Here is a 271,138-nt window from a genome sequence, read left to right as displayed (position 1 = left end):
GCCAGAGTAGGGCGTGGAAGCAGGTGTGGGGCCCTTCCCAGCGAGGCCCTCTGAACCACCGCACAGGTCCCCTTCCCGTGCCTCTGTGCCCCACTGGTCTTTCAGCGCTCCACTGAATTACCAGCCGTGCAGCAATCAGAAACACATGAATAAGTGGCCAAGTTTTTGCCATCAGGAAAATTCTCACAGAATAACTCGGATTTCTGGCTTCTCTTAAGAGATCAGAGCATCTGGGGGCGCCTGGGTGGCTCAGTTGGTTAAGCGGCCGACTTCGGCTCAGGTCACGATCTCGCGGTCCGTGAGTTCGAGCCCTGTGTCAGGCTCTGTGCTGACAGCTCAGAGCCTGGAGCCTATTTCAGATTCTGTGTCTCCCTCTCTCTGACCCTCCCCCGTTCATGCTCTGTCTCTCTCTGTCTCAAAAATAAATAAACGTTAAAAAAAAAAAAAAAGATCAAAGCATCTGGCAGAGCTAAGACAGCTACCCCCACTGAACCATAGTCTGCAGAAGCAAATCATGCCTTCCCCTATATGTTCTCAAGTTCACCACTACTGCCACCGCAAAGTACCCATGTGGACCCAGAGGCAAGAAGTTTATCACTCCTGGTTGAAAATATCTAGGGTGCCTGGGTGGCTCAGTCGGTTAAGCATCTGACTTTGGCTCAGGTCATGATCTCATGGTTCAGGAGTTCAAGCCTCGCTTTGGAGCCCTGCTTCAGGTAAGCCCCGCTTCTCTCTCTCTCTCTCTCTCTCTCTCTCTCTCTGTGCCTCTAGCTCACTAGAGCCCTCTCTCTCTCAAAAGAAAAAAAAAAAAGGAAGAAAGAAAATATCTATGCCTGCCCCCCCCCTTATTGGTCCCAGACTAGGAGCTCATTCTAGGAGCTCATTCTGTACCCCCTCTACCTGGCAAAATGATGGCTTCTTGCAGATGCCGGTAAGTAAATGGATGATGGCAGTGGGTGTGGACGGGGAGAGTGGTCATCCTCACAAGTTTGGAAAGCCAACCAGCTCCTACTATGAGAGCCTGGGGTGGGGACAAGAGCCCTCCGAGACTTGCTAGGAGGTATCCCATTTTCTCACCTCCAAGAACATTTTCAGTCCAGTCCAGTGCATGGCATATAATGGGCACTTGTGCACGCTGGAATATCAGCGCCTGACCCTCTGGGCTGGGCATGGCTGCTTCATCCAGAGTGTCCCCAAATGCCAGGACTGCCCAGCAGCCTTGACCCATCCAGGTATCCTTCTCCCTGCTGAGAGAGAAGGAGACCTGGCAAAGCTTCTTTTTTCTTTTCCTTCCATCTCTTTTCAGGAAGAACATGCCCTATATCAGTCCCCACATCATAACCATATACCAGTGATTTGTAGAATAGAGCATAACATCCAGATGGACAAAGCCCCATCTTATAGGTGAGGAGACTGAGGCTCAAAGAAGGAAGGTGGCTTGCTCAAAGCCACACAGCCTGCTGGTGCAGAACCTGAGATCAAGGTCGACAGCTGACCCCTTATGAGTTACCTACCAGGCGCCAAGCAGTGGGTCACGGGTCACGTTCGTGCTTAGCATACCACATTCATTCATTCTCCCGGTGAGTGCTCACTGAGTGCTGTGTGCCTGGCTGCATGCTGAGACACCCAGCTGGGAAGAGGTCACCCAGGGAACAGAAAGCCTGGGCTGCAGCCTCAGAAATCCCAAAGTCGTGTACATAAGCCTCCCAACAGGTCTGCAAGGCAGGACGAGCCCCTCGTTTCACAGATGAGAAACTGAGGCTCTAGAGAAAGAAGTCGAGTTTTCAGAGCCAGTAAGTTTAGGGTATCAGGATTTGAACCCTGACTTCCTGACCCTCTTCTCTCAATCCCACAAGTGACTCTGCTTTGAGAGGTGCTGAGCGATGCAAATGTCTCACTGCTCACCCGAGCCTGAAATCCTACCATCAGATGCACACTTCCAGAAGTGCTCTACTGACACACAAACACGGCGTGGGGGTGGGGTGGGGTGTGGATTCAGTTAGGGTTGCTTTTCAGGAACTGCTTGATCCCGTGGGAAGGATGGAGAGTGAGTTTTCAGGTTTTCCAAAACATTTTTTTAACGTTTATTTTATTTATTTAGAGACAGAGAGTGTGTGTGTGAGCACGGGAGGAGCAGAGATAGAGGGAGAGAAAATCCGAAGCAGGCTCCACGCCCCCAGCGCAGAGCCTGACAGGGGCTCAAACCCGCGATCCATGGGATTACCACCTGAGCTGAAATCAAGAATCAGACGCTTAACCAACTGAGCCAGCCAGGCGCCCCAAGTTTTCAGTTTTTGAGATCCTCATGGGGCCCCCTCTTGGGAGTGTTGCAATCCTCATTCTTAGGCCCTCCTCCTCCTGCTCCTCCTCACCCTCCTCCTGCTCCGTGCAGGGCTGGGCTCAGGCAACAGCAATTAGCCCAGCTCGGCTGCCCGTTACTGGAAGCTTTGTGTCAACTCTGGAGCCCATCCAGGAAACCATGCCCAGTGTCCTGCATGACTCAGCCTCACCTGCCCACCTCCACACCTGCACCAGCCTCGGTGACCCACGCTACGACACTGGGGGGAAAGTCCCGGCATCCTTCGGTCCATCCCTCCCTTACGCTAGGGGTTTGCAAGGCATACTGGGATTTAGTCTTTGTAACACAAGCGTGGTTCCCTGGCTGATTTCTAGCCAAGATGAAATGCTCCAGGCAAGGCCAATAGTGGGGTTCGGGAAACTGGAATCTATGGAGACAGAAGCATTTATACTCTTCTCTATCATTGTTTGATATGAGAGCAGCTTAAGAACATGGAAGATACTCCCTTTCATATGTCAAACTGGCAAAGAATAATAAGAACGTTCCTGATGTCTAGAGCTGGTGAGGATGTAAGGAAACTCAAGCTTGCCATAAACCGTTGGTCTAGGTGTGAATTAGGAGACACTTTCTTTTTTTTTTTTTTAAGCTTATTTATTTATTTTGAGAGAGAGAGAGAGAGTATGAGCGAGGGAGGGGCAGAGAGAGGGAGAGAGAGAATCCCAAGCTTAGTCTCACAAACTGTGAGATCATGACTTGCACTGAAATCAAGAGTCTGACGCCCAACCGACTGAGCCACCCAGGCGCCGCACTGTGTCCATTTCTTAATTTCTACCATTCCTCTTTGACTCTTACAACTTTCCTCTCTCTGATGAAATTCCCTATCTCTTCCTGCAAGTCGCCCACCTTCTCTACTAGAGCCTTTAATTTAACATTTGGGTTATCTGTGAATCTGGTTCTATTGGTTACATTGTTTCTCGAGAGTGGGATTTTTTTCTTTGATACTTTTGTAGGTTTCGTAATTTTTTCTTAAATGCTGGGCATCTGTGTAGAACAGGAGAGACTGAGATAGTCTCCCCATATCGCTGGGAGTGGGTATGCCTCCTCTGCTAGGCGACTGGCGTGTGTGTGTCTGTCTACATGGAGGCATTGAGTCAATCTGGTCAGGGGCTTAGTTTAGCTTGAGCTCTGCTGTTGCTCCGGTTGGTTATCTTCCATGTACCACTGGCTTCATGTTCCTCCAGCATTACCTTGTTCTGGGTGCTGGGTTTTCTCAATATTTCTGCCCAACCCTCAACTTTCAGCCTTCCCTATGCACCTGTGCCCAGGAGGGCTCTCTCTCCGTACTCTCCTACCATCCCCAATAGTAGACTGCTATTGTTTGTTACTGCAGATCTGTTAGCCTGGTGGCATGGAGACGGGAGGGGGCAGAGGGTTTTGTTGTCCTAGCCTAGTCTCCATGTTAGGCAGGCTGTGTGTGTCTGGGTCTCATAAGTGGGAATTTTTCAACCATCCTGTCTCTCCTTCCTGTGGCAGTCAAACTCTGCCTTGTGTCTGTGGCAGATCTTGTATGGGGAGGAATTTTCTGCCTCTCCTTCTGCGGTGGGAGACTGTAATACAGGGCTTCTTAACCTTGACACTGTCTACATTGTGAGCTAGATAACTCTTTGTTTTGGGGGACTGTCCTGGGCATTGTAGGAAGTTCAGCAGTGTCTCTGACCTCTTCCTACCAAATACCCATCCCTTCTCCCCAAGTTGTGACAACCCAAACTGTCTCTAGATAGCCAAATGTCCCCTTGGGGCAGGGGGCAAAATTCCCTCCCCCAGAATGGCTCCTTTAACAGGATTCTGGTCCCCGACAATTTCACGCCTTTTCACAAGATGAATAGTTGTTTCTTTTACCCTTCCCTTCCTGTGCCCTGGGGACAACAGAATTGCTGCCGCTTCCTCAATAGCCGAAGGTTCTTTTCCACTTCCTCTTCTTATTTCCCTTCCTCCCTCCCCCATCTCCTCTTCTCCTTTTTCTGCTTCTTCTTGGGGAAGGGTCTGGGTGGGGCTTCCTGCCTTCCCTTAGTGGCAGGCCTCCTTCCCACCACTGAGGGAGGCTCTCTCCAGTCTCTTGCCTGCCCCCACTCTCTTCCCTGAGCCCCTGGGGAGGTCTGTGAAGAGCCCACAGAGAGAGCTAACACTTGTGGATGTGCAGCTCCCAGGGATTCTATCATGTCCCTCACTCAGCCCTCAGCCTTCAACAATTTGTTAAAAATATCAGCAATGTTCTTCCCCACCAGCGTGGACTGGTGTGTGTTCCCACTCGCTGTGCCTCAAACTAGTTTGTTCTCACATCCCATCTCTCCTTGGATGGGCCCGTCCCTCCTTGGGTTCTATTTACTTGGTTGCCCTGTGCCCCTAGCTCTCTGTCTGGTACGTTCAAGAAAAGTTCTAATTTTGTAGTTGATCTGTTTGTCTTTAGGGTGGGAGCAATGCCCTTTTCAGCTTTCTAAATCCTGGATGGGAACACAACCTCCACTCATTCTTTATCCATATCGAGGTGGCCCTGTGTCATATGCTGTGCGTATTGGTTCTTTGAGGGGGGTTTTAGACTTCTTTGATAGTGTTAAGAAGAAAAATCCTTTTCCCGACCCCACCCCAAAATGCACACATGCATGTAGTTTTGCCTACCAGTGAATCCTCAAAAACGGACTCATGAGCATCTTTGTTGTTGTTGTTTTTTAAATGTTTACTTATTTATGTTTGAGAAAGAGAGAGTGCAAGTGGGAGAGGGGCAGAGAGAGAGGGAGAAAGAAAATCTCAAACAGGCTCTGCACTATCAGCATGGAGCCCGATGTGGGGTTCGAACTCACGAACCATGAGATCGGGACCTGAGCTGAAATTAAGGGTCGGACGCTTAACCAACTGAGCTACCCAGGCGCCCCCCATGAACATCTTTATTTCTAGTGACTCATCCTCCAGGTAAACTCCCATGTTGATACAAGGATAATCGCTGCAGAATTGGGGGGAAAGTAATAAAATACTGGAAACAAAAAAATAAGTCATTTTATTGAGCGGCTATCACATGTCAGATGTTCTCAGCGTTTTACATGTGCAAACTCTCTAAATCTTCACAACCACATTTTGGGGTGGGTCTATATCATCCCCACTTTATTGATGAGAAAACTAAGGTGCAGAGAACTAAGGCCAATTACTCAAGGTTTCTCGGCCATTTTGAAAGCAGTACTCAAACTCAACAATTGGATTCCAGAGCTTAAGCTCTTAAGCATATCGACATGTCTGGTAGGAGTGTACCGGTTAGATAGATCAAACTGAATTAAAAAGAATACAGACATTTATGTGGACCAATTTCCAAAACAGATTAAGTGGAAAAAGCAGATAAAAGCAGATAATAATGTGTATAATTTATCATGCGTTTGGGTGTGTGTGTGCTTGTGTGTGCACGCACGCGTGTGTGGAAGAAAGAGGATGAGGGAGAGAGCCTGCGTGGGAGGGATAGAGAGAGAGGGAGAGAGAGAATCCAATCCTCTGGGCTGGAACTCATGAACTATGATATCATTACCTGGACTGAAACCAAGAGTCAAACACTTAACCGACTGAGGCACCCAGGTGCCCTAAGGAGACTTTTTATATTACTTATTGCACTATTTGCATATTTAACTGTATATAAGTATCCCTGTTAAAATGATTTTAACACTGTTTTTGTTTGTTTATTTTGTTTTAGTAATCTCTACACCCAACATGGAGCTCGAACTCATGACCCCAAGATCAAGAGTCACATCCTCTTCTGACTTGAGCCAGCCAGGTGCTGCCCTTTGTTTAAAGCACAATATCTCATTAACCTCACAATAGTCATATGACTTAGGAATTATGATTTCCAATTCACAATTGAGTAAACCAAGATTTAATAAAGCTAAGTGACTAGTCTCTGATTGTACAAACATTAGGTAATGGAACCAAGATTTGAACCCAGTGTGTCAGACCCAAGTCCACAGCTTATCCTGTATGGGGTTATCTCCATGCGTCTATCTTCACTCACCTATTCCTTTTTAAATTTTTTTTAATGTTTATTTTTTTTGAAAGAGAGACAGAGACAGAATGCAAGTGGGTTAGGGGCAGAGAGAGAAGGAGACACAGAATCCGAAGCAGGTTCCAGGCTCTGAGCCATCAGCACAGAGCCCAACGCGGGGCTCAAGCTCACAAGCTGTGAGATCATGACCTGAGCCAAAGTCGGCCGCTCAACCAACTGAGCCACCCAGGCACCCCATTCACTCACCTATTCTTTTATTCCTAAAATACTTATTAAGCACCTACAATGCGATTATCTGGGGAGTTCCTGGCTTCAGCCTGATTAATATTCTCTCAAAGAGAAAAAAACATTGCTCCCTCCATCCCAAGTTAGCAAAGAGGAAACTTACCGTAATGCACAATATTGGCCAAGATATGGGGAGATTGGCAGTATCGTACATTGCTGTTGAAGTACAACATTGTCCAATCCTCCCAAAGAACAATTGGGCCAAAGCATTAAAAATATACAAGACTCATCCCAACTATTCAACTTCAAGGAATATATTTTATTATTTTTTTAATGTTTATTTTTGAGAGAGTACACACACAAGAGGGGCAAAGAGAGAGGCGGGCAGAGGAGAGGCGGTGGACAGAAGACGCATAGTGGGCTCTGTGCTGACAGTAGAAAGCACGATGCAGGGCTTGAACTCACGAACTGCAAGATCATGACTGGAGCCAAAATCGGATGCTAAACCAACTAAGCCACCCAGGCAACCCAAAGAATATATTTTAAACAAATAATCAGATAAGTATACAAAGATGTATCTGTAAAGAGGTTCATGGTATCGTGATAACAACCAAAATGCCCATAGACAGGGAATTTGTTAAATAAATGGTCATATGTGGGGGCACCTGGGTGGCTCAGTCGGTTAAGTGTCCGAATCCAGCTCAGGTCATGATCTCACAGTTCGTGAGTTCGAGCCCCGCATTGCGCTCTGTGCTGACAGCTCAGAGACTGAAGCCTGCTTTGGATTCTGTGTACCCCCCTCTCTCTACCCCTCCCCCACTTGTACTCTGTCTCTCTCTCTCTCTCTCAAAGATAAATAAATATTAAAATTTTTTTAAAAAATAAATTGTCATATACATACAATGAAGCACTATGCAGTCATGAAAGCCTGATATATGAATATTTAATAATATGGAATTTTGTTCGTCTTGTTCATGTTTTACTGCTAAGTAATTTGTTATAAAATAATATGGACAATGTATCTCAATTTTGTTTTTTAAATGTAGAGATAAGTCTAGGATATGCCTGCATAGAAAACAGCTTGGAAGTACGTACATCTGCTTGATAACAAAGGCTACCTTTGGATGGTTAGATTAGGCATGACTTTTCCTTTTGTTTTTACACCTTCCTGTACTGGTTGAATTTTCTTTTCCAATAAGCCTGCATTGCTCCAAAAACAAAATAGGAGACAAATGCCTTTTCCATTTTGAAAAATAAACATTAGTAATTAAAAAAAAAAAAGTAAAACAACACATCTCATATATGGGATAAGTGCACTGAAGTATGACTCATCTATTTACAATCTAAAATACTATGCCTCCATTAAAAATGATGATTCATTGAAGAATCTGCTGTGTGCCAGACATTGATGATATAAAGGAAGCAAGGACGAGGTCAGCACTCTCCTCCCGTCACGAAGTCATATGAGTAAGCAGGTGTTTACCACACATTGGGATTCCTAGTGTGATGAAAGTACTCACCAAGTGATATTGAAACCACAGAGCAGAGCACAGAATCTGGAACTAGGTGTGAGTGGGAAGAAGAGCGGGAATTTGCCAGGGCACAGACATGGGGCTCATCCAGGCTAAAAGAACATCGTGTGCAAAGGTAAAGGTGCACGAAATGGTCCCATTTATACAGAGACTGGTAAGAAATTAGGTAGGATTGGAGCAGGGTATTCCAGGCAGACTTGGCCAAAAAATGAGGCACAGAGGTTTGTAGATGATGAAATCCTTTGTTAGATCCTAAGGGTAATGGTAGTTACTGAGGGGGTTGAGGGATTTGTAAAGGGTGACGGAGTCATAATTGCTTTATGAAAACATCCCAGCAAGAGTGGTGTAAGGGGTAGATTGATGGGGTAGTATTGAAGACAAGGACACCAGGTGTATGGGATCAGGAGATCCATGGACGTCTACTGTGCAGGACCATGAGTGATGAATATAGGAGAGCAAAGTTGAGATAACACAAAGGATCTGACTTAAAGGATGGGTGGATGGGGCTGCCATTCTTCAGCACAAAGAGCCGATGGGCTGGGGAAGACACTGATCTGACCCCTGCACTTGTTAGTTTGAGCGACTTGAGATGTTCAACGGGCAGATGGGCAGGCGAAACATTTGAGCCAAGAATACAGGTTTTAGGGTCATCAAACATACACATGATAGTTAAAGCTAAGGGTTTGGGTATCACTCAGGGAAAATGTGTAGAAAATAGAGAAGAAAAAAGTCCAAGGATAGAGTTTCTGGATACTTAAAGGCCAGATGGAGATGGAGGAGGGGCACCTGGGTCATTCAGTTAAGTGTCTGACTTCGGCTCAGGTCATGATTTTACAGTTTGTGAGTTCAAGCCCCACATTGGGCTCACTGCTGTCAGCACAGAGCCCACTTAGGATCCTGTCTCCCTCTCTCTCTCTGCCCCTCCTGCGCACGAGTGCGCACTCTCTCTCTCTTTCAAAAATAAAAAAACATTAAAAAAAAAAAAAAAAAAAAGAAAAGACCAGATGGAGGAAGAAGGGTTGCTTGACTGAAGAGGTGCGATCAGCAAGGTAGGAAGAAAAAAAACCAGGAGAGGATGGTGTCACAGGAGCCCCAGGAGTAGAAACGCCAAGGTAGAAATGGTCAACAGTATCAAATGTCAAAGGAAGCTTAAGTAACATTTTATCAGAAAAGTGCTTCTGGTTTGGAAATATGGGTGAAGAGTGGTTTCATTGGAGCTGTTGCGATTACAGTAGTTAAGAAGGAAACAACGTGAGGAAATGAAATCGGGGAGTGTTTGTTCATTCAACGAAGGTTTATTGGGCATCTTCTAGGAGTTGGACACTGTTCTAGGTACTGGGAATATGTAGACTGTGAACAAAACAGAGAAGAAGGCTACTGTACTCAGAGTGCACAGTGTGTTTCTTCAAGCTCTTCAAGGATGTGGACTTCTCTAGTACACTTATGGTGATGAACACTGAGTAATGTCTAGAATTGTTCAATCACTACCTTATACACCTGAAACTCATATGACACTGTACGTTAATTATACTGGAATTTTTTTAAGCATAAAAACAAGAACATGGACTGCTCTTAGAGAAGTTGGATGTCACTATGCATGAGAATATAGATAGGTTTTAATTTTTAAGATAGGGACATTGGACATGTCTATAGATTAAAAAGAAAAACTCAGAGGATAATAATATGGAGCATTTCCGTATGTATGAGAGATTGGGGTTTCCCAACCAAATTCTGAGAAATAAAATTCACATTTTACAAGAGCAAGGCAGATGGAAGGGCAAAATATCCTATGTATTCCTGATAAGTCTGACATTGGAGAATATGCATTTTATCTGTAGGCAGAAATACTGAGCTCACAATTAGACAGACCCATGCATGCAATCTTGGAGGCAGCAGACACTCTCTCCTACACACCCCAACCGTGTTGAGGCCTTGCCCCGTAAAAATTAGACATATAAAAGCAAAACAAGGCTTGTACTCTCTCACTCCAGAGGGAAAGAGGGAGGAAGGGTCTGGGCTACATGTATTCTGTTCATGCTCCCCAATTTACCAAACACTCCATCCTGCCAGGAAAAGTGAGTGAGAGGCACAGAAAGGTCAGGAATGTTACCCTCCAAAAGAAACAGCAGGGATAGGGAATAGGTATTCCCCTTAAGTCCAGGTACTCTGCTCATGGATAATCTGATTTAAACCTCCACAACGCTATGAAGCTGGGATTACCATCATCCACATTTCACAAATGGGAAAATGAAGCCTAGGTAGGTTAAGTAACTGCCTGGTATCCAGAGCCAAGTAGGTGACAGGACCAGGCTCTGGACCCAAGTATTCTGAACTCCAGAAACCTGAGTCTTAGCTCCTAAGCATTAATGTCATGGCGCCTTGGTCTTTCAGGGGATAGAGAGGGTAAAGAATGGCTGATAGATCAGGACTGTATGAGAAGGAAAGAGTATGGAGTTAGAGGACTGATGGAGGTGTAGCTGTGGGGCAGGACTCAGGCACCCCCTCACTGACTGAGGCAGGAGGGGAGGGTACAGATAGAGGAATTGGAGGGCCTTCTCTTTTGATGGCTTGTTTCTCAGCTAAGTGAGAGGCTGGGTGCAATTGTTTGAAAACATGTGTTGTTCCGGTAACAATCAGATCTTAGTAACTCTACTGAAGAGAATGCAGTGGAAGAGACTCTGTGTCTTCTGAAGCTGGATCATAAAAGGCAATAGAGTTCCGGGCTGGTTCATTCGCTTGGACACTTGCTCCTAGGACCCAGCCACCATGCTGTGAGAAAGCCCAAGTCGCATGGGGCGGCCACAAGTAGGTGTTCTGTCCAAAAGCCCCATCTGAGGTCCCAGACAACAACTGACATCAAAGGCCAGACATATGAGTAAGGGAAGAGTTCAAGATGGCTCCAGCCACAGCCACCATGTAATTGCAACCGTATGAGAGACCCTAAGTGAGAACCACCTGGCTGAGTTCAGTCAACCCCAAGAACGATGAAAGGTACTAATAATAAAGTGGTTGTTGTTGTTTTAAGTCACTACGTTGGGGGGAGGGGTGGTTTTTTATCAGATAACCAGAACAGAATTGGAGGTATGGAGCTTTTGTAAAAACAACACCCTTAAACCACAAGCCATTGGCTCTAGGACCAGGTTGTGGGTAGAAGCTAAAAGAACACTGAGGAGACTTTTTTGAGAGAGAAAGAGAGAGAGAGGGCGGGGCAGTGAGAGAGAGAGAGGGAGAGAGAATTCCAAGCAGGCTCCATGCTGTCAGCGAAGAGCCCGACATGGGGCTCAACCCTATAAACCGCGATATCATGACCTGAGCCTAAATCAAGAGACAGTCACCTAACCGACTGATTCACCCAGGTGCCCCAAGAATAGTGAGGAGACTCTTAATGAGCATCTAAAAGGTGGTAAAGACACTGTTAGTAGTAGCCCAATGGTCCTCTCTGTTCTCTCTCCCCTCTTTACCCAGATGAAATTCCACGATCGGTCATTAACATCACTCTCCTTCAGAGACCCTTGACTTTCTGCCCTCCTTTTACTTATTTATTCTCCTTACTTGGCAAAAACACAATCTTGATTTAATTCAACTCTCAGCCACTCCAAGTCAGCCTTTATGCTGATTAACACCCTCACTGTTCTCAGTCTCTGTCTGTGGTTCTTCATCGGAGCCAATTTTACTTCCCCCACCCCACTCCCACCCTGGGGTCATTTGGCAATGTCTGGAGACATACTGATTGTCACAACTGGAGAGAGGTGTGCTGGCATCCAATGGGTAGAAGCCAAGTATGCTAAGTATCCAATAATATCCAAGACTGCTTCCCACAGCCAACTTAGCAAGCCTAAAATGTCAACAATGCTGACGTAGAAACTCTAGCCTCAATTCCTGATCATGCATCTCAAGTGGGCCTTGGGGTTACCGGACAATCATACTGCCTTTCCTGAGTTGGCTCATCCTCCTGTTCTCTTAGAGGTTCAGCTCACACCTTCAGTCACGTCAAACCTCCACCTCCTTTCCCACTCCTCAGTCTCATCTGAGGACCTTGTCTCCTGTGTCAGCGAGATAAGAAAAACAATCAGAAGAGAACCCCCTGCCCTCCCACCTCTCACCACATCCACCACGAACCACCATCCACGCCTACACCCTCTGCCTTCTCTCCTGTTACGTCAGATGAACTGTCTGGGCTCCTGGTTGAGGACAATCGCTCCACTCATGCATTCAATCCCCTCTCATCTCACCTACTCAAAGACATGCTCCAGCAAATCCCTCTACCCTCCTCAAAATTTCCTTGTTACTTGATTATCCCCACTGGCATATAAATGTGCTTCAATTTCTTCCATCTTAAAACAACAACAACAACGACACAACATTCTCTCTTGACCCACATTCTCATCCAGCTACTGCCTATTTCCTTGCTCCCTTTCATGGCAAAGAGCTATCTACATTTGTGGTCTCAACTCAGTCAGGCTTTGGGAACACCCACTGACAATGCTCTTACCAATGTTAGCAGTGACCTTCGTCATATTAAATCCAAGTCTCAATCTTGATTCCTGCGATCTAGTAGTGGACGTGATGTCCCTGATCATGTCCTCCTCGAGACACTGTCTTCACTTGGACACCACCTCAGGGACTACCCTTCTCAGACTCCTTTCCCAGTGCTTCCTTATCTCCCTGACCTCAGTGCTGGAGTGCCCAGAGCTCAGTGCTTGCTTTTTTCTATCTTCACTTCCTGTCAAATGATCTTACTTAGCTCCATAGCATCACATTGCCGTCCATGCACTGATGGCTCCCTTGGCCTCCAGACTCGCAGTTCCAACTGCCTCCTTGATGTCTCTAATTGCAACTCCAACAAGATATGCTCCAACCCAACTCCCAACCTCCCTCTACACCCTTCTCCCATAATAAATGGAAACTTGTTTCTTCTAGTTGTTCAAGCCAAATACCTTGCAGTCATCTTTGACTCCTCTCTTTCTCTCGTGCTTCATATCCTATCTGGACTCAATCCTGTTGTCTTTACATTCAAAACATACCGAGAATACCACCATGCCACCCATCTCCTCTACTACCAACCAGGTCTCTTATCTTAACACAAGTCTCCTGATTGTTCTTCTGCCCTTGGGATCACGTCAGTCCTTTGCTCGGAGGTGTCTAAAGCTTCCCTCCCGTTCAGAGGAGAAGCTGAGGTCTTCCCAGTGGTACGTCAGGCCTGACTCCCTCTGTTCCCTCCCCTCTCTGGCTGTACTTACTGCTTTCTGCTCTGCTCGAGACACCGACCTCACTACTCTGGAACATGCTACACCCTCAGAGCTTCTGAACTACCACTTCTTTCTGCCTAGAGTCCTTTCCGTAGCTAAATGCTTTCATCTCTCACATCCTGTCTTTGTTTAAATATTACCTCCTCTGGGAAGTCCCCCCATCTCCCAAATTAAAATTGCAACCCCTTCCCTACTTCATTCAGCCTTGCCAGCACTCCTCATCCGCTCTCCCTGCTTTATTTTTCTCCATTGTATTAATCATGATGAGACTCACCAATGTGTTTGTTTATTTATTTTTGTTAATTGTCCTTCCCCAGTGAACTTGCATGCCCCCCAGTGAACTTGTATGTTTGGGTGTGGCGTTTCGCCCACTTTGTCACAATGCCCATCACATGGAAGACATCCAATAGATAATTCATCGAATAAATGAATGGACCCACTTCATACTTCATAAAGAAATTAATGGCCATTAGTTATCACCTTTGACCTTTCCCCCTTACTGGTGACCTGTGGCAAGGCTGAGGACCTTTAGCTTTAACCAGTGAGCAGAAGGTTGGCATCTTTGCTGTTGATGGACTTTTGTTGTGCCCTCGGGAGGGATGGGGAAACTGTGTGAATCAGCTCATCACAGGCCTTCCTCTCGGAACTGACAGGGGTTGGGGTTTGCCAGGGATCAGCAAAGTATGAAAAGGCAGAGGGAGAGGGAGGGGAGGGCGTGGAAGCCAGGCTAAGGGAGCAGACAGAGGGGAGGACCACTGTGGGTACCAGGCAAGATGGCAGCGGGATTCAGAGCCCTAGAGCCAGCCTGGCTGTGTCGGAGTCCTCAGTCAGTCCTGTTGCTGTGCGGTCCTGGTGTCTGTGCTGCTGGCTCCATGTCTCAACTTTCTGGCCTTAAAAATATGGCTAAGACTCATACCCACCTCCTGGGGTTGTTCTGAAGATTAAATAGGATCATCGGTGTAAATCACCCGGCACATGCTAGGGACTTACAAGCAGAGACAGGAGGCTGAGGAACTTAGGGTCTGTCCTCACTGGGGAATAAGGATATGGAGTTATCCAGTGGGGCATGGGGTGTGGTATGGGAGAGCCGGGACTAAGCATCTGCAGACTCTGAATGCAGGCCTTTCTCCGCATTTCCTGTGTTGTCTCCAACTGTAAAGTCTCTTGCCCTGCCACACAGCCTGCCCCCACCACCGAGGCCCCTCAAAGTAGGTGGGAGGGCTCTTCTAGATTCTCTTTCCCTTAGTCCACGGTTCCTCTTGCTGCACCCAGACCTGGGGCTGGGTTTACGGGAGGGGGTTTCACGAGACAGCTGGGGTGGGGGGAAGGGGTGACTTGAGTCTGGAATGTGCCCTTAGTTCAAGAAAGCGCCCCTTGTTCCCCACCCACTCGAATCCTGGCCAGGGCAGCAGCCTCAGTAAGGGTCAGGGTGACATCAGCCCTGTTATGCAGGCTGGGCTGGTCTGCGGGCAGGTACTCAGCTCTCCTGAGTGAGCTCGGATTACCTCATCCGGAGCAGAACAAATTGTTAACCAGAGTCAGTTGGAAACAGAAGGCCAGAGGCCAGGACACGCACAGCCTGAAAGACCTGGCCTGGGCGGCACGTCCATAGGACAGGGGACAGAGGAGACCCCTCGGCCAGAGCTGGGTATGTGACAGCCCTGCTTTATTATCTGCATGACTGCTTCTGAGTATTATAAACATTTGACCACGGTACCTATAAATATACATATGATACGGAAGGTTTCCTGATGGCAAACCACACTTTACGTTTTGCCTAAGCTGAGATAGCTTTTTATACATCTAGCATTGTTCAAATAGTACATATCTGCATCTACTCCGTGTAGGATATATCATTTAAAAAATACTTTTTACCACCTAAGATCTCAACACCGTTTTCGGCTTGTCATTCTTTAGATTTTCCATGACACCAAAAATACTCCCACCCCACAAGTAGACCCAGGCATTGAAATAAAATATTGAAATAGGATTAGCAACCTGGAGCAGAAAGTTCTTGACTGGGGGGAAAAAATGCAATTTCTTTCATGAAGAAATACCGTTCCCGCAAGAGGAAGGTTGCATAGAAAGGAATTTGGCATTTGGCAGGATCTCCAACCCCTCTCCTCCCCCCCCCCCCCCATCGTGATGACTCCATTCGCATTTGAATTGTGTCCTTTTTCGAAAGAAGATTTCTGAGGATTCTTGTAAATTTTAAAAAGAAACTATCCTGTGGTTGTTAGGTGGCCTCTGTTTTCAGAGGTGAATGTACTGACTGTAGGAATCGGTACATGGTCCTCTGGCAATGTAGACGCAAATTATATTTTAGAAAGCTAATTTTTTTCCTCAAGAAATATCACAAGATTCTGGATGCTTACAAAGCCAGATATATAAAGCTAACAAGTTATATGTTTACACAAACATACACACTTTACATATATACACACATATGTGTTGCATACATACTTTTATATCTTTATAGATAATATATGTCAATATAGTACATATCTTTTAAAGAACACTGGAGAAAGATGGAAATTCAATAAAAGATATCAGAGCTGATGATCATGTATCCCGCAGGTGTTTAATGAGCTACCATTATCTATCTATCTATCTATATATATTGAGTCCTGTGCTAGACAGAGGGTACAATGAAGGAAGAGAACAGAGGTTATCCCTTCTCTCAAGGGTTTATAGCCTGTGGAATAAGGAATAATATCCTATAAACCACACAGCTGGGTGAGGCCTGGCTGCTAGTTAGAGCTAATGTGAGTCAGAAACTGATTGATCAGCTTGCACAGAGGTACCCAAACCACAGACGAAGCAGTCGTACCTCCCGTAGACGTGAGTGCACATACCTACTCAGCACAAAACACCTTATAGCATACACGTTATAATTTATTCAGAAAATTCCAGGCGGTGAATGTATTTTTCCGAAAGAAATCACACTCCCTGAGATTTCTGGTTCATCGGGCCATGGTGCTAGGAGTTTGCCCACTCTGACCTTGGGTCTGGACTCTGCCGGGACCCCAATCCTCAGGGAAGAATTAGCCTCCCTCTCGATTCTGAAAATGCTTTCATTTGTTTTAATCTCAGAAGTCTAGTCCCTGGGAATTTCCCAGCCTGTCTTCTTTCTGCTCGGGTTCTGCCCTAAGTATTCTCTCCTCTGCTAACTCAGATCCCTGAGATATGTGTCATCCAGTCGTTGGTTTCCACTTGGTTTCTTGGACATACGTGGGTTAGCAGCAGTTCGAGGTCTCTTGGATGCCGTTGCTTGGGTCCTGCCCAGTTAGATAGGTGGGAAAAAATGGTACCGGAAAGCCTAGAGTGGAGCCAGATGTAACCTGTAGACTGGGCCATCTAGCAGCTGCCCGGCAGCCATTCAGAGTGGACAGCCAATCCCAAGGCCATGGGATTAAAAAGTCCCCCAGAATATCCAAGTGATACCTGGCTGATTCTTTGGATGAGGAGTTTACACTTGACTCCTTTTCTGCCTCCTTCACTGCCTCCTCTTCCTCATGTCCCCGACATGTTTCCTGCACATCTGGGCATAGCAGATGTAGTTCTGGCTTCTTCTCAGAAGACAAGAGGAGTGAGAAGTCCTCTGCCCTCCCAGCCTGACAATTTCCCAACTGACTCACCCCTATGCCATTGCCACATCTGCAGACCAACTAAACTCTGTATGATTTATTCTGATATTTCCCTCTACTTTAAATAAGCTCCCCTTGATAATATAATTGAAAGAAGCCAGACAGAAAAGGAAAAGTACTGAATGACTCCATGATATGAGGTACCTAGAATAGTCAAATGCATAGAGACAGAAGGTAGAATGATAGTAACCAGGGGCTGAGGGGAGGGAGGATGGGAGTCACTGTTTAACGGGGACAGAGTTTCAGTTGGGTTGATGAAGAAGTTTGATGGTTACAAAATTATGTGAATGTACTTAATACCACTGAACTCTACACTTGAAACTGGTAGAATGGTCAATTTTGTTTGTATATCTTACCAAAATTAAGAAAAAAAAAACCCAGTTGATAAACATAACGTTTTTATGTGATACCTGGAAGAGTTTAATTAAAAGGGGATTGAAGGGCACTTAGATGTCTCAGTCTCTTAGGCATCCCACGTCAGCTCAAGTCATGATCTTGCAGTTTGTGAGTTCGAGCCCTGTGTAGGGCTCTGTGCTGACAGCTCAGAGCCTGGAGCCTGCTTCGGATTCTGTGCCTCCCTCTCTCTCTGCCCCTCCCCAACTCATGCTCTGTGTCTCAAAAATAACATTTTTTAGAAAGGGGGGTGGATTGAGACCTTGAAAACAGGCTCCCACTTTTATCTAAATGAATCTAATTCAGAAGGAAATGTTACACTTCTGTGTCTCATCAAAGGCCTGACGGGCTAGTTACCATTTTCCTAGCATACCGTAAAATGAGTTCACATCTATTGAATTTTTAGAAATGCTTGTCCTTGTACCACCCAGGGTGACCTTGTGAATGACAGTGAATCAGCAGCAGTATGCTTGCCCACACCTTGGGATATCTTGCATTTCGGAAGGCAGTCTGGGGTACACATGCAGACCCTTGGATCCCCTTCTGACATTGCCATGGATGAGCTATGTATGTAGTCTTGAGCAAGTGGCTGAACTTCTCTGAGCCTTAATTTCCTTAGCTGTCAAATGGGGAGGCTAAGAGTTCGTACCTCGTGCGATCAGTGAGAAGATTCGCTGATGTAATACAGGTAAAGCAGGCAGTGCGGGACGGGGCATCTCTCCTAAGCTTCTACCACTGTTATAACTGAACAGAGGAAGGAACGATATTTGGTCACCGTTTACAGGAAACCTTCACTAACACTCTCCACCACGGTCCTGACTGGGTTAGGTACTCCTCTGTGCTCCCTAAACTCTTTTTTTAGATCTTTTTTTTTTTTTTTAACGTTTATTTATTTTTGAGACAGAGAGAGACAGAGAATGAACAGGGGAGGGGCAGAGAGAGAGGGAGACGCAGAATCTGAAACAGGCTCCAGGCTCCGAGCGGTCAGCACGGAGCCCGAAGCGGGGCTCGGACTCACGGACCGCGAGATCGTGACCTGAGCCGAAGTCGGCCGCTTAACCGAATGAGCCACCCAGGCGCCCCTGTGCTCCCTAAATTCTTTGGGAATGTCTCCATCATAACATCGGTATCCAGCAGCAGTTAGGGGTAAGTTATCGGTATGGTTGCTCAGGGGGATGTCTACACTGGGGTGACACTAGGGTGACCAGTGGCCTTGGGGAAATGTACAGTGGGTGTCTCTGTCACTACTGCAGGGTGGCAGGTGTGTACGTACAGTGAGCAACACAGATCCAACAGGTGAGGGATCTTTAGCATCGGGGGCTGTAGGAGGAGTTCACTTCCGGTCACTCATTGGGGTCAGCACAGCAGGCCCCCACCCCCAGCCAAGGGCAGCAGAGAGAGAGGACCTGGCAAACCGCAACCCGAGGGCCTTTCCAACAAGCCCCAGACTGTTGGCTCAGAGATAGCAGTTTCCCATTTTCCCAGTGCAGGGTGAGCCCTCAGTATCCCTTCAACATCTGGAAGGAAGCTCAGAGATCTTTCCAGTACAGCATGTCCTAGCTCACCTCCAGCTGGGCAGACCTGCCTAGGGAAGAACAAGAACAACAAATCCTAGCATCGGAGTTGGGTTTTACCATTCACGAAACAGCTTCATGTTCATCACCTACCTGGGTCTTCACGCGACAGTTCTCAGGTAGTCAAAGCAACTGTCATTATCCCCACTTTATCATGAAAGAATAAAAACCCAACAGCTAAGTGAAAGAAGCCAGATGCAGGACAAGTACTCGATGATTCCATGCACATCAGTTACCCGGAGTAGTCAAATCAGGAGAGAGAGGAAGTAGAAAGGTCGTTCCTGGGGCCTGGGGGCGGGAGAGTGGGGTGTTAGTGTTTAAGGGACACAGAGTTTCAGTTCAGGAAGATGGGAGGGTTCTGCAGATGGATGGTGGCAATGGCTGCATGACAGTGCAAATGTACTTAATGCCCTTGAACTGTGTGTTTTAAATGGTTAAAATGGGGGCGGGGGTGTGTGCCTGGGTGGCTCAGTCAGTTAAGTGTCCCACTCTTGATCTCGGCTCAGGTCATCGCCTCATGGTTCATGAGTTCGAGCCCCACGTCAGGCCCCGGGCTGACAGCATGGAGACTGCTTGGGATCCTCTGTCTCCCTTTCTCTGCCCCTTTCAAAAATAAATAAATACACATTAAAAAAATAAAATGGTAAATTGTGTGCTACGTATATTGTACAATTTGAAAAAATTTTAAATGGCTAACATTTAATAATAATATACATGTTATTATTATAATAACATATTGCCACGCAAGCTCACCCTTTGAGGCCTTGTGTACCCTCTTTGCTATGTCCCCGTGCTGTCCCCACAGGATTCACCAGGATGGTTCCCTCACTGTCTTCAAGTCTTTACTCAACCTCTTCGGGAGGCTGCCCTGGCACCCTGTCCCCACACCTCTCTGCTACGTCGCTCTCCACAGCGCTTACGATTTTCGAATGTACAATACATTGATGTGTTCCTCTTTGATGTCTATCGTCCCACGAGAGTGGAGACAGGTAGGGTCTGTGTTCTGTCCGCTGATGTATCCTGGCACCTAGAAGAGAGCCTGACCATGGCACGTAGTCAATCAATGTCTGTTGAATGCATGGAATTTTTCTGAATTTCCTACGACCCCAGTGCTCACAAGCATCTGAGAAGGATTCACCTTGGGAGGTAGGTAGCACTATTAACCTCTCTCTGTCTGGGCTCCTGGCTGATTATTGCTGAGGCCCTTCAGGAGGTCCTCAGCCTTCTGTCTTCCTCCTCCTCTCAACTCCTTGGAGTGGGGAACTGAAATCTAAAGGGCCTTCTTGCCTCGGGGCAGGCCCTTGGCAGACCAGTGACTCAGCGCCTGTCTAGCCGTGTCCTGGCCATAGGCTGTGCGGTAGGGCCTTGGCCTCGGCCTCGGCTGAGACCACGGGAGGACCGGTGGGCCAAGGGCAGCCTCAGGAGAGGGGAAGGGGGAGTGGGGGAGGGTGAGTGAGGACAGCTCCTGGCACTGCGTGCTGCCCCTTGGTGGACAGGGCCCCAGGTCTCTGGTGCCAGGCCCCCCTGAGGTGTGCTGTGAGCAGCCTCTGGGCTGAGAGAGACTCAAACAAAAGACCCGGGTTGCCTTTGTCCTCTACCCGCCCCTTGTCCTCTGTTTACATCCTTCCTTCCCGTAAATGAGTTAGGCACTGGGCCTCACTGGCTCTGAGCCAGACACACCTGTAGGACAGGTTGGGCAGAGCTCTGGGGGTGGAGAGCAGACAGCAGTGCTGGCAGGTGACTCAGGCCCTTGGGGAGCAAGCTCTGCTCCTTTCCGTGGTGTCAGGCTCTTGCCGCCTTGGGCCAGAGATTCTTCACCAACTCCAAGACGATGAGATGCCTCCAGGAGGGCTCCCTTTGCCCAGGGAGTACCAGGAAGTTACGGCCAAGTCCCCAGAGGCCGGAGGACCAACAACTCAGTGGGCATTTCCTAGAGGGAAACTGAGGTCGAGGGAGGGAGAGAGTAGAGTTGGCAATAAGATCCCTGCTTGGGCCACTCCACAACTTGGTGAGAGACCCCCACCCCCACCCCGCCCCGCCTCTGTGCCCTGGGCGAGGTGGCTGCACTGGGGCTGGTCTCAGTCCTGCCTTGGAACCAGGGGAGGCTCTGCTCCTCTCTGGGCTTTGTCAGGTCAGTTGAGCCAGTGAGGGTGAACCTGGAGTTCACACCTGTGGAAGGAGCGAGGGGAGAAGGCAGGCTTGGGGAAGGGGGTGTAGGGGGAGGACCAAAGGTGTCAGGTGAGGCCCATCTGGTGGAGACTTAAGAGGTGGAACCTCTGTCCCAAAGGAAGACAGACAACGGATGGCCAGCCCCCCGGTTTACATCCTCCAGGTCTAGGTAAGGCCAGGGCCTTGGGTGGGGGTGACTCAGTGGGGAGAAGTTTCCTCCTCACAGGGAATGATTAGCTGACCAAGTTCATGTAAGATGTGTTTTCCCCATGGTCTCTTCTGTCTCTGGGTGGTGATGACCGAACACTCAGTCACCAAATACGTACCGACTGCCTACTACACGCCCAGCCCTTTGAGGGCGATTGGATCACGGCCGTGTTCATTGGTGGCTCTACCAATCCTTGGTACCCCATCTGGTGGGGGCCGTCCCAGTCAGCTCCCCCCCCTCTCTCCCCAAACCCCCCATTCTTCTTTTCCGGCTTCTGTATCCCCACCTCCTCATTTCCTCTCACCAAATGGTCTTGCCGTCTCCCTTACCAGAATAGTCAGGAAATCAAACAGGACACCCTTTGGTTTCCTGTCCCATTGAATCTGCACCCACACCACCTTCTCTCCCAGCACAGTAGGGGTGACGCTTCTGCCCTCTGTGCTGGGTGTCCCATCCTTACTCAACTTCTCAGGATGGGGGGAGGTGGTTAGCACACAGAGGCTCAGCCTGAAGACCCTCAGGGGACCTACTTCAGGGGTGCTGCTGTGCAAGCAGGAGGCCCAGTGTGCCCCAGCTGAGAACCGGCTCAACCTGCCTGCTGCCTTAGGATGCCTGTGCAGAGGCCTTGCAGCCCCCATGCGTGACCCTCAATGTCCTCGACACAATTTCTTGGATTTCATTTTCACCTGCCCTTTGTCAAAGACCTATACATAGGGTGTGACGGTGGGACTCCCTAACAGGTCTTTGGAAATGAACTTCTCTCTTTTCCTCCACTGCAGCACCAAGAGGAGGTTCTGGGGAGCCTGGGGCCAGAGGTTCAACCCCGAGTGAAGGCGTTCCCACCACTCAGGGAGTGTCTTTTCTTTTTTTAAAAAAATTTTTATTTATTTTTGAGAGAGAGTGAGTGGGAGAGGGGCAAGAGAGAAGGAGAGAGAGGATCCGAGGCAGGATCTGCATTGTCAGTGGAGATCCCAATGCGGGGCTCGAACTCATGAACTGTGAAATCATGACCTTAGCAAAACGGACCCTTAACCCCTTAACCTAGTGAGCTACCCAGGTGCCCCTCACCTTAGCCCTTTTAAGCTCTCAGTTATGAGCACAGTCTTGGAGACACTCCAGTGGCTCACACTTAAAGGCCTGGGGAGGGGCGCCTGGGTGGCTCAGTCGGTTGGGCGTCAGACTTCAGCTCAGGTCACGATCTCACGGTCCGTGAGTTCGAGTCCCGCGTCGGGCTCTGGGCTGATGGCTCAGAGCCTGGAGCCTGTTTCCGATTCTGTGTCTCCCTCTCTCTCTGCTCCTCCCCTGTTCATGCTCTGTCTCTCTCTGTCTCAAAAATAAACAAACTTTAAAAAAAAAAAAAAAAAGGCCTGGGGAAAGGGGGCACCTGGGTGGCTCAGTTGGTTACATGTCCGACTTCATCTCAGGGCATGATCTCCTGGTTCACGAGTTCAAGCCCCGGGTCAAGCTCTGTGCTGACAGTTCAGAGCCTGGAACCTGCTTCGCATTCTGGATTCTGTGTCTCCCTCTCTTTCTGCCCCTCCCCTACTCACCCCTCTCTCTCCCTCTCAAAAATAAATAAACATTAAAAAAAAAAAAAGCCCTGGGGAAAGATCTTTGACCTCTCTCAACCTTTGTTCATTCAATGCAAAATGGGGTGGATAATGCCTTCTTATCTATTGACATTCAATAGATGTTTAGGAAAACAAAAAGGAGCTGAGGCACAGGAGATGCTTTATAAATTCTAAAATTACCCAAGTGCAGAAGGCAGATGATTTATTATTTTTCCCAACCTCGGAGACTCTTGGGACAGCTGCTCCAGGGTCAGATTTACTATTTAATTTAATTACTCAGTTTATTTATTAAGTCATTCTTTTTTCTTTTTTTTTTTTAATGTTTATTTATATACTTTTGAGAGAGCACACAGTCAAGGGAGAGGGAGACACAGAATCTGAAGCAGGCTCCAGGCTCTGAGCTGTCAGCACAGAGCCCGATGTGGGACTCGAACCCACAAACTGTGAGATCGTGACCCAAGCCGAAGTCGGACGCTTAATTGACTGAGCCACCCAGGTGCCCCTAATTCTTTATTTTTTCATTCATTTAATAAACATTTACCTAATTGCGCATGCTTCCTGCTAGAATCCTGGAGCTCTGGAAAAGCAACTAAGGCAGCAGGACGCGGGTCCTACCTCTAAGAGTTCCCTTGCTCAGTGGGTTCTCTATCCTGGGAGGAACTTGGAGACCAGGTGGAAGCTTGACACAGGCGTGAGTGGTCCCTAAGACTTCCTAGAAGAGATAGAAGGTGTTACATAGGTCATGCAAGGTCCATACAGTGGACTATTATGCAGTTAAAGATTGGTGTAGAGCTCGGCATGTTAACATGAAGAGCTTTCCAGGATGCAGGATTGAGTGAAAAAAAGCAGGTAAGAGCAGATCATCTGTTCTGTCGTGCCATTTATGTAAGATTTCCAGTGATTCTTTAGTATATTAGAATTATTGCCTCGCGAGTCCCTATGAACCAGACCATCCCCCACCCCCCGCCCCGCCAACACAGTCCTATCTTTCTTTTTTTTTTTTAGATTTTATTTTTTAAGTCATCTCTACACGCAACATGGGGCTCGAAGTCATGACCTTGAGATCAAGTCATGACCTTGAGATCATGACCAGTCCTGTCCTGGTATAACCCCTTAGCAGAGCATGTTGCTGGTGGAGACTCACTCTAACTTAGCCCAGATTCCTGAGATGTGTGTTATGGTCTCCAGATAGTTCCATTTCAAAAAAAGGTTGAGAATAACTATCTGGACGTGCACTCCCCAGTGGGTTATCAGTTGCTATTGCTAAGATTTCTAGATGACTTTTACTTTTCAGCACTGTTTGAATGATATAATAATCGTGTACTATTTTTCCAAAAAAATTGTTTTATTGAGATTGACTTTATATACCATAAAATTCACCATTTAAAGTATATAATGCAGTGATTTTCAGTATATTCAGACTTGTGTGACCATCAGTACCATATCATTATATATATTATATATATAATATATATTATACATATTATATAATATATATTATACATATTATATAGTATGTATAATATATATCAATACATATATTTTAAAGTTTATATTTATTTGTTTTGAGAGAGATAGAGAGCAAGCAGGGGAGGGGCAGACAGAGAGGAAGACTGACTCCTATGCAGAATCCACAATGTCAGTGCAGAGGCCCATGTGGGGCTCGAACCCACAGATCATGAGATCACGACCTGAGCTGAAATCAAGAGTCAGACCCTCAACCGACTGAGCCTCCCAGGTGCCCCAGCACGATCTCATTTCAGAATATTTTCATCACACCAAAAAGGAATCTAGTACTCTGATAACCACGAATCTACTTTCAATTTCTATGGATTTGCCTACTCTAGACATTTCCTGTAAATGGAATCATACAGGGACACCTAGGTGGCTCTGTCGGTGAAGCGTCCAACTCTTGATTTCAGCTCAGGTCATGATCTCAGGGTCATGAGATCGACCCTCGTGCTGGGCTCTGTGCTTACAGTGTGGAGTCTGCTTGGGATTCTCTCTCTCCCTCTCCCTCTGCCCCTCCCCTTCTCTCTCACTCTCAAAAAAAAAAAATAAACATTCAAAAATTATTTTAAAAATTAAAAAGTAAATGGAATGCTATAATATGAAGTCTTCGTGACTGTATTCTTTCATTGGGCATAACATTTTCAAAATTCATCCATAATGTTGCATGCACAGTTGACCTTCAACAACACGGTTTGAACTGCATGGGTGCACCTATACATGGACTTTTTACAGTCTGGTACTGTAAGTGTATTTCCTTTTCTTACAATCTTCTTAACAATTTTTTTTCCCTCTAGTTTACTTTATTGCAAAAATGCAGTATAAATACATGTAACATATAAAATATGTGTTAAGTTTTGGGGAGTCAAAAGTTATATGCGGGTCGGTGACTGTATGGGGGGGGGCCGGTCCCCAACCCTCATAATGTTCAAAGGTCAATTGACTGCCCCTCATTCCTTTTTATTACTGAATAATATCTCAACTATGTATTATTATTACAAATATTTTACAAAAGACCTGGTAGGCCTTGAGTTTGTCATGGAAATGAGAAGACATCCAAATTACTAGCATAGCTCGTTTCTTAAAAATATTTTTTTATTATAAATGTTATGTATTTATTTATTTTGAGAGAGAGAGAGAGAGAGAACATGAATGAGGTGGGACAGAGAGAGAGGGGTGAAAGAAAGAATCCCAAGCAGGTTCCATACTGTCAGCACAAAGCCGGATGTGGGGCTCGAACTCACAAACATCAATGTCATGACCTGGGCTGAAATCAAGAGTCAGACGCTTGGGGCGCCTGGGTGGCTCAGTCGGTTAAGCGGCCTACTTCAGCTCAGGTCATGACCTCACGGTCCGTGAGTTCGAGCCCCGCGTCGGGCTCTGGGCTGACAGCTCAGAGCCTGGAGTCTGTTTCGGATTCTGTGTCTCCCTCTCTCTCTGACCCTCCCCCATTCATGCTCTGTCTCTCTCTGTCTCAAAAATAAATAAACATTTAAAAGAAAAAAAGTCAGATGCTTCACCAACTGAATCACCCAGCTTCCCCTCAAAAATGTTTCCCTTGAGCATCTCTCTTTTGAAACACTGTAGATACACATGTGAAATGACAACAAGGATCTGTGCCCTCAAGTACCTTGTATTCAAGTCAGCAAGGGACAGGTAACAACCAAGGAAAGAAAGACACCAAATAATTTCAGGTGAGGGTAAGTGCTCTGAAGACAAGATGATAGGGTGTTGGGTGAAGTCCTCTCTGAATAGGTAAGGTGAAGCTAAGACCTATCTGAAGGTAAGTGAACCATGGGAAGAGGACACAAGAGGTGGGCCCTGAGACTGAGGCAAGCTGGGTTTTTTTGAGAAGCAGCAAAGCTGTGTGCTAAACCCAGTGAATGCATTGTGCTACTAGATGAGACGGAAGGGGTAGACTTGGAGAACTGGAATGCACCGGGTCTTCTAAGCCAGGGTAAAGAGTGGATTCTCCATTCTACGGGAGACAGAATGCCCCAGCTTTAAATTGGGGAGTAACCCAATCTGATTTGTGTTTGTAAAAGCCCACTCTGGGAACCATGTGGAGAACACAGGAGTAAGCATGGAGGTGGGACACCAGTCAGGAAGCCATTGCAATGGTCCTAGGCAGAGGTGGTGGTCCAGTGGCCTGGAGTAGGGATGATGAGAAAGGGGAAGTTTCAGATTATATTCTGGAGATAGAATGGAAAGCGTTTATTGATGGATTAGTGTAGGCACAAGAAATAGAGGAACCAACAGTGATGTCAAGGTATTTGCTTAGGGGATGGTAATGCAGCAGTGGGTCCAGCCAGATGACCAGTCACCATTAATGCTGCTGTTATCTGGAACTCTTTTCCCAAGCCTCATGGGGTCAAGATAGGGAAAGGCCAAGACTGGCACAGAAGTTAGACCTAGGTGTGCAGGGCAAGTATGGACAAGCCCTAAGTGGCTTGATGAGGCACTAAACAGTGAAGCCTGGGAAAAGGAAAGTGAGACTGCCCCAAGATTCTGGTATCTATGACAACTAAGGTCACCGCACGCCCTAACTGTTCTCCCAGAGACCTCAGACAAGGCCCTGCTATGTTCCTCAAGCATCCAAGCTACGTGGGGGATGGGGTGAGGCCCTCCCACCCAGTCCTTGGCCTCCTTTGTAACCATAGGCACACTGATGTAACCTGAGCTGGTCTCACTTGCGTGGGGGCGGGTGTGGTTGTGTGGGCCTGGGGCCAGAAAAGGAAGCTGAAAAGCTGAACATCAGATCTGTTGGCCGGCTGAGCTGGGTGCCAGCACTCTGCAAATAGACTTGAGTCACGAACTCAACCAAGCACCAAGCTGCATTGTCGTCTCAGCGCTAAGGGCAAATGTAACTGCAGAGGGTGGGGCTGGTCACACTGCACTGACCAAAGTGTCCTTGCTCTGGTCTGGTCAGGGTTATCCTCGGAGAAGGACTCCTCATGAAGGCAGATCAACAAGATTGGGGGTGGGGGGGGGGTGGCCTGGGGGGTCCTGTGATCCTTACTGGAAATATATCTTGGGGGAATGATGGTAGGTGGGGAAGCTAGCAAAACTGCCTTTTCTGGTTTCAGGAATGGAAGAGAAGAGTGAAGCCCACATGTCTGGTCTGCCACAGGCTTGGATAGCAGACCCCAATGTATCTGGCCACAACTAGGGGGCAATTTTATATTAATTCAACAACTAGAGCACTTATTTTTGTGTAAGACAAAGCTGAATCAAGCGTGGGTTGTGTCCTTGTGGAGCTTAGAATCTAGTGAAACTAAGCCATAGACATAAATTCCTTAACATCATATACCTACCTACCTACCTCTCAATTTCTCTCTCTACTCCCTCTCCACTCTTCCCTGATCCATCTATATATTTATCCATCCATCCATCCATTCATCCATCCACTTATCAGAGCCCTTACCACATTGTTTCATCATTGTCGGTTGATGTGCCTCTTCTTCACCAAAAGTAATCAAAGATTGTGTCTTGGGACCATTGGGTACTCAGCGCTTAGTACAAAACCTGGCACTTAGAAGGTGCTTGGTAAGTTTGTTGATTAAATAAATAAATGCATGATTGGCTATAATATGACACAGTCAGAGATAAGTGCCATAAGAGAGATGTTGTGTCTTTATTGCTCGCTATCAAATCTCAGAGCCTGGAGCATAGTGGTTGCTCAATAAACATTAATTTTAAGAAGTGAGCAAGTGAAAAACAACAAGAAAAAAAGTGAACAAGTGAATGAATGAATGAGTGGAGATATGGAGAGTTCAGAGAAGGGAACAATTAGGTTTTCTGGAAAAAGGGGCACATGATCAGAGAAGAAAGATCTGGTATCTGAGAAGGCTTTCTGATGTTGGATCATCCGGAGGGCCCTATGAAGGTCTTTGAGGTGGCAAGAATACCTTGAAAAGTAAAATCACATTTTTAAAAATCTGGACCTGGTCTTTGGGACCCATTGCAAAACTGATCCTTCTCACTGGTGGCTTGTGGAATCGTTCTTGCCTTGGCGTCACTAGGAAAAAAATTTCAAATGTTTGAGGTGAGGAAGCATGAAAGTGGGGTACTCTGTGCTGTAACTGGACCAGAGGACAAATCAAGGACCAATGAGCATAGGTCATTTGAAGATCATTTGAAGGCAGATGTTGTCTTAGTAGAAGAATTCCAACCAGAAGATGGGCAGTTTCCTTCTGAAAAGGGGACACAGAGGTGTGCGAGCAAAGGCTGGATGTCAAGAGGGCAAAGTTTTGGGAACTTACTACTCTCATGAACAGCTACCAATGTGGACCAGGTCTGCTGTGGCTAAACCCACAGTCCTATTATCCTCAGTCCGTCTGGTCATCTCTGCCTTCCTGTACACTCATCCTCTCCGTGTGAGGGGCTTTCTCTCCCTTGACCTAACCTCCCATTCCCTCCCTACCCCCTTCCAAACCCTCCTTACTTGCTGGCCTCAGTGAAACTTGGGTCCACTCTGTGGGTGCTTCTCCTCCCTGCAGTCTGGTCACACCGAGTGTTCAGTGGCCTGTGCCCTCAGGAGCCAGTGGGGAGGTAAACATAGCTTCCCTCTCAGCTCAGTAACTGGCATTTCCATTGTTGCTCTGGCCTCAAATCCGGGAGTTATCCTGGGCTTTTCTGTATCCTTCCTACTTCATATTTACTTCATCAGAATATTCTATCAAACTTCAAAAATATTTTCCGTTTATTCAATTCTCCCTATCTTCACTCCTCATACCCTCGCTTCACTAGCCTCTCAACTGGTCTCCCTGTTTCCAGCCTTGACCTGCTACAAGCATTCTCCACAGATCAGCTGAAATGTTTTTAAAAGCTCTTTTGAAGGAAAAACATTTCCAACTTAGATTTCTACACCTAGCTAAACTATTGGCCAAGTGTGAGAGTGGAAGGTACATTTTCAGCTGATGATAATCTCGAAAAACTTACCTTCCACATATTCTTTCTCAGAAAGCTGCTGGAAGATGCACACCACCAAAGTGAGGGTCCGAAACCATTTTGATTCCTGGTCACCTGAATATGTTCTCTGTCTCTCTTTTTCCCTCTAACACCATTTATATAAGCTTTATGTAACATTGTCTTGGGTTTGCTGCCCTGTGAACTTGGAAATTAAAGGATATTTCAGTTCAGTTTGGGAAAATTTTCTTGGACTATGTCAGTGATGATATTCTTACTCCTATTTTCTCTCTTCTGTCTTTCAAGAACTCCTATTTTTCAGACGTTTAACTCTCCAGGATGCATTCTCTAATTTTCTCATCTTCTTTTATTTAATATCTCATTGCTTGGTAGTCTATCTTCTGGAAAACTTCCTCAGTTTTATTTTCCCACTATTTTCTTTTTTTTAATGTTTATTTATTTATTTATTTTTGAGAGAGAGAGAGAGAGAGAGCACGTAGGGGAAAGGCAGAAAGAGAGGGAGACACAGAATCTGAAGCAGGCTCCAGGCTCTGAGCTGTCTGCACAGAGCCCGACATGGGGCTCGAACTTGTAAACTGTGAGATCATGACCTGGGCCAAAGTCGGACGTTTGACTGAGCTACCCAGGTGCCCCATTATCTTCCAACTATTTTCTAACTACTATTTTTGTAGCATTCTCTTCTTGTGCATTTGCATTCTATTGCTACATAGCACATTATTCCAAATCTTAGAGATTGAAAATAGTTTTTATAAAAATTTGTTAAGTTTATTTTTATTTTGAGAGAGAGAGAGAGACAGTGCGGGAGCAAGCACGAGTAGGGGTGAGGCAGAGGGAGGGAGAGAGAGAGAATCCCAAGCAGGTTCTGCACTGTCAGCACAGAGCCCAACGTGGGGCTTGAACCCACAAATGATGAGATCATGACCTGAGCCAAAATCAAGAGTTGGATGCTTAACCAATAGAGCCACCAGGGTGCCCCCAAAACTGAGAATTTTAAATCAACAATAAACCTCTATTGTCTCACAATTCATTAGGGTCAGAAATTCTGGAAGGGCTTGGTGGGTTGGTTCTGGGTCAGAGTCTCGCATAAGGCTTCAGTCAAGATGTTGACTGGAAGCTTGAGGGGCCTAGAGAGTCCATTTCCCCGCGTTCTATTCTTTTTTTTTTTTTTTTTTTTTTAATTTTTTTTTTTTTCAACGTTTATTTATTTTTGGGACAGAGAGAGACAGAGCATGAACGGGGGAGGGGCAGAGAGAGAGGGAGACACAGAATCGGAAACAGGCTCCAGGCTCTGAGCCATCAGCCCAGAGCCGGACGCGGGGCTCGAACTCACAGACCGCGAGATCGTGACCTGGCTGAAGTCGGACGCTTAACCGACTGCGCCCCCCAGGCGCCCCACCCCCGCGTTCTATTCTCGTACAGTGAGTTGTCTCTGCCCTTTCCCACTGCTGTCTTAGGATTCTGTCAGCTGGACACAGGAAGGACCCAACTGAAAGACCTCCCTGTGGCCAAGGCTGGAACTATCTGAACAACAAAGTAAATAAAGTAGCATTGGGCTGGGGACACCTGGCTGGGTCAGTCAGTTAAGCATCCAGGTCTTGGTTTCTGCTCAGGTCATAATCTCACGGTTTGTGGGTTCAAGACCTATGTCAGGCTCTGCACAGGCAGCATGGAGCCTGCTTGGTATCCTCTCTCTCCCTCTTCCTCTGCCCCTCCCCTGCTCATGCTCTTTTCTCTCTCAAAATAAATAAATGAACATTAAAAAAAATTTTTTAAAGTAGTATTGGGCTATAACAAAGTACATTAAGTAATATCCATGCGTCCATACTGATATAAATAAATGCTTGTCCTCCTAGATGGCTCTTGACATCCAGCCCTGCCTTTCCAACTGCCGTTTTGATCTTGAGAGAAACAGATAAAAATCTCATTTGAGGGCCATTTCCCAAAATATCTGACCCGGAGTCTTCAAAACTGTGAAGGTCATCAAAAACAAGGAAAGCCTGAGAAATTGTGACAGCCAAGGGGAGTCTGAGGAGACATGACAATGAGATTTAAGGGGGTCTCCTGGACGGGATCTTGGGACAGAAAAAAGACACACCACATTCACATAACTTTTATTACAGTATATTGTTATGCCTGTTCTTTTTCAGCATTAATTTGTTTTAAGTTTATTTATTTTGCATGAGAGAGAGAGAGAGAGCGCGTGCCTGACTCAGGGCTCAATCCCATGACCGCGAGATCATAACCTGAGTTGATATCAAGAGTCCGATGCTTGTTGAGATGAGCACTGGGTGTTGTATGTAAGCCAATCTGACAATAAATTATATTCATAAAAAAAAAAGTTCAACGCTTAACCGACTGAACCACCCAGGTGCCTCTTAGTATTAGTGATAGTTGCCTTAGGATTCCTAATCTACAAATAAAACTTTATCACAGGTATGTATCTCTAGGAAAAAACGTAATATATGTCAGGTTGAGTGCTATCAGTGGTTTCAGGCATCCACTGGGTGTCTTGGAACACATCCTCTGTGGATACGGTAGGGGATTACTGCACGGTCGGAATTTAGTTAACAATACTGTATCAGTATTGGTTCATTAATTGTGACAAACGTACCATACTAAAGTAAGATGTTAATAATAAAGGACACTGGAATACGGAGTATTTTTGGTATCTTCTTGGTATTTTGTCAATTTTTCTAGAGATTTAAAATTATTCTAAAATAAAAAGTTAATTCCTTGGGGCGCCTGGGTGGCTCAGTCGATTAAGTGTTGGACTCTTGATTTTGGCCCAGGTCATGATCTCACTGTTCGTGAGTTCAAGCCCCGCGTTGGACTCTGTGTTGACAGTGAAGAGCCTGCTTGGGATTCTCTCTCTCTCCCTCTCTCTCTCTGCCCCTCCCCTGCTCGCTGTTTCTGTCTCTCTCTCAAAATAAATAAATAAACTGGGGCGCCTGGGTGGCTCAGTTGGTTGGGCGTCTGACTTCGGCTCAGGTCATGATCTCTTAGGCCTTGAGTTTGAGCCATGTGTTGGGCTCTATGCTGACAGCTCAGAGCCTGGAGCTTGCTTCGATTCTGTGTCTCCCTCTCTCTCTGCCCCTCCCCCACTTGTGCTCTGTCTCTCTCTCAAAATTAAATAAATGTAAAAAAAATTTTTTTAATAAACAAATAAACAAACTTAAAAAAATTAAAAAATAAAATAAAAGGTTTATTCCATAAAGAGAAATATAAACCAGCCATGTCACTTTCCTGTTTAATCCTCAGGTACTTTCTATCACACTTGAAATAAAATCTAAATGCCTTATCCTGACCCATCGAGGGTAACAAAATCTGGCTATTACCAACATTTCCAGTCTTATTTCCCACCACTCTCCCTCATCCAGTCTGCTCCAGTCTGGGCAGTGGGAGGAGCTCCTTGAGCAGGTTGTGCTGGGTCCCAGCAGAAGGCTTTTGCGTTATTTCCTCTGACTTCTGGTCCTTCTGGGGGTCCCTGACGTCCTAATCTAAAGCAGCCACCAGTCTCCTGGAAGTCGCTCAGTCACTGCCAAGCCCTGATTACTATCTGATGTTTCTCTTGTTTAGTTGTTTTTCTGTGGTCCACTTCCATTTGTAGGAATGTGAATCTCATGAAAGTAGGGCCTTGTCTGTCTTGTGTACTGCTTCAATCCCCAGAACTTAGAAATTTTGGCATATAAAAGGTACTCAATCTTTGTTCAATAAAGGTAGGATTGGGGCGCCTGCCTGGTTCGGTCGGTGGAGCGTGCAACTCTTGATCTTGGGGCTGTGAGTTCAAGCCCCATGTTGGGTGTTGAGATTATTTAAACATAAAATCTTAAAATAATAATAATAATAAAGGCAAGATCTTCAGAAGATATTTCGGGGTCAAATAGTCTGTCATCAGATTCTGCAACTCTGTTTTGGTTAGGCAAATATGAAGGCTAAACACCATTCATTTAGATTGATCAATCACTTCCCTAGTATTTCCTGCCCTGTCTTATCAGTTATCTTGTGATGTTTGTTGCCCTAATCAATGATTTTCAAAGTATGCTTTACAAAGTTGTAATAGTTTCAGGAGACTTCACTATTAGGGGTTTCCTCTGGGGAAGACACTGGACAGAGCAGTGGCTCAAGCCTTAGTTCCTTGTCACCCTTCTACCAATCCTCAGCTCTGTCTTTGTGTATTAGACTTTCCTGTAAACTCTCATCTGGAAAAAGAGTTCTAAGACTCAAGCAAGTGTGAAAAACCCTAAACAAGATCCTTTTAATTCTGAACTCAAAGTATTGAGGCTGTCAATAAGCTCATGACACGATGCTAATAACATCATTACGACATCAGGGAAATGCAAATCAAAACTACAATGAGACACGCCCTAGGGTGGCTATAATAATAATAATAATAAAGGCAAACAATAGCAAATATTGCAACAATGCAGAGAAATTGGAACTCTCATACATTGCTGGTGGGGTTGTAATGTGGTGCAGTCACTTTGGAAAAACAGTCTAGCATTTCCTCAAAATATTAAACATAAAGTTATCTCCCGACCCAGAAATTCACTCCCAGACGAGAGAACTGAAAACGTATGTCCACAGGAAACTTATACACGAATGTTCACAGCAACTTCATTGATAATAGGCAAAAATTCTTCAACTGATCAGCGAACACCCAAAATATGGTGGATCCATACAGTGGAATATTATTCAGCCATAAAAATGAATGGAGTACTGATACATCGTATGTGGAGGAACCTTGAAAAGATTGTGCTAAATGAAATAAGCCGGTCACAAAAAAACACATATTGTATCATTCCATTTATAGGAAAGGTCTGGAATAGGCAGAGCTATAGAGACACAAAGTGGAGTAGTGGTTGCCTAGGGCTGGGGGTTGGGGGAGAAGGTGAAGAAACTGCTAACTTGTGTGGGTTTCTTTGGGGGGTGATGAAAATGGTCTAAAATCGATTGTGGTGATGGTTGCATAAGTCTGTGAATCTACCACAAACCACTGAATTGTACACTTTAAATAGGTGAATTGAACAGTATGTGAGTTCTATCTCAGTAAAGCTGGTTAGCAATAGAACAGTCAAGGCCATGCTGCATGGTGTGTAACTTTGGGGCCTCGATTCCTCATTCCTTCACACATGAAAGCAGGCCCGTAACAATCAGTAGAAGAATGTTACCCCTGGTTGAACAGAATGTTAAGTCACAGGGCTTCATGAAAGAGAAAGAGAGAGGCTTTGTCCCCACCCTGCTGTATCTGGGGCACCAGAACCGTGCTTGGCAGAGAATGTTTGTTGAATGAGTGCATGTTGAACCACTCCTTGGTAGATACAGAGAGAGGCTGCCCAGATCCCCTCTAGGGAAAAACTTGCAGTGTGGCGCGTGGAGTGAAGTCACTAGGAGCTCCCAGTTCCAGGACCGCCTGGGTCCAGACCTGGTGAACTGAACACAGTGGTATAAACACCTGCCATGTTGGCCCGGTGCAATGACTCTGACAGCCAATAATCCCTCCAGAATTGCCCGCTGGTTGGCCCTGGTGTTCGCAGCAGTGAGACTTCTCTGTCCTGGCCTGCTTCCCCTCCCTTTCCTTCAGAAGTGTGGGTCCCTGATACATTTCTTACGCTCCAGCCCTGCCTCAGCATCTGCTTCCAGAGAACGTAGTTGGGAACGGTCCAAGAAAGCAGGTGGGGAGATGGGTATGGGAGCTAGATGGCAGCAAGGACCCCATTGCTTATGATAAGCAGATCATGCGGCACCTGTGGAGCAAGGTGCATCACTGAAACTTTCACTGGTGGAAAATGGATGGGGTGCCAACGGGAGAGAATGCGCTAGAAGCTGCGACAAGTGTGGAATCTGACAGGCGTCAGGGAAATGGGATCTAGGAGGAGAAGGATATTGACAAGGCCACCGCTAAGGTATTGATGCTGCCCAGAAAAATAAGGAACAGCTGGGGGGAATAACAGGCAACTGAAAGTCAAGTGTGAAAGCCCAAGGGCCCCTTTACTTGGATACAAGGAAGCACTGCAGTGGGAAGGCCCAGAAAACCGAAGACCAGGCCCAGGATTTAATAGTCAGAACATCTGGATTTCAAAGCCTAAATACTCAGTAAAGACAGGTCTGTATACCAAAGACAGGACCCTGGTTAGAAACGCCTGGGGCCCTGACACATGGGAAGCAGACATCTGTGGATGGAGACATATGAATGAAGATCTCCAAAGATTTCGATGCCCCAGTTCCTTCTGAGTCGGCAGATGTGGTCCATCCCTCCAGACTACGAGCTAGCACTATCCCTCCCACCCCCACCCCCACCTGAACTCAGTGACAAGGGCTCTGCCCAGCCAGACAGCGTGCACCCCATCAGGACTCACCTCCACCTCTTATTCTGGCTACTTGGCCTTTGAGTCTTAACGTGATCCACTTGGGGAGGTGCTGGGCCTAGTGACAGAGCAAAGGGACCATATTTCAAATGAGCCACAAGAACCAGTCAGCAAATCCCACAGAGCCAGGGGAGTTTGCCAGGAACTGGATTCTGAGGATGCTGGACTGAGGGGCTGGAATCTAAAACGGGATCAGAAGAATTTACTGACTTCTGGAGCCACCCGGAGATACCTGGCAAGGACCTCAGGAGATGGTACGAATTGGCTACGACAATGGCTTCTGGAAGTGTGCGGAAAGTGATGGTACTAAAGTTATTGTGCAGATGGTGAAGGAACGGATTAAAAGTCACAGGGAAGAGTGTGTACTGAAATGGACACACGGTGCTCCATCAGAAGACCCACCCCATTCGTGTACCATGGAAGGCCCCACAGACACAACCTTTGACCAACACCACAGGAACGCGCTTCTCAGAGGGGCGAGTGTGACTGTAAATGGATAGGTGCAGCAACCCCAGTCCGCGAAGGGCGTGATCACCAGGGGCTCAGTGACCCTGGGAGTCACCGTACCAGGTAAGCCAGTCTCGGAGGCCCCCGGCCGGCTGGAGGTAAGCCGATCGAGAATGGATGTTGGAAGGGGGAGAAGATGAGCATCTATGGCCAACCCGAGAGCAGATGCAGCAGCGGAGAGTGCTGTCTGTCCCTCTCGCCTGCCTCCCGGGCTCCCCATCAGGAAGCAAGGTCCACCAGGATCCCAGAGGAGCTGCGGCCCAGACACACACGGAGGAGGGACAGCAGGAAACTCAGGCCACGCTGGGTGCAGAGACACCACTCAAATCCCCTTCTGGGCAGGACTTCCTGCCCAGCTGTGGGGGGTGCAGCCTCCAGCCGCGAGCTCCTTCAGGCTCAGCCTGGGCACCCACACCCCGTAAATGAGCACTGTGGGGAGGGTGCAAAGGCAGGACCATCTCGGCCCTGTGTGGGACGACCCTGAGAGGTGACCCTCACTCCTGAGCTCCCTGCCAGGTTGACCGAGGCCTTATTCGACCCTCACTGCAATTCAGCCTCTCCCTCTGCCTGTTCATGGGAAGCATCTTTCACCCCAAACTCTGGCTCAGCGGCTGCTTTTAGAGAACCCAACTGATGATGCACTGACATGGGTATTGTCAGAAAACAGTTTCTACCTCTACCGCTTAGCTGCCCAGTGGCTACCAGGAGCTCTGCCGAGAGGAAATATTTAGGACAGATCAGCTCATCTATTCCTCTGGTCTAGAGAGTCTGCCCTGAAGTACCCTGGACCCTGACAAAGGTTATCTCGGCCCCTTCCAGGGTGCCATGGTTGAAGAAAAGTGACCCCAGACATGCCCAGGAGCCCCTGGATTTGCCAGTCTGGGGCTCCACAGAGAAGGCTGGGCTAGACACGAGGTTGGGAGACCTCAGCCGGTAGCTGAGGGTGTGTGACTGGTCAGGACTACCCAGGGAATGGGCTCAGATGATGAGGAGAGGGCTCAGGGGGAGAAAATTGCCATGTCTTCCAAGAGAAGGGACACCCCCAGCAAGGGACACCCCCAAGGGGCAAGCCCGCTCCAGATGGGGCTAAGGCCCATTGACTCTTGGGGATCAGTGTGGGATGGCTTAAAAGGGAGGATAATGGCTCTCCCCAAGGCTGAGACGGTACAATACAGCACACGGACTCCACATTCACTTTCTGCCTCCGCCATGGCCCTGTGGGTGACTGGGGACACGCTACCTAGCTGCTCTATGTTTTGATTTATTCACCTGTAAAATGGCTGCTATCCACCTGCCGAACAGGTAAACTATCTACTGTGGGCATCAAACGAGGGAAAGCATTTAGAACCTTACACGACACATAGGAAGAGCCGGAGAATGCCTGCGACGGTAGTTATCCCGGGCTCAAGGCGCTTGTGTACAGAACCTGGGACGACTTCACTTCCCAATGTGTTCCGGACGGTGCAGGTTCACACCTGTTGTTCCAGGGTGATCGTTAACACCGGCCCCCTTTCACTCTCCAGAATATCCTGGCTTGGATAATAAATGATATGACCACCGTCACATTATCCAATTTAATCACTGGTGTTCCAAGAGATAGATATTGCCATCCCAATTTACAAATAAAGAATTATGAGGCCCGAGGAATGTGATAATTTGCCAGTTGGTCAGTCGGAAAACCTGATGACAGTTCTGTCCTTTGCCTCCCAAGGCCCCCCTCCCGAATTGGAGAGCAACTCCAGAAAATTCACGGCAGGTCTGTTGGGGGAGCAGGAGAAGGCAGACCTTGGAGGGGTGGGAGCAGAGTACCCATCTAGCCTGGGCCAGATGAGCCTCCCAGAACCTGGTTGCTGGGCAAGCTGGTGGCCGGCCCTTGACGGTTGGCCTTGCCACACCAAAGCACACGGGCACTCCCCGGCAGCCCGGAGGTCCCTCCCATGTCACCACCCTGACCGGCCTAAGTTTTTTTAAATTTTTATTTTCTTGCTTTTCTCATCCTTCAGTTTTATAAATTAAAAAAAAAAAGAAATGTTATCTTCAGTTTGAATCTCTGTGACACCTAGGGCATCTTATCTTCCTAATGGTGCTAAATGGCTGGTTTTAGGCTTTCGGGGAGTGAGAACACTGTGGGTGAGGCCAGAATAACAAAGTTACCATTGATTTGACATTTGCCAAGCCATGAATTGCCTGATTGTATTCTTCCATTCCCCCTAATGGAGTATGTACTATTCTTGCCGTCAATTTCCCAAGGGGAAACTGAAACCGAAGGGATGCCCCAGGTCACCTCTCAATAGTGCAGCCAGGATTTGGAGCTGGATTTTCCTGAGGTCCCTTGGTGAGCCAGGGGCCGCAGCAGAGTCTGGTGGGGAACTCAGAAGAGAGCATCCATGCACTGGTTACTCAGGGCCATGGAGAAGGGCTCCGAGAACGTGTGAGCCATTCACTCCACAAGCACCCACTGAGTACTTACTGGGTGCCGGGCAATGCGGACACCAAAATGAAAAAACAAAAACAAAAACAAAAACAAAACCAAACCAGTCCTGACCCTCGAGGAGTGCACGGTTTGGGTGGAGATGTCAAATAAACAGGTTATTGCAGGACAACCTGAGTGCTATATTGGAGGTGTGTGCCTCACACTGGGGGAGGTGAAAGAGGGAGTGATTCACTCTGCTGTGCGTAAAACAAACAGACTGGCTGAGAGTTGGCCGTGTGCTAGGCACTGCGCTGGGTGTTAGAACAAGACCCAAGAGGGAGAGGGGCCCCCTCAGCAGAAGGGACAGCTGCACCGTGGTGTGGAGGCACGGGGCACTGTGGTCACGGTGGGGAGCTGTCAGGGTGAGGAGAAGGGGGCACGGAGCCACATCACAGAAAACTGTGCAGGTGCATGTAAGGGGTCTGCAATTTACCCCATAGCTGGAGGTTTGTCCAGCCTTTGGGGATATAAAGACCCTTTAAAAAAAATTTTTTTTAATGTTTACTTATTTTTGAGAGAGAGAGAGAGAGAGCACAAGCAGGGGTGGGGCAGAGAGAGGGAGACACAGAATTCAAAGCAGGCTCCAGGCTCTGAGCGGTCAGCACAGAGCCCATGCAGAACTCGAACTCATGAACTGTGGGATCATGACCTGAGCCGAAGTCGGATGCTCAACCAGTTGAGCCACCCAGGGGCCCTTATGAAGACCTTTTTATTTTATTTTTTAATGTTTATGTATTTATTTTGAGACATAGAGCATGAGCAGGGGAGGGGCAGAGGGGGGGTGGGGAGAGAGAAAATCTGTGCTGTCAGCCCAGAGCCCGACGCAGGGTTCAAACCCATGAACCGTGAGATCATGATCTGAGCCAAAATCAAGAGCTGCACGCTTAACCGACTGAGCCACCCAGGCGCCCCAGGATATGAAGACCTTTTTTAAAAAAACAGTTTGAAAACTTCTGAGGACCTCTGCCTCCTAGGAGTTTGGCTTTCAGTATCTTTAGATTGAGAAATACTCGTGCACGTGTGCACTTTCTCAAGGTGTCCTTTTCTCTCCTGCACTCAAATGTCTGTCTTGCAAGACTGTGTCACTCCCCTCTGAGTTCCCTCCCCCAATCTCTGCAGCCAGAGGATCTTTCAAACTTGCATCTGGTGCTGATCTAGCCCTTACCGAAAGCCCTTGACAGCTTTCCTTTGTCCCTAAGGTCAAGTCCAAGCTCCTCAACCCAGCTCAGCAGGCCGCGGGCGACCTGAAGTGTGTCCGTCTCCCCAGCCTCCTCTCGAGCCTTGGGTCTTTCCCTCTGTTCAGATCATCCCGGCCTTTATTTGCTGATAAGCTGCTCTGTAGAGGTGCTGACAAGGTGTTCCTAATTCTATTTCTGTATAGGCGCCCCTGCTTCAAGGTGTAAGGGAGCAAGGAGGTGAGGGGTCTGGCCGACTTCTACAGATGTTGCAGGGCATTCCCATGTCCTAAACTGATACATATCCCTACAGCTAATGCAAGGAGGGCAGCGGTAGAAGGCAGGAGGCACGTGTCCTTCAGGGCATGCAGCGCTGTGCCCTCCCTCGTGTCCCCTCTCCTGCCCCTGCTCCAAGGTGTAGGGAGAGTCAGGGCCCTGGTTCTCCTATCTCAATGGGGCCTGGGCCAAGGCACCACCTGGTGTGAAATGAGGTGAGGCAGATGTCAGCCTTGGCCTTCTGGACTTTGTTTGAGCCTCGTGGGGAGTCCGTGTTCTGCTGGGGATGATGAGGAGGCGGAATCCCAAGGGCCTGGTCTAAGCTGCAGCCAGACCCAGTCTCCCCCTCGCTCATCTGACTTCAAAGTCCTGAAGGTGATTCCGGCAGGTGCGAGGTGATTTCTCAGGGCAGGGTACGTAGACCAGACCTGGCCTATTTCTTCTCCTTGACAAACTTCTCTTCCTTCCAAAGGATGTTGTGGGTTGGGATGGTCTTAGAGGAAGCCCAACATTCGGGGCCTCTTTTGAGATTCCTGTTGCAAGATTTGAACCCCTGGCCCAGGTTGTAAGAGGGGGCCTAGTAACTGTCCCTTAACAGCTTAGTCAGGACCAACTGGACCCCTGGCTAAAATTTTTGGTTCTGATCCTACCTCAAGTGGCTTCATGGAGATTCAGCCTGCCCGTCTCTCCCCAGATGGTGATAAAGGCCTGGGGGCCGGGAGGATGGGGCCTTGATGAGTGAAGAGAGGGTAGGCACCCGGCAGCCTTCCCCATGCCAGGCTAGAGACCTGGCACTGGGCTCTTAGCAGCCTGGAAAGCTGTTATTCTAGAACTTGATAACTGCCGGGGCTGGGCCGAAGATAAGGGGCAGCTGTTTGAAGTCCAGAGAGATAAGAACTTCAGAGAAAGTTGATAAGAAGAGTGAGATGCACAGGGTTAGGCTCCCCTGTCTCTCCTGCTTGCCTTTTGCCAGTTTCGATGCCAGCACCCCGCCCCCACGTCACATCCCCCAGCACAGCAAGGAGCCTCCATGGCACTGGTCTCCTGACAGGTGGTCTGAGCATCTCTCCTGGTGTCTGTCTGGGCCTGCAGGTCTCTGCTCTCGTCCTACAGATGGCAGCCAGCCCTGCCTTCCCAACCTCATTTCTTTGCTGCCCGTGGGGCCTTCTTCCCGAATGCATTCACTCATTTATCATATATTTTATGCGTGCCTTGTCAGGCACGGCTCTGGGCAGCAAAGATACAGCAGGGAATCCACCGGACACGGTCTCTGCTCTCATGGGGTTTATGCTCTGGGTGGTTGGGGACAGACCACGAACAGCGATTGCAGCTAGTGGTGAGTGCCATCGAGAAAGCGGCGAGGACGACGCGGAGGGCACCTGGGCATGGCGACCGGGGGCTTGAGACAGAGTGGTCAGGATGGCCCTTCTAAGGAGACTTGGAAGATGCAAATTGGCCAAGGGAAAACCTTTCTGGAGAGAGCGAGTGCAGAGGCCCTGGCGTCAGAGGGAGTTTGATCAGTCTGGGGGACAAGTAGAAGCCGGACCGGGGCAAGAGCGGTAGCAATGGCGAGGGGAAGGTGACCAGTGGAGTCACATATAAGAAGTTTAGAGATAGTTATATGCACCGTGGGAAGCCATGGGAAGTTGAATCAGAGGGAATCTGATATATTGTTTGGAAATTTCATTTTTGCTGCTGTATGGAGACTGGATGGAAGGGACAGGAGCGAGAAGCAGGGAGCACAGCCTGGAAGGATGAATCCTGGCCCTGCCACTTGCTGTCTGTTGGACCTTGGGCCAGTCACTTAACCTCTCTGTGCCTCTGTTTGCACACGTAGAAAACCAGGCTTTGTTTGGCCTGTTTTTATTGAGTGTTAACTGTGCCCAGGTGCTACTCCAGCGGTGCCTGCAGTGGTGAACATGGCAGGGACCAGGCTTCTGTGGGGCTTGCATCCTAATGGGGAAGTCAGATGTGGAGGCAGAAAGTGAGCAGGGAGTGGCAAGTGCCTTGTGGGGAATTGAAATAGGACACTAGGGGCACCCGGATGGCTCAGTCCGGGTTAAGTGGTTAAGCATTAGACTTCAGCTCAGGTTATGATCTCAGGGTTCGTGAGTTCCAGCCCCGCATCGGGGTCTGTGCTGATGGCTCAGAGCCTGAAGCCTGCTTCGGATTCTGTGTCTCCCTCTCTCTCTCTCTCTCTGCTCCTCCCTGCTCGTGCTCTCTGTCTCTCAAAAATAAGTAAACATTTAAAAAATAATACTAAAATAAAATAAAATAGGACACCTGAGGGGTGCCTGGGTGGCTCAGTCGGTTAAGCATCTGGCTCTTGATTTCAGCTCAGGTCCTGATCTCATAGTTTGTGGGATCAAGCCCCATGTCAGGTTCTGTGCGGACAGTGTGGAGCCTGCTTCAGATTCTCTATCTCCCTCTCTCTCTGCCCCTCCCCCTTTCCCACCCTCCCTCTCTCTCTCTCTGAAAATAAGTGAATAAACATTATAAAAAAAAACAACAAGACAGGCCACCTGTTAGAAGGTGACTGGGTGTGGTCAGAAAGAACACTGGAGGCGGTAATAGCCAGCTGAGACCCACCTGCCATGGGAAGGGCCTTCAAGCATCCAGGGGCCTGAGGGAGGGAAGGGGCTTGAAGGAAGGTGACAGAAGCTATCTTGCGGGCTGTCAGGGTTGCATCTAACAAGTTAGCGTTCATAAAGGTTGCTTTCTGGCAGGAGAGTTGGGAAGAATTGGGGTTTGAGAGCTGATGTGGGGACTGAGGGAAAAAAGAATCCCGAAGACCCCCAGGGCTTTGACTTTATGGTAAATAGGGGTGTTTGTTGACATTTACTTGCAGGGTCCCTTGCCTTAACCACATGCTGCCCTCCCCTAGGCCCTATCTCATTCCGACCAAGTCTGAAATGTTCTGGCTAGATCCTTACCAAGGTCCACCTGCTGCCCCTCCCTGCACACCCTGCCTCACCCTGCGGCGTGTGGCCCGGTTCTCCTCAGAGCCCGGGAGCAAGCTGTCCCTCACAGCCGCACCGCGGCCACCCGCACAGCCTGAACCTGCAGACCCATGGAATCTTAGAGGTCTAGTGCCATTCCCTCCTGTTTTCCGTGTGGGGGAACTGGGGCTGCGTGATTTATCTAGCACTCCTTTCCCTACGCGCTTTCGCCACTAGTCATTCAGATATTTATTGAGCTCCCACTGTGTGCTATTTTAGGTCCTGGAGACACAGCAGGGAACTGAGCAAAACAGACAAAAATCCTATCCTCAGAGGGCCAACATTCTGCTTGGGGAGACTGACAATAAAAACAGAGTTAGCAATCAATAAACAATTATGTCATGTGCTGGTATGTTCCTTGAAGAAAAATAAAGCAGGGCAAAGGGACGGAAATGAAGCCCCGGGTAAGGGTGTGGGCCCCCTGCAGAAAGTCTTCTTGGTTAAGGGAGTGTTAGGTCAGAGACCTGACTACGTCAGCCTTGGGGCCAGCAAGGGGAAGAAAATCTGGGCAGAGAGAATTAGGGGTGCCAGAGGCTGAAGAGTGAGGCTGCTGTGAAGAATATCGAGGAGACCCATGCAGCTGGGCAGGAAAGAGGCGGAGGGCGGGAGACGATGACGTCCAAAGCGGAGGCAGATCTGGTAGGGCTTTCGTAGGGCTCTGGCTTTCGCTTTAAGATGAGAAGCCAAAGGAGCGTTTGGGCCATCTTGTTGCCGCGTGGGGAATAGAGTGTGGGGGCCTCTCTTGAACAGGACGCCACATATCTTTGGGGGACACTGTCTACAGAGTCCAGGCTACATACCGGGGTCCAGTCAAGGGCTCAGTTCGTGAGTGGTCTGCTGGCAGGCCGGCTGGTCTGCTGTCCTTGACCCCTACGTGGGTCCCTCAGGTACCTCAGCTGGGAATCGCCCAGAATGCCCGACCAGTGCCCCCATCAGGTGGCAGAGGTATCGATCGGCTGCCCCCAGCCAGCTTGGCTTGAGGATGGCCGACCTCCCTACAGGTACAAGTTTACACGCCCACCGCCCACCGTGGTAGGCACGGTTTTGATGCAATCTCGTGCATTACAATGGACCATGGTTTACTCGTATCCCCACCTGTCAGCTTTTATCTGTTCCATCTCTGCCTGACTGTAAGCTTCCTCAGGGGAGGGACCGGGTCTCCCTGACCTTAATTCCAAGGTCATATTGCAATTGTAAAAGGTCATCAACCCCTATGGGTGGCTGCTGGCAGGGAGACAGTCATAGGAAAGAGCAGGGATTCACATCCAAGGCCTGGGAGTTAGGAGACCTGACTTGTAGCCTCCGTTTTACCACTAATCTTGCTGAGTGATTTCCCCTCTCTGACCCTCAGTTTCCCCATCTGTAAAATGATGTGGACTGGGCTAGGTCAGTGATTCTACCATTATTTTGAAATAGCAACAAAATCTATGGTTCTCCCTAGAACACAGAATAAATACATAAAAAGGCATGTGATCGGGAGGGGTGAGCTAACAAGATTCTAGATTTGTCCCTAAGGCTTTCTCCAATTCTATATTTTTTTTTTTTTTTTTTTTTTTTTTTTGAGAAAGAGAGGGAGAGAGCGGGGGACAGGGGCAGAGGGAGAGAGAAAGAGAATCTTAAGCAGGTTCCAGGCTCAGCGAGGAGCCCCTCGCTGGACTCAATCTCACAATGGGGAGATCATAACCTGAGCTGAAATCCGGAGTCTGGATGCCTAGCTGTCTGAGTCACCCAGGCACCCCCTAATAATGTGATTTTTTTGTGCTCAGATTGTAACACTGGCTCAGGGGGGCTCCAACCTCGAGGGAGGGACTGGTTTTAATCTCCAGGGGATACAGGATTTGTTTTTACTGGTTTTTTTAAAAAGGTATGTGGGATCCATTCATGGAGGCAAAGGAATTTGTGGTCTGGAACCTGTGTCCTCAGCCTCCTGCCCTGGACACATGGGGTGGTGGAGAAAGGACTCCCCCCCCCCCCAGATGCTGGCTCCCAGTTTTTCCCACGTGGGAGATGCAGGGAAGGTGAGGAGGGCCACAGGGTGTGGTGGGACAGAGAGGGGAACTGGGAGGAGGCAGGGGTTGGAGGTGGTGACCACAGGCAGAGGGCTGCAGAGCTGGAATAGGAAAAGGGACCAGGGCCCATGTGTCTCCGGAGAGAGATTCACCCTGTGCCAAAGCAAATGGGAGAAGAGGCCCCTGAGAGTTTGAGGCATTGCCCTCCCTTGACTGAGGATCTGGGAGATGGGGGTGGCCCTGGGCCAAACCAGCCCCACCCCTTCTCACCAGGTAGTGCCTCTCTGCACGTTCACACCCAAGGCTACGCTGGCAAGGCTGTAAATTGAGCTCTGGGTGCCCAGGTGGAGAGGGGAGGGGACCCACCCTGTCGTCCTGGGTCTCCCGCAGCTCTCTTCCATCCGGGGTTCACACAGGCCCAGCCCGGGGAAGAAAGTGTGTTCCCAGTGGGCTCCCGACAGGTACGGATTAGGGCTGATGACAGGTTGTCAGCGGCTCTGAGGACAAGTCCATAATCCCCAGCACCCCGCACCACAGTGCCCTTTGATCCAACCTCTGAAAGCTTGATTATGAGACACAGCCCATGTTTCCATAAAGGGGAGAACAATTGTTTCCAACCCAGACAAAGGACTCTTTGTACAGCCCTGGGACCCGAGCCCCGGGGGCCGCTGGGGGAGAGGAAGGACGGCCCCGCCCCAAGGTGGGGGGAGTTGGGGCAGGGCAGTGCTGGGTAAGGCAGCTGCTGGCTCCCGCTGAGCCTGCCCCTGATGGGCAAAGGGCATTAGTGACATCTCGCCGCCTGCCTGAGGGGCACGCCCAGGCCCAGATGGGGTGGAAGGGGGCTCCTATCGGAACTGTTTCAGCCTTGGGCTCCAAACGCGTGCAATCTTTACCCCTGCGAGGGCTGGCATTGGGGTGTTCGGCTGCTCCCCTCTGTTTTGAGGGAAGGGCTCCTTCTTGTTGCCAGTTTCCCACACCTGAGCAAACGGGTGTCAGAATAGGGAGTGAGGGATTTGAAATACAGAGTATCTGGGGAACTTGGAGAACATCTGGAAGAGGAAGGAAGAAAGGGGCATTGGGGGGAGGCAGTAATTCTCGATGCAGTAGAATCCGGGCAGTCTGGAGCTGCCTCCTACCCTTCCTCACCTGCTCTTGCGGTTTCCCTGGGGCCCGAGGATAGAATATCTTCAGATTTTGCAAAACAAATCAGGCCATCGGAGAGGGTGAGAGTTTTGCTCTCTTTCCAGCGCAAGGCAGAGAAGTCTGGATTGGTGGGGCTTCTGTCCAACCCCAGTTGCACCCCTCACCCATTTGTTAGTTAAATCCACCCCCTGCCTTCCCTTTCCATCTCTTCCATCTGCATCTGACAAGACCTGGGGGTGGGCCTGGCTGTAGACTGGCGTCCTGGTCAGGGGCAGCTATAGGGCAGGGAGCTGGATTTGGCCCCCAGGAATTCGGGAGACAAACTCTTCAGCGGGACCGCGGGCCAGGTTTGGGGTCTTCTTAGGGCTGCACCTGCAGAGACCAGAATGGCTCACCCCAGGGAGAAGATAACCAGAAAGCGCTGAATGTCTACTCCGCAAACATTACCAGAACAACCTACTGATAACACGAAGCCGAGCTTCCCGTTCGCCTTGGTGAGGGAGAAGGCCACCTCCGCAGACGTTTGGTAGCCTCTTGAGCAGGGACAGGAAAGTTTGAATGTATTGAGAATTGGGAGTTTGGCACCATATAACAGTCAGGGATTGGTAGAAACAGCAGGGCGAGCGTTTTCGAAGCAATCGATTTAAAGAGTTTGAGGGAGCAAACTGCGGGAAGTCTTTCCCTGTAGATCCTATAGTGAACAATCAGGCTTTTTACCTGGAATCATAATGTTAGGCTAATGGAGACAATGGGATAGTACAATCCTATTAACGTGACGGTAAATTGTGCAGGTAGATAGTCTCCGTCTTTGGTGTAAGTTGAGAGGCTAAATTCTCTAGGGGCTTTTCGGAGGTTTGAGGTGGAGCGACTGGCAGTGCTATGGTCCTAAAGAGCAGTGACCAGACTGCATGATGGAGACAGAGAAGCCTTAAACTTGCAGAACTGGGGGAAGGTGGGGGGGGGGGGGGGGGAGGGGAGAGGAACTCCAGCTGACCCCAAAGAGGCCAAGACCCAAGTATGTGGGCTGCAGGTGCCAAACCAGTCCCTGCCCATTGAAGCGGACTGTGTTGACTTTGGCAGCCCCACCCTGAGCTTCCTTCTACCCCAGGAGGGCCTGAAACTGACACTGGGCCCTGCTGGGACTGGAGATGTTCCCAACCCAGTCCTGCTCGGGCCGGCTGCGGCAGGCTGCGGCCCTGGCAGAGGAAGCCAGCAGGCATAATTGGGGGGAGGGAATCTGTCCCCAGAGGTGCTGGTGTCTGGGCCCCATTGGTTGAGGCCAGGGCTGGGGGACATCAGAACTGAATGAGTGGCCTCTTGTTGGTCTCAGACTGAAGATCTGGACAGACAAGGCAGGGGAAGGAAAGAGATGAGTTCTGGGGCCATCAGCTGGCATCCTATGGGCCTCTCATTATGGTGTACCTACAATGAGCTGAAATCTATAGGGGCACTCCTCATTTGTCCCTACAAACCATTTATGGATGAAGAGACAGGCATGGAAAACTTCGGTGACTTGGACAGTCAAGATGGAATTCGAGGTCAAGTTTCTGTGGCTTCAAAGGCCAACTCTCTGCCGTGCCACCTGGCAGCGTCCCCTCCGGGCTCTCCCGGATCTCGTTCCCACAGATGCTGAGAGGGCAGCTCGGATCACTCGTGTCTTTGCTGAAGGGACGAGGCAGCAGCCAGACACAGAAATGGGAAGAAGAGAGAGAGAAGTGAGGAGCAGGGCAGTCAGTCCAGCGGGGTGGGCAGAAAGAGATGGGAAAGAGAGGATAGGAGGGGAAGATGGTGAACGTGTGTGTGTGTGTGTGTGCGTGCGCCTGCACGTGTGCAAAACTAACTACATCCCAAATTTTGAAAATGACCCTCACGTCTACTGTCCCTTTTCACAAGGAGATCGGAGCAGGAGGAATGGGGCCTTAAGAGAGCCGGTGGAGGACAGAGGACGAAGACACGTGCATAGTTGGGGACAGGGCGGTGTAGAGGGAAAGGCAACTGGGAAGATAAGGTAGCGGGGCAGAAGGAGCGGGTGCTGGAAGTAGGCTGTTCTCCTCTGGGCCAGCTCCCACAGTGCCCTCCGGCCTCCTGCTTGTCACCACGGTGACGGGGATGGCTGACCAAGAACTTTGTGTCCTGCCTCTGCTGCCCATGGGCAGTCCGCAAGATTCTGCCTTGTTGCAAGCTGAGAGCTTGGGTGGGAGCGGGCACTAACTAACCCCACTGCTAGTGGGTCTGAGATACTGATAGGAGGAGCCGGGTGGGTGCACTGGGTTCTGAACAGTGGGGTGTGAAGGATGGTCTACGCCACAGAGACTCTCTGGTGATGGGGGACTCCCATTTTCAGTACGGAGAAAGCCTGGGTCCTACGAGAAGCCAATGCTACCTTTCTTGAGGAGGCCAGTTGAGGGTGAGGAGGGGAAGGGAAAGGAAGAGGGGAAGACATGAGTTGGGCCCCCAGTTTTCTCACACCCTTGGACCTCAATCTCCTATCATCTCTCATCCATGCCTCAGCCTTCCCAAAGGGACTTAATTATAACGACAAGAAACATAATAGCAGCTACTGTTTACTGAAAACATACCTCGGCCAGACACTTGGTTAAGTGCCTTATTTTAACTTTATTTCTAAAATTTGCAACCACCTCGCAAGTTAGGTATTCTAATACCAATAAAGAAACTGAGTCTCAAAGAGGTTAAATAACTTTCTCACTTGGTCTAGGATTCCTTTATTTTTTTTTTTTAATTTTTTTTTTAACATTTATTTATTTTTGAGACAGAGAGAGACAGAGCATGAATGGGGGAGGGTCAGAGAGAGGGAGACACAGAATCTGAAACAGGCTCCAGGCTCTGAGCTGTCAGCACAGAGCCTGACGCGGGGCTCGAACTCACGGACCGCGAGATCGTGACCTGGCTGAAGTCGGCCACTTAACCGACTGAGCCACCCAGGCGCCCCAGTCTAGGATTCCTTTAAAGCCCACTGATCTTGTCTGGGGCTGATTTCTCCTCCAGAGGCTAATCCAAGCTCATTGTCAGCTTTCTATGGAGACTGTCCTCCCCAGGGAGGGATGCCACACAGCCACCGAGCCCTATGCATCCCCATCAGTCCTGCAGATTACCAGCTAAAATGTCAGCCCCTTCAGGCATAGATTCACTCCCCATATGCTCATCTCTTTGCTGGTCTGAACTTCCTTTCTCCAGACCAAGCCTTCCACTACTTCCCTTTGTTCTAGACTTTTCCATTTTGCCATCTAAAAGTCTTGACCCATGAAAAATTTCTGCATGCTCAATTCAGCCCTTTCATGGATTATTCCCAGTACCTATGGCCTCAACAGGAACCTGGCTTCCCTGAAGACCCCACGTCGCGGCAGCCTCCCCAGGGTGGTCATGACTCCCTTACATTCCAGGCACTGTGGTGCCTTTGCGGGGGGGGGGGGGGGGGGGGAAGGACTTGCTCACTAGTGTCATTTCCAGAGGTTCCTGTAAGACCTCTTCCCTCTCTGGCTTTGCTATCTGTCCCCTCTTTGGTCATTCTTCTCTACAACCTGCTGGTTATGTGGCCTCATTCTTTACGGATGGGGGGACCTGCACGGGCATCTCTCCTCATCCCGCCATGATTCAGGGTGATTTCAAAGTCCACAGAGACACCCCATCCAATGCAGTAAACTCCTTGTTCCTTGACCTCAACCCTGAAGATCTTCCCTCCCCTCTCTGTCAGCCCTATGACCACGTCCTGTATTTTGTCCTCACTAGGAATTGCCCTATGACTTCAGTCTTAAATTCAAATATCTTATGACCTCCTCTTTCCCTCTACAGCGTTTCTAGTCTTTATTTATAATACACAAGTTTGGTACTTTAAGTCCTGTGGTGCTTCTGCCTTGTCCCTGTATCCATCAGCTACTTTCTGCTTTTGTTCCCTGCAAATCCGATTCAGACAGCCTGTCATTCTAACCCCTTTCTTATCCCCCTGCTCATTAGTTACTCTACTGCATAAATTGTAAGTGCTCTTACCTGCAAACAATAGAATCCATTCTATTTTGAGCAACAGCATTTTTTTTTTTTTTTTAAGGGATAAAATTAGCTCCCAGAATTGTTGGAAGGGCTCAAAACACAGAATCTAGGCTGAGCTTCCAGGGAAAAAAAAAAAAAAAAACAACTCCCCAAAACATATCACAGAATTAGGCTGCCTCTGTGCTAATGCAGGAGCTGTATCAGCAGGGGTTCCTGCCTTGGCTGATGGCTCAGTGCCTGCCCTTCTGTTGAGATTCCCACCGGCCAGTTCCCACCAGCCTGTTAGGAGTTTATGCCACCATGTTGGGAGTGGAACTGGCCTTTGGCCTTTGCTTTAAGTGTTTTTGTATTGTGGGGCGACTCGGTGGTTCAGTGGGTTAAGCATCTGACTCTTGATTTCAGCTCAGGTCATGATCTCACGGTTGTGGAATCAAGCCCCACATTGGGCTCTGTGCTGACAGCATGGAGCCTGCTTGGAATTCTCTCTTTCTCCTTCTCTCTCTGCCCCTCTCCCGCTTGTGCTCATGCTCTCTCTTTCTCTCTGTCTGAAAAATAAATAAAGTTAAAAAATTTAAACATCTTTGCGCACTGTCAACCTCTTTTATTATATTATTAAAAAAATTTTTTTTACGTTTATTTATTTTTGAGAAAGAGAGAGACAAAGAGTGAGCAGGGGAGGGGCAGAGAGAGAGGGAGACACAGAATCTGAAGCAGGCTCCAGGATCCGAGCTGTCAGCACAGAACCTGATGCAGGGGCCAAACCCACCAACCGTGAGATCATGACTTGAGCCGAAGTCGGCTGCTCAACGGACTCAGCCACCCAGGCACCCTGTCAATCTCTTTTTTTAAAAAAAATGTTTACTTACTTTTGAGAGAGAAAGAGAGCATGAATAGCAGAGAGAGAAGGAGACAGAGGATCCAAAAGCAGGCTCTGCGCTGACAGCAGAGAGCCCAATGCAGGGCTCAAACTCACAAACCGTGAGATCGTGACCTGTGTTGAAGGTGGAAGCTTAACAACTGAGCCACCCAGGAGCCCTTGTCAATCTCTTTCTATGTCAATCTCATTCTCCATCGAGTGCTACTCCTTTCATGCAGACCATCAGCACCTCGTGTCTACCCCACTGCAACAGCCTGTTGACTGGTTTTCCAGCCTTCAGCCTTGTGTCCCCTCCGCCGTCCCCCTCCCATTTATTCTCCACTCCGCAACAGTAGTCTGATCTCAGTACTCCTACTTAAAATCTTTCTGTGGCTCTCCATTGCCCACAGGATGAAGCCAAGACAAAGCGCATCCTGGGCTGACTGCAGATCTCGCTTGGCATCCCTCCCTCCCCAATCTCCACTCCCCTGTGGGCTTGTCAAACCCCTCTCTGTGTCTCTGGGCTTTTGCAATTGTATTTCCTCTGCTGGGAAAACTCATCTTTCTTGTCCTTGCCTGATTAACTTCTACCCTATCCCTGAGGATGTCATAGCATAGATAACACCTCTTCCAAGAAGCATTCCTGGATCACAACCCCCGGATGAATTGCCCCTTCTGGTTATTCTGAAGAGCTCTGTGCCACTCTTTTGTCATTGCCTGTCCCCCCAACCAGACTGTAAGCTCCTGTGGGGATTTGTGCCTTGTTCACTGCTTCAGACCAACTCCTAATAGAGCTTGATGACATTCAGTGCATAGGAAATGATGAATTAATATGTTAGTTCATTAATTGAAGAGTGCCCCAAGTTCACATAGGGAGGAAGTGACAGACAAACCCAGATCAGATGCATTTTTTCATGCTATGCTGCTTCTCTGAAGAAGTCAGGACAATCTGGTTCTCAGGGTTTTTCTTTTTTAACAGTTTTATTGAGTAATAATTGGCATACAATTAACTGCACATATTTAAATTGTACAATTTAGTAAGTTTCGACATCCGTATACACCTGTGAAACTAACAGCACAATAAAAAACAGGGAACATATCCATTAGCTCCCAAAATTTTTCCACAGGGTGAAAGATAGAACAATGGATTTTAATGTCACAGAGTACAAAAAGTGCACTGATATGGTTCCAGATCCCACAATTGCAGCTAACCTCGAAGAAACCCCATTTGTTGAGTTTTGGTTTAGTGTCAAAGAAAAGCCACGATACACAAAAAAAAGCTATTAAAGTTCTCCTCACTCGTTCGACTACGTTATCTGTGTGAATCTGAGTTTTATGCATATCCTTCACCCAAAACACATCATGACTGATTGAATGCTGAGGCAGATATGAAAATCCAGCTGTATTTTATTAAACCAGATGTCATAGATACTTGGGAGAAAATGTAAAGCAATGCCATATTCTCACTAAATTTTTTGTTTGTTTTAGAAAATATGTTTTTTAATTAAAATGTTATTTATCTTCAATATAATGAGTTTATTGTTATTTTTTTCAAATGTTTATTTATTTTTGAGAGAGAGAGAGACAGAGAGAGTGCATGTGCATGAATGGAGGATGAGTAGGGAGAGAGAGAGAGAGAGAGAGAGAGAGAATCCCAAGCAGGTTCTGCACTGTCAGCATAGAGACCCATGTGGACCTCGGACCCACAAACTGTGAGATCATGACCTGAGCCAAAATCAAGAGTGGGACACTTAACCAACTGAGTCAGCCAAGCACCTCTATTATTGTTTTTTTTTAGTTGATATTTTTAATTCTTCTGTTTTCATTTCTAATTTAATATATAGCCATAGATGTAACCCACATAAACAAACAAAAAAAAATCTTCGGAGCTTCAAATAAATTTTAAGATAATAAAGAGGTCCTCAGACCAAAAAGTTGAGAATGGCTGACATTCAGACCAGAGGTTAGGAGAGCAGGCTCTGAGGTTAGATATCTATGTTTGAATCTGGGCTTTACCCCTTAGCAGTTTATAGTAGAACTTTGGGCAAGTTCATAATCTCTCTGATCCCTAGTTACCACATAACATAAAATGGGATGATTATAATGGTACTTACCACAAAAAGGTTTTGAGGATTAAATGAATTATCGCATGGGAAATATTTAAAACAGTGCCTGGCACATAAAAAGTGCCCCATAAATGTTAGAAGGGGATCAGAATATGCCACCCCAAAACATGCCACTTTGGCATAAAGGCTCTTCTGAGCTTAAGGCAACTGAGAAAAAGCAGACACAGAAAAGCTCTCTGCCCTTCCCCTATCTGCCTAAAAGCAGGGCATAAATTTCCCTTGTGAAGGTGTCCCCCTCTCTGGTACCAGGAAAGGCAGAACGATCTTTATCACTGGAGATGAAGACAGTGCTGAGAGGAGTCTGCAAAACACGAAATCTTACTAAATAATCCTCATCTTCCATTAGTTTCACACATATATTTACCTTCCCACCAATCACCACCTCTAAAAGCCCCAACCCCTTTTCCTTTGTTTTCTCGTGCCCACAGTTTATCCCTGTCTGTCAAAATGGTAAGTTTAACTTCTTCTTTTCATCTTTAATTCTCTCCTATGAAGGCCTGCATGCACGTAAATATTAAAATAGTAACATCAAATAAGCGTTGATACTTGTATGCCTTTTCTCCTGCTGTCTTTTATTAGTTGGATTCACAGACCCTAGACACTGAACCTAAGAGGGTATAATATGGAAAGTTTTCTTCCTCCTCTACCTCCTCGTCATCAGTGGCGGCAGCAGCAGCAGCAGGCCAAACAGTCCAGAAAGGCAGAAAATGCCACCAAGAAGAGTCCTCAAGGTTTAAATCCTTTACTTTAAAGACCTCCACAGCCATCAAAAAGAATGAAATCTTGCCATTTGCAACAACGTGGATGGAGCTAGAAGGCATTATGCTAAGCAAGATAAGTTAAACAGAAAAAGACAAATACCATATGATTTCACTCATATGTGGAATTTAAGAAACAAAACAGACGGGGGCACCTGGGTGGCTCGGTGGGTTGAGGGCCCGACTTCAGCTCAGGTCATGATCTCAGGGTTTAGGAGTTCAAGCCCCACGTGGGGCTTGTTGCTGTCAGCACAGAGCCCACTTTGGATCCTCTGTCTCCCTCTCTCTCTGCCCCTCCCCTGCTTGCACTCTCCCCAAAATAAATAAATATTAGAAAAAAAAAAAAAGAAACAAAACAGAGGAACATATGGGAAGAGGGGGAAAAGAAAAAAGAGGAGAGAGGGAAACAAAATACAGGAGATCTAAAAAAAATTTTTTTTAATGTTTATTTATTTTTGAGAGAGAGAGAGAGAGAGAGAGACAGAGCACGAGCTGGAGAGGAGCAGAGAAAGAGGGAGACACAGAATCTGAAACAGGCTCCAGGCTCTGAGCTGTCAGCACAGAGCCCGACACGGGGCTCAAACTCACACACCATGAGATCATGACCTGAGCCAAAGCCGGACGCTCAACCGACTGAGCCACCCAGGCGCCCAAAAATACAGGAGATTTTTAACTGTTGAGAACAAACTGAGGGTTGCTAGAGAGAGAGAGGCAGGTGGGGGATGGGCTAGATGGGTGATGGGTACTAAGGAGGGCACTTGTTGTGATGAGCACTGGGTGTTGTATGTAAGTGATGAATCATTGGATTCTAGTCCTGAAAAGCAGAGCTGGGGCCTGCCCAGACAAAGCCCGCTCCCACCTGCAGACACTGGAGAATTCCACCTCTCTTATCTCCTTCCCACCCATCCCAGCAGAAGAGGAACACTCTCTTTTCCTGCTTTGCTAACCCTCCCTCCAGCGCTCTCAGGGACCTTTTCCCTTCTCCCCTACTTTTTTTTTTTTTTTAAAGCAGCTTACTGGTGATATCAGTTCCATACAACAGAATACACTCATTTTATTTATTATTATTATTATTTTTTTTTTTTAGAGAGAGAGTGCATGAGCAAGGGAGAGGAAAGAAGGAGAGAGAGAATCTTAAGCAGATTCCACGTTCGGCTCAGAGCCCTATGTGGGGCTTGATCCCACAACCCTGGGATCACGACCTGAACCGAAATCAAGAATCGGACGCTCAACCGACTGAGCCAGCCGGCCGCCCTGAGACACATTCATTTTAAGTATACTTCTAATGAGTTTGGCACATGCATGCAGCCCTGTACCCACCACCACTATCAAGTTTAGAGCATTTCCATCACCCCCTAAATTCCCCTAGAGCTCCTTGTATATCTCCACCTTCTTCCCCCAGCCCCCAGACCAACCATTGGTCTTATTTCTGTCACTATTATTTAGCCTTTTCTAGAATATAAATAGAATCATGCAGTCTATACTATTTTGTGCCTGGCTGCTCCTACCCAGAGTCATATTTCTGAGATCTGCCCATGATATTTTATATACCAATAATTTATTCCTTATTCTTGCTGAGTAGTATTCCACTGTGTGATATACCATAAGATGTTTATCCGTTCAACTGTTGGTGGACCCTGATTCCAGTTTTTGGCTAGTATAAATAATGCTTCTCTGAACATTCCTGCACATGTGTTTGGATGGACATATGCTTTCCTTTCTCTTGGGTAGATACTAGAAATGGCATTACGAGGTTGTATGATAAGGCTATGTTCATAGGAAACTACCTTAACAGTCTGTTAGTATACTATGAAGTTAAATGTACATTCTCACCTCTGTTTTATTTATTTTTAATTTATTTTTAAAGTTTATTTATTTATTTTCAGAGAGAGTGCAAGTAGGGGCAGGCAGAGAGAAAGGGGGAGAGGGAATCCAAAGCAGGCTCCGCACTGTCAGCGCAGAGCCCGAAGTGGGGCTACAACTCACGAACTGTGAGATCACAACCTGAGCCAAAACCAAGAGTCGGATGCTTAACCGAGTGAGCCACCCGGGGGGGGGGGGGGGGGACCCAGCTCTATTTTAATGTGACCTACAAAGTCCTCCTTTCCCACCATGACTTCATATGCACTCCATCAAAGTACAGTTTTCAGAAGGTTAAAAACATGAATCTCCTATGAAAAGTAAGGATACGTCAAAGCTTTCTTTAGTTTACCTAAATGTGTAGGGTGTTTAGCAAAGAGTGCAAGAGACCGCATGCATATAGTCAGAGGAAAGCAGGATGCTGGAAGAAGATGGTAAAGTTAGATGCAAAATTGGTTAACGTCCTATAAGACAATAATACTGCACCCTTTGACATGATCTTTTCTACCAGATGAAAACTACTTGCAATTTCCCAATTTCCCACAGATTAACATCTTAATTTATAGAGCCCTCTGGGGCCCTACTCGGTAATAAATAGTAAATCAAACGGAGCTATCTTCCTTAAAGTATCTGATGATCTTTACATCAGCTTGTTAACGCTGTTGGATAATTTTGAAAGACCACACAGTCATCCTTGGCCTTATTTCCAATTTGGGAGTAATTTTTCTTAAGCAGGCGTATTAAAGGGAGCATCTCTTTACTTACTGGATGGGATGCTGTCCAATTCATGAATCACTTAATAAAGCCAATGATATCTTCCAAAAAAAAAAAAAATGCATACTAAAATCCCCCAGGTTCTATAAATAACCTCACTCCTCTCCCAGTCTCTGTCTCTGTGAGCCTCTCTCCTCTTGGCCCTGCGGACTCAACTTCTTCTTCAGGCCTGAGGTCAGATGTCCTGTCTCTGACATGTTCCCCCCCACCAACAGCTTCCGGATTTGGGCACTTCCTGGGCCCCACCAACACCCCTGGCTTCCCTCCATCCCAACATCCCAGCCAGCTTGCCTGTTGGTCTCCTCCGGAAGCTCCCCCCGCTTTCACAGGGCGGGACTGTTTTTTCATTTCTGTATCCCCAGGGCCTAGCCCAGTGCTTGGCACCCCATAAAGCTAAATAAATGTTTGCTGAATAAATTGAATGAGGCGCTGGCTAGATGCCTCCTCAAGGTCTTTTCCAGACTTGATGAGGTTTCATTTATGGATTGGTTACCATGGTTACTCTATTCTCCCTACCCTCCCCTCTCTCCCCTTCCCTCTCCCTCTCCCTCTTCCCTGTCCCACTTTTCCCCTCTTCCCCTATTGCAAAGGAAACAGAAAAGGTCTCCTCCCCACGTGAGCTGGAGGCTATGGAGAAACTGAGGCAACTCTTCGTATCCCCTTAAGCCCTTCCCCTGAGGGGGTGGCTCGGCCAAGCACCCATATGGACCCATATGTGCATATATTTGGGATGAGTTTCAGGTCTCCATATCTCCCCCCTCCCCCTCTGTACTTTGGGGCTGAGAGGGGTAGTTGGTCTCCTGGAGAACTCTTGGAGCTTTAGAAACACAAAGAGCTTGATTGTATGGTAATTTACTCTTTACATATTTATACTGGGACTATTGAATTCGTCTTGGAACCTTCACTGACTTTCAGTCTTTCAGTCTCGCCTTCCTTAATTAAATAAGGGCCAGATGCCCCTGAGAGTCTGAGGAGAGAGGAACTTTCCTCTTGGGGAGGTATTGCCCCACGGCTCACTCTGGTCTTTCTCCCCCACAGGCCTCCTGACCGTTCCCCCTTCCCCGTCCCCCCTTCCCCGTTGGTTCCCCTAAACCCGGACCCAGGCTGGGACAGAGCACTCCACCAATGTCCCATAGCACAGCTGGGAAAATGAACAAAGGAAAACCACAAAATGAAACCACAAAATTTTGGGTTGGCAAGACAACCCTCCCTGTCCAGGGTTCTCAGGCCTAGGGTGACTATAACATTTCAAACCCGGACACTCTGGCACACGAAGGGGTCACGGTTAATAATCCTCTTGGGACAGGGGCGCCTGAGCGGCTCAGTCGGTTAAGCTCCCTCTTGGTTTCGGTTCAGGTCATGATCTCACAGTTCGTGAGATGGACCGGCGTCCCACGGACCTGCCTGGGATTCTATCTGCCCCATCCCTGCTCGCGTGCACACGTGCTTTCTCTCAGAATTAATAAACTAAAAAAAATATATAATCCTATTGGGACTACAGCATAAACTGCACACTCTGAGATGGACAGTCAGTCGGGCCCTCTCACCGACACAGACCCAGAGAAACACATCACGGAGAGAGCCTATTTTGTCCCTGCATTCATGGTGCAAACGTTTACTCTTATCTCTGTTGGGAAGCTTACAGTTGGGATGACAGCTCATCACAGAGTGTGCGGAACGCCTGGATAAGCATGGTGACAAACGGCAAGAAAGAGGAAGTCCAGCAAGCTGTGGGAGGAAGCTCACCTGCCCTCCCCCCCGCCTCCCGCAGGGGGGGGTTGGTCTGTGTCAACCTCTCAGGGGTTTTGAAGGAGGAGTAGAAATTAACTGGGAGAGAAGAGGTTGAGAGTGAACGGCAAAGAGTTCCAGTCAGAAAACACAGCCTGTGGGGGGCACCTGGGTGGCTCAGGGGGTTAAGCCTCCAGCTCTTGATTTTGGTTCAGGTCATGATCTCATGGCTTGTGGGTTCGAGCCCCGCATGGGGCTCCGTGCTGACAGTGCTGAGCCTGCTTGGGATTCTCTCCCTCTCTTTCTCTCTCTGCCATGCTCTCTGTCTCATAAATAAATAAATCTATATAGATACAGATATATATATATATATATATATATATATATATATATATATATATATAGCCTGGGGCACTGCCCCTGGTGTCTCAGTGGGTCTGACTTCGGCTCTGGTCGCGATCTCACGGTTTTTGAGTTCGAGCCCTGCATCGGGCTCTGTGCAAGCTCAGAGCCTGTAGCTTGCTTCGGATTCTGTCTCTCTCTCTCTCTCTCTCTCTCTCTTCTTTCTCTCTCCCTTCCCCTGAGGGGGTGGCTCGGCCAAGTCACTCACACACTCTCTCTCACACACAAAAATAAGTAAACATTAAAAAAAAATACAGCCTGTCGATAGGCGAAGAGAGGAGATGGAGTGTTGATTTTTGGAGTAACTAGAAAGCTCCTGCCTTTTTCTGGCCTTCCTTTTCCAATGCCATCCCGTGCCCTCAGCTCCTGGAGGAGCCCCACATTACTTCCCTTAGCCATGGTGGTCAGAGGGGCACCTCCCCCCTGGCTTTCTAGAAAGTGTGTTGAATAAATGAGAGACACTATTCTTCTGTGATGTAAACACGAGGCTTGGCACGGTGGCTTATTATTATTCATACTAGAGTACTCTTCCATACGATTTTCATCTTCCAAAAACCGAGCCCACCTTGCAATAGGCCAGGACTTGCACCAGATTTATATTCCGGGTCATTCCATTTAATCTTCACAACAATCCCGCGAAGTAGGTGTTCTCATCCCCACTTCGCGGATGAGGCTCAGCGAGGCCAGAAACTTGCCCAGGTCTCCGCTGACCCGACGAGTGACAAGCCAGGATGCCCTGATACTCTGCTTTCTCTCACTTCTACCCTCTTAACCACAATACTAAACGTAGCCAGGGAGGGCCTGACCTTGTCATTCATAACTTGGCCCCCGAGCACTGACTCAGTTACCCTTGGGCGCAGTACCAAGGATCCTGGGCTACAGGGGCAGGGGAGGCAGGCAGCAGGGAGAAGGCGTGGGGAGTTTTCAGTCACCCGCCACTGGGTTTGCTGCCTCCCGCAGGGCAGGCAGAGTCAGGTCTTGCAGGCGGCCACAAACCCAGACCCGGATCCCTCCTCCCCCCTTCACCACCCCCCACCTTGCACCAGCCAGGGTGGAACTCCTTCTAGCAGAGCCGGTCCAGCTGCGTGACGTCACATGCTATTGGGCAGGGCTTCCGGGGCTTGGTGAAACCTGGTTGATGGCAGAGAGGTGGAGGGGCCTCGTGTCTCCCCTGTCCCCAGGGCAGCTTTGGGAGGAGCCTGCCTCTTTTCCAATGATTATAATCACAATTCTGCCTCAGAACCCCTTCCCTGTAGGCTGTGGGGTCCCCTTCTAGGCAGAGCAGGACAAGCGAGTTCTATTCCTGGCTCTGGGATTTGAACCCACAGCTCTGAAGTCCCAAGACCAGTAATATGCTGTGTGTCTCTAGATAATCCCTTGTCCTCTCTGGGCATTCTTGAGGACACAGCCTCCTAACACAATACAATGAAGAGGTTGGAAGAGAGATTTCTGAGGACATTTTTTTTTTAATTTTTTTTTTTCAATGTTTATTTATTTTTGGGACAGAGAGAGACAGAGCATGAACGGGGGAGGGGCAGAGAGAGAGGGAGACACAGAATCAGAAACAGGCTCCAGGCTCTGAGCCATCAGCCCAGAGCCCGACGCGGGGCTCGAACTCACGGACCGCAAGATCGTGACCTGGCTGAAGTCGGACGCTTAACCGACTGCGCCACCCAGGCGCCCCTCTGAGGACATTTTTAGAAGTCCCAGCGAGGGGCTTGTGGAGCCCGGATCAGTGTGGTGGCCCGGATTTGTCCTTCCTCCAATCCTCCACTCCCCATCTCATCCCTGGTGGCCTCTGAGTGACAACATGACTCATCAGGCTCCCAGCACCCAGTTTCAGCCTTGCCCCGCCCCTGCTCCGGGACTCGCATTTGCCATTTACTCCCAGGAGCATGTGCACCTGGGTCATTTCAACGGGAGAGAATGGGGCCTGGGGACAGGGGGGCACTGTCTGACTCCTTACCCCTTCAGGTGGCCCAAGGCCAGGATGGGGTTTGGGGCTCCCAAGTGAGAGATTTGAGGGGCCCACCAACCCCTCTCCGGGGCCTCGGAGGCTCTGCCACTCCTCAAAGGCCCCAGGTTTCAGGCAACCCCCCCACCAACACCCCGCTCCCCTCCAGCTGCTGAGTCCTCAGCTATCTGCCTCTAATCTCTTCCCCAGGAATCTTCCAGCCTCCCCTGGTCATCAGTGGTTTCAGCATTCGTCATTCACCCGCTACTCCTAGGGCAGTCCTGGCCCCACCCTTGACCCCAAGGCGCCCAGGCAGGGGGGGGTGGAGTTGCTGGTGGAGAACCCTGAAGGAGGTGGGGCTACCGGGCTGCTTCTCACATTGAGGAGGTGTGGAGGGGAAGCGGGCCCCACAAACCCTGTGTCAAGAAGAGAGGACAAAGTGTGTAAAGAAAGTGGGGCTGGGACACGGCAGCCCGAGTAAACGTGGAATGGAACAGCAAGGTTAGGGGAGAGGACAGCTCGGGGTGGGGCGGGGGGGGGGCGGGGGGGGGAAGACTCGAAGGTGTGGTCAGACTGGATTGTGAGACTGGAAACCTGACTTCGAGTCCTGGCTTGGCCACCACCTCCCTCTGTGACCTTGGTCATGTCCATTGCTCTCTAGATGCCTCGTATCCCTATCTGTACAAGGCAGGCACTCAGCTGGGTGAGCCAAGTCCCCTAACCCTGGCACACTCTGGTCACCCAGGTGCGTGTCAGTAGCAGTGGCAACTTAAGCTCCTACATCTCGCTGTAGGAGGAGAAGAGAGAGAGACCCTGTCAGCTGTCATGGAACAAGCCAAGAGTTGGCCAGTCTTGTGTGAGGTCGCCCCAGACAACCTAGGAACTCTTTCCCAGGTTGAAAAGAGGAGGTCTGTCGCTCCCCATGCCCAGGCTCCAGACCACAGAGCAGACAACAAAGCCAGGCAGGTGGAAAATTCCCTCTGGCATTCTGCCCAGGCACCCTGGATGGCAACTGTGCCAGCCTGGGTGGGCAGGAGCTGGGAGTCCAGGGCACTAACAGCCTGGCAGCCACAGGGAGCTGGCAAGCGGCCCGCCAAGGCCCCTCCAGCTCCCCTGTCCCCTACCGCCCAGACACAAAAACTGTGTTCTGCTCAGCTACACGGAGGGAGGAGGAGCGATAGGGAAGCTCATGGTTATTTGTTGAAATCCTGGAGTTTCTCAGAAGTCGCAGCCCTGATGTGAGCTGATGGTGCCGGCTCCAGTGCCCAAGCCGAGTGGTCATGAATGGAGGACTGAGTGTTGTAGCTGTTGCCTTGGCCAGGCGGAAAGAGGGCTTTGCTAAATGACGTTGGGGCAGATGTCCCTGTGTTCGCTGCTGGCTGCTGCTCTCCATCTTGTGACCTGGGCACCGTGTATCCCTGTCAAGGCCTTGCTTTGTCCCATCTCAAACATGGGGATAACTCTATGCGCCCAGCCCCAGCCACACCCACAAAGAGCCTAGGAAAAGTGAGAAGCTCTGTGTGCGCACGAGACCTGAGACTGGGAGATAGCACGCTTCTCTTGGCCTGCGTGTCCAGGGATCCCTTGTGTCTGAAAAGTCAGGGCAGAGAACCTTCCCCCACCTCTCTCCTCCTCTTTACCAGACCCTCAGGAGATTGCTGACTTACCATGGCCACGCTTCCCTGCCTGTCTCCCTGGACGCCTTTCCCAGAGTCTGTAGTCGCTTTCTAGAATGTTTACCCACAAACATTGTTATGTTGTCAGTCAGTTCAGGTGAGTCTTTCAGAACTGAGGAGCCCCTCTGTGGCTTTGCCTGGTAACAGCCATCTGGCAAACAAACGCGTCCCTCTAATCATCCCCACGGTGGGTGCCACTGGGCAAGGAAGGCTTGAGGTGTCAGGGCGTGGCAAGGTCAAGGTGAGACCGTGGACTGCTGGGAAAGCTACCCAAAGGGCTCGTCCCACTGCCCCGAAGTCAGCAGCCTGAGAGCGTCATTACCGATACAGGGAACGTTGTCCGTCTAGGCTGGCAAGAGAAGGCTCTAAAGATAAGGCAGGGCATGAACCCGACTCCCTGACAGCCAATTAGCTCTGCTCCAGGAACCCAACTACAGTGACTCGCTGACAGCCAATCAGGAGGCGCTGGGCCAGAGACCTTTTTCAGCCAGACACACCTGTAACCTGCTAGCCATCTGTTGGGCCACACCCCTGCCCCAACCATTCCAGAAAGAAATGTAAATCTCTGTATATAGCTGCATTGGGAGAGCTCTGTAACTCTAAAACGGAGGGAGATGCACACTGGAATATACTGAGTACAGAGACATATACACAAATGCCACCCGCCTGGGTTAGAATTGGCAAAAGGGGGCACCTGGGTGGCTCAGTCCATTAAGTATCCAACTCTTGATCCCGGCTCAGGTCATGATCTCACCGTTCGAACTCGAGCTCTGCATTGGGCTCTGTGCCATCAGCGCTTGGGATTCTGTCTCTCTTTCTTTCTACCCCTCACCTGCTGGTGCTCTCTCTCTCTCAAAATAAATAAATAAAAAAAAAAAAAAAAAAAAAAGAATTGGCAAAAGAGAAAAGGTCCAGGAGATTGCAACAGATTTGACTATGTCTCTCCAATGTCCGCTGCCAGCTTCCTATGAACCATTTAACCCTAACCCTCCCCCTCTGCAAAGACAAAAAAAAAACAAAAGCAAACAAACAAAAACATCAACTAGGTGTCATCCATACAAGTTCCTCTGCGAATACTGGGCTTTGAAGGGGACTGAGAGCTCTCCCAGCAAAGCTTAATGTGGTAGATGAGGGCTGGGGCCCAGCCAGAGGAGTTCTCTATCCAAAGGAAGGCACAGTGCTTATTATTGGCAAGGGCATCTTGCCATAGTTTCGGGTGCTAGGTCAGACTTTGGCCTCGTGGGCCCACCCCGGAGGATGTCCTAAATGGGTGCCTCCTAAGTGGCAGTGATGGGTCAGACATGCCCAGAAGAAGACCTGGGGAAGGGGCAATGTATTTTCTTCCCAATCTTCCTACCTTGGAACCTGCCCAAGTGCTGAGAGGTCTGGGATCTCCTGTCATTTCTGACGTGGGACAAATGGCCGAGCCAAAGAGCTGTTGTAGTAGGATAATAGGCACTGGAGCTCAGGGCTGTGTGCTAGAGGGACCTCGACAGAAGGAGATGGGGACGATCTGTTTCAGGGTAACCCTGGAGGAGGCATCAGAGGAAATCCACACATTTTCAAGCCCTCCAGAGGCGGGGTGCTTTTGCTGCAAGTGCTGAGCTCCTAGGCCTGGCCTTAACTGAAGACTGTCACACCCTCCACACAGCCAGGCTAAGAACAAAAACAATGAATATGTATGAAGTGCATACTTTCTGTCGGGGGCTGTGTTAGGTACTGGGGAGCCAGAGGTTAACCAGGCCCTTGCCTCCCTGCAGTCTCTCCCCATGTAGGGGAGCTGCAGCAAAGGACCTCCCATCTCAGCTCCCTTGGTCACAGGACCCCAATTCAGGCAAAACCATGAGGAAGTCCGGTTGGACTGCAGGACTTTTGCACCAGTTTAGATAGGAAAGAAAAAGCACGAATCCCAGGAGGATTTAGAAGAGGAAGATTTGACCTCTGTAACCAAGGACAGCCAGAGGTGGGAGGGGTTTTGCCTGTGGCCAGAAATCATTCTATCCATCCCTGGGTCAGGTCTCACCCGAGATCTTGGACAGCCAGCTTGGCCTGCTAGTTCCGGGGAACAGGCTGGCTGCAATTCCAGGGCTAGACAAGCCCAACTGGGGTGGGGTCTCTAGTCTGCCCTTAGCCTCATTCGCTAATTTGGGGGAATTTCCTCCATCGATCCTACAGGGAGGTGCAGCCAAGGACTTTTGTCCCCCTCCCTTTGAAGCATTCTCTGCCTCTCCTCCACCCCAATCTTGGAGAATGATTAAGGTGGGCATAGGGTAAACTTGTCACCCTAGGAGAAGGAAACCCTCAATCTCATTCCAGGGTCCCTTGGACTCCAGGATCTTGGCAGCCTGGCGCGAATTCCCCAGCAATCCGACTCAGGGCTTCACTGCCAGGCTGGTTGGAGAGCAGGGCCAGAGGCCTCAGGACATGAAGATTCCAGGGGGCTTCACATAGTGAGCACAAAGGCAGAGTCACTGGAGGAGTTCATTTAGTGGGGGCAGGGGGATGAGGCGGGTGTAATGGAGAGGGAAGAAATAAAGGGAGAGAGGAAGGAATAAATAAGTGACATTTATTGAAAACCCACTTTGTGTCAAGAATGTCACGTGACTTATATAATTCAATGTTCAGAAGAACCCTTTGAAGTTTCTGTTACTATTCTCATTTACAGTCAGGAAAACTGAGGCTCAGACAGGTTGAGCGGCTTGCCCAAGACTATGGCTAGGAACTGCAGAAATAGTGATTTGTGTGAAGCTAATTTCATGCTATGTTCAAGACAATCCACCAACCCCAGAGAAAGAGAGGAAGATGATGCCGCTCTTGGGCTCAAGAGTAGAAGTTCAGGGGCGCCTGGCCGGCTCAGTCGGTAGAACATGTGACTTTTGACCTCAGGGTTGTGAGTTTGAGCCCCATGTTAGGCCTGGAGCCTTCTTAAGCAAAAAAAAAAGAAAGAAAAGTAGAAGTTCAGCTGCCTTTTCCCTCAACACCTACCCAACAGCGCCCTGAACGCTGCCCAGGGAAGGGTTAACCCCTCCTCCTTGGCTCTGCATTCTTTTGTGCTGAGCTCTGTCTGGCAGCTTGTGTCAGGACATCAGGGCAAGAAAGCAGAAAGGACATGGCCAGGGCACCTGGCAATGAATAATCGGCTTGTTCTCGCCTGGCCGCCCTGAGGCTGTGTAGTGAGGGGTGTAGGAGGGGAGATGGCCACCAGAGCCAGCACCTGAGGGCAAGGGGCTCGGGGGCCAGCTCGGGGAGGAGGAGTGGGGGGCAGGACCCTGAAACTGAACTGTGTCTAGAGCTTGCTTTATCTCCCAGAGACAGTCTCTATTTAAACAGAAACTTCAGCGGCTTTCCCCTGGCCGTAGCCACACCCCTAATCGTCACAGCCTCGGGCTTGGCTCTCCCCTAAGATTTTATCCCAACCAGGTCCCAGGCTCCAGAGAGCCCTCCAGCCTGCTCGTGCAGCTGCCCAGGGAAGAGAATCCGGGTAGAGGTCTCTTAGGAACAGCCCCGTGTGTCAGGGACTTAGGTGCCCTCGTGCCTGGGATCACCTGGGGAGGAGCAGACAGAGGATTGCCCTCTGAGGGTTTCCAGGCTCCTTCAGCCTCACCCCACTGCTGCTCGGCTCCTCAATTGCCTGGTCTTGTGATTCCAGGGCCAGGTTCTCTCATCCAGCTGGGTGATAACTCTGCTTCACCCAGCAGGCTGGATCTGCCTGGGATCAAACCTTTCTCCCCACCTTCCTGCTGGGAAATTTTGCCCCACCTCCTTTCTGCGAAACCAGCTCCCTCACATCCCTCCAGACCCTGCTCCAGAAGAAATCCCTTGTAAGACTTCTCTCTAGGAAGCCTTCCTTGACTCATCAAAGATCTGCTGACTGCCCTCGAGCACTCTTGTTCTGCTGGTCTTCACACACCTTATGGGGTTGATTTTATGTCTGCTCTGTGTGTGTGTGTGTGTGTGTGTGTGTTCTGTCTCCTCCAGGGGACAGGTCCAGAACCAATGGGTGGGTCTTTTGGGAATCACATTTCCTTTTTTTTTTTTTTTTAAGTTTATTTATTTATTTTGAGAGAGGGAGAGAGAGAGCACGAGCAGGGAGGAACAGAGAGAGAGAGGGAGAGAGAATCCCAAGCAGGCTCTGCGTTGTTAGTGCAGAGCCTGATGTGGGGGCTTGAACTCATGAACTGTGAGATCATGACCTGAGCCAAAATCAAGAGTCAGTCGCTTAACTGATTGAACCACCCAGGAGCTCCTGGAATCACATTTCTAATAAAGAAGCAACTTCCACCTTATTATAGCATCTAAAATGGGAACGGGCTGCCTTGAATGGTAGAGGGTTTCAAAGAATGGCTCGTTGTTCATTAGTGACAAGTGCTTTTGCGCATTAATTATGTCTGGCACATAGTAGGCATTCAATAAACATTTGTTAAACAAATCCAAAGCTACTTATGCCCCTTCTACACTATGTAAAAATCGGGGATTTTATTCTGATGGGGCCAACCAGTTGGCTCCTGAAAGTTAGGCTGATCTTGAAAGCATCCTGATGGGGGGGAACCCTAACCCAGAGGGTGGTCTAGGTAAGCCAGAGATGACCTCTGATCATCCCTGGAGGAGAGTAGTGTCTATACTGAGCTCCTGGTACCGGCTGCCTGCTGGGAGCCACAGTGAAGGTGAGCTGGGATCTGGAAGGTAGAATCCTGTTGGCCAGATTGTCGGATTCCTTGCAACTATCAGTGTGGCATCCCAAACCTTTCTTCGAGTCTGAACACTCCCAGCTTGCTTCAGCTGTGCTGCAGAGGAGTAAGGAAAGGTGAGATGTGTCTGGAACATGGCATTCTCGGGGAGCCGGCGGCCATGGCTGGGAGGGAGCAGTAGAGAGAGATGCCCCAAAGAAAGGAGCATCTGGGGATGGTTGGAAGGCTTCCTTTTGTTGAGAAAGCCAGAGGTTTCCTCACCTTCCCACCCCCGTTGAAGGGATTTGGGGATTTTGGTATCACAGAACAAGTAGGATCTGATGAATAGTTTTATGCCTCTGCTTACCATTTATTTGTTCTTTTTTTTTTTTTTTAATTAAATTCTTTTAAGTTTATTCATTTATTTTGAGAGAGAGCACAAGCAGGGGGGGGGACAGAGAGGAGAGATGGAGAGAGAGAGAATCCCAAGCAGGCTCCACACTGCTAACACAGAACCCGACCCAGGGCTCGAACCCATGAAGCCATGAGATCATGACCTGAGCTGAAACCAAGAGTCAGATGTTTAACCAACTGAGCTACCCAGGTGCGCCCTCCCCTCCTTTGCTCTTAAACACATTTATCAAACATCTACTGAATGCCAAGTGCTGAGGAAGCAGACAGGAAGATACCAGAGTTCAGTGAGTCTGTGATCTGGGAGCCCCTCAGGGCCAGTGTTCCATCCCCCTGCCCCCTCTACAAGCACAGCCTGGAGGCTTTACAGAGAGACACTCTCTTCCTCCCTCCCGGCCCCCCCCCCGCTCCCTCCCCCCCCCCGTCCGGCCCCCCCCCCCGCTCCCCCCCCCACGCCCTCCCCCTCCACTGGGACTCCTCACCTCCTGGTTCTCCAAGTACAGCCTGCACCAGAATCCTTGGCAGGATTTGCTAAAACATGGATCACTGATCCCACCTCCAGAGTTTCTGACTGGGCAGGTCAGGGTGGGGCTTGAGAACATGTAATTCAAATTAAGTTTGCAGGTATTAGTGAACCACTGAGATATATTATTGTAGAAGTCTTACCTTTGAAAAAATTTTTAATTTATTTTTTTAAGTTTATTCATTTTGAGAGAGAAAGAGAGAGTGAGAGTAGGGGAAGGGCAGGGAGAGAGAGAGGGAAAGAGAGAATCCAAACGAAGTTCTATGGTACTAACGCAGAGCCTGACGTGGGGCTTAATCCCACGCACGGTGAGATCACGACCTGAGCTGATATCAAGAGTTGAATGCTTAAAAGAAAAAAAAAAAAAAAAAAAAAAGGAGTTGTATGCTTAACCGACTGACCCACCCAGGAGCCCCTTACCTTTTAAAAAGAATTTTTTTTTAATGTTTATTTATTGAGAGAGAGGCGGGGGAGGGGCAGAAAGAGAAGGAGACAGAGAATCCCAAGCACCTGCACTGACGGTGTAGACACCTACACAGGGCTCTGTCTCACGAATCCTGAGATCATGACCTGAGCCACAACCAAGAGTTGGACACTTCACTGACTGAGCCACACAGGAGCCCCAAAGTCTTACCTTTTTAAAAAAGTGTTTATTTATTTTTGATAGAGAGGGCAAGTGGGGGAGGGGCAGAGAGAGGGAGACAGAGGATCTGAAGTGGGCTCTGTGCTGACTGCCGGGCTTGAACCCAAGAACTTTGAGATCATGACCTGAGCCGAAGTTGGACACTTAACTGACTGAGCCACCCACTGCCCTCTGAAGTCTTACCTTTTTACAATGCCTTTACAATGCCCGTATTTCATTGCAATAGCATCCTTAGGTCCTAGATAATACTCCGAACCTTTTCCCAAGGAGAAAACGGGAGGACAGAGAGGTTCCGTGACACCATGGCACCCTCCTCTTTTCCTCCTTGTCCTCACAATTCATAGTTATGTTGGGTGGGGGTTGGTTTTTTCAGTGCCTGCCTCCTTCACTCGAATGGGAATTTCAGGAGGGCAGAATCATGCCTGTGTTGTCCACTGATTCCTGAGTATCTGAGATAATGCCTGGCACATAGTAGGTGCTTAATAAGTACTTGTAAAATAAATGAATGCTTGATTATTGATATTACAGTAGGGCTAGCTCATGGCAGAGTTGGGACCAGGTCTCGGATTCCCTGAGAAAACACGCTTTCCCATTTGTGGCCCGTCCTCCAGAGTAAGCCCACCGTGCCCCTTGGGCCCAGGAGCCCAGAGCATGGAGAGCTGGCCCAGTGGGACCCAGTGGGGTCAGAAGTGTCTACACCTCCCCTGCCCCTAGTCTGGTGCCAGCTGCAGGCCAGAGGGAAGTCCCTATTCAGGCCGAGAACCCGGCAGCGGGGAGACCTGTCTCAACACTTGCCCTCCCTGCCTCTTCGTCTGCCTCCTGCCTCTCTGTGCTGCAGTTTCCAAACCTGTACCATGGAGAGAATAGCATCCTGCTTCTAAGGTCGTGGCAAGAATTAAATGAGGTACCACGCCCACTAACACGTCCACAGTGCTTACCATACATAAACGAACTCCTTTAATGTCCACAAGCTTGTTAGTATCAGATGAAGAAACTGAGGCACAGAGAGGTTAAGTGCTTGACCAAAGCCACACACACACACACACACACACACACACACACACACACACACACAACTAGTAGGTGATAGAGCTGTTTAAGGAGTTACATCCAGACAGCCTAGTTCCAGAATATACTCTTCATGGAGAATGCATGATGCATGGAACTCACTCAGCAAAATGTTAGCTCCCATTATTTTCCAGGGTGGCACTTCCACAGCGGCCCAGAGGCTCTTACCTCATTCACTGCCATGGGACAGTCCCAGCCCTCTCTCTTCTACCCTGTCCCACTTAACTACCTTTGCTCCCAGCACTGGGGAAATTCCCAGGGAGAAGAATGGGAAATTCCTGGAATCAGGGAGAGGCATTCCAAAAGGCTAGGAAAGACTTTGTCTTCTCCTTGGTATGCTTAATGAATCAAGGAGGTGCTTCTGGCTGGTCCGAGGAGAAGACTCCCCTGAAGCAGAAGCAGAGAAGGGAGAAGAGCATCTCTGGGGGGTTTTGTTGGGTGTCCTCAGGAGGGGTGGGGTGAAACGGTAGGTAGGGGATAGGTGAGACACCATCCCCCTTGGTATCAGCCCCTGGGAATGCACCCAGTCATGTCGTCAGACTGCCCCTTCAGACCTCTGCAGAAAGTCTGCGGACGGGGCTTGGGCAGGGTGGGGTCGGTAGGATCGGAGGGAGAGGCCTGCCTTCACTTCCATCACTGGACATCTGGTTCCACCTAGTGGCCTCTGATGTTCCAACTGTCCTAACAGACCCAAGGAAGCTCAGGACCAACAGAAGAGGGGGGGGTGGTTCGGGGGGTGTCTTTCAACTGGTCAGTGTTTCTTGAGCCCCTACTCTGTGCGAGGCACACTCTGTGTTACAATGAGGCATATTCATGAGTAGAAGAAAGGAGCTGAGGGCTAACAATTTCCCAGCTCACCACAGGCCAGCCCTGTGCTGAGGTCTACACTGTGTTGGCACATGCCTGACCACGGAGCACTGGGGACCAGGGCCTGCCCTTGACTTCTCTGGATTTCAGTGTCCACTTCTGAAAGATAAGAGAGCTGGTGTAGATCATCCTTAGGGTCTCCTCCTGGATAAAAATTCTGTAAGGTTACACCACAGAGTGGTTCAGAGTTTCAGCTTTGGAGTTGGGCAAACTTGCATTTGGATCCCATGAGCTATGCATGCTTGGACAAGTTACTTTACCTCTCTGAGCCCGGGCTAATAATGTAGAGATAAGTATGATAATTCTTCCGAGTGTTTAGCACAGGGCCTGGCACTTCCTGAATGCTCAGTGAATGATGGTGATGATATGGGTGATGACTCTATTTACCAAAATCACTGTATCACATGGCAGCAGGTGGTTTCAACACCAACAGCCTGAGTGCCATGGGCGTTTGGAAGGATCTGACTCACTCAGGGGCCGGTCCAGGAGTCAGTTCTGCAGTGGGATTAAGAAAGCACAATTCCGGGGCGCCTGCGGGCAGCGGGGGCCAGGGGGCGGGCGGGTGGCGCTCAGCCAGTTAAGCATCCGACTCTTGATTTCGGCTCAGGTCATGGTCTCTCGGTTCATGGGATCGAGCCCCGCGTCGGGTTGCACGCTGATGGTGCAGAGCCTGCTTGGGATTCTCTCTCCCTTCTCTCTGCCTCACCCCCACTTGCACTGTCTCTCTCAAATAAAGAAACTTAAAAAAAAAAAAAAAAAACCAAAACAACCACAAGTCCAAGGGGGGACCACACGACGTTTGGGCTGAGGGCTAGGTGACCCATCCTCCAGCTCCTCTTCCACCCCTTCCTGAGGATATGGAGCCTGAGTCCTGGGCTCTCCTCTCTGCTGTGGGGACAGGGGGTGCTGGCAACAAAGAGGACAGTTGAGTCCTCGGCCTAACTTCTCTGCAGCTTCGTTGTGACATTCTGAACTGCAGACAAGGTCAGTCCTGCAGCCACCTGGGCCTCCTGTCCCCACAGAAAGAGTGGACAGTAAGAAGCCAGAAAGATAAAAAATGTCATGACTTTGTTTTACAATTTTATGTTTATTTTTTGAGAGAGAGACAGAGCACAAGCCAGGGAGGGGAGGAGAGAGAGAGGGAGACACAGAATCCGAAGCAGGCTCCCGGCTCCGAGCTGTCCGCACAGAACCCCACACGGGGCTCGAACTCACCAACCGTGAGATCATGACCTGAGCCGAAGTCAAACGCTTAATCGACTGAGCCACCCAGGCGCCCCAGAAAGATAAAAAATGTGTTAAAGCCGAAGATACTCCTTGACCTTTCCTGAGGGTATGCCAGTCTTTTCTTCTCCTTTTCCTCTTCCTTTTTTCTTGGGATTCCTATTTTTGCTCAGTAGGTTGGGGCCCCTCTGGGTAGGACGGAGGCTTTCCTGGTCAGGAAGTCTTCTAGGGAAGTCACTTCCAGGTTGATCTGCTCCTACGAGGCCCTGGCTAATGTTTGCTGACTGCAGAAGTGACTTTCAACTCCAACCGCAGCGGTCCAGTTCTTCTCTTGCTCCAGCTCCGAGGAGGGGGACCACAGCAGCCTGCCCTCTCCTGGTTTTTATTCCATTCTCTTCCTGCGCCCCTTCCTCCACCCTGCGCCTTCCGCTCTGTGTGCTCTGTGATCTCGCCGGCCCCCTGGCCCACCCACACCTTCACCCTCCTATCTCCACGTCCAGCTCTAGCCTTTCTCATGAACTGCAGATAATTCCTTTAAGCCACGGCTTTCCTCCACCCTCACGCCAGGTTCTTCCCCACACAGGTGAGTGTCTTGCTGTCCACCCCAGCCCAGGGGTCAGCCTTGACCTGTCCCTCCTCCACTGCACAGCCAAAGCCCCGCGACGCTGGCCATTTCCCTGCACTCTGCTCTTTGCCACCCTCCGGACTGCCCCTGCCTCCTGTCCTACGTGCATCCTCCTGCTCCAGCCTATCGTGACCCCAGCTGCCCATAAGGGAGCCCTCTAAACACCCTGCTCAAGTCCCTGTTCCTCCGCTTAGCAGCTTGTAACACTGTCCACTGCCTTTCAGATAAATGTAAACTCCTTGGCCTGGCCTACAAAGTCCTTCCTGGTCCTGCCTCTGCTGACCTGTCCAGGCTCCTTGTTCCAAGCTCCCAGGCCCTCCCTCTGCAGTCCCTTGCATTCCAGCCTCCTTGACATTCTTGCTGGCTCTCAGGTGCGTGGCCTACTGTCACATCGCTAAGCCTTTGTATGTGCTGTGTCTTCCGCCGGGAGCACTTTCCTCCCTGCTGTCTGTCTGGCAGGCTCACAGTCATTTCTCAGGAAGCACTCAAATGCCCCCTCATCTGGGAGGCCTTCCAGATCCCTCCAGGCTCCTCTGGGTTCAGACTTGTCTTTTGCCTTTCACAGCATCTATCACACTGAATTGTAATTATTGATTTACATATCCCTTTCCCCCTCTGGACTGAAAGCTCCTTGGTGGCAGAGGTCTTTTACGTATTTGTTTTCTGACTGTCTGGAGCATAGCAGGTGCTCAGTAAATACTGGTCATTGCAAATGTCCATCCATCTCGTGATCTCGTGTCTGGATCAGAATGCGTTTTTAGCTTTTGATTGTTTTGCTTTCCGCGAGGAGTTCGGGTGGTTAGAAGGCAGGCGGATGGACTTGTGCTTGTTGAGTTCAGAGCTCTGGAGTCATATCCGGGTCCTGGGCCTGGCTCTGCCGTGTATTAGCTATGCCGGTACGTGACTGAAAGCCTGCAAAGGGGTGATAATAGCATTTACCCCATAGAGCTGGTTGTGAGTGTTCGTCAGCTGAGTGCTAGGATCTAGGGAGTGTTCAATAAATGACAGTTTCAAATGTAGGAGCTGCCTGAGCATTGCCTCCCGAGGCAGAGTGTGAAGGCCTGTGTTCCAGTCCCGGGTCTGCCCCTCCACACCGTGGGACCCTAGGCCAGCCACATCCCCTCTCTGGGCTCCAGCCTTCTCTTCAGAGGCTGGGAGCAGGTGGCCTCTGAGGCCTCCGCAGGTCTGACCTGCCGTTGCCCTGTGGGGCCCGAGGAGGAGTGTCCTGGAGGGCAAGATGAATGCTGTATGTCCAGCAGAGGGCCTTGCCCGGCCCCTGGCCAACGGGGTGGGAGGGAGCAGCTCGGGTCCACTGGAGCAGGCTGGTGATGCCAGACGCCTGACTGGAGGCGGACCAAGCGGCCAGCTGCCTCTCTCCGGTCAGCCCGGCGCTTGGACCCCTCTCTCTCACCTGCTCTTCGTGGGGCAGCTGCCTCCTGCTCGTCCGGCCATGCAGTGGCCGTGGCCGCTGGCCGTCTCTCTTGCTGTGGTGTTGGCCGCGGGGCTGAGCAGAGTGTCTGGGGGTGCCGCCCTGCACTCGGGCGGGCACAGAGCCGAGGCCCAGGAGCAGCAGAGCCGGTCCAAGAGAGGCACTGAGGATGACGAGGCCAGGGAGGTGCAGCAGTATGTGCCCGAGGAGTGGGCCGAGTACCCGCGGCCCATCCACCCTGCTGGCCTGCAGCCCACCCAGGCCTTGGTGGCCACCAGCCCCAACCCAGACAAGGACGGGGGCAGCCCAGGAGGCAGGCGGGAGCCTCGGGGCAATCTGACGGGGACGCCGGGTCAGAGGCTGCAGATTCAGAACCCCCTGTACCCGGTGACCGAGAGCTCCTACAGTGCCTATGCCATCATGCTCCTGGCCCTGGTGCTGTTCGCTGTGGGCATCGTGGGTAACCTGTCGGTCATGTGCATCGTGTGGCACAGCTACTACCTGAAGAGTGCCTGGAACTCTATCCTCGCGAGCCTGGCCCTCTGGGATTTTCTGGTCCTCTTTTTCTGCCTCCCTGTTGTTATCTTCAATGAGATCACCAAGCAGAGGTTGCTGGGTGACGTTTCTTGCCGGGCCGTGCCCTTCATGGAGGTGAGTGTGTGTCCAGCTCTGGGGCTGCAATCCGCCAGGCTGTGGGAAGTGGGACATGTGGGTGTGCGGGACCCCAGAGGCCCAGAGCTCCGTCTTGCTTCTCCTCCAATTTGGGCAAGGAGACAAATGCGGTATTGGTTCCCGGTGGCTCTCAGGGAAACCAAGGCATCTAGGGGGTGCAGGAAGGTGTGTGGGAGCCCTGGGGGCCAGCCTCAGCTTGGTCTCTTACTTCAGGAGCAGCCTCGAGGCAGATCTCTCCCCCTTTCTCTTTACTCTGAGCTGTCCCCTCCCTGCCTTAACCCCCCTCCGTCTTTCCACCCCAGAAATTGCTCCGTCGGCTGTGTGTCTCCTTTTTCTCCCTTTTTGCCACTGCCGCTGCCCTGCACCCACAGGGTATTGACTTCTGAATATCCTGCTTCCCTAAGCAGTTTGTAAAGGGAGATTCCAGTCTTCTGCAGCTCCCCCAGGTCAAGTCAGTATCTACTCCCCTTGAACGCAAACGCCAGAAGGAAAGTCCCTTCCTTACTGTGACTATTGTCATCCCTCTCTAAAAGGGAAGACCTAGTTCTGGGTGCTAGAGCCTGGGGGCGAGGGGCTTAATGTCAACTTATGTCTCTGACATACCGGGTATCACTGGGGCAGGTCACATCTCCTGTCCAATTTGCTTATTGCCCAACCATGGGGTAGACCAGATGGCCCCACTGGTGGGTTTATTCTACAATTCTAAAATATATCACCAACCTCATTTCTGGGAACTCCCACCTAACGACAGGCACATGAGTGATGATGGATGTATAGATCCTACACGGAGAGCCTAGCCCAAACATTACAAAAATATACCAATATATGTGCATTTATGTGAGACACAGCAAGGCCACTGTGTCTACATAGGGGCACAAAATAAGCGAGCAGCCTTTTAAATTTTGGCTACCGGCAGGGCGGGAGGGAGGCTACTAAGGAGGACTGGAGTAGCTGTGGCCTCCCCATGAAGGCTGCTGCTCCTCTCGAGAGTGGATGATGCTGTGGGACGTGAGTGGCTTGCCGGAGTGGAGAAGGAATCAGGATCAGGCGTCTGCACGTAGGTTCTGTTCCCAATTCGGTCCCCAGTTCACTGTATATTAGTGATGATTTCATATTTGGACAGACTGAGGCTCAGCAGTTGGGGCAGCCCTTTGTGTCCTTCCCAACCCAGGGAGACCGCCTCACCGTGGCCCAAAGGTACCCAAACCTGAAAGAAGGCCCTATGGTTGGGGCTAGCCCCGGCATCTTCGTTATCATCTGGGGCTTAGGACCCAAGTGGACTGTGAAAGGTTGGGCAAGAGGACTAGATTAGAAACCAGGCTTTGCCCCTCACTAGCTGAGTGACCTAGGTCTGCTTAATCTGTCTGAACCTCAGTTTTCCCCTCTGTAAGTTGGGAATAATAATAATAACTATTTGAATGAATTCTTGAAGGATTAAATGGGAAATATCGACAAAGTCCTTAGAATTAAAATAATTCAGTAAGTGGTGGGTTTCACCAGGGAGGATCTAAGAGCAGGAGACGAGGAGGGCAGACACATGTGAACTCGTCTGCACGAAAGCCTGCCCTGCCTGACTGTGGGTCTCAACATACCTAATACCTAGGCTGTGGCTCACAACCTCCTGGGCCACCCGCTCCACACCTCCTGGAGGATGGAGAAGATTCATGAGCTGACAGAGCCCCCCTTTAGGCTGGGTGATGGGGAGGAGTTGAGGGAAAAATACCCTGTCCCAGAACCCTTCCATAGGGGGGATCCTAGGAAGGCCCGCAGGAGGGAGCAGGAGAAGGCAACTTGGAATTTTTTTGTGTGTGTTATTTTTGGTTTTGTCCAAGCCCCAAGGCTGCTCTTCCGCAGGCCTGGGCTCCCCTGCCAAGGGAGTGGGGGGTGCCGGTTCTCACAAAGATCACTTGGTGGCTGTGCTAATGAGCCAGAGATTGTGTTCCCCCAGCCAGAAGAGGGAAGAATTTGGACAGAAGGGGGGGGGGGATCTGAGCACAATCCCTGAGTGTGGTTGAGAATCATCTGATAGCTTGGGAGGGTTCTCCTCTTCCTCTCTTCTCTCTGGCACTTTCTTCCCCTGCTGCTCTGGCTTCTCTCTCTTGGCTCACAGGGTGATTTTCCTGTGTGCTCAATGAATAGCATCAGGGAGGGTGGGCCCAGGCTGTTTTGGAGGAAGGCTGCTTCGTCACGCAGCCAGGCCCCTAGCTTTCTTGGATAGGATGAAGTGAAGAGACAGAGAGAGAGAGAGAGAGAGAGAGTGTGTGTATGTGACTGAGCCATGTTTCAAAAACCTTTCACCTGAGGCTCATAATGGGATAATGGGACCTGGGGATGGAAGGACCCGTAAAGACCCAGAATTGCTATGTCTTTGTCTTGATTCTTCGTTAGGGAAGATATTCCAGAGTCTCTCAGAGAGCATATGGGTCTGTGGGACCCAGGCCATTCATTCCCTAGCCCAAGAGGCAAAGAAGCAGGGTGGAAAGAGTCGGGCCCGTCTGTGTGTGGATCTCAACTCTGCCATCCACCTAGTCACTCATCCTGCCCGAGCCAGTTTCTTCGTCTGTACGACGGTTGGCTGCAAGGATGTGGCCACGCACGTCAAGTGCCTGACTCACGGAAAATACTCACTAAATGCTGGTTGTCATTACTGTTGTTTCTACACTTACCACCCACTTTCCCGTCTGAGCCAGAAACCCAGGCCTCCTCCCGCCTCCTGGGTTTGACCACGTGCTTCTCTCCTCCTCTACACCTTTGCCCACAGGTCTCCTCCCTGGGAGTCACCACCTTCAGCCTCTGCGCCCTGGGCATCGACCGCTTCCATGTGGCCACCAGCACCCTGCCAAAGGTGAGGCCCATCGAGCGGTGCCAGTCCATCCTGGCCAAGCTGGCTGTCATCTGGGTGGGCTCCATGATCCTGGCTGTGCCCGAGCTCCTGCTGTGGCAGCTGTCGCAGGAGCCTGCCCCCGCCACGGGCACTGTGGACTCATGCATCATGAAACCCTCGGCCAGCCTGCCCGAGTCCCTCTACTCGCTGGTGATGACCTACCAGAACGCCCGCATGTGGTGGTACTTTGGCTGCTACTTCTGCCTGCCCATCCTCTTCACGGTCACCTGCCAGCTGGTGACGTGGCGGGTGCGGAGCCCTCCCAGGAGGAAGCCGGAGTGCCGGGCAGGCAAACACGAGCAGTGCGAGAGCCAGCTCAACAGCACCGTGGTGGGCCTGACCGTGGTCTACGCCCTCTGCACCCTCCCCGAGAACGTCTGCAACATCGTGGTGGCCTACCTGTCCACTGAGCTGACTCGCCAGACCCTGGACCTCCTGGGCCTCATCAACCAGTTCTCCATCTTCTTCAAGGGAGCCATCACCCCCGTGCTCCTCCTGTGTATCTGCAGGCCGCTGGGCCAGGCCTTCCTGGGCTGCTGCTGCTGCTGCTGTGCCGAGTGTGGTGGCGCCTCGGAGGCCTCAGCCACCAGCGGCTCGGACAACAAGCTCAAGACCGAGCTGCCCTCCTCCATCTACTTCCACAAGCCCAGGGAGTCGCCCCCGCTCCTGCCCCTGGGCACGCCTTGCTGAGGCCAGGCTGCAGCCTGGGGGGGGGGGGGGGGCGCAGGAGCAGGGGCCAGGTGGGGCAGGGCGGGTGCCCCCCAGCCTGTGGCTGGTGTTTCTGGCCCCATAGGTCTTGCTTCTCTGCCCGTCTTGCTGTCTAGAGGTGGACTTGGTCCCTCTTGTGGGGGTTTGGGTGTGTCAAAGCCCCTTCCCCCAGCAGGGCCTTCCCCGGCTGTCTCTTGGCGTCTCCCAGCCCTGTCCTCGGTGGGGGGTAATGCTTCCAGGTCCTTAGAACTGCCTAGAAACTTTCAGTCCCCCCAGCTGGGAGCCAGAACTTCACCTGCCTCTGTCTTGGAATCTGCTGTACTTTAGTTGGCTCCTCTCTGAGCGTTGCCTGCTGACTCTCATCCATCCTAGAATAGGGGGCCCTTTGGGGGCCAGTCCTGCCTGGCTCTTCTCTGGACCAGGTCTGCCCTAGCCTTAGACATCTCCTCCTCCTGGCATCTTCTCTTCTTCCGGAGGATTTCTCTCTCTTTCTTCTTCCTTCTTTGACATATCCTGGGTTGCCCTGTGCCAACACCCCCCCCACCCCCGCCCTGCCGCCATCCGCCCCGTGGTAGGTACTCCCTTGTAGAAGGCCCTTCTTCAAAAACAATAAACTAGGTAGAACTATCCCTGTGCCCACTGGAGTTTCTTGTGCCACATCCTGACAGTGCCCAGATGCACCTGGCCCTTCTCCAGGACAGGTGGCGCCCTGGGGGGATTCCTCCTGGCCGCATTTGGCCCTTTATGGCCTGTGGCTGATGTCCTGCCCAGCCTTATGGCCCTACGGCTTTTGAGGGGCAGAGTGGATGAAGGGCGTGGGAGGTGGAGTGCTAAGTCTTTGTCCTAGCCTGAGCCCGAGCATCCTTGGGAAGTCAAAAGGCGGCAAACTTATCTCTTCTGGAGCCCCCACTCTGTTCCTCCTCCTCCACAAAGCCCCCATTTTAGAGAAACCAGCAGCCTTCCTCGGTGAGCCCGGGGCCTTCCAGCCTCTCTGACTCTGAGAGTTGCTGTTTTTCAGTTTCTTAGAACAGACTGTTTTGCCCGTAGACGGCCCAGCTGCCTGCTCCCTGTCTGCCCCCACCCTGCCCCCACCACACCCCTCCCTGGCGGCCAGAGCTCCGTCCTGTGCCCCCAGAAACCCCTCAGCTCCTCCCGCTGGTCTTGCCCCGGGTGTCCCACTTCCGCCAGGTACCCCTCTGGGGTCCTTCCACAGCCCCCCTTAACCCTGTTTGGGCCTCGAGGATCTGGCACAGGTTCAACCAGAAGGGACACCTCGGCCTAGGCCACAAATCACTCCCTGCCTCCTAAGCCCAGCTTTGTCTCAAGTGCAGCTCTGGGTCCCAGTGGCGACTTCTGCCCGCCAGATCCACCTAGAACATCTGCACGGGGCCTCGGAAGGGATGATGAGGGACAGAGGTTGCTGAGCGCACTGGGCTCCTTTCTCCTCTGACCACCCCACCCACACCCCTTGGCCTCAGCCCGGCCCCGACCCAAGCCTCCTTCCCCCCTCCTCTTGGGGATCTTAATGGCCTTGTTCTCTCTTCCTGGCACCCACCCCCAGGACGGGTGACGCCAAGAGAGAGGGAGGCCGTTGCTAAGTGATGGAACTGCCATGCACACACTCTTTGTGCTGGGGAGTGACACCCACCCATTTCTCAGCAGACCTGTTGCCACAGTGACCGAAGCCCTCAGCTGTGTCCGTAGAAACTTAAGATGGGTGGGCGGGGGGCAGGTTGGAGAGGGAGCCAAAGGCAGGCTCGAGGCACTGAGGATACGGGGGCCATTTTCTCCACCCCCGCCCAACTCCCTCTCTACCCCCGTCCCCACCCTCGTTCTAGACGCACCAGTAGCTTCCTATGGGATGTAGGGAGGGGGCCCGGGGTGAACTGAGGTGAAGTCTGGCACGGGGAGAGGGCCGAGGATGGAAGGCTGAGGGCAGGGGAGGGGGCACCTTGACATCCTGTTTGGGGGGACTTTTCCAGAGGGCACCCCCCCACCCCTGCTTCTCCCTCCTGCTGCTTGGCCAGCTCAGGGCTGATGAGAGGGGGAAGATGGTGTCTCGAGGCCCTGCCACCAGCCCCGCCTTCCATGCCTGCCAACGTGAATGGCTTGCAAGATTAGTCAGCAGGCCAGCAGGGCCTTGGGAAAGAGCCACTGTCCCTCTGGCCTGGGCCAGCTGGGGGAACAATGTGGCGTTTGTTGCTCAGGGGTCCCAGGCTGCTGGTGGGGGGGCGGGTTGGCACACTGGTGGGTGGTGGATTTGAGCTGGGATGCTCAGAGGCAGCACAGACATTCTCCCTCCCCCTCGGGGCAGACTTTAGACCAGCCCTCAGACCCCGAGGCCGGGGGTGGGGGTGGGGGTGAGAGGGCAATCCACGGAGCCTCCCCTTTCAGCTGGGAGTGGGGGGCAGAGAGCACGAGCACTTTGCATTGAGAATCACCTCCCTCCAATGGGACCGGATGTGGTCATTGAGCCTCTCAGTTTCCTCATCTGTAAAATGGGAACAACCCCTCTCTCACAGAGGACTACAGTCATTAAACGAGACAAGCTATCTAAAGCATCTGGTATGACGCCTGGCACCTTTTCTTCCTTCCTTTTGGGAAATGAATTCTCTAGTACTACAGAGTAGGCTTGCCAGGGTACTCTCAAAACTCATCCAGGCTTTGGGACTTGAAAGGGCCCCAAACGATGATTTACATATATACGCACAGTCTGTTCCCGGTCCAACTTCCACAAATTCTTTAGGTCCTACTAGGCACCTGCTGCGTGCAGGCACTGTGGTAGGATGATGCCTGCTTGCTGGTAAGCAGCTCATCCTAACCTCCAATGTCACCCCTCATCGGGGGATTCAGGACCGGGAAAGGCAGGTCTGCCCTGACACCTGCCCTGTCCTGCTCCCCACATGAGTGACTGTCAGGCCTCTCCAGCCTCCTAGGCCAAGGGCAACTCCTGCCACCTCTGCAGCCAGGAGAGCACGGGGGCAGCCTGGTCCCACCTTCAACCTCCTTAACCAGGGGGCACGTTTCCTATTCCTTAGGAGCTAGAAGACACCTTAAAACCACTTCACTCCATTTGCCAAATTCCATCCACATTCTTTCCTCCAACTCCTCTGGTAAAGGGGAACTGCCTCTCCAGGCAAGTCATTTCTTTCTTTTTTTAAAAAAAAATTTTTTTTTGGACATTTATTTATTTTTGAGAGACAGAGCACTAGCAGGAGAAGGGCAGAGAAAGAGGGAGACACAGAATCCGAAGCAGGCTCCAGGCTCCAAGCTGTCAGCACAGAGCCCGACGCCGGGCTCGAACTCACAAACTGCGAGATCATGACCTGAGCTGAAGTCTGACGCTTAACCGACTGAGCCACACAGGCACCCCCCCACCAGAGTCATTTCTGACTATAAACTACCTTCAGGAGGAAGCCCTGGGCACCAAGAAGTTCAGAGCCAATAGGTGCCAATAGGTGCCAATAGGTGAAGTTCAGAGCCAATAGGGCAGGCCCAGGACCCTTGAGGCCAAAGCCCTGGGATCCCTGCTCCCACATCGAAGGGAACCATGCCTCCTTCTTCTTGCAGAAGTGACTAGAAGTGACTTCCTGCAGAGGCAGGACTAGAGGACGAGAAAACAGAGCTGCTGTAGGGGCCTGCTCTATTCTCCAGGGGGGACGGGAGGCTGAAGGGGGCGGAGCAGGGGAGAGGCGGGGCTTTCCTGCGAAAGTGGGTCAAGATGGCCCCGGATTTGGGTAAGCTGGGCCTGCAAGGCTCAGAAGCCGCAGCTGTGGGCAAGGAGGAGGGGGGACCAGCTCTGAAGGCTGGGGTCAAGTAGGGAAAGGACTGGGATTGGGCAGAGGAACAAGGGTACGGCCTCTCTCCCAAGAAACCGGTGGCACCGACACCAACAGAGAAGCAGGGAAGGGGGGAAGCCGTCAGGCTCTGCAGGCCCGGCACCGCCCCCTGGAGGACAATTCGCTGTGGCTGCAGGTAGGGCTCTGAATGGACTCGAGGGAGGCGCAGCCCCGCACACATCGGGATGCAGCCCCACACTCCCGCCGCGCTGACCCCAGCCCCAGGCAGGTCCTTAAACAGACTTCCTCCTTAGCTCCACTTGGCAGCTGGAAGCCCAGAGCCGCCCGCATGCGAGTCTGACGAGGGAGGGAGGAGGAGGCCCGGCGAGGCCCGGCACACGTGCGGGAGGCTGCTGTGTGAAGTGCCATTGTGTGCCCGGTGTGAGCGCGTGCCTCCCTCTCCGGGGCTGTTTGTGCCCAGTGTGCGGGCCAGCCAGTCATTCCGTGGCATCTAACGGACAAATAACCAGCCCCGTACACCCCCCCGACACAAAACTGGTCATTTATTCGTGTTGTTAGGAGGCAAAAAAATGTACAGTTACAAGAATCATTTTCCAAACAGAGGTTAAATATGAGCTGAAAAGTGTAAAAAAGGAAGAGGAACATCACTTTACAAATCATTAAATTAAACACATAAACCAACAGAAAACAAAACCCAAAGAACCAACCCCCCATGCTGAGTTCTCTCCTTGTGCAACTCTGCAAAATGAGAACAGAAAATGAGGTGGCCCATGGAGTTGGGGGCCCCAGGAAGGGGCAGGAGCTGGGAGCCAGGAAGGGGCAGGAGGGGCTGCTGGGGCGCCCCAGGCGCTGGCCTCCTGCCCCTTCCGCCTGGTGCTCTCTGGCACCTGGTTGTGCCTGGTGGCCCTACTGAGGCTAGGGGGGCAGACAGGGGCACCTCCGGAGGTGGCAGTCAGCCTGTGACGTTCAAGCACTACGGGGACAAGCCAGATCGGGAAGTGGAAATGAACGCGACATGGGGATGGCCGCCAGTGCCCTGGCTGGTACCTGCCCCCCAGGTGCCAGCCTTCATTTTCCTAATCTGAACCTGCCCCAAGCCCACCCCGCATCTCTTTCCTTCTTTCCAGACCGCCCCCCTCCCGGGTCCTGACGGGCCCCTGCAGCATCAAATGGTTGATTTTAGTCTTTGCTTAAATTAAAAAATTAAAATATATATACATATATATACTGTACACACAGGACAACAACAGAAGAGTGTTGAAAAGGGCAGTGTAGGAGTGGGGCACGGGAGAGAGGAGGGCAGGGCTATGGGGCCAGGGCTGTTAAGGGCCGGAAGCAGGGCTGGCAGAGGGCAGAGGGAAGTTCCGGGAAGGGCGAGAAGTTAGGGGGCCAGAATGGGAGCGGTTTATTTTACAATAAAATCAGGAGTTCAAACCTCAGCAGAACAGGACTCTGGGATCCCCAGAGGGTCCCTCCCCACGCTGGGTGAGGAGGGACGGGCTTAGGGGGGACGGCAGGGTGGGCGGGGAGCTCGGCTTCGGGTTTGGATGACAGCAGGTCCCTGGTCCGAGGGGGAAGGACTGCAGTCTCAGCTTCTCCGTGACTTTGAGTGTTGAATAAGCCACTGTAGGGTGATATCTGGGTGGGGGACGACAGAGAGGTTTATACGCCTTCTAGTTTGTGCTGGGCCGACGGGGGAGGTGGAACAAACACCTTAGGGAGTGGCCTAAGCCCAGGGCTTCCAAAACTGCAACTGGGGATCAACTCTAAGGGCAGCAAAAGCCCAGAGCCATCGAGCTCCAAACAGCCCCAGATGAGTGGCGGGGGGCATCTGGGTGGCGTGAAGGACGGAGCCATGGGACGTCACAGCCAGAAGGGGCCTGGGAATCGCCTGATCTAACCCTGTGACCGTTACAGTGGGGGAAGCAAGGCCCCAGGAAGGGAGCGATTTGCCTAAGATCACACAACCAGTAGAGGGCAGAGCTGGGTGATGCTCAGATTCTGAGCTTCCCCGATGCCTGTCCTACCCCAGGAGAACCATAGAGCTTTGGGCTTCAAGGAAGGTTGTGGAGTGAAAACCTTTGAGAGTCACTGCCCCAGAACACCCAGAAGTGCCTCTCCGCTCCTCCCCTTGTCCCGGGCTCTTCCCAGAATGCCAGCAACTCCCCCATACCCACGCGCACCAATGTTGTCCTTTTCTTTGCAGGAAATGGAGTAGCAGCAGATCTCTCGGTCCTGGATGGCAGAAAGATTCCTGGGGGGAAACCAGAGTAGAACCTGCTGAGGCTAGGACTGCCCAGGGGGCCTGGGGCTGGGGGCGCCAGAGTCCTTTGCTTGCTCAGGAGCTACAATGGGGAGGGCGAGGCTCCGGGAAAGGTAGGCTCTGCTGCCACCATGTGGCGAATACTGAGAGCAGCAGCAAGCCGTCTCCCTCTCCGTGGCCTGGGAAATCGGGGGAGCAGGGAGGAAGGACAGAGAAGAGTAGCCAAACTCACATTTTCTCAATCAGCTCCTTCTCATCCAGCGCTCCTGGAAGGTCTCGCTTGTTACCCAGGACTAAGACCTACAGAGGAGGACAAAGACTAGGTCCAGGGCTGCCGGGCCAGGCCGTCTGTTTCCTCTCCCCACCTCAACTGTGCCTGGCCTTCACCTGCCTCAGGCCAGGCCCCCAGTGACTTCCCAGCGGGCTCCCCCCGCCCCCCACTCCAATGCGCTGCTGACCGGAATGCCCTGCAGCTGGGGTTTGTCCAGTAGGTTGTGCAACTCATTCTTGGAGGCTTCAATCTTCTCCTGGTCAGCGGCGTCCACCATGTACCTGGGGGACAGCAGGGTGGGGACAAGCAAGTTGACACTACAGGCTGAGAGGTAGGAAGAGAAGGACCTGCTGCTTGCGGGAGCAAACCTCTTGTTTGGGCTTGGTCACCTCTTGATCTGTGGGCTATCTAGGCCTCCTCCAGGGCCTGCCGTTATCCCGTTGTCCAAAGTCCCCTCCGAAGAAGCTGTCATGCAGGGGGTGAAGCTTGGCTCTTTGAGATTATGTGTAAATCCCTCCCAAAGTGACCCTCTTAAGTCTTCAGGGAAAGACTAGCTATGGGTGAGTGAGAAAAAAGCAAAGGATGTCCCAGAAGATTTTCTTGCAGCAAGATACTTCTAAAAAATGAGGTCAGGGCCACCTGGGTGGCTCAGTGGGTTGAGCGACCGACTTCGGCTCAGGTCGTGATCTCGCGGTCCATGAGTTCGAGCCCCGCGTCGGGCTCTGTGCTGACGGCTCGGAGCCTGGAGCCTGCTTCGGATTCTGTGCCTCCCTTTCTCTCTGACCCTGCCCTGCTCATGCCCTGTCTCTCTCTCTCTCAAAAATAAACAAACACTAAAAATAATTTAAAAAAATTTTTTTTTTAATGTTTATTTACCTTTGAGACAGAGACAGACAGAGCATGAACAGGGGGAGGGTCAGAGAGAGAAGGAGACACAGAATCCGAAGCAGGCTCCAGGCTCCGAGCTGTCAGCACAGAGCCCGACGCGGGGCTCGAACTCATGGACCGCGAGATCGTGACCTGAGCCAAAGTCGGATGCCCAACCCACTGAGCCACCCAGGCGCCCCCCAAAAAAATGTTTTTTAAATGAGGTAAAAAAACAATGAAAACAAAACAATCTTTTGTTTGGGCATACACATGTGAGGTAAAATTATTTTTAAAAAGCAAGGGAACGAGCCATTTAAATCGCACAAAAGTCAGGAGAGCGGTGACTCTAAATTGGGGGGAGGCAGGGAGACACAGGTACTTTGAGCCGGTTGATGCTCTGGTTCTCAGATTGGCCGGGAGGTGCCCAGAGTGTTTCACAGATATTCTTATCTGCACACAAAGTAAAGGCCAGCCATGTACGGACAGTGTGTTGTGAACCCAGCACTTTGATGGATCCAGTTCTGGACCTGTGGCTCCTACAGGTAGTGAGGTTGCGGGGCCGGGGCGGGTGGGGTGGTGGTGGGGGGCGGGGGGAGCCAGGTGAGGCTGAGTCCTGCCACCAGCCTGGCCCTGCACTTACACAATGGCACTCACTCCTCGGCAGTAGCGCTCCCACATGCTGCGGAATCGGGGCTGTCCCCCAATGTCCCAGAGCTGAGCGAGAAGAGGGTGACACGGTCTCAGCAGCAAGCAGGCAATCGAACCCATCTTGGCTCCCAAGTCCCCCTCCCCGCTCCCCTATTCCCTGCACACACCACCCCCACCCCCACCCCCTGCTCCAGGATTCACGTGCTGTCCGGTCCTCCTGTCTCTGCACCCCTCTGCCTCAGAAGTCTTGTGTTCTTTTCCGCACTATCCAAGCCTTGGCTTTCCTTCAGCTTCTCCCCCCAGGGGTCGCAGATGCCCTCCCCAACTCCCTTCCGGGTGCCCGGCCCCAACAGGCACACACGGGCTCTTCTGTGGCCCCAGCTGTGCCCAGAGTTTTGGCTTCCTGCCGCTCACCTTGATGGTCACGTTCCCTTTGGTGATTTTGCGCATGTTGAAACCCACGGTGGGGATCATGTCCTCGTTGAACTGTCCTGACTGGGAGGAAGAGTCAGAATTGGAAAAGGGGTAACAACTGACAGAATCCAGATGCGCCACCTCTGGTGGCCACGGCCACAAGGCTGCAAGAGTGAGGCAGAGGCCAGGCCCGAGCTTCACAGGCACCCCTCTGCGGGGTGGGTTGGAGGGGGGGCATGGGGCCATCTCCTGAGTGTCCCTTGGTTTCAGGGGGGATGGCCATAAACAGCTCAGGTGTTCACCCGATTCCTGGGGCTCTCCCATGAACACGAGGCCTGTCTTCTTCAGGCAAACTCAAAGTCTCGCAGCCCAGACCGGGGAAAAAATTCCTCCTAAAGTCTAGCCTACATCTCTCTGTTGGAACAGGAGCCCCTTTATTGTACTTAGTCTCCAGTGGAGCAGAAGAATTACCTCCCAACAAAAGAACTTCAAGCAGCTCATGATAAGCAGTGAGGGGGGATCTCAAGGGAAGGAGACATATCTTCAAACTGGCAGCAAATATTTTGAGGGAAGGTAAAGTGGCCACCCCAACGTGCAATGCCCACCAAGTAATTTCTGGATTATCCGGTGGTTGTGGTCTATTTGTACGACACTCCATTTGTTAGGATGGATAATCCACACTCTGTACTCCCTGTTGACTTATGTGTCTCCCCAATGGACTGAGAGCTTCTTAGGGAGGGGAACCACGCCTCCATTAACAACATTAGCAGATGTTTGCTGAATAATTAGGAGTTGACTATAACTCCATATCCCATAACCCACTCTCGAATTCAAACGATCGTCATTTCTCCCCCCTCTAAATTGTCTCCAAGATGTCTAGATTGCTCTAAACTAGCCCAGGCCTGAAGGCCAGACCAAACTTGCTCCAAGGTCATTTCCATGTTCACATGTAGGACAATTCTGCTTACAACCACCCCCCTCAGGTGCAGGAGATGGGACTTGCTTAACCTTGAATCTGAGGGTGACAGCCTGGTCTCTCTACCATGCCATTTGTTTCTACTAGGTGGTAGGAATAATTTGCCTCAGGTCACGTAAGGAAGTCAGGGGCTCTGACCCTTAGCCAAGGTGTAGGAGAGGACGATTTCTTATTCGGAGCCTGGAGGCCTGAATGAAGACTGCCTGAGGATCCATCCAAATGAGAGCCATCGATTCCCTTTTATCCAGAGGAATCACTCAAACTCATTCACCAAAGTTCTTGCAAGTGAGAACTGAGTCCTTGTGACTCATGCTCATGACAAGGTAGAGTAAGGGTTCCCACCCCAAGGGCCACAGATGGACTGCAGAGAGTCCGTAACCCCCCTGAAATTGCTCCCGATGTGCATGTACAAAATTTTCGTTTGTATGGACACTTCTCTGGGGCAAGGGTCTCTAAGTTTTATCAGTTATCAAAAGGGTCCCAGAGCCCTAAAAGTTAGGAATCACCGAGGGAAAGGGAGCATCCTGAAGGAGGACGGCTTTGCTTCCAGCTAAGTATGGAGGCCCTAAACACATGTGGTCTAATATCCAAACCCCAGCAAGGTGCCAGGGTGGGGGTGGGGGCACCCGCTGGACCAAAGTCCACTCCTCCCCATCGGGGCTGCTGAAGAACATAAGGGTCTAAAGAAGAAAGCCCAGTTTTTATTGACCATTCACATGGAGGAGCGTGGGCAAGACACTTCAGCCTCATTGGGCCTCAAGGCTTCCTCCCGTGAAATGGGGACAAGGGTTTTTGTTTCCTAGAGACTGGCAAATAAGGCTCACAAAGTGCTTGGAAATGGAAATGGTCTGGGTATCGCATGAAGAGCCATCTGGCATCTCTGGCAAGTAGAAGATTCACAGGCTCCCATATACATGAAAAAGCCTGGCCTGGCAGAATGTGATTTGGGGCTAGGAAAACGTTCGGGAAACCAGGCTCCCCGGTCCCCAAATAGCCAGTTCAGCTGTGAATCAAAGCTAAGCTGGAACCAGGTTATGACTTCATTTCCCTGCTAATGCCTCCTGATCTCACAAGCTCCTCACTTAATGGCTGGAAGTAACCTTTTGTCTCAGACTTGAATACCTCCCGGCTCATTCCCTCTTGGGTGGGCTCCAACTGTCTGAAAATTCTGTATAATGAGTCAAAAATCCATCTTCCTATAACTTCCATCCCTTGTTCCAAAGACTTGGGTACCCCAAGAGTAGTTCTTCCATAGGACAGTCTTTTACACTTTTAAATATTTGCGAATGGCTCTCTTTTTTTCCCTCAGGCAAAACATCTCCTACGTTCTACATCACAACTTTTTGAGAGGAACTCAACAGAACACTTCTAGGTCCTTGGAAGGACTGTGAAGTCTCTGTATAATTTTTTTTTTTTCCAGTTCACATTAGCCTGCCGACTAGCTAGACACATAAACTCAACTTCTATTTACAGTCAGACCTCATAGGGGGAGCAGAAAAAGCCAAATGGGAAAAAAGCTGAGACCAACAGATGACAAATGAGCAGGCAAAGGTGATTCAGAAAGTCAGCGGTGGGCATGGGAACAAAGGCCAGGGGTCCCGATTCTTCATTTCTTTCTGAAAGACACTCTACCGTGGTTATACACAAGGTGGGCAGAAATGCCAGTGCGGGAGCCCTGGGGGATTGGAGAACGCCAGTTTCCCTGATCCTAAAACTCCCGCGGAAGTCCACAAGGGGTGATTTTTCTTGGAAGGCCTCTTTAAAGGGAAATTTTGCTGGCACTTTTAGGATGGTGAGCCCTTCGGGTGAGCCGAAGTGGCAAGTTGAGTATCGAACGGGGGAATGCATGGGCTAAGAGCTGTACATCACCCAAACTCTGACCTGGCAGTGTAATATGTGACTCTTGGGTTCTGTTCCTGGGTGGTCTGATCCTGTTTTGGATATGATGCAGGTCTAGAGGAGGCCCTCCTGACGAGGAACTGGAACCCACCTGGGTACCTGTACATCTCTGCCCAGGCGCGTGGCTTCCCTGGGGACTGGAGGTGACACCTAGGGTGAGCTGTTAGAGCAGCAACAACTTGGTCCTCCTCTTGGCCTTACCCTGGAGACGTCTCCCAGATCTAAATGCCTAGAAGCCAAGCCACCCAGGCCTGCAGGATCAGAGTCCCGGTGTTAATGTTCCTGCCCAAGGGGGCCCAAGAGCCCAAGTCAATGCCAAATCTAACTAGGGGCCAAACTCTCAGACAGGAGCCCAGGGGCACATGTTGGCTAGGAGACTATCATGCCAAAAACCCAGCAGGGGCCTGAAGGTCCTGGCCTGTGGGATGAGGAACTAGGAACCACTGGGTGGGGAAAGGGGCAGGAGTCCTCTACAAAACATGTTTGGAAAAGGAAGCCAGTGCTTAAATATGTGACCGTGGGGTACCCGCAGCTCCAGCCTCCAGCCTTCCCTCTGCCCTCCTGCCTCAGGCCATGCTCCTTCTGGGATGCTGAGATCCATCAGGCGGGCCCTCTTCTTCCGGGATGGGCCACAACACAGAGAAGTACCTGGGCTGACCGGCCATACTTCTTTGCTAACCCACAGCATCGGCATTTTTGGCCAGTGTGTGGCCAATCCACAATTCTCAGAAACCCCAGTATGGGTACTGGGACCGGCGGGGGGCAACCCCAGCACCTGCCCCAAGCCTCCCTCAGCCCCACACGCCCAGTCCAGCCAAGCTCTTTAATGCAGGCCGCAGCCATTACCGCAGCCTCAGCTCACACACCCATGGAGCCCATCTTCCCTTTTTGTAAGACAGATTTTAACTCCTTCCCCACCACTCCCTGGCAGTGAAAGACTTACAATTGCCCATCTCCGTCTCGACTACCCAGAGCCCTCAGAGCCACTCTCTCCCGTGTCCCTAGAGTGGGCAGCGCCCCTCCAACTCATCCTCTGGTTGGGGCACCTCCTGCTGCAACTTCTGAGCCAGACGGAGACTCCAAACTCCCTTTGCGATGCCATCCTCCCCGGACCCCCAGCCAAGACGCCGCGGGTTCCTGGAGAGGAGGAGTCTGGGCTGGTGCCAAGGGCCTCAGCTGATGCCACTATCCCCAGGGGACACCTCCCCTCCCCCTCAACAGCGCCGGGGCTTCCCCTTCCGGCAGAGAGGGGTTAAAGCCTCGGGGTGGGGCTGGGCTTGCCCAGGCCCCTTCCCCAAGCCGCTCCGGCCGCCCGGTCCCGCGACCCTCCGCACGCGGGGCGGGAAGGCCCGGGCGCTTTCGCCCCGTCATGCCCCCTCGCGCGGGGACCGGAGGGAGCCTGTCTCTGCAGGCGGCGGATCCCGCCAGCCTCGTGACCCCCAGGGGCCGCCAGGCCCAGGGCCCCAGCCGGTGTCCTCGCCCCTCTTCCCCCGCCCCCAGCCGTGCCATCCCGGCCCGGGCGGGACAGCGGGTCGCGCGCCACCCAGGTCTCCCACGGGCCGTGCTAGGCCCCAAGCGCTCGGGCCCGCTCCTCCCCCGCCCGGCGCCCGGCGGTGCCCGGCCATGCCAGGCGGCGACCCCGGCTCACCAGGGCGCGGCGCAGGCCGACACAGGCCCGACCCTCGGCCGGGGCCCCGGGCCCGCGCCCCGCGCCCCCGTACCGCGATCACGTTGACGAAGGTGGTCTTGCCGGAGTACTGCAGCCCGACCAGCGTGAGCTCCATCTCCTCCTTCCAGAACAGGGCCTTGAACCAGTCCAGCAGCTTGTTGAACAAAGCGATCATGGTCGCTGCGGCCGGCCCCGCCCGGTGCCGGCTGCCCGCCGCCCCTCGCTGCCCTCGCGCTGCGGCCCGGAGCGGCCCCTCCCCGGTGCGGCCCGGGTCCCGCGGCTCGGTGCGGGCGGAGGCTGGAGCGCAGCGGCCGACGACTCGCTGCCCCCGGATCCGCTCGCCGATGGGTGTGGCTTCGGCGCCCTCCTCCCCCTCCTCCTCCTCCTCCTCCGCCGCCGCTGCCGCCGCTGCCGCCGCCGCCGCCGCCGCCGCCGCCGCCCTCCCGCGCTGCCGCTGCCCGGCCGTGTCCGGCTCGCACCCGAGCGCGCGCCCCTCCCTCGCCCCTCGCCCGGCCCGCGGGTGGGGTGCGCGGGGAGCCCGCGAGCCTCCGGGGTAGGGCCTGCGCCTGCTGGCGTCCGGGGACACTGGGGAGAGAGGTCCCCTTCCCGGGCTGCGGCGCCCTGGCTGGTACCCCTTTCCTTCTTAAAGGGCGGTGGGCCCGAGGTGCGTGGGGTCCCCGTTAAGCAGGGTGGAGAAGGATGCTTCACCCACTTTCCAGGACGCGGAGATGAGCTCTCTATGAAAGGGAGAGAAATGGAGGCTTTTTGTTCCCTGAATCCTTGGCCTCTGAACATCTCTGGGGACGGAGTCTTATCCTCTCAAAACCTAACGAGCGGAGAGTCACAACCGTCTTTGGGTGTTTTAGTACTCCATCTTGTTTTGTTAACCACAGTTTACCTGAACTGCGTGTTTAGGAAGGCTCTGGCCCAAAGTGAAACAGCTGTTTGAGGCTGAGGTTGATTTTCACTAGTATCACCATAATTCGTAGATAAAATCCTGCCGGGGTGGGGGGTGGGTGCCAGTGAGGGAGATCTGCAGTGGATGAAAAAGTTGGCCTGTTTTGGTAAAAGTCAAAGTTTTCTTCAGGAGGAGAACTGATGGTGGGAGATGTAAGGCAGGCAGAGATGCCTCCCTAGCCACAGGGCTGCTGAACCCAGGGGCTGGCTGTTCCCCCCGTAGTTCCAGGCATCAGGGCAAACCTCCCACCTAGGAGGAGTGCTCTTTAGAATCAGGTTTTCAAACACACTCAGGTGTAGTCTCTTGTTCTGGCTAAAGGTGCATAAACTGTCAAACCATATGTCAAACCTACCCAAGATGACCAAATGATCATTTGATCATTGGTCTTGAAACACAGGGATCACAGAGTATCATCTTTCTAGCTTCTGCCCTTTATAGGTTCCCGTCCAGCTCCTAAGGTGCACCTCTGTCCCATTTCCTAAACCGACTACTGTGTCACTTTGTTTGATGTGTCTCAAGAAGTTGCTAGAAAAGTGCATATCCTGGGATAAGGATCGGCAGCCTATTCCTGGGTCTCTGGGGTCTTACTCTCTTGCTATAAAGAGGCCTGAGAAAAAGATGGAAAGAAGGAATGAATCAGTCATCCAAAAGGTTTTTATTCTCCCACTTGGTTCCTTTTCCAGAGTTTTTACTAAGTTCTAGAATGGGGTTGGGGCCACAGTTAGAGGGTGGGGAGCCTGTGGGTCTACGGCCACGCACCTGCTTCCCTCCCAGTTGGGTCTGAGCTCAGGGCAGGATCAGGCACTTGAGAGCTCTGTGCCCTCCTTCACAGGCACAGGCTGCGAGTGCCTCCCAAAGGGGTTAGGAGCAGGTGAGCCATTCCTGGGGCTGTAAGGAAGGAAGAATTCCATTGTAAGACCAAGCGGAAGTGTTAAGAAAATTAACATCAGTTTCAACGTTGCACGTGCTTCAGAAGCGATGTCGTGAATAAGGAGGCCCAGCTGCTCGCCAGGATCCAGCTCCTTGGGGGGTTCCACAGAGAGCTGGCATCAGTCAAGGCAGACCCCAGGGGCTGAGTGCCCGGAGAGATGGCGCCTTTCTTCATCCCCACAGGCAGCTCATTTTGGATTCAAGGACCAAGGATCTGGATGCCTTCCTGGGGAGTGTAGGTGAGCCCTGAGATAGATCTTGGGTGCCCTGGAAATTGTATTGGTGCCGAGATGATGAAAGGAATTAGTTCTCCGGGAGAGGCTATGAGGGTCCCAACTCTGCGGTCCCAGGCTGAGGCCCCTGGTCTGCGTGCGGCGCTTCACCCAGATAGTTCATGGAAACAGCCAGGCTCTCCAGCTGTACTCTGCAAATGCAGGGGTGGATGGGGGCAGGGCGCAGGAGTTTCTTGTTTCTTGCTCCTTGTTTCTTCCTCACCGTTCGTTCTTTTATGCCTCCTGGTACCCAGGGTACCTTCTGAGGTCATGAAAGGATGACAGAAGATGCTGGGCCTCTCTCGGGAGTAGCTGGGGTGAGTGGCTGGCAATTATGGAGGCAGGGGCAGCCCTCTGGGCCTTTGAGGGGTCGCCATACTTTCCCTCCTCCAAAAGTCTCAAATGCCTGGCCTGGTCACCTCTGTAGCCTGATCCCAGGACACAGGTGTGGGCACAGGGGTAGTCTGGGTCCTTGTTCTCTTTGGGGGGTATCCAGCCCTCACAGACGTGGGGTGAGGAAGCAGAAAGTCACTGCCGGGAGGTTGAGAACTTGGCCACGGTCAGGACCAGACTTTTCCCAGCTCCTGCATCTGGCCAGTTCTTGGGCAGGGCCCAGGTGGAAGATGAGCTTGGGATTACTCTCTTGCCAGGCCCAGGAAGGGGATACAGCTGGAGCGGCTTCTGGGAGCTTCTCTGATTACTTTTCCCTATGGCAGCAAAGCACTTAATGCCCATGTCGTAGACGGAGAGATGAAGCTCACAGAACACTTTAGACAAGACTGGGACACTGGTCCTTTCTCGGCTGTCTCATAAATGCCAGTTCCTAGCTCGAAGTTCAGAGAGACACGGGAGGTTCCCCCAAGTGTCCACTTGGGGCTACTAGAGGAAGCAGAAGAGTGGCCGGTGGTAAAGACCTGGAGTCTGGTCCCAGTTCTTGCCGATGCAACTTCCTGTGACCGCATGTGCCCGCTGAGGAAGCACCCCTTCCCCATGCCCGCCCAGGGGATCCCTCAGATCACAAGGCCCACTTTCCCCAGAACCACCTGCCCAGGCGTGGGGGGATCTGGCAGCTGGGCTGGTGGAGGTACCAGCGGTCAGGGGCAGGGCTCCTCCGGTAGCTGGGCTGCATACAGGGCCAGGGTGTGGTGCAGGAACTGATATTGCTCTGTGGTCTGGATCATCCCGCCCCTGCAAGGAGAATATGCAGAGACCATGAGCACAGGAGGGGCGAGTCAAGCATCCCATAGTTCTGCAGGGAGAGTCTCCCAAAGAACCTGTCGACCCCTTCACATATGTTCATCCTTTGGGCTTTCTCCTTTTTCTGCCCCTCAGACCTTCCCCACGAGCGAAGCCATCCCCCTCCCCCCCCCCCCCACCCCTTACTCAGGGCTGGGCCCCATTGCTAGCTGTGCCCAGGAGGAGAACTTTTTCCTCTCTGACCCATCGGCTCCTGGGGCAGCGCCAGGCCCCTGATTCCTCAGGCCAGGCCAGGAATATTCCTGAGCCTCGAGGTTTCTTCCTCCCTGTCTTAAAAGTAAAAATAATAATTCTGTATATTTGTACAGTAGGTTCTCATCTTTGAAAAAACATGTTCCCTATGCATTAACTCATTCCTTAACGCGGCTCCTGGGGAAGGAGCCGTCGTTTCTCTCTAGATGAAGAAACGGGGGCCCAGAGAAATACAGTGATGGCTCAGTGAGATGCAACTCAGAATTGGCGCCGCGGTTCCCGGTCTCCAGATGCAGAGGGCTCCTGTGCAGTATCTGTGCTCGCCTGGTGTCTAGGACCAACCACACCCTATCCTTCCACCTTTCCCTGAGCAGGGGATTTGGAAAACCACAACCAAAAACCAAAAAAGATACAAGGCTCAGATATCCGCAGAGTGGCATATTTAATTCTAGGCCGCCAAGCTAAAATTTTAGATAGAGATTCTTTCCTGGGTGTTAGTTGCACAAGGAAACCGCTCTTTAAGCAATGGGCCCTTTCCTTTCCGGAAGGAAGTGCTTGATGGTGATGAGCCTCTAAGTGCCCTGGTGCCCAGGAAGCACTGATGCCACTCCTTCACGTCGTTAGTCCTGTTTACGTTCATAGACCCACCTGTCCAGCCGCAGTTGGCACACGATACCCAGAATGTCCACTTCCCCTCGGGCCTTCAGCTGTTGACAGCCAATTCTGGTGGCGATGAAGCAGCCAGTCCGGCCAATCCCTGCACTGGGTACAGCCAGGGAGGGGACAGGGAGGTCACAGGAGACCAGAGAACATGGGGGCCAGGGCTCAGACTACAGAGAAAGCCGTAGGGACTTAGGGCCCCCTATTTTGGGGGTGGGGACATGAGGGCGGAGAAAGGTAGCACCACCTTCACAGCTTAGAGCTGGCTCTGGAGCAGTTTGCACTTCGTCTAGCCTCACCATAAACCTATCCCAGGTCACCCTCCAGCCCCCGTGGACATTTCGAGGAGCTCTCTTCTGCTTAGCGGCGGGCAGTGGTTTCCAACTGTCCGCGTTGCCTTTGGCCTTGTTGAGCCCTTGAGCCCTGCTTGTCTGACCAGGACACCATCTCCACAGCTGCTGACACTCAGCCCCCTTCTCCCACCTCGGGTCCCTCCCACAGCTGTCCCCTCCACGCTGCTGTGTCTTGCCCTTTGTTCCAAAACCTTTTCGAGGACTCCCTGTCTTTGGGAAGGCTTCTTATCTGAAGCCCCGATAGAAGCCACTCACGACCTCCCAACACTTATGTCCAGGTGCGCCCTGTGGGGAAGAGGCTCATGGGCCCCCTCTGTCTATACTTGTGCCAGTATGTTCTATTCAGGGTATGTACCCTGGTTACCTTCTCGTAAGCTTGTCCCCCGTGGTACCCCCCACCCCACCCCACTCCACCCCACCCCAATCAGATTCTTACCCTGTAGCCAAAGCGTTCCTTTGAAATGGCACTTAGCTAGTCTTATGAGGCCCCTTGTGATCTGGCCTTCCAGACTGCTCTCTCATCACTCTCCTTCCCTTCCCCCACATGACCTCCAAGCCCCCATCTTCTAACTCTGCTCCCAGCAATGTCCATTTACAAATTTCATCTCAGGGGGTGCCTGGGGGTCTTAGCCAGCTGAGCATCAGACTCCTGATTTCAGCTCAGGTCATGATCCAAGGGCATGGGATCGAGCCCCACGTAGGGCCCCCTTGCTGAGTGTGAAGCTCCTCTCCCTCTGCTCCTCTCCCTTGCTTGTGCTCTCTCTCTCTCTTAAAAAAAAATAAATTCATCTCGGAGCCTTTGCACATGCTGTTCCATCTGCCTGGAACGCTTCCTCTTTCCACTCTTCACTTGATGAATTCACCTTTCAGATTTTAGCTTAGTTTGATGTCCTTTCTCCTGGAAAACCTTCTCTGGCCAGTCTGGGATGGGCGACTTGGTTCTGTGCTCCCCTACACCTCCCACTGTGCTGTGCTTAATCATTTGATCTGCTGTCTTTCCCACCAGACTATAAACCCAGCCGGGCAGAAACTGAGCTGTCTCCTCAGCATCTAACACTGTGCCTGACAGTAACTCGTTCTCAATCAATAGTTGTTGAATAAATGAGTTTCTCGGAGCACCCGGGTGGCTCCGTCGATTAAGCATCCGACTTCAGCTCAGGCCATGACCTCACAGTTTGTGAGTTCTAGCCCCGCATCGGGCTCTGTGCTGACGGCTCAGAGCCTGGAGGCTGCTTCAGATTCTGTGTCTCCCTCTCTCTGCCCCTCCCCTGCTCACACTGTCTGTCCCTCTCTCTCAAAAGTAAAACATTAAATTTAAAAAAAAAATTAAAAAATAAATGAATTTCTCAACACGGGGGACCATGTTTATCTCCCTCCCCAGAAGACTGGGAAGCTTTCCAATGTTCTGTCCCCTCTCTGGCTTGTACCTGAATGTCCAGCCCAGATGGCCAGGTTCTGCATGAAGGAGAGAATGAGAACAGAGCACTTGCTGAATGACCTAGAGATTCCCATCCGAGGTAAGACTTGGGCCTGCCCGGTGCTGTCCTTCTTAGACCCCTTCCAAGGAGAGACCCAATGGCAGGGAAAGGGGCACCTGCTCATAGGCTGCTGGGGAGGGCGGGGCCACATACCTGCAGTGGACTACGATGGGCCCAGTGTTGGCAGCTGTCTCTGGGCTTTCCTCCACCTCGGCCACCAGGCGCAGCAGAGGCCCAGCCGATTCTGGGGTCTGGTGATCAGGCCAGGCAGAGAAGAGGACATGTTTCACTACCCGGCACTCCTCCTGGTGCTGGCATAGGAACAAGGCATGAGAACCAAGGTCAGGGTAGGGGGCCCTGGCAGCCTTCTTCTCTGGCACCAGAGGAGGGCAAGGGCTAGAACTCCCCCCTGGGACAGTCACGGACCCCGAGCAGGCCAGGTCAGCCCTTCTCCTGCTCATCATACTCCACCATTCCCTCCTCTGAAATGCTGGGGGAATGCTGAGGGAATGCTGTCCAGGGAGCGGGGGAAGACCCAAGTTCAAGTCCTGGCTGTGCTTCTAACTAGCATATGACTTTGGGCAAGTCCCTTAACCTCATTTACTTAGAAGAAGGAGACCGTGATATCTTATTGGTTTGCTTCTCAGGATGCTTGGAGGATAAGGAGTTGAGAAAGAAATGCTTTGAAAAGTATAAAGTACTATATGATAATAGAAGGCATTTTAAAGCACTTCACATGTGTCATTATACATCTGCCTGGACTTCCGGTGGTTCCTTCAGCATGACTCTGGGACCCCTCCTCTCCTCTCCTGGGCCATTCAGCACGGATGGGCAGATGGGCCTTCCCGGTGGTTTCTGCTTGGCTAGTTGGCTCTGCCCTGTTAGACTAGGGCGGTACCCACGTTCTCTTGCTCTTTGCCTCAAGCTCTTCTTCTAGATGTGCGTTCAAGAAGGTTTCGATGAATAAACCCTTGGATCCCAGTAAAGGTCAGGCCTGAGTTTCAGCGATGCTGGAGACAGCCTGACCTCCCTGTACCTGGATGGTGAGCTGCCGCACGGTGTATTCTGGACATTCTTTTGTGCCTTGGATGCGGATCCGGAAGGGTCCATAGGTTTCCTCTTCTGTGGGCCAGTAGTGGACACATTTCTAGGAGGGAGGGAGCTGGGAGTCAGAAGGGGGAAGTGTCTATCAGCTGGAGCGGGGGGGCCAGGACAGCAGAGAAGGAAGTGGGGTCCCCTCCCCATTTCCCTCCCCCATCGGAGGGGCTCCACGCTGCCTGGGTCAGTACCCAGGGGCTGGGCTCTCCTGCAGGTGAAGTGCTTACCCCACCCCCCATTCTGGCTGTGGAGAGCCCCGATGGTGTATATCTCAGAAACTTTTCTGAGAAGTTCAAACTGGGCCTGGCTATAGGTATTGTCAGCTTCCGGGAGAGGCCCTAGTCCCAAGCTGCCCTGAGTCGGGGCATGTGTTGTGGGGTAAGAAGTAGCCTTTTCTGGGTTCACTGAGGACTGTGACTCCACCTCCTACCTCCTTGCCTTCTCGGAGCTGAGTGAGCATGACAATGAGTGACACTTCTTCCTGCCACACCATCTCCCAGAAGTCTGATACGGTGTTGGGCATGGGGCCCTGGGTCGCAATGTAGACCTTCTCCTGCCCGTCGTAGCCCTGGGGAGATGGATGCATAAAAGGAAGGGTGGGAAGCAGTGAGAGTAGAGCCCCAGGGAAATCCTGGACTCCGGGGGTCCTGGGGTCAGGCTGAAGACACTGAACATACACACCCGGACATACCCGTGCACACACTGGAAGGCACGTGGTGGAAAGGACACAGGCTCTGGAGGGAGGAACACGTGGGTTCAAATCTCTGTTCTGCTGCTTACTAGCTCTGCCACCACAAGCAGGTTACCTAGCCTCCGTTAAGCCTCAGCTTTCTCATCTGTAAATTGGGCACAATAGCTATCTTGCAAGAATGTAGCACAAACCATATTCAACAAATCATATTGCGGGTCTAGCGCTATCAGGTCCTTTGGAAATGTTTGTTCCCTTCCTCCCCTATTGCTTTCTACTAGCACAAAATAAGAAAACAGTGTTCAACATTGGTTGAGTGAATGTTTCACGTTTACTATTACTTGTATATATATTGAGTAGCAAGACGTGGCACATTCTTGCTAGCCCTTTTCTCTCCCGGTCGGAATCTCAGCTCCTCAAGACGATGAAATCCAGACAGACCACTGTTCACTAAATTTCTGCCAGCAAATAGGAGATTTGCAGAGTCCCGGGCTAACAGCTTTCAACCTCTTGGCACCTCTGACCTCTGTCCTAGCCACTTGGAGCCACTAGAGGGCGCCACTTTTACATCTACTTCGGGCCAGTAGAGGTGGGAAGCTGGGGTAGAGAGGCTGCCTTGCCTCCCTGGTTCCTATAGTTTGATGTTAAACCATTTCCTCAAAGGAGGGGCTGTTTTGGGAGGCAGTTAAGGGGAGAGAGAGAGAAAAGGGAGGCAGGGGAGCATTCCTATTTGTGCTAGCACCTTCCGTGCAGACCTAACAGCCAGGAGCCCTGGGGCTACGAGGGAGTGAGTTCAACAGGGCAACTTCCTCCATGTGTAAAGGGATGATGTGATAACGTGCGTTAAGGAGACTGGGTGGTTTCTTCTTTTCAGCCTAACATCTGCTCTGTTTTCTCGGTTGGTGTCTTGGGGCCTCTTTGGTGTCTGTCCCATATTGGGGGGGGGGGAGGGGCATGGCAGTAGTGATTTAGAGCAGGAACCCACAGCTGGACGATATTCTCTGGGGATGTCCTCAAACACAGCGCACCCCCCAACCCCACCCCCGTTCCCTGCGCGGCAGCCCCAGCGAGGCCACTCACTCGGATGTAGTTGGCATTGATGTAGTCTCCGTCTTCTTGGCTCTGTGCCCGGCCTAGACAGACACGGCTCTGGGGATCTAGGAAGTTAAAATCAGCAGAGGTCAGAGGTCAAAAGGGGACCAACTAAGGCGCACTCCCAACAGGGTCAGGAAGAGGTGAGTTCCTGTGCGTATCACAGTACCCTGTGTATTGCAGGTGGTCAGAGACCCCCTAAATTACTTTATATGCAGACATTAAGGAGCCACGGAATGTTTCTGAGCAGTAGAGTGACATGTTCAAAGGAATAACTGGGGAAGGCTAACTGCGTGGTGCCGTGCAGGACGATTGAGGAAAGGGAATGGGGCCTCAGAGACCCTAATGGGCAGTTACTGAAATATTCTAGCCTTGAAGTCAGGAAGAGGATAGAGCACAATTGTACCAATAAGGCAAGGGAGGAAAAAGAGGGGTCACAGAGGAAAAGTTTTTTTCCTTTCTAAATTTATTTTAGAGAGAGAGAAAGCGTGAGGCAGGGAGAGGGGCAGAGGGAGACACACACAGAGAGAGAGAGAGAGAGAGAGAGAATCTTAAGCAGGTTCCATGCTCAGTGCTGAGCCCAACACTAGGCTCCATCCCACGACCCTGGGATCATGACCTGAGCTGAAATAAAGAGTCAGATGCCCAACGGACTGAGCCACCCAGGCGCCCCAGGAAGAGTTTCTTTCTGATGATGAATATGAGATTTGGATGAGCGACTAGCCCCAAATCCCGCAGTGGTGACGTGGGACCAAAAGTCGGGTTTCATTCTGCCACTGGGCGTGCCAGCCTCTCCCTCGAAGTGGGGAGATCCAATCCAAGCTGGAATGAAGAAGTTAGCTTGTAAGGAAAGGAGATGAGCTCTGCCAGTGCTGGCTTGGTTCTGGACGGAGGAGAATTGCAGGGAGACTTCCCTCCTGGCTGGGAGTGGGGGGGTGAGGGGGTGTTGGGGAGTGAGGGGGGTGGGGGGGATGGGCAGCGGGGGGAGACTGGTTAGACTTAGATCAAGAACAAGGGCTGCTCCCTCCCCACCCCCCCCACCCCCATTCGATGAGTGCTGACCCACCCCTGCGGGCAAATGGCTGTCACCGCAGGAGCTGGGAGTGGTGAGCTAAGGCCTCCAGACAAGGAGTTGCTGGAGATGGGTGGGCCAAACAAGGCTTCTCTGAGTGGGGGGAGGGGGAGAGTCTCTGAGGGTTTCCTGCTTGCCTCTGCAAAGCAGGAGGTGCTGATCCCTGGGCCCTTTGAGCTTGCAGGGTCAACCCCTTACAGCCCCAGGACTCCCATCTCCAAACTCTCTCACTGCTCTTTTGCAGAGTCCCTGCATTTGACTTGCTCGAAACCCTCTCTCTGGGAGCCATCCTGATGGTGCCTTTGCCACTGCAGACCTCTGCTGGGCATTTCCCACAGTGGAGGAAGAGGAGAAAGAAGCTGTGACCTCGGGCAAGTTATGCCCGAGGCAACTTTTCTGTGATTCCAAATCTACTCCCTGGGGTCGTTTTGAGAAATGAGTTAACATCAGCGACTCCCAGCACCACCTGGCCCAAGGTAAGCATCTGCAAATATGAGTTGCTGTATTCTCACTGTGGTTATGATCCCTGCCCAGCCCAGGGATGGTATTGGTGTTTCTCTGCTGAAAGAAAATGCTCTATGTGAGGGAGCTCTTGCCTGGCTGAGGCTGGGTGTCGACTCCTGAACCTGTCCAGCCCCAGGGACAGCATCACCTCCCTTGAAGCCCGCCGCACGTCTTACTTGGCAAGATGGTCTTATATCGGTCCTTGGAGGCGTGGCCAGGAATATCCAGATCTTCAGAGTTGACAAAGTTTGAGGGGATCTTCTGGCAGAGGGAGGAAATGAGTGAATATAGCCGATACATCTTCCCAGCCTCCTTTGCCCCCTTCCCCCCCTTATCTGGTAGAGCTGGGCCCTTCCTCTACTCTCCTGGCTTCAGTAGGTCTGGATGGGGTGGAGGGCAGAAGAGGGAGCATGGGGCAGTTTTCTCCCCTGATCCTAGGGTTCCCTTTCCTGAGGTCCCAAAGAGGAGGCATCCTGCAGTACCCAAGATAGTATGGTGCCAGCTGGCTGTCTCTGATTCAGAAGGGCGGATGGACGCCGAGGAGACCCCAAGTTCTTACCAGGAATTCCTCTTCCAGCTGCTTGGGGCTGGGTGGCTGGTGCTGCAGGGCCCAGCGGGTGAGGGGGTGTCCAGCTGTGCGCAGAAAGTGTAGGGTGACCTCCCGGGGTGTGTTCACTGAGCAAATGGGCTCTACAGCTCCCAGGGACCTCACATCCAGCATCAGAGCCACATTGGAGCCTCGCCTGCAAGCACGAACAACCAATGCCTAGTGAGTGCCCAAGAACGTCGCTGCTCTAACCATTATTATTGTTAGAGGGCACGCCCGAGGAGGCTGCTCCTTGTTTTCCCCTTGACCCACAGGCCCAGTGGGCTCCAGGTTCAGGACCCTGCTACATGCCCTTCTTTTGTCCGATTGGGGCAGCCTTGAACCCAACTGTTCTCTCCACCTGCCCACCCCTGCCCATTCCTCCCTGGCCTCCAAAGGTCAGACCTACATCCAGACCCAAGAAAGCCCTGCTCCAGGGGCTGGCTACTCAGCCCATCTTGGGGTTTCGGAAACAGGCACGAGGTTGACATGACACTTTATGCCCCAGACATGTAAAGGACATGCAAAGGACATGCAAATGAACACATGTGGTTTCCTTTTCCAGATTGGAGTCAACAGCTGAGGGCCCTCTGGACTCAGCTGTCAGAGCTGGAGAGGCAGATGGAAGGAATGGGGCACAGTCTCAGAGCTGGGAAGCACCCCCCCCCCCCTCCACTCCCAGGAAAGATCTCACCTCTCCTGCAGTCGCACATGCTTCTTGGCTGGTGCTTTGGTGGGTGGAGGCTGGGTCATGGCTGCCCCCAAAGACCAGGTCGGCAGCCGTGCTCTGGAGCACCCCCGCCACGGTCCTGGACCATGCTGGGTGGGGTGCTGGGCCCAGGGGAGGCTTACTCAGCCATGAGGTTCACCTGAAAGACAGGAGCCCTCAGCTGTTGCCCTCTGGCCTGTCTGACCGGCCAGGAGAAGGCTCCCAAGTCCTGGCCAGCTGCCTGTTTTCTGGTACCTCTGTTTTTACTGAGGTGTCTTCTGTTCTCCGAGCAGCAATGTCATTTTCGCTGCGGGAAGGCCAGGATCTCTAGGCGGGGGGGGACCCAGGGTGGTGGGCAGTCTGAGATTGGAGTAGGGGCCCAACAAGGGGTAGAGACTGTGGGGGAGGGCAGGAAAGCCTTCAGAAGGAAGGAGAGAGGGGAAGAGAGGCCGCTCAAAGCAAGAGTACAAGGGGCTCTAAACTGGGACCCAAGTGAAAGAAGGCAAGGGAGGAAACACAAACAATTTTGTTCTGTGTAGAAGGGAGAGAGAAGGCTCACAGAAACCACCTCTAGTCTAGGCCTTCTCTGAAATGAAAGGTTTAAGGCCTCTCGAATCGTTGGAGCCAGTTGGGGACCCTTGTAGACCCTGTCCTAACCGCTGGCAGCTTCCGAGTTCATTCTGGCTTCTGGGGTCTCTGTCCAGGGAGGTAGGCTGGGGGTGGTGGTGGGGTGTTTCCTTCCTCCTCTGCCCATCCCCCCCATCTCCCGCCTCTGTAACTGTCACAGGAAATGGCCTCACCAAGCCCTTGAGCATGGTGAGGCGACAGCTGGGGGCACAAGAGGGGGCATGGAGGTGGTGGGGCCATCTCCTCTTGGGGGACAGTCCCTATCTTCCAGAGCCAGGTCACAGCTTCTGAGGAGCGGGGGCGGTGTTAGAGTTGCTAAGCCCGCAGGGACAGAGGTGAGGGGACAGAGTGGGCCCCGTGCAGATGTGGATGATAGAGGCTGTCCCGAAGCAGAAAGGGGTTCATCGGCCTCTGCTCTCCTTGCAGCCCCCTGCGGCTCCCCTTCCCCCCCACCTCGGGGCTATCAGCTGGGTCAGCACCCATTCGCCAGCCAGGCACTATAGCACCCAATGCGACGTTACTCACACCCTCCTTGGAGATGCCCTCCCGTCTCCCCAGGGTTCACACCACCCAGGACCACAGGGACCCCTCCTCCCCCCTTTCAGGTACTTACTGAAGCAGCTGTGTCCCCCAGGCTGCCTCTTGCCAGCTGTCTGTCTGTCTGTTGGTTGGTCTTTGAGGGCTGAGGAGGCTTCAGGAAGCCAGCTTCCTCCCTCTGCCCCTCCTTGTTGCCACCCACGCACACCCCAGCTGCACGCTGCCCTCCCGCGCCTGCAGCCACCACCAGGGGTCGGGTGGCTCTTGCCTGTGCCCCTTTGGGTGTGGGCTGGCTGTGTGCCAGCACTTTTGCCATGGGTCTAAGGCCCTGCTCCCTGGGGATAGACCAGGTCCTCTGGGTCTTTGTCACATTCAGCCTCTGCCTGCTTACTGGGCAGAGCTCAGCTGTCCCACATGGAACGCCTCATTGTTCCTGTTCAAGCTGGCCCTGTCCACACAGTGATTTCTACTCCTCTGCTTTGGCCTCAGAGCCCTAGCCCTTGCCCCCTCAAGCCTTGGGAGTTCACGGTCAGGCACAGGTTACGCCTTCTCAGAGCAGAGGTGGGTGCAGACTTGGAGTGGGGTGGGGGAGAAAGGAAGCAGGAATCTTTGCTCCACAAAGACCCAGGCCAGACCAGAAGGGTCAGCTTCAGGACCTGAGCCACACCCCAGCTCTCAGCTGCCTCTGGTTTGAGATGGACCAGCCAGCCCGGAAGTAGATGGCAGAGGCTGCTTGTAGAAGAGTCTGGGGGGCTTTCCCCCCGCGCGCAAGCCCTCCAGGCCTCGTCCCCAAATCCTAACATCTATTGAGAAGACTTACAGATAGTGGACAGTCTCTGGCCCTCACACGGGGGGACTCCCATGTCTTCTTCGCCTCTGGGGCATCTGGATGCCTGGGGCCTAGGAAGTGGCCCCCATGTCCAAGATTCCACTGCCCACCCCACATCCCCCACCCCCCACCCCCCGCCTTGCCTCGGCAAGCCCCTTTCTGGCCAGCAGCCCAGCTGGTTCATGCTTGCTGCGGCTTCTTCTCCCTTGTAACATTCCAAACACCCTTCCTTTCCCAGCCCCAACATGCGCAATCCTCGTCCTCTCTTTTCCTCCCACTACTGATTCAGCTGTCAAACGGTGACAGCAGAAAAGGAATGATTTACAATAGACACAGGGGGTGGGCACAATGGAGGGGCGGTGGGGAGGGTGCTGGCCTGCTGCTGGCCTAAGGGGGAGGAGGGTTGGGATAACCCTCTGGAGCTCTGGAGGCCTCCCAGCGCCTGTCTTTTCTCCTGGAAGTGGGGACCAGGAACTGGCTCTCTTCGGAGACCCTCCAGGGCCAGCTGGTCCTGGACCCTTCTTTACTCTGGGGAGTGGTTTCCCCGAAAGGAGGCTGATCAGAGCTGGAGTAGTAGTTGGCTGTGGTACCCAGAACAGGGTGTGGTGTGTTGGGGGGAGCACAGGAGAGCCTGGGAATCCCTGGTCAACCTGTGGAAAGCGACCCGAGGCTGGCCTCTGCTCCAGCTGTTCCCCTAAGCCCACCGGGATCTCCACTAATGGGCAGTGGGGCCCTGGGGATCAAAGAAGGGGGCAGGAGGGGATTAGAAAGAGGGCCACCCCCACTGGGCCAAGCTGTCGATTGTTATCAGGAACAGGAAGCTAGGATACCACAGGGGTGGGGAGGAGGAAGCAGGCAGAGCCTTCCCCCCACTGGTCCGCCAGTGCCTCCAGGTTCCCACCAGGTCTCCGGGGTCTGAGCCCCATTGGCCTCAGGCACACCCCCTACCCTCCCAAGGCTCACCCGGCAGCAGTTTGAGGAGCTGGAAGCTGAGCTCTGGGGTGAAGAGCAAGGAGGCTGGGGGCCAGGAGATGGGAGGGCTGGTTGGTGGTGGGGGTGGGGGTAACGGCATTAGGCAAGACCCTGAGGATCTCTCAGTTCCCTTTGGGTGTGTTTGGGGGTGAGGGAATAGTCACTCTTTGCCTCCTGCCTCACCCCTCTCGCCCTCTGCTTAGAAATGCCTGGATACGCATGGAGGTGTGAGGCTAGAGCCCAGGAGTGGTGAGGGCACCACCCATAAGCCTCAGATGGTCCCAGATACCCTACAGCGCCTCCTCCCCAGACTGGCCAGGCTGCTGGAATGGGGAAAGGCCTGGAGTTCTCTGGGAGTGACTCTACCCCCAGAACCTTCCCTGTCCCTGGGGTGGAGTGGCCCCAGACGGCTCTGAAACCTTCATCACTCCAGCCACTGATTTGCCTTCCAGAGTTGGGATTTAGCTTCCAGCCACCCTTGACTCCAAAAAAAAAAGTATAGCAATAGTCGAAAACCAGAAAGACCCGTGTGCAACCTTAACCGTGGCCCATTAGCTGTGTGACCTTGGGTGCGTTACTGAACCTCCCTGAGGCTCAGTCTCCACATGAGGGTCCTCCCTGCCCAAGGAGATGTGCCTAGCACCTCTCTGATCTGTCCAGTGGTGCCGGGCTGTGAGCTGGAGAAGCTGGCCAGGGCAGGGGGCCAGGGGAGTGGTGTCTGGTGGGAGGGTCTGTGTTTCCTCTCCCACAGACCCCGGCTTTGTCCAGCTAGCCTGCAGGGACAGAGCTGCCTGGGCACACTGCCCTCCTCCTCTTGCCATCCCCCAGTCCCAGCGCTGCCAGCCACGACTCGCTGCTTTCGGGGTCAGAAGCCCCTTGCAGAGGCAGCCGTGTCTGGAATTTTCAGAAGTTCTGGTTTCTTGGAGGCACCTAGGGAGCAGGCCAGGCCGCTGTCAGCCCCAGAGGCAAAGGCTGCCACCCTGTAAAACTCCAAATTCCAGAAGGGAGGCTCTTGGGTATGGGGTCTGCTGCTGGGGGCCAGGACTCCTGGGTCCTGCACTCTCCACAGGTCTTGCTCCCCTCCCTAGACCTCTTCATTCTTCTCTGGAGAAGCCTTAGGATCATATGTCCTCCCCAACCCCCACCCCCAAATCCTGGGCCAGCCTAGGCCCGCTTCTACCACGGTGTTATAGGTGCCTGCTTGCCTCTGGCTGAGTGGGGGAGGCAGAGAGGCTGGGAACTGGGAGGCCTTATCCAGGAGAAGCCAGGGAGACCCTGGAGGAGACCCTTGGTGGATGGGACAGAGAATTGCCGTTAGGAAGTGTGGCCGTGTCTGGGCCAGCTGGTGTGAAATCTGAAGAAAGAAGGAGACTCATCAGGCATGCCCTGGGGCCCTGCCTCTGTCCTGGCAATCCCGGAAGCCCATCCCCCGCCCGACCCAGTTTCCCTGACACCTTTTGGGTACCTGCCGGTGAAAGGGACTTTCCCATACCTCCTGCCCCCGGGGCTGAAGGACCACCTCAGCATCTGGGGAGCCAGGGCCAGCCTGCCTGGAGATCCAGGAAAGAGCCCCATTCTTTTCCAGGTTGCTGGAAGTCGGGTCCCTGGCTTTAGGACAGAAGAGAGTCTCTCCCTTTCTCCCAAGCATGGAGCTGGTGAAATGGACATCTATTTTACAACACGGGCCTTTCTTCCTGGGGCCCTCCCCTCCCCCTCCCCCTCTATGATGTCCCTTGATGCCCCCATGTACACATCCATCCAGATAAATATGTACACCCTCACGGCTCATGCACGTGCGCGCGCACGCAGTGTGTCCATCCACACACGTGCCCAGGCTGCCGACACACACACACACACACACACACACACACACACACATCTCACCAGTCTGCTGCCTCCAGCCCTTTGCTGCCTTCCCACAGCCTGGCCAGAGGGATCTAGGCCTACCCTCTCCCTGGTGACCTTCCCCGAGGTGTGGGAGGAAGAGTGGGAGACTTGGCTGTCCGGATCCACCCTGCCCCTCTCCTGCCTGGTGATTATCTTCCCCCGGGTGTGGGGGGTGCCCAAGGCCTGGCTTCAGGCCCTGGGAGAGGAGGGGGAGGGCCGGAAAGGAGCTGTGTGGGACAGCTGCAGGAAGAGACCAGGCTGGCTCACATTTGGGAATCAGGATGCCTGGACCTGTCCCTGCCCTCCTCTGCCTCCTGGCTGGCTTTCTCCAGAAGGAATCGGTAAGGTGCTCTCAGATCTCAGGAGGACCCTAAGAGTTCTCTAGGGAGAGGATGTGGGTTTGTCTGTGGGAGTGGTTGCTGGGCAGGAGACACAGCCCTTGTGGTACTTTTTTTGCTGAATGGAGAGGCTTGGGCTGGGGAGGCTGCATCTTGTCTGTTAGAACCTTTCTACCCCCCTGGAGCTCCCTCTTCTGTCAGCACGGCTGGCGGTGGGGGGTGGGGGGTGGTGGTGGCTGGCAGGCGTGCCTTCTACGGCTAGGGACCTTCTCCAGGACTGTCCGTAGGACTAGCTATGGAGTCTGTGCTGTCCCCAACAGGCCCCTATTGTGGCAACTCTCAAGCAGGGTCTCAACGTCCCCCCCCCTCCATTACCTACAACCACGTCTTGACACATCGCTTCTCTTAGATTCTGAATTAGGATGTTTCCACCTCACTTCTCCCTTTTGCTGCTGCTGATTGAGACTCTGCGAGAAAGAGCAAAGAAAGAGGTGCCCCAGGTGAGGTGGATGGGGGAAGGGACAAGGGTTGGCCCTTTCTTGGGGCCTTCTCCTTTAACGTCAGTTTCCCCAGTTGCTCTCTGCACCCCCTGCCCCCCCCTTTGAAAGAGCACATGCATGAATGTACACACGCGTGCGCGCGCACACACACACACACACACACACACACGGCCTGGAAAATCTGATGAGTCTGCAGTGCTCAGTTTCCAGGCCCCTATCCAGAGGCTGGGTGGGTGGCTCTGAGGTTTGGGGCTGGGTGGAGTGGGGGAAGGGCAGGCAGCCCCTGGCTCTGAATTGAACCAGTGGGAGGCTGAGTGGGTTTCTCTGCAGGCCTGCCCCCCCCCCCCCCCCGCCCCCGCCCCGGCTGGGGCTGGCCCCTGAGAGCCTGGCTCCCAAGAAGCAGCCTTGCCCTTCAGTTTTCATACCTGCCTGTTTTCTGCGTATTCCCCCTCCCCACTTCCTGAGTTAGCCGCTGACTCCTGGGCTCCTTTCCCGAGGGCGGGGAGGGGGGGGTGCCCAGAGCCATTTCTTCCCCTTCTGTTCTGCCTCCCCCTCCCCTCGCCACCATCAGCTGTCTTGAGGTGGGGACACATGGGTGAGCAGTTCCAGGTGAGTAGCTGGCCTTAGGCTGGAACGAAGCAGGCCTGCTTCTAGGCCAAGTGCCAGGGAAGGTCCCCTTGCCTGCAGCCTGCTGGGGGCTGGGGGGCGGGCAGAGGCTGGGGTGGGCACCGCTGGTCTATGTGGACAAGGGACTTAACTAAGCAAACGTCCTAGGGACTTAAGTAGCTCTTCAGAGAGCTCTGAGCTGAGAGGACCCTAATCCGGGGGGTTGGGAGCAGGACTGGCCTTCTCGGACCGGGCTCTTCCCCTCTCTGGAGACCAGCTTCCTCATCTGGGCAGTGAGGGTGTGGGAACAGATGGGTCCCAGGGGCCAGGTGGGCTCTTCTAGATCTATAATCGCTGTGACTCAGGGCCTTTAGGATGTGCTCCTGTGCCTCTGTCCACAAGGGCATGGTGCCACATGGGTGCACAGAAGGGGACACACACCCACAGCTGTGGTCCATCCGTTCCACAGCAACACACATCCAGGCGATGTAACCGCGACCCTCCTTTCCCTCTGCCGACTGGACAAACACTCTATCCATCTGCCACGTGTTGATAGGGTCGGCAGAACCACACTCCTCTCTGGGGTCGGGGAGTGGGGAGCCAGCTGCCTTTGCTATGTGTGCCCACTCGAGAGGCCATCCCTTGCCTTGGTCTTTCCCGAGACCCCCCTGGAAGGTCAACTGCTGGAGGAGGGGTGGAGGCAGGGGAGGCAGAGGGAGAGGCGGGCTTGTCTGCAGCCCACGGGGTGCAATGCCCTTCTACCTTCTGGGCCCCAGGGTCTCTCTCCCCTCGCTGAATCTTGCCAAGGCTGGGTGGGCAGAGGGGTTAGGGTCCGGACTGAGAGGCACCTCCTTGGTCTTTGGCTGCCTGCCACCTGCCATCTCGCTGAAACTCGGCCTTCCCACCCTCGCCCGCCTGCCCGTCCGCGTCCGCCCGTCAGTCAGCCAGCCAGCCAGCCAGCCAGTGGGGCAAGGGGAGGGTTGGGGGGACTGGCTCCACCCCTGCTGCCTCTTAACTTTCCTTTACAGACATCGGGATGAGGCCCTCAATCCTGTTTGCTGTCTTCCTCTGGCTCCGGGGTTTCTTGGCCCAGGTGAGGTGGGCACAGGGGGCAGGCAGGCAGCTGGGGAGCTGTTCTCCAGGGCCCGTCCAGGCTCCCACCTCTCTGTGGGGCCCCACAGCTGGTCTGCATTAGGCAGAGCAGAGGCTGTTTCTTCCCAGCCGTTGGCTCAGAGGACAGAAAGAACAAACCGCTTCTGCCTGCGCGGGGCTGCCTCCTGAACTTGGGGTGTGCCTGTGGGTGATGCCCTTTTGTCCCTGTCTGGGGGAGTGCCAGGCAAGAGGACAGCCTTCTCTCTGATCTCGGCCCTGTCCCCTGCTGGCTTCCACGGACCCCAGAGCCCTCTGCCCATCTCCTCCCCCCTCCTCCCTCCTTCCTATAGGGACATGAGTGTCACACTCTGGCAAGGAGCCCAGACGGAGAGAGTGGAGGTAGGTGTCTTCAGTGGGGCGAAGGAGGTCTGGGAGGTAGGAGGGAGTGGGGGTGCAGGGTTGGTTTCTCCATGCGAGGCCTTGCCTCTGCTCTGGCCCTTTCTTTTTTCTTTGCCTTTCCTCCTTCTTTAGGAGAGAAAGGGTATCGGGAGACTCTGAATGCACCCCTTTTCCCCAGGACCACCTCTGAAAGTGAACGTCAGCAGCCAGGGGAGGCCTACTAGCCTCTTCCTGAGCTGGGGAGCCCCAGGGCCAGACAAGTTCAGCCATGCCCTCCGCCTCACCCACCTGAGTCCCCTGGGCTCTCCAGAAGGGCCGCAGCTCCAGGCCCACACCAACGCATCCAGCTTTGAGTTCCGGGACCTGGTGCCAGGAAGTCGCTACCTGCTGGAAGTGACTGCCCTGGGACCCTGTGGGCAGAATACCACCATCATCCTCACTGCCCGCACTGGTGCGTGGGGGCGAGTAGTGTGCAGGCATTGCAAGGGGTCTGAGCAGGAGGTATCTGTCCTGCAGGGTTGGCACAGAGCAGGGTAGCCAAGGAGGGCCATGCCTGGTACCGTGACCCATTTAGAAGCATTTGAGGCACAGGGATGATGCCCCTTTGGCCCTGAACTTGGCACTTCTCTCTACCCCTGATGCAGCCCCATCACCTGTCTGCAACCTGCAACTCCGTAGCCCTGGGAGCCCGTCCAGCCTCGAGGCCTCGTGGGGCGCTGCCCCTGGGGGGCAGGATGGCTACCAACTTCTCCTCTACCACCTAGAATCCCAGACACTGGCGCGTAACATCTCCCTGCCGCCGGGCAGCCTGGCCTGCAATTTTAGCAACCTCCTACCAGGTAGCGAGTATGTTCTGGAGGTTACCACCTGGGCTGGCAACCTCCAGGCGAACACCAGCGCCCACCAGTGGACAGGTAAGGCAGGCACCTGGCAAAGGCCCAGACCAGGCGGTTGGTCTGGGACGTGGCGGGGGCAGCCCAGAGCCTCCTAGGGAACCCTGCCCCAACATAGCTGGGCTTCTAGTCTTCCTGGCTGCCAGGGCTGGTGCCGGGATCCCACGCCAGGGCTGTTTCTCAAGCCTGACTTTGCTCTCTCCATCCCCCTTCCAGCCCCCGTGTCTCCCCACCAGCTGGTGCTGTACGCTCTGGGCACCCGTGCCCTGCGAGCCTCCTGGAACAGCTCTGAGGGGGCAGCCTGGTTCCACCTCATGCTCACAAACCTCTTGGGCGGCACCAGCCTGACTGCGGTAGTCAGACGGGGAGCCTCCAATCACACCTTCCTTCACCTCTCTCCGGGCACCCACTACGAGCTGACGCTCAGTGCTGTTGCCGGGCCCCAACAGGCAGCGGGGCCCAATGTCACCGAGTGGACCTGTGAGTGCTTGGGGTGGGGGTCGGGGGCCAGGGGGTTACAGCGGAGCCTCCTCGGCTCTTCTCTGGCTGAGTGGGTGGGATATACGTGGCGGAGGCCGGGGTTCCTTTGGAATCCTGTGGGGAAGGGATGAGGCACGGAGGGAGCGCGCCTCCTGTTGGCTGGTGGCAGGTGCCCACCTGAAGAGGTGATGGCGGTGTAATGGTCACCCCTTGAAACCTTTGTGTGCCAGCCACAGATGATCTCATTTAGTCCTCAGACCGGCCCCATGCAGTCATGTCATCCCCAGTGTATGGTAGAGGGAGCCGAGGTTCAGAGACAGGAGGGACCCAAGGTCAAGCAGCTTGTGAGTGACCAGGCCAACCTGAGCCCGGGCTGGGTGCCTGCAGAGCCCATGTTGACGTTGCCATGTTTTTGCTCAGAGAAGCACTGTCGTGCATGGGCTACGGGTGGAGGAGCTGGACTGCCTGGGTTATGAATTTCATCTCTGCCTCTCACTGGCTGTGGGTCTCTGGACAAGTTACTTACCTTCTCGGTGTCTCAATTTCTGTTTCTTTAAACGTGGCTGGTGACAGTAGCACCCCCTTCACAGCGTTGTGGGGAGTAGGCATGAGATACTGCGCGTAGGGTACTTCGTGCCCTGCTGGCATCTATGCGCTTGGTACTTGATGCGTTATTATTTTTGTTATTGTTGTCCGTGGCCCGATCCCAGAATTCACCCGGAACGTGGCAAATGGTGGCTGCTGGCCTCTGGATGAGACGTGGTCTAGTGTTGGAGGAAGAAGCTGGCGTGAGGAGGGTAGGATCTTTCTTATCCACCGTTTAGGTCTTTCTGCATATGTTTTCTCCTTTTACCCATAGATCCTTCTGCACCCTTGGACCTGGTGGTCATTCCCCTGCCCTCGGAGCTCTGGGCAAGCTGGAAGGCAGGGTCTGGTGCCCGGGATGGCTACCTGCTCAGGCTAAGTGGGCAGGTGGAGAAGACCATCACACTGGGTCCCGGAGCCCTCAATGCCACATTCCCAGGGCCCCTGCCCGCTGGACCCTACACTCTGGAGCTGAGGGTCCTGGCCGGGCCCTATGATGCCTGGGCCCGGGCCAGTACCTGGCTGAATGGTGAGTCTGGGCTGATGGGGAACAGGATGAGGCCCTGCCCAGGGGCACCTGCCTTGAGTGGCAGCTGGGTTCTCACTCTCCAGAATTTGCATCCTCTGCAGATTCTGCTGCCCAGCCCAGACAAAGCAATGGGACCACGCTGCAGCTGGATGGGTTGGGGGCCACCAGGGAGCCCAGGAGGCAGGCACTGCTCTACACTGAGGGAACCCCAAGCCTCCTCGGAAACATCTCCGCGCCACCTGCTTCCACGCAGGTCACTTTGCATGAGCTGGGGCCTGGGGCCAACTACCAGGTGGACATTGTCTCGTCTCTGGGAAACACTACCCAGAGCCCCACAGGCCATACAAGTGAGTGTCAGCCACTGTCCCCTGACCCTGCGGAGTGGGGGCGGGGGAGGCCTTGCCCTGGGGAGGGAAATCTGGGTAGAGGGGAGGCTCAGAAGAGCTGGGAAAGGGCTTCACGGGGCCACAGACGCAGTATGGCCCCCTTACCAAACTGTCCCTCTCTTCAGAGCTCCTGGCACCACAGTCACTGGATGTCACCGGCAGGGGCAGCCCCTCTGACCTGACCATTGGTTGGGCCCCAGCACCAGGGTGGCAAGAAGGCTACAGGGTCACCTGGCATCCGGAGGGCAGCCAGAGGTCACCAGACAGTCTTATTGACTTGGGACCAGACAATTCCAGCCTGACTCTGAGGGGTCTAGTGCCCGGCTCCTGCTACACTGTGTCAGTGTGGACCTGGGCAGGGAACCTCAGCTCCCCCATCCAAAGGACCCGTGCCTGCACCCGTGAGTTCCCTGGCTTCAGCCTCTGGGAGGCCAGCCCAGGACAGTGGGGGTGGGGGCCCAGCTTCCCTTACTGTCCGCTCTTCTGCGTGCCTCCTCTTGACTTACACGGTCCCGTGTCCATCCAAGGTGGGCCCTTCAGGAATCTATTGGCAAGCATCTTCCACCTCCTACCATTTGGGCGGCCATCCGCCCATCTATCCATCTATTCAACACACATTTAATGAATGCTTCCCAGTTTTTAGGTATGGGGCTAGGTGCTGAGGCTAAACATTATGAACAAGACAGTCTAGGAATATTGACAAGTAAACGGAGGCTATATAAATATATGTATAAATACATATATGCACACACACGTATATGATGTGTATTATTTTACAGATCATATAAAAAACATAAATGTATGATGGGAATACGTACAACATATTTCAAACCACATGCAACTGTGTTCTTGTAGGTTAAAACTGATGACTGATGGGAAGTTTATGTGGTTCAGTCGAATCTTGTAGGACTTACAGAAGGGGAGCCTGCTTAGGGAATCAGGGAAGGCTTCCTGAAGGAGGAGGAGAAGGAGAGTGAACTGAGAAGCTTGTAGTCTGAGTTGGACAGAGAGGGGCTTTATGGAGAGGCTGAGCATGCACCAAGGCCCTCAGGAGAGAGAGGAAGAGGGAGGAGGAGAGGGGAGAGGGAGAGACAGAGGCAGAGAAAGAGAGAGAGAGAGAATGAGCTCGCAGGCACTGAAGGTCAGCAGATGAGCTGGAGACCAGGACCCAAAGGGTTAAACATTTAGGTGGGTCCTGGGCCTTGTGGGGACCCTGTGAGCCAGACATCACACTGTCAAGGAGCTGACCGTGTGGGGAGGGAGCTGGATTTGTAGGCTGGCAGTGTTTGGGGCTCTCTTGGTGCCCAGGAGAAGAGCACAGGGGAAGGGGAGGCAGAGAAGACAACGGCAGGGGGTTTGCGTCATTCCAAATCTATTTCTTCCTTGACCTTGCAGTCCCTGCTCCTCCTGCCAACTTGAGCCTGGGCCTTGCCACCCAGCCTCCTGCCCTGACGGCCTCCTGGAGTCCCCCGCCTGGGGGCAGGGATGGCTTCCAGCTGCGGCTTTACCGCCTGAGGCCCCTGACTCTGGAAAGCAAGGAGGCTCTGACTCCCGAGACTCAGAACTTCTCCTGGACCCCACTGCCCCCAGGCACCGCGTTCCTGGTTCAGCTGGCCACCTTGAGGGGCCCAGATGAGAGCAGCAGCACCAATGCCACCGGCTGGATGCGTGAGTGCCCCCTGCACACCCCTTCCTTCCTGGCCACCCTTGCTGGTTGGATTCCCCAGCGGGGCGAGGGGGGCTGCGTGCTCCCCTTGGCCTCTTCATCATCTGTGCGCAGGCAGCTGGGTTGACTGTGGTTGATCCCTGATCTCTAGGCACCAGGACATCCCTAACTGGGAATCCCCAGGGATCCTGGAAGGTGGGCAGAACCCAGGGGCTTGCTCTTGTACAGTGGCTGGGCCATGCCACTCTCCAGGCTCTCATATGGCCAGTGCGGGAGTGGGGAGCAGTGGGGAAGGGACCCAGGACCCCGCCTCGAGCTCCCCCTGGTCTGGGAGTGTTTGATAGCAACAGCAGTGACTCGTATTCACTGGGCCCTTTGCTAAGTGTTCTCCCCATGTTCTCTCATTTCCTCCTCATGACAACCAGCCTAGGAGGTGGCTACTATGGCTCTGCCCATTTCACAGATCAGGAAACTGAGGCACAGATAAGCAAAGTGACTTGTCCTGGGTTCCTCAGCCCTAAGTGGGGAGTCGGGATTCCATTTCTGACACTGTGACCCAGAGTCTGTGCTCCTAGCCGCACGCTAACCTCCAGAGAGGAGCGGGGGAGGGTGCCGGCGCTGGACAGGGTCATGCAGTTACTGAAGCATGGGACACACTGAGCAGCACACAGCAGAGCTCTCTCCTTCTCCCGTGGAGCCTCCACAGCCATAGACCTGGGTTTGGAAGCGCCCTCTCACACGAGCCTCATTCCTTCTGCCTTCTCTGAGTGTTGCATTCTTGCTAGAGCCAAAGTATAGCTGCTGTCACCCCTTCCCCCACCCTCAGAATCATCTTTCTCCAGGGTGGTGACTCCCCCACCCCCTGCTCTGTCCTCCTGATTCCTCCCAGGGGCCATGTGACCTCAGACAGGTCTGAGAGGAAGCTGGAAAGAGCACCCGCCTAGGAGGCAGGAGACCTGGGTTTTAGCTATGGCCCAGTCCCTAGAGCAAACGTTGTCCCTCTGTGAGCCTCAGTTTCCCCATTTGCAGAGGAGGTGTTGGCTGGGTGACTGGGCCAGGCTTATGTGGCTCTAGGGCCTGGGCTCCAGCTGAGGGTGAAGGGGCGCAGCTTGGGCCCCCAGACTTTGCCTCTCCTTGAGAACCTGCCCAGTCACTCAGGGGGTCTTGCCAAGCTGTTTGGGTACAGGGGCTGGTGCTGCCCCGTCCAGCCCTGCCTCCGAGAGGCCTGGCTGCTTTGGGAGGGGGAGGGGTTAATGTGTTCATGCAGTACTACTGTTTGAGCCAGCCCTGCTGTCGGCCTGAGCTGGTGCTTCCCCACCTGGGAAGGATGGAGGGACACAGGAGGGAGGAGGGAACCAGAGATGTGGTTTGCATTCTTTTCTTCTGCGTTCCTTTGTCCGGGCTGCCATAACACAGCACCACAGGCTGGGGGCTTAAACAGCAGAAATTCATTGTCTCACAGTTCCAGAGGCTGGAGATCCGAGCTCAATGAGTTGGCAAGATTGGTTTCTTCGGAAAGCCTTGAGGACGGCAGTTTCTGTCCCAGGCCCCTGTCCTTGGTTTGCGGACGGCCCCCTTCTCCCTGTGTCTTCACACAGTCTTCCCTCCGTGCGTGTCTGTGTCCAGATTTCCTCTTCTTACGAGGACCCCGGTCGTAGTGGATTAGGGTTCCATCCTCATGACGTCACTTAATTACCCCTTTGAAGATCTGATGCCCCCAAACAGTCGTATTCTGGGGGTTAGGACCTCAACATGAATTTCGGGGGGACATAGTTTGGCCCACAGCACCTTTCTTCTTCTCCACCTTCCCATATCTTGCTCTCCCCACAGCCCCCCTCGCCCCTCCTCTGGTGAACGTGACCACTGAAGGTCCCACCCAGCTCCGGGCATCCTGGGTGCATGCTCCCGGGGCGCGAGACGGCTACCAGGTGACTCTGTACCAGGCAGGTGCCCAGGCAAGCGCCAGCACCGTGGGAGCCGAGGTGGACAGCACAAGCTTCTCAGCTCTGACCCCAGGCACTCAGTACGAGGTGGAGATCATGTCGCAGGCTGGGCCTCTCGGCACCGCAGCGGCCAATGTCTCTGGCTGGACCTGTGAGTTGCGGCTGGGAAAGGCAATGAGGGGAGGAGAGGTGGGCAGGGCTGCCTCTGAGACCCCTGGATTCTTTTCTTAGCCGCCACTCTAGTCCCATCTCCCAAATTCCGCACCCGAGGGCCCTGCCTGGAGCCAGCGAGCTTGTGGCCTCACGCACCCCACGCAGCTTGGTTCACCGGCTCTCTTTCCCTCCACAGCCCCGCTCGTGCCCAATGAGCTGTTGGTGTCGATGCAGGCGGGCAGTGCCGTAATCAACCTGGCCTGGGCCGGTGGCCCCCTGGGGCAGGGGCTGTGCCATGCCCAACTCTCAGAGGCCAGCCACCTCTCCTGGGAGCAGCCCCTGGCGCTCGGCCAAGCCCTCCTCGTTCTAAGGGACCTCACACCTGGACGCCATCTGTCCCTGTCAGTGCTGTGCCAGGCGGGGCCACTCCAGGCGTCCACTCACCCCGTCGTGCTGCCTGTTGGTATGTTAGCGTGTGTTGGGGGAGGATGAGCGGGAGGCTCCAGTCCGGGCTGCGACGCTGCCCGTTCTATTCGGAGCCACCTGCTCCCCTCCGGTGGGGGCTTACCCACCCCTTCCCCGGGGATATGCTTCCTGTGCTTCTCCAGATGGGCAGTGATGCCCAAAGGAGAAGTTGTTTCTCTGTGTGGCCAGGGCCTCTTCCTGTGAACGTAAATGCCCAGTCCCTTTGTACCTGCTGATTCTGAGAGCTGCTGCTCCAGGTGCCAGCCTCTTGGGGTGCACCGACCCCCACACAGCGCAGAACCTTTGCTTCCCACAGAGCCTGGCCCCGTGGAGGATGTGCAGTGCCAGCCCGAGGCCACTCGCCTGGCCCTGCACTGGATGATGCCCTCGGGGGATGTGGACACCTGTCTGGTGGTGGCAGAACATCTGGCTGCGGGAGGGCATGCTCACATCGTCTTCCAGGCTAACACCTCCGGGGATGCCCTCCTGTTGCCCGGCCTGCTGCCCGCTGCTTCCTATCGCATCAGTCTCACCGTGCTGGGCCGGAATGGTCTGTGGAGCCGTGTGGTCACCCTGCTGTGCGCCACTTCTGCAGAGGGTAAGCCCTTTCCATGGTCTCCGGAGCCCCCTCCTCTCCCTTAGCCTTCCTCCAACATCACCGCTGGGGTTCTCACTGCCGAGGCCCTCACTGCCGGGAACTCTCCCTGTCCGCCAACTCCCAAGCCTTCCTCTGGCCCTGATCCAGATACCATAGTATGGAGCCTCACCGCCGGCACCCCGGCCCAGGGGTCTCCCGGTTCTTATTTAGTTGCACCCATCAGGCACTGGTTGCCAGGCACCGTAAGAGGTGCTGGGGATGTGACAGCATGGCCCCTGCCCTTGGCCACTGGCACCTAGTTAGGACCTCACTCTTCTCCTCTCCATCCCCAGGCTGGCGCCCCCCGGACTTAGCTGCAGCCCCCCAGCTGGAGCCTGAGGCGGGGATGGGAGTGATGATCACACGGGGTATGTTTGGCCAGGACGATGGGCAGATCCAGTGGTATGGCATCATTGCCACCACCAACATGTCACGTGAGTGTTGGGCCAGGAGGGGATGGGAGACCCTGGCTATTGCCTGGCATGGGATGGGGGGGGGGGCGGGGGGAGGGTCCAGATACTGACCACTGAGGTGAAATGCCTGTGGCTGGCATGAGTGCTGGAGTAGGAAGAGAGACCCAGAACATTCTTAAAGATAGGGCTGATGTTGTGCTATGCGTGGTGGGAACATGCTAGAGAAACAGGGTAGCCGCTTTGTGGGCAGGGAGAGAGGCTTCAGTCTCACTGCTGCCCTTGCGCTGCCCCTTTGTTGTTCCTCTGTAGTGGTGCGGCCTCCCCAGGAAGCCATCAACCACACGTGGTATGACCACTACTATGGAGGACAGGACTCCTACCTGGCCATCCTGCTCCCCAACCCCTTCTACCCAGGGCCCTGGGCTGTGCCGAGATCCTGGATGGTGCCTATGGGTACAGAGGACTGTGGCCAGACCCAGGAGATCTGTAACGGGCAACTCAAGCCAGGTTCCCAGTATCGGTGAGGGCTAAGACTGAGGGGGCGGGGGCTTTTCACTTTCACTGATGGGTTGTTTGCACATTCCCTCTGCAAAAGATCTGGACTGACTTACGAAGAGAAAGCATTTGTTGGCCCATAAGGGTCCACAGAGTTATTTCGACTGGGCTCCCTGGTAGGCAAGGCAAAAAGGAAAACACCCATCTGTTACATGGTTCTTTTTTTCAGGAAAAAAAGTTGGGGGGTTGTGGATTCTGTTTCAGCTTTCCAACGATGTTTAGGTACCTATGTTAGGGCTTCTTGCTGTGGGAAGGGAAGATTGAAAAGAAGTCAGGGGTAGCTTGTTCAGGTAGCGTGACACATAACCTCTTAACAGGTGTGGAGAGAGGCTCTCGCTCTCTGAGTGTCTATTGTTAATGACTCAGTGTCTTGGGAGGGGCTTTGCCCTCTTTGTTTGCCCCTCCAGAACAGAAGTTCCTGTTTCTCTGCCCCAGGTTCAGTGTCGTAGCCTTTACCAGATACAGCCCTCCTGAGACCGTTATCTCCTTCTCAGCCTTCTCAGGTAGGGTGGACACCTGGCTAGGGTTCCAGCTGGGCCCCGGGGCAGGGGAAGAGTGCTGGGACCCCCTGTTCTGGGCTCGTCCCCGACCAGCAACGGGTAGGATTGAGCTTGGATTCCAGGGAGGGCACGTCCTGCCCAGCAGAGCTGGGAGACCCAGAGCCAGTGCTGAAGGTACTGCTAGCACCTGACTTGGCCTGGGTGGGCTGAGTGTGTGTGTGTGTGTGTGGGGGGGGGGGGGGGCGAGGCATTAATGAAAGGGGTTGTCACTGCCCGCGATCACACTACCTTCCTGCACTGCCCCACTCTGTGCTGTCGCTCCCAGGCCACTGAGATTCTAGAACAGCACCGTCCAATAGAAACATAAGGCAAGTCACAAGGGTGAACCACATATGTACGTTAATATTCCCTAGTAGCTGTGTTAAACAGGTAAAAATAAAACAGGTGAAATTAGTTTTAAGAACATCTTATTTAAACCAAGCTATCTATCAATGTTATCATATCAACATGTGATCAATTAAAAAAATTCTTCATGAGATATTTTACATTCTTTTCTTTATCACTAAGTCTTCGAAATTCTCTGTGTATTTCATGCTCATAGCAAAGCTTAATTTGGAGTAGCCATATTTCAAGCACTCCATGGCCCCACGTGGCTAGTGGCTACCATATTGGACAGTGTAGTTCTAGAAGGTCCAGGAAGCCAGGTCCCTACCCTCTTCTATTCTTTGAGGGTGTCAGGGAGGGGAGTAGAGCCTTTGGGGCAAGCTCAGAAGCCAGGGGCAGGGAGAGCTTGCTGGGCATTTTCAGTCCCCATGCAGGATGGTCCCCCTGGCAGCCATTTCTGGCCTCGGGTGGTATTTGGGACTTCTGAGGGGGGTTGTCACTGTGCGCTCCTCCCAGAGGCTCTCAAGTCCGGTCACTGCAGAACAGTGGGACAAGGCTACTCTACTCTACTCTCCCTTTGCACTTCATAGAGCCCAGGGCCAGTGTCTCCAGGGTAGCCATGTCCCTCCCAGCGGCAGTGGGCATCATGATGGGCTGTGTCCTCACAATCTGTGCCCTGCTGGGCCTGCTGTACTGGAGGAGGGTGAAGGGACAGAGGTGAGTGAGAGCGAAGGCTGGGGGCCAGCATGGCTGGGGGAGGAATGGCTTCTTCCCCAAGAAGCTCCCCGTGCCCCCTGCCCCGTTGGGCTCCCTCCCACACGCCTCTTCATCCTTTGCAGGGCAGAGAAGAGTCGGTTTTCCCAAGAGCTGACAGCTTACAACCTGCGGTGAGGGCACTTTCCCATGTCTCCTCATGGTGTGCTGGGCAGTGTGGCCATGCCTGGCACAGGTCATGGTGGCCTCGCCCAGTCTCCCCGGCAGCCTGCGCCTCCGGGACTCCCTTGTCCGTCACCTCACAGCTCTGTCACACCTTCACGAGGCCTTTTCTCCAACCCTAGAGCTCATCTGGCTCCTCTCTGCCCATTCAGCCTCCTCCCCCTCCTCCCAATTCACCTACTCCAGTGCTCACCTTACCCCTGACAACTGGGCGATATCAGGCCGAATCTCTTTCTTTCCCCGGTGATGTTAGATCTGTAATTCTTTCCTCTGGTCCCTCCTGTGCTCCCCTACACCGACTTCATGTCGAACCCACATCGGTGAGCATCAACTATGCACAGAAGCCCTCCTCAGAACCGGTGATGGTGGCAGGGGCTGAAAGCCTCGTGTGTGCCTTCACATGTAGATCCTGTCTGCTCTGCCCTCCTCCGTCTGTCCCCTTGTCTGTCTTTCTGCACTGGGGGCTGGCGGCCCAGGCTGTGCATCCGCGTGTGCGGAAAAATGCGTGCTGGCTCCATTCCAGGGGGTGTTCCAACTATCCACTGAGCTCAGGGCAGAACCCTGCCGTGGGCCCACTCCCTCCCTCTCCCACCAGGCGGACCCATCGGCCAATCCCTATCCAAAGCTTCCGGCAGAGTTTTGAGGCCAAGAGTGCGCACGCTCACCAGGCTTTCTTTCAGGAGTTCGAGGTAAGGCCTCTGCTGCCCTCGGGCTCGGAGCAGAGAGGACCTGGGCCATCTAGGTTGGGCTGGGCTTGCCCTGAAGTCTGGGGGGAGCTCCCAGCCGTGCACATCCCACCCCTGTCCCTCCCCTGGTGTGGGGAGAGATGGGTCCACTTCAGAAAGCAGCGCCTGGCCCGATCTCTGCAGGAGCTGAAGGAGGTGGGCAAGGAGCAGCCCAGGCTGGAGGCGGAGCACCCCGCCAATGCCACCAAGAACCGTTACCCGCACGTGCTACCCTGTGAGTGCCGGGGAGCAGATGGCCAGGGCTGGGCCTGGACGGGGGTGGGGGGCGGTGGGGGGTGCTCCCTATGCCCGGGCACTGCACACACAGTTTTTCCCTCTGCAGATGATCACTCCCGGGTCAGGCTGACCCAGCTGGAGGGAGAGCCCCACTCCGACTACATCAATGCCAACTTCATCCCGGTAAGGGCCACCTTCAGAGCTGGCTGTGGGTGTGTCCGTTCGGGAGACTGGCTGCTTTGCAGGACACGCTGTCCTACCCTGGCTGTAGCAGTCGTCCATGAAGATCACCAGCTTGTGTTCCTTTAGGTTGACCTGGCACGTATTTATTGAGGGCCTACTGTGTGCCAGGCACTGTGCTGGGCCTGTCGGAGTCAGAGCTTGCTACCTGTATTCTTGCCTTCAAAGCAGCACACTGTGTGTGTGTGTGTGTGTGTGTGTGTGTGTGTGTGTGAGACAGGCACACATGCGCTGCCTGTGTGTGTCACATCTACCACTCAGTGTGACGAGTGCTGTATTAAGGGGACAAGCGTGGTATTCAGAGAACATGGAAGAAGGAGAAATTCAGTCCACTCGAGTCAAGAAAGGCTTCCTGGAGGAGGGGACGTGTAATCTCTTGAAGGATGAGTAGAATTTTGATAAAAGACGAAAGAGGGGAAAGGTTGGAAAGAACAGCCAGAGAACAGCTGGGTGCACACGCACAGACAGCGTGGGGCTGGGGTGCTGGGTTGGGGGAGGTGAGACAGCACAGGTAGATTGGGCCCGGATGAAGGAGGGGCTTGATTGTTAAGCTAAGGGCTTTGGATTTTACTTGCTGGGCCATGGGAGCTGCGGACGATTTTTGAGCATGGGAGAAACGTGGAGTTTGGTTTCAGAAGGGGGTTGGTGAACAGGTTGGACTGGGGAGACCATTTCTGTCACATTAGTACCTTCTTACTCTCATGTGGGCTTTTCTTGCCCCTTCAAGGTGGCGCTGGGGTGCTGGTGGTGTCTCTGAAGCCACCCCTCCTGGTTTGGATTCTTGGTGCACACATGTGGTCATGTGCACACGTGTAGGCACACTCTCCTCCCTCCTGGAAATCGCACACGGGACATTTACTGCTGTGTGCCCGGTGGGGCCTGGGGGACCGAAGTGTCACCAATTAACATGCTCCTGTCTTCTGCACTCCCCAGGGCTACAGCCACCCGCAGGAATTTATTGCCACCCAGGGCCCTCTCAAGAAAACTCTGGAGGACTTCTGGCGGCTTGTGTGGGAGCAGCAGGTCCGCATCATTGTCATGCTGACCGTGGGCATGGAGAATGGGAGGGTGAGCATGCCTTGCAGTTTCCTAGAGTGGCCACGGGGTGGCGCATGTTCTCCTTATAGGAGTTCTCTCCTTACCATCTTAGGTCTGGGAAGGTGGGTGAGGCCTGAGAGAGGCCAATCAATCCTGGAGGTTGGTAGGGGTCCCCAAGGCCACCCAGAATGGGAGGCAGTTAGAGGGACCAGGTACTCAAGCTCCCCGGTTGACTCCGTTTCCTCTGACTGCTGCTGTTTCTTTCTTTCCCCTTTTTTTTTAAGTTCTTATTTATTTATTTATTTATTTCAACGTTTATTTATTTATTTATTTATTTTTTAATTTTTGGGACAGAGAGAGATAGAGCATGAACGGGGGAGGGGCAGAGAGAGAGGGAGACACAGAATCAGAAACAGGCTCCAGGCTCTGAGCCATCAGCCCAGAGCCCGACGCGGGGCTCGAACCCACGGACCGCGAGATCGTGACCTGGCTGAAGTCGGACGCTTAACCGACTGCGCCACCCAGGCGCCCCTTATTTATTTATTTTGAGAGAATGAAAGCACAAGTTGGGGAGGGGCAGACAGAGAGAGGGAGAGAGAATTCCAAGCAGGCTCAGCACTGTGAGCGCAGAGCCCAATGTGGGGCTTGAACCCGTGAACTGTGAGATCATGACCTGAGCCAAAATCAAGAGTCTGATGCTTAACTGACTGAGCCACCCAAGTGCCCCTCACCTCTGCTGCATCTCATTATTTCCACCTGCTCTTGTTCCAGGCAGAGGGGGGCAAAGGCATTGGGGGGGGGAAAGAATGGGGTACGGACTGTCTCAGGATGGGCGTTCTGCATCCTTTCTTTCTTTTTTTTTTTTTTCAACATTTATTTATTTTTGGGACAGAGAGAGACAGAGCATGAATGGGGGAGGGGCAGAGAGAGAGGGGGACACAGAATCGGAAACAGGCTCCAGGCTCTGAGCCATCAGCCCAGAGCCCGACGCGGGGCTCGAACTCACGGACCGCGAGATCGTGACCTGGCTGAAGTCGGACGCTTAACCGACTGCGCCACCCAGGCGCCCCAGCATCCTTTCTTTCAACAAGCCTGGTGGATGCCTCTTCTGTGCCTGCTCGATGCAGAGCCCTGGGACAGAGAGAGAACCTGCTGGGTTTGTCCTCCAGCTGAAGCAATGAGGCAAGGCCAGGCAGCCCTAAATAAAGGCATCCAATTTTGTAAAGGAGTCCAACAGCCCAACAGCTGCCTTGAAGTCTTAAGGGTCATATGAGAGGCGTGGGGGTGATGGTGCTGGAGGCCAGCCAGAACAGAGAAGCTTCTGGGTGAGGTAGCCAGGGACTCGGGTTTGTACAGACAGCAGAATTTCAACAGGGTGGCAGAGACCAGAAAGATGAGTGTGTGTGTGTGTGGGGGGGGGAGGGGGGGGTGGTTGGTCCGGATAAACCAGGGGTGGCAGTAATGAGGCTGGGCCCACAGCCACCCCACACCCTTGCTCTGACCCTCTGGCCCTAGGTGCTGTGTGAGCATTACTGGCCAGCAGACCCTACCCCTGTCACCCATGGTCACATCACCGTCCACCTGCTGGCTGAGGAGCCCGAGGAAGAGTGGACCAAGCGGGAATTGCAGCTGCAGCATGTGTGTGCCCCAGGGGACACGGCAGGGTGGGGCGGGCATTCGAGCTGAGACTCTGAGAAGGTTGCCTCACCTCCTGCGTCCCCTGGCCTCCTTCCTTCTGAGAATTGCAAGCACTCAGCCCCTGCCTGTCCAGGGAAGTTGGTTAGGGAGGGGGTAGGGAGGCACAGGAAAGGTTCAAGTGTTATCCGAAGCGACGCAGTGCGTCAAAGGTAGAACAGGGTGAAGCGACGGTTTCTGCCCTGCCCTCCCCTGCCTTGCACTCAGTTCGGGGCTCCCTGCTTCACCCCTCACCCTTTGTGCCCATCAGCCTTGCCAGGCTGTGACCTCCTGGGGCAGGAGAGCCAGGGACTGGCCTCACCCCTCTGCCCGGGCATCCCCTATAGGCCGACGCTACTCAGGAGGCCGGAGAACGAAGGGGTCAAGGGAAGCATGCGATCCGAGGGGCAGGTTTAGCTGTCACCCCGCTGAGGGTGGAGGTATCAGTCGCCCTGCCCTCAGGGATCTGGTGAAGAAAGCCCAAGGGCTGAGGCCAGGGCCCCCTGCTCCCGTCCCTTCCCGTTCCCAGATTACCCAGCAGCAGCAGCGGAGGGTGAAGCAGCTGCAATTCACCACCTGGCCTGACCACAGCGTCCCTGAGGCCCCCGACTCCCTGCTCTCCTTCGTGGAACTGGTCCGCGAGCAGGCCCGGGCCACCCAGGGCACCGGCCCCATCCTGGTGCACTGCAGGTGAGGGCAGGTGGGCGGGCCTGAGGGGAGGCAGGGGAGGCGGGGCTCTGGGACCTCGGGCAGGGCTCAGCCCAGGGCTGTCCCCACAGTGCGGGCGTGGGCCGCACGGGCACCTTCGTGGCCCTGTCAAGGCTGCTGCAGCAGCTGGAGGAGGAGCAGGCGGTAGACGTGTTCAACGCTGTGTATGCGCTGCGGCTGTACCGGCCCCTCATGATCCAGACCCCGGTGAGGGCTCGGCAGGCTGGGCGGAGCAGCCAGGGTCCTGAAGGAGTGGGCGGGAGGTGGGTTGTGGGGGGCGGGGGGAGGCCACATCGAGTCTGGAGGAAAGGAACTCGAGGGGGCACACTGAGGACCTGGGGGGCGGGGCTCTACCACGTCGCCATCCTATCTGGGCTTCTGTTTCCCTTTCTGTCAAAGGGGGAGGTGGGGCAGGCAGGCCTCTGGCGGCTTTGACGCTGTGCGACAGCGACAGCGTGGGCAAGGTCCCAAATGGCCCACCCCCCTCACCCCAGCCTTGTCTTGCCGGTTGGGCCCTTGGAAAATCTCCCTGCTGGGCCATACTGCCTTAGCAGACTGACTCCTCCTCCTCCTGCCAGACCCAATACATCTTCCTGCACAATTGCCTCCTGAACAAGATTCTGGAAGCGCCCTCTGACACCCCTGAGTGAGTTGCAGCTCCCCTGGGGCCCTTGTGGGGTGGGGACACGGGTTCTCTGTGCCCTCCCACCAACAGGCCCCTGATCCTATCCATGGGCAGAGCTGAGAAGACCAGACGCGGGAGCTGGGGAGCCCCGAGTGCCTCCTCCCCTCTCCGCCCCTCCCCCAGGTCCCAGCCCATCTCGGTGGTGAACTTCGCAGAGGCCTGCGCCAAGAGGGCGGCCAATGCCAACGCCGGCTTCTTGAAAGAGTACAAGGTGTGTTTCAGACCAGGGGGTGGGTGACAGCTGAGGGGGCTGTCCTTGCCCAGACAGCACTTTCTGTGGGTTCCGTCCCGCGGAGCGCCCTGAGCGCATCTCCTCCGCCCCCGCAGCTCCTGCTCCAGGCCATCAAGGACGAGGCTGACTCTTCCGCGCCCCCTCCTGGCCATGAGCAGGACAGCACGGTCGCCTGTGAGTGCCCGCGGACTGTGGGTGGGCGGGCGGCCCCGGCCCGGGGAAGAGGGCCTCGGGCAGCCTCACCCTCACCATCTTCCCTCAGATGATTCTTCTCAAGTGCGGTTTTCTCCGGTGGAGGAAAGTCCCCCTAACGAGATGCTCGAAGCCTGGCTCTTCCCTGTGAGATGATGCCCTATTACTTGCCCTCTCTGATCATTTGTGCTTATTAAGCTGGAGCTGGGGTCTCTGGGGGCCCTAGAGCTGTGGTGAGCAGGGGGCACCCTCAGTCCCTGGGAGCCAATGAGTTGTGCTCTGCAGGGTGGGCCTTCTGGCCATGACCACGTTGTGCTGACTGGCCCTGCAGGACCCGAGGAGTTCTGGGAGCTGGTGTGGGAGCATAGGGCCCATGTGCTGGTCTCCCTGTGCCCACCTGACACCTGGGAGAAGGTGAGGGGGGGCAGAAAGACCCCTAACCCTAACCCTAACCTAAGGGTTAGGAGACACAAGGAAGGCCTTCGGCATCAGATGGCAGTCAGGGTGGAAGCCTCGGGAGCTGGGACAGGGGTGGGGGGTGGAGGTCGTGGTGTGGCGGGCCTGTGGGCAGGGTGTGTGGGCAGAGAGCTTGGGAAGCCTCCTGAGCAGCCCTGACTTGGTCCCGGCGACAGGCGTTCTGGCCGACGGAGAAGCAGCCCGTTGTCACAGACATGGTGACAGTGCACCGGGTGGCTGAGAGCAGCACAGCGGGCTGGCCCTGTACCCTCCTGAGGGTCACACATGTAGGTGCTGGGGCCGCAGGGTGTGGGGTGGTGGGCTCTGTGGAGGAGTCTTGTGCTGTTTTCCTCTGCTCCTCCCTGGCACCAGTGCCACTGCCTTTGTCCCCAGGGGGAGAGCAGGAAGGAGAGGCAGGTGCAGAGGCTGCTGTTTCCGTGCTGGGAGCCAGGGCGTGAGCTCCCTGCCACCACCCTGTTACCCTTCTTGGCCGCCGTGGGCCGGTGCTGCTCTCGGGACACGATGAAGCCAGGCACACTGCTGAGCCACTCCAGGTGCTGCGGGACAAAAGCCTGGGGGGTGTGGGTGCCGGGATGCCCTCACTGCCTCTCCAGCAGGGCCTCACATCTATCCCACTGAGCCCTGCTTGGGTCACGGGTCAAAAGGACACGGTCTACACAGTCTCCCAGTGCTCCTGTCTCCTTACTCTGCCTGGATATCTTCTGGGAATACGACATCTTTTAGGAATATACCCCCTCCCTGCTTGGGCCCAAGCCGGCTGGCTCACCAGGCACCCGGTGTCCCCTTCCCAGTCCCCAGGCCCGCGTTGGGTTTCCCCATATACCTGGATACCCGAGCTTTCTCTGCACCGCCCCCTCCCCCCCACTCCCATGCCCTATCTAACTCAAGGTCAATTGCAGCAAGGGTGTGGCTCAGCTGGGCACCTTCCTGGCCATGGACCAGCTGCTGCAGCAGGCGGGGGCTGAGTGCACTGTGGACATCTTTAACGTGGCCTTGCAGCAGTCACAGGCCTGTGGCCTCATGACCCCAACGCTGGTGAGAGGCCACCAGGGCTTAGTTGTGGGAGTAAGGAAGGGTGTAGGGAAGGTTCTAGGAGCCAGCACTGTCTGGGGAGTCACCAGGTGGTGCTGGGGACCACGATGCTCCCAGGTGGAACCCTAAGGGTTAGGAGACACAAGGGAGGCCTTCAGCATCAGATTTGGGCAGTCAGGGTGACGCTCCTTACCCCGACGTCTGCCACCAGGAACAGTACATATACCTCTACGACTGTCTGAACAGAGTGCTCACGGACGGGCTGCCTTGAGTCAGCACTGGTGGCTGTGCTGTGCGGGAGCAGAAGAGGTCTGTGCCCCGTTGGTCAGTGCCAATCAGCCTCAGCAAGCCCGCTGGGGCCTGGTTTCACTGGGAGGGCCTCCTGCACGCTGGGCCCTGTGCCGTGAAGGGGGAGAGGTGAGCAATAAAGAATGTGCTCCGCCTGAGACTGTGTTCCATCTGTCCACCCTCCAAGGAGGAAAGAAATGGCCTCAAAGACTTGCACGACATGGGGCCCAGTGCAAGGGCCGGGTGGGCAACCATGAACAGGGGGTCTGGCTGAAGTGGCCGCCCCACAGCCTGCATGCCGTGGCTCTTCCCGGGGAGCAGCCCCGATGCCCCACCCTCCAGTTTTCCAGTTGCGTCAGACTTCAGTCTCTCCACTTGGTCCCTAGTGTCCTGGCGTGCCCCAGATCCAGAGCCCCCGGTACTCAAGGTTCTCCTGCCCCACCTACCACCCCCGTGTGCAGCAAGGACCAATCCTTGCCTTCTGTTCCCTTCTCCTTGCCTTCGCTTGCCTTCTCCCGCCATCCCCAGCTGTCTCCACCTGCCGGGGCCCCCAGGGTCCTCCTCAGCCACTGCGTGCTGCCCCGTCAGGGTGCAGGCGTTGTAGCCACACTGACGTGGAGGGCAGGGGCCGGGGGCTTTGCTGCTTCCACGGGAGGCTGTGCCTCAAGCCAGAGTTGCTGAGTTTTCTCTGCTCCTTTGCTCCCAGCTTCCTCCCCTCCGCCACAGGAGGGAGGTAGGAGAGAAGGCAGTGAGGGACTTTTGGAGGAGAGAAAAACCGGGAGGGGGAACAGAAAATAGGGTGGGGTTGAGGCCCCCCCAGAGGTCTCCCACACTCTTTAGGACTCAACTGCACACCGTGCGACATGATATGGTCTCATAAGCTCCTGTCTGACTCCCTGATTAGACTGCACAGTATTGGATGGCAATGTGCCTGACGCTGGACACCAACTGTCCCTGGTGGGGGGCCCTGGGGTGGCAGAGGGGACACAGAGAAAGCCTGGACAAATCAGAGCAGGAGGCCCTGAAGTGCAGTTAGGTCCCCAAATGAAAGGGGAGCCACAGCTCCCACTGGCCAACCTGAGTTCCTACAAGAGTACCAGGGGTCAGAGGTCAGAGAGGGCGTTTCGCAGGCCTGGCTGGAGAAGGGCGACAGAGGTAGGGCTTTCTGCTCCATCAGGACCCTTCCCAAGATGAAGTTAGACCCTGGTGCTCCCCGCCCCCTCCCGGGGGAATGGATATGGTGTTCTCTTTCTTTTCTTTTTTTTTTTTCCAACGTTTATTTTTTATTTTTGGGACAGAGAGAGACAGAGCATGAACAGGGGAGGGGCAGAAAGAGAGAGGGAGACACAGAATCGGAAACAGGCTCCAGACTCTGAGCCATCAGCCCAGAGCCTGACGCGGGGCTCGAACTCACGGACCGCGAGATCGTGACCTGGCTGAAGTCGGACGCTTAACCGACTGCGCCACCCAGGCGCCCCTGGTGTTCTCTTCTAAATTATGTTTATCAAGAGTCAGAGGTTGGCCCCATAATGACCCTCAAACTGGAAGACTGGAGACTAGCTCTGAGCCCCCCAAGCCTACCATGAGGGGCTGCTGCTGAGGTCCAAACAGGGCACAGCCATGGCTTTTCCAGTCTGGGCCCCTCACACTGGAGCAGTGGGAGCTGCAAAGAGGCAAGCGAGTGGAGCCAAGCTATGGGTGAATGAGGCCGGAAACGCAGGCAGACCTGGGAAGGCAGGGGCGGCTCCGATTTGTGGGTCTTTCTGGTAGTGGGAGCCCCTCAGTCCCTGGGAGGTTAGCAGCAGAAGAGAATGGGAGGCGGGGGTGGGGGGGGTGGGGAGAGGGTGATGTGAGGTATGGAGGGGTATGGAGGTATGGGGTGGAAGGAATATTGGCTGCCTCTGAGGTCTCCAGACTTCGGGTACACACTCTGGATGGACTTCGGGTACATCTTCTGGATGGGAAGAGGGCCCAAAGGGGAGACAGAGCCTAGTTCTAGCTCTGCCCTGGGGCTTGGCGCAGCGTGGGAGAGGCCACAGAAAGCAAAAGGCTACATGAAGGAAGAACAGCCAGCCCCAGGCGGTCTAAGAAGAGAAGAGGGACTTGAACCCACCTTTAGCCACCATCCGCTCTGCCCCTCAAAGCCCTGGGCCGCTGACCAGGAAGGACCCTGGGATTCCCGCCTCAGGGTGGTGGTTGAGCTGCAGCTGCAGCTGCAGCGCTGGCCTCCAGGTGGCGCCAATCCGCTGACTTTCAGGAAGCCTCCGACAACCAGCCGGGCTCAGTCTCCAGTCTATCTACCTAGCTCCGTCCTGGGACAGGATCAAGGCGATCCCAGGGCCTTAGACGTGACTGGGGCTGCCTGCATGCAACGTACACTCGGTGGGTGGAAATCCGCACCCCCTTCTTTGGTGGCCGGGCATGGCTCCTCAGTGAGAAGACCCCTCTTCGTTGCCTACCACTTTTCTCTCTCCATACCTTTCACGGCCTGATCCCTTTAGGGACAACGCCTCACTGCCCTCCTCCAGGAAACAGGGTGACAAGGACAGACTCTGAATTCCAGTTGTGGGGCTGCACACCCCCCCCCCCCCCCCCCCAGCCGTACGACTTTGAACAAATCACTTCCCTCTTGGGTCTCAGTGTGGAAAATGTGGTAGAGGGTTGGGGGCCTATGGGAACTCTTAAGGTTGCTTGCATAGGGCCTCCTCCAAGTGCCATGTGACCGGGTGGCTGACCCTGCAGGCAAGAGGGTCCCCAACCCACAAGTGTAGGCCCTGGGGACATCACATCCTTCCAAACAAGTGCACGTGCGGGTCCCTGACATGCTCTCTCCGCTCATTCTCTTAGGGTTTCTTTGCCTTTTTTTTTTTTTTTTTTTCCTTTCCTGGATGAAATTCCTGCCAGCTCCGAAGGAAGGAGGGAAGGGGAGCGAGCCGCAGCGCCGAAAGTTTCCTTGACTCCTCCTCCGCCTGTGTCTCCCTCCCTTGCCAAGCCCAGCCTGTGAAACTGAATAACGAAGATCACTCAACAATGCCTGCCCCTCTCTGACTGCACCGACCCGCGCTCCCCGCCGCTGCCGCCGACACCCAGCAGAGCCCGCGGGGCGGTCCCCACCGACGGCGCTGCCCGCCGGCCCGGCCGCGGGCCCCAGAGGCGAGCAGCGGCTGCCACCGCGCCGGTGCGCTCGCCCGTCCGCCCGCCAGGTGCCTCGGCCGCCGGCCGCCGAGATGCCCAGCCCGACCGGACTCAGGGCGCTGTGGCTTTGCGCCGCGCTGTGCGCCTCCGCGCGCGCCGGCGGCGCCCCCCAGCCCGGCCCGGCGCCCGCAGCCTGCCCGGCTCCCTGCCACTGCCAGGAGGACGGCATCATGCTGTCTGCCGACTGCTCTGAGCTCGGGCTCTCCGCCGTGCCCGGGGATCTGGACCCCCTGACGGCTTACCTGTGAGTACTGGCCCGCACGTCCCTCCCTGCTCCTCCCTGGCCGCCCGCTAGCGCCGGCCTCGGCGTAGGGCACCTGCCAGGCTGGTGCCGGGAGACGCGGGCATCCGGGGAGGGCTCTTCCCCTGACAAGTGGACCGCTGCGGGACTGGGGTGGGGCGCGGCTGTGGGAGGGGGCGAGTCAGACTGAAAATCAGGCTGGCCTGCCTTGGTGTCTCAGTGGCTCCCGTCTGGGGGTTCACTGTGGGAGCTCAGGCTTGGTGAGGGGTGGGTGTCTGGACCCTGGAGCTGGAGGGCCCCGGGGCTGGCCGGCCCTCCTCTTGCTGCTTTGCCTCCAGCACGGCAGTGCCCAGGAAGGTGGCTGAGGACAAAGCTGACTGAATTGGTGGTGGAGGAGAGGGGAGGGGCTCCAGTGGGGTGTGGAGATCCTCCTCTCCTCTGCCCAGTAGGGAGAGCACGGCCGTCGCGGTGAGGCTGGGTGGCCTTGGTGGGGGGACCCCAGAAGCTGGGAGGGGGGCCTTGCTCACTCTTGGCTTCTCCAAAAGGGACCCTGTCAGCACCATCTCCCTCTGCTGAGGCCTCCTGGCTCCCCCAGGGGCCTCCCTGAAGTCATGTCCCAAGAGGCCGTGTTGGAGACACTAATTTGTGGGCAGGCGCCGAGGCTGAAAACCAGAGAACCATTTTTAGAGCTGAGTTGGGGTGAGATGGCGTGTGAAGGGGACCCTGTTGGGGGCAGCTGTCCTGAGGAAGGCTCAGAGGCTTCCCCTCAGAGCCTCAGGGCTGGGGGCACTCACTGCTCCCACCTGCGCAGGAGGAGGGTGTGAGAGCGCATTCCAGACTACCTAACTCCACCTCCACTCCTGCTCTGGGGAAAGGAAACCTGCTCCCCACCCCCCACCCCCCCAAGCCCCAGCCCTGCCCAGGCTCCTTCACCGTTTCTTAAGGAGTTCAGGTGGGAAAATCTGGCACCATCTGTCCCAGGCGTAGGCTGTGGGGCTCCAGGACCTGGGATCTCTGAGGAAGAGGGGGCTGGGCTAGTTTTCACAGGGGTCCAGCACGTGTTCGTTGAGCTCAGGGCGATCAGTTGTGGTGGTGTCCTGGCAGCATGTGGAGGGTCCGAATTGCAACCCTTCACGGGGCTCCCCTCCCAATCCTTCTGTCCTTAGTTGGATGTCCCTGTTCACTTGAAGAGACATAGGCTGGGGACCAGGGCAGGGAGTGAGAGGAGAAAATAGTGTCCATGTTCCAGAAGGGCAAATTGAATCCTTCACAGCCCAGGGGGTGGAGGCAGGGGCAGATACTCTGAGGACTGGAGGGCTGTGAGGGTGTCCCTGCAGCTGCCAGAGGAGGACTGACAACCCCCATGCCTGCAACAGCTAGGGTGGCCCCACTTTTAGCCATTTTATATATTGGGGGTATATGACATTGTTGTATTTGAAGGCAGGATTCTGTGGCTAGAAAGAGTTTGGGAATGGCATCTGTAGAGTCTTTCTCTGGGGGTGGGGGGAGCAGAAGGAAGGTCCCTTTCCTGAGTTGAAGGAGTCTTCTTCCAGAGATTGGTTGCTCCTTTCTCAGCACCTATCTTTCCAGATGGACCCTTTTTCTGGAAGAACTTGGGGAAGGAGAGGTACAATGTCGTGGGCTCCGGAATATTGGAGGGAGGTGGTAGAAAACCATGTCCCCTGCCCTGGGTGGCAGAAGGATCCCATGTGGAAGGTGGATGAAGAGGTCTCTGCTAGGGGCAGCTGGCCTCAGAGGGGCTCAGGGGAGGAGCCTTCTTTGTTGCTTCTCAGGAGAGCAGTCTGGTCACAAATGCATTGAAAGTGAAGCAGGCATGAGGGTTGTCACTGAAAAGAGCAAAGACAGAGACATTGTGGGGCTCCTTTCCTTCTTAGCAATGATAGGAAATGCCCAACCTGGCCTTGCCTCAAGGAGCCCAACTCTAACCGAGGCTGGTGCAGATTTGCATTTGATGATGGACCCAGCAGTGCCTTTCTGTCTGGGCCCCCAAACCCTGGTTCCTTCCCAGTTCTGCCACCCACTGAGTCACTGAGCTCCTCTAAGCCTCGGGTTCGTCATTTGTATATGGAAGGAAGTGGGTGGGTAACAGGGAGGATTAAATGAGATAATATGCCTGTGTAAATTCCCCAGCGCAGTGCCTGACACACGGTGGGGGGGGGGGGGGGGGGTTGTAGAAATAGTGGCTGTTATTATAATGCCTACTGTTGGGTGGAGATGGATGCAAGCTCCCAGGACCCTTCACACGAGAGGGAAACTGAGTCCAGGGATGATGAGTATGGAACTCAAGGGAATGGTCTGTGGCAGGAAGAAAAGTGTGTGCTGAGAGGAGTGGACACTTCAGTCTTCCTAACACAGGGTCAAGAAGGAGAAAAGTAAGCTTAAAACACCTGGTGTCCAGAGCCGGCCAGAGGGTTCTTGAAGATCCCTAGAAGGAGCCATAGGTTGAACCCTAGGAGGCACCAAGAAACTATGGGCTCCAGAAGATACCTGCGGGTCCTTGACCTGCCCCGGTAAAAAGTACTTCACATCTGTTTCCCCACCCTGGAAAGGTGAGAGTCTCTCCTTCTAGCCAGCTACCCTTCATGGTGCACACACCTCCACCTTCCTCCACCTTGGTTCTTGGGAACACTGGAACGTCTTCTTTGCACCCAGCTGCTATCCTTTGCTTTGACACCCAAGTCCAAAAATTATGACTCTTTTGGGGTCCGATGCCAGCCCTGTTTGATCAGGGTTGGGAGGACAGACTTCAAATACCCACGGTCTTTCAGGCATCTCTCATTAAAAAAAAAAAAAAAAAAAAGTCTCCTCCCGAACTGAGTCTCCACAAGCCTCACTGGAGTTTGGACCTTGTCCCTGGGTAGGGCCTGTTCTGGGAGCCCACCTGGAGGAGAGGGAGCTTTGGCATTCTAGTCTGATGGTGACGTGAAGACATGACGCCTCTTGCCATATTCCACCCCCCAGACACTCAGCGACGGGGCGGGAGGGTCCGGACGGCAAATACTTGTCCCCGAGCGGGAGAATCTGAGTAGTTACACTGAGCTCCTCCTCTTGCTCCCAGAGTCAAGCGGTATCAGGGGCAGACGGTGGGAGAAAAACTGCCTTGGGAGATTGTAACAGGCTCTACACTTGCGGTTACCCCTGAGTACCCCTAGCCATCTCCCACTATTCCTGCTCCCAGGGCTAAGGGAGGGGCTGCCCCTCCATGCAGCCTTAGACCCCTTATCAGCCTCTTGGGACTTCGCTCCCCTTAAGACTGCCCGTGTTAACCACTAAGCTTGTTTGAAAGGTCAGATGGTGTGTGTGTGTGTGTGTGTGTGTGTGTGTGTATGTGTGTGTGTGTGAATTCTAGATAATCTCCATCCTCTTCATCACTGCCTGGGGAATGTCCATGACCAGATGGAGGCGGGCCGCTGGGGGAGGGCAGAGGGATTGAGAGCATGGGCATTGGCCCCAACAGACCAGGGGAAGAGTCATCACGAAGCTGTGTGAACCTGGACCAGTTGATCTGTGACTTAGTTTCCGCACCTGTAAGTGGAGGAGCCTCATAGGGCTGCTGTGTGGATTCGCTGAAGTAATGTTTGTAAAGGGTTTGGCACAGTGTGTGGCTCGTGGGAAGGGCTCAATCAGTGTCAGCCAGTGTTATTAGGGTGACCAGGGCCAAGAAGTGTTAGCCATGGAAGTCTTCCTGGAGGAGGAAGTCCTGGAGCTAATCTCGGGAGGAGAGGAGGAGCACTGTTCTGTCGAAGAGTGGAATGGTGTGCGCGTGCGTGCGTGTGTGTGTGTGTGTGTGGCCATGAGAAGGAAGAGTGGCTGGCAAGGAGACAGAAGTCGCTATGCTGGGAACCCAGAGTAACTGTAGTTTTCTGCTGGCTGGTGCGGTCTTAGAGTGTCAGGGGCAGGAGGGGGGCAACGGGTGAAAGACCCCAGCCTACTCCCAACATGCCCAGATGGGCCTTGCAGGGCCTGTCACATGAGGACGCAGGGAAACGTGCAGCCTCAGTGGACGAGAACCGGCCTTGGGCAGCATGAACCCCGGGGGAGCAATGTGCCAGGTCTCATTTCTCACCTCCAAGGCTACCTTTCCTAGGTGGGGCCTTGGAGCCCGAAGGGAAACTAGAAAGTCCCCCTTTCTAGTAGATTCTAAGAGCCTGAGCTGTGCCCGCCTTTCTGAAGCTTGGGATTTGGGAGTTCTAATCCTCAGTCCCTCAGTTGCCGTGATGCAAGCTCCCAGACCTTTCTGGACCTCAGCGTTGACACATTTCATTGAAAACCTCGAAGAGGAGAGGCAGGGAGAAATCAGCTCTGAGCCTGCTCTCCTGATGCGGGAGGGAGAAAGCCCCCAGGGAGAGCTTGGCGGAGGTGGGCAGTAGGGGAAAGGGACAGAGGGAAGGTGGGGGGGTGCGGAATCTGGGCAGCATGGAGACCAGGGCAGAGAGGAGAAGGGCGAAGCAGGGGAGAGTGATTCCAGGAATGGGCTGCCAGCCTTGTTCCAAAGAGGAGCCTGAGGGGCCGGGCCCATCAGAGGGCAGTCCTGGGGGGGTCGCCGGAGGAGAGTGAGTGTGTGAAGAAGCCAACACCCCAGTTCAAAGGAAAGGCAGGAAACAACCCTAGGCAAAAGAAAAAGGAAACCTCTTTGCTCTGGCAGCAGCGGGCGCTGGGCGCGGCCGGGTGGGGCGGCTGGCGGAGGAGAAGGCCTGGCTCGGAGCAGAGCTGGCCCCCAGCCCGCCCCCCCCGCTCGGCCCCCCCGCCATGTCGTGGGCCCTCAACCCTGATGGCCCCACACGTGCCGCAGCCCGCTTCCCACACTGACCCGTGCCCACCAGGCAGAGACACGCACAGGGCACAGGACAGGGTGCCACGTGGGGAGGCCCTGCACGGGGACCGCGGGGCTCTGGCTCTGCGTGCGGGCTCCAGTCCCCGCCCCACCGTCTATGAGCCGCGCGTCTCTGGACAAGTCACTTAACCTCTCCACCGTTAGTTTCCTGCAATGATCAAATGAGGCAAATGATCTACTGAGGCCCAGAAAGAGAATCAGAGAGCCACCTGTGACAGGGTGGGGATTTAAGGTGCCAGCGTGATCTTCAGCCCCATCAGGTGGCCTGCCCACCTATCTTCCTGCCTCCCTCCCTCTTTCCCTCCCTCGCTCCTTCTGTACTAATAAAGTCCCCTCCCGCTGACCTGCAGGGAAAGGGGCCTTTCACAGAGCCTGGTCTGCTCTTGGGCTCCCAGCCCCGGGATGACGGAAGAAGTGGTCCTCCTCACAGGGACCCCTGAGGAGATGCGCCCTGGCCTGGCACCTGGTGGGAGACTCTCCAGAGAGGAGAAGTCTAGGCTTCCAGATCACTCCCGTCTGGAGAGTCCAACTTGTCCCCGGAAATGGAAGTTCCGTGAAATTAGAGTCTTCTCTGGTACGGCCTTAGGAAAGGAAGGGATTTCTGCCCTGGAACATGCCCTAAGGGACCGGTAAGGATTCTCCTCAGAGCTCTCAGCCCTAATGGGCTGTGTGACCTTAGGCTAGTAACTCGTTCTGTTGGGTGCAGGGCCAAGGACAAGGAGTCCTAGTGGCTGGGGCTTTGGGAAGGTACAAGAGACCGGGGGGGGTGGGGGAGAAATTTCCAACCCTCTTCCTCATATTGGGAGTGATTTCTTTCAGCCAAACTGAAATGGATGCATTGACTCAGGGGCTGTCAGACTTGTGGGAGCCCCTTCGTGCTAAGTAGTCCCTTGCTTATAAAAGGGGGTGGTCCCTGATTTCTAATGACAGTTCACGTCTTTCCTCCCGCCCTTCAGACATGGGAGAACAGGTCTCAGGAGGAGAAAAACACCCAAGAGGCCAAACTTGGGCAGGGAGCAGAGTTATTTTGGAAGCAGCAGAAGGACATGGTGGGGGGAGAGCTACGGGGTTGGCAGTGCGCCCCCCGGAGCCATGCCAGAGCAGGCCACGGGCGGGCTGGCAGCGGGCAGGTGGGGGCTGGGCCCGGCTGCTCAGCGACAGGGCACCTCCAGAGCTGAGGTTTTCTTTGTGCCACCGTCTTCTTTCTCCTCCAGAGCCACTAGGAAGTCCTGTCTTTTGAATTCCCTGGGACCTGGGCCCCCTCTGATTAATTGGGTGAGATACAGAATCTAAGGCTGAGGCCAGGGAAACATAAAACCTGTGCCCGGTTTTATGCCTCTCCTGTCTGCTGGTGGGGATGCCTTCACAGCTGATGTTTTCATTCCCTGGACTGTAACTTTTCTTCTAGGAAGAAACCAGATTGTCAGGAAGGTCATTCTTGGGGCCCAGACAGACATATCTAGAAATTGCCATTGTGCCGGTGTCCCTGCCTCCACTGATAATGGTAACAGATGGCACGTACCGCGTTTATTTGAGCACTCCCCCGGCATCATCTCATGAAAATGCTGGGAGAGAGGTACTGGTGTTAGCCCCATCTTATGGATGGAGAGACTGAAGCTTTTAGATGTTAAGGGTCCGGCCTGAGGTCACCAGCCAGTGATTGCTGGTACCAGGATTTCAACCCAGGCAGTCTTTGCCCTGACCACTGTAGTGCCCTGCCTCTCAGGGGGTCAGAGCTGGGGGCTTCTGAGCCCTGAGGGGATGGGCAAGACTCTGGGCATGTTAAAATTGCAGGCTGAGCAGCCCCTCAAAGCCTATTTCCAGTTTCTTGTGTTTCTCAAGTGCCAGTGGCTTCATTCCCCTCTTATTGGCCAGCAGTGTCTCGAGGAGCTCCTCTCTGGGGCTGCTTGAAGGGAAGATGTTGGGTCCTCTGTGAAGCAGTCAGGATGGGGATAGGGATGTGACGGCAGATGGGGTAAGTTGGCTCACTGTACCAGATGGTCATGGGGCGCGTCCCCCAAGGACCAACAGTGAGATCAAGAGCACTTCCAGGACAGGGAAGACTGGGCTGGCCAGGGGAGGCCCTGGAGAGGGAGGAGAGGCCCATCCTGAGTCCTGCAGAACCGGGGGATTCAGCCGGGGAGTGGGACAGGGAAGGCTCTCCAGGAGAAGGGAAAGCATGGGCCTCGAACACAGAACACTGTGGCTTCTGTTCCTTGATCACGACAGCCTTTTCTGTCTCACTCCTCAAGGCAGGATATTCCAGAGCAGTGCTCTCAGCGTTTTTCTCCTTGGGCCACACTTAAACACACACACACACACACACACACACACACTCACTCACTCACTCACAACTGATTCAAGGTGTTTAGCAGCTGGGATAAATCAACTAGCCTGCTCCCAGCCAAAGGCATTTAGCCAACCCCAGGCAGCATCTGGCCCCCCAGGGGCCGATACCCTCTCGACACACCTGGAAACACTGCTGTGGAGGAAGAAGCTCGTGTTTGCAGCCTGACTGCATAGGTTCAAATCGCATCTCCAGCACTAACTCGCTGGATGGCCCTGCCTGATTGATTCTTCACTTTCCTGAGCCTCCACTTCTTAGCTTCAACATGGGCGTAAGAACACAAGCTCTTTGAAAGATGTTCCTAATCTGGCAGCGTGCTCAGCACACAGCAGATGCCCAATATGTGGGAGCTGTTGTTATTACCCACTCTGATCTCTCTGGGGAGAAGCACCTGGAAGGAGAATCTGAGGCAGGCCCAAGGTGGCTCTGCGTCTCACCTAGGCACCTCTGTCAACCTAGGGCTTTGCTGGGAATGAGACGCAGAGGGTTGGTTCTAGAACACAGTTCTCTGCATCCTCTCCTCCAGTGTACCCTCCCCTTTGCCCTTGGAGGTGCTGGAGGAGGTGGAGCGTCCCTGAGAGTGTCCAGACAGGCGGATGGGAGGAGGGGGCTGAGTGCCTTCCATTACACTGGTGTCAGGGATTTGGACACGGTCCCTAGGCTCAAAGCCAAAGCAGTGAGACCACTGAAGGGGGGCGAGGGCAGCAGTGGTTGTGCACAGGAGGTGCCATCACCGCTCCCATCTGTCACCCCAGCCCAGTACATTGCTGGGGTCACCACAGGGCAGGGAGGGGGTGCTTGTTTAAGTGGTCTACGGAGGACCAAGAATGTCGAGGTTTATTCCACTTCCCCGTATGATTTGCAAGCCTGAATTGTCCCCCGACCTGAGTTACCATTGACTCCTGGGAAACGGGCCAAAGGCAGCAGCCGCTAAGGGGCTTTTAACACCTCCTGTAGGAAGGAAGCCTTCCCAGGTTGACCCAGCCTAAGGATTCTTTTCCCCAGGTCTCTGGGTCTCTCGCAATTTGCTTCATGTTCCTTTGCATAGAAGACTGTGCAGGGCAGTGGGGATATCTCTGTGGGTAGAGTGCGTTTAAGCCCCGTCTAAGCACTGTTGCCAAGGAGCACTGTTCCAATTCGGATAATACCCTCACCCCAGCTCATGTTGAGGTCTCCCTGTCCCTTTTATTAATGGTCAGTGATAATGACGCTCAAACTGTCAAGCTGTGTGGGGAGCAAACATTCATTTGTTCACTTAGCGGACGTGGGCTGTCTGCTGTCTGAGAGAGCGCCCTGCTGAAGGCTTCCTCCTGCATCCACCCTGTGGGGCTGGTGTCCTCCTTCCTCCCCTTTCAGACAGGGAGTGGGAGAGGGGGGGACACCCAGTGAAGAGATAGAGCCAAGGTTGGAGGTAGGCTTGGGGGCTCCAAAGCCCGTGCTCTTTCCTCTGCCCTGGGGGCTCGGAGGAGGAGATAAGACAGGCACACAGATAACTGTGACACATTTCAGGGAGTGACACATTTCAGGGAGTGAGGCGTGCACCAGGCAGGTCCAGATAAGGAACAGCGGGGCAAGCGCACGGAGGAAGGAAAACTCATGCCTAACTGATGCCATCGACGCAGAAACCCCTGGAGGGGCAGCTGTGCAAGGGAAAAACCACAGGGGTGGGCGTTAAAAGCCCTAGATTGACGCTCATTTGCAAAACAGAATAATCATCTCTCCCTGATGAAGTGGTTGTATTAAGCAAGGTCCTGCCTGGAAGAGTGCTTAGCGCATAGAGGATGTTATTTCCCCTGCTGTGAAAATATCAAGTAGGGCTGCATAGTTGTGTGTGTTTATGGGGTGTGTGTGTCCGTCTGTCTGTCCACCTGACAAAGGCTGTCTGCCTCATCAGATTCAGGGCGCCTGAGGGCAGGAGCCATGTCTCTTTGCATTAGAAGTTGGAGCTCCTAGGGGAAGAGGGGCCATACCTCAGGCTGCAGACAGGGAGCTTCCGGAAGGGCAGGATCTGTGCTCCTGGTTCCCTTCCTCTTAAGACCACATCACAACTCTCTTGTTCAAATGCCAGTGCGCGCACACACACACACTTTAGTACCGGCCCCTACCTGCAGGGGGCACTCTGAACAGGGCCACAAACAATACAGAAATTTGCATTCAGTCTTTCTCCCTCCCCCTTAGCTCCAGATCTGGGGCAGCCCAGGGGCGGGGGTGTCTGAGGATGGGAGGTGGATCGAGTGTCCAGGGATTGCGAAGATTGAGGCAGGAAGGGGCCGTAAACGAATCCCTTGCCTTTGTGGTGGACAGAACCGATTAGGAGGCTGGGAGGAGACAAGAAAGGAAGAGGACTATTGTCTCCGACAAAAGCAAGAGAGAACGAGAATTGGGACAGGGCCTGGGCTGCCCGCCCTCACTTACCTGGGGGCAGACCCAGGAGAGTCTGGAGCCAGAAGCCAGCTCGGTTCTCAGCCCAGACTGGACCCCAGCTCTCCCGAACACCAGCCTTGCACTTGTGAGCTGGGTGACTAGGGCGAACCCCCTAAACCAAGGCCCGCTTTACAGACATGCCTCCTCTTCAGTCACACAGGCCCTTGTCTGGGTTCACGCTTCGCTGCCACCACCATACAATTCGTAATAATTTTGTAACTAGCAGCCCTGCATTTTTATTTTGCCCTGGGTCCTGTAAACTGTTCCACGCTGACCCTCTCTGAGCCTCCTATTTCTAGTGTGTAGGATGAGGAATCTCTTAACCAGCCTCTCTTTCCAAGTGGTCATGAAGTCAAATGAGACCCCTTCTCTGTGCTCTGCACTATGATCCCTAACATGCCAGATACAGGTCTTCTGTTCTCACACTCATGACGGACGTGGGGACTGGGCAGGAATGGGTGGGGGGAGGGGGCGCCTGAGGGACGCCACAGGGTAGAAAAGGCAGCCTCTGTCCAGAGGCACCTGAGGTGGCCTCGGGGCTGGAAGGCACACTGGGTATCACTGGGCTGGAGACAATCTTTGGCCTGAGCGTGGCATCTGCAGGGGGCGAGGCTGAGGGGGTGCCTGTGCCGAGGGGAGGCACAGAGACCACCTGCATCCTGGTGTGTCTACGGATGAGCCAGTTGTCAGACTCTGGTGGGCAAGACCATTGTTTGAACTGGGAAGGCCTCTGTGTGTGTTTTCCCCCTTTCCAGTTTTTCATAGTTAAATTTTTTTTTTAAAAGGGACAGAGACAGAGCACGAGTAGGGGAGGGGTGGAGGGAGGGAGACACAGAATCTGAAGCAGGCTCCAGGCTCTGAGCTGTCAGCACAGAGCCCGACGCGGGGCTCGAACCCACAAACCGTGAGATCATGACCTGAGCCTAAGTCGGACGCTTAACCGACTGAGCCACCCGGGTGCCCCAGTTTTTCATAGTTTAGCAGAGTCGTTAAATGTATGAGCCCAGCTCTCCAGGGCTCAGACCCTGCCTCTGCCTTTTACCAGTCTTTGGGGAAGGATTTACTCTTTGGTGCCTTAGTTTCCTCACCTGTGCATGATATGGATGTTAATGATACCCACCTCCTAGGGCTCTTGGGGGGGTTGAATGAGTTAATAAATGGAAAGTGCTTAGAACGGTGTCTGACGCATAGTAACCTCAATGGGTGTGAACTATTATTATTCATTTATTCAACTGACAGACGTTTATGGAGTGTGTGCTCCCTGGCAGGACAGCTGTGCTCCGCACCCATATGATATTAACAGTTCTCCACCTACAAGCCACAGCGGCTGGTCCAGGGGGGGGGACAAAGATTTAGTGCCACCCTGTGTGAGCCCCCCTCAGGATATGCTCCCGCCCCGCTGCACTGCCCTGTTCTCCCCCCGCCCCCGCCCCAGCTCTCCCCCACTTCTGCTGTGGTTTTTCTTCCTACTGTGCGGTGAGGGGCTGCACATTCTGGAAGAATGGGGGGGGTGTCAATAGGTCTCCTCCTCCAATTTTGTCTGAAACTCCCCTGCCCCCTGCCCACCTGTAGCTGTAGGTCTGCTCTCTGTTTGGTGGAGTTGAAGTCAGGAGACCCTGGGCTAAAATTCTGTCACGGCCGCCAACTTGCTGAGCGCCTTTGGACAAGTCCTCTGGTCTCTTCAGACCTCTTCCTGTTGGGCTGGCAGTCCCTGATCCTAAGATGTCGTAGAGAAAAATGATCACGTATAAATAAAGAGGCAGAGGGAAGGGAGGGGGAGAAGGAGCACAAGTGAGGCCATGTCGAGACGGTGGGATGAGGTGCCAGGGTCCCCAGAGATTTGCAGCTTCACTCAGTGAGACTTGAGATCCCGGGGGCTGGGACAAGGCATGGCCATCACCAGCACCTCCAGGGCTGCGTGCCCAGCCAGAACAAGGCCCCCCATTAACTATGTGCAGCCAGCGGAAAGAGGAATGCCCACCCCCCCGCCAGCCGACGCCACGCCAACCCTCGTTTCGTTGCTGGCTCCCCTGATCTGAATGCAGAAGCCCAGGGTGCCGCCTCTCCCTCTGCCTGCCCTGCCTCTACCTGCCAGAAAGTATTAGCCTCACCCTCCAGATTGGCATGGGGGTGCAAAGGCACCATGCTGCGGGTGCCCGGGGGACCTGCTGGGGGTGGGGCTTGGGGTCAGGAAATACCTGGGCTAACCCCTAGCACCCTGGTGTGCCCAGTGCTGATGGACAGCCCCGGAACCTGTAGGGGGGCCGGGGGCGGGGGCGGGGAAAGAGTGTAGTAAAAGGAAGAGGTTTGGAAATTCAGGCTCTTGCCCCAGGAGCCCTCCTGAAGTTTTGCTGCAGCCCCCAGCCCCTAACCCTGGCTGGAAACCACCGCACGCGGACAGACCAAGTCCTTCACCACTCCACCACTCGTTCAGTGTCGCCCCTCAAGAGCGTGATCACTGGGAAGTTCTTCCTGGTGTCCCTCGTCCTTCCTGCTGCACTACCCCTGAGTTTCCTTCCTCTTTTGGGCAGAGGGGAGAGAGCCAGCAGCTACCCCTGCTTTGTTAGCCTCAAAGGCCCTGGTGGATGGACTGGAGGAACGTGAGCACGGAGGCAGCCTCAGAGGCAGATGTGGTGTGGTCCCCAGGGATCCTGGAGGGGCTGCTGAGGCCGCCGAGGGTCTCTGCCCGCCCCTCCACGGGGACCACAGAGCGCTGCAGCTCCCTGCCCCACAGCACTCAGGGCTGCAGTCAGCTGTTCAGTGCCCCTGTGGCCCCAGCGTGCGGGGAGGGGGCAGAGTTGGTGAGTGGAGCGAGGGCCAGATTTCAGCCTCTGCTTGGCCTCTTGGCCAGGCCACAACTGGACCTCTCTGTGAGTCAGTCGGATCAATACTTAGCAAAAAAGTGATTGAAAAACTATGAGGGGCTGCTTACAGAAGATTTATGCCATCTAGTCCCTTGGATCTCCCAAAGCCTTTTTACTCTAAGTACGTGCTTTAGACCCGCAGTATACTTAGACCACTGGGAACTGCGAGAGTTTGCGAAAGCTCAGGCCCTACCCCAGACCTACTGAGTCGGAATCTGCATTTCAGAGCGTGCCTGGCACTTGCCCTAAAGCTTACCCTTGCAATAACTCAGGTCATCAGTTCAGTCTCTGGCCAGCCACTCTCCCCTCACTCTCCCACCCAGAATTGCTTTAACCTCATTTGGACTTGGGTGACGCACCGTTGGCTTATGTCTAGGGTGATAAGAAAGAGCCCCTAGGACATCGCTGTGAGTTATTGCAAGGATGTGGTGGAGAAGTGGGTCCAGACAACAAGTCTGCAGCTCTGGGGGCCAGTCTTTGGAGAAAACCAGGGAAACAGCAGCTTGATTTAGGATGCAAGGGGCTGACTGAGATGTCTCTGCTTCGGGAAAACCTTCCCCAATCCCTCAACCTGGGAGAGGGCTCCCCATGGTGTCCTGCTCTGCCCCAGGGCTTGCCCCCTCTGGGTTCTAACTTCTGTCTACTTGTCTGTTTCCCAAACCACGCTGGGTGCCCCCAGGAAAGCAGGGCCCCAGCTGCCAGTGCCCCCTGGCATCCTCAGCGCTGGCGTAAGCGCCTTGCCCATAGGTGCTCAAAAATATTGGTGGAATGAATGAGGGAAAGAATGAATGGATGAATAAGCTAATGAATGGCCAGAGGCAGGAGGCACAGAGCAGAAACCAGCCTAGGCTGAAGCAGATGTGCTCGCCTGAGAGAGTGCCGGGAGGGAGGCCACCCTCGTCAGACCTGGTGATGGCCCTAACCTGGCTCCCCCACAGGCTGGAGGTGTGGCATCCAACCCAGACGGCTGCGGTGAGCGCGGAGCCGTGCTGGGGAGCCTCTTAAGCTGCCAGTTAGCCAGCTCGTGGCCAGGCTTGGGTTTCATTAGAGTGAGGCATCTGTTCTATAAACCCTTCTACTTAGAAGCTTTTGCCTTTCCTATTCGTTCTCCTTACTATTTTTTTCTTTTTAAAGAACACTTCTTTTGAAAATTTCCATCCAGTTTCAAACAAGCTAAGACAAAGGTATGTGCCTGCCCCTGGGCTTGGATGGAGAGAGGGCTCCAGTAACTTGAGGTTCTTCAATCTCCTGTTGCGTATCCGGTTCTCACCTAGGCTCTGAAGGTCCAGGATGAGTAAGCCCCGTGGTCTGCGTTAAGAGAGATCTCAGGCTGGTGGGTCAGAAAGTTACCACCTTGGAAGTGCTTAGATGAGGATATGCACAGGTTGGTTGTGGGGGTACTCAGGAGGTGGGGGGGGGGCGGCAGTAGAGAGGAACGTGTCCCACCATGGAATCCTGTGACGATCCAGGCTGCTGGGGCCCGTGGCCAGGGAACTCTGGGAGGGAAGCATGAGAACACCACAGCCCTTGGCCATGCCAACAAATGTCGGCGAGTGTTTATTGAGCACCTACTATGACCCAGAGCCTGGGCAATGTACTAGGGATACACAGATGAAAATGAATCATGGAACTAAATTTCTGATTTAAATTCAATAAGGTAGAGGGGTGCCTGGGTGGCTTAGTCGTTCGAGCGGCCGACTTCGGCTCAGGTCATGATCTCGTGGTCCGTGAGTTCGAGCCCCGCGTCGGGCTCTGTGCTGACAGCTCAGAGCCTGGAGCCTGTTTCGGATTCTGTGTCTCCCTCTCTCTGACCCTCCCCCGTTCATGCTCTGTCTCTCTCTGTCTCAAAAATAAATAAACGTTAAAAAAAATTAAAAAAATAAATAAATTCAATAAGGTAGAAAGTTGAGAAGTGTTGACAAGACACCATGGGCATCCAGAGGGAACTCTTAGCCAGGGTTAGAGCTGGAAGCCTTAGTCAGCTTAAGGTTCAAGGAAGAGTCTTTTCCAGAATGAGTCTCTCTTTTTTTTTTTAAACTAACTTTTTATTTAAGAATAATATACAGGGCAGGGGCGCCTGAGTGGCTCAGTCAGTTAAGTGTCTGACTTCTGCACGGGTCATGATCTTGCAATTTGTGAGTTTGAGCCCCGCATCGGGCTCCGTGCTGCCAGCTCAGAGCCTGGAGCCTGCTTCGGATTCTGTGTCTCCCTCTCTCTCTGCCCCTCCCCTGCTCACGCTCTGTCTCTGTCTCTCAATAATAAATAAATGTTAAAAAATTTAAAAAAAGAATAATATACAGGGCAGAAAAGACTACCTGTCACCTGGTAAATGTTTACAAGCTGAATACACTGGCATCAGCAGCACTCAGAACAAGAAACAGAATGTCCACAGCTTTCCAGAAGCCCTCCACCTGCCATGCCTTCTAGTCTCTACCTGCCCCCACAAGGGTAACCGCTGTCATGATTTCTAACAACACAGGTAAGTTTTGCCTGTGTTTTGCACTTTATATAAACAGAGCGCTATTTTATATGTGGCTTCTTTCCCTCATTGTGTTTGAAGATTTGCCCAGGCCACACTGTTGCTTGCAGCCATAAGTCACTCACGCTCACCTGCCGCATGTATTTGCTTTGGGAGAACGCAGCACGGTCCATCCACTCTACTGCTGATGGGAGCCTGACGCTTCCCAGTGTGGGGGCATTATGGATAGCGCGGCCACGGTGGTTTTGTCCAGGCATCGGTGAGCATACGGGTGTGTTTCTGTTGGTTATACACCCAGGAGTGCAAGTGCTGGGTCACAGATCCCGCGGTGGGGTCTTCAGGGTCAGGATGAGTTTCCTAGGCGAGGTGTGGGAAGGGTCACCAGCTTCGTCTGTGGCATCAGGAGGGAGGCCAGTGGCGGAGGAGACGGACGGGGCAGGGAAGCCCGCAGCAGGGCCACAAGGACCAGCAGTATCCCGAGACCCTTCTGACTACTTACTGTATACTTTCCAGTGGCTCCTATTACAAACTATCGTAAACCGGGTGGCTGAAAATAACAGGAATTGATTCTCTCACATGCTGGAGGCCAGAAGCCCAGAGTCAAGGTGCCAGCAGCATGACACTCACTACGGAGGCTTTAGGGGAGAATCCACCGCACCCCTCTTCTAACTCGTGGCGGCTGCCAGCTTCCTTGGCTTGTGGCCACATCACTCCAATCTCTGCCTCTGTCTCCCCATCGACTTCTTCTCTGTGTGTGGCTTATAAGGGCACTTGTCAAGGGCCCACTCAAACGATCCAGGATGCTCTCCTCATTTCAAACTCTTTTTCTTAATTACCCCTGTGAGGACCCTTTTCCTAACTAAGTATGGTCACATTCACAGGATCCAGGGATTAGGACACAGACATCTTTTGGAGGGGCCACCATGGAGCCTAGTGTGCCAGCCCTCACTGCCGTCCTCAGCGTCCCAGCCCAGTTCCCCCCTTTGCAAAGCTCTCAGGCCACTTTCTAATGGCCAACCTGTCCCTGCTGGCCACCACAGGCCAGGCTTTCTCCTGATCCTCAGGCACTTGAGATTCTTCCAGCACTAACGTCCAAGGCTCTGTCCAGCTGTGTCTGTGGTCCTGCAACTCTCCTCAGGTTGCGGTGTCCTCCCTGTCTGCACACACAGGCACACATATGCCTCCTCCGTGCTCAGTGAGGCTCTGCACACAAGGGCACTAGGAACAAGGAACTTAGGCTGAAGGCATCTTTCCAGCAGAGTCCGGTCCAGCCCAGGGCACCTTGCCCATGGCATGCTGGTGGCCAGCCCTTCTCCATGTCCCCTCTCCCCGATATCACCACCTCAGAGGGAACCTGGCTATTACCTTGTCCCAGAGCTTCTGTGGTAGTCCTGATTACACACACACACACACACACACACACACACACACCCCACAGGGAGGAGGGAGGAGCTTGGAGGAAGGGGAAAGAGCCCAGCCCTTTGCTCTTCCTTGGAGGAGGCCTGGGAGACAGGAATGCCTTTGGCTGGGGGACCCTGGCCAGAGATCAGAAGATCAAAGGATGCGAAGATCAGGGCTGGGGCAGGTGGCACTCACTTGGAAGCATCAGAGAGAAGCAGCAGCTGGTGCCTCCTAAGGGCAGGGCTGACCCAGAATGCCCTCCCCCTCCCCTCCCCTCCCCTCCGCCTCCCTGCCCCATTTCCGTTGTGACCCTACTGTGCTGCTCCCCCAGGAGGCAGGGCTCTGGGGGTTGAATGCGGGGGAGAGGGGAGATGCTAACTAGCATCTATATGCCACTTGGGAGGCACAGTCACTACCCCCAACACACAAGGACACTCTCACGCAACCCTCACAATTCCCGTAAGAGAAACCGTGGCATAACGCGTTAGAGATGCAGAAACCGAAGCTCAAAGAGGAAAGGTAACTTGTTCAATGTCAAACAACCAGTAGGTGGTGGGGCCAAGTCACAAACTCAGGCAGGCTGACACTGTAGCCCACAAACTACTACACCCTAATGGAAGGCGCGGAACTCTGTTCAGTTCAACTGCAGCATGACGGAGTGAGGCTAGACTTCGGGAGGGACTCCTTGCCGGGCAGGGATGTTAGATCTAGATCTTGTATCTAGTCTTTCTACAAGTCTGATGAACCAAACAGGTAAGGGGTTGGAGAAGAGAGTAGGTTGTTGGGGCACAAGCCACAATGTAGGACACAGGCAGCAGGACAGGAGAGAATCAGCAAGAAGGAGGCAGGAATCGCCCTGGGGACCGGGCATGCGGGACCTCAGGGGCCTGACGGGGCTCCGGATGGCAGGACTGCCCTCCCACCCCCACCGTGGCCGACTGGTGGTGAGCAACAGCAAGGTGAGGCGAGCCAGCCCAGGTGGGCTTGGAGGAGGGGAGCTGAGTTCCAGAAAGTTCCACTGGTCCTCGAAGCCCCTGGGAGTGAGACTCAGAGCAAGACACTTCCCCGGGGGGTGGGGCCCTCCTGGGCAGACCTTCATCCCTCTGCATTGTTCCCAGACCTGCAGCCTTGGCCCTGCTTCCGGGCCCTTCCAGCCCCAGGGGCTCACGCTGCCAGTGCCTGCGGAGGACCGAGATGCCTCGCGGTGCGCACCAGCTCCTGTGTGCAGCTGGGTTCAACAGAGCAAAAACGGTGGGGGGTTGGCTCTGCCGTTTATTAACTGTGTGAGGAGATGTGAAGTAACTTAATATTTCCCAGTCCTCCTTTCTTCATTTAAAACGGGAATGAATAATGCTTCACTCCCTGGCTTGATAAAAGGATTAAATGAAATGAGACCGAGGATGTGCCAGAGCTCTATTGAAAGGCATTCAAATAGAGGGGAGCTGGAGAGGCAGAGGGGAGGGGTTGGACACGATTTAGGACTTTGGCATCAGAGGGATCTTGATTTTGCTGAGTCTCATCTGTAAAATGGGTCTGTAAAGCCTTTGGCACAGTGTCTGTCACAGCAAAGGTTCTGAGCTTGGCTTCTGCTCTCTCCCACTAGAGTCAGGTTGAATCTGGGACTGGGTCCGATTTCGAATGCCTCCTGACTAGGGTCTTGGTGCTGCCCCTGGCCGGGGTGGGGGTAGGTGGCAATTGGGTGCTCCTTCTTGTGTCTGTCCATGGAGGTAAGTGGAGTTGCTGGGTTGGGAATAGGAGGAAGGGATCCTAATGTGAAAGGAAAACTTCCATTTGGGATGTGAGGGTTTGGGGGGGGGGAGGGGAGGGAATGTGGTTCTGAATAGAGGGGCCTTTCCTCTGTTTTCCACCCCCCGACACACCCTGCCCCTTTATCGGGTAAAATAAAGGGTAAACGCAGCAGGATCTCAGCTAAACAAACAGGGCTCAGGGCTGTGGTCTGCACACAAAGGGGACTCCCGCCCTCTGGCGGCCCTAGTCCTTCCCACCTGTGCCTCCTCAGCTCCCCACCCCACCCAGCCCTTCTGGGGGCCCTGGGGGGGGAGCTCAGGGATGTCCAGTTCTGAGGAGGGACACATAGTTCTTCCCCGCAGGGAGGTCTTATCCGATGGGATGTCACGGTCCTCTCTAAGGTGCTTCCGGTCTGATAGGGCAGATAGAAGTCACCCATATATTCCCCCGTACAGAAATGATGCCCTTCTAGATGGAGCCAGAGATCAGAATAAGGGCCAGAAAAGATGCTGGCTGGTGAGTGGAGACCAGAGCTTGACCCGATTAAGTGGACAGGTCCCCAGATGCATAGCCACTGCTGCCTTCCCTTGCTAGGTTTATGCTCTACCCTCCTCCTGCACATCTGTCTTACATACCTCCTCAGTCTTCCTGGCCAGGGTCTGCCCATGGCATGCTCAGCCATCCTTGCTGCATAGAAAATGGACCTTGAAGCTGGTGGTGGCGACGGCGCGTGTGTGTGTCTGTGTGTGTGACAAACACAGGTAACTGGGAGTCATGGAGAATCTCCCAGCCTGTGTGGGGAGACCAGGCACATGAATGAGCAATCCGAGACTAGGAGATGACAGTTTGTAGTCTAGGACAGGATTGTGTGGCCCAACTCTGTGACTGAACCCTCTGAGACCGGAGTCAAAAGGCTATACGAATTAGACTGAGGAGGCCCTGTGACACTCCAGCTGCTTGGTCCCAGCACTCGCCACTCAGGCTTGTAATTGTCCACGGTCTTGTCCTTGTTCCAACTGGACTGGGCTCTTTGAGGTCAGGGATCATACATTGGCCTCCTGGCTGTGCCGTCAGAATTTGAGGAGACCTACACCGTACAGATGAAATAGCAATGCCACCCTGGAGTGACATTACCTGACTTCTGTGGTCTTTTCACCCAGGGCTAAAACTAAAACCAAAAACCAAACAAATGAAAAAAACCCTTCTACTTTTCTCTCACCTGACTTCTAAGAATGTCTCCTGCCCAGGGCACCTGGGGGGCTCAGTCGGTTAAGCGTCTGAGTTTGGCTCAGGTCACGATCTCACAGTCATGGGTTCGAGCACCGCATCAGGCTCTGTGCTGACGACTCAGAGCCTGGAGCCTGCTTCGGATTCTGTGTCTCCCCCTCTCTTTGTTCCTCCCCAGCTCGTGCTCTCTCTCTCTCTCTCTCTCTCTCTCTCAAAAATAAATCAACATTAAAAATGTCTCCTTCCCTTGCCCTTATCCCTCCCTGCCCTACCTGAATTAATTGGGTCACCTGACAATGATGCTCTGGGTTTCCTGTATCTCCCTGGTTCAGTCTGACTTGAGCAAGCCTGGCCGTTGCTTAGCAACCACAGGGGACCTTCTCTCCCCTTACAAATGAGCTCCAAGTCCAGGTGCCAGGACCTCCCCGTCCAGCTCTCCAGCTTCTCTCTTACTGTCCACGACTCGCCTCCGTTCCCTGCCCTCCTGCCACTCCAGGCAGGCTGGGAGACATGGTTGTTATAAACAAGGGAGCCAGAACATGACACGATGAAGCAATAGCCCTTTTATTTAAAACTACAGCACTTTTCTCACTTTGTGCAAAGCCTAAGAGAATGTGCTGTGCTGTCATGTGTGTGAAGACAGATACACTTTATCCTGATTGGAGTACACTCCCTTGTTTGGAAATCTGGGAAAATTGCAGAAATCCAAGAGAACTTTGTGTTAACGAGTGTGCTTAGAATCTCAAAGACAGCAAGTACCACGTCATCTCTGATAAGGAGGTGCCATCTAGGGGAATCAACTGGGCAGGGAACGCTGCTTTAGAAAACCCAAGACCAATGTGGTGGGGTGGAAAGAGCATCGCCCTGGGGCTTAGGAGACCTAGTTCTCACTGCCATTAACTTGCTCTGTGACCTTAGGTAACTTTGTCCAGCTTTGGAAATTTCCTCGTTTGGAAACTGATATCGAGCGCAGGAAGAGGGAAGCACCTTTCATTCACGGGGTGTTTCGAAATGCGTGGGGTGTTCTGGAGGGTCGCAACAACTGGGAGATGCTACCCGCATAAGGAGGGATGCTAACAGCCCCGCAGGGAATGACCAGTCCGGTCCTCCCTGCCGATGAACCCCTTCCCCCACTGTGTAACTCGGGGTGTTCTCTGGATGCCTTCCGCTCCGAGCTCAGTTCTGCAAGCTACTCATGTCTCATATACACCCCACCCTCATTTCTGCCCCAGGAGGCCAGCCTGGTTTACCCTATCCCCGTTCTGTGCTTCTCTCTTAGTCTCGAGTCTGGACACACACTTTTAATTGGGATAGTGGCTGCAGGAGCAGCTTGTAAACCACAAAGCAGAGTACATATGTGGGTTTTTTGTTGTTACTCTGTGAGTAAACAATCCTTCCCCAGCAACACTGTAAACTCCTCCGGGGCCCAGACCCTGCCCTGTGCTTTGTCTCTGTCCCCTGCCTAGCACTGTGTCCAGAGCACCGCAGCCAGTCAGGAAATAATGACCTGTAGGGCTGGAAGAGACCTTCGTACTGGCCTAATTGAACCAGGTTCCCTGATTCCAGATTTCGTGTTCTTTCCTCTTCACCCTGTCACCTGCCTCTCTTGTTGACAGAAGAATTCAGCAAGTATTCTCTGAGCACCGGATGGTCCCCGTGGCAGCCAGCCTATCTCCTGGCCCTTTTCGGGGGGAAGGAACCCCCTCCCCATTGGGCTATTTCTACACTGGCTTGTCCTGCTCCCTACCACCCCCCGACCGTTGCCCTGAAGGGAAAAGGCCAAAGAGAAACCTGATGGTCCACTGTAGGTGTCTGAGGGATCCTTCAGAGGAGGGCCCCACTCTGGCCTTTTCTAGAGGATGCTGAATTAAGAGACGAGTGAACATTGTTAGCGACAGGTCCCGTGGATGGTGCATCAGATTGGAACTAACCACCGACTAGGTTCTTTTTAGAGGGTATGCCCTCAAAGAGCAGCGGGAGAAAGTCAAATCAGACAACAGGAAGAACTCCCTGAGAGCGAGGGTTGTCAGCCCCGGGAAGAGAAGCTGGGGAAGGCAGCGTCATCTATCTCCATCGGTCATGCGGTCTCTGGATGTTTATTGCACACTCCTATTTGCCAGGTGTCCCGCTAGGACTGGAGGGTACAGAGAGGACTAAGATTAAGTCCTCGCCTTGAAGAGGCTCATAGTCCTATGGGTCATTATATACTAATCATTATAATTCAGTTGGATGAGTGGAATATTAATAAGGCATATTTATTAAGTACTATGTTTTCCATTTAGTAACTCGGGTAATTCTCACTACAACTAGTGTGAGGCAAGTACTATTATTAGCCCCCTTTCCCAGATGGGAAAATGGAGGCTTAGAGATGTCAAGTGGCATGGCCAGGATCACGCAGCTAATTAGCCTTGTGCTGGGGTAATAATGAAGGCGGGTGCCGTGCTAGGTGCATGGCAGGAGCTCAGAAATCATCGCTGAGGGAGTGTGGACAAAATATTGTAGACGCACAGGGGGTGCCACACTACCTCTGCCTGAAGGGGCTGGGGCAAGCACTCATCAGGGAGGTGACCTTGGGGCGTAGCCATGCCTGGGAACAGGGGTTCGTCTCCTGGTCACTCTACCCGCCTTTTCCCGGCTGCAGAGACAGGCAACCTTAGCCCACAGTGGAGACAACACCAAAGGGGGCCCAGCTTCCTGGGCATCTTCTCCAGCCAGGTGGGGACAGTCCTCCAGGCCTGTCCCAGCAGAACCCAGGGGCTTCGCCTTTCTCTGTTTCTTCTCCCAAAGGAAAAATGCAAACAGAACAATTTGCCAGCGCCCTTGGGTATCAGCCAGATTTCCGGGGGGGAGTGGGGTGGGGGGGAGGGAGGGTCTCCTGTTACCCCACCCCCCTCCAGTTTCCGGTTTTGCTGCTCTCTGTCCCCTCAGTTCCCTAGCATCCTCCCTCTTATCAAACCCTGTTCCTTGTCTCCCTGGTGACACTGCCTCACCCAGCTTCCTTGGGTGGTCCGGTTGCCTCACAGGGTAAAGCTCTGAGAACATTTTCCTAAAGTGCAGCCAGAAACTTCCACTTCCTGTGCCCAGGGCTGCCCCTCACTTCTCTCCCCTCCCTCCTCCTCCTGCCAGCCTCGCCCCACTGACCCTCTCCTGCCCACTCCCCCTTCCCACGCGTGGCTGTGTCCAGCTACAAGAACATATAGCCCCTCTGGATACCGCAAGAAAACTTCTGAATGGGGCTGTAACCCATTCTCTGAATCCCCTGGCATTTTGATTGAGAGAAGCAATTTGCAGGGCTCACTGCAAAATGAAAATGTGGTGCCTCTTTGTTCAAAATGTATTAAGGATTTCAAAATGACAACAGGAGAAAATTGAACTAAGCCGGACCCTTCTGAGTGTGGGTGTCTGTGCGACTGCACAGGTCGCACGCCCACACAGGTCACACGCCCAGGAAGCCGGTTCTGTAGAGCTGCAATGTGTGCATGTGTGTGTGTGTGTGGTGTGTGTGTGCGTGCACACGTGTGTATTTTTAGTAGCGATGGGGTGAGGGGAGTGGAGCAGGCATCGGGATCTCAATCAGCCACACGTTAGACCCCCAAACAGCATCACTGAGCAGCCTGTGTCCCTTCCTGGGGCCAACAGCACGCTGGGATAGACCAGAGAAGGGACCTGAAGCCAAGAGAAGGAACTGGGCTTGCCAGAGGTCACACAGCCAAGAAAGGTTTTCCAACCACAGGAGTGAGACTTGAGTCAGCCTCTTTGTTTCTCCCAAGGAATATCTTTTTTATTTATTTTTAAACATTTTTTAAAGCTTTTTTTTTTTTTTTGATAGCAGGGAGGGGAAGGCAGAGAGAGAGGGAGAGAGAGAGAATCCCAAGCAGTCTCCATGCTGTCAGCACAGAGCACGATGTGGGGGGCTTGATCCCACGACCCTGAGATCATGTCCTGGGCCAAAATCAAGAGTTGGATGGTTAACCGACTGAGCCACCCAGGCGCCCCTCTCCCAAAGAATTTCTATCTTTATAACGTGTGATGCTCTGAGAAAGTTTGTGACTTTTAACAGTACAATACTCTAATGTGCACACGGACAGATACACACGTGCGTCCTCACACGCATGGCACACACATGCCCAGCACCCTACAAGACAAGCACGTCCAAGAACTCATGAGCCCAATATGTGCCCCCGCCCTTGTAGATGCTTGCAAGTTCATACAGCCGAGCAAATGCAGCCACAGCCAAACCCTAGGCACCCCCGGGATCAGAAGCCCTCTTATTTCCCCTGGGTACAAGTATGGCCTGAATGTGCTCTCTGGCTTGCACCAGGACAGCTGAGCCCCCAGGAAAGTCATATCGCAGAGCCACCACTGCACAGGACAACCCCTGTGTTGAGAGTTCCTGCATGGTGACTCCCTCCCGGAGACGGCCCAGGCACCCCCCACCCCCGCCCCGCCACCACCCTAACGCCAAGCAGGGCCCAGCGCCTCTTGCCAGGGCCCTTCGCCATTCCCAAGGCCTGTGGCATCGGAGGATCTCGGCTTTGAAACTTGCACCTCCCTCTCTCAGCTGCCACGTTCCTCTTCCTTCCCCTTTCCTGGGCACCAGCCCCACCCCTTGCCTTCTGTGAAAGGGCCAGGTCTGAATGGAGCTCCCCCCCGAATTTGAAATCCACCCTCCCGCCCCCCCCCCCCCCCCCCCCCCCCCGCCACCTTACAGAGCCCTGCAGCTGGGTCATGTGTTGTCTTGGGCAGGATGTGGGGGCGGGCGGGGGGGTGCAGGCCCCCTCCTCCCCAGGGGAGAACAATGAGGCCGCTAGTCGGGGTGGTGGGGCGGAGGGCGTGGGGTGGGTGCATGGAGCCACATCAGAGCCTCTGAGGTGCGGCCCCTGGAGGGACAGCTGAGTGATGAGGCCTGAGTCACATGCCCCGTGTGCTCCTTGAACTCCCGCTCCCGCTCCTGCGGAGACATGTCCAGAAGTGCACAGTGTAAATATTTAGAGGTAATCGTTTTTGTGGCACCTTGTGCCTCCCTGCCTGGCTGAGAATGAGCCAGGCCCAGGACGCGAGGGGGAGGAGTCCAGTCAGATGCAGGTTCCGTGGGCCTCGCCATTCTTTCCCTGGCCACGGTCCGGTGCACCCCTACATCTTTACCTCTCCGCCGGAACCCTGGGCTGGCGGAGCCTGGAAACACCCCGAGAACCAAACTCTGACATGAAATCCACCAAAGACCCTTCTCGGCTCTGCACCATCAGCACCCCAGCAACACCTTCTGCCTAGCCCTCTTTCTGGATGGGGCAGGCCCAGGGATGGCCCTCCTGTCCCCACATGGAGCGGGGAGCGAGCTGCGGACAAGAGGCAGCCCAGAGCTCAGCCTGCCAGTTCCTTGGCTCTACTCTGAACAGAATGTCTTCCTTCTTCAGAGGACATGGCGTCCGGAGGCCAGGCTTTATCAAAGATAAAACATTTGAGACTAAACAGTCTTTTTATAGACTGGAACCAAGCTCCCAAGCACACATTTCCCCACCATCTCCAGCCTGCTTTTCTGAGCACACACAGAAAGCGCCCTCATTTCTTGGGGGAAAATGGAGACACTCAGGTTTGACTGCAAAAGTGCATTCCTAAGGAAGGGAGAAAGCAGCAGGCAGGCCTGGGGGCGGTACCCAGCAATGCGGTGGTCTGCTTTGGGCCCACATCTATACCCCTCAGGGAGGGTGCTGGCAGAGGCGAGAAGCAGCTGTTAAGAGTTTGAAATAGGATGGAACCCAAATGTGAGACACACGCGTGTACTCCGACATTGCTACTCAGCCAGGCACAACCAAGAAGGAAATGCTAACAGAGCAGGGCCAACAAAGAAGGCACCGACTCCTTCCCACCTCCTCCCCCCACCCCCCCTGTTGGTTTAGGACACTTGCCCACAGGTCACTGAGGGACACACGGAGGGAAGAAGGCGTATTTATTGTGTATGTACTATTTGTTAGGCAGTCTGTAAGCATTGGCTCATTTAATCCTTACCAAGGACCCTAGGAGTTTTAGTGTGATTCATCCCATTTTTATGGATGAGGAAACGGAAGGTCATAGTGGTTAAGAGCCCAAGATCTGATAGGTAAGTAGAGGAGAGAGTTGACCTCAGGGCCTTTAAAATCTTTTGTCTTTAATGTTTATTTATTTTTGAGAGAGAGAGAGTGAGCATGCGCACAAGTGGGGGAGGGGCAGAGAGGGGAGGGGCAAAGAGAGAGAGAATCTCAAGTAGTAGGCTCCATACTGTCAGCAGAGAGCCCCTTGCAGTGCTCGAACTCACTAACCATAAGATCATGGCCTGAGCCAAAGTCAGATGCTTAACCCACTGCGCCACCCAGGGGCCCCCACTTCAGGGCCTTTTGACTCCAAAGCTCAATGCTTTTTCCTCTTTGTTTTCTTGAATGTGAAATGGAGATAACAATGGAGTCTACCTTGGGGCTGTTGCAAGAATTACGTGGAATTCTTTGGTTAAAGGTTAGCCTGTGCCTGACACAGTAGGCCTTGCATGTGTGCAAGGCATCATTAGAGGACGGTGACCCTGAAACCACCCACTGGATCTCTCAGATAATATGGGAAGGATGGACTGATCCAAGGTGGGAATCCACGGAGGGATCAGGATCTGCATCCCACGGCTCAGGAATCTAGGCATCTTCTGGAATGTGCTCCAGGTCGGGTCCTCTGGCCGGAGAAAGGCAGGAGTCTGCAGGAGGAAAGTTAACAGGAATGTGGCTGGCAGAGAACTCAGAGGGCAGCAAAATCGCACTGGTTCTGGGATTGAATAAAAAGATGAACCCTCATGGACACTGCAGGGATGAGTGCGTGAATATTGCATGAACCTGCTCTACAGATCGTAATGTCAGGAATCGCTGGGCTTCCGTTTCCCCTTTGGTTAAAAGAAAGCTTGAGGTGTTACTTGTATTCAGTGGCCCCTCCCTTCTGCTCTGAAACCCTATGAGTTGTTCTCCAGCTTCTCCCCTTACCGGAAGGTCAGCCTCCTTCAGAGTCCTAACGACAGCCATTCCTGGGGGAGTCTGGCAGAGGAAGGAGAGAGGCAGAGGGCACAATTGGAAACCATGGAGGGAATGCCCATATGAACCCGGAAGGCCTGACTCCCAGCCCAGTGCTCACTCTTTTTTTTTTTTTTTTAATGTTTATTTATTTTTGAGAGAGAGAGAGAGAGAGAGACAGAGCACCAGTGGGGGAGGGGCGGAGAGAAAGGGAGACAGAATCTGAAGCAGGTCAGCACAGAGCCTGACTCGGAGCTCGGGCCCACAAGCAGTGAGATCATGACCTGAGCTGAAGTCGGACCCTCAACCGCCTGAGCCACCCAGGCGCCCCCCGGTGCTTACTCTTAACGAACGCACCTGCTGTGTGTGGCCAGGCTGGCTTTGGAATTAGATGGCATGGTGTGTGTGTGTGTGTGTGTGTGTGTGTGTGTGTTGGGGGTGCTGTGGGAATGGGGGGCGCCCTCTGTGGGCGTCTGGAGCTGGACAGTGCGGGTTGGGGCCGATGGGCAGCTCACGGCTCCCTTCGCATTTTCTCTCCATGCAGAGACCTGAGCATGAACAACCTCACGGAGCTGCAGCCTGGCCTCTTCCACCACCTGCGCTTCCTGGAGGAGCTGTAAGTAGAGGTCTCGTGGGGCTGGGGGTTGGAACTTTGGGACCACTGAGAGCTGTAGGAGCCAGGGCTCCCCGGGAAGAAGGCTGGAGCTCAAAGGAAAGGGGCTTGGGATGCTGTTCTTGATAGCAGGGTATTCAGCCGATGCCTGGGCCCGCTGTGGACCCCGGGTGCTGTTGTGGGGCCACATTGTATATAGGGACCCTGAAATCTAGCTCTTGTCCTCCCTGCAGTCGGCTCTTATTTGCACCTTCTCCCTCTTTCTGTCAATGGCCGCGTCTCTTCCTGGGGGTCATCTTTGACCTGCCCCCATCCCCCACGTCCGGCTACCAGCCACCATCCTGGTGGTTCTTTCTCTGCAGCACCTCTCACCTCTACCCCTTCTTTACTATTCCCACTGCTACTGCCCTGGGTGTCCACTCACAGCTGGAGGCTGCACCAGCCTCCCAGCTGAGATCTTCTGCCTTCTTACAAATGTACTCTGCACATCTTCAAGGTGCATCTCACCAGCTCAAGAACCTTCTCTGGCTCCCCATTGTCCAAAGGATCCACTTTTTTTTTTTTTTTTTTTTAGAGAAAGAGAGAGTATGAGAGGGGGAGAGGGGCAGAGGGAGAGAGAGAGAGAGACAGGGAGAGAGAGAGAGAGAGAGAGAGAGAGAGAATCTTAAGCAGGCATGGAGCCTGACATGGGGCTCGATCCTACGACCCTGGTATCATGACCTGAGCAGAAGTGAAGAGTCGGATGTTCAATCAACTGAGCCACCCAGGCGCCCCTAAAAGATCCACTTCTAAGACCCTCCCCCAACCTGGCCTAAACCTACCTGGCCAACTTTGCTCCACTGAGACCAGTCACGTTCACCATCCTGGTTTCCGCTCCTGCATTTGAGCAGGAGACTTCCACTCCCACCTGGCATGCCCACCATCTTTTCCTCCACTGGGGCACAAACCATTCCTCTATCATTGCCAAACACAAGGCCCACTTCCTCCACAAAGTCCCCCCTGGTTAACGCCTTCCCACGGCTGTTGTTCTCGCGTGCATAAATCTTCTCTTTGGTTGGAGTGCCCAGCCTGTCTGCTTGGGGAAGCCAGGCCAGTCTGCTCCCCATCCTTGCATTCATCCCAGCCCTGTCCCTAACCTCCACCCACCCCCTGCCCCGCCCCCAGCCTGCTCTTTCTTGGTTTTGCACCACTGTCGATCCGCGGGCCTTTACTAAGGTTTGCTTCAACTGTGCAAAGCGTGGGCTCCTGGCTCTGAAAACACTCGCAGTTCCACCTCCACCCCGGCCCCCCTGCTCCCCTAACAGATTTCCCATCTCCACCCTCGACAGTACTCGCCCCAAAGGCAGTCAGCCTGGCCCTGCTGGAGATAGGATCCCATCAACCCCCAGGGCCACCGCAGGGTTTTCTAGACCACATACTTATTGAGCTCCCCCTCTGTGTGAAAGACAAGCTCAAGGTGCTCAGGAGGAAAACAAGATAGAAGACCTTCCCTCTGCCCTCGGGGAGCTTCCCGGTGAGGCAGCAGATCTATGCCCAGGAGCTAGTAGGTGGGGTGGCAGCTGAGTGTGGGCGCCTGGGGCATTCTGTGTAAGGAAGGGCTCAGGGTGCGGGTGCGGTGGGCTGGCCCACGGAGAAGGAGACTTTTTGGTGGGGAGTAGTAAGCCAGTTTTCTTTCTTTCTTTCTTTCTTTCTTTCTTTCTTTCTTTCTTTCCTTCTTTCCTTCTTTCTTCTTTCTTTTTTTTTTAAAAAAAATTTTTACATTTGTTTATTTTTGAGAAACAGAGTGAGACAAAGCGTGAGCAGGGGAGGGGCAGAGAGAAGAGGGAGATGCAGAATCCGAAGCAGGCTCCAGGCTCCGAGCTATCAGCACAGAGCCTGATGTGGGGCTCAAACCCACAAACGTGAGATCATGACCTGAGCCGAAGTCGGATGCTCAACCAACTGAGACACCCAGGCGCCCTGTTTCTTTCTTCTTTTTAAGTTTCTTTATTTGTTGGAGGTGGGGAGGGGCAGAAAGAGAGGGAGAGAAAGAGAATCTGAAGCATGCTTCCGAACCATGAGATCATGACCTGAGCCGAAATCAAGGGTCCAACTGAGCCACCCAGGGACCCCAAACCAGTTTTCAAAGGAGGTGACAGAATGAGGGGCAGCCAGGGGCCTTCTAAGGTGGAGTGAAAGGCAGGTGTGAAGGCTGAGGAGCTGGGGCAGGTGATCTATACACCCTGAGAACCGAAGGCTGGTCCTTCTACCTTTAGGTCCCTGCAAAGGGCTTGGGCCCATTTTAAAGTTACCATCTCTAGGACCCTTCCATGGCGAATGCCCCCCTCTAGAATCCAAGCTTGGGGACCCCAAATATCATGATGTCTTTCCACACATTTTTGTTTTGTTTTTAAAAAAATTTTTAATATTTATTTATACTTTTGAGGGGGAGGAGGGGCAGAGAGAGAGAGAGGGAGACAAAGAATCTGAGAAGCAGGATCCAGGCTCCAAGATGTCAGTACGGAGCCCGATGAGGGCTCGAACTCACGAACCAACCGTGAGATCATGATCTGAGCCGAAGGTGGACACTTAGCCGACTGAACCACCCAGGCCCCCCTTCTTTCGTTTTTTAAACAACAAATGCCAAATAACAAGATTCTTAACAAAGATATATTTAAAAAAAAGAAAGAAAAAACAGCTTTAGAGGTATGTCAGCCTGTATATTGGCAGCCTCTCTGTAGGAACTGAGGTGCATAATAATGTCACTGGGGACTCGGGAGCTCCCAAGTGCCTTCCGCATCATCCACGGTTCAACTCTGTTCAGTCCGGTTTGGGCATTAAGTATATTCCGTCACATTTGCTCCTTTTAGAACTGGCGATCACCCCATGACAAATGTGGAGACGCCTAATTAGACCCGAATGTTAAGCTAATTCCCAAACCCCATTTCCTAACCCTCCTGGATTAGCGTGGGTTAGCTGTGTCGCTGAGGGCATGGGGAGACAAGGTCCCACCCTGTCTGTGCCCAGCCCTCCCTTGGTGACGGGATGCAGTGCAGTCCGGCAGGTGAGGGCAGTGGTGGGTAATCCAGGTTGGCAGGGGACGGGACGGGACACCGTGGAGCGGGAAGAACAGGACCGTGGAAGTGAGTGAGGTCCGAGTGAGAACACCAAGTTGGGCACTGCCTATCTCTGTCACCCTTAGAGGAAAGAACTTGACCCCTCAGAAATTCCTCCTTTGAAATTTGGGGATAATGCTAGGCACCACGCAGGGTAATTGTGAGCGGCGAGAATGGGCGTGTGAGGTATTGAACACATTGTAGATCTCAGTAAGTAGTTTTCACCCCTGCCTTCCCCTCCCAGATCCCCGAGATGCTGACGAAGGGAAGGCAGTCACCCCCTGTGGGTTCCCTGCCGACATCACTGACCCTTCTTCCTGATTTGCAGGCGGCTCTCAGGGAACCATCTCTCACACATCCCAGGACAAGCATTCTCTGGCCTCTACAGCCTGAAAATCCTGTAAGTATAAGTAATCCCCATTTTACACAGAGATGTGAGTCTCGATTCGTCACAAGCTTGCTAATTTCCTCAACTTTACTTTTCATTTTAATTGTGATTTCCCTAGCTTTGCTTTCACCTTTTTTATAACAAACCTTCTGATCTGTGAACGAACATTTAATTGCACCGGATAGTTATGGCAGCCCTCCAGGGAGGTGAAGTGTGTGTATGTGTATGCGTATGTGCGTGTGTGTGTGTGTGTGTGTGTGTGTGTGTGATGTGAATAGCGGCCAGCAGCATAGGTCTTTGCTCTCTCTGAGACATCTCAGGCCAGGGGAAGAGGAATCCAGACTGGATTTCCTTGCCCGTTCTTTCTCCTGAGACCCAACCTTTCTCTGCAGCTACAGCTCTGAGTCCCCATTCCCGGTGTAAATATCTCGCTGCCTTTGGTTTTCAGGCTCCTTCGTCCCGGCTCCTTTCGTCTTTCCTTTAAAGCAAGAGGAAGCTGAGAGTTGGAGAGGACCTTATGTTATTTCACTAACTTTGCCCCTTGCTACTCAACCACTGGTTCCTTCTAGAGAAGGGAAAGCTGAGACACCTATCTCCTTTCATCCCAATCCGTGGCTCACTTTGTCCCAGCCAAGACTGCCTCCCACAAGGCCCCCTTCATGTTCGTACGATGAGTGAGGCTGAGAGGACGTAGAGGGAAGTGGGTGCACAGAGTCTGAGGTGGGTAGGAGAGGTTCCTGGGGAGGCACATCACCACAGGGGCTGTTGAGGATCTGGAAGGCTGATCCTGGAGTAGTAGATTGAGCACTTGGAGCTTTCCCATACTGGTGAGCCATTCCCCAGCGCTGCTACTCCCTCGGCCCTCACTTGACCTACGGATCTTCTTTGTACGGTTGAGCAGGATGTTGCCTGCACAAGAGCATCTGGCTGAATGGGTAAGAAGGGGGCTTAAATACAGTCCTGTGCCTGGGTTGGGGCCATTTCCATCTAGAAAAGAATATCTTTTCTAATTTGTTTTTTATGGGCTAGTAATGGCCCCGCCCCTTGGCCTATGGCTTCAAGCTTTTCGATGATCAACAAACAGTCCATGGTCCATGGTTAAGCACTTTCTTCTTTTTTAAAAAAATTTTTTTAATGCTTATTTGTTATTTTTTAGAGAGACAGAGCACAAGTGGGGAGGAGCAGAGAGAGAGGGAGACACAGAATCTGAAGCAGGCTCCAGGCTCGGAGCTGTCAGCACAGAGCCCGACCCGGGGCTCAAACTCACAAACTGCAAGATCATGACCTGAGCCGAAGTCAGAGGCTTAACCGACTGAGCCACCCAGGCGCCCCTAAGCACTTTCTTCTTTTTCATGTTGTTGGTCTCTGACACCTCTGGCCTTTAGCCTCTCTCTGGATCCGCCTCTGAGTCTCTGACTCCAGGCTTGTCCTTCCCTCACCCTCTGCGATGCCCTTGGGTCCTCCAGCGTCTCTCCCCAGCCCCAGTCTCCTTGTCACTGCGGCCTTCCTCTTCTCTGTCTCAGACCTTGCTCTCCCTCCCTCCGCCTCTCTGTGCCCCGCCCCTCACTTCTCCTTCTTCCTGCTCCTCCTCTCAGTCTGTCTTGATCCCCATCAACATTGCTGCCCGGGGGTATGGGGAGGCATCCTGAACCAGACGCACAGTGCAAGCAGCCTGCTTGGTGGCGTGTCTGTGCCCAGTGGCAGGCTCAGACCTGCAGCCAGGATTAGAGAGCGGGCTCTGTTTGCTGGGCCTTCAGAAGATGTGAGACTCCTGTCCCGTTCCTAAGTCTCCGGCTTAGAGATGAGCCTCCTCTTTCTTCTTTGCCTGCATTAGGCAATAAATCAAAGCCTTGGAGAAACCGCAAGACTCCCGCCCCCTTTCTGCAAACTGGCGCCCTTGGCTCAGTGAGCCGGGCGGCCAGGAGAGGCTGCTGGTTGGAGCCCAGGACAGCCAGACCTCCCACACCCCGCTCTGCCGTTGACCCCCCTGTTGCCTCCTCCTCGAAGACCCACCTGGTCCCCCCAAACCTTTGTGTCAGGACTTTGACTGCAGAGTTCTCTACTTTAGAGATGAGTTGGGTCGTCTTGGGAGCTTATTCTCTGACCCGAGTGCTTCACAGCAGGGGATTCTTCTTGCATCTGGGCAGGAAGTACTTTCTGATGTCTCCTGTTGTTTCTTTTGCTGCAGTGTCCTTCCATTTCCAGACCCGTAAGAAAACCAGAGCCGTAAAGCCCACCATCAGCAGAATAATCTCTCTTTGTCCCGGGAGACTGTCACTTTAGCTGCTGTCCTGTCTTCTCTGGGCCTGGGACTCTTACCCGAACTGCGTCTTCCTTTCTCTGAGGCCTGACTCTCCCTGCGGGACACTCTGCCTCCTTGCTCTCAAAAGCGAAGGACGAAAAAGGGAAGGGGGGCTCCCTCTCTGGTCTTCTCCTAAGTGACTCTGGCAGACACCTCCCTCTGTCCTTCCCACCGCAGCCCCACGCCTGACCTGGAGGTATTACTCTTGGATCCTCTCCTTCCTCTGCTGGTTTTCCAACTCTTCAACCCCACAGGCTCTGGTCACCAGGCTGGCATTGAGAGAACCAGCGCTGCGGGGAATTTCCAGCCTCAGGCCTTTTCTCAAGACTACACGTGGGCAGGGGTACCTGGGTGGCTCAGTCGGTTGAGCGTCCGACTTCAGCTCGGGTCATGATCTCACGGTCCGCGAGTTCGGGCCCCGCGTTGGGCTCCGTGCTGACAGCTCAGAGCCTGGAGCCTGCTTCGGATTCTGTGTCTCCCTCTCTCTCTGCCCCTCCCCTGCTCATGCTCTGTCTTTCTCTGTCTCAAAGATAAATAAAAACATTAAAAAAATAATAATAATAATAAAAAGACTGTATGGGGGCATGTGTGTCCTGTAGAGTTATGAAGGCTCCTGCCTCTGAGCTGTCCTGAGGGGAGCACAGTTTTTGTTGCTGCAGGTGTGTGGGAAAGCGCCTGCCCCCTGAGGGCACCTGCCCTGTGTGCCCTATCAGGGTGAGGGCACAGCTGAGGCCAGAGCTCCTGTATCCTGACCCACAGTTTCAGGGTGTGGAGCTGGCCCCTAGGAGGCTGTCATGCCCTAAATGGCTCCTGCCTCAAACAGAGGAAGCAGAAAGGGCAGAAAGAGAGAGAGAGAGAGAAAAGGGAGAGAGGAAGGGGGAGAGAGGAAGAAAGGGAGAGAAAGAGGGAGATAGAGAGGGAGGAAGGGAGAGAGAGAGAGAAAGAGTGAGGGCAGGAGGGAAGGAGAGGGAGAAGAAGAGAGAGAGGGTGGGAGAGAGAAAGATAGAGGGAAGAAGAGAGGGAGAGAGGGAGGGGGTAGAGAGAGGAAAGAGGGAGGGGGAGAGGAAAGGAGAGAGAGAGAGAGAGACAGAGAGTCTACGCGTGTGTGTGCCCCAGCTGCCTCTTCCCTCACAAGTTTCTTCCCCCACAGCTGCCCCTCTCCCAGAGAGCTGCGTGAGGCTTGAACCTTGGTGTCTTTGCTGCTGAGGCCTGCACCCCTGTCTATGCTAGGCTGGTCTGGGCCATCCAGAAAGACTCCCGTCGGGCCTCGGTTGCTTCTCAACAGACCCAGACCTGGGAAACAGAGGGGTTTGACAGTTCAAGGACTTGCCTCCGCTCTAGGCCCTCAAGAGGCTGGGCGAGAGATTTTCCCCAGACTCTCTACTCCTGGTTTGAGCCCCCAAATCTCTGGGAGGCTGTGGCTTGGGGTTCCTGGCTCATGCCATGTTGTTAAAGATTGAGGCTGGAAAAGGGCATCGGGCTGCCTCCAGGAGCTGGGGCTCAAACCCAACGGAAGCCCTGGCCTGAGGCCACAGAGGGGTGGGGAGGAGTGAGAACCTCTCAGGCCCCGCCCCTGAGGGCCTCTCGTGTTGCCCTCATCATGCTGTAGCGAGCGGTCTTAGGTTGACGCTGACTATGCTTACTCTCCTGGCTGGACAGCAGCCATGCCTGGCCCAGAATTGGGGCTCCACTGGTGTTGATGAAATGAACGAACGGACCTAGGGAGGAGAGACTTGTGAGTTGTTTTGGGGGACCCTTCCCCTTGGCTCATGGGAGAAGGCTGCTGGAGGCTCCAGGAACCCAGGGAGACCCTCTGAGCCTTTCTTCTCCAGCAGGTGGGGCCTACTGCCCTTGTCCTGTCAAAAGACTGGACGTCCGGAAGTGGGTCTCATGAGCAGCAGATCCCAGAACAGGTGTCATGGAGGACACTCAGGCTTCCTCTCCCTGGGCATCAGTTTTCTTACCTTTAAAAAGCGGATGCTGGAATACATTTTCCAACATGTTTACCTGCAGAAACTTAAAACACAAACACCTTGTGTGGAAGTCCTGAAAAATAAGACAGGGGAGGGAGGATATAAACTGGATGAGGGGGGTGAGTAGAGCCCAGGCTCTAGCTTGCCTGCCCACCCCAGTGACCCCAAGGCCCCTCCACAGAACCAAAGGAAGGACCTTTGTCAACCCACTGGTGGATCGCCTCTCTGGAACCTTCTAGCTATTCACACTCATGGTTCCTGTCCCCAAATGCCTCTCAGGCCAGACAGATGTTTCCCAGTGGTGCTTCCCAGGTGACCCAGGGAGCGGTCTAAGGGCTAGACTTCCCCTAGACTAATGCTTGTTCATTAGAGGCGCCCTTGCAAAACTTATGCCTAACGTCCCCTCACCCAGAGATTCGGCCCCGGAGAGTAATCGGGCTGCACTGTGGTCTGGACACTGGGATTTAGGAAAAGCTTCCCAGGTGGTTCTAATGCACAACCAGGGTTGAGACGCAGTGCGTTAGACAGACTCTGGCTCACCAGACAGAACGAGGGACAGTGAGAGAAGCAGGGAAAGGTGCTCCCGAAAGCAGTGGCCTAGGAGATGGGACATGGGCCCTACGCCTGATTCTGCCATTAGTTTGCTTTGTAACTGAGGGCAGGTCACTTTTTTTTCTTTTTTTTTTGCCCGTGTGAATTTGGTTTTTATGAACAATCCATTTTCTGTAAACATCGCATCTAAATAGCCCCTGCCTCGTCATTTGGAAAGCAAAAGGGCTCTTCCCTTCTAAAGGTACTTCCAGCTTTGACAATCCACTTGTGGTTCAGTAGAGGGGTGATGGCTGGGAAATGAGGCCAGGGACAGCAAGGGAGAGAGCGGCAGAACCGCCAGCCGCCATGGCGACCTTCAGCTTAGTGGGTTTTGATTCCGTGAAAGCGAAGACTTTCTTGACACACAGACCAGACTGCCTGGCATGGGATGAATCGTCTGGAGAGGCACGGATTTCCCTGGCACTTGGAAGGGTGATTAAGTGCCCTGTGAAGATGCTACAGCATCTGGGTTGGGAGGGAGGTACAATTCGGGGAACTTCAAGATCTTTCTGGATCTGGGATTTGACAGAGGAAAGGGAAGGGGGATCTGAGGGGGTGATGGGGGTAGAGATGCATTGCCAAGCTCAGGGGAGGCCCGGTTCTGCCTGCCGAGGGGCTAGATGCAGCCTCTGGGGCCCCTGGAGGGGGTGGGCGTCCCTTCCTGTTTGCCCAACCATCATGTCTCTTGTATCCTTGCTCCAGGCATCCTGAGGCCTCTGGGTGAGAATCAGGGCAAGTCAAGTGAAGTTTCCACTCCTTATTTTATTTACTTATTTATTTATTTTTTTAAGTTTCCACTCTTGCGATGCCAGAGGCCAACATGTCTGGAAGAAGTACTAAGCAGGGCAGAGGGCAGGAAATGTCCTGGGGCACTGAATATTGTAACTGAGTGAGGTTTTCTGCATCGGTCTGGTAGCCTCTTCCTTTGAAAGATGAGGAAATTGAGGCCCAGAGAGGGCAAGTGACCTACTCACGTCATCTAGTACGTGATAAAACTATTTGATCATAGTAATAACAGCTGACACGTGACTGAGCTCTTCCTTTGTGTGAAATACTGCTGTAAGTGCTCTACAGGGGTTATTTGGTTGAATCCGTTTCATCAGTGCCCACGGTCATTAGCATTATCCCCAATTAACAGAGGAGGAAACTAAGGCCCGCAGAGTTTAAGTAGTAGCTTGCAGCTATCACACAGCTGGAGAGAGGCAGCGTTGAGGACACAAATCCAGGGCTGTGGGACTTCAAAGCCTGCAGTGTGACCGTTATACTGTAAGGAAGCCTGGGAGGCACAGGTTTAAATTCTACCTTTGAGGCAACACTGTAATTGGAAAGGTCCCATCTTGTGCTGTGTGGAATCTGGTTGGAGGGGCCAGTGGAGGCGAAGAGACCTTCAGGAGCACAGGGTATGAAGAGGAAGGGGCCCTGCTTGGCCCTCTCTTCAAGCCACACTCACCCAGCCTCGGGGCAGGGAGGACCCCACTCCCAAGCCCCTGGTTCTCCGCGCTCAGGGTCTGTCTCTTCTCTTCTTCCCCCTTCCTCAGCTTTGCCTGCCTCAGGGGCTCTTCTCAGGCTCCAGGCCGTGCCCACAGCGAGGGCAACAGTCTTTTGTTCTTGTGGTGCTGTGGTTTGGTGCATGTTTGGGATTCTTCTGTATCTAGAAAAGGAGTTCAGGAGAGATAACAGGTGTGGCTCTGACCAGGACAGTCACAGAGGAGCCATCAGTAACTACTTAGGCGCATCATCTTACCGCTCGGCATTTTCTGGCTGTCGCTGTCCCCTGCCGTCATGACAGAGGCCATGTGTGTCACGGTTAGGGGCTTGGACTCTGGGACCAAACCCTGTGGGATAAGTTTGAGTCAATACATACAAAGCTGTGCGACCAGGCACATTAGCTGTTACGGTTTTTCGGCTTAAAGCTTAGGAAATGAGCTACTTTTCCGGAAGCGTGGTGATCGTACCGGAGCGATCCTGAGCAAGATGCCTCTGTCCTCTGAGCCTTCCCCTCTGAAAGATGGGTTGACAAGTCGCCTAAATGGGAGGATGGGTGACATAACTGGCACGCAGTAGGGCTCACTGAATGCTCATTCGCTCCAGGTTCCCGAGGCACCCGGCCCTAGTCTCTGGGGCCGTGCCTGGCCCGGGTGGCACAGGGCAAGGTGCTGTGAGGGCACCCAGGTTGGGGGAGGGCCCACTCACTCCGCCTGGGGCACTCGGCAGCTTCCTTCATTATTCCCCCCTATTTCCTGGACTCCAGAGCGCCTGCACCCTATGTGCCCCCCTCATCCTCATTTCTGGGGCCCAGCTCTCCAGGCCTACAGGTAAAGAGCGTTCAGATGGCAACTGCCAGGGGCTTTTTTTTTTTCCCTCCCTTAGATATAGGCAGGCAGGATCCTTGCTCAGCGCCCCCTGTCTTAGATTCCCTGTGCCTTGCTCAAACCTTTGAAGGTCAGCTGTGACGCCTGGGGAATGCTGGGGTCAACAGTGCCACCCTGAGGGACAACCCAGGCCTCCGTTTCTCCCCTCTGCGTGCTCCCTGACCCTCTGCCCTGTGCATGAGGTTTCCCAGGTGCCCAGAAGAGCTCCAGGACTCTTATCTATGGGGTCGTCCTGGGGACCTGCGGCCAGACCAGTTCCAGAGGAGCAGCCTGCCGCTGACATGCTGATCCGGGGTGCCTCAAATTGTTTCTGTAGACACGGATTCCACAAAAATATATTTTCCTGGGCCCCTGCCACCCTGGGGAGTGGGGGGCGGGGAGTCTTGCCCTCATCCATATCCTCCCTTTCCCCAAAGACATCTTCAGTTTTTCAGGTGCATAGACAGGGAAACATGCCTGGGGAGAAAGCGGACATCTCCCAGTGTCCTTCCTGACCAAATCGTGACAGAATTGCAAGTGTGCTGACGTCCGCCTCTCACTGCTTCCCCAACTGTCTTCTCTGCTTCTTCTCCACGGTCCTCTTCAGCCCTGCCTCGTCCCAGAAGCCCTCCTGAGACACCCTCCCAGCCCCCTGCACGGCCCGCAGTGCCTCGGCAGCCTCTGACACCCCACTAACGGGGCAGGGCACAGGACACTCTGGGGCACGGCAGCTGGGGCAGGAGGGAGGGGTGTGGCACGGGTCAGGGGTGGAGGGAGGATCCCCCAGCTCCGCGCACGCTGTGTGGGTCCTCCAAGCCCTTTCCTCCCCTTACAGGATGCTGCAGAACAACCAGCTGGGAGGAATCCCCGCAGAGGCGCTGTGGGAGCTGCGGAGCCTGCAGTCTCTGTGAGTCACTGGAGGGCTGGGCTGGGGCGCCAGCTTCCTGGGGCCTGACTCACAGTCCCAGGCCCCCTGCCTCGTCTTCCCCTCCTTTCTGTGCCCCCCCCCCCCCCCCCCCGTTCTCACCCCATGTTCCAGACAGAAAGCTGCTCCAGGCTTTGGATTTTTTCGGGGGTTTTGTTGTCGACAGCGTGTGTATGTGTACTCTTGCATTCGGGAAGGAGGGCTCTAGGCCCCCACCGGAGGACTGTGGGAATGGGGCCTCCCTAGGTGGGGCCACCGGGACAGCGGTCCTGGGGTGTCTGGCTTTCTGCCATGGAGCCCCGGGGGGCGGAGGTTGGAGATTGCCGCCTCAAAGAAGTGTCAGGAAGGAGCTCTCTCCCCCCACCCCACCTAAACTGCTCTAGCCCCCAGGGCTCGGGGGCAGGGCTGGGCTCAGACACCCATTTCCCCTACTTGGGGGTGGGACTGCATTGAGAGTCTCACTGGCCACCCAGGACAGAGCCATCTCTTCAAGGAGCCCTGCAGTTCCTTTCTCACCCAGTAGGGGCATCATGGAGGCAAGACTGAGTCCAAGGGCGGAAGCAGAAACAGGTGCTATCTAGTGATTTAAGCCCGCCAGCTGTGATCCTCTGGGCCAGGTGCTGCCTTTTATTCACACAGTGCACGTCGCAGGGCCTGGGTCATAGCCGGTGCCTAATACGTGCGTGCTGAGCCAACTGAATTTTCAAGTACATCCTACATCTGATGGGAGAGTAAACAGATGTTTGGGGAGAAATCATAATTGAGAGACAGGAGTGGGCCTAACATTTAGCCATGAGGGGAACTGAGGCACAGTGAACCGGCACTGTCAGGACGAAGGCCTCTGGCATCCTTGGCCTGTGGGTTCTGTCATGGTCCCTGCCCAGTCCATGGGTGTAGGAGTCAGACAACTCTAAACTGTCTTGATTGTCCTCAGGTGGAAGGACAAAGGAGGTGGGAAAGGTGGCTTTCCTTCCCATAACCCATATTCAGGCCCCCTTACACCATAGACAGAGGGGCCCAGCCGTGGGGGCCCTGGCCAACCCTCTGTGCCACACCCACCCAGAGTCAGGGCTTCCCTCCCCTACCCCTGCCCTGGACATTCCCTACCCTCCTGCTTCTGTGTCTGCACCCCAGTGCCCCCAGCTGCCTGATGGGCCCGCCCCTGCCTCCCCTCATTCTCTCACCTTCCCACCTTCCATCCCAATAAGTGCTGGGCCTCTGGCCCCAGGCACCTTTTCTCCCTCCATCTAGGTCACCCCTGAACAGGGCCAGGCAGCCCAGCATCAGAAGATCAAAGGCCAGCAAAACCTGTGCTTGGTCTCCACACCCGAGGGCAGACTAAACATTTACTTAGGGCACCAGCAAGGCAGGGGCAGCCAAAAATGGAGGGACGCCTGTGTGCAGATTCTGACATTTCATCCAAAGCATCAAAGAGGTATTTATAGGGGAAAAACATTAGACTTTTGCTGGACTTCACACTTATTTTAAGGTTAAGTTTTGTTGGTTTGTTTGTTTAATTGTGAATCACATCTTTTGCCTGCTTAGTGATTCCAAAGGTCTCATCTTTCAGACTTAGGCATGATGCTTTGGGGCTATAAGGCAGTTTCTTCTGCACTTTCTGAGAAATGGGCAGACCCGGTGGCTGGGGGAGCTAGGTAAATGACTTCCACCTGCAGCACTATCACTCCCCATTGTCTGGGTGGGTCAGGGCAGGGGACAGAGGCCCAGTCCCCTCCTCCCACAGTTTAAAGGCACATGAATAGATTTTTGCCCCTTGCAATCCATCCTGTGAGAGAGCACTGGCCTGTGAGGCAGAGAACTTGGCTTCAAGTCCTGGCTCTGATCCTCGCTATTGTGTCACTTACCCTCTCTGTGCCTCAGTTTTTCCGCCTTCAAGTTGGGGATAACTACCTTCCCTGCCTATCTCACAGAGTTGTCAGGACGACCTAATATGTAGTAAACGTGAGAGGGATTTGTCAACAGAAGACTCCACACAGCTGCAATGTGTGGTGATGCTGTTATGCTCTCATTCATTTACCTAGCCAGTGATCCATTCATTTTATACACATTTTCGAGGCTTTGCAACCTGACTTGCCTCTTGAAGGATTAGTAAGCATCAACCAGGTGAAGAGTCAGGAAGGGACATTCCAGGCAGAGAGAACAGCGCATGCAAGGACACGAAGATAAGGAACCAAGTAAATTCTAGAGACTCTACAAGGCAGTGAGTTTGGCTGCACTGTGTGTGTGTTGGGAGACCGGGGGTGGGGGAGGGCAGTGGTGGAGAGAGATCTGGAATGAGCAAGAGGTAATTAGCCATGAACCTTGTGAAGGATTTGGCCACTGGTGAGCCACAGAAGAATTTCTAGCAGGAGAGCAAGGTGATAGAGTCTGCATCGTTGAAAGATTACTTTGGCAGCAGTTACGGAGGACAGCCTGGAGGTGTGGAGCCAGTGAAGGGGCTGGTAAGCCAAGGGTGCCCGATAGCAGATGAAGAAAGGCAGGGGTAGTGGGGGTAAAAGATGTTGATGGACTCTAGAGTCAGATGTTCTGGGCCGGCTCCTTCGCTTACCACCTGTAGGACCTTGGGCGGGTTAACTTCTGTGTTTTCATTTCTTTGTTAGTAAATTGGAGGTGGCGTCTCTGTACCTCGATAGGCCAGGAGGAAATGAGTTAATATACATTAAAAAAAAAACAACCAGTATCTTTTGTTGCTACTACTGCCGTTATTACTGCTAGTAGTATGGACTAGATGTGAGGTGGGGGTTGGAGGAGAGGAGGAATCCATTTGATAGCCGTGTCTCTGGCTTTCGCATCTGGGTGGCCAGAGAGGCTGGTCACTGAGAGCCTGGCACATAGTAAGAGCACAGTAAGAATATGAGTGAGTCGTGAACCCCAGAGGATGAGCGCTCTGGGGAGGGGCACAGGGAAAGGGGAGACACCGAGGTCCTTGTGGACCTATTGAATTTGAGGTACCTGTGAGTAAGGTGAGTAAGCATCTCAGACAAACTGGAAAGGGGTCACTCTACATGTACGACATCACTGTGTGTGTGTGTGTGTGTGTGTGTGTGTGTGTGTGTGTGTGCTGGGGAGAAGAGGGGGAGTGCATAACCCAACTCAAAGGTTCTATTTGTAGGGGTTATATCCTGAGCTGTTGGAAGCTGGGGACCTCTAAATGAGGCTCTGTCCTACTAATTCAGGCCCCTCTGTCTCAGATAGAGACCGTAAAACCAGCCCACGTGGCTAGGTTGAAAGGAGAAGGTGAGAACAAATGACAATTGTGGGAGGCCCTCCGTGTGTCAGTGCTACATGACATGTTTTATGTACATGATCCGATCTCCTTCTCACCAAACCTCCTCTTCAATATGGGCCACCTCTGTTGGCAGATGAAGAAATAGAGGCTCATGGACTCTTCCAAGGTCAGAGTTAGCGAGTGGGAAAAGCAGGGCTATCCCCCAGGGTTGTTAGGCTCCAAAGGCTGTGCCCTTTCCATCATGGCTGCAAGGAAAGCAAGTCACTTTTGGTGGCCATCACTGGGTGGTCCTCCCTCCCTCCTGACAGATACCAACAACTAGAAATTTCCTCCATCCTGTAGGAAGTCAGTGGATCAGGGAGGTAGTATATAGGAGACACATCCCTGCCCATGCCAGGTGGTACGTCCTCCCCAGAGCACGTAGGGGCTCAGGTCCCTGGAAAGGGCTGTTCCTCACCTCCGAAAGGGAGGGTCCCTGCACAGACTCTTGTGGACATTCCTGGAACCACAGAGAAGGTTCCGTCCCATGGTTCACTTTCTACCAGCTAGAACCAGATACCGGGGAGTAGAAAGTGGGTTTGGATTAGTCAGGAGTGGGGTTAGGTTAGGGGTAGGGCCCTAGGTAAGCAGTTGCACATGGTGCATGGGCTGTTTGGCTTGGCACCTGGGTGGGTAGGACCCAGCCCCACAATACCACCTCCCTGGATACACCTCCCTGGTTGCTTCTTCCCCAACCAGTGTGGGAGGGAGAGGATGGCAATGCCAGATGTGTCACGCCAGGCTTGAGCCAAGGCCAAGAGAAACCACGGGAAGCCAGTGGAGCCTGGGGGAAAATAGAAACTGGGTGGGGGTGAGGCAGGGCAAGGGGGAGAGTGCATGGAAAAGCAGAAAAACAGCCCAGAAAGACCTCAGGACTGGGCTGGGGCGGGGCCCAGGAAATGCAGGCTGGCGGGTCCCTGGAGAAGAATCAGAAAAGCACAGTGGCAGGAATAAAGGGGAGAAAACAGGAAAACAGCCCAATCTTGGACACCCTACGGGGAGAAATGCATAATTGCAAAGGACAGCCACATGAAACTGGCCAACATTGTGCCGAGCTGGGGAAATTAATCAAGAGCAGTGCCAGACTCCAAACTGAAACCCAAGTTAGAACCACCACAACCCTCTCAGCGCAAGCCAGCCAATCTAAAACACATTGGCTGCCTGCTTCGGAGGGGGAAGAGATGGAGAAGTCAGAGGTGGACAGACGTATGTGGGGGTAGGGGCATGCCTGTGTGCATGGGAAGGCAGCTGGGCTCAGGGTGATGTGGGAAGGGAGGAGCGGCTCGACTTATCACACTTCAAAATGCTGAGCACATTCATATCTCATATAATCCTGAAATCCCTATAAAGTAGCTTCTATCATTCTCATTTTATAGATGGGGCAACTAAAGTCCAGAGAAGTTAAGCAACTTGCCCAAGATCACACAGCTAGAATGTCACTGAGCTGGCATTCTACTGCACTACAGATTCCAAAGTACCATATTCTTAACCTCCATCTCTTAACACCGCCTCTAAGACACGATGTTTTAGGATCCAGAGACCTGGATTTAAGTCCGGGCTCTGTCACTAAGAAGCAGCGAGGCCATGGGCAAGTCTCCTCCCCTCTCTGAGCCTAAAGTTCCCTCTCTTTAAAGTGGGAGGGTCAAATGAAGTGACTGGCAGACAGGTGTCCCCAGAGGAAGGGTGTCATGCTCCAGAGATACAAGAATGTCTTCATGGGGTTACTGACCCTGTCTCTCCATCGCTTATGATTGCTGTGTGCTTCCTCTCTCCGGGTCTCTGTTTCTCTCTCTGTGCAAATGGAGAGCATCCTTCTGAACGCTTCTGGCCTCCTGGGAATCTGTGAGGGGGAATGAGGAGGAAAGGCTTGAGCTTCTCCAGGAGAAAATGGTGAAACCATTCTGGCCAGTGCCAGAGGTTCTGTGAGGACAAGGATTAGAAAAGGTGAAACAAGGGGCTTTTGAGCAGGTCCCCCTCATTCCATACCTCTGACCACCCTCCAAGGGACAGTCGTCCCCCCAGACAGATGACCACAGCCAGACTGATAATAACCAGCCCTTAGATGGCACTTTGCATGTGTGAGGGGCTCCTACTTCTTACGTTTCTTACCCCTTACGGCACTCCTTCAGGATGCTTACTCGTAGCTGTCTCATCGCCCCATTTCATAGATGAGCAGACCACTGAGGCACAGGGGGGTGATGTGACTTGACGAATGTTCTCGCAGCGAGTATAGAGCAGAGCCATGGGCAAAACTCAGGCAGCCTGGCCCAGCATCTACGCGCATAACTGTGGTTCTGGGCTGCCTCTCAAGACCAGTTCTGAGGCTGCTGAGCAAGCAGATGACAAGCCTTCAGGAATGGTCATCTCCGGCGTTCTGGGGACCAAGATGTTTCCAGAGCACCTGCTCCCAGGGTTGGCTTTGGGTTGTGCGCTCTGCTGTTGTGGGGGGGGGGGGCGGGAAGCCTGGATTGGGCTGTTTCAGTCCTTACTCTGGGAGTTCTGGGGTTGAATGGAGCCCAGTCTGAGCTGCTCTAACAAAGCCCCATAGACTACGTGGCCTGTAAACAGTGGAAATTTATTTCTAACAGTTGTGGAGACTGGAAGTTTGATATCAGCTTGCCAACACGGTTGAGCAGGAGGGTGAGGGTCCTTCCCTGAGTTGCAGACGGCTGACTTCTTCCACCCTCAAGTTTGGCAGAGCAGAGACAGGACACAGGCTCTCTCCTGACACTTATGGGGGCACTACTCCCATTCTCGAGGGCTCAACCCGCATGACCTTACCGAATCCTAATCACCTCCTAAATCCATTACTCTTCAGCCCACAACAAGGGGAGAGTGTTGGTTGCCTGGGGAAGCTGGGGCTGATTATTTGGCTTCAGCATTGATCCCTAGAGACCCTTGGCTTTGATCATAACCCCCAGACTCCTAGAGAGAGGGCCTGAGGCTGGTTGTGCCTAATAACAATCTACTTGTGCGGAGACTTAAGATCTTTCTAGGGGCCCCTGGGTGGCTCACTTGGTTAAGCGTCTGGCTTTTGGTCTGGGCTCAGGTCATGACCTCACAGTTTGTGGGTTCAAGCCCCACATTGAGCTCTGCACTGACAGCACAGAGCCTGCTTGGGATTCTCTCTTTCTCCCTCTCTCTTTTTGCCCCTTCCCTGCTCACTCGCATGCTCTCTCTCTCTCAAGATAAACAAATGTTAAAAAAAAAAAAAAGATCTTTCTAGAAGCTTTTCATGAGGAACAGTTTTTTTCTATGTTACCCTTGCAAGGAGTTGCATCTGCATTTGTGGCCCATTTTACAGACACACCTGAGAGGGAAATTGCTCTGCTCAAGATTCCCCAGTGGGGTAGAGTTAGAGTCAGGCATGGAACTAAGTAGGGTCTTCTTGTGGTGAGGGTAGTAGAGCCTGACCATGACTTACCTTACCACTCACAGCCTCGCTGAAGCAGATCTTTAAAAGGCCCCAGTGGAAGGCCTGGGGGATTTCAAAAGAAAGAGCCAGTTACACGTAGGACTGGAGAATTCCCTCAGGGAGGCATTTTCTCAGCTCTCCTCAGCACCCTGGGAAGGAGGAGGCCGTCACTAGGGGAGGGGGGTTGTTGAGGAAGGTGCTTTTGGGGGAGAGAATGGGCCAACACAGTCATGAATAGAACTTGTAGAATAGTGGTTCTCAAAGTGTGATCCCAGGACCAGCAGCATCAGCATCACGTGGGAACCTGTTAGAAATGCACATTCTCAGGCCCACCCCAGACCTACTGAATCAGAATCTTTGGTCCAGAGGGACCAGCAGTCTGTGTTTTAAGAAGTCCTCCAGGGCACCTGGGTGGCTCTGTTGGTTAAGCATCTGACTTCAGCTCAGGTCATGATCTCACGGTTCGTGGGTTTGAGCCCCGCATCGGGCTCTGTGCTGACCGCTCAGAGCCTGGAGCCTGCTTCGGATTCTGTGTCTCCCTCTCTCTCTTGTTGAAGACGAAGAAGAAGGAGGAAGAGGAGGAGGAGAAGGAGAAGGAGTCCTCCAGGGGATTCTGTGCGCATTGAAGATTAAGAACCAATCCGGAAGAAAAGAGATATATTTGTTTCCTTGGGCTGCCATAGCAAATTGGGTGGCTTAAAACAACAGAAATTAATTCTCTCGTAGTTCCGGAGCCTAGAAGTCTGAGAGTAAGGTGTCAGCAGGGTCGCTTCCAGCTTCTCCTGGTGTCTAGCATTCTTTGGGGCCGCATCATCCAATCTCTGCCTTCTATCTTCACGTGACCTTCTCTTCTCTTTGCATCTCTCTCTGGTCTCCTATCAGGACGCTTGCCATTGGATTTAGGGCCCACCCACATAATCCAGATGATCTCACCCTGAGAGACTTAATTACATCTGCAAAGACCCTTTTCTCCAGGGAAGGTCTCATTCACAGGTTCCGGGAACTAGGACATGGGCTTACGTTTTAGGGAGCCGCCCTTCAACAGGCTACAAGGAGGAAGGTGGACAGTGGAGAAGAGCAAGCGAGCCTGCATCCTATGGGAGGGTGCATGGGGTGAAGAGCTGAGGGTTGAGTCAGAATGAAAACAGACGGCTTAGAGGGAGCAGTAGCCCATGGGCCAGCGGTGCAGGCATCTGGCAAAGTAAGGTCCAAGGCTGGCAGGCTGCGGGGAGAATAAGGCCCTGAGGTCAGGGCAGTGCTGATCCAAATCCCATTCTGAAGACGTCCAATCTGCCATGGAGAAGCCCCCAAGCTGCCCCTGAGCCAGTCAGGTGATCTAGTGAATATTGGAAGTGCCACCCAACTTGCCTGCCAGCCAGAAAGGGCCCTGAGGCCCAGCCATGCTGTGGGGCCCAGCTGAGGGGTCCCCAGAGACGCACCGAGATGGCAGATGGCCTCCCTGGCACAGCTATTTCGGGCTCCGTGATTATATGCTACTGTATTTGGATCTCCTCAAGGTTCCGGGAGTTGATTACTACATTCGTCTGGGGCAGAGGCCTCTCTGAGGTGGGTGGGTGGGCGGGCACGCGGGCAGCCCCCTGCATATGATGAAGCTCTGAACATGGGTAATTTGGCTCCTGGAGAGTCTAGGAGAGTGTCCGTGGTGGGCTGGGCCCTGGGATTCTGTGGAGGTTTTTTCGGCCGTAAATGCTGGTCTGGGATAGAGTTGGCCCAAGCAGGGCCACCCAGGAGCAGTGTGGTGCCTTGGCCCCATGGGGAACACCTCAGCCCAGACTTGTGGGTGTCCTCACCCTCCTGCCTCCTGAGTCCCATGGAGCTCTCCCAGGCTTAGGCCTGAGAGATCTGAAAGAGGCAGGAGCACCCCAAGTGGCGGTGAGGGAGCGCATAACTCAGAGGTGGTTTCGGTGCACGTGGGCCCCATGTGGAGCCAAGAAGTGGGTGACCCCTTCCCCCATGGAGAGAAGACAGAGGCAAGTTTCCTTCCTCCTGTATTAATGCCCTCACTGAGCAGCTGACATCAGGGCAGAGCCCTGGCCTGGGTTCCGGGTATGTCTAGAGGAAAGAGGATATCCAACCACTGGTGTCCATTCATCCATCCATCCATCCGTCCATCCATCCATTGGTTTGTTTGTTTAGGCTTTGCTGAGTGCCTAGAACTATAGCAGAAAAGTTCCTGAGACCAGTCCTAAAACAAGGGCCTGCCTTTCAGTGGCTCGTGGTTTGTTGTGGGAATATCACACACACGCAGACACCCATCTTTACCCTGCCCCTCCCATACACTGTGGTCTTAAGCTTCTAAGACAGAAAGTCAGTGCAAGTGAACATGATATAAAATTAGCGTATGAAAGCAAAACGGGAGTTGACGAAAATGATGAAAACCAGGTGAAGCCCAGTAGGGGCGTGATAAGAATCGTCCTGGTAGTTAATGTTTGTTGAACACTTACTATGATACCCGGTTCTAGGCTAATGCTTAGCAGACATCACCTTTGTTCCTTGCAACAAATCTCTATAGGAGGTACCGTGATTTTCATTTTATAGAACAGAAAGTTAAGGTTTGGGGAGTTGATCACAGAATTGATAAATGGTTCGTCTGAATTCCAAGCCGATGTGTGTTCTTAACCCCGATCCTAGACTGTGCGGAAGGGCAGCTGTGAGGGATCTCAGAGGTCTGTTCCTACGGTCATCTGCCCCACGACACTGAGGCAGACCCAGATCTGGGAACTGCGGTTCTGACCCTCACTACTCCACGTGTGGCTCACGGGCCAGCAGCACTGGCGTCATGGAGCCGTGGGAGAATGTTAGCTCTCAACCTTCACTCCAGACCCAGTGGCTCGGAATCTGCATTTTAACAAGACCCATCCTTTTACCTTCTAGGCAATTGGTATGCAATTAAAATTTGAGCATCACTGTTCTTTTTGTCCAGGAGCTCCTAGGGCATGCTGCTCCTCCCTGGACCCCAGTTAAGATGGGCCACAATCATTCTAAGCCTTCCATTCACCACCCCCCGCCCCCGGCACTGCCCACCATCTATGCAAAGTCCTCAAGCCTTAAATCACCCCCCCTTTTTTTTTGGTCCCCTGCAATCCCTTGCACATATGGGGTGGAAACACAAGGTTTGGTTGTGGACCCATCCAGAGGCAATGAGACGTACCAGATACTCTCTTGGAGGATGCAGGTGGAGACATAAAGGTTAGACTTTGAGAAGAACTTCCTGGCTATCTAAAACCACAGGGAGGGGGAAAGCCTAGAGCACTTCCTTCTGAAAGTTCCCTGGAATCACACTGCCTGCATCTGGCTGGGGGCAGGAAGGGGTTTGACCCCATCTCACTCCAATCCACTCTCTACATTTTCTGGGAGCTCACAACATCTTGTTCAAATTCCGTGCCACGGAAGCTTTAGAGTAGTCCAGAGAGGAGGTAAGAGAAGGTTCAGATCACAGCCAGGAAGAGGTGGAGAGAGCCTCCGTGTGCCTGCGGCCTGCCTTCCTCTGGCCGCACCTCTGCAACAGGCTGCCTGCTTCCCATTCCCCCAGCCTGCCGCCATCCTTCCATCCCGCCATCCCGCCATCCCGGTGAGAGAAGACTGTCCGGGGCTGGGAAAATGTGGTCTTTTCCGAGAGTCTATGAGTCATTTTCCACCCATTTATGAGCCTTTGGAGCCAAGGTGGCTGTCAGCCGCTTGCTGGAGTGTGGAAATCCACACGCCAACCGGAAAAGGCTGTGAACACACCGGCTCCTGCTCTGGCCACCGGCAGAGGCTGCGTGGGTGGAGGCCGCCCACCCCAGACCACAGGACCTTGGAATACCCAGCTGGAAGGCACTGTTGGGGTCAGCAGGTCCAACAGCCTCTTCTGCAGGTGAGGAAACCAAGCAGCAGAGAGGGGAAGTGACTTTCTCAGTGTCACCCAGCGAGTTAGTGGTAGTGCTACAGCCAGCAGGAACCCAGGCCAGGCCGGCAGATGCTGTTTTGCTCTGAAAGGGGACTGTCTACGAGCCTAGGTGTCATCTAGGTGGCTCTAAGATCAGTTGTTCTGGAATATGACCCCTTAGGGGACTCTCTCACAAGCCAAGGTGGCTTTTCTTCCTCGCTAGTCCTAATGCCTGTTTCTGGACTTGGAGCCCGTTCCTTCCCCTGTCACCCTTAAATAAAACAACTCAAACAAGGAGCTGGTCACGAGGACTTTGGGGACCTTGGAGGGGTCTGGGTGGTAGGGAGGGAAGAGAGAAGGCCCACGGTGCTTGGTGGGGGTGAGTTTCTCTGGGGTGGTGGCTGTTAAAAGGATGCTGAGCCTTGGTGGGGGGGGGGGCCCTGGCAGCCCGTGGAGAGGAGGTCACTTCTGTCCCCTTGTGAAGTTTGGCCACCCCAGCTCTCTCCCCAATCCCCATGCCTCCTAGAAGAAATTAACTCTTTCTCCGGGGGATTTTTCAGGGGGTCCTGCCTTAGTCACCCTGTGAGTAGAGAATGAAGTACCTTTCTGGGGCTGGAGGCCACAGAAGACCATCAGAAGAGGTGACCTTGGCCCCATGCCTCGCCTCAGTGTCAAGGCAACCGTTTGGGAAAGACGGAGGGAAGAGAAGGAAAGAAAGCAGGAGATAGAAGAGAGGGCAAGAAGGAACTTTCTTTGAGTTTCTCCCATGTGACAGACATCACACCAGGTGCCTTTAACGGACTGATACTCATTCAGCAGCAGGATCACCCGTACGTTATTGAGGCTTTGCCCCAGGCCCCTTACAGCTACCACTTTCTCTCTCTCCTCTCCTTCCAGTCCACGCCAGATGCCTCCATTTTGTCCCTTCCAGTCTGGCTTCTGTGGCCCTCTCAGACCATCAGAATGGCTCTTACCAAGGTCACTGGACCTTCACCAAGTCCAACAGGCCCCTTCCAGGCCTCACCTTACGTGATCTTGTAGCAGCATATGCTAACGTTGACCACTCTCCCTGAAGGCCTCTGTTCCCGGGGCTTCTATCCACGGAACTCAGTCTCCTGGCTCTCCCCCCACCTCTCTGGCCCCTCCTCAATTTCTTTGCAGACTCCTCTTCCCCTGCCCATCCTATAAATGGTGGAGTTCTTTGGGGGCTCTTTCCTTGTCCCTCTGTTCTATCTGTTCCTCAGTTTGTCCCCCAGGCAGTTTCTTATCTGCCCGTGGACCCAGTTAGCCTACATGCTGATGGCTCTGGGTCTACCTCTCTAGCCCAGATGGGCGCATGGCTTGCCCATTGGAATCTCCACCTGGATGAGCCAACGGTACCGCAAACTGAACATTTCCCCAAACGTTCACCATCTTCCCTCCTGTGAGTGCTCCTTCTCTAGTATTCTCTGTCTCAAGAAATGGCACGACCATTCATATGGTTCCCCCATCCAGGGATTTGGCAGTCATCTTTGACTCTGTCACCACTCCCACATCTCATCAGTCCCAGCGACTGCCCATCCGGATTGCTTCGGAATAAATCCTCCTGCCTTTACTCCCCTGTGCACTGTCATCTGCCCGCCATCATCCATTGCCTGGCTCGTTGCAACAGCCTCTGAATGGTCCCCTGCTTCCACTCTTTTTTAAACTTTTTTTAATGTTTTTTTTAATTTATTTTTTGAGAGAGAGACAGAGCTCTAGCAGGGGAGGAACGGAGAGAGAGGGAGACACAGAATCCGAAGCAGTCTCGGATTCTGACAGCACAGAGCCCGACGCGGGGCTCGAACTCATGAACTACGAGATCATGACCTGAGTCAAAGTCGGACACTTAAAGACTGAGCCACCCAGGCGCCCCCCACCCCCCACTTCCATTCTGAAGTTGCCTTAACCTGTCCCCCGTGCTGCTGTCAGGTGGGTCTTAAAACGCAAATCTGAACACGTCACTCCCCTCCTTAAAATTTTTCAGGGACTCCCAGTTGCTCTACGACAAAGCCCAAACTCCTTGGCTAAGCTACCCCTGCCCTCCTCTCCCTATTTCACCCTCCCAGCCTTTGCTGGAGTCAGAGGGAGCGACTTGTAACCCTCCTAGGCTGCAGCCGGTACTCCTGCTCTTTGCTATCCCCTCTGCCTGCAACACTCCCTCCTATTTCTCCATCTGCTCGCCTGCCCAAGTCCCACTTGTCCATCAGGCCTTGGCTGAGAAGTCTCCTCCTGCAGGAGGCCTTTTCTGACCCCACATGCATCCAGGGCCCCTGTGGTACAGCCAGGTACACACAGTGATGTGGCTTCGGCCGTGGGCGGGAACTCTGTGTGCGGTGTATCCACGGATAGAAGGTGTGAGCGGGGCTCTCACCCTCCATCATCAGATAGTGTGTTATTGGGGCTGCACTTTAGTACGTGTCTCAATCTAAATACAGCAGAGACGGGAAATAAACTCATTTTTTAAAAAGCCATGTCAGGGGCGCCTGGGTGGCGCAGTCGGTTAAGCGTCCGACTTCAGCCAGGTCACGATCTCGCGGCCCGTGAGTTCGAGCCCCGCGTCAGGCTCTGGGCTGATGGCTCAAGAGCCTGGAGCCTGTTTCCGATTCTGTATCTCCCTCTCTCTCTGCCCCTCCCCCGTTCATGCTCTGTCTCTCTCTGTCCCAAAAATAAATAAACGTTGAAAAGCCATGTCAGGGCGCCTGGGTGGCGCAGTGGGTTAAGCGTCCGACTTCAGCCAGGTCATGATCTTGCGGTCCATGAGTTCGAGCCCCGCGTCGGGCTCTGGGCTGATGGCTCAGAGCCTGGAGCCTGTTTCCGATTCTGTGTCTCCCTCTCTCTCTGCCCCTCCCCCGTTCATGCTCTGTCTCTCTCTGTCCCAAAAATAAATAAACGTTGAAAAAAAAATTAAAAAAAATTAAAAAAATAAATAAATAAAAAGCCATATCATACCTTCCAAAGCCAAGAATAACATTATTTAGAACAACCTGCTACTTAGGGTTGATCTCTGTCCCTGCAGCCCTTGGCCCTGTCGGGCATGGAGCTCTAACTGAAATAAAGAGCAGCGGCTGGGGTAGCACCTCCTAAGGCTGACTACCTGGGGGGCATTCATAATTTCCGGAGCTCCAGGTGGGGGTGGGGATGAAGAGGAAACCCCGGATTCATCCCAGCCAGGGAGTCAGGAGGCTCTGTTCTCCAGCTGGGCCAGCCCCCCAGCCCCTTCCCCTTTCCTTCCTGCTCTGTCAGCTGCAACAGACAGGAATGAGTCTGCTAGGCCTCCTCTGGGAGGCACCAGGCCTTCTGGGCCAACGCAGCTGCCTCGGCCCCCAGCCCCAGCCCCAGCCCCAGCCCCAGCCGCCTCCCCTGGCCCCAATTAACCTGCCTCTCAGCTGCACATCTGCTAACCTGGGGCCTGCAGGGCCTTATAGTAGAAAACCTTTCAGAACATCTGGAGAGCAGGGGAGGGGCCCACCTGGAAGGGAGAGGGGGCGGGAGGGGGAGAGGGAAAAGGGCCTGAATAGGAGAGTGTAGTCTGGTGTGTGGGGTAGGGGAGGTGGCGGGGAGGCTGGAAATAACGAAGCGGTCCCAGGATTCTTAGTTCTGTTTGTTGAGGCAGAATGGTCAGAGGGGGCGTGGTGAAGGGGGGGCTGGGCCCAAGCTTCCTCCAAGCCGGCAGGTGGCACCACTTAAGTAATCCTGTTCCTCTGATCAGAAACCACCCACAGACCCCCAAGACCTGGCTGGGGCAAATCTTCCTTTGAGTTCTGTCTGCTTTCGTGTTGGTGTCCCTGCCTTCCACTCATTCTAGCGAAGTCACTGACCCCTATCTTTCCCTAGTTCCCCAAATCTGTCCTTTTCTACCTCCAAGGTTTGGCTTAAGTTCTTTCTGAGTCAAGGACCCTTTGTTCTTTCTTTCTGCCTAGCCTTGCCTCTCTACTTCCTATCTCAGTGCAACACTCACCTCCTCCAGGAAGTCCTCCTAGACTGATTCCATCTGACTCTGAGCCCGATGGGCACATGGGGAGCGCTAGGTACCCGAAGCAGGGATCCTCAATCTTCATAACCAAGAGGGCAGGAGGGAAAGCCCTAGCCAGAGCAGAGCAGGAAACATTCAGGCAGAACTCTCTTGTCTTTGCAGGACCTGGAGGAGAAGCTGATCAGAATTCAGATTTGTGGAGGGGGACAGGGTGTGGGCACAGACAATAAATACTCTTCAGATATTGTCTAGAGACCTGGTTTCAGAACTAGGGGGTTGGGACACTAAGTGGTGACCTTCTGGCAAGACTGGAAAGTTCTGAGAAAGGGCTCCATGCCTAGCCCAGGGCAGATGGCTACCCTTCTTGGTTCATCTCTCTCCCTAGTATGGTTCTGAATCTGACTGGGCCCAAGCTGCTCTGAGTCTGGGAAGTCCGAGGGCAGAAGGAAAGTAAGTCTCAGGGAGCATTTGCTGGCTTCCTGGCACTGTGCCAGGCACGTGCATGGGCTCTCTCACCCAACCCCTTAATCAAGACTCTCACCCGTCCAGCCTGGGAGGGGCCTGGCAGAGGTCTACCATCCTTTGAGTCTTGGTTCAGTCTGGGACTTTAGACTGTGACGACCCAGAAAATCTGTCTCTTTTCTGCTGAAAGGGTGGTGTGTGATTTTAGCTATTTCTTTGGAAATAGAGGCTGCCTTTTTTTTTTTTTTTTTTTCTTTTTTGTGGAAGCCGGCTTTGCCATTTTCTAGATGAAGGATCACGGGCAAATTGTCTAAATGTTCCGAGCCTCTTGGTTTTGTAATCTGTAAACTGGGGAAAATAAAGTGATTGTTAGGAAGATTTATGAGAAAATGCATAGATAATGCGTAGAATCTATACCAGGTATATCCTAAGTACACAGTAAATGGTGTTCCTGTTATTAGACTAAACTCCAGAATTGTCTCCCACAGTGTCATCACTTGCACTAGTGAGGGGACAAGAGGAGGAGGATTTGGGTAGCTCAGAGAAACCCTGGCTGTCAGGGGCAGAGTCAGGCTCTGGGGGCTAGGCTGTGACCTTTCACCCCCTGCCAGGGTCTACTGGCAGAGAGGGATAGATTCTCCCCCACGCCTGACCCCAGGAATGGTCCCTTCAGGTGGTTGGTCACCCTGAGTGAGCATGTATCACCCATTCCATATCCCTTTCATCGTGCATATCTACGGTGTGTACCAAGTAGGCGCAGTGGCCTTCAATGAGTTTGCAATCAGGACACACAGAGCACGTTCACAAACAGTACCTGATAGAATACGGCAGGTACAAACAAGAGGTCCAGAGTGCAGCGGGAAGGGGGCAGCTAACACTTGCTGGGCTCCTGCAAGGTCAGGTGCTGTGCCTGGTACCCCATGGCACCGAGCATCAGAACTGAGATTTCAACTCTGTATCTGTCTAACATCTAACTCCTACCGTTCCGCATAAGTGAGAAGTTTGACAACCTGGTTCCTTTTTTTCTTTTTTGGTTTTATATATTTCTTTTCCAAGGGCAAAACACTGAGATAATGGACTGATTTATCTTAAAATGTTTACTAACTCATTTTTGAGAGAGAGAGAGAGAGAGAGAGAGAGCACAAGCTGGGGAGGGGCAGAGAGAGGGAGACACAGAATCCGAAGCCAACTCTGAGCTGTCAGTGCAGAGCCCAACGCAGGGCTCGAATCCATGAGCTATGAGATCATGACCTGAGCCAAAGTCGGACGCTTAACCAACTGAGCCATCCAGGAGCCCCCACTTAGATCATTTAAATACAAGTCCAACAGAATTACTCTGTCCAAGTCAGCAACGATGCCAAAATGCGTCCTCACTCCCAGACACTTGCCAGTATTGTCTGAGACTTCTGTCAGTGAAAACAGGGGACTGATATCTTATTCCTAAACAGCTTTCCTATCTGCAGTGTAATCTACCATTTCCTGTGGATACCTTAACTTCTCCACATCCGTCTCAGCAATTTCAAACCTAAACCTATCATCCTCCGAGGCCATGGTAATCTCCACTTGGTTCCGCTAAGCAGGGGGTTTTCATAAAATGGGAGTCTACTGAGACCTTTTCTGGGTTAGTCTTGTCATAAAGACTCAACACACATAGAGAACACGGTCCTTGATTCCCTCAAACCTCCAAGGGGCAGTGTCACCGTGCCGGTGGCACCGTGACTCCACCTGGAGCCTAGAGCAAGGGCAGGAAGGAGACACTGTCGCTGTACATAAAGGGCCTCTAAATACACACACAAAGCTGTAGCTATCTTTCCCAAAGTGTTTAGGGCTTTGGAGAACCCACATCATCTGATTCTAATTGTGGCCACGAGGACGCACGGAGTCACCACGCTGGTAGTCTCAGCAGCCTGACAACCCAGCGTCTGAGATGAGAGGGCAGCTCCATGGTGTGTGGGGATGCCTTCCGATTGGGAAGATCAGCAAAGCTCCGTGGAAGAGACAACCTTTCCATTGGGTTTTGAAGGTAGAATAAAGGGCAGACAGGTGGAGGTAAATGGACAGCTTTTGCTGGGAGAGGAGGGGCCTGAGCAAAGCATGGAGGCAGCGAATTGGAGGCACGGGAGGTGGAACACTGGCTTGGGGGCCAGGGGGGTGCGGAGGCAGGACTCGTTTCCCGAGGTTGTAGCACCACACACCAGCCTACCTGAGAGAAGACCTGGAGAGGGGGCCTGAGCCTTTGATGACCAGCCAGGGGTCGCCTCGGAGGCGGTGGAGGCCACTGCAGGGTTTTAACAAATCTATGCCTTTGAAAGGGCACAGGGGACTTAGCCGAAGGGGGACAGTAAGCCGGCCAGGAGGCCATGGCCGGAGAGAACCGAGGCCGTAGCAATGGCCCTCGGGTCAAGAGGAGAAGGCACGACCTTGAGATTCCATTGCTGGGGCTTGGCGATTGCTTTGGTAGAAGATCCAGGGAAAGAAGGGACACAGAGGCAGACGTGAAGCAGGGAGTGTCCTTTCGTTGCTCACTCTCAGATCTTTCCCTCGCCAGCGCCCTTCCCCATGCAGGCTCCGCAGAGAGCTCCCTTGCTGGCCTCCCTCATCTCAGCAACTCCGGAGCCTGGGACTTAATTATACACTGACGCACTTTGTTTTTAAAAAACATGTTTATTTTTGTTCTGACTCATTGTAGAAAATTTAGAAAATACAAAAAAGTAAAAAGAAGAAAATAAAAATCACCCACAAGTCTACCACCCAGACACAATGCTTGTTAACATTTCTGTGTAATTCTCTATGAACACACATGTTCTTATAAACAGACATGCTTCCTTTGTGACACGTTAAATCTTTACAAATTATTTGGGATCTGTTTTGTTGTTTCGGCAAGATTGCACTAATATGGTGCTGATGTAATCATTTTGGATTTAAATATTTTTTTTTAATGGAGATTAATTCACGAAGCATAAAATTCACCCTTATAAAGTGGAAAGTTCAGTGGTTTTTAGCAGGTTGGCAAACCTGTACCTCCATCACACTATCTAATTCCAGGGCATTGTCATCATCCCCAAAAGAAAACCTTTGCTCATTAGCAGTTATGCCCCGTCTCTCCTTCTCCCAGCCCCTGACAAGTGCTAATCCACCTTCTGTCTCTCTGGATTTGCCTGTTCTGGACATTTCATACAAATGGAATCATACAGCACGTTGCTTTTTTGTGTCTGGCTTCTTTCAGTTAGCATGATGTTTTCAGGACTCATCCATGTCTGTATTCATGCATGTATCAGTACTTCATTTCTTTTTGTGGCTGAAAAATATTCCACTGAATGGACATACCACATTTTGTTTACCTATTCATCAAGCTGATGGACGTTGGGTCATTTCTACTTTTTAGTTATTGTGAGTAATGCAGCTATGAACATTGTGTAGACATATGTTTTCATTTCACTAGGAATATTTAACTAGGAGTGCAATTGCTGGTTCATATGGTAACTCTACGCACAAGTTTTTGAAGAACTGCCAAACTATTTTCTAAAGTGGCTGCGCCATCTTACATTCTCACCAGCACTGTATGAGGGAGGGGTCTGATTTCTCTACATCCTTGTCAACACTTGTTACTGTCTTTTTTGATTATAGTCATCCTCACGGGTATGAAGTGGTATCTCACTGTGGTTTTTGATTTACATTTTCCTAATGACTAACGAGATTGAGCAGTTTTTCACGTGCTTATTTGGCAATTCGTTTATCTTGTTTGGAGAAATGTCTTCTCAGATCCTTGGCCCATTTTTGACTGGATTGTCTTTTGTTGTTGAGTTGTAACAGTTCTTTATATATTCTCGATACATTTCCCTTATCAGATATATAATTTTTAAATAGTTTCTCCTGTTTTGTGGCTTGTCTTTCCATTTTCTTTCTTTTTTAATGTTTATTTATTTTTGAGAGAGAGAGACAGAACATGAGTGGGGGAGGGACACAGAGAGGGAGAATCCGAAGCAGGCTCCAGGCTCTGAGCTGTCAGCACAGATCCCGACGCAGGGCTCGAACTCATGACTGTAAGATCATGACCTGAGCCAAAGTTGGATACTTAACTGACTGAGTCGCCCAGGTGCCCCGGTCTTTCCATTTTCTTGATAGTGTCCTTTAAAGATTGAAAGCTTTTAATTTTGATGAAGTAAAATTTGTCTATTTTTTTCTTTTGTTTCTTGTTCTTTTGGCGTTATATTTAAGAAACGATAGCCTAATCCAAGGTCCGGAAGATTTATGTCCATGTTGTATTCTGAGCATCTTACAGAGTTTTAGGTCTTTGATCTGTTTTGAGTTAATTTTTGTATATGGTGTAAGGTAAAGGTCTGACTTCATCCTTTTGCTAAGTTGTTCCAACACAACATTTTCATCACCCCAAAGACTATTCTTTGAAAAGACTATCCTTTCTCCTGTTGAACTGTCTTAGCACCCTTGTTGATATCAACTGCCCATTAAAGAACGAATTTATTTTTGAACTCTCGATTTTATTCAGTTGATCTGTATGTCTATCTTTATGCCATTACTATACAGTCTTGATTACTGTAGCTTTGTAGTAAATTTTGAAGTTGGGAACTGTGAGTTCTCTAGCTTTGTTCTTTTTTGAGATTGTTTTGAATATTCTGGCTCCCTCGTATTTCCATATGAATTTTAAGATCAGCTTGTCAATTTCTGAAGAAAAAAAAAGACACTGCGAATTTAACGAGGGTTGTGTTGAATCTGTAGATTAATTTGGAGAGCATTGCCATCTAAATAATATGAAGTCTTCTAACCCATGACTATGAGATGTCTCTCCATTATTTACGTATTCTTTAATTTCTTCCAACGTTTTATAGTTTTCAGAGTATAAATTTTGTATTTTTTGTTAAACTTACTCCTAAGTATTTTACTCTCGTTGATGTTATTGTAAATGGAATTTTCTTAATTTCATTTTTGGATTGTTCATTTTAAGTGTGTAGCAACACAATGGATTTTCATATATTGATCCGATAACCTGCCATCTTGCTATACTCATTTATTAGTTCTAATAGTTTTTTATTAGGTATTTTAATGTTTGATGGGGGAGTTCTAGTCTATTTTTCTGTTTTATTTTTCTCATCTATTTATTTTATGACATGGACTTTAGTTTTATTTTGTGAAGATACTCCCAACCCCTGCCAAAAAAATCCCACTGGGATCTTAGTTGGAACAACACTAAATCTATAAATTGAATTGTACACAATTTACATATTTATAAAATTTATTCCCATACAGGACTTATTTCTCTTAATTCAAAACATCTTTTATGCATCCCAGTAACCTTTTGTGGTTTTTGTTTTTTCATGAAGTACCTATGCATTTCTTGCTAACGTTATTCCACAATGTTTATTTCATTTTGTTTGTTCATGAGCTTCTTTTGGTGGTTACTAGTAATGTTAAGGAGATGCTTTCAGCATTCCATCTTCTGTTATTGTTAGAATTTAGGAAAATATTGAGATGTACACATCCATTTGTATCTTGGCACTTTACTGAATTCTTTTATTAATCATAAGGGTTTTACCACTGGTTCTCTTAGATTTTGGAGGTATCTAATGTTATTTATCTAATGTTATTTTCAGACAATAAGTATAACTTTTATTCTGTTTTCTGCCTTATGAATTAATCAGAATTTTCAGAAGAATGATTATGATTATTAACAATTATGGCAACGAACATATTTATCTTGTTCTGGATTTTAATAGGAAAATCTCTAACATTTTCTCATAAAGTATGATGCCTGATTTTTTTAAAGTTTATCTATTTATTTTGAGAGAGAGAGAGAGAGAGAGAGAGAGGGCACACGAATGGGGGAGGGACAGAGAGAGAGGGAGAGAGAGATTCCCAAGCAGGCTCCACACCATCAGCACAGAGCCCCATCTGGGACTTGATCCCACAAACTATAAGTTCATAACCTGAGCCCAAATCAAGAGTCGGACCCACTCAACTGACTGAGCCACCCAGGTGCCCCTAAGTCTTTAAAATTAGGATTTGTGGATGTTACTGAGTGACTTTTCAGAATATATTGAGATTACATGTACTGAATCCATTATACTGTAAGAGAATTCATTATTTTAATTACCATAGTATTCTTGGGATCATTCTGTCTTCATGGTGGCAGATGGTAGATTATACTTATTGCATTATTCTGTTGCCAGTGTTATACTTAGAGTATTTATATCCTAATAAAATATTCATGAATGAGAATGGTCTATAGCTTCTTTTCTGTGCTCTTATTGATAGCTTTTGCTATTAGGCTAAACTGAGTTCAAAGAGTGAATTGAGTATGAATACAGCTTTTTCTGTTCCTGCAACAGTTTATAAAGCATAGAAGTTATTTTTTACTTGAAATTTTGGAAGAACTCATTGATAAACTGTCCGGTTCCAGACCGTTTTTTGAGAAGTGGATTCTTTGATAACATTCCTCGTTTCTTCTTCACAATTAAAAATTTTGGCAGAATATGACTAGGTATGAATTTCTTTTCATTCAGTTTACCTGGAACATAATAAACATTTCTTAACAATATATTTTTTCAGCTTCAGAATGTTTTGTTTTGTGTTTCCCCCAGGTAAAGCTGTCATGCTTCTGCTCTATTCACTCTGGGTTTAATCCTCTGCAATACCTATAGTTTTCAAGTTCAAATTCAATTCTCTCCTATTTACTCATCTTCATTTTCATAACTTTTATCTTTTATTCTGACTTCAAAGATCGGGTCTTGTATTTGTTCTCCCCGTTGCTGATTCAATGTTCTGTGATGCCAGTTCTACTCATTATTACCTACAATGCAAATCTGAATTCTGCTCTTTCAACTTTACTTTCCTTGCAACATTCCCATGTCCCACCCAGCTCCCTTTGCATTTCAATTTGTCTTCCAAATTTATCTTTATTTTTTCCCATTTTATGCTGATGTTCTTATATCTCAGCTTTTTTTCTTCTTTGGATTTTTGCTTTTATTTCCTAGGGATCAAAATTTCCTATACATAAATGAGGATGCCAAATAAGCATCTACTTTTCCCCCCCTCATTGTAGTAATAAATTATATTCAGAGGTTTGATCTTTTCCTGGCTTTCAAGATGCTATTACCATCTTCTTGTTCTTCAGAATCAAAAAAAAGAGTACCTTAAATTTTTTTCTGTATCTTTTGAAAACATTTAAAGAAATGTGGCAAAATACAAAAAAAAAACCCATAAAATTTATTAACATCTTAACCATATGTAAGTATACAGTTCAGTAGCATAAGTACATTCATATCATTGTGTAACCATCACTACCATTCATCTACAGACCTCTTTTCATCTTGCAAAAGTGAAACTCTATACCCATTAAACAACAATCCATGTTTCCTCCTTCCCTCTAGGCCCTGACAACCACCATTCTGAACCACCATTCAGAAGTCTATAGACTTCCTGTCTATAAATTTATTACTCTAGGTAGCTCTCATGTAAGTGTGATTGACTGCCTTGTTTCACTTAGCATAATGTCTCCAAGATTCATTTATGTTGTAGAATGTGTCAGAATTTCTTTCCATTTTACAGCTGAATATTCCATTGTATTTATATACGTATATACCATATTTATTTATCCACTCATCTGTCAATAGATACGTGGATTGCTTCCACCTTTTGGCTATTGTGAATACTGCTATGAACATGGGTTAACAAATATCTCTTGGAGTTTATGCTTTTTCTCCTTCTCTTTGAATAAGGTTAATTTTATCTAGGTGCAGTGTTTGTCATTAGGGAGGTAATGTGAGTTAAATGGTTTGGTTTTCTAGCCTTTTGGTGCTAGTTCAATCAGCTTCTCAGATACATAGATGAAAAGCAGGTTGGTGTGTACAATTCCCAGGCAAATCTTTAGCATCTAAGCAGATATTCATCTAGCATAGCTCTGGTGTGGAATCTTACTCCTCACCCAGTGACTAGTTATCTGATTCTGTCAACCAAGGACTATCTGAAAGGCTAAACCAGTGGTTTGCTAGCCTGGCTGAACATTAGAATCACTGGAGGAAATTTTGAATGATAATATGTCTAAACCCAAATTAATTGACTCGGGAATTCTGGAGGTAGGCCTAGGCACCATGGTTTAAAGAAGCTCCTTAGGTGATGCTACTATGGAGCTCTGTCTCAAGATGCATGACTACTAAGGCTGCCCTCCATCTGCCACAGGAAGGTCCTTTCATTGGGGAAACTCACCTCCCAGGATGAAGGTGCCACTTCTAGTCCTTACCTTCCTGCCATGTTATTTTCAGGGACTTGAAATCTCTGGATGGATATAGAAATAGGGATTAGGGTGGTGGTGGTGGATGACACATTTGCTACCTTAAGTGTTGCTTTTGGTTAAAGTCGAAGTTTTCATCATGTCTTTCTGTGTCTTTCATCATGTCAAGTTTTTCTGTGTCTTCGCAGGTGTTTTAGTGAGAAGGTGGTTAAGTTTTCCTCCATTTGATCAGAAAACAACTTAAGTGTGTTTTACTTGTTTCTTTCATTTCTCTCCTAGGCTAAAGGAGAGGGATTATGGCTAGTCTCTCTGTGTCAGTGATCTTAGCATGGATTCAGGGTACAGTAAGTACTTACAGATCAATCAGGAAAGACTGAGAAGATGATGCATATAGGAAGGACCAGCACCATGAGGGGTTAGGTCAGGAGGCTCTAGAAGGAGTTTAAGTAGAGCTTTGAAGAGAGGAAGGAGAAGCATATTTCAAACAGTGGCACCAACCTTGCAAAAGACAAGAGATGAATAAACCATGAGCTCTGGGACAGGGAGGTAGGTAGAGAAGCATATTTCCCAGATGAAATGGAGAGTGGGAGACCTTCTGAGAAATGAGGCTAGTGAGAGAGTCAATCCAGGGAAGGAATCCTGAAGCTCATGCTTAAACGGTTTAGAGTTTACCAGACCCATGGATGACTGATGAAGAGAAAGACAAGACCACAACATGGTGGTAGAGGGGTGGTGGTTCTCTAGTCTATAAGGATGGATGGATGGGTGGATGGATGGATGGATAAATGGATGGATGGACGCATCAGTGGACAGATGGATGCACAGATAGATGAATAGATGGATAAATAGATGGATAGATTGATGGGAAGTAGAGAGGTTGGGGAGGAGAGGATTGATACCACATATCTATAACCTCCCTAGTTCTCATACTGGTCCATAAAGAGCCTTGGAGCCCCTAGAAATGAGGAAGGAAAAAATAGACTATGGGAAGGACTGGAACCCTGTGTTAGGGAAACCAGATATGATATAGACTTTTTTCCCTTCTTTCTTTTTCCCTTCTTCCCATGGTACATTTAGAAGTATTAACATGTGGCTTGGTTTTCCCTGGTACCTATTACCACAGAGTCTGCTTGGATGACTTTTAAGTATCTTCAAAGTGCTGGGATATTGCTTATATTCCCTAAACCTCTGACATCACTGCCCCCCCTTTGGGGAGTCAAGTTGGGAAAATCCCCATCTGCATCTTCCTCCACCAACCACAGTGCCTTTTGCCAAGGGCAGCCATCCAGGCCCCAGGCAACCACAGGATCCAGATCTCAAACACATCCCAGAAAGCCCAGGAAGGTCCCCAGAAGCCAGCCTGATGTCTGGAATCCAATGGCTAGAGGCTGGGGGATGGATAGGATGGCTTTTTGTGGTCCCCACCCGAGGATTCCGGGATCATCACCCACAAAGCTGGCTTTCTGCCCAGATCTCTAGGTCTATGTCTTCTGGGGAAGCTCATAAAGACTATACACAGAGTCTTCTCCCTGACTCCCTCCTGGAGGGCTGGTAATTATTTTTATATATTGCTGCCAATTAAAACACAAGGAATGGCTTGGAGGAATGCTCAGGTATCATCCTTTGATGTATACAAAGGAAATGCTTTCTCTGCCTCCTGGGGTTCTTGCACATCCATCAATTCTCCTGACAGATGGAGAGAAAGGGTGATTTGGGCATTAGCATAGCCTGGAGAACAAGTTGAAATTGCCTTCGTTTTAATATCCTACCTTTGATCTGTTGAAAGGCTGACAGTGAGAGGGGAGAGATCTTATTAGGTGGCATAAATCAGAACTGATGAAATCACTTTCCTCCAATAAACTCAGACCTTCCCCTGCGTAAGGGAGGAGGAAAAAGCATTGCTGTATCTCTAAGCTGCCCTTTGCCCTTCAATCATGAGCAGAAGCACGAAGATTAATTGAAGGCTCCATCTGCCCCCCCGCCCCCCCCTCCCCCCCGCAGGGAAGCTTGAGTTCTCTAAGTTTCTGGTGGCTCAGTCATGGTCCTCTGCTCCCCATGCTGTTACCATGGGATCCATCCATCCCCCCAGGAGTGTTTGGGTTCCAACTCCCAAGAGTTTTAGTTTCTGGACTCTCAGAAGTTGTGCACACCCTGTGAGGGCCTGGTGATGGGTTCTGGGTATATAAAGGCATGGCTAGGACCCAACGGGTGGGACCCAACTGTTGGACTCTGCCAGAAATGGCTCTTGGAGACCAAGCTCTTCATAAGGCCTCAGCCAGCAACATAGGGAGAGAAGCAGACATCTTCCTTTGTGGGGTCTCTGGGGAGCTATCCCCATGGCACTGTCTATGGGTCAGCGGTTAACGAATACCTTCTTTCAGGTGAACAAGGGCAGGAGATAAGTAAATGCTGGACTCAAAGCCAAACACCTTCTTTGGCTCTGCCATCTCTTCACTCTCTGACCTTGGATGATCACCCCTTTTCTCTTGGTTGAGTGTGGTCCCTTTCAGCTCCCACTTCTATGACTGGTTTCTCAGCAGGCAGTTCTCTGAGCAGTGCTGGAAGCACTCATGACTCCATCAATAAACAAACAAACAGATTGAATGCCCACTGTGGGCCAGTTTCAGGGAAAGAAAGGACAAAGCCCATGCCTTCAGGGGACTTCCAGTCTAATGGAGAGAAAAGCCACTTAAGTGGGGCTTAGTAAAATTGTTCAAAGGTCCAAAGTTGGCCTTAGCCTTTCTCCCACCTAGACTGATCATCCCTCCCAGCTCTCTCTGGCCCAAAGCTCTTGCATTCCAAGTCTGTGTTCCATTTCCAGAAGTTTCTCTCAAAAAGCTGTTCTCCATTAAAAGACTACCTAATAATACTTGCCAGATTAAAAAAAATCATTAATAGGCAACTTCTACACTTTAAGAAGGAACATTGTCCAATAGGTAGAATTTTAGTCATCTTGAAATGCTTGTGGATCATGGGAGTGGGGATTGGCTGCCCTAAGCCTCTGCATGACACCACATGCTTATAAGTTGGCTTGCTCAGTAAGCCCCTGTCTTAGGTACACAAGGATACAACACAGAAGACTTGTCCAAAGAAGGCATACACATCTAGAAGGACAGAGTAAGAAAGACACTTAAAGCTAACCCTCCCTTTTCAGGTGAAGAAACTGAACGCAGAGAGGGGAAAGAGACCTATCCGAAGTCAAGAGCTCTGTGATTCCATAGGACAAGATCTTTGCCAGCATCCCTTCCCCAACCAGAGTTTTGTTTCTCAACCATAGTTGAGAAATGCCTAAGCCATCTCAATGCCTACAAGTTAAAGTTCAGATTCATAAAGCCCCCAAGAACCAGCACATTTCCTTCCCAACTACCTTTCCCATCTTACCCAAGCCCTTGCTCCTAGCACACACAGCTAGTTCACATGTTGCACTTTGGTCAGCACCTTGGCACACACTCCTTTCTGTGCTCAAGATGCCTGTTCCCTTGTCCACTTGGTGGAAATTCAGTTATTCCTCAAGGCCCAGTACAAATGTACCTCTTCTGGAAATCTGTCCTACCTTCCCTTCCTTGGGTGAATAACTCACACCCTTCTATTTGTTCCCCCAACTCTTAGTGCACACCATACACAGATTCCCTCTCTCTCTCTCTCTCTATCTCTCTCTCTCACACACACACACACACACTGCATCACCATTGGTTGTTTATTTATTCATCTTCATTACTAGACTGTAAGATCCTTCAGTCAGGCATTCATGCCTGTATCCCTAAAGTCTTGCATTGAGCCTGACTAATTTCTTTTTTTTTTTTTATGTTTATTTATTTTGAGAGAGAGAGACAGAGAGAGAGAGACAGAGAGAGAGAGACAGAGAGAGAGCTAGCAGGGGCAGGGCAGGGAGAGAGGGAGACACAGAATCTGAAGCAGGCTCCAGGCTCTGAGCTATCAGCACAGAGCCCAACGTGGGGCTTGAGCTCACGAACCACGAGATCATGACCTGAGTCAAGGTCAGACGCTCAACAGACTGAGCCACCCGGGTGCCCCGAGCCTGATTAATTTCTTAAGGCTGTGTTGTCCAGTATGGTAGCCACTGAGCACATGTGTCAATTAAAATTAAGTAGATTTTAAAATGCAGTTGCTCAGCCACACCAGCCATATTTAAACTGTTCAATAGCCACATGTGCCTAGTGGCTACCATTTTGGATATTGTGGATATTGAACTTTTCTCTCATGTCAGAAAGCTCTGTTAGACAGTGTTGTCTTAGAAAGTTACAGCACCCAAGTTGGAGGAATCATGGGTCTGGGGAGTTCTTAGCTGCCCAGACTACATATATGTCACTGCCTTGCACAGAGAAGGTGTGTGAAGGAAATCTCCTACAGGTGGGTCTGGCGTTCAATCACTTGGGTTTGAAGCTTGGTTGCTATTTCTAGTGTAGACACACTGCCAACACCTTTTCTGACTATAGCCCCAAGTTATCAGCTATCTAAGAGCATCTGCTGGACTATTCTCCTTAGCTAAGAGATTTCTTTTTGTTTGTTTGTTTTTTAACTTTTAATTTATTTTTTTAAAATTTACATCCAAATTAGTTAGCATATAGTGAAACAATGATTTCAGGAGTAGATTCCTTAGTGCCCCTTACCCATTTAGCCCATCCCCCCCTCCAGTAACCCTCTGTTTGTTCTCCATATTTATGAGTCTCTTCTGTTTTGTCCCCCTCCCTGTTTTTATATGATTTTTGTTTCCCTTCCCTTATGTTCATCTGTTTTGTCTCTTAAAGTCCTCATATGAGTGAAGTCATATGATTTTTGTCTTTCTCTGACTGACTAATTTCCCTTAGCATAATACCATCCAGTTCCATCCATGTAGCTGCAAATGGCAAGATTTCATTCTTTTTGATTGCTGAGTAATACTATGTTGTATATGTATACCACATTCTCTTTATCCGTTCATCCATCAGTGAACATTTGGGCTCTTTCCATACTTTGGCTATTGTTGATAGTGCTGCTATAAACACTGGGGTACATGTGTCCCTTCGAAACAGTACACCTGTGTCCCTTGGATAAATACCTAGTAGTGCAATTGCTGGGTCATAGGGTAGTTCTGTTTTTAGTTTTCTGAGGAACCTCAATACTGTTTTCCAGAGTGGCTGCACCAGCTTGCATTCCCAAAGAGATTTCTTTTCATGGAATGGAAAGGGCCTTTCAGGACAAGCACTGACATCTTGCCAAAGGGAAGGCTCATCAATAAACCTGGGCTGAGTGGTGTCTACTTCAAGGTGAAGAGCTTTGGCTCAAGGATTGTCTAGGTTCTCTCTTCCCTCCCCTGACCTTTACCATCCTAGACAGGAATAAAAGTTGTTAGCTGAGGCAAAGGGTGGACTTGCCTAGCATTCACTTCCTGCAGCCCCCGTGAGCTAGGGGATCAGGATGATGGGGCAGCCTGAGGTCCCCCAGGATATGAGCAGCATTGGAAAGACTTCTAGAATTATGTGGCTGACCCTGGGCTCCTCTGTTCTATGCAGCTGAGGGATATGAGGCGTTTACATCAGAGTTCCTGGCCTGACAGTCTTGGAAAACTCAGTTTGCCTTCCCTTGGTGCCTCACACCCCTCCTGTCTGTACCTTTTCTGATTTCCTGGGGCCTGTGCCCCAAGAGCCTTACTTTTTCATAAGGAGAACTTGGAATTCTGCACTAGAGACAGACTCCCAACTCTCTCCCTGCCCTCTGCCTTCACCCATCCTTCCCAATCCAATCCCAACATGGGAGCCTCAGTGATCTTCCTAAAATGCCAATTTAACCTGTGACCCACTATAATCTGCCCCTTTGCAGCTTTCATTGTCTCATCTCTGGACCCTTCTCACTCATGTGTACACCATTGACTATTCACCAGACACCCTCCCTGCCTCTGTGGTTTTGCCCTTTCTGCTCCTTTGGACTTGCATCCCCTTTTCTAATACTGCCTCTTCGGAAAACTCCTCCTCCTCCCTTGGGAGCCAGCTCAAATGCCTCCTTCTCCGTGAGGTCTTCTGAATTTCTCACAGACAGAAAGAGTGGGACCCAGCTTCCTGAGCATTTTCTATACACTTGACTGAAGTATGTATAGCTGTGGGTTTAAAGCCACAGGCTTTGGAGTCAAACAAATGGCTTCACCTCCATGAGCCTCCTTTTCTGCATGTAAGACGCAGGTAATAAGATTCCTACTCCATCGGAATGGGGTAGAGATTCAATATGAAAATATATGTAAGATGCCAAACACAGCTGGCAACCAGCTAACTCTCAATAAATGTTAGCTAAAGAGTTTATATTGTTTTTATTAAATAATAAATAGTCTGAGAGCTTCTCTGGAGAGGGACTATGTGTTATACTATTTGAATCCCAGAACTGAGAACAATACTGGCCTAACAGTAGGTATTCAGTGAATGTTTAGTGGATTTAATCCAATCCACCGGATTGAATTTTTTAATCCTTTTTGATTGAACTAAATCCAATCCGACTGAATTCAAGACCAAAGGAATGACAGTGATTGAGTTGAGACTAATGTAATGAGGGGGCATTTCAGGCAACCCCATGGGTAGTGGGGAAATATTTGGGGGTAGCAGAGACCTTACAGGGTTCCTCACGGAACCACAAAGGGCCTTCACAGGAGGCAGGCTGTGGTCTCTACAAAGGGAGCCTGGAAGGGTGTCAGTGTGTCTGAAGGTAAAGTCATCTGAGTACTGGGCCCAAGCTGGTTGAGTGTGCCTGGTCCCCAGATGCACGAGCCCTCCCTAAGCAGGGCCAGAGCATTCTATGGGCAGGGAGCACCCCCCATACACACTGTTAGAGCCTCATGGCCCTCCATGCGGAGGCTGGTGGCTGGCACTTGTGGCTGGTGCTGGGGCCTGCTGCCTGTGGAAGGCCCTGGAGCACCTCCTCGCCACTCTGCAGGTGCCAGCCTGCTCTCTGCTGGAACCCTCGCCTTCCCTGGCAGGCTTTCCGTCAGGGCTGTTGGTCCCTCCAGGCAATGAACGGCTCCCACATGGAATATTTTCCCCACAGAATAACCATTTCCATAGTGGCTGCTTTTTGTTCTTTTTTCACTTTCAATATCCTCCCCCTTCTACTCTGCCTGTACTCCACTCCAACCAGAGCCTGAGAGGCTCCCTGCCCCTGTACTGCCCCCTTGTCCTGCTGAAAGTCACCTCTGTGCCTGTATGTGCTGGGAATGGGGACTGGGACTTTTGAGGTGAAAATCCAGACTGGGTTTTGCTCAGAGCAGCTAGTTGACAACTGGGTGCCAAATAGACAGTCCTTGTCCTCAAGGTACCTCACCGCCAACCTCTTTCTTACCCTCATACTCATAATCAGGAATTGAGAACAGAAGGTCTGGCCCACAGCTTTTGAGGGTTTCTGAGCTCAGGAGCAATACTGGCTTCGTGGGCATGTGGCCTGTGCAGTTATTCAGGACTTTGGCTCAAAAGATTTAGTGCTCTGCTGTTGCCATCTTGAAATTCTCTCTCTTTTTAAAAAATGTTTATTTATTTTGAGAGAGGGTAGAGAGAGAAAGAGGGGGAGAGAGAGAATCCCAACCAAGGTCTGGGCTGTCATTACAGAGCCGGACATGGGGCTCCATCTCATGAACCATGAGACCAGGACCTGAGCCAAAATCAAGAGTTGGATGTTCAACCTACTGAACCACCCAGGCGCCCCGCCATCTTGAAATTCTTAATCATTTTTGAATAAGGGTTTTCCATTCTCATTTTGTGTCTATCCCTGTAAATCACAAGTCCATCCTACTGGGGAAGGCCTGCATTGTGAACAGCTTCAAGCAGAGAAGCAAGTAGCTAGGTAGGAGTGAGAGTTGGGGCAGAGTTGGGGCAGAGTTGGGGCACCACCAAACTCAGTGAGCCAGTCACAGGATGAAAGCTGTCTCTGAACTTCTGAAATGGCACCTTGGCTCTTCTTTCCTTCTCTGCAAAAACCTGATGGGCTGACAAAGGAAAGGGGTACTCCAGAGCCTAAGATGGGCTGTGGATACTTTCTTAGGATGGGGGACCACATCACAGAAGGGGCCCTAGAAACACAGATTCTGTCTAGATAGATGAGAAACAATAGTCTTCCCTGAATGTCCCCAGCCTTGTGGAGCCCACTTCAAGCCTATCTATCTTCATGGATCCTGGTTTCTAGATTCTCTTTGCTCCTAAGGATCTTGTCCTATAATCACCATAGCCTCTCATATCACATGGCTCCAGCCTGGAGAAAGGACTCAAGTCACACATGACCTGAGTGTAATAGAACAGAAAGACCCTTGCTTTCTTCTCCCTGCTGGCCTCTTGATCCTCCCCTGGGACATGCTGACCTTTAGATTCAAAGCCAGCCTGTGTTCAGGGAGCAGGTACTATGTGACAGGCCCTGAGCTCGGAACTTCACATTCGTGATCCCTTTTAAATGAATACCTGGTGACATCTGTGGATCAGCTGGTGGTCCACTAGGAGCCCTGAATCTGTCCTTCTAGTCTTATATTTGACTAAGATCTGGTAGGAAATAAGATGGATTAAAGAAGGAAATTTCAGAAAGAATCCATTAGGTCAATCTAACGCCCTATGGGCTGTAAGGGACTTTGGTTTCCAGATATAAATATGCTTCCTGCAGCTGAGAGAGGTGTGTGTCTTTCTGTCATCCTATCCTTTTAGGGAAGCCAGGCTGATGGAAAGAAGTAGAAAGAAGCCCTGAGTTTGAGTCCCAGCCCTGCTACTCCCTTTGGGCATTTCTCTTTATCTCTCTGGGCTTCAGGTTCCTTATATAAAATGAGTGAGGCTGCCAGGCTCCTTTAGGCTGATATAATGTGGTTCTGAGTTTACACTATTGTCCTTCTGGGTCACTGTCAGTGAGCAACTTCTTGCTGTCTAACCCAAATATCTTCTGCTGCTACTTGCTTCCTGTTAGGTCTTTATCTCCTTTTAGTCCAACAGGGCCAGGCCCCCAAGTCGCCAGCTCTCTGGAATGTCCGATGGCCAGGTGACTTTCAGACCACCTGCTCCTTGGGACTTGGACTTGGAGGGAAGGGCCCCCAACCTTCACTTAAGCTTTTCCTGCCCCCTTGCCTGCCTCAGCCTCAGCTCTGGGTCGGGGGAGTGTGATAAGCCCTAGAAAGGTTAAATTGTTTCTGCAGAGCCCAAGCAAGCCCAAACTGGCCTGTGAGGTCCCAGCGAATCTGCCCTACTGCCGCAGGTAAGAATTATAGTCAAGAATCAGTCAAGCAGGCTAGGCCCACGTGGGAGAAAGAGAAGGGCTGTTGGGGGTTGTTGATTTTATTCCAGAGCTTAATTGGTATAATTGCTCTTTTCTTCCTGCCAAACCAGAGTCCGTCTGGATTGGCCCTCCCACCTGCGGATGGGGAACAGCTCAAAAAGGTCCATTAGTCCCAAATGGAGAATTCTGCTGGTTGCTTACAGGTTCCTTTGTCTCCCACCCAGATGCACGGGAGCCTGGCCCACTTGCCCTAGAGGGACCTCAGGACAGCCTGAACCCTGACTCAGGGGGGTCAGGCAGCTTCCTCAGACAGCACCCATCCTGCCAGATCTGAATTTATGTTTAGGGTGAGCTGGAAGTCCAGGCACATCACTCAGGCCAAGGTAGGCTTGGGCTGGGATGTGTACCCAGCATAGCGTTGCTGGATTTAGCAAATAAAAAGACATGTTGACCATTTAAATTTGGATTTCTGATAAATAACAAATAACTTTTAGGATAAGTATGTCTCATGTAATATGTGGGTTGGAGCCCAGGTAAACCTGAATTTCAGATACAGGGAGAGAGTGGAAGGGACTTCTTGGGGGCTCCCCAAAGTTCAGAAGTCCCTGAGGGAGGGAGGGTATGTCCCATAAGAGGAGAAAGAGGAAAATAGAAGCCAGTACTGCTCCATTTTCTTCCCTGCTGCCTCCCCCACTCCACTCTGGGCTCCTCAGGAAGCCCACCTCAAAGGGGGTGCTCTGTCCATACAGCCAAACCCACCAGGAGGATCCATAATTGCCAGATTCCCAGTTTCTCCCTTGGGTCCCCAGGGCCCCTGTGGATAGCCTCCTTGTTAGAAGGAAAGGTAATTCTGGGTAGCAGGCCTCAAATGGGGCGTTTTGCCTGCATTTAACCTCAGTCTCTGAGATGAGCAGGTAGTCAACCTATATAGCTGAAGAAAGCAACCCAAAAGTGTTAAGAGAGAGGCTTTGTGACTAGATCTGATGGCTAAGCTCACACTTCCTTCCTGCTCACCAGAGCCCCTGGGTTAGAGTCGCCACATAAAATAGGAATATTGCATGGGACTTACTAATTTTAAAAAGTTATTCCTTGTGGGTGTGCTTCGGTGACTCAGTTAAGCATCTGACTCTCAGTTTCGGCTCAGGTCATGATCTCACTATTTCGTGAGTTCAAGCCCTGTGTTGGGGAGAGAAAATCTGCTTGGGACTCTCCCTCTCTCTCTCTCTCTCCCTCTCTCTCTACTTCTCTCCTGCTCACATTGTCTCTGTCTCCCTCAAAATAAATAAATAAACATTAAAAAAATTGTTTTTAAGTTATTCCTGTGTATCTGAAATTCGGGTTTACCTGGGATACAACCCACATACTGCATGGGACATACTTATCCTCAAAATTATGTGTTATTTGTCTGAAATCCAAATTTAAATGGGCAACATGTCTTTTTATTTGCTAAATCCAGCAACACTATGCTGGGTCCACATCCCAGCCCAAGCCTACCTTGGCCTGAGCGACGTGCCTGGATTCTGCTCACCCTAAACACGAATTCAGATCTGACTGATTTCTTCCACGTGTTCATCCCACCTTCTTCATTTGTCAGTTTGCTTGATTTCCCTCTCTGGCACGTCCCTGTCCCCAGGTATCAGGAGCAGGGTTTCAGGCACCTTCCCTCTAACATGCTCCACCACCCCACTCCAAGAGATCTACAAGCCCAGCTGGGAGAGGCATTCTCTCCAATAGAGCAGAAAGGGGCCCCGGGGGTTCATCCAGCCCAGCCCTTTCCTGGGAAAGTATTATCCTGAGCCAGGCTTGTGCTTGGCCCAACCTGGTAGAAGTGACCCCTCTTGGACCCTCCTGCCTCTGGGTTGCACAAAATGCAGGAGGTGGAGTAATCAGGGCCATAGGTTACATGTGAAAGTGTGCACATGTGCATGCATGGGCACACGTGTGTACTCACACATATGCATATGCATGAGAGGTAGCTTCCAAATGCCGCCAAAGCCACAGGGTAAGAGACGGTTTCCCCCCTGCCCTGCCCCAGCGCCACTTTCTGTCTGCCCCATAGCACCTTCCCTGTGTCCATATACCCGGGGCCATTGTCTACCAGGGGTTCGATCATGGCCTCTGCCCTGATTCTCAGGCTTTGTCAAATAGAGCAGCAGGTTCCCGCCCTCCTCATGCCCCCCGGTACCAGCATCACACAACGGTGAGGCACATGGCTTTCGGCACCAGACAACCTGAGTTGGAACCCCAGCTCTGTGGCTCACTAGCTAAGGGACCCTGGGTGGCTTCATCTCTCTGTAAAATGGGCCTAATCAGACCTACGTCGTGGAATTGCTACAAGAGCACAGATCACACACTTGCACCTGGCGTATGACAAGGTCTCAGTAAGCAGAAGCATCGGTTGCTATTGGTGTCACACTTGTCACTATAGGATTGCTCCCAGCCCAAGGCTTTAGAGAGAGAGGGAGCACCCCCACCTTGGGGATTCAGGCCTCCAGGGTCTGTTCTACCCTTTAGGTAAGCAGTTGCAGAGAGCAGGACGCAGGCCTGTCTGACAAGCCATGCCCTAGCTGTCCTGGTCCCCTATATCCAGTGGGTTGTTGGGCCTTATTGATTTGACTTCCTAAGGATGTCTGAAATCTGTGCCCACTTCCCCCATCCACATTGGCCCTGTATTGTCCTGCTTTGAGGCCTTCACTCATGATACCCCGCTTTCTACCTCTCCTTGTCTGAATCTTATCTTTTCTTAAGGCTCTCTCAATAGTCACTCTGCCTGTGTAGTTCTAAGATTCAGGGCTTGGCTGTCTGTCTGTGGTCTCTGAGAAAGCTGGGGCCAAGATGCTGCCCTCACTGAGAGGAAGTAAGTAGGGCAGTGGCATTCTGACGGGGTGCTAAGAAGACCCCTGGAATTGCTGGATGACTTTGTTGTGACAGGGAGCCTGCCAGGCCAGCAGCGTACTCTCCCGAGTCAGGAGCAACAGGGGTCACCATCAGGAGAGGACACTTTTTGGGACTGAATACCAGAGGGGCAAAAGTTACTTCTCAAGCTTTATGGGTATGGCTATCTGTTTCTGGACCAGGAGGTTGTGTAAAGCAACTATCTCTTTGCCTGTCTTCCGGCCTCCAATATGGCCCTTCTCCTATACCAACAAGGTCAACAGAGGAATCTCTCTGAAACAGAAATCTGGCCATTCTTCCTTCGCTTTAAACCCTTCAGTGGCTCCCTGTTTCCCTGAACATAGCATTGCTCACAGGGCCCAGCAAGCTCTGGCTCCGCCCCCCCGGTTAGCTCCACCTTACACTTTTCTCCCTGTTTCCCCTCTCTCCCCTCCTGCGGCCCTACCTGACCACTTTCAGTCTCCTACAACGCTGCACCCTCAATTTCCCATATGTCTTTGCTCTGCTTGGAATTCTTTTCCCCATCTCCTCCCCTGACCAGTTCCTCCTTGGCCACCAGGTCTGCATGTAAACATCACTTTGTCCGGGAGGCTCTTCCTGAGGCCCACACACCTGTGCTTCCCCCGTATCACTGCACTCTGAATATGGCTGACTTTCCCACTGGATTGTAAGCTACATAAGGAAGCACAGGGACACTGTCTTCTCGGCAGCTGATACTTATCCAATGTTTCCCAAATTTGTGGGAAGAAGCATCTAGGGTGTTCTTTAGAAACAGATTCCTAGGCCCCACCCCAGTCCTTCTGAACTAGACTACCCTGGGGAGGGGCTTGGGAGTCTGTGTTTTCATAAGCTTCCAGTCAGTCAGACCATTAAGGGTATAGTGACCACCATTGGTATAGACTATATCTGGAGTGACATGCCTTGCCAGTAGAGGGCACCTACTGAAGGGTTTTTGATCCCATCAGGTGAGGTTTCGTGTAGGTGGGAGGTCTTTCCTAATCACAGCTTTCAAGGACTATCTCAGTCAGTTTGCTTTTCCATCTAAGGTTCCAGCATTGACCTGTCCACCATTCCCCTTGATGGTAAGCCAGGAGTGTCTCCAAGTGGTGCTTAAGATGTTTGGCAAGAAGAGCACTGGTAAAATGGCTTATGGAAGAGATAGAAGCACTTCTGGACCTTCCTCTGCACACCCTGAACTCCAGTCACATCAATTGTCCTTTAGGTTCAGGATTAGGGAGTCTTAGCGCCTTTGTGGACAAAGGCTGGGTTTCAGTGACTTAGGTGCCATATACCGTGTGGGAGAACCATGCCTCAAGACAAAGCCTCCCTTCAAGATAGAAAAGTCTAGGAGTAGACCAATGGTCACAGGCCAGCTTGTCTGGTCCCCATGGGACCAACCACCCAGGGTGATCTGATTTCAGCCCAAGAGACCAGGAGGCAGAAGACAGTAGCATATTGATAAAGGACATCACAGATGGGATACACCTGTAAAAAGCTAAGACGGGCTTGTCTTGCTGGGCTGAACTTCTAGATCTTTTAGAATTTACATTAGAAGTCCTCATGAAACCTAGGAATCTCTGGTTTTGCACAGACAGGATCACCACCATCTATTTACCTGTTCTGAAAAGTAGCATATCAAGGACTTCAACTGTATTATATAGGGACCTCCCATAGGTAATCACCTGAGCAAGAAGCCCCAGGACCTTGTCAGGAGCTTCATCTAACCACTGGGTCCTTGAAGAGACAAAGAGCAAACGATACTAGGGTTGGGTGACAGGGAGTGGCTAGTGTCTTTGGGGAGGCATTTTCTTTGCTTAGGTCCAGAGGGAGAAAATTTCCCCCTGCAAATGTTGGGAGCATCCCCACTCTATGACCTTGAACCGGACAGGGTTGGGAAGAAGAGTGGCACACCCAAAGCAGGGGAGCTAGGCCATCAATTTAAAAGCCTGAGGGTTTGAGGGAAATATTGGTTATCCACAGATGGGCTATGGGTTCAACATTGGGTCTGAGAGGAAGAGTTGGTATCATAAATAGGAACATATGGCATAAAGAATCAAGAATTCTTGGTTGGAATGGAGGCAAAATATGGGAGCTTGAACAGGTGGGGTATAGGATAAGTGGTGGCCAAGTCGCAGCTTTAGTCCTAGGGTACTTCAAAGGCCTGTTGGGGTCCTGGCTGGCCCAGCTCGGCCCAGTCCCAAACCTTGGTCTGTGTCTTGCCCTGGATTGATCTTCTCCATCCTCTCTTCCACCAGGCGCCTAGATGCCAACCTCATCTCCCTGGTCCCGGAAAGGAGCTTTGAAGGGCTGTCCTCCCTCCGCCACCTGTGGCTGGACGACAATGCACTCACCGAGATCCCTGTCAGGGCCCTCAACAACCTCCCTGCCCTACAGGCCATGACCCTGGCCCTCAACCGCATCAGCCACATCCCTGACTACGCCTTCCAGAACCTCACCAGCCTTGTGGTGCTGTGAGTGCTGCTCTGCCTCCCACTCCGGGGTGGTGGGGGGAGGGGTCCTGCTGGGGGCTGCACGTTTACTCCAGAGTTGGGTTGGAAGTCTGGATTGCTTTGCTCTTCTCTACATGTTACTGAACCGTCTGGCCTCAGTTTCCCCTTTATAAAATGAGGATGATCATCCCCTGTTGACCCCATGGGGATTATCATGAGGCCAAATGACAGTAGAGCTGTAGAAGTGCTCTTACACCATCATCAGAAAGCAGAAATTAACCTATTTGTTTCTCACTATGCAAATATAATAACTATACCAAGCTAATTGGACTACAAGTCAAGAATCTCTTAAATGATTTCTACCATATTCAACAATCAGATGGCGCAGTCTGATGCTTTGGCACCAGGATAGGATAAATTCATCTCAGTTCCCAGGCCTGGAGAACCAGAGAAATGCCATCACTTGTAATTAGACACCAACACCCCATCAGGGTAATTACCTGGGAGATAGTATCCCTGGCAGGAATTGGGGACTGGGGTTACCTCTGCCTCCCCAGTGAGAACTTTAGAGTGCAAATTAGTTCCCAGCTAATTGCTATGAGTGATTGGAAAGTTCATAGGGTAATTACTAAGGGTTTGGAGGTCATGTGTAATTGCTTTGGGTTACACACTAATTGCTAGGGAACATATGTGTTAGTGACGCTGCTAAAATGGCAACCTTGACTCCCCTACTCTTGAAAATCTGGTGTGATTTTCCAAATCAGAGAACAGTTGATGCTTAGATCCATTTGAAAGGTGAAAAATCAGGCACCAATTTGTTTGTCTAATTCTCTGTCCTGGGAGACTAGAGAACCAAGATGAATATCCTCATGGATCATGTTTTTCAATCAGGACGGCCATTCCATCTCTCCTTCTGGAAGTCACTGAGGGTATTTACACAAGGCAAACAGAACAAGGTGACTGATTCTAGTTTTGGTGACATCCCTGTGACACCCTGAGGGAATGGGGTCAGATGTCTGCAAGAGACAAGACTGGGAAAATGAAGATCACATGATGGGTCCCAGACAAATGAACAGTAGCAGGCATTTTCAGAACTCCTATGTGGACACTGACGATTCTAAGAAGTATGAGAACAGCTGCTGCCCTCCAGGGAGGGGTCGACACTCTAGTTGAAACAGCAGAATAAATGTGGAAAAAGACAGCTAATGATGTAATGTAATGCATGCCAAGATAGCTGATGATAGATACAGGTCCATGCAAAGTAGGAATACTGGGGCGGTAAAGCAAGTGTAGAGGGTAAGAGGGAAGGCTTCAGGGGGAAGGTGGGTGGGTCTTGGACCTGGAAAGATGATGAAGAATGAGATGGTGAAGACAATGACATTGTTCCAAGCAGTGTCGTGAAGACACTGAGGGGAAGTTGGGGTGTTTGGTGGCCGGCGAATAGGCCAGTCTGGTGGGAGCAGAGGATCCTCGTGCAGAGTGTTGGAGAAAAGGCTGGACAGGTGGGTTGAGGGACTCACAGTGTCAGAGCAGGAGGTTTGGCTTTTGTCCATCACTGGGGAAGGGGAGCTTGAAGGTTTTCAGGCAAAGATGAGAAGGAGGTATTTTAGGAAGACTGATTCAAAGGGATGGGAACGGGAAGACAGTTAGGAAGCTCTCGTTTATCAACCAAAGTCTAGTTTAAGGAGGTGGCAGAAGGAACAGAAGGGAAGACATGATGGAGGGATGTTTTGAAGGAAGAATCAATCTGATTTAGAGATTTTCAGAGGGTACAAGACCAGGAGGAAGGGAAATCAGAAATGACTCCTAAGTCTGGTTGGGAACCAGGGAATTGGAACAGTTGGCCTGCTGCAGATCCAGGAGGGGTGAGGGCCCCGCTGGGCAAAAGGAAGGACAAGAGACAAAAGAAAGAAAACCTACTGGGGCAGGAGCAAAGCTGAAGGACAGCTGGCCCCTCTGCGTGAGACAGGGCCAGAAGCATTACCCCTTTGTCCTGCCTCCAACTCACCTGAGAGGGGAAAGGAGGCTGGAGAAAGCTATCCAGGGACTATGGGACGAGCTACAGAAAGACCCAGGAGGTAGATAAGGAAGACCGTGTGATAGGAAGTAAGAAAGTTTGGTTAAACCCAAGTGGTGCCCAAGGGTCTAGCTGGAGGTGTCAGTAGATAAGTGGGGTGGAGGAGGAGGGGCTTCTCTTCAACCTGAACCCAGGGCTTGTATCAGGCTGCTCTGATATGCATGCAACTCCTTCCTATCACCGCTCTAGCACTGACAAGACCCCGGGAAAATGCTTAATCGGGTGGTGTCAGTGGTACAAATCTTGTCTCTTCATTTGAACCATAAGCCCCAACAGTCTGCCCCAGCCTGGGCTGCTGGAGGTGTCCAGGATGTCTGGGCTGAATGAATGATTTGGGACAGCAAGTTGGAACCCTGGAGCCAGATATTTAGGAAGCTGAGATGGTGTAGACCAGAGATGCTGGGGGAGGTGGAAGGGCCTGGAAAATGGAGACCAGCGTTCAGCAGGAGGCAGAAGAAATGATAAGAGTTTGGTGACAGTCAGGATACAGGCATGGAGGAAACGGAGAAAATTAAAACCCCTTGGAAAGGGGCGATAGTGTATTCCCAGGATGCAAAGAGCTGTGTTTTCCCTATCAAATCAGAAACTCCATATGGGAGGGGTCTGTCTCCCCTTGGAACCTGGTGGTGCAGGTGGACAAGGATGGGGAAGGCATACAGGACCCATGACTCTCTCAACTCCCATCTCTATCCATCTATGTTGGATGGGGTTTTCTTGTTTCGAACAACACCTTGCAGGCCTGCGGGATTTCTTCCCCTTTTAAGTGATTTCCTTTTTCTGCCTGAAAAGGCTTTTTAATTCTTTAACTTTGATAAATTAATTCGAAAATGTCACAGTGTAGAATGCTCTGCATCTGATTTTCCTGAGACAATGGATGCTTCTGAGCTGCAGATTCCCTGCTTTCTCCACTTTAGAGAATTTTTCTTCTGTATTATATGTTTGAATATATCTCCCATCTCATTTTTGGATTCTCTCCCTCTGAGACATCCATTACCCCTGTGGTTGAATCACCTTTATGTCTCCTACATCCATCCGTTACGGTTTTAGCCTTTTTGTCTCATTCAGCCACCATTCGCCATGGTTATCTCAAGTTTTTTCTCTGACACCCACTCAATTTTCAGCAGTGTTTACCCTGTTCCTTGGCTCAAATCTCTTGACTAGTTTTTTTTAATAATGTAGTTTGGGTCCCCAGTTTGTTTTTGTCGTCCACGATGCCATTTCTCTTTCATTTTTAAAATTTCGCCTTTGAAATATTATTTTGGGAGATTGTTTTGTAGCAGGAGGCCACTGTGGTAAATTTCCTTCTGCCCTCCCCCATTAGTTATATTTTTTTCCTTGGCTTGGAACTTTACCTGCTTTTGGGTGCTCTCTTCTTCCCGCCCTCGGTCTCCCTGGTACATCCATAATTGCCATGTGAATCCTTTGTTCTGGCCTCTGCCTAGAAAGCTGTCAAGTTGTTCTCAGTCTGTCATCTTTGGGCCCCATAGGTTCTCCCCTCCAAGCTAAAGTTTGTGGGCTAGTATTGTGGGTAGAGGAGGTTCCGTCCGCTTTTCTGTAGTAGAAGCAGGGGGAGTGTGCTCTGAAGGGGGAGCCCAGTCTTTGTTAGACAGCCTGGGCTCTGCTCTGTCTGCAGAGTCAGAGTGTATTAACTGTGTGAGTTCACTCCCTCCACCCAAGAATCCCCTTGGGCTTCAAGTCATTTCCTCCATTCAGTGAGTAGCCTGGAGCCTTTATTTTACTCCTCTGTTTCACCTGTTTCCTCTGGAAGCCAGAAGTAGGGAGGGGAAAAGAACATTATTTAGATTGGGGGGTTTTAAGGGAAATTCTCAGGATTTTGTTTTCTTGCCAATTCAGTTCCTGAAGAAAGGGGGAGATTATTAGGAGTTCCAGAGTTTTCCTTGGTCTCCAGTTTGTGCAGTTTATTTGCATTAACTTATGTCTCTGTCTTTGCTTTGTTGCTACTTATATTTGGGCTGGAGACAGGGGTCTCTGCTATTTTTGCTTCTTTCGTTAGGAATTCGGAGAAGAACATTCTGTCACTTATTTTCTTTTTTTTAAATTTTTTTTTTCAACGTTTATTTATTTTTGGGACAGAGAGAGACACAGCATGAACGGGGGAAGGGCTGAGAGAGAGGGAGACACAGAATTGGAAACAGGCTCCAGGCTCTGAGCCATCAGCCCAGAGCCCGACGCGGGGCTCGAACTCACGGACCGCGAGATCGTGACCTGGCTGAAGTCGGACGCTTAACCGACTGCGCCACCCAGGCGCCCCATGTCACTTATTTTCAATTCGCTATTTACCTTGGAAGTGTCTTCCAAATGGATCTTTTACATCTCGGCAACCTGTGTGCACTCTGGCCAAGCCCTTCACCATCCTGCGCAGACACACGTGCTCATCTCTACCTCCCCACCTTTGTCCCCCTGTTAACTCTGCCTGGAATGTCCTTCCCTCTGCCTGTCCAGATCACCTATCCTTCAAGGCCCTGCTCTGGATCACCACCTCTATAAAGCCTTCCCTGACTCCTCTGGTCTCACCAGTCTCCCATCTCTGAGCCTGTCTACAGCCCTCTCCAGCTATAACAGAAAGCTTAGCCTTTAATTATATGTTGTCTGCAGTGGTTTGCTCTTGGCTCCCATAAGCGCGTCTGGCCACTGAGTCAGGCAGGCTGGGTCCTGGGGAGCAGGACCGTAGAAGAAGCCTCAGACTGGAGCCCTTCTGACATCAGGCCTCTCTCCAAGAGCTTAGTGGGAGCCTGCCTCAGCCTTGGCCTTGGGCACTCCTCTTGCATTTTCCTTCAATAGGCAGTTAAAACCGTGTAGCCCATGGTTAATCCAACCTTGGAGATCGTAACTTCGGAAGTCAGTCTTGGCCAATCATTTTGTCCCTGGAGATAAAGGGCTGGACCACTGGGGTCACTCTGTCCATGCTTCTGCCTCCACTTTGCTGCTTAAGCCACCGTCTGCTCTCCACCCCCACCCCATCCCCCGCCCGATGCTGTGGGCGCCCATTCTGACGTGCCTTTCCTTCCCACACAGGCATCTTCATAACAACCGCATCCAGCATCTGGGGACCCACAGCTTCGAGGGGCTGCGCAATCTGGAGACGCTGTGAGTGCCCAGGCTGTGGTAGGGCTCTGTCCTGGTGAGGAAGGCCCGGAGGCCCGCAGGAGGGAGGGGAGGCTGGCGGAGGGAGAAGCCAGCGGGACTGGGGTGCTGGGGCCTGGCTCCAGGCCTGGTCACCCACGTGCCCCTCCCTGGCATTTTCCGTAGGATGTCACACAGAATGCATTCCTTCCTCCTGCAGGTGGGTGGGAATGTGCCCTCCGGGAGTTCAGGGTGGCCCGCGGAGGGGGAATCCAGGATCTCTGCCAGCAGAGACCATCGAAATAGTGAACACTTTAGATAGATAGGAGAGCCAGAAGAATGAGGATATCGAGCCTGGGGAATGGAAGGCTTGGGGGTGGGGCTGGGGCTGATTTGATGGCAGTTTTGACATCTGTTTAAGGGAGGCTGCTGACAGAAGGGAGGGTAATACCATGGAGTCATGCCGGTACGGTTTGCCAGTGGATCTAACTAGCTAAATGATTAATGGGGAGATGGCCCATTCAGCGCTCCGGCCTGACTATAAAAAGCACCCAAGTTGTTGACGCTTAAAAAGCCATATTATTCACACATCATCATCCTGGAATTCGGTTAAGGTCAGAATGCACCCAAACCCTCCCATCATTTCCTCTGGCGTCCCGCCAGCCCCCGCAGAGTGGGCTGAGTGGGCCCCATTTGAGCAAACAACTGGCTGGGCTCTCTAAGTCCGCAGGCCATGCCAGCTGGGGTCCCGCAGCTGCCATGAGGGAGCTGGCTGCCACGGTCACCTGGTACAGGCCAGCAGCGCCCAGGAGAGGAGGACCTCCCGGGTCAGGCGTGAGCCACTGAGGTTGGGGCAGGGCTCACAGTGTCAGGGGCATGGCCACAGTGCCTTTGCCTCCCCTTCTCCACCTCCTCCCTCCTCCCCCGACACGCAAACGAATACCCGAGCTCCTGAGGTGAGGGATTTTCAAGAATCCAAAGCAGCCCAGGAGAAAATGCTGGGAGACAAGCTGTGACCTGAGGAAAGCAACGGTTTGGGGAAAACCGTTTGGCAAATCTAGCCCAGGAGGCCTGAGCTGTCTGCATTTGTGGTTGCGGAGGGGAAGGGAATGGGGGAGGCCAAGACCAATGCTCCATTTATCTTTCCTGTGGGCGGGAGACCCAGGAGCCTGGTTGCTCTCTGGGGCTCGGCCTGAAGCACGACAAACGGCAGAGCTGGGTCGAGCTCCCGCTGTGTCCACCCCCCCCCCCCACCCCGCCCCTGCAGCTGACTGAGTGCCCAGGAGTGGCATGTGGGAGGATGTACCCCAGCCTGGGGTCGGGAAAGTTGGAACCTCTCCCTGCCACTGTGCGTGACTTGGGCTCTGTGCTTCTCTTCTCTAGCCTTCAGAGACAGCTGGGCAGTTCAGACTGGACACTCTAGTCTGCTCCATCAACATACTAGAAAATTGAGGCCCAGGGAAGTGGCGTACCCAGAGTTACTCCCTCACTTAGGGACAGAGCAAGATCTAGAATGTGTTAACTGAGAAAATACCGTGGAACGTTCCTAGTTTAATACTCTGCTATCCTTAATCATCTATGGGTGCTAGGTATTTGGGGGATCCAGATGTAAAGGAGAGCCATTGTCCTCTTAAGGCCCACACCCTCGTAGCCACCCTCCCTCGGGGGACACGAGAATTTTGGAGGCGGTGTTTGGAGGCTGAGCTACCAGGCATCAGCAGGGCAGGAAGGAGTCCAGTGTTACCTGCCCTGGAGTGTGGGGGCTGTTGGTTCTGCTGGGAAATCCAGTGGGGAGGGGACATGTATACCGGGTGTGGGTTGGCACCTCTAAAAAGCCACCTAGCAGCAATTTCTTCACTTTTGGGGCACACTGCCTAATTCTTTCTCAATTAGCCACTGGATGGCTGCGCAGGGCACTTGGCTCAGCTCGTACTGGCTTCGTTACAAAGCAATCCTGCCGCTAAGTGCCCACGGTACCTTTCGTCTGGGAAAGTGCTTGGCTCGGTCACACAGAGCCCAGGCTCTGCACCCACTGGACAGATGGGACAGGCGAGGCCAAGAGACAGGAAAAGATTTCCCGGCTTTACACTGTGGAGGCAGAATAGCCTCATTGACGAAGTCTACAGCCCGGAGCGTCAGCCAGCCTGGGGAGCCTTGCCAGTCCTGCCAGCTGTGTGACCTTGGTCAAGGCATTTGCCTTCATGAGTCTTCGTTTTCCGATCTGCAATATAATACCACTAATCACACTGATCCTCTGGGGTTGACATGTGGGTTACATGAGATGATGTGTGTAAGTCTCATACAGAGCCTGGGAAACTGTGTTAGGAACCTGCCCCTCACTCCGTTCTCGTCCCCATCCCCTCTTCTGAGGGCCTCAGTCTCAACGACACCCCTTCTCTCCCCACCCCTGAGGGATAAGTTCTTCTTCCAACTTTTGATCTCCAATTAAAAAGGGGAAAAGTGTGTTCTTTATCCTCTATCCCTCCCCCGCCCCAGCATTTGCCGGGGAGCCTGCAGGGGCAGTGGAAAGGGGGAGGAGTGGCCGGGAGAATAAAAGGAGAGAGAAAGACAGTCAAACCTTTTAATTGTTGCATAATTAGCACAGTTTGCAGCCTCAGTTATTACTTCAGAGCTTTTCATGTGAGCGTCTTACTGGAAGGGTATTTCTCCCTCGGGCCCGTAAATCTCTGCCACTTAGACCTCTCTCATCTCCGCAGCGGAGGGGAGATCAGCCCCCCTCCTCCCTCCACCCCAGCCCAAGCTGTGGTTTGGCTCTGTCTGCTGGCTTCTCTCAGGAGGGAGAGCAGCCCCCGGTCATGCCACCTGGGGAGGAGGGGCCAGGTACAGGCACTTCTCCTCATACCTTCATCATCGTCCCGGACCTTGTCAAGAAACCCCAGCCGGAGGCAGACAGGAAAAACTCTGCCCTTGCACCCGCCACCTCCTTTCTGCTCCCGCGGTGAGGGTGTCCCACCGCTGCTGGGAAATTCAGAATCAGAGATGAGCCAGCTCTCTGAACCCTTGAAGTGCTGTTTCTTCGCCTTTCCAGACCAGACCAAGTCTGGAGATTTGGGATGAGTTGCCCGTGTTTCCACAGTTTGTTTGTAAAAGCGGTGGCAAGCTACTGGCATCCAAACCCCTTGCCCCCTAATACGCTGCCCCACTTAGCGCTAACTCCTGTGAGGGCAGCTTGATTACAGGACTTCCCAGGTTGACAAGTAAGAGAAAGCGTGACCAGCAAGAATTCTGAGAAGGTTCTCCCCTGGCGTCCCAGGGCCGTGAAACCAGGCCTTCATGCCCTTAGGTCTGTGCCTACAAATTCGTGCTCAGAGGCCACAGGGTGCTATTCAGGTGCTATCAGATCATGATCCTTGAATCCCCAGTGATACCTACCAATAAAATAAAAGGCGGTGGGGGCGGGGGGGAAAGCCTTGCAAATGCAATTACAACCAAAGGGGACTGCCCCCACTTCCTAGATCTGGGAAATTGATGTCTGCGTCTTAGCTAGAATTCAAAGAAGTGAGGCCTAGAATGGATCTGGGGACAACAGTGCCTCACCTCCCTCGTGCCTGGACTATGATATCTGGGCCCTGTTATCACCTCATAAAACACATCAGAGCTATTGGAGTTCATGTACTGGCTGGACCTTTCCCCGTTGGAGGGGGGCCCGGGATCACAGTGGAACAGAAACCTACTGGTTCTAGCTCCCTCTATAAAGCAGGACTAGCATTCAACTGAGGTCTGGGAGGAGAGGAGGGCAAAGCAGGAATTTATAGAATTCTGTCTTAGAATACAAAATTGTGCATTCTGTGTAAAACCTCCTTTGGTGCCAGATGCCCCGGAGATGTGCTTCTGCAGAATATTTTTACCTCAATAGCTGCTGTGGCCGCAAAGTGCGCCCCTGTCTCCATGTCATTGAAACCAGCCACACCAACAGATTTTGCTCTAACTTAGTCCTGAGAGTATCCGACCACCTCTCAGTCCTGGGCCCGATGATCTGCCCTCAGCTGGAATGGAAAACCAGGCAGGTTTTCACTGGTGGCTCTTCCAGAGCTCAGGAGGATCCTAGAGTAGAAAAAGGACTGGGCTTGAGTCAGCACACGGGCATTCAGATGCTGGCTCCTCCAGCAGCATGTGACGTGCCCAAGTCACCTGACCTCTCGAGAGCCTCAGTTTCCACAGCTAGAAAATGGGGGTGATGTTCTACAATTCATACAATGATATTTACAGGGCCTGGAGTACTCTAAGTGCTCAATTTGTGTTGGCTTTCTCTTTTTGTCCTCCCATTTGATGCTGGATAGACAGCAATGGGCCTTTCCCCCCCGCCCAAGTTACTTCAATAACTTTTCTTCTTTCCTTCCCTCTTTTCCTTCCTTCCTTCCTTCCTTCCTTCCTTCCTTCCTTCCTTCCTTCATCTCATTCTCTCTCCTCCTCTTCTCCTCCCCTTCTTTTGACAGTGTGTCTTAAGGTGGCAGGCAGAGTGTTGCCCAGAGGTGTCATTCCATAGCCATCCATGGTGTGACTCATCTCCTCTATAGGGTGGCTAGGAATTCCCGGGGAATCAGGGCATGGCTACTATATTAGTTTCCTGTGGCTGCCATAACAAATTACCACAAATTTTGTGGCTTAAGAAAACCTCAGAAATGTATTCTCCCACAGTTCTGGGAGAGGCCAGAAGTCCAAAATCAAGGTATTGGCAGCGCTGATTCCTTCTGGAAGTTTGAGGCGGCATCTTTTCCCTGCCTCTCTTACCTTTGGTGGCTGCTGGCTACCCTTGGCATTCCCTGGCTTGTAGATGCGTCACTCCGATCTCTGCCTCGGTCTTCACTTGGTCTTCTCCATGTCTTCTAAGGACACTTGTCATTGGATTTAGGCCCATCCTGTTAATGCAGGATGATCTCACCTCAAGATCCTTAGCTTAATGACATCTGCAAAGGACCTTTTTCCAAATAAGGTCATATTCACAGGTTCCAGGGGTTAGGATGCTGACAGATTTTTGAGGGGGCTACAATTCAACCCACTATCGCTACCCACTGGCAGGTTCCCTGGCAAAGTGCTCTTGGGCAAGCAAATGGGTGGAGCAGAGGTTCACATGAATCTTGTCGATTTTCTTGCTAATCTTAAGGCAAGTGCTGATCATCCCACTGATAAGTTCCCACAGTTAAGAGACTCAAAGATTTTTTTTTTTTAATTTTTTTTTCAACGTTTATTTATTTTTGGGACAGAGAGAGACAGAGCATGAACGGGGGAGGGGCAGAGAGAGAGGGAGACACAGAATCGGAAACAGGCTCCAGGCTCTGAGCCATCAGCCCAAGAGCCCGACGCGGGGCTCGAACTCACAGACTGCGAGATCGTGACCTGGCCGAAGTCGGACGCTTAACCGACTGCGCCACCCAGGCGCCCCACAAAGATATTTTTTTGCAGGCTGTTGAGTCTCATATCTCACTTCGCCTCACCCCCAACCTCCCCCACAACCACTTGTTGAGGAAGACAAGGCAGAAATTGTGTATCCTTGTGTTACACGCGAGGAAATTGAGGCAGAGAGTGGTTGACTTGCTCAAGGTCATCCAATTCATTAAGAACCAGGACGAGAACCCGAGTTTCTCTGCCTTTGGCCTGGCTTCAGTCTGTCAGACCACACTGCCTCTCCAGGCTAACCCTGTAAGAATTGAGGAACTCTTTCCTCGCCAGTTCTTAATCATCTTACATTTGTGGGTTTATTAGCTGCAAATTTGTGGGGTTTTGTGGCTTATAGAGGAATTTATTGTTCCATATAAAACTTTTTTTCTGGCTTTCCACACAGAACCACTAATGACTTCTCACAGGCAGAAAATCGAGCTGCCCAATGAGTTTGTCTTGTGTTCTAATACCATGGCAAGTTATTAATAGTTCTTCCCGGCACAACATTCCCTTTCCCATCGCCCTGGTGCTTGGGGTAGCCAAGGTCACCATTCTTGTCACTGCTACCCTTTCCTCCTCTGCTGGCAATGGGGCCAAAGCTTCCGCTCTGAACTTCCGCTGCTCTCACAGGCACCCTGGCCAGCCCATCTGCAGTGGAGGGTGATGGGAGGTTAAGGGAGTGGGGTGGGGAGATGGGCACTGATGGAGCCCCGGGGAAACCACTTAGCAGCTGGTTCTCTGGTAGACACCATGGAGAGGAAACGAAGATGTTCAGGTCTGGCCCTTAATATCTGTGGGAAGGAAGAGCTGCTAAGAATCAATAATTACCACTCTCTTTTTCTGTTTCGTTCGATTTTCTCATTTCATAAATATCTTTTGAGTTTCTAGTTTGTGCCGGGCCACCATTATGAACACGAGGGAAACATTTATGAACAAGAAAAATGCAGCCCCTGCTATCACGGAGACTGAAGGGTTCTAGACCAGGAGTCCTGAGTTCTTTTTTTTTTTTTTTTTAAGTTTATTTATTTATTTTGAGAGAGAGAGAGCACGCACACATGCACAAATGCGTGAGCAGGGGACGGGCAGAGAGAGAGGGAGAGAGAGAATCCCAAGCAGGCTCCACACTGTCAGTGCAGAGCCCCACATGCAGCACAAGATCATGACCTGAGCCAAAATCAAGAGTCAGATGCTCAACCGACTAAGCCACCCAGGCGCCCCTAGATGGACTCCTTTAAAATACAAATTAGGTCATGTTACTCTTCTATTCAAAACCCTCCAGTGGCTCCCCATCATACTCTTGGAAAGAAACCAAAGTTCTACAAAGTTCTGGAAAGAAGCCTACAAGTTCTGCAAGGTGTCGGGTGATGTGACACCTTGCTACCTCTCTGGCCTCACCCCTCCTTCAATCTACTCCAGGCACAGTGGCTTCCTTGGATACACTAGATAGATATGCTCCTGCATCAGGACTTTGTACTGACTGTTTCCTTTGTCTGGAATGTTCTTTCTACAATTATCTACCTTCTCCGAGACTTTGCCCAAATGTCACCTTTTTAGCGAGGTCCTCCCTGATCACCATTTTACAAGCACTTCTTATCATTTGCCATCTCCTTTTCCTACTTAATTTTCTCTATAGCACTCACCAATCTGATATTTATGTTATTATTTATTTATTCAGGTTGTTTTGTTATCTTTCTCCCACCTTTCCATGAGTTTTTTTATGTTTATTTATTTTTGAGGGGGGAGGAGAACAAGCAGGGGAGGGGCAGAGAGAGAGGGAGACAGAGGGTCCAAAGCAGGCTCTGTGCCGACAGCAGAGAGCCCAAAGTGAGGCTTGGTAACTGCGAGATCATGACCTGAGCCAAAGTCAGATACTTAATTGACTGACCCACCCAGGCACCCTCTCCATGGGTTTTTGTAGCACCTGACACAGTGCCTGGCATGGCGAAATTGCTCAATAAATATTTGTTGAACAAATGAATGGATATATAGCCCCTGGCAAGTCTCTGCTCCTCTTTGAGCTTCAGTTTCTCCATCTGAACCATGAGAGCATTGGACTATCCAATCTCTAAGATTCGTTCCAGCTCCGGACATCCATACTAAGTGCTGTGCAGAGTCTCCAGACCAGACCTCTTCTAGTAAAGATGGAGAAACTGAAGCCCTGGACATGGGCTGAACCCACAGGGATGGTCCCTCATCCTTGCCTTGGGGCAAGGTCCCCTGACCCGGTTGAAGCTCAGGATCCTGACATTCGACCAGTGAGTTGAAGTCACTAGGACAAAACCTCAAGCTACATTCTGCCCAGACCAGGGCAACCTCAAAGACCTCAGGTCCCCTGCATTAATGGGTCCATGGCATCCAGGTGAAGGAGGTGCTGCCCAAGGGTCTGCCCACATCTAGATGATGGGATCCTATTATACCATTTCTAAGTGTGGCTAAGGCTTTTCTGGGGGAGGGTGGTGAGAATATGAAATGCTTATGCACCTGTCTACACCTTCAAAGAATGTGGGAGAAGACTTAGGTGGAATGTGATGATTGTCTTTGAAAGATCACACATATTTTATGGTCTTCCAGCTGACAGGATGAGGGCCAAGAGAGGAAGTAAGGGTGGTGCTCTAGCTTGGGATGAGGAAGGCTTACTTAATCTGCAGAATAGCCCGACTGTGGCCCCCTTAACGCCCAGCATAGTCGGTGAGCCCTGCCATTTGCATGGTCCGGGCAGAAACTGGATCCTTGTTCCCCTGGAATCTCAGAGATGAGTTCCGTGCGGGGGCAGATTGGACTGTTGCCTTTTACCTCCCTTCCGGTTCTGAGCTTCTCTGATCCCAGGTGCTTTATTCGGGCAGGGCATCAAGTAACCTCAGTGTCAGAGATCGGCAACTTTCATTAAAATCGGCGCTGTTATTGCTTCGGATATTTTCTGAATTCACTTTCTGGCGGAGAGGCGAGCGTAGGTGGAGGGAGGGTAGGAGGAAGGCGTGTCTGTATCTCTCAATAGAAACCGATGACAATTTTACTAATTGCTGCATTTATTAATGGGTGGCCTTTTATGTAGGTTGTTTAGAAAGTAAAACAATGCTATTAGTCATAAAGTCTTTGTTGGTTCCTGGCTCGCCAGGTTATCTGCCCCAAGCATGTGAAGTCAGATGGAGATAAAGGCTCAGTCTGCAATACAGGAAAAGCAATTAAGTCATGTATTCATCGTGCCTGCCCGCTTTTGTTACGGGCCCTTTGGGAGAGAAAAATGGCTCAGAGTTTACAATCAGAAACGACTGTGTTTTGTGTTTCACGCTGGGGAGCTAGGCTCACCCACATTCCTCCATGTGCCCTTATCTGTGATCTGGCAATAAACATAAATATTAGCCTTGAGAATAAAAGTGTAAGCGGAAGCCCAATTAATTATGTTAATCTTCCCTTATTGTTGGGAAAAGTAGATAGACCAACTGGTGTGTCTGCTGTTGCAGCGTCGGATGAATGGAAGTGCCTGTTCTGGTGTCTAGTGTCTAGTAAAAGAAAGAGGGGGAAAGAATTGGCATTATTTGAGTATCCAGACCAGGCTCTGGACCGGATGAACAGAGTAGCCTTATGTAATGGGCATCCCTGATGTACAGGTGAGGAAACGACTGAGCAAAGTTAACTGGCTAGTTCGAGGTGATCCTGTTGGTGCACAGAGGACAAAGCTGTTTCACTCTAAAACATATAACACACAAATAGACATCTAGCCTAACAACCAATTGGTTTTGACATGCTTGTTAGCACCCAAAGAGACTCCCACAGGAGTTTCTTCCCTTGGGAGGAAGCCTGGTGCGCCCCCCCCCCCCGCAACCCACCCCGTTTATCCTTCTTCCCACTCTCCCTAAAACTTTTTTCTCAGCCCTGCTACTTGGAGCCTAGCCAGGCTGCAACTCTGGGTGGTACACAGAAAAGATGTTAAAGCAAGAGCCAACAGGCCTCGGCTCTGGGGCTTGCAGTGATTTACCTCTTGTCTCTGAGCCTCGGTTTCCTTATCAATAAAAAGAAAGGGCCGGACAAGATGACTGTTAAATCCTGCAAGCTCTGTGCTCTGAGTCCATCGTGAGGCTCCCCAGAGATCTCAGGAGTTGGCCATTCCTGCACAGCCAGATGGAATAGAGAACATTGGGGATGTGGGTCCTTGAGCAGCTTGGGGCTTGTGTCACCTGCTTAGCTACTTTTACCGATTGTGTGGGTCTACCATCAGTTTTGATTGGATTTGGCTGGAAGCAGCTGAGCAGATGAAGGGGCATATCAGCCATGGACAGCTGCAGCCTCTGGACTGAATTCCGGCTGGAGCTGGGAATGGTTTTTCTTTAACCTCAGCCCTCCCCTGCCTGCTCCCAGCTCCTGGGAGCAGCATACAGAATAATTCTCTTCCTGGGCTTCTGGCTGATTCTGGGCTATTAAAGATAATAAACTATAAAGCCATGGATGAGCTTTTCCAGGGAGGTTTAGGGCATCATAAAGCACCCTGCAATGGAGGAATCGGATCAAATCAGCTTGTGGCCTGACGCGGGTCTTTTCTGCGATTGCCGAGAGGCTGTATGTTGGCTTCTGATCCCGAGGAGCTGAGACACTGCCCCAATGTGGCCAGCCACAAAGGCCAAAGCAACTCCCATCTCCAGGCCTTGACAGTGGCTCAAATGATCATTCTTGACAATGACCATACGCATATATGGCCCTGTGCCTGGGCTTCGGGAGACTCAAAAGGGAGCTCATGTGCTTCCTGATAGTGGCAAGCTTCCTGTCTCATGGGGAAGGCACTTTGTACACAGATAACCTCATTCTGGACTCAAACTGCCTGGGCTTCAGTCCCAACTCTTTCATTCATGGTCAAGTGATTGCCTCTCTCTGTGCCTCAGTTTCTCATCTGCAAAATGGAGATAATAATAAGTATTTACCTCAAAGGATTGGCATGGGAATGAAATGAATTAATATATATAAATCACCCAGAATCGTGACTATTACCTAGTAATTACTCTGATTATTATCGTTATCACCACCACCACTACCACCACTATTATTATTCTAATATTAAGCATGTTTCTGGAGAAAACATCAGAAAAGCACTGAGAGAGTGAGTGATTCATTCTGACTGCAGGGATGGGGCTGGGTACATGAAGGAAGGTATATTTGAGCCTGGACTTCAAAGGGAGCTAGGATTTCGACATCTAAGACTGGGGTTAAGGGCATCCCAGGCTGAAAGCGTGAAGGGCACAAGGAAACACACGAGGCTGTGAAAACACATGGGGGCTGAGATGGTAGACGGAGCTGAAGATGTATAGCATCAGAGCCCATTGAGGACTTTGAACTTTGTTCTGTAAGTAATGAGGAAGCCTTTTCAGATTTCTCAGCAGGAGAGCGACACAGTCTCTTTGGCATTTCAAAAAGATCTTCCTGGCAGATGTGTAGTAGCGAAGAGTGTGGACTCCGGACTCGCACTGCCAGGGTTCAAATCTTGGTTGTGATGGTGAATTAGTTAAGGTAGCCAAATTGTGTAACAAATAGGTCAAAATACGTATAATGGCTCAAACACAATAGAAGTTCATTTCTGGATCGTGTAATAGTCCAAAGAGGGTGTTTCTTCTTGGCAAATGGCCCTCCTCCATATGGTGACTCAGGGACCTGGCTTCTTAGGATCTTGCTATCCCTATCTCCTCACTGTCTTTGGCACCTAACTAGTGAAAGAGTAGAGAGACCGTGGAGGAGACAGGTTGGCTAGTTAAAAATCCTGCACTAAATGTAGGACATACCACTTCTGCCCACCTTCCATGGGAAAGCACACTTATTGCAAAGGAGGCTGGGAATCCACTCTAGCCACATTCCTGGCTATTCCTCCCATTACCATAGGATAGCGCTGTCCAACAGAACTTTCTACAATGATGGAAATGTTCTAAATCTGTGCTTCCAATATGGTAGCCACTTGCCACATGGTATATTGAGCACTTGAAGTGTCACTAGTAAAACTGAGAGCCAAGCTTTTATTTTACTAACTTGTAATTAATTTACATTTAAACAGCTATGCATGGCAAGTGGCTGAAGGTGTTGGGCTTTGCTGTTGCAGAGAAAGGAGAGGGTGGATTTCGGTGGATAGTGATGTCTAGCATGACTGTTTAATAATTGGGCAGGTTATTGGACATCTCTGTGCCTCACTTTCCTCAACAGTAAAATGGGTATAATAGTGGTAACTACTTCTTAGGCTGTCGTGAGGATTAAGAGATCATTCAGGCATAGCATTTAGTGCCCAGCGCATAATCCGTGCTCAACCAAGGTTATCTTATGGATGACTTAGAGGCAGGGACTCCAGTTAGGAGAGTATACAACAGTTGAGGGAGACACTCTTCCAATCTCACCTCCAAATATTGCCCTTTGCTCAACCAAACTGTGCCACTTACTCTCCAAACTCCACAGCTCATACTTCCTTTAAACCATTCTCTCTCTGATTGACTAACCTATCCTTTCCTTCTCTCTACCTATTGAAATCTTGCCCCACCGTCAAGATCTGGTTCAAATGCCACATCTCCATGAAGCCCTGCATGAAGTCTTTTCAACTATGTGTGATCTCCAAAGGTCCTGATGCTTTGTGTATTCCTCTGCACGCATCATGCCAAGGCCACTCATCTGGTTGTCTTGTGCATTTGTCCAGACAAGACTATTTCTTATGCATCTTTCTACCTTCTGCTTTACCCAGCAGATTTTTCTGTGTATTTTGAGCAGGCAACAAACATCCATGGCACTGAATTGAATCCATAAGGGGAAAAGAGAGTTGTGAAGACATGCTCCCTACATGGTTAGAGCCAGAGATTACATCCAAACAGCACCACATGAAGCAGGGCTTTGCCAATTATCCAAGTCATTGAATCTGTGTAGATATCCAAATGGGAAAATTCAGGCCACCCCACCAGCGTGTAGTTTGCAGAATTCCTTTTGACATTTGCACAGTTTTTATTCTCCACATTGCTCTACAAGAAATGGCCTTTGAGTTCACATGCCTTTTACTACATGTCTTTTCCCACTGTCTGTCAGGCCATTTCTGGAAGGATTCCTGATCAGGAACTGCAAAGGAAAGCTAGAACCACTCACTGCGGCTGCCTGGACATGAGTCCAGTGAACTGTATAAGGGCTCAGTGATAGCAAAATCACAGGTGACCCGTCTTCCCATGGCCTCTGTGGCCCTGGGCAAGCCTAACAGTGAGTGCCCCTCAGGATTATCTTGTACCTTTCTTGACATCAACCTCAAAATCCTAAGGATGTTCCACCAAATATTGTAGATACTCTTAAGAGTCCATTAATTCATTCTTTCATTTATCTAGACCCGTTCATTTATTCATTTAACAAATATTTGTTGAGCTACCGTTCTGTGCCAGTATTTTGGTGTTTAGAATGTGAAACAAAGTTTCTATTTTCAACCTCATTCTAGTGGGTAGGAAGAAATTTAGCAAACAAATATATGTCAGATGTCAGTATAAAGGAAAGCAGGATCTCTCATTATCTATTGCTACATAAAAAACCACCCTAAAATGTAACGGTCTAAGACAATAATGTATGATTTCTCATGAATCTGTGGATCACCTGGGCTCATCTTGGGTGCTTTTCTGCTGGAGACTTTGCCTGGGCTCCCTGACCAGGTTGCAGTCTGCTAGAGGTTCAGCTATGACTAGAGGCTCTAAGATGCCTCATTCACATGTCTGTGAGTGGGACCTAGGTTCTGGCTGTTGGCTGGCCCTCTCCACAAGGCCTTCATCACCCAGGAGGCTAGTACGGGCTTCCTTGCATGGTGGTGGGAATGTCCCAAAGGAGGGCAGAGGTTGTGAGGCCTTTTGTGACTTAGGATTAACTCACACCATGTCAGCTCTGCCTTATTCTGTTTTGGTTAGTGTCAGTCACAAGCCAGCCCGGTCTCAGGGTTAGGGAGGCAGAAGCCACTTCTTTTTTTTTTTTTTTTTTCCTTTAATATGCTTTATTTATTTATTTATTTATTTATTTATTTAAAATTTTATCTAAATCTTAGTTTACATATAGTTAGTTAACATATAGTAGAATAATGGTTTCAGGAGTAGAATTTAGTGATTCATCACTTGCATACAACAAGTGCTTGTACCAACAAGTGCCCTCCTTAATGCCCATCACCCATTTAGCCCATCCCCCCACCCACCTCCCCTCCAGCAACCCTCAGTTTGTTCTCTGTATTTAATCTCTTGCGGTTTGCCTCCCTCTCTGTTTTTATCTTATTTTTCCTTCCCTTCCCCTATGTTCATTTGTTTTGTTTCTTAAATTCCACATATGAGTGAAGTCATATGATATTTATCTTTCTGTAACTGCCTTATTTCGCTGAGCATAATACATTCTAGTTCCATCCACGTTGTTGCAAATAGCAAGATTTCATTCTTTCTAAATTTTTTTAAATGTTTATTTTTGAGAGAGAGAGAGAGAGAAAGAGAGAGAGAGAGAGAGAGAGAGAGAGTGGGGGAGGGGCAGAGAGAGAGGGAGACACAGCATATGAAACAAGCTCCAGGCTCTGAGCTGTCAGCACGGAGCCCAATGTGGGGCTCGAACTCACAGACCGTGAGATCATGACCTGAGCTGAATCAGAAGCTTAACCAACTGAGCCACCCAGGCACTCCACAATTTCATTCTTTTTGATCACTGAGTAATATTCCATTATATATATCACATTTTCTTTATCCATTTGTTAGTCAATGGACATTTGGGCTCTTTCCATAATTTGGCTGTTGTTTATAGCACTGCTATGAACATTGGGGTGCATGTGCCTCTTCAAATCAGCATTTTTGTATCCTTTGGAAAAGTCCTAGTAGTTCAATTGCTGGGTCGTGTAACTTTATTTTTAATTTTTTGAGGACCCCCCATCCTGTTTTCCAGAGTGACTGTACCACAGAAGCCACTTCTTTTTTTTTTAATGTTTATTTATTTTTGAGAGAGAGAGAGAGAGAATGCAAGTGAGGGAGGGGCAGAGAGAGAGGAGGAGGCACAGAATCTGAAGCAGGCTCCAGTCTCTGAGCTGTCAGCACAGAGCCTGACGTGGGGCTCGAACTCACAAACCATGAGATCATGACCTGAGTCAAAGTCGGACGCTTAACCGACTGAGCCACCCAGGCGCCCTGAGAGGTCACTTCTTAATTGGAGAAGCCACAAAGGACTTGTGGCTACTTTTTCTCCTCCAGCTTTATTGAGATGTAATTGACATACGGTGCAGGTTTAAGGTTTACAGCCTGTTGATTTGGTACACTTACATATTGCAAATGATAAGGCTTGGGACCACTTTCAACCTACCACACAGAGTAAAGGAACAGCAAATGGGGGGCTATGCTGTATTAAATAGAATGGTCAGACAAGGCCTTTCTGATGAGGTGTTATTTGGGCAGAGACCTGAGTGAAGTGAGGGAGAAAGCCAGGCAAATATCTGCAGTGTTCCAGGCGATGGAATCGTGAGCTAAATCTCTGAGATCAGGCCAGTGCAATTCTTTGCATTTACGATAACACTGCAACATTAAGGCTTTAAGTGAAGGTGCTCTTACGTTACTTATAGGAAATCCGGTTCTCCTTGGGCAGCACTGGAGAATTCCTGAATGGGCTGAGTCAAGTTAAAAGGAGGTGGGGGGGGGCACTTGATTTGGAGACATTGAGATGTGAGGGCGACTCCTTTATAAAATCTAAGACCAGAAAGAGTCCAACTACTCGCCCCTGCTGCCTCTATTCTCAAGCCTTGCAAGTAGAGTTTCCAGGCACCTCCTACTGCCACCTGTGGTAGAACTCCAGCAATGTGGAAATTCCCTGGTCCCAACTCCAGTATCTTTGGTTTCCATGAAAGTGCTTTGCACGTAGCCTGCCCTCAGCCTGCTCTCGTCCTTCCCCTCACATAGTCTGTGGGGAGCCTCTCTGTGTGTGAATCAAGGTTGGAGTCATTGGAGGGAAAGGTGTAGGATTCATGAAGGACCGGAGCAGAGCAGAGCAAAGCAGGAGGGTTTATGCTATAATTACCCAAAATCACCAGGGGAGTCGGAGTGTAATCGGGTAATTAGTGTGTGTTGGGGGTGGTGTGGGGGGGGTGCAATTATCCGGCTCACTGGCTGCCAGACTGTTGTCACTGTTCTTCTGGCCCTTGGGCCGGGTTCCTGGCTCTACCTGTGGACTATTAAGTGTAATGACCCTGTCACGCAGAGGAGCCTGTCATTATGTTTGTGTTAACATGGTATTTACCCACAAAACCTGCCAAGTCACTCTGTGATTAAAGAGCCTCAGCATGGTCCCCTGCCCTGGCATTGGATAGTCCTCTCATGAAAGTTGTCAGGGCAGGCGTGGCTTTAAAAGGCTGAGAGAAGTTGGGCTGGGGTCATCCTGGGGGGCTCAAGAGGGACACTGTACCTGAGCCCTCCCTCCCCGCCATTGCCAAAGCCTGAGACCCCATACTCCAGCCACAGGAATCTGGAAACACCAAGACAACCCCGTGCAAAATCAGGCACATCTCCACATGGGGCTAACCGATCGGCCACTGAGTGAAACAAAAGTCTACTTTGTTTTTTTAAACTATATGTTCACAGTAATACCTGCAACCCAGCATCCTCACACAGTTTATTCTAGTTTTTTTTTTTTTTAATGTGTATTGATTTGAGAGAGAGAGAGAAAGTGAGGTTCCAACTCATGAACCGTGAAATCATGACCTGAGCCGAAACCAAGAGTGAGTGGGACGGACACTCAACCGACTGAACCACCCAGCTGCCCCGAAACAGAAGTCAACTTTAAAATCTTAAAGGTTGCGGGGTACCTGGCTGGCTCAGTCAGTGGAGCACCACAGGCGACTCGATCTCAGGGCTGTGAGCTTGAGTCCCGTGTTAGGTGTAGAAATTACTTATAAATAAAATCTTCAAATAAATAAAATCTTGAGGGTTGATCAACTTTTCTGAAGTCTCTCCTAGGAGGGGTAGGAAGGGAATCTGGTCACGTAACATAGAGCAAAACTCCCCCGAAAGCCTTCTGTGGCTCTTCCCCCCTACTTCCCGATCACATTTTACTGTCTTCCCCCAAACACAGTCACTCTCCCCACTCTTTGGCAGGGCTCCCCTGCCTTTGGGCCTTCTTTGTCACAGGCAGTTCCAAATCTTTTCTAATGAGAATCAGGTTTGCTCTCAATGTTTTACATTTCTCCTCTCTCCCTTCCCCCTGTCCCCCTTGTGGCCTCAAGGGCACAAACACAAAAGACCCCTTCAGAGAGTGGACAAGCAGGGCTGTGAGCACCTGTGGGCCAAGCGTTTGCCCCCGGTGCCTAAACAATGCTGCCGTGGGCATCCTTATACAAATACCTTTACAGGTGGGTGTGGACTTTTCCCCAGGACAAACTCCTGGCCTTGAGGTGACTAGGTATGAATCTTGTCATTTCAAAAGATGCTGTCAAATTATGTCTAAAAGATAACACACATTTCAATTCCCACTAATCATTTATGAGAATGCATGTCTCCCCACATTCTTTCCAACTTGGGTTGCTACTACTTTTTAAAAATTGCCTCCGTTGTTTTCTGACTACACGTGTGATACATGTTCATTGTAAAAAAAAAAAAAAAAAAATGGGAAACGAAGAAAAGCCTAAGAGAAAATAAAGACTAGCTGTCATGCCATCACCCGAAGATAAGAAGCACTGATCCGTTTTAAAGCATTTATTTTAATGTTTATTTTTGAGAGAGAGAGAGAGAGAGAGGCAGAAAGAGAGAGACACAGAGCCCGAAGCAGGCTCCAGGCTCCAGGCTCCAGGTTTCGAGCTGTCAGCACAGAGCCCCACACGGGGCTCGAACCCACAACCTGTGAGATCATGACCTGAGCCGAAGTCAGACACTTAACTGACTGAGCCACCCAGGCGCCCCAACACTGATCTGTATTATAGACAGCAGAGGCCACAGCTAGCCAAGGTAGTCACCTGAGGGAACCTTCCAGAATCCCTCTTGCTGGTGACAAGGGGCTAAAGATGGCCCCATTCTTTCCTCTGTCCCTCCCCCAGCCACTGACTGTGTCTCCAAAGGCTTGAGGGATTTTCCTCAGCCAGTGGGGACTCTTCCTGAAGGAGTCAGTTGCAGGTATCCACATCCCTGAAGTGTCTCCTCAAAACAGTGCTGTTGCCAGGAAGACTTCCAGCCTGAGGATCTGTGGAGTAGGAATGGAATATGAACATTCCAAAAATGTGTTTCCAGGCATTGACAGCTGGATCCAACAGATTGGAAAACGCATCTCTCCGGCCAATCCCAGAGCCAAGTTTCTGTTTTTCAGGGGCCCTGACATGCCCTGTGAAGCCACCCTTCTAATGACTGCTCTTGCTTTCCGTCCCAGAGACCTGAATTATAATGAGCTGCAGGAGTTTCCTGTCGCCATCCGGACCCTGGGCAGACTGCAGGAACTGTAAGTCCCTCTGCTGGTTTCTGTGGGTGTCCTCCTCTCCCAAGGGCAGGGGCTGAAGCCAGTTCTGGGCCTCCCTCGCAGCCTCACCTCCTGGGGTCCTTGTAAAAACTGTAGCTGCGTGCCCTCTGCAGCCCCCCACCCCCCAACCCCGTGCAGGTCTCAGTAGTCGCAGACCTCATTCGTTTGGCACTGAGCATTTCCGAGAGGTGTGTCACCGGCAGAAATGGCTCTGAGCCCTTCCACCCTAGAGAGACACGTGGCACAAGACACCTCCTGGGAGGCTGGGCCTGGCACTGCCCCTGCCTTGGTTGGCATGTGTCTGGAGATGAATGAGGAGAGGAGCTGGGGGCTGGTCTCTGGGCTCATTCCTCAGCACCTGATCTCATGGGGAAGATCAGAAGCCCGATTTTGTTCCCCACAGTCGCTACCTATTAGTATTCTATTTTAGCATCGACTGTGCCCAGCACTAAACACAAACAAAGAGTAAGATAGCCCTGGACTGTTCCCCCAGGATCCTTCAGGTCTGTTGAGGACACAGAGTAAAGCAGGCACCAGGACAGAGCAGCTTAGGGTCGGTATATAATTCTGGCCCTAATTGTCCAGGGGTAGCTAAAATGACTGGGAATCCAGAGTAATATACGAAGAACCTTGTAGACTAACACATGTGAGATGAACCTCAAGGGGTGGATGGAGTTTCAGTGGCGACGGTGGAGGACGAGGGAAGGCATTTCAGACAGAAGAACCATGGAGGCAGAGACCCAGATTGGAAGTTGAATGGGCAGAGAGATGACCCCAAGGGAGACCAGGCTTACTAGAGGAGAGGCTCTCGGCAAACAGTAGGAGATCTACTGGGGGTAGAGTGGACTAGATTAAGGGAATCTGAGGTTGGTGAACAGAGCCCCACACTTATAGGCAGCCCAACATCTTTACTCAAACCACCACCTGAGACCAGACCAACCCCATGCCACCCCCGCCCCCAGCCCCACCCCGTCCAAAGTTGGCAGGTGGGAATTCCAGGTGTGTGTGACAGTTGAGGAACAACCAGACCGGTTGGAGGGAAGGGTCTGAATGAGAAACTATTGTAAGTCCCCCTCCACTGCCATTGGGGTCCCAATGAGTATAGATGTGTGTGTGCACACGCGCATGTGTGTGCCTCTATCTGTCCCTATCTTTCTACATCTATTGAGAGAAAGCTGCTTGAGGACAAGGCCTCTGTCCTATGAACTTCTAAACATCTCAGGGCTTAGCTCAACACTAGACACAAAGGAGGAGTCCAAAATTGTATAAGAACAAATTAACAAAGGAATGGAAGGTGGAAATAATAAGGAGAAGGGAAGAAGGAAAGAGAGAGGGTGGATGCCCAGAAGGCATGAGGAGACACTAGAAGTCTCCAGACAACAAGAAGTTGGCCTGGGGGTGCTGCTCAGCATGGATTATGTGCTTCCCAGTCCAATTTTTATCTTGAGATGATCACCCCGACTAACCAAATGCATAATTCCCAGCTTCCAGAGCCCTGGACACTAGCGGGTGCCTCCCTCCTCACTTCCACACACAGTCGGCCAGTCACTCAACATCCACTGTATCTCCCTGCTCCTGCTGCTGCCGCCTTTCTAGGTTCCTTAGTCTCCAGGCCTGGAGGCCAAGCCAGCCTCCATTCAGGGAGCAGCTCTCATCCCTGGGACCCTCAGAAGCTCTGCTTTTCCCACAGGCCCTCAGCTTCCTCCTTGGGGAACCTGTGGAGTTCCTGCCACAAGTGACTGAGGAGAGGAAGCCTCTCCTGGGATCCAAACTCAGCCTCCTGCTCCCAAGTTCTCCCCCCTTACCTCCCCCTTGTTCTCTGAGGCTCCACGCTTCACTCCCTTCACAATTGTCAGAGAAAAGGTTGGGTGTGTTACCAAATGAAGCAGAGACTTCACAGGCAGGAGGTGAACCCGGAATCTGGACTGATGTCTCTTTGGTCCTATGGCCTTTCTGGTCAGCTTTCTGGAAGCTTCATGGAGTTCTGTCTTGCCCTCTCCATACCTTTCTCCAAGTCCTCACTGACTCATGGTATTGCCTTCCAGGGGGTTCCATAACAACAACATCAAGGCCATCCCAGAAAAGGCCTTCATGGGGAACCCTGTGCTACAGACCATGTGAGTACTCGTTTCTCCCGGCTCTTGGTGCTGTGCGGTGTTTGGGGGACGGGCTGGGGCGGCAGAACTCTGGGAGGGGGTGCCTTCCCCTGTGTGCTCTTTCCTGGTGCCAAGGGAGGAGAAAGCAGAGATCTGCCTGGGTCCTAGCTCAAAGGGCCAAATAACTAAATTTGGTGTTTGGGTCTTTTTCTTCCAGACACTTTTATGATAACCCAATCCAGTTTGTGGGAAGGTCGGCATTTCAGTACCTGCCTAAACTGCACACGCTGTAAGTTGGGCCCTTGAGCTTGCCACTGTCTGGACCTCTCCCATTCCTCACTCCCTCCGCTGCCTCCTGCCTCCCATCTGCAACTCTCTCACCCGCAGGGCACAGCACCCCCTGCCAGGCCTGGTCTCCTTCGGGGCTGTGGCCTCTGTTGGGCTCACACCTATTCGCAGCTCTGGCTGCACTTAACAGCCTCCCTTCACCTTCCTGTGTTTCTTCCCAGATCCCAAATGAATGAGGAGAGCCCTTCTCCATAGTCCAGGAGTTTAGTCTGGCCTCTTCAGAATCCTGCTCGGGGCAGCTGTTTCCGTAAATACTTGCTCAAGAACCAATGACTGGGATAAGGGTCTGGTTCTCCAGTGACCTGGGAGCATGAATCCCTGGGCTCTTTGTGGCACTATCTTTATTGCTTTGGGCCCGAAGGCATTCCCTTGTTTCCTCTCTCCCATTGTGTTAAACCCCAGCCCAAGTTCCACTTCTGCAAAAAAACTTCCACGGATTACATTCCACCTGTGGCCTCATAGTAACATAAGGAACATCTCTAAAGCACATACTCCCCTTTCTTGTATATTATCACATTTCACTGTCACCCTAACCCTGTGGTGTTAGTACAGTTTGTAGATGGATCCTGAGGCTCCCAGGCCCTGGTCAGCCTTGAGCTAGAACCCTTGACTCCAGATCCTAGGCTCATTTCTGGACCCTACTGCCTCCTTGTGGTCCTGTTGAGTGCAGACCTGTGTGGGTCCATGTCCTCATGGAGATAGAGGATAGTGGTGATGGAAAAAGCCAACAGTCTAAAACAATTTACGAGAACCAGTGGAGAGGTTGATAAAGCTTTAGCTGATGACACTTTAGGGGAGACTCTAGCTCAGGCTATAATAAGCAAACCCCAGCAGCCAAGGACTTTTTCAGTAGCACCCAAGCAGTAGCCTTTTAAACAGAAGCAGTTCCCGTGCTCCTGTCCTGTGTTCTTTCTTTGTTCATTTGTTTTGTTTTGTTTTGTTTTGTTTTGTTTTGCATGCTGGGGCCCTAGTGCTGGGTTGCCTGCTCTGTCTGGGCTACAGTGGGCTGAGCCAACTTAAGGAAATGGTGGTTTAGACCCTGCTGAGCCAAGTTCCCCCCCTACCAGGGCCTGAGTAGCTGGAGTATTTTGAGGTTGGGCAGTGGTGGGGGAAGGATGATGTTTCCCAAAAGGGTAGAGTCTTGAGGGACAGATCAGTGATGGTAGGGAGCCCAGATTATCAGGATGCTCCGACTTCACCCTTCAGACGTTGTTGCTTCTGTTTCCAGATCCCTGAATGGTGCCACGGACATCCAGGAGTTCCCAGATCTCAAAGGCACCACCAGCCTGGAGATCCTGTGAGTGGATACACTTACCTTCTACCTCATCTGTGTCCCTCCTTTGCTCCCAGGAGGTCTTCTGTCTGCCTGTGTCCTGGAAGTCTGTCCAAATTCTTTGCTTGCCCCTTATCTGGCCTGCTTCTGCTGCTGGCTCCAGCCTGGCCCAGAGGTCACCTGGCTCAGCCCCAGGTCACTGCTGCTGGCAAGGCAAGGCCAGGAGTGGCAGGTGGTTTGGGGGTGAGGAGGCTGGTCTTCTCTTTACTATGCTTGCATTTTTCAGGCATGACTTCAGAGTTCCTAACCCCAAGTCATGAGGGTGCTGAGGACCCTGCCACAGGGGGAGAAGGGTTGTGGAAACACATCTTCTTTGCCTTTCCGAAGCGTGATTCCAACAAGGATTTCTCATGTGTTCTATCATTATAGACTGCCGGGTGGGGGAGGGGTGTCAGAGCGTAGTAGGCCCTCAATACATTTTAAAAGGATGAATGGAACAATCAAGCAAACACCCAGAGTGGGTGTTAGGAAGCCAACTGTCCTGCCCCACGTCACATGGCTCATTCATGGCATGGCTGGGACAGGAACTCTCTTCTGTGCCTCTATTGTCTTCCCCTAGATTTGCTGGCATCTGGAAAATTTTCCATGAGGGAAGTAATAGGTCCCCAAGAATGACCTCGGCCTTGGGTCTTCCTTGGGACACCCTGTCCCCAGCCAAACCTGCCCCCACAGCCCTCTCCGTCCCAGCCCCTGGTCCTCCCCTTCTTTCCCATCCCATCCCCCTTCCCCAGGGCACAGGGAGCAGGCTCTGTGCGTGGTTCCCATGGTCCCACTAGGGTTGTTTTGTTTAGTCTTTTCCTATCTACTCTGTGCCCATGGCTATCCCCCTTCTCTAAGGAGAGCAGACCAGATTCTAGTTCCTGTCCTACATAGCCAGTGTTGCTGGAGACCATTATGAGACAATGGGTGGGGACACGATGGGTGGGTGGGGTGGGCTGGGCACGCAGGAGCTGTCTGCCAAGCAGAGAGCCCCTGGGCTGTGTCCCTCTCTGTCTGTTGCCCACACCTACCCTCCTCCAGTCCCAGGGGAGCCTGGTGCTCAGATGCCAGGCCTGCTGCCTTCTCTCCCTGCAGCCCCACCCCTGCCCTGTGCCTCCTGCCACTTCTCTTTTGTCAGCTCTGTGCTCCCATGTCAGTATCAGGCCCAGAGCTGGAGACGGGTGGCTGGGGATGGCAGGGCCCTGGGCCTGGTGCCAGCCCTGTCTCTGTTCTCTCTACAGGACCCTGACCCGCGCAGGCATCCGGCTGCTCCCACTGGGGATGTGCCAACAGCTACCCAGGCTCCGAGTCCTGTGAGTGGTTCACGAGCATTCTCCAGTCTTGGCATTGTGCCCTTGTTCCCATGGGCTGGCAAAGGCCCCTCCCGCTCCTGTCCCGCTTGGTTACCTCTCTTCCTGGAGAGTGGGACACATTGGGCTGCTGCTGAGATCCTGCCCGAGAAGCACTGGGCTGTCCTCTCTTGTTCAGGGTAAAAAGACAACGGCCTTTGGAGTCAGACCAGCGTTGGAGGCTTAGCTCTGCCACCTACTAGCTGCATGAACTTGGACTCACTCTCTAATGTCTCAGGGCTCCAATTCCTCACCAGCAAAATGTGGATAAATGGGTGAGGGTTGAAAAAAAGTTCATGTACAGCACATAGCGCTGGCCATGGTAGGTGCTCAATAAATGGCATTATTTACCTAGTGATAAGAAGAAAATTAGCCCCTTGTGCAGCCACGGAGGTATTTAAGTGGCCTATGAAGTCAAGGGGAGTTTTCCTTTCTCCCCTGAATCAGCTGGAACCTGAGGCTCGTCCACACGGACCGTAGCCCACAGCCGAAGATGGGGAGACTGACAGATGACACTCTACACACGAACAGAGCTAGACTGGGTGGAGACATGGGCTCCAGACCCAGCCTTGCCACTGCCTGGCAGTGTGTCCTTGGCAGGCTCTGTCCCCTCTCTGTGCCTCAGTGTCCTCATCTGTTAGATGAAGGGGTTGGGCGCCAGATGACCCCTAAGGGCCCTAGCCTGTCCTCCCTGTGAACTCTGCACGGGGACGATGGGTGATGTTTACACAGATTGACGTTGGCCAGCTTGCTCAGTAATGCTCGATATGTTCCGTGCGTTCAGTCTCCGAGCCCCTCACCCTCTGCTCCTTTTCTCGTCTCCATGCCCCTCTCACTTCCTGTGCCCTTTCCCCCAGGACCCTCCCAGGGTCCCTCAGGCCTTCATATAGATGAGGCAGCCCTGTTGGAAAAATGCCACATGATCCCCATCCAGGCCCTGCAGCGAGGAACCAGACTCAGCAGGGGGAAGGGGCGAGAAGTCCAATTGCCTTGAGGTGTGTCAACAGCCAAGTCCCTGCAGGGTCCTCCCAGCCCTCAGCTGCCTGACAGGAAAGCCCGTCCTGGCCAGAGCCTCTTCTCCTGGCCCCCAGTTCACCCTAGCCTGGTGCTTCTCTCTTCCCCAGGGAATTGTCTCATAATCAAATTGAGGAGCTGCCCAGCCTGCATAGGTGTCAGAAGCTGGAGGAAATGTGAGTGGGGGCCGGGGGAGGGCAGGGGTGACGGCAGACAAGCCCAACTCTGGGCAAGTCTGAGGGAAGGGAGTCAGAGAGCACACTCTGAACTTTCTCCCTTCTCTGAGCTTGTTGAACTCGGAGGTTCGGGCTGGGAGCTCAGCAGAGGCCTGGGCGAGGCCCCTAGGGACCACAGAGCTGACACCGAAGCAGAGTCTCAAGGTGGCTCATTGGGGGTCACTAATAACAATGAAAGGCAGTAGTGATTAGGGCCAGTGGAGGGGCAGGGTCATATCAGGGCTAGGAGGCTGGACAAGGGAAGGCCTCAGAAGACTGAGAGCATGCTCTGTCATTTTCCAAACCCCCTTAAACACACACACACACATGCACACACACACACACACACACACACACACACACAGAGGTGTATGTATGCACCTGCACACTAATACACTGGAGAAGAAACCTAGGATTCAAATTTGACAAGGAAAAAAATCACTTAAAAAATGCTCTAAGCTCTTTCACCCAGCTTCTGGTTTTGTTTTGTTTTGTTTTGTTTTGTCCTTCAGCGTCTGCTTTTTCAAGCTAGCAGGGTCTCTCTTGTGTCCTGTGTCTGTCCCCTGTCTTGAGGCAGGGCAACGCCTTTTGGGACCAAGGCAGAATGGGGTCTGAGGGTCTGTCCTGTTTGTCTATATGCCAGAGGAAAGAGGGTCTGCAGCATTGCTGAGGCCCAGGGTCTATCTCCCATTCAGACAACCAGTCCACTGAGCTCTGCTCTGCAGCTTAGGCCAGTCATCGGGTCATCCCAGGGTGGGGCAGAGCTCCGCTGCTGGGCTAAGGTCTGGAGAACCCAGGGGTGAGGTTGGCTGGGCTGGGAGCCAGCCCCGGTGGGAACCCTGGAAACTGACTCCCTTTTGGGCCACAGGGATGGTTTTGTGGCTTTGTCTCCTGACCCACTTACCCAAGGCAACCGGATCCCCTTGTGCTCCCTTTAATTCTGGTGACTTCCGCGGGCCAGGCCCTTTCTTCGCATGCCAGGAGAAGTGGGGGGCTCTCCCTTCTTCCTCCTAGTGCATGGGGGGTGTGGAACTGAGCCAGGATCCGAGCCTATTGGCTCATCTAGTCTCTTCTTGCTGCCCCAGTGGCCTTCAGCACAACCGCATCTGGGAAATTGGAGCTGACACCTTCAGCCAGCTGAGCTCCCTGAGAGCCCTGTGAGTATCCTACCGCAGCCAGGGGTGGGATCCTCTCCCAGGCACGCTCCGTACCCATAGCATACATGGCAGTGACATGCCCACAGCTTCCCTGCCCCCAGCGCACGCACAAGAAGAGAGGTGCCTCCCGGTACGGATGGCTTCTGAAGCCACTTCTCCAGCTGGTGCCTAGGGGGGTGATGAGACTCTGAAGCCAAGCGGCCAAATCCCTCTTCCTGTGGCCACAGCCAGGTTGGGAGCCGGGCGGCAGGTACCTTCCCCACGAGGCTGAGGGTTCTGCTACCGGGGGCAGCTCAGGTGGGGAGTGAGTGAAGAACTCAGGATGGGCAACAGTGAGTCCTCCAAGTGTCATTGGTCCCCCCGTTACACCCTCTCTGCTCACAGGGACCTGAGCTGGAATGCCATCCGGTCCATCCACCCTGAGGCCTTCGTGACGCTGCGTTCTCTAGTCAAGCTGTAAGTGCCCACTGCCCTCTCCTCCCGGATGGTGGAGACCAATCAGGACTATGGGCTGGCCAGCGGGGGCAGGAGGGGCCACCCCAGAGCGGGGACATGCACCACACATCCCGGGGAGGGGGCCTCCAGCCTAATCAATCATTCTGACAGTCCGTTTGACAGACTGTGGGGCCCGATAAACAGAGAGCCTGCCTCCTACAAGCTCTGGAACATCGTCTGCTAATGTTCTGCAACATTTTGGCAGCCTCGGCCCTCCCGGTGCCCCCTTGTCCCGGCCCTTCCCCCAGCCTCTACATGTCCCAGTAAAGAGGATGTACGAGCCTGAAACTCCTTTACAGCCTGGGACGGTGGCAGCAGATGTGGGAGCCGGGGTCTCAACTCAGCAGTCCCCTACATGAGCATTAACTCTAGAGGGCTGCCATTCTGCGGGGTGGCGGAGGACCCCACGATCATAGCGTGCTGGCTGCGTGGTCGCTATGTCAGGGCTGGAGAGGACCTCTGATGGGGCTGCCACACACTGTGGTGCGGGCTGTGTACTGCACAAGGGCTCCCACCCAGTGGGGAGCCAACTGCCTGCTTGCTTGTCCTGAAGTTGTTTCCACCCCAGTGGGACTCTTTTCTGATTAACACCCGGAGTCCTTCTGGGCTAGCTCCAGCCCTGGCCTCAGAGATCATCCGGCCCAACCCCTCACTTCACGTCTCCAGGCCCAGGGGGAGAAGCTCTCTCGAAGCAAAGGCCGGAATGAAAGCCTCCCAGGGGGCTCACAGTGCCCCTCCTGTCTGCCACTCTCTGGGCTCTGGGCCGGAGCCTGGCAAAACTCGCACCACCTTGGTCTTCCCTCTCCTGTTTGCTCTACTCCGGCCAGATAGGTAGGGTGGATATTTTTATCCCTTTGAAGGATGAGGACATCGGAACGCAGGCAGATTTGTGACTCCCCTTGGTTATGCAGGGAGTCGGTGACAGCTCCGGGTTTCCTGCCTTCCAGTCCAGGCTGTTTCCACGACATACGGTCTGTGGTCCTGGTGTTTGGTTTGGAGCCCTGGCTCCTGTGATGTGTCTCCAGTGGACAGACCATGCATGTCCTCATCCCTGGCTATGGAGCCAGGCCTGCAAAACAGAACGGATGACCGAATCCCTGAATGTAGCCAGAGGCCAGCTCTGCCCACCCCCAGCTCTGGCCTCTTACGTCATCAGAAAAGCAGGGGAATGGGGACAGGCACCTATAGGCAGATGCCCTAGTGGGGTGGACAGGGACCCTTGGATGGGACTGGGACCTGGGCATAGGAGCTGTGGTTAAGGGGCTCTCTCACGAATTGGGATGGCTTGACGTCACTTTGGAGGAGTCCCTGGTATAGAGTTGGCCCCCAATATTTGATGAATGAATGAATGAGTGATGAATGAGTTATGGATGGTGCCTCTAGCTACCCTTGACCATCCTCCTCCCCCAGCTTGTTATGCTTTCGTCTCTCTATGCTGATTTCCTGTCCTTTGCTCCTCTCCTCTTGCTTCCATCCCAGGCACACTGGCCACACCCTCAGCACAGCCCTGCCCCTTCAACAATCCCACTGACTGCCAATAACCCTGACCATCCACTGTCCTAGGGACCTGACAGACAACCAGCTGACCACACTGCCCCTGGCTGGCCTTGGGGGCTTGATGCATCTGAAGCTCAAAGGGAACCTGGCTCTGTCTCAGGCCTTCTCCAAGGACAGTTTCCCAAACCTGAGGTGAGGGCCTCGCTTTCCCCCACACCTAGACAGGTTTGTCCCAGAGCAGCTGGAGAGGCCATGGAGGGACAGGGAGAAAGCCACAGGGCTTCACCTCAAGAAAAAACTGATGGCCCAAAGGCTTAGGGTTTGGCCACTACTGAACGGGAAGGGCTTGCTCGTGCCTCCCCTCCCTCCTCATCTCGTTCATAGCGTTTCTTTCTGTCCCAAGTACCAGCCCGGGGGGACCCTGAGATCTCCTGTGAGGACAGAAGTAAGATGATGTGAAGGCCCCTGGACCTCCTCGCTCCTTGCCCCATTCAGTGCACCCAGACTGCCGGTCTTCACCTGGGTGGCATCTGGGCCCCTGCAGTCAGGGCAGAGCCCAGGGCACTGATCACTGGAAAATAAGCCGCCCAGCCCGTCCCTCATGCTAATGACATCCAGGCCTTCTGCTTGCAGCAGCAGCAGCAGCAGCAGCACACAGCCTGTGTGGCCCAAGCCCCATCTGCTGCAAGCTAACGACATGCCTGGAGGCATCTGCCCTCACCCTCAGAGGGCACCAGATTCAGCTCTGATGTACCCAGGGGTAGGGGCGGGGGGATAGGGCGTGGGTGTTACCGAGGGCAAGGGTAAGAAAGAGTCACGAGGAGAATCCCTGTCTCCTTAAATATAAAAGAAGAGTTGCTGGCTGGGAGGGAGGGGAGCAGAGCACCGGAGTGCTGTGTGGCCTTGGGGAAACTGCTCCCCACTCTGAGCCTGCTGAGGGGACTCCAAAAACAGTGGGCAGAAAGTAAATCTCCCCATCTCAATTCCCAACATGAGTGAGGAAGAGATTAGACTATGCTCAGAGCCCTTCAGAGGCAGGATCCAGGCTGTAAGACCCTTACAAAGAAAGCCCAGGGGGCTGACTGCACTGTCAGGGTGCTTTGGGGTTGAAAGGCAGGCACCAAGTGCTGGGTCCCTGGGTTGATGGCCGAAACGTTGCTAAGGCAGCCCGTTTTACTCCTGTCTCCCCTGAACCCCCAGGATCCTGGAGGTGCCCTATGCCTACCAGTGCTGTGCCTATGGTGTCTGTGCCAGCTTCTTCAAGGCCTCTGGGCAGTGGGAGGCTGAGGACTTTCACCTTGATGAGGAGGAGCCTCCAAAGAGGCCCCTGGGCCTTCTTGCCGGACATGCTGAGAACCAATGTGAGTGATGGAGGCCCTGGGCAGGGCAGGTGGGTGGCTGTGGAGAGGAAGTTAGGGAGGAGGCTTGGGGGACCCTGGGAGGGGTTCTGGCAGAGGTTGCAGAGGGAAACCCCAAGGGTGACCTGGGAGGTGCCTCTGCTTGCACCTTGTCTCTCTAAGGACATAGCCCAGAAGTGGCTGGGGAGAAAATAACGACGGCGACAACGACGGTAGAAATGTTTCTATATTTGTCAAGTCCTTTGCAGATCACAAGATGCTTCCCAAACTGTATCTTATATAACACCCCTGCCCTGGTGGCTCACATGTTTCTTCTCCAGGGCTGCCTCCTCGCCACCTGGGCCCTTCAACGTCAGGGCATTCTCAGAGAAGACATCCACTTTCTAATCAACCTGAACCAGGCAGGATTGAATTAAATTAATTAGATGAAATCTGCTTAAAAAAAAAAGAAAAGTCCTCTCGCTATATGTGCTAGAGCCAAAAGGAACAGCATGGGGATTATCACTGTTCAAGTTGTCCTGCCCTTCAGAGGCCACTGGTTGCAAGAGGACCTTGCTGAGAAGGGCCATCTTGGGCCACTCTTCTGTTTCTGGAAAAGTTGGGGTAAAAGGAAAGAAGGGTGGAGGTAGGCAGCGAAGGGGATTCAGGGATCGTCTGCCAGCTGGTGTCTTAGATAAAGGGCAGAGAGGAAGGCTTCCATTTCCCCCTCACCTTCACCCCATGTGACAGAACACAGGTAGAATTAGGAGGAAGCAAAAAAGGGCCCCTGATATTTAGATTTCTTTCCGTCTCTAGCCCCCTTTGCACAATATACCCATGGAGAATCTAAACAGAAAAACCAGATCTAAACATGTAAGGAAAACATCTTATGGTGGTGTAGACAGGCATGGGTTCTAAGTCCGACTACACCATTTACCAGTTGAGTTGCCTTGGACAAGCCATTCACCCTTCCTGAGCCTTGGGTTTTTTGGTTGTTTTTCTTTTATCTGTGCAATGAGAACAATATTACATATCTCATAGGCTATAGAGGGCAGAGTATGTTCACTGCTGCTGTTACCAGTGGAACTGGGTGCCTCCTGGCGTGTGTGGAGGGAAGGTGTATGGTGTAGTCCGGGACGCAGCTTATGGAGGCCAGTGTTGGGCAAGCAGCTAGGGGGTCTCTGGGGTCTCCCTCCTGGTGTACAAGCCCATCCCGGGGGAGGGTGTGAGGACCCCAGGAGGAGCCCAGCAGCCAGGCTGGCTCTGGGCCTGCAGACAGCTGTCCCCAGGGGACATTCCCGGATGTCTGTCTGCGGTACACTCCCTCAGGGGGCTGGAAGGAGGAATGGAAACTTTCCTTCCTCAAGGTGAAACTTTCCACCAGGCTTAGGTCTTGGAGAGCCACAGGGCGTCAGAATCGTGGGCTGCCTGCCGCCGGTAACGGGAGCTAGGGCAGGGCCCCCCACTTCCTGTGGGAGCTAATAAGCCTTGAGGAGGAAAGCCAGGAGCTGCGCTGCAGCCAGATTTGATTTCCTTCTCGTTTGAAGAGTGGTTACTTAACACCTTGGCTGTGACTTTCCCAGCCTCAGATGGAGGCCACGGGCCTCACCCCTTACATTTCATTCATGCATTCTGATTTCAAAGAATTGCTGAGCTCCATTCTGGAGAGCAGGGGTGGGCAGGGAATGAAAGGTGGAGAGGAGAGGAAATGCCAGGACCCTGTGGGCACACCTCGGCCTCCTGCCCGCCCTGATGTTGTCTGGGCCAAGAGCAGCTCCACAGAACCTTCCTGCCTCCCGGGAAAATGCCCAGCTGAAGGTGTTTACCCTTTAAGTGGGGGAGGAAGGAAACGAACCACACAAGCCAGAGATGGGGACGAGCATGACACAGAGTCACCTCTTCATTACTTGTGTGATGGAGGAAGAGCCCACAGGCCACTGTCTCTGAAACCCAAGTAAATGTGCAGGCATCCCTTTCAAGAGAGGCAATTCTCTCACACCCCTTAAGGCCTCAGACACTTTTCCCAGTCTCAGCAGAGACACTAAAGGCTTATTCTTTAAAAGGTCTTTCAATGCTGAATTATCACCACAAACAAGAGTTTTGTTTTTGTTAAGTTAGAAGAGGTTTAAGATGATCATTTCAAAATTCTTGAAGAATTTATGGACCCCCAAGGTGTCTCTAACACCCCTGCAGTTCACAGCCCCTGGTTTAAGAAACCTTATAATAGTGAATAAGAGGTGGGAAAAAATCCCATTTTGATTCAGACAAGTTACAGAGTTTCTTTAACAATGGATTTATCTTTCTAATCCTATTTTCTCCGGCTAATGGGATTGCAGAGGCTACACTTAGAATCGGAAAGATCGGTAAAGATGATCTAGTCTGGCCTCTAACTCAGCATAGAATTGCCCTTTCTCCCATCAGGGACTTTCTGCTCCCTTCGGTATCTCCAGCGACAAATTATGCCCAGCTCCTGCATCTGTAAAGCTCCCCCGACCATCTCCTCCAGCCCACCCAGATCAGTTCCTCGCCTGGGAAAGGCTAACAGTTAAATATCTGGGCTCCGTAGTCAGACAAACCTGGGTTTGAAATTCGCCCTATCGCTTGCTGGCTGGGAGACCTGGGGCAAGCCACTGACCTTCGATGAGCCTCAGTTTCCTCGTCTATCGAATGGTGTCAAAGGACACCTGCTTTGTGCGGCTGCCACGAAGGTTGATGAGACCACGCAGATGAGGACTCGCTGGGCATAGTCTGGCACAGAGAAAGAGCTCGGGGACTCTTGGCCCTTTGTGTTAAATAAACCTATTAGTTGACACAGTACGCTTTGTCAGGACAGCTTGATTCTCTTCTGTCTCCATAAGCCCCTTGAGGGCAGGACCATGTTTTATTCATCCCTGAGCTCCCCTGCACTTGCCCAATGCCCAGCAGGTGGCAGACATTGCATTCAGCACACGTGGACCTCAGTCCCACCTCTTTGTCGGGTCAACTCTAAGTGTGGGAGCTTATTTGTGTTAGTAAGAACTAACACTTCTCCATCTGAATTGTTAGTTTGCCTCCTTCTAGGACCCATCCTGATTCTGACGTGCTCTGCATGTAGGAGTACAGTGCCTTTATGCCTAACGGGGACTTCAGCTCTTCGAGGACAGCCATTGTATCCGTACCTACTCTTGCCTTTCCTAAGTTAATCCCCCCATGGCTTTGACTGCTTCTCAAGCAAATAAATAGCTTCCGCTCACTCACTCTCCCTGGTTCACCTCCTCTGAACACTGACCAGCTCCCTACTCTAAGCAGCACGCACGGACTAGGCTGCCTGGAGGAGACATGAGCGTGCTGAGTTATAGGACGAGGTCAGCAAGGCCCAGCTGAAACATTTGCTGTAAAGGACCGACCATGCAGATAATCCACGGGTGCATAATAGGGAGCTGACGGAATGTTTATACCTAAGAGTAGAACAGATGTGCAGGGCTGCTGGGGTGAGCCGTGCTGGGCAGAGTGAGTTGGGGATGACAGCTGAAAGGGGTGGGCATTTGGAGAAAGGTGGAGCTTGACTGTCACCAAGACCGGGGCCCCATGCCACTTTCTGGCCTCACCTCTCAGATGATCTGGATCTGGACGAGCTGCAGCTGGAAATGGAGGACACAAAGCCACACCCCAGCGTCCAGTGTAGCCCCGTTCCAGGTGAGCTGAGCGCCTCGGTGTGGGGTCGGGGGCAGGGCTGAGGAAGGAGCACCCAACTATTTGATGAGAGAGAGGCCGGTTCAGCCTGGCATGTTTGTAGCCATGCTTCAGGCACCTTCTCTGCCTAAGAACCGACATTCTGTGGGGAGGACCGCCACTTCTGGTGACTCCTGGGGAAGGAGCTGGCGTTCTTCCCTTGGGTGTCTGTCTGGAGCAGCACTGGGGTGGGGGGGAAGGGAGGGGTGGCTGTGGGGAGAGGGGAGTCAAAGAAGCCTTCACAAATCAGCTAATCAGAAGTTGACCAGGAGACCAGAGCGCCTGGGTGGCTCAAGTCGGTTAAGTGTCCAACTTCAGCTCAGGTCATGATCTTGCGGTTCATGAGTTCGAACCCTGCATTGGGCTCTTTGCCGACAGCTCAGAGTTCAGAGCCTGGAGCCTGCTTCGGATTCTGTGTCTCCCTCTCTCTCTGCCCCTCCCCTGCTCACACTCTCTCTCTCTCAAAAGTAAATAAACATTTTAAAAAATTAAAAAAAAATTAACCAGGAGAAAATTTCTCTCATTGAAGAGAGAAGCAGGAAAGACTGTCTTTTTTACCGCACTGTTCAGGGTAGAGTGTGGCACTGTTTTTGCACCCTCCTAGAGCCAGATGGAACTCTGAAAGGTCCCCTTCTCCATCTCTCTCTGCTCATTCCCAGGAAGATTGCAGTCTCTCTTTCATAAAACTCTCCAGGGTGAAAAAAAACTCCACAGTACCTCTGGATAACTCCTTACAGGACTGTCCAAACCTTACAGCTGAGAAAGCCTCCTAGAGTCTAACCTGAATCCATCTTGCTGTGAAGAAAGAAAGAGAATTCTCTTTCTCTTCGATGCAATGCAACCTAACATGTTTAGAGCAAAGAGGTCCCTTCCCTTGGGTATAAAATGCTAACAGGCTATCCCACCCCTCCCACCGTAGTCCATTGCTTAAGTCAGGGCAGGAGCTGTTCAGAATGAACAGAAAGCAATAAACAGTGTGCTTCTCCATTTCGCCTCGCCTCCATTTCCCAGTTTTGCATCTCTCTTTGGTTTGCGCCCCTTGGCCTTCTCTCCTTGTTCTAAGCCAAAATAGCGTTTGCTGACTGCCAACACCTGCTTGTAGCACTTAGTGGCTACAGCGCGCCCTCTAGTGCCAGCCCAGAGCAAGACCACTAACAGTCTGGAGGAAACAGGTGGTGTTTTTCTCCTGACTTGGAAACCCACATGCTTCCCACTGCCACAGAAATTTCACTTGTGAAAACCAATAATCAGCAGCGATGAAGTAAAAGAGGAAGTTCCAGAAGTCAAAGTCCAACTTGAACTTGCTTTCAAAATAGCTCATATAAATGGTCAAATAAATTATGGTACATCCATATGGAAAAGTATTTATTACGCAGCCACTGAAAACATGTTTTGGAGGAAGATAAAGGTATGGGAAAGTCTGCATAATAAATTGTAACTGAAAAAGAGAATTAAAAACTATATACAGAAAGTCCCAAGTTAGCTTAAAAACTTATCTGTATGTATGTATTTTTTTAATAGGAGACCTACCACAATGATGAGTTCTTTCTGACAGGTGGGATGATAAGCAGTTTTAATTTTTCTGTGTTATATTTTCCAAATTTTCTACAATCACCATCTATTATATAGTAATCGGGAAAAAAATATGTTTAAAAAATGGTTCCCACAAAAGCCTCTCAAATTCCCAAGCGACTAGAAATACATTGCAGAACAGGAGTCTGAAGTCAAAAGAACGAAGACATAATATGTCCAAAGTTACGGGGTGACTTAAGGACAGAACCTGAGGAGAGAGGTGGAAAACACCAGGATCTCACCCATTTGTGCAAAACCAGGTTGGAGAAACCCAGAGGCATCTGCATTTTAATTTACTTATTATGCTTTTCTTCCCAAATACTGATGGACTCTGTGAGTATTAAATGTGGTCTGTGTCCCCATCACAGAGCGAGGGAGAGCCAGCCCGGTACAATACCTGATCGGGGCTCATCCACGGTGGGGTCCCTAGTGGATCACTGGGCACTGACTGGGAGAAGCAGAGCCTTGGGACACAGACTGGTCACTCTCTGGGCAGCCCCTCCCATCTCTGTGCCTCTACCCCAGCCATATCCCCAGTTCTGATGCCCTCTCCACTCCTTTATCCCACCTCTCCCCCTCCTTTCTTCTAAATGCTGCTGCTTTGGAAAGACTGCTTTGCTGAACATTTCCTCAATGCCTGGGGTTGCACTGTACCAATTTGTACTTTGTGCACAAATCTGTTCATTATGTGTTTCTATTTTCTACGTGTATTGCGTGAGTGTCCACTCCATCCGCAGTTCCTTGGAAGAAGGGCTGTGTACGTCTCCACTGTTCCTCCCCCCCAACCCCACCTGAGAGTTCTCAGAGATCCTGTCAGCCTCCGTCAGACCGGGAGTTCTCAGAGGACAGAGGTTGCATCAGCCTCCCTGGCCTCATCCCCAGGACCCTGTGTCAAGCAGCCTCTGACCCAGGGATAATGTCTGGTCCTCTCTCCCACAGGCCCCTTCAAGCCCTGCGAGCACCTCTTTGAGAGCTGGGGCATCCGCCTGGCTGTGTGGGCCATCGTGCTGCTCTCCGTGCTCTGTAACGGGCTGGTGCTGCTGAGTGTGTTTGCCGGTGGCCCTGGCTCCCTGCCCCCGGTCAAGTTTGTCATAGGCGCGATTGCAGGTGCCAACGCCTTGACTGGCATTTCCTGTGGCCTCCTAGCCTCAGTCGACGCTCTGACCTTTGGCCAGTTCGCCCAGTACGGAGCCCGCTGGGAGATGGGACTGGGCTGCCAGGCCACAGGCTTCCTGGCAGTACTCGGGTCCGAGGCCTCCGTGCTACTGCTCACCCTGGCTGCCGTGCAGTGCAGCGTCTCCGTCTCCTGCGTCCGAGCCTACGGGAAGGCGCCCTCCCTGAGCAGTGTTCGAGCAGGGGCCCTGGGCTGCCTGATGCTGGCCGGGCTGGCCGCGGCCCTGCCCCTCGTCTCAGTGGGAGAATACGGGGCCTCCCCACTTTGCCTGCCCTACGCCCCACCCGAGGGCCAGCCGGCTGCCCTGGGCTTTGCCGTGGCCTTGGTGATGATGAACTCCTTCTGCTTCCTGGTAGTGGCCGGTGCCTACATCAAACTCTACTGTGACCTGCCGAGGGGCGACTTCGAGGCTGTGTGGGACTGCGCCATGGTGAGACACGTGGCCTGGCTCATCTTCGCAGATGGGCTCCTCTACTGCCCTGTGGCCTTCCTCAGCTTTGCCTCCATGCTGGGCCTCTTCCCCGTCACCCCTGAGGCCGTCAAGTCTGTCCTACTTGTGGTACTACCCCTGCCGGCCTGCCTCAACCCACTGCTCTACCTACTCTTCAACCCCCACTTCCGGGATGACCTGTGGCGGCTCTGGCCCTGCACGGGGACCTCAGGGCCCCTAGCCTACACTGCTGCCAGCGAGCTGGAGAAGAGCTCCTGCGATTCTACCCAGGCCCTGGTGGCCTTCTCCGATGTGGATCTCATTCTGGAAACTTCTGAGGCTGGGCGGCCCCCTGGGCTGGACACCTATGGCTTCCCCTCGGTAACCCTCATCTCCTGTCAGCAGCCAGGGGACCCTAGGTTGGAGGGCAGCCATTTTGCAGAGCCAGAAGGAACCCACTTGGGGAACCCACAACCCTCCATGGATGGAGAACTGCTGCTAAGGGCAGAGGGAGCCATGTCAGCAGGCGGGGGCTTGTCAGTGGGCAGGGCCTTCCAGCCCTCTGCCTCGGCCTTCGCCTCACACTTATAAATGTCCCTCCTCACCCTTCTCTTCCCATCTCTTCCCTTCCCTCTCGTCCCACTCCATGAATGATGGCTGCTTGTAAAATAAATTCAACCAAAACTCAACAGCGTGATCCACAGCAGGGACTGGGCCATGGCTTCCATTGGTCTCTCTCCCGTGACCACCACCAGTGTGTGCTTCTTGGCTTGGTTTCCCCTTGGCCTTCCTCTAGGCCTCTTCCCTGTCATGTCTGAAGCTGTGGACCAGAGATCGGGAAATTTCTCTGCCTAAGGAAAATGAGTGACTGGGGTAGAGGGCTGAGCAGGTCAAGGATCAGGGTACAATGGGGCAGGGGGACCTCACAGAGAAAGACCTATTGGGGAACTGCCAAAGGGCACTTGAGCATCTACCCTGTGACTCATGGACTACATACAAAATGTGTTCTGTGTCCTGTTAATCTTGAGCTATGCCATGCAAAAAGACTCTCTGTTAAAAGAAGTTTTAGAAGATACTACACAATTTGTCCTTTCTTGGAGAGTCACAGACATATTAGTATAGTAAAGGCTATGAGAATTCCTGCAGCAGTAAAATCCATTGAACTTTGTTTAACCCAGTTCCCCCAGATTATTTGACAACAGGTGTTTGTTTGGTTGTTGGTTTTGTGGGATATCTATTAACATCTCACAGAATTTAACACTGCTGTTTCCCAGGGCCCTCATCTCTATACCACCTAGTGCTACTCAGTGACATCACAAGATGCCACAAGTCCTAGAAAACCCCGATCCTGGGAGTTTCATCTGGGGTAAAGTTGGTGATTCCATCAACCAGAGAAGATTCTCCACACTCTCTACCTGGCCATCCCTCTTGCCCTTGGAAAGATGGTGAAGAGGCTGCCTTTGTGGTTCTAACCTCTACCCCCCGGAAATGGGGCAGGGATAAAGGGATCCCACATTGGCTCCCACCTCCTTCCTAAGCCCAACCACCAATGAAACTTCTGCCCTCAGTAAAAGAGAGGGTTCCTGGATCCTGGCAGGGTATACACAGGGAAGTCCATGGCTGTCTGGCTTCCTCCTGGCTCTAAGTTGCCTTCCTGTGGTTCTCCACCATATGACCCTTGCCAACTCCTGCCACAAGCCTAGTTTTTTCTTTGCATCCTAGGTCCTGCCTTCTCTGTGGGACGGGGGGGGGGGGGGGGGGGGGCAGGGGGGGGTCCCTGGCCAGCAAACTGGAGGGATATTTGCATTGTATGTATTGTTCAGTAGGAAGCATTATAGGAATCTGGGATTCCCGGGTGCCCCGAATAGGCCTGACCCTTCCATCTCCAGTCATAACCTTCCTGCCTTATGGTTCACCAAGTGCCTCTGAGCATTCCAGAGTGCTCTCCACCCCAAACATATACACATTCAATCTCAGGAGGAGGAGGTGAGAGCTAGGACATTCTCGAAGACATAAAAAGGGAATCCAAGACTCAGAAAAGGGGCTCTACTATTAAGACAACTCTGAGAAGGTCCTTGACAGCCTGAAGTTTAGCTTCTGTTTTCTCTCTCTGCTGCCCTCAGGGCCCAGGGGAAATTCTGACATGAGTCAACAAGGCTGACCAGGCTGGGGTAGAGGGATGAGGCAGAGACGACGAGTGGAACTTGGCATATTTCTAAATCTCATTTGACCCGCTAACTTGCCTGGACTCTTACAGGCTCTGAAGCTAAATGTGCCAAATTTGTAATCATAGAAGGACCTTAGGGTCCTAGCACAAGGTTGACCTCAGAGTAGGCACTCACTAGATGAGGTGAATTCATTTATCAATTGGTTGAGAACCCCTGGTCTCCCTTTCTCAGGGCTAATCAAGACCCTCTCATGGAAGGAGTTTGCCCTGCTTTGGGTACTGGGAGTTGGTGACTATTATGGGGAAAGGAGTTCTCTGAGATGCCCCAGGGATGACAGAGTTGGTATGATTTCGGGGAGCTTTGACTTCTAGGAAGTCACCCAGTCCCCTCCTCACAGCTACCCCCAACTCCACGTGATCATTTTCCACCTTGGAGTCAGGGAGCCAGTGTTGAGTGGAACGTGGAATGAAGTGGCCATGTGTTAGAGGTTTAGGAGTGATGGAACAGTTCCCTACAGGTGGCCTCTTCTGTGAAAAGGGTGCCAGTGTGTTTTGGCTGCAAGCTCTAGGTGGTACCGCTGTCATCTTATCATTTACCCCTAAAGATCTGGGCATTTGCCAAGTCTGGCCCTTCTGGACAGAGGAGAGGTATAGGGGAAGGGAGTGGAGGTGTTTGCCATGAACGATTTCCATTAATCAAAAAGCCTAGCAGATGTTGTACATTTACCCAAAATAAGGTGGTAGTTTCTTTGTTTCTGACTGGCTTTCTAGCAAGTCAGTATATTACTCTTTTGGTTATCCCCATTATAATCAGTAGATTATCCATGTCTTTGATGAAACACAAAATCAAAAACCAAATAATTCGCGGCATGTGAAATCTTCCAAAATGGTGTCCACGGGGACGAATCCATCCAAAGGGCTGTGATGGCAGAAATGTTGGGAACTGCTGACCTGGTACGTGCTGCCCAGGCCTCTATGTGTTGTGCCCTGGCAAACAGTGCCAACCACAATCTCCCCTCAGACCAACTTGTGGAAGAGAAAGTTCTTTAGTGGACCATTGGTTTGTCAAGCACCTCAGTACCCACCAAGAGGAAAACTCTTTAACTCAGTGCTGAGATTTGAAGACTATGGATGAACAGAGCCTCTAGCTGGGCCTTTTCTTTGCCTCCCTCTCCCCACTTCTTATTCCCCAAACTCCTTCCCAACTTTCCTTTTCCAGAAAGAATAAAAGGCTTAAGGATTAGGGAGGAGAAGGAGGAGGAGCTGCCAAGAATGCGTAGGCCGGGATAAGTGAGGATGATGGAAAGTAGCTAGAATCCTTGATCCTTTCTGGCACCATCTCCTCTAACTACCTCTGCTCTGGTGTAGCAAGTTCTCATACCCACCTTATCCCCTATATCACTTCTGGGTTCCAGACCCATGCCCTCTCCAGCTGTGGGAAGTGTAAGAATTGTCAAGATGTAAATATTTGGATTCTTCTGTATAATAAAGCACCAGTGAAGTATCATGTGTGTCCCTCAACTCTCTTCTGCTGCTGCTGCTGGTGGCTCTGCGGGGTGCAGCCAGAGGTGGGGCTGCATTCCTCGAGAGAGGAATGATCAGAGTGGCAAGGCTCTTCCTCAATCCGTCCCGAGTTCTGGGGCATCTGGAGCACAGCCAAGGAGGCTCAGGTTTGAAGTTCAGAGGGCTCACGATCAGTTTGGCTCCCCCAGGTTGAAGCGCCCTTTGTGTGCTGGGCACTGGGTTAAGTAGAGAATAATCTAACGAAAGCAGGCAACGAGCTGGACTTCCTGTTACCCAGCCCGTGAGCCTCTTCTCAGACCCAAAGCCTGTTCCTGCAGTTTCCGGATTCTGCGAATCCCAAAGAACTAGCATCCTTTCCTCTCCTTGGGCGGCCTTCCTCGCCCACTCCCTGCCCAGAAAACCTCCTTCAAGCCTTGCTTCAGAGCGTGACGATGTCTCCAAGAAAAGCAGGTGGGCTCCCTCTCGAGGTAAGGGAAAGAGATCGGGTTCAGTAAAAACCTGCAATCCTGGGAATGAGACGCCAGTCGCTGTCAGGGCCTTCTGAGAGGCCAGACAATGCCTCCAGGAGCACCTTTCTTCCACTCCTGCCGAAGACAGAGTTCCAAACCCATCCATTCTGGTGGCCCGACTGCCAGAAAGACCATTCGGCTGTTCCTTTGGGACCAGGTGGAGAACAAGGAGACACAGGGGCTAACTCAAATGGAGGTTCCTTAAGAGGATATGTGTGGAATAACAAGGGAGGCAGACTCTCAGTAAATCTAAGACCAGAAAAGGCAGTCGGGCTGGGTTCGGCATGTCTAAACCTGGAAGCCTGTTCTGGTTGTGAGGGCTCTCTGAGATCCAGCCAGCGGGAGTTTGTGGTCAGCCTGGAGCCTGCCAGTAGCAAGCAAACTGCCCCCTGTAGGTCTGTTCTGAGATCTGTCGGTTTCTCAACCACAGTCAACTGCTCCTCCTCACCTCCTTTTACATAAAAGCCTCTTTATAAGTTTAATTTTTAAATAAGAATACATTCACATGATTTGAATAAAATATACCTGTTTAGGGGCACCTGGGTGGCTCAGTCCATTAAGCATCCGACTTCGGCTCGGGTCATGATCTCGTGGTATGTGATTCTAGCCCAACGTCGGGCTCTGTGCAGACAGCTCAGAGCCTGGAGCCTGCTTCACCCTCCCCCTCTCTGCCCCTCCCCTACTCATGCTCTGTCTCTGTCTCTCAAAAATAACATTTAAGAAAAATAAATAAAATACACCTGTTTAACAGTCTCTGCCCACTTCTCAAACTCACTGGTTACCACTGTTGTAAGTTTCTTATATATCCTTCCAGAGTTTCTCCATGCATATACAAACAAAATGCCTATATTTTCTTACTTCTCCTTTCTGCCCAAGGTAGGTACCACGATTCTGCTTCTGCTTGTTTCATCTATGTTATCTACTAACATAGCTTAAAGATCTTTATCAGTATAGAATGCTTCCCCCCCCCTTTTTTTTTGCAGTAGTTTAAATCCGAAATTGTATTTACCAACCCTCCCTCATTCTCATGGACATTTGAGTTGCTTAATCTTTTGCTTCTACAAACACTGCAACACGTTACGTTGGATGTATGTCACTTAGCACGCGTGTAAGTGTATCTGTAAGATACGTTCCCAGATGTGGAATTGCTGAGTCAAAGGAGAGTTCTAGATCTTGTTCCCGAAGCCGTGGAGTCAGGCGCGTGGGCACTGCTGCGCGCTGGGGGGGGGGCACGTGGCGACTCCGGGGGGCGCTGCCACTTGGGCTGCAGGCCCTCGGGTGCGCCTTGAACCCGGCCGCTGCTGGCTCTCCTGCGAGGCGCCTCTATTGACCCAATGCGCTCCTTGCAGCCCCGCCGGGCGGCCTCCCGGATCAAATGCTGCATGTGGGCTTCGTGAGCCGCAGGTGGGTGCCGTGGCATCCACCAAGAGTTCCTCCGCGGTCTGGCACGTTTGCGTACCGTGGGGCCCCAGCAGTCCCCAAAGCACCAGCCTGGGCGCCCACCGATGATCAGGTGGGTCCGGCGCCGTAGGAGGAGCTGGTCTGGCAGGAAAAGGGCAGGCTCAGTCAGGCCAGACCTACCCGCTGGTGCAGTCCGAGATCCTGAGATGAAACCCACTAAGGCCCGGATCTGGCCCAGGCTCTGACACCGCATCCGACTGTTTGCCAGCGATCATGTAATTGGTGTGACTGAGTGAGTGAGTGAGTGAATTAAAAATTCCTTTTAATTTTTATCAAGTTTATTTTGAGAGAGATAGAGCGCAGGCTGGGGAGGGGTAGAGAGAGGGGGAGAATCTGAAGCAGACACTGGGCTGTTAGTGCAGAGTCCAACGCTGGGCTCGAATTCACGAAACTGAGATCATGATCTGAGCTGAAATCAAGAGTCAGATTCTCAACCTACTGAGCTACCCAGGCTCATTGCTTCTTTCCACTCATAGTCTGTGTTCATTCATAACTTCCGCTTACATGTGCCTCACTATGACCCCTGTTCTTCCTTAAGCCCTCTGTGTGCTTCCTTTTCAGCCTCCATTTCTGGCTAATTACCTTGTTTTTTTTGGTATTTTCCAGGGTAATGTCCTGAGAGATTGAGAACCTGACTAGCCAAGTTTCTTTTTCTACACTAGGTCAAATCATAGGCCAATGGTCAACTGATGGACTGACCACTCAGGCCAGGTACCTGTCCTGGTCCACTAAACTGTGGCATGCGAATGGGTATGGTTATGTGGGATGACACTGAACAAAATACGGCTGCTCAGAGCTGTCCCTTGAGCAAGACTAGGGGCTCCTTCTCTCAGAACAGAGGGTGGGCTTGGTAGAAAGTTTCCACGAGAACGGGGACCATATTGGACTTATCCACTGTGGTGTCCTCAGTCCTTTCCATAGGGCCTTGTGCAAAAAGGTGCTCAATTAATTACTGTTGGGGGAAAATAATTAAGAAATTAACATATTTCAGGAATCCATAGAAATTCTAGTTCCCAGCCTAAGAGGGGCATGTGGCCAGGAGATGCAAATAACACAGAACAACAGATAGCTTCTTGTCTGAGCTACATTTATATTCCTGAGAACTGACACTCAATTCAGCAGATCTGTCATGCCCTTTGGGCATGTCCTTTCCCTTTATAAGAAAGCAGAGTGGGCAGATATTTCTGTGGTGAGATTTGAAGGGCCATCAAGTTCCCTGACCCTCTTTTCTGTAACAACTCCTCCCCTGGCTACCACAGTGGTTGAAATTCCACTATTATAGTTCCTTATTCCTTCAGGTTAGGCCCTTTGCCTAGGGCATCATTTGCTTTAGCCTGACCAGGAACCACTTCCCTTTCTCCAGAAACATCAATTGGACTTTCCTAAAGGCAACTATTCCCACTGCTGTTCGGGTGGGGTTGGCTCCACTCCAGGCTCCAGAGGTGGGATGTGAGCCAAGCTTCTCAGTTTATTCTGTTCCCTGGCCACAGTGATTGGTCCAAGGATGGCCTCATGTCTCACATCCTTCTAATGGCTTACCTGAAGGTACATTTGGACTTCTCAGTTTGTGAAGCATTGATGTTTGTTTGCTCACATGACATTGTTAGAGTCTGTCGCTTGCAAAGAGGCTTCTTTGCCACCCTCCTCCCTGGATCACCTCCTCCCCATGGCCCAGGCATAAACCCACTAACCTCTTACCAACTGTTAGGGCGGAGAGGGCAGTTGTAGAATGGGAATAAGGAAGTGAGGAGGATTGTCAGGATAGGCTGTATGGGGATGGTGTCCTGGGTGGGAGGCCCCGAGGGAGTAAACGTCACAGGGCAAGAGAGTGCTGGAAGAGGGGAGAGAACGGAAAGGGCAGGTGAGAGGGTAGCTGAGATCAACCTCATGTTAGTTCATCACTGAGCCTGAGACCAGCAGGCTCTGCCCTCGGATCCCACAAGTAGTTAGTTTCAGAATCACAGAACTGCCAAAGAGCAGCACAGGAGACACCTTGGAAGTCATCTTAGCTCCCTTCTCATTTTGTAGAGGAGGAAACTGAATGAGGGGACCTGCCCCTTATCCTGCCGCTGCTCTCGGGGGAACTGAGGAGACAGAGGTTTCAATATTGGAACAGTACCCATACAGTTGTTACATATGACTCTGGAGTCAGGCACGCTTGGGTTTGAATTCCAGATCTACCCTTTAACAGCCAGTTGTCCTTAGGTTTTACTTAACCTCTCTGTTTCATCATCAGTAAAATGGAGATTATAATAGTACCTAAACTCTGAAGGTTACTGAAAAGATTAAAAGAGATTTTTTCATGTAAAGAGCTTAGCTTAGCAGTGGTGGCATGTAGGAAGACTGGAGAAATGTTAGCTGCGGTTGTTATTACCTGCCCAATCCGAAGAGTGAGGGGTCTGTCCGGGGGCTCTGAGCTGTCTGCATGCTCAGCCTTGAGGACACTTGAGAAGGAAAAAGAAGGGTACCCAGAAGAGCTACTCCTGAGAGGAAGGCTGAAAACCTGGGGCCTGAAGCCAGGCAGGAAGTATGTGGGTTCACAGGGGAAGGAAACCCAGACATCCCCCCAGAAGAGACCACTTCACTACCTGACCGTGTTTGGACGGTTCCCCAAACATAACTCCCAGGTCTGGAGAGAACTTAGCGAATAGATTAAAAAAAAAAAAAAAAAAACAAACCCTCCCCCCAAGAAGTTGCCTCTGATGGGAGGTTTGGGGAGAAAGATCCCTTAGCAGGCCTGTTTTTGAGGCAGAGTTGCAAGGTCCTGGTTAAAGGACGCAGGCCGTGGAAGGAAGGGGGCATAGTCTGTGGGATTGTGGGGTCAGGGGGGAAAGGCAAGTAGGGAAAGCACATGAAGGGAGAAATCCCTGGGTCAGGGTGGGAGATGGGGGTGGGCATGAGGGAGACACTGGATAACCTATCATCCGTGATGGAAACTGAGACTTGGAGAGAGGGATGGGTGCTCACTGGGCCATGGCAGAAGCAAGGGGTGACTGGCCAAGAAGCAAGGAAAAAGTGGAATGTGTTGTTTCTGGGCATAGCACATCTGCGTCCATCACCCCGGGCTTAACCCAGCCTCTCCGGGGCTTCATTCGCAGCCCTGTGCGGGGCTCCATGCTGCCCTGCGGCAGCTATCCTGGGGAGCAGGTTCTGAAACCACAGCCTCATACCCCCCACCCTGCTCTTCCCTCCCTCAGGCCACCCCAACCTAAACAAGACAACCTGGGCAGGGGGGCCACATGCTGATGGAAAAATACACACTTGGCTGGAAAAGCAGCTTTATTTGTATGTGTTGAATTCCCACAGCAGCTGAAGGATAAATAGCTGGTCCCCAGCCTTAGCTTAGAGACTGCCCACAAGGTGGGTGGTAAAATCTGTTCTTATTTAAATAGTTTTTGGGGAGGGGTGGGGAGGGGGACTGGGGGCAGCAGGAGAGGGGAGCTTGGAATCTGCAATGTTTATATGATCAGTCACGGATGTCATCTCTCCTCTTTAATTAGGGGTTTGTAGCTGGGAAACTGCTCAGCTTGCTTGTCCTAGGAACAGAGCAGACGGGCGAGTAGGCAAGGGGCAGAGCATCTCTTCGGGGCCGAACTGTGGTTGGACTGCTGTCTCCATCCCAGTCCCCAGCTAAGCACTCAGTAAATGTCAGCACCGTGCTGCGCCCTGTACTGGGTGCTTTATGTGCATTATCTTAGTCAGTGCTTACAGCAACCTCATGAGTTAGGTACTATCATTATCCCTGTTCTGTGGGAGAACAGAACAAAAGTCCAAAAAGATTGAGTAGCATACCGGGGGCCCACAGTTGGTAAGCAGTACCAACTGATAATGCCCAGCCTGGGCTGGCTGGGGTCCCGTTGACTCCAGCGTCCATGCTTTTAACCCTTGCCGTCGTTCCTTTGGCTAGGGGTTAGGGACCTGGGCTTTTCTCATTCTCATTTTCTTTCTTTCGGTTCTCTAGCCCGAGTCCTCTGTACTTGCTGAGTCAGAGAGATGAATAGATGACTTCTAATCATTTTTGGCTCTTTTTATTACAATTAGAGAGAAAAATTTCTTGTTGCCACTATATCCCCAGCACTTGGAATCAGACAATGTGCATAAAATGGACACATTTTCTGGTAACAACAAGTGCTATGAATAAAGTCTATCAGGGTAATGGGCTATAGGCCAGAGTGCCTGGAAGTCAAGGTGCTCCTTTAGATGGAATAGACAAGGACTTTCTGGGGCAGCTACATTTGAGCTGAGACCATCATGAACAATGTAGAAATCCCTGGAGGGGGAATGAGCTAGATGTGTTCAAGAGATTGAAAGTAGGCTTCTGTGGCTAGAGTAGATAAGGGGTAGAGGGCATGCCTCTAGATAAGGATGGATAGATAAGGCAAAACAGGGGCTAGATCAATGTCTTATGGCCCAGGGAAGGAGACTGGATTTTTCCCACCCTAATTGCTAAAGGAAGCCACTTGGAGAGTTTTAAGGAAGGAAATAAAATCTGGCTTTTAAATCATCAAAAGTTTGTTCTTGCTGCTGTGAGAATGGACTGTAGAGAAGAGGGTCAAGGCTGGGGGCAAGGAGACATAGGCTATGACTGTGCTACAAGTGGGATGATGGCAGCTTGAACCAGTGTCAGAAGAGGTAGAGAGAAGTGGCTGGCAGAACTGACCAGACTTGGTGATGGACCAGTTGTGTAGGGGGTTTGTCCTATAGGAGGTGCTCCTTTCCTACAACTGTTCCCTAAGTTCATCTCACACTTCATATCTGGCTTCACCCTCATCAGCATGTGGCATTTCCCTGGTCACAGCGATTGGTTTCAAGATGGTCCAGTCATAGGAATTTTTGCTCCATGGCTTGCTGGGTGTAAATTAGAGAGTACATAAGCCTACTTGCTGCTAGTAGTCACTCTAAAAGGGGACTTTGTTTAAGGAGCAGAGCATCAAGACAATGTTGTTACTCTGGATGGCAGATGGAAAGAGACTGAAATCTTGGTATTGTTGAGCCTCTGAACATACCAGTACAGATGCTCCCCCTACCCCCGGACTTTCTACTTAGTAAGGCAAAGAGCTTCCCTTGTTAGGGTCACCAGTTGGATTTCACTCACAACTGAAAGCATCCCAACCGATACGCTAATGTTATCTAGGAAGCCCAAATCAGAACTAAATATGCATGAGTGTAGGAGACAAGCCTGGAATAAAATCAATTCTGGGCTTTAAAAAGAGAACTGATTTGGGGGCGCCTTGGTGGCTCAAGTCAGTTAAGCATCCAACTTTTGGTTTTGGCTCAGGTGATGATCTCACAGTTCATGAGATTGAGTCCCGCTTCAGGCTCTGTGCTGACAGCTTGGGATTCTCTCCCTCTCTCTCGCCCCTCCCCTGCCCACGCATGCACATTCTCTTGCTGTCTCAAAATGAATAAACATTTAAAAAAATATTTTAAAAAGAGAACTGATTTTGAGAAATGTGTTAAAGAATTTTATAGAAGTTGGACATCTAAATAAATAAACAAACAAATAAATAAATAAGGCACCTGGGTGGCTCAGTCAGTTAAGTGGCTGACTTTGGCTCAGGTCATGATCTCACGGTTCATGGGTTCAAGCCCTGTGAAGAGCTCTGTGCTGACAGCTCGGAGCCCGGAGCCTGCTTCAGATTTGTGTCTCCCTTTCTCTCTGTCCTTCCCCAGCTTGTGCTCTGTCTCTGTCTCTCTCAAAAATAAACATCAAATAAGTAAATAAATAACGAATTCTATAGAAGTTGGAAATTGATGAAGTGGGGGATACAGAAGAAATTTATATTTTCAGCTTAGGCCATCATCTGTCATCAATGGATTATATAAATTCCCATTTCTTATCTTCTGGGTATTGAGTCCTACATGTTTTGTGGCAGGCTGTGCTGAATGAAGAATACAAGGTAACTCAGAGGTGGATGAATGGAAATCGCCTATTCAGAAAGGCACGATTTTAAAGTTCATTTATTTATTTTGAGAGGGGCATGAGTGGGGAGGGGCAGAGAGAGAGGGAGAGAGATAATCCCAAGCAGGCTTTGCACTGTTAGCATGGAGCCCGATGCGGGTCTCAAACTCACGAACCTGAGACCATGACCTAAGCAGAAATCAAGAGTCAGATGCTCAGCCAACTGAGCCAACCAGGAGCCCCCAGAGATGCACTATTTTGTGTGGGTGGTGCCTGGCCTAGGTATGAAATCACTGAGATAAAACTGGTACACTGGGATATGGACAGGGACATCACAGTCTTTATTTTTCTAGGTAGACTCCTAGTATCTGTATTCCTCAGAAAGTCTTTCACTCAGCATGGGCAGCCTCTTTCCGCTTCAACTGATTTCTGCTTTTTCAAATCTGTTTTCTCTGTCATCTAAATAGAATAACAAAATCCAAGTATATTATAAAATTGTGAGTGGGGGATTCAAGTTTGGCACCTATTTGTTCAGAGTAGTACTTGCCATGAAATGAAGCTAGGGACAGAAAATGACACAAAAACCCTTATTTAAATTTGTATGATTATTTGGTTAATCTCATGTCAGAATTTTTCACCATTATATTCTAAAACACTAGCACAATACTTGGTACATAGCAGGTGTTCAATAATTTATTGAACAAATGAAAATTATACCCTAGTAATTCTGACCAGCTATAAAAATCACAAAAAGTTAAAGCTGCAAAAAAATTAGCAAAAGGGTACATTACCTTATTCCCACATTGTATTAAAACTTCTAAAAATGGGGTGCCTGGGTGGCTCGGTCGGTTGGGCGTCCGACTTCGGCTCAGGTCATGATCTCATGGTCTGTGAGTTCGAGCCCTGCATCGGGCTCTGTGCTGACAGCTCAGAGCCTGGAGCTGCTTCGGATTCTGTGTCTCCCTCTCTCTCTACCCCTCCCCTGCTCAAGCTCTGTCTCTGTCTCTCTCAAAAATAAATAAACATTAAAAAAAAAAAACCCTTCTAAAGATAAAATAAAATAAAATAAAATAAAAATCTGAAAACCCAGAATCCCTAAAGCTTAGTGGTAACTGAACTGTTTCCAATAGCTATTTTACATCTACGTCAAACATTCAGTGTCCTGAGTGATGTTGGAAAGTTGGCAAAATAAAAGAGAAAATTCCAAATATTTTAACATTCTTATTATATAGCTTTCTGGACAGTTTGCTCCCAGACACACATTCAAGATAAACACACATTCAACATTAAATGATTATTTATTTTTCAGGTTTAAAAGGTTTCAAAATACGTATGTACAAGCTAAATAAAACAAACTACCCTCAGAGCATCTATGTAGAGCAGAATATGTAAATACACAAGGTCTGTTTTAGACGATACAAAAAATGATAATGTCAACAAATACAAAGACAAACAGTCAAGAAAGGTAAGCAAATTAGAGCATCTTAGCAAAGAATATATTAACTAAGATAGACCAGGACGAACCCCTAAGCATCAGGGCAAAATTTCTTTTCTGTGCCTCCCAGCTGCCTGGCTTTCCTTTTCTGTGTTGTGCTGCATACTTCTGAGTCACCAGCCTCTGGCAGATCACCAGGCATCTCCTCCTTATCAGCCTAAAAAGGAGCAGATACGGTAAGATAGAAGGTTCACACTAAAACCAGGATGGAGAACAAGGAAGTGCTGTAATATTATTTCCAAGTACTTCTTTGTTGCCTCTTGTATATAATTTTCCCTCCAAAAGCATCCTCCTCAATCTTTTGTATATTTTAAATTTTTGTTTCTTTTCATAAGTAACTGCTACTTAACTCAATCTGAAGGATGTTATAACTCAGCAAGAAACAGAACGTGCAAATCTTTGTTTTCCTGCAATTTGTATTGTTAAAGGAGGAAGTTCTATCAATTTAAATCGGGGAAATTTTCCTTCTTCCATGAATGGTCCCATAAGAAATGTTAATTTTCCCCTCCCTCCTCTACCTCTCTCACTCCTTCCTGATTCCTGCAGTAGTCGCTTCTCAGCATTAAAAAAGAAAACTTTGAAAAAAGAATCTAAGTCATCTCTCATTTATCCATGCTACCCCCAAGAATATATATAAAAAAATTAACCCTTCAGTAAGCGGTGCTGGGAAAACTGGACAGCGACATGCAGAAGAATGAACCTGGACCACTTTCTTACACCATAAACAAAAGAAACTCAAAATGGATGAAAGACCTAAATGTAAGACAGGAAGCCATCAAAATCCTCGAGGAGAAAGCAGGCCAAAACCTCTTTGATCTTGGCCACAGCAACTTCTTACTCAACACGTCTCCGGAGGCAAGGGAAACAAAAACAAAAATGAACTACTCGGACCCCATCAAAATAAAAAGCTTCTGCAGAGCGAAGGAAACAATCAGCAAAACTAAAAGACAACCTACAGAATGGGAGAAGATATTTGCAAATGACATATCAGATAAAGGGTTAGTATCCAAAATCTATAAAGAACTTATCAAACTCAACACCCAAAAAACAAATAAACCAATGAAGAAATGGGCAAAGACATGAATAGACACTTCTCCAAAGAAGACATCCAGATGGCCAACTGACACATGAAAAAATGCTCAACATCACTCATCATCAGGGAAATACAAATCAAAACCACAATGAAATACCACCTTACACCTGTCAGAATGGCCAACGTTAACAACTCAGGCAACAACAAATGTTGGCGAGGATGCAGAGAAAGAGGATCTCTTTTGCATTGTTGGTGGCAGTGCAAGCTGGTGCAGCCACTCCGGAAAACAGTATGGAGGTTCCTCAAAAAACTAAAACTAGAACTACCCTATGACCCAGCAATTGCACTACTAGGTATTTATCCAAGGGATACAGGTATGCTGTTTTGAAGGGACACATGCACCCCAATGTTTATAGCAGCACTATCAACAAAAGCCAAAGTATGGAAAGAACCCAAATGTCCATCAATGGATGAATGGATAAAGAAGATATGGTATATATATACAATGGAGTATTACTCGGCAATCAAAAAGAATGAAATCTTGCCATTTGCAACTACGTGGATGGAACTGGAGGGTATTATGCTAAGTGAAATTAGTCAGAGAAAGACAAATATCATATGACTTCACTCATATGAAGACTTTAAGAGACAAAACAGATGAACATAAGGGAAGGGAAACAAAAATAATATAAAAACAAGGAGGGGGACAAAACAAGAGACTCATAAATATGGAGAACAGAGGGTTACTGGAGGGGGTGTGGGGGGGGACGGGCTAAAGGGGTAAGGGGCACTAAGGAATCTACTCCTGAAATCATTGTTGCACTATATGCTAATTTGGATGTAAATTAAAAAAAATTAAATTGAAAAGTATATATATATACATATATATATATGTATGTAATATATATATGTATGTGTATATATATATAAAATTAACCAGATGCTGCCTGCCCTCTAGTGTTGTCAATAGATGACAACTATTAAGGAAAAATGTACTTTTTGTTTGAACTACTAGGCTGTTTTGCTGAATAAGTATTTAGAAAGTTGCAATAGGAGAAAAAGATCAATTAGCTACTCTAGAGTACAGTACAAGTTTAGCAAAGTTCATAAACATGTATACATTTATAAACAGATACACTTTTAATGGGCTAACAACAGGAGCAAAATCAGAACTGTACAATCATCATACCTTCTGTTTCTGTCTTGCATGCTTCTCTGTCCACTGCCTGGCATTCTTGAGGAAGACTGGCTTATTATATTTAAATTCGGAGGACTGAGACAAAATCAAAGAAGAGTCAGTGGAAAGAAAAATGATTTGTAGTGGTTCAGCTGAAGCTGCCACAGCTATCCTCACAAATGAAGTCGGAGGTATAAAGAAAGTAGGATATGGGCCGCAGAGGAAAAGAAGATACTTACTATGTCGGCCATGAGTGGGTCATCAGGGTTGGGTTCGGACATGAGCAACTGAATAGAAGTCAACACGGTTGCAATGTTGAGAGATGGTCTCCAGGCACCCTATACACAGACAAATAGGCAGATACTTGTGTATTACTAAAAATGTTATACTCTAATTTAAGTTATATAGAGGAGAACCACAGACGGCTATACAGTCCACCCTTTACCAAGCACTCACTTTTGGTGGCAATTTGAGAACATCTAGACAAATCCGTCCAGCAGAATCAATGTTTGGATGATAGATTGGAGTAAGAAATCGGATCTGAGGGGGTTCAAATGGATACCTTTGAAAGCATAGGACAATAGAGAATTTTTATTAAAATATTGCTTCTTAATGTATTATAAAGTTTCCTGATGACTAATCAGGAAGACAGTCTTTGACAGGCAAAACTTTTCTCTCCTCAAATTTTTACTATGAAAAGTTACAGAAGTTGAAATAATAGCATTAAAAACACTCATATACCCACCACCTAGATCAAGCCACTTCACCCTCTAAATACTTCATCATGTGTCTCCCAAGAATAAGGTCATTCTCCTATATAACTGCAGTGCTACCAGTATACCTATGAAAAAATTAAAAATTTATTCTCCAATATCATCTAATATTCAAATATCCTCAATTGCTCCCCAGTCTTTTTTTTTTTTTTTTACATATGGTTTTTTTGAAAAACAGGATGCAATTAAGATTTATACATTGCCATTTGGTTATTATGCCTTTTTACTGAGACACAAACCTTGGAAAATTCCCAGTCTATTTTCAGAACTGATCTATCACATGATTATTATGCAACTTCTCTCAGGACTTTAACAAGTTTGGCCAGGATCTGACCTAGTGAATAGACGTCTACATAACAGACATTCATTTCTTTCCTTCCTCATTCTGCACAAATCTGCAACTGCAACTCACCCGATGAGAACCTTGAAGGAGATCTGAATTAAAAGGGGCCTTAACATAGAAACAGAAAGTAGAATGGTGGTTGCCAGGTGCTGGGGGAAGAGAGGACTGGCAAGTTACTGATGAATGGGTATGGAATTTCAGTCTGGGAAAATGACAAAGTTCTGGAGATGAAGAATGGTGATAGGTGCATAACAATGTGAATGTATTTAATGCCACCGTACCAAACACTTAAAAGTGGTTTAAATGATCAATTCTATGTTACATACATTTTAGCACAATGAAAAAAAGAGGGGCCTTAGATGTGATCTAACCCACTTTTAGAGAAGGAATTTGAACTCCGGAGAGATAACTTGCCCAAGGTCACATTAAATCCTAAGACTAGGATTAAAACCTAGGACCTTTAACTCCTACATTTAACACTCTACTACATTACTCTATCTTCCAATAACCGTGCTTTAGTAAGTTTAGAATCTAATTCATACTAACCTCTCAGGAATGATAACTTCCAGCTTGAAAACACCTTTTTCATAAGGTGTGTCAGCCGCACCTAATATTTCTTAAAAGAAAAAAACCTAGTTAAAAGGTAATTGGATGATTCAAATGACCACACCATACAGACCTAATAAAATTGACGGTCCTAAAGAAAAGCTAGGTCTAGGACAGTAATTCTCTTTCAGGGCTTTAATAAGCTCGCATGCAAGACACCAATGTACCCATGTACTTTGTTTCATGGTGTCAAACAAAGGAGAGATGGAAGATCAAAACAGAAGTTGGACAATACTGACCATAGATCAAATACAAGCTGCAGATTTGTTTTCTATGGACTGCAGTATTCTAATCATTTATGTTTCCTGTCTGGCCTCACAGATATTTGAGATGGTGACCTTTGGTCTAAACACTGCTTCAGAGCTGGTGCCCAAATCCTGGCTACAAGTCAGCAAAAGGTGTAATAAAAGACCAAAGAAGCAATGTCAAGCAAATCTTTTTATACATGTAAACAAATTAGGGTTAGAAAGGTGGCAGGGCACTTTGACCTTGCCATTGGTCTCTACTTTAGAGTATACAAATGTTCAGATTTCAGCACAATCTCCAGTAGGGTCATCATAGGCAACACATGATACGTACGAGCTCGCAGATCATCCATTTGGTCCTTATCTTGCCAGCAAGTGATGCCCGGGGGTGGCTCTGTGGCTAACAACTTCAGCTCCCTCTTCAGACGGGAAGCTCTCTGCATGGTCCCCAGGCAGAAGGAACCACACACAGTTCACTGCACCACCCTAGGAGCTGGCTGGGATTCACTAGGGAGAAAAGGGGCAACCATGAAATAGTCGGCAATGGTGACTGGGGTTTTTAGCACATGGCTTCAATATAGTAAAAAACAAATTCTTCATATCAATCCCCATTCTGAGAAGGGAATCTACACTTTTTCTATTTCCTTCTTGTTATCTATTCAAGCAAGTAAATTTTAAAAATAAAGTGTAAATAATGAAAAAAGTTCTACAAACAACAAACACACTACAAGTTTTCAATTAATGTCTGTTTCCGTTGACAAATTATAAACTCATGAGGTAGAGCCTGGGTCTAATTTTACCCCCCACCGCCCCCTCAGCATGCCTGGCATAGAAAAAGATTGACAAATATTAGCTGCGGGAGGAAGTCCATATAAGCTTTGTGAGGAAAGCAAGGAATGAATGATATGGAGGTAGTCTCACTCTGAGATATTTACAAGCAAAGGCTTAAATAATGTCTGTTTTCTCCATGTACCTTGGATTCCACATCCTTCCAGTTCTTTAGTATTTCCAATCTCCTTCCCATCAACATTCACATATGCTCAAAATCTCTCTCACCTAAAACAAACACCCACATCCACACCCACTCAACACCCTTCCTAACTCTACTTCTCCCTTTAGCTCCTATTCAAAGGACACGGATCTTTTGATAGAGGAGTTACATATACCATCTGCCAGTTTGTCTTTTGACAAACTTTTGATGTCTTTGAACCGACGCACAACTATGAACTCTAACATAATCAATTTTAAAACCTTTTCCTTTACAAGGATACTTTTGTGTATTAAAATTTTCCCTACCCCCAAAACTTAGCTATTTGTCTACATATTCTTCTAAATGTGTTACGATTTAAGTCTTTAATCCAGTGGGAATCACTTTTTCGGTATACTGTCAGGTAGAGGCCCAATTTTGGATTTCTTCCTCCATATGAATAACCAATTGTCTTAGTCCCTTTTATTGGAAAGTCCATCCTTTCCCTGCTGATATGGTCATAAATTAAATTTCCATATATGGGTAGATCTGTTTTGGGATTCTTCAATTTGTTCCACTGGTCAATTGGATTATCTTTGAGCCAATACCTATTTTAATTACTATAACTTATTAATAGGACTTGATATATATAAGTTGAGTTCCTCCACCTTGTTCTTTTTCTTCAGGAATGTCTTGATTACTCTTGATCCTCTGCTCTTCCATATGAAGTTTTAGAATTACCTCATAAAAGTCCACAAATACATACACCTCAGGATCTGGTTCTCAGTTTTATAAACTAAAAACTCAACTTGGCAGTAAACCTAGATTTAGTAGGGCTTAGATGTACTAATTTGTTCCAGGCTCACTCACAAAGGCTTAAACATTAAGGGGCGCCTGGGTGGCTCAGTCGTTAAGCGTCCGACTTCCGCTCAGGTCATGATCTCACGGTCTGTGAGTTCGAGCCCCGCGTCAGGCTCTGTGCTGACAGCTCAGAGCCTGGAGCCTGTTTCAGATTCTGTGTCTCCCTCTCTCTCTGCCCCTCCCCTGTTCACGCTCTGTCTCTCTCTGTCTCAAAAATAAATAAACGTTAAAAAAAATTAAAACAAAAAACAAAAAAACAAAGGCTTAAACATTAAAAGGTCAATTAATTAATTTGGACAACTACAGTAATATCTTTAATTTTAATCCCACACAGTCTCTCAAGTTATTTCTACTTGGAAAACTAATTATAATCAGAAGATTACCTGGTGGGCACAGATTGTAAACTGAATGGTTGTTATTTATGATAACCATAAATTTAGATTGAGGCACCTACCTCAATCACAGGGATGTTTAAAAGAGACTAAATTTGTGTATTGGTTAGGTAAAGACACTCTCCTGCACTGTGTTGCAGATAAATTAGTCCTTTGGGTCTTTCTTTTCTAATCTTCAGGTTTGCTGCTCCTCCACAATTAACAAACTCTTCCGGAAATACTTAAATAAGATTAATAATATTACAAGTGAATTAAATCGTTAAATATAATTATACTACAACAACCTTTCATATAAACTATTCTTTAAAAATTTTTGTATTTGAGAGAGAGAGAGAGAAGGAGAGGGAGAGAGGGCAAGGTGGGGAGTGGCAGAGAGAGAGAAGGAGACACAGAATCTGAAGCAGGCGCTTAAACGACTGAGCCACCCAGGTGCCCCTAAATTATTCCTTAAAGTACTTCCAAATTTCCTTAGCCACACCCATTATGAGTATCATCTTTTGCTCCGATCCTGGAGCCTGCTTCAGATTCTTTGTCTCCCTCTCTCTCTGCCCCTCCCCTGCTCATGCTCTGTCTCTCTCTGTCTCAAAAACAAATAAGAACATTAAAAAAAAACAAACAAAAACAAAAAACACTATTATAAGAGTATCGTCTTTTGGAGGCAGTTATTTTACTAGATAATTAACTTCACCTTTCATATACAGATCCTTACTACTTTTCTCAGTAAGCAGATACTGAGAAAGCAAGGACAGTAAGAATCCACAAGTAACAGAGTGTAGTTTTATATAAAATGAGAACCCAGGGGAAAGGCATGGTAAAGGGATTAGAATACGGTGAGAACAAGCCAGACAATTTCTCTAAAGAAATTTCTCTGGTTGCCTCAACCAGACCCCAGTCTCACGATATTAACACAAATTGGTGTATGGCACTCCTTGGCTCAAAAGCCATTAATTACTGCCTATTTTCTGGGCACAAAGATTCTTTACAATCAAACCCCAACGCCTATTTCCAACTTCATTTCCAGTAACTACTCTCCACAAACTTGTGCTTCAGCCACACCGACTTCTTGCTGCCCACAAGAGTCTCATTCTTTCATACCTACAGACATATACGTATTAAATGATCACTTCTTGCCCTTCTCTAATAATGCATCCCAATCCTCTACTCCTTTCAAAGGGCACCCTCTCTGCTTCCACACCAACTTGCATCGTGAGTGGTAATTCATCTCTGACAGCCTCTCCTCCTAAGGGCAAAATGCCTTGAGGGCAGATCTAGTCTATCTATGTAAGTTTTTTTCCTTTTTTTAAAAAAAATTTTTTGAATCAGGGGCGCCCGGGGGGCTCGGTCTGTTAAGCGCCCGACTTCGGCTCAGGGCAAGATCTCCCAGTTCGTGGGTTCGAGCCCCGCATCGGGCTCTATGCTGACAGCTCGGAGCCTGGAGCCTGCGACGATTCTGTGTCTCCCTCTCTCTCTCCCTCTCAAAAATAAACAAACATTAAAAGAAATTAAAAAAAAATTTTTTTTAATCAACAATGCCTACCAGTATGCAGCCCTGTAATAAGTTTCAGTAGCTAATGAAGGAAACGTGAACTTTGGACCAGATGGTGAAGAAGGCAGAACCGCCTGTGCGTGGCCCCGAGGCATACTTCTCCCAGGGGCACACTTCCTGCTGCGCTCGGGGAGCTCGGGCCACCAAAGGGCTGCAGAGATTCTACAAAGCCTCCGCTTTTCCCAGCTTCTCCCTTCGGAAGAGTGGAAACTCCATTAGGCAGAAACAGGACTCCTTTCCACCTAGCACCGCAGGGACCAACGCTGGCATGCGTCTTCACCACCTCGCAACCAGAAAACTCCCCTCTTACCTGGGCGAACTCAACTCGCTACACCGCAGCGCTCAGAGCAGCTGCTCCCCGCCCCTGCGCAAGCCCAGAAGTTCGGAGCAGCTCCGCCTCCCTCCCTCCCCTAGGGGCTTGCGATTGGCCCGCAGCAATGCCCGGGGGAGGAGCCCAGCGCCCTATTGGCTGGCGCTCTGACCTGACTTCCGCTCGCGCCTCTTTCAAATCGGAGCGCGCTTCCGACGCCACCCGTCCGTCTCTTACGCGGAGCTGTCTTTCAGGGCTGAGACGCACGTAGGTTCTGCCCGGCTGCACCAACTGGTGTGGCCCGTGCGGTGACAAGTTCTGTTATGAAGTCAGCTCTCTTTGTCAGAGCAGGCAAGAAGTTGGAAATCGCCTCATAGGAACAATGAAGGGAACCGGAAATATTTGAACTGGAGAAGGGAATGCGTGATACGTCTCTTCACTTAAGTATTCTTTCACATGGAAAATTCAGCTTCAGAGGACACATCAAAGACCAATGGATGAAAGCTAAAGCGATGCAGAATTTAGCTCAATGAAGCACTGTAGCAATTAGAACCTTGAAGAACAGAACAGGTAAACTTGAGAG

At 51.6% G+C, this 271,138-nt stretch overlaps 6 protein-coding genes and 1 long non-coding RNA gene across 22 annotated transcripts; 3 read left to right on the top strand and 4 right to left on the bottom strand.

The window, feature by feature from the left end:
* The first annotated feature begins 73,772 nt into the window (after positions 1-73,772).
* On the top strand, positions 73,773-80,709 carry GPR37L1 (G protein-coupled receptor 37 like 1). Its single transcript, XM_045456495.1, has 2 exons — positions 73,773-74,535; positions 77,318-80,709. Exons 1-2 carry the CDS (start codon positions 73,906-73,908, stop codon positions 78,128-78,130), a joined length of 1,443 nt encoding a protein of 480 aa, XP_045312451.1. The 5' UTR covers positions 73,773-73,905; the 3' UTR covers positions 78,131-80,709.
* Positions 80,710-82,473: 1,764 nt separating this feature from the next.
* Positions 82,474-91,280, bottom strand: ARL8A (ADP ribosylation factor like GTPase 8A). 3 transcript variants are annotated; one of them, XM_045456491.1, is made up of 7 exons: positions 91,008-91,280; positions 86,412-86,492; positions 85,990-86,063; positions 84,670-84,763; positions 84,444-84,511; positions 84,132-84,225; positions 82,474-83,586 (listed from the first exon to the last, which is right to left on the bottom strand). In XM_045456491.1, the coding sequence occupies exons 1-7, from the start codon at positions 91,128-91,130 to the stop codon at positions 83,359-83,361; spliced, it is 762 nt and encodes a 253-aa protein (XP_045312447.1). In that variant the 5' UTR covers positions 91,131-91,280; the 3' UTR covers positions 82,474-83,358. The 3 variants fall into 3 exon arrangements, with proteins under 3 accessions (XP_045312447.1, XP_045312449.1, XP_045312448.1); XM_045456493.1 differs by having other exon boundaries at positions 84,132-84,202; XM_045456492.1 differs by lacking the exons at positions 85,990-86,063; positions 86,412-86,492; positions 91,008-91,280 and adding an exon at positions 84,872-85,106 and having other exon boundaries at positions 84,670-84,799.
* A 1,269-nt stretch (positions 91,281-92,549) lies between these two features.
* PTPN7 (protein tyrosine phosphatase non-receptor type 7) lies at positions 92,550-105,130 on the bottom strand. The gene is given in 13 exon segments (XM_045456494.1): positions 92,550-93,994; positions 94,186-94,303; positions 95,213-95,326; positions 97,209-97,366; positions 98,092-98,202; positions 98,584-98,721; positions 99,922-99,998; positions 101,686-101,770; positions 102,069-102,252; positions 102,790-102,918; positions 102,920-102,980; positions 104,785-104,926; positions 104,928-105,130. Coding segments are annotated over 12 exon segments (1,410 nt in total). The 5' UTR covers positions 105,045-105,130; the 3' UTR covers positions 92,550-93,994; positions 94,186-94,209.
* A 1,649-nt stretch (positions 105,131-106,779) lies between these two features.
* LOC123586891 (receptor-type tyrosine-protein phosphatase V-like) lies at positions 106,780-128,802 on the top strand. Of its 7 annotated transcripts, none has more exons than XM_045456487.1 (36): positions 106,782-107,997; positions 108,404-108,494; positions 109,503-109,657; positions 110,129-110,193; positions 110,543-110,591; positions 110,770-111,042; positions 111,236-111,505; positions 111,701-111,964; positions 112,824-113,078; positions 113,180-113,425; positions 113,590-113,865; positions 114,860-115,132; positions 116,961-117,224; positions 117,423-117,689; positions 118,008-118,289; positions 118,622-118,762; positions 119,051-119,261; positions 119,732-119,799; positions 120,771-120,897; positions 121,020-121,067; positions 121,712-121,805; positions 121,986-122,076; positions 122,185-122,261; positions 123,252-123,386; positions 124,872-124,994; positions 125,560-125,720; positions 125,810-125,945; positions 126,317-126,384; positions 126,547-126,634; positions 126,751-126,829; positions 126,918-126,994; positions 127,133-127,261; positions 127,480-127,590; positions 127,697-127,857; positions 128,224-128,359; positions 128,568-128,802. In XM_045456487.1, the coding sequence occupies exons 4-36, from the start codon at positions 110,137-110,139 to the stop codon at positions 128,625-128,627; spliced, it is 5,097 nt and encodes a 1,698-aa protein (XP_045312443.1). In that variant the 5' UTR covers positions 106,782-107,997; positions 108,404-108,494; positions 109,503-109,657; positions 110,129-110,136; the 3' UTR covers positions 128,628-128,802. The 7 variants fall into 7 exon arrangements, with proteins under 7 accessions (XP_045312444.1, XP_045312445.1, XP_045312443.1 ...); XM_045456486.1 differs by having other exon boundaries at positions 106,783-107,997; positions 123,252-123,341; positions 126,478-126,634; XM_045456484.1 differs by having other exon boundaries at positions 106,784-107,997; positions 126,478-126,634.
* Positions 128,803-131,497: 2,695 nt separating this feature from the next.
* LGR6 (leucine rich repeat containing G protein-coupled receptor 6) lies at positions 131,498-252,916 on the top strand. Of its 5 annotated transcripts, none has more exons than XM_045456479.1 (18): positions 131,499-132,083; positions 158,990-159,061; positions 162,482-162,553; positions 170,594-170,665; positions 208,350-208,565; positions 213,658-213,729; positions 231,451-231,519; positions 233,583-233,654; positions 233,851-233,922; positions 235,210-235,278; positions 236,535-236,606; positions 237,767-237,832; positions 238,957-239,028; positions 239,413-239,484; positions 241,087-241,212; positions 242,221-242,381; positions 245,952-246,032; positions 248,580-252,916. In XM_045456479.1, exons 1-18 carry the CDS (start codon positions 131,872-131,874, stop codon positions 249,833-249,835), a joined length of 2,904 nt encoding a protein of 967 aa, XP_045312435.1. In that variant the 5' UTR covers positions 131,499-131,871; the 3' UTR covers positions 249,836-252,916. The 5 variants fall into 5 exon arrangements, with proteins under 5 accessions (XP_045312436.1, XP_045312435.1, XP_045312437.1 ...); XM_045456481.1 differs by lacking the exon at positions 131,499-132,083 and adding an exon at positions 148,744-148,969; XM_045456482.1 differs by lacking the exon at positions 131,499-132,083 and adding an exon at positions 149,087-149,203.
* Positions 142,763-148,656, bottom strand: LOC123586890. Its single transcript, XR_006707007.1, has 4 exons — positions 148,068-148,656; positions 147,181-147,406; positions 143,273-143,423; positions 142,763-143,033 (listed from the first exon to the last, which is right to left on the bottom strand). It is a non-coding gene; the product is annotated as an uncharacterized LOC123586890 (long non-coding RNA).
* Positions 252,917-262,086: 9,170 nt separating the features above from the next.
* Positions 262,087-270,662, bottom strand: UBE2T (ubiquitin conjugating enzyme E2 T). Of its 4 annotated transcripts, none has more exons than XM_045456476.1 (8): positions 270,556-270,624; positions 270,237-270,438; positions 266,814-266,986; positions 266,175-266,244; positions 264,969-265,074; positions 264,752-264,850; positions 264,525-264,608; positions 262,087-262,459 (listed from the first exon to the last, which is right to left on the bottom strand). In XM_045456476.1, exons 3-8 carry the CDS (start codon positions 266,920-266,922, stop codon positions 262,334-262,336), a joined length of 594 nt encoding a protein of 197 aa, XP_045312432.1. In that variant the 5' UTR covers positions 266,923-266,986; positions 270,237-270,438; positions 270,556-270,624; the 3' UTR covers positions 262,087-262,333. The 4 variants fall into 4 exon arrangements, with proteins under 4 accessions (XP_045312432.1, XP_045312434.1, XP_045312433.1 ...); XM_045456478.1 differs by lacking the exon at positions 270,237-270,438 and adding an exon at positions 268,762-268,919 and having other exon boundaries at positions 270,556-270,614; XM_045456477.1 differs by lacking the exon at positions 270,556-270,624 and adding an exon at positions 268,762-268,919 and having other exon boundaries at positions 270,237-270,535.
* Between the last annotated feature and the right edge of the window lie 476 nt (positions 270,663-271,138).

This window comes from Leopardus geoffroyi, chromosome C3 (assembly GCF_018350155.1).
Source record: "Leopardus geoffroyi isolate Oge1 chromosome C3, O.geoffroyi_Oge1_pat1.0, whole genome shotgun sequence".
NCBI lineage: Eukaryota > Metazoa > Chordata > Mammalia > Carnivora > Felidae > Leopardus > Leopardus geoffroyi.
This window is presented reverse-complemented; position numbering and strand designations above follow the sequence as displayed.

Bases quoted from the DNA above. Each gene is read 5' to 3' on its own strand.
- GPR37L1 (XM_045456495.1), top strand. From the start codon at position 73,906: ATGCAGTGGCCGTGGCCGCTGGCCGTCTCTCTTGCTGTGGTGTTGGCC. The intron at 74,536-77,317 runs GTGAGTGTGTGT...CTTTGCCCACAG, and splicing joins GGGCCGTGCCCTTCATGGAG to GTCTCCTCCCTGGGAGTCAC.
- ARL8A (XM_045456491.1), bottom strand. From the start codon at position 91,130: ATGATCGCTTTGTTCAACAAGCTGCTGGACTGGTTCAAGGCCCTGTTC. The intron at 86,064-86,411 runs GTGAGCGGCAGG...CTTCTCGCTCAG, and splicing joins AAGGGAACGTGACCATCAAG to CTCTGGGACATTGGGGGACA. The intron at 84,512-84,669 runs GTCAGCAGCGCA...CCTCCTCTGTAG, and splicing joins CCCAGCTGCAGGGCATTCCG to GTCTTAGTCCTGGGTAACAA.
- LOC123586891 (XM_045456485.1), top strand. From the start codon at position 110,137: ATGAGGCCCTCAATCCTGTTTGCTGTCTTCCTCTGGCTCCGGGGTTTC. The intron at 111,506-111,700 runs GTAAGGCAGGCA...TCCCCCTTCCAG, and splicing joins CAGCGCCCACCAGTGGACAG to CCCCCGTGTCTCCCCACCAG. The intron at 127,858-128,223 runs GTGCTGCGGGAC...GGTCAATTGCAG, and splicing joins ACACTGCTGAGCCACTCCAG to CAAGGGTGTGGCTCAGCTGG.
- LGR6 (XM_045456479.1), top strand. From the start codon at position 131,872: ATGCCCAGCCCGACCGGACTCAGGGCGCTGTGGCTTTGCGCCGCGCTG. The intron at 208,566-213,657 runs GTGAGTGCTGCT...CTTCCCACACAG, and splicing joins CTCACCAGCCTTGTGGTGCT to GCATCTTCATAACAACCGCA. The intron at 236,607-237,766 runs GTGAGTGGTTCA...TCTCTTCCCCAG, and splicing joins CTACCCAGGCTCCGAGTCCT to GGAATTGTCTCATAATCAAA.
- UBE2T (XM_045456475.1), bottom strand. From the start codon at position 266,922: ATGCAGAGAGCTTCCCGTCTGAAGAGGGAGCTGAAGTTGTTAGCCACA. The intron at 266,245-266,813 runs GTACGTATCATG...TTTTCTTTTAAG, and splicing joins AATGGATGATCTGCGAGCTC to AAATATTAGGTGCGGCTGAC. The intron at 264,609-264,751 runs GTAAGTATCTTC...ATTTTGTCTCAG, and splicing joins ACCCACTCATGGCCGACATA to TCCTCCGAATTTAAATATAA.